This window comes from Pectinophora gossypiella, chromosome 5 (genome assembly GCF_024362695.1).
Source record: "Pectinophora gossypiella chromosome 5, ilPecGoss1.1, whole genome shotgun sequence".
NCBI lineage: Eukaryota > Metazoa > Arthropoda > Insecta > Lepidoptera > Gelechiidae > Pectinophora > Pectinophora gossypiella.
In genome coordinates this window covers 1,494,298-1,720,830 of record NC_065408.1, presented here as the reverse complement: position 1 = coordinate 1,720,830, position 226,533 = coordinate 1,494,298, and the positions used below count along the sequence as shown (strand labels likewise).

Here is a 226,533-nt window from a genome sequence, read left to right as displayed (position 1 = left end):
TGCTAATTCTAGTACAAGTTTATTTAAAGTTATACTTCCCATTTTCTTATCCGTCGAAAAGACAGTGGACGGGTAATCGACAGACATAAAATGTATGGCACACACGTCAATTTTAGGCAAACATTTAAAATACCCTTTCATAAATTGTATATTGCCCAATGACCCGACAGAATTAAGTTGACAGCACACGTTAAATGGATTGCATATGAGCGAGATGCCTAATTTATTCGCCCCGGTTATTCATTCGTTTTAAAATTAACATTTGTCAATCATCCGTCCCTTTTCTTTTCGGCGGATAAGAAAATGACGGGTATAACTTAAAATAAAATTAGGATGTGTCTGCAGGAATTGGGGCAAATAATCACTTAAACAAAAAATATGCGATTACAGACATTTAATGATTTCTTTGAATATATTCTAAATACATCTTTTGTTTATAATAGTATAAAAATAACTATATGATAATACTTCAATTATTTGCGTAAGTACTAAGCCTCTTTAATACATAGCTAGGTTACTAGCATTTCTTAGCTGCTGTACATGTAAAAATGCAATTAAAAATATATGCAGTGTCTGAAATTATAAGGAATATTGAGGAAAAAACGGAATAGAAAACACAAGCTATTTAAATATTTTAATAAAGTAGTGCTTAAAATGCATAAAATTTGATTTAATAGATCACATACAATTTTACGCTCTTTAAAAATTTACCTATCTAGATTATAACGTAAAAATATATCAAGTAGATAGGTAGCAACGTTTTCAGTATTGCCGTTTTTTAGGTATCTTGAGTAGATTATTGTAGTAAATTATAATCAGATTTCAACATTTTTACATTTATAACAACTTATTTAGTAAATTTAAGAAATCTAATAAGTTATTATAGAAGGTAATAATGAATAATATGTATATATTACACTATACATATATTTTATATCTATTATAAATAACTTACACACTCCATTTGCTTCGATCCTGACACACTTCTCTTGCTTCCTCCACATTCATCAATCGATTCATACACGCACGCCAGTTCAGAGTAGATCGTACTGAACCTCTAAGGACATCTCCAATTTGGTCAATGTACGTTCTTCTAGGTCTTCCCCTGCCAGCCCTACCACCAACCTTTGCTTTATATACTGCTTCCGTAATCATATTACGAAATAATAACTTACTTACCTAATATTAAATAAACTTATCTATGCGGGTACTAATCCAATTTCTTACATAATTAGGATTATAAAATTTAAATTAAGTATTAAATACTTAAATTGATAATTATTAATTACTTAAATTAGTCTTTGGTAATATACAAATGCTTTATATTTTAGTCAACAAGGGAACTAGCGTTCTAAATATTGACTCAAACTCGATGTCGGTAACAATCTTTATCACTTTTTCAACTTTCCTTTTTAAAACATAGATTATTAAACAATTCAGCACTTAGACTGCTAGGTACTTAAATTAAATATAAGTTCTTAAATTACTAAGAATAAGTTTCACTATTGACTGGTTACTGGAGCTGATTTCAATACACACCATTTAAATTTATTTTAAATTATACCTACCTGCCATTTTCTTATCCGCCGAAAAGGAAAAAGCCAGATAATCAACAGGCATCACATTTATGGAGGTCAATTTTATGTAGAAATTGAAAAAAAACCGTTAAAAATGTTATATTAGCCAATAATCCGACAGAAGTTAAGAGCATACGTCAAATGGATTGCATATCATCGAGATACCTATTTCATTCGCTAGGGCTATTCATTCATTCATTTTAAAATTAAGTCGTCAATCATTCATCACTTTCCTTTTCGGCGGATAAGAAAATGACAGGTATAACTTAAAATAAAATTAGGAAGTGTCTGCAGGAATCGGGGTCATTATCTACTGGCACTACCTTTTCGCCGCCTTATTGTACCGAACTCATTTGGCAGCTAATAGCACTGTTTTAACATGTAAATAGCTTATCAGACATTCTACATGTAAGTACAGAGGTACCTTAATCGACAAAGCAAGAGAGCGGCATAACAAGTCAAAGTAATAAAATAATTTATGCCTAAGCAAGGAAGACTTTACTTAAAATTATTTCCAATAACATCTTTAAAATGCAAGATACAAGCTCCTGAAAATTCCTAACCGTTTAACTTTTTACATAAAATAAGCGAATTTCGGTGGCGTATTTTTTATTGCATGTCTTTCCAAAATATTGGCTACAAGACGGCCCAATAGACCATTCGATTTAAATAACAAAAAGGTATGCGAAAATTACTGTCGCTTATAAAAATGTGGGCCACTAAAATTAAGTACCTACTTACTTACAGAGGCACTACAGTTATTTTTTATTTTGTGCTTCTGTAAGTAACTTCGGTGGCTGATTTTTCGGTGGTGTGAAAGAAAGTGTAACAAGAATTGAGAAAGGGGTACTCTTATGATTCGGACATGTAGAGAGAATGAGTGAAAGAAGATGTTTATGATACGGGTGTAAGGGTTGGAAGAGTTCAGTACCAGGATGTTTAAAAGAAAGGCCAAATCCAGGAGTACTCTAAGACGGTGAGCACGCTTGAAGTCTATGATGACAGTGGGAGAAGCAAAACTGGTCGATTAGGATCATAGTAAGTGGAATTCCGTGGTCTCTGCCTACCCCATCGGGAAATAGACACGATGTTATGTGTATGTGTATATTTTTAAAGGCAAAGCGACAGACAGTACTACAATGCGCATTAGATTTTATTATTACCTACCTTTTCGTTGATCAAATGGAATGATAATATTATGTTTTTTTGTAGATAACACTTGAGAGAGCATAAAAAAATGCGCCACCGAAATTACATGAAAATATTTAACCGATAACAAACTCTATATAAATACTCTTATATCATATTATATACATATAGTCGCACAATAAATCACTCTTTCAACATTTCGGTTCTCATTTTTAATCATACAATGCATTCACATAAGTCCGTGTCCGTGGCTTGCGGCAAGCGCACGGCATTGGTTGACGCTAGAGCATCACGTCACGGACGGGCTCTGTGATTGGTTGTTGTCAGTCCCTGGAAGATATTAACACTAGCAGTTGCGTGCGGCGTGGGTCGGGCTTCACACGAGACATACTACTGCTCTGCGTCCTGTTTAGTATCTGGAAAAATAAATACTTATATAGAAACAATAAAATGTTCGTAGTCATTTAAACTGTCAAAATATATAAACAAAAAACAAACTATCATCAACAGAAGAAGAAGACTTAATCTCGTCTTCTTCTGTAGTGTGGTTAGTACATACTTCTTAAGCTCAGTGGAAATTCTCCCACCATTCCTTACCAAATTGGCTACGGTTTCAGATCACAAAGAAGGACAAGCAATAGTTAATAATTGAAAATAAATGGTACTAGATGGAAAATCAAGGAAACAAAACTATGAAATATAAAATAAATCTAATTAAATAGATTATGGTGCCAACCTGTGGGTGGAATATGGGTGACTTGAAATTTTACCGATGGAGTGGACTGCAAAAGTAAAACAAGTGTAAAAAAGCATTATGATGATGACGTGACTTATTGTAGATTTTCCGGAGGTGGCACAAACTACTTTACTGTAAATGAATGAATAACCCGGCATTAAAAAAGTAATTTGCTGTTATGCAAACCGTTTGACGTGTAGTCTCAACATAATTCTGTCGGGTTATTGGCCAATGTAAAATTTTTAGATGGTTGTTTTAGATTTGTGCTTAAAATTGACGTGTGTTCCATAAATTTTATGCTTGTCGATTACCCATCCCTTTCCTTTTCGGTGGATAAGAAAATGACAGATATAACTTAAAATAAAATTAGATGGTGTTTACAGGAATTAGCACCAGTGTCCTAAAGTTGGTACATTATATTGCTCATGACTCAGGTACATATATCGAACGTAATTGTAAAGTCAGAGGGATACTATTGGGATATAGTCGTAAGCTCATGTTGTGTTAATATTACCGTGGCAACTGAATGCGAGCGTTTCGCATGCGTGGAGCTGAGCAGATCCGAGTTGGCGGTGGAGTCTGAGCGGGAGCGCAGCGTGCCGCGCCCGTGGCGCTTGCGCCGACGACCCCACCACAGCCACCGGTACGGAGGCACACGCCTGGAAACAAAAGAGAATATATTAAATAAGATACAATATTTCTTCCCAAACATAACACGAATCAAAAGAATATACAAACATACATAAACCCACGCCTATTTCCCACCTGAGTAAGCAGAGGCTATAGAATTTCATTTGCCTCGATCCTTACACACTTCTCTTGCGTCCTCCACATTCATCAATCATTTCACACTCGCAAGCCAGTTCAGAGTAGATAATTCTGAATCTTTTCTAAGGACATCTCCAATTTAAAAGAATACGCCTATTGCCCACCGGAGTAAGCAGAGATTATGAAATTCCATTTGCTTCGATCTTGACACACTTCTCATGCTTCCTCAACATCCATCAAGCGTTTCACACACACAAGCCGGTTCAGAGTAGATAGTTCTGAATCTTTTCTAAGACATCTCCAATTTAAAAGAACATATTCTTCTTCTATCTTGTGGGTTGTGAGGTGTATTACCAACCCCATCAACCTTAGTGTCAGGGTTATATTTTGAGCCGCCGAAGTCCCCTGACATGCTCATGTAACGACTACGTATAACAATCAGGTGATCAGCCTGCAATAACCAAAGCAGGGCTCACAAAGTGATTTTCGTGATATGTCCCCACGGGATTCAAACCCGGGACCTGCAGATTGTGAGTCTAACGGTCTAACCACTAGACTACGAAGGCTTTAGCTCGTTGATATTGTTAATGACAACTTGCCTCAAACTCGTGTAGATGTGAGGAGAGAACATGCAGCATATCAATGGGTTTGCTGCAGAGTTCAGAGGTGCCAAGCTCTGGATAAGGGTTGCTATAGCAACGTTGGTCTGCGTCGGTGGAATATGGTCATACACCTGCAGCAGGTCGAAGACTATGTACGGTGACCAGCAGAGGATGAATACTGAAAAGTTAAAAGATCAAAATGTTAACATAACATACTCGTACCATCACCGGGTGTAGTAACCAAACAAGAAAGTCGAATTCAGTGGTTTAGAGCCCAAGACGGGGTTCGAAAATGTGAAACTACTATCACGGATTTACTAGAAAATGTTTTTACAGGGTAAATGAAAATTTTAGATTTTTAAATTATTTTCTGTTCTATACTTTTGCGACGAAAAATTCCATTTGATATTAACTCAGAATCATGTTCTGAATCATCCCCCTCAGTATTCGTTACGATGTTACTAACACCCTATATTATATACAATTTAGATCTCAATTTCTGAATAACTGTGGATTAGAGCCACTGAGGTCATGTGATTCTAAGGCTTGATTCTCAAACGGGGAGTGCTGTGTCGAACCCCAGTACTGGATTTGCACCAATGAGTTATTTTTTTAAAGCTGTTTTTACTAACACCGTATGCTGGTTACTTAGTTCATCTTGTGATGGTTGTGCCTCTGACTACCCCAATTCGGATATAGTCGTCAAGATATGCTCTTTTGAAGATAAATAATAAGATGAAATAAACAAAATCTATAAATATTCAGATCCTTGGCCCCAATTTTGGATATTGTGTATTGTAATTTTATTTTTCTACAAAAAAAGCAACAAAAACGCAATAAGCAATTCAATAAGATTTCGTCAGTTTTAGATCTTAATCTACTCCATGCTGATATGCGATTAAAGAGGTTCTTATTAAAGCTCTCAGCGTTACCCATTTGTCCGGCCAAGAAGTTAAATATTATTTGAGCATAAATCGTCGACCCAACTGTGCCAATTATGCTTACCAAAAACAATGACGAAAGTCATCTTGACGCTCTTTATCTTCGCCCTGGGGATGAGACCGCGGGAGCTTGCCCTCCTGGAGTCAGGGTCACATTCTATTTGACCTGGAAAACGACAAGTTATACAGGCTGTTAGTGACATCGTAACAAATACTAAGAGGGATGATTAAGTCCAGTGGAATTTTCAGTCGCAAAATTCATGTTTTTTTTTTAATATTTTCAATTCTATACTTTTGCGATGGAAAATTCCACTTGATATTAACTCAGAATAATGAGCTGAATCATCCCTTACCTCGTCCAAGTAGATACAGGTAGCCATACAAGTAGGTATGGGTGTTAGTGACACCGTGACGAATACTGAGGGGGATGATTCAGACCATGATTCTGAGTTAATATCAAGTGGAATTTTTCATCGCAAAAGTATAGAACAGAAAATTGTAGCCCACGATTCTGAGTGCGGGCAGCAGAGGCCGGTCATTATGGTGAGTCTTGGGGAGAACTATATTCAAATTCAAATTCAAAAATATCTTTATTCAGTAGGTAACATAGTTACACTTTGAATCGTCAATTTTTACATAACGAACGTCTCATCCGCCTAAAACTACTGCAGCTTCTCACAACCTGTATAGCCGGGGAAAAGAAGCTGCAAGAAAAACCTCGGCACAGGGCCCTAGACGTTCTTTAAAAAAAATAAAATCCAGCAGTAGACGATTTCCAACTGATTAGGATGATGATGAGAGCCCTCACCGATCCCATTGTCTGGTCAAATAGTTAATGCCACATGCGGCAAATCTACAACAAGTCACAAAAAAGCCAAAGTGGTGTTTAGACGGGTGATAACTTCGGTTCAGGGCATTGAATGAGAAGACCGCAAGAAAATCGAGACTGGCCGATATCGATAATTAGGCGCCGAATGAGAAGAATCTGAGCTGTCACAAGCTGATTGATTACAGTAATCGGAGCGCTAGGATCGTTTATCATACATCCTTGTACCTTTCTCTACTTACCTATACGTCCAATTTAGAAGTAGGTAATGCAAAACGCCGCAGTCTAGTGGTAAGAGCATTGGGCTCACCATCTGGAGGTCCGGGCTCGATTCCCGATGGGAACATTGTCGAGACTGCCCTTTGTTTGGTAAAGACATCACAGGCTTGAATCACCTGATTTTCCGAAAAAGGAAGATGGTTCCTTGCTTCGGAAGGCACGCTAAGCCGTTAGTCTCGGGCCCAAACACCTCCACCAACCCGCAGTAGAGCAGCGTGGTGGAGTATGCTCCATACCCCTTCCAGTTGATTGAGGGGAGGCCTGTGCCCGGCAGTGGGACGTGTATAGACTGTTTATGTTATGTTATAGGTACTACCTATCTTCTTTCCCTCTTCCTTCTTTAATTCAACAGTCAAAATACCAAAACAAAAGCAACTTCTGAGAAACATTTAAGTACCTACCTCATAATTAAGAGGAGAATCGTTTTGTTTAGAGGGGAATATGTAAATAGAGCGCTGACAATGAACACAGCCACTTAGCCTCGAAACATGAAACACTCGAAACAAGAAACAGACTGCTTGGCACCTTGGGTGAATGGTTTCTTGACTTAATTTACATAATTTTTGATATTTGAGCGGGAGAAATGTATTTTATGGCTTTGATGCTGGTTGAGACAGCGTGAATTTAGAATTTTACTTTGCAAAAGTAAAGTACTTCGACGTCTAGTTACATAACATTTATGTATTACGTCATACCGTTGTTAAACAAACTGTAATACCATCGTCATGCTATCGCGTGGTCCAGTGGTGGAGCGTTGGGCTCATGATCCGGAGGTCCCGGGTACGAATCCCAGTGAAGACACATCACATAAATCACTTTGTGATCCCTAGTTTGCTTAGGACATTACAGACTGATCACCTGATTGTCTGAAAATAATCCGTGCTCTGGAAGGCACATTAAGCCGTTGGTCCCGGTAACTACTTACTGATGTAAGTAATCGTTACATGAGCCATGTCAAGAGCCTTTGGCGACTCAATAGTAACCCTGAGACCAAGGTTGATGAGGTTGGTAATCCACCTCAGAAGCCAAACGATAGAAGAAGATCCTCATGCTTATTACTATGCAAAATAATAACAAACAAATCCAAATTTCGTTAATTTTAATTGGACCCACACCATTTCTCTATGACCCCTTGCCCTAAATCTGTCTATATTAATTATCTTATCTTATCTTATTTAGCCTATGTCCTCTAACATGATGGACTAATGTTATGGGCGATAGGCTGATCCCTTATCACCATAAGGTTCATCATATCCATCTTAGGACTTCGTATCAACAGTGGCTGCAAGTTGTCTTTGATTACTTGTGGCTCTGCCCACCCCATTTGGGATTACGGGCGTGAGTTTATGTATGTATGTATGTATGTTATTATGAAATAACATTATACACGCATGTACGTTAAAGTGCAATTTTCTGATTATTTTTGAGAGATTACCCATTTGATATTTCCCAGCGTGTAAGGTTGGCTGAATTTATTTTAACCATAAACACACTCCGGACACTTCATATCAAAAACCGCGTTGACGTCATCGTACACGCGCATCTGTCATCACCCATACCTACTGGGTATAACGTAGAACTCTTGCCCAGGGATAAGGGTGAAGACCTCAATGGTTGCAGAGGCGGAGATGGAAGCCATCGGTACGGCAATGCATGACGAAAGAGGCAAGTCATAGGGACTGTAACCTGGAACTTGACAGAGGGCAGCAGTAACTGTCAGTACTATTCAGAGGCGGAGAACAGGAGTCCTAGTACGGCTTTCAAATAGACTACTCCCACTCGCGTCAGACAGAGTACTGCAGGGCGAAAGGCAAGAAGGAAACCATTGCCCTATTTTTCCCTAAAAAGTAGCATGGAGAATGCTACACTGCTCAGAGAGTGGCTCTTGAATTAACAATGAACATCAAAACGACGAATAATAAATCTTGGCGAAACCTCTCACCATTCCTCATAGTCTTCGTCCGGCGGGAGTTGACGGGCGGACTCATGACCACAGCCTTGCTCTTCGTCCAGATGGTGAGCACGATGACGGCGTAGCACGCGGCAATGGTCAGAGCTGGCAGCACGAAGATCATGACGGACACCAGCGTCATCCAGATCTGCCATCGACGCGGCGTGCCCAGGTCTATCCAGCATTGAAGCTGACCTGGTAAGGAGAAAACGGACTTAGTAGGCACAGGTAGGTACAGTAGTCGTTACATAAGTCATGTCAGGGGCATTTGGTGGCTCTATAATAACCCTGAGACGAGGGTTGATGAGGTTGGTAATCTACATCATAACCCACACGATAGAAGAAAGAAATTAGGTATACCTCAGAGCAGAGCCACAAGTACCTAAGTAGAAGACTACGTTATAATCTTCAATCTTGACTTACAATTCAAAGGAAAATTTGCCGTATTATTATTAATATACTGGATAATTATTTGTAGGATTATACACTGTTTGTCAAAAGGTTCGCCCTAGTATACTATAGCGATGAGCGCTGAATGAGGGAAATCGTCGCCCAGTTCGCGAGGTGATTAGCCGTCTCCGTGATATGTAGAGGGAAAACAAAAACAAAATTGGATTACGAAAGCAGTATGGTTAAGCCACAGCCATTTTAAAAGCTGCCACAGAAACGCTGTTTGAATCATCTGATAAAGATGTAAAGGCCTGAGATGATGATGGTTAAGCACGGTTGGGCTGGTAGAAAAACACCAAGAAGGACGTACATTGACCAAATTGGAGATGTCCTTAGAAAACGTTAAGTATGAAACGATTGATGAATGTGGAGGAAGCAAGAGGAGTGTGTCAGGATCGAAGCAAATGGAATTCCATAGTTTCTGCTGAACCCGGTGGGAAATAGGCGTGTATATGTAAAATTGGATTACAAAAGTTCCACAATCATCTTTACGGAAGTATTTACATTTATTGTGTTTCCATGTTTATTAAAGCTTATTGTTTTGATCCGACTTCGACTTCCGGGACCCTTATCCTTCACCCAATTCCCAAGTTATTGTTTTAACATAAGCTTACGACTATGTATATCCTTGCGCTAATCGGAAGTACGTCTATCTCTAGCGGTTCAAAGAGGTGGAATGTCGACCAAGTATGGATGGAATCCCTCCACACGCCGTGTCGTCACGATGAAGTTTTTGATGGCAGTGAAAAAGGCGAAAGTGGTGTCTCAAGACCATAATAGGTGGAATTATGGTTATGCAAAAATGACGATTCAAAGTGTAACTTTGTTATTATACTGAATAAAAATATTTTTGAAATTTGAATTCCTTGATTTCTGCCTACCGCAACGATAAATGGGCATTATCTAGTACGTAAGTAAGTACGTGAATAATGAAATGTTATCACTGACCTTGAACCTCCTTCACCTCATAGAGAATGAGCAGAGGAATGGAGAATATGATGCTGATCAGCCAAGCAGAGACAATCAGACCCCGAGCGCGGTTCCCTGAAACATTCAAATACATAACATAAAAAAAGAAGTTAAGAAAATATACTATAAATATAATATATTGTTTTAAGTTTACGCGGTTTTTATCATAATTATAACACATAATATCGGGTTCTTACCGCGTTTGAAGCAGGGATATGAGACTCCCGAACCCGTTATTGTCTTTTAATTAAGAAAATATAACCTAATAAAGAATAATCGCGCTCTTAAAAGTATGAAAAAAGAAAAAAGACCGATAAAGGTTGCCTGGAAGAGATTTCTACTTAGCAATAAGGCCGCCTATTGTACTAATTCTATTTCTCTTTTGTTTTGTATTTTGTTTTTTCCTGTTTGTGCAATAAAGTATTTGTTATGTTATGTTATGTTATGATAATCTTCCGAATAGTGATGTTTTGGAAACCGCCATGGTCATCAAATCAAATCATTTATTCATAATATTCATTATACGTCATACAGAATGCATTAGACAATAGTCTTAAAAAAATATATTGATATTCAATAAAAATAAATAAATTAATAAGTACTGAAATCAATAGGTATTAAATTAGTAATAATATGTATATTTATCTTCTTCTATCTTCTATCGTGTGGATGGTGGGTTGGTGAAGGTGTTTGAGACCAACGGCTTAACATGTTTTTCACAAAATCATCTTACAAAGTGATTTCGACAATGTCCCCATTGGGGATCGACCCCGAACCTCTAGCTTATTCAACGCTCTAACCATTAGACCGCGGAAACATTAAAATAAGGAAAAATAAATACCCACAACACTAATGGAGGATTCTTAGAGCATAAAGCTTTTAAAGCAATTTACATGAATAATTTGCTTTTTACTTTGAATAAAAAGGAGATAAGTATACTTATAATAAAATGATTCTAGATAGCGGCGAGACGTCTGGGTTGAAAAGGGTACTCAGGATGTTGTATGCTGCTTACCATGACTTCCCGTCACATGATGAGTCATGGGTCGTTACATGAGGTCCCGGGTTGGATTCCCGGTGGGGACATATCACAAAAATGACTTGTCGTCCCTAGTTTGGTTAGGACATTACTGGCTGATCACCAGATTGTCCGCAAAGTAAGATTATCCGTGCTTCGGAAGGCACGTTAAGCCGTTGGTCCCGGTTACTACTTACTGATGTAAGTAAGTAGTCGTTGCATGAACCATGTCAGGGGCCTTTGGCGGCTCAATAGTAACCGACACCAGGGTTGATGAGGTTGGTACTCCACCTCACAACCCACACGATAGAAGAAGACCATAATTTCCAAAATAAGTACTTATAGATGTCGCCTTATACTGAAAACCTAACTTAAACGCGTACACCTTTGCCTAACCCTTCGGAGGTACAAACGTGATACTTCGTTGATAAAATATCATCATCATTAATTTAAGAGCCACGCTCTTGTCGGTGTAGCATTCTTCATTCTTGTCTATCAAAGGCCAATTATTTCACTTCCTTATAAGACACGACATTCACCTTCTACTTAATCTGTTCCATTTATATAAGCACTGTGTGTGTGAATATTAGTAGGTATTGGCCCCGATTCCTGTAGACACCTCCTAATTTTACTTTAACTTATACATGACATTTTGATATCCGCCGAAAAGGAAAGGGACGGATGATTGACAGCTCTTAATTTTAGGAAGAATGAGTAAATGAATGAATATCCCGGGCGAATCAAAAAGGTATCTCGCTGGTATGCAAACCGTTTGACGTGTGGTGTCAACATAATTCTGTCGGATTATTGGCCAATGTAAAATTTTTATACATTTGTTTTAGATTTGTGCTTAAAATTGACATGTTCCATAAATTTTATGCTTTTTGATTACCCCTCCCTTTTCTTTTCGGCGGATAAAAAAATGACAGATATAACTTAAAATAAAATTAGATAGTGTTTACAGGAATTAGCACCGTTATTAATTTAAGATTTGAAGACGAACATTTTTCCTAAGAAATATCCTAATGTAATTAAAGTGCTATGAATGAATTCAGTGAAAATAAATAAATTAAAGATTCAACCATTCATCACGCGCCATTTCAACTGTTGAAGGCTGTTGAAAACGATATTCAAATTAATTGAAAAAGAAACCAGCCTAAATTGACCTAATTGAGTTACGAAAAGTTAGTACTGATTTGGCGGGGAATAAAAAAAAAGGAATTGTACTTTTGTACATAATATTCTTGTAACGACCTCCGTGATCCAGTGGTTTAGCGCTAGCTCAAGATCCGGAGGTCCCAGGTTCGATTCCCGGTGGGGACATATCACAAAAATTACTTTGTGATCCCTACTTTGGTTAGGACATTACTGGCACAAAGGTCTTCTACTGCAAACCCAATATGTAGAGTAAATTACGTACCTCTCATTACCACTTAATTCTGAACCAATGTTTTCTTGACTAATCTAGACTCGCGGCAAACGAGAAGCTTCAATATCTATTCCAGGACCAATTTTTATGCAGTACGCAGCTCCATTTTAAAAGCCATAAAATGGCAACACTCAGTTTAAAATATCGTTCAATTTGGATTCCTTTCATTATTCATTACTTCTTGATTTGAGTGCTGTTGAATTTATAGGAAATAAGATGGTTTTTGAACTGGGAAATTGAAAAGTAAAGACTGAGATCAATTTGCGGAATCGTTAGTTTTATTGTCCTGGTTAAAGGGCAATTTGTCGCAAGATTGACAAGATTGACGTAAGAAGTAGGATAGACAAATAAATTAATTTGGAATTGTAGTAGCGCTGTCAAGTTTAGAAGGCTGATCGCGCGTGACAACACTTCAGTGTGCATGAACACTTGTATATATCCCCGTATGTTTGAAATAAACGCGCGATCGCCCGCGTTTTCGTGAGCTCTTAGACCAAACGCAGTCTCTTAACTTCTTCATGCGTAAGTAGTTAAAACTATAAGAAAAAGGTACCAATTCGGACAAACACCAACTTAATTTTAATTTAATTTCACACGACTGAAAGTAGCTCCATCTCTTTCTTGCACTTACTGTAAGTAAAGGACGGCATTAGTTTAAGAAGTCATCACCATCCTTAATTCAAAAGCCATGTTGTTGGTGGAGCAGTCTCCATTCTTGTCTATCAAAGGCCGATTCTTTGACTCCCTTATAAGACAGGACGTGTGCCTTCTTTATAATTTGTTTCAAGTAACCTCTCCTTGGTGTTCCCCTTCCTCTCTTTCTTTCTAGCTCCCTTCTACGATGTTTTTAATCAATTCAAATATTGAGTGTTTAAGATCAGTCAGACTAAAGTTAGGTTAAGTTTGTGTGCATCCGAATAGGTACCATTATAAATGAAGTAATACATACAACTGCCAGAGAAGTTCATGGGGTTAGTGATGGCGTCACACCGGTCGATGCTCAGAGCGACTAGCACGTAGGTTGAAGCGTACATCACCACTGCCTGCAACGAAGAGAAAAAAATATACGTTTATTTAAATTTAAAAAATAAACAAATAAATAAATAAATATTTGCTACAAAATGGTAATATAAAAAATATATAACGCATAATTTGGACCAAAGTCAAATAACTCGGCAATCAGCATACGGCGCCTAACGTACGTTTTTAGAATAAGATTCCTATTTAAACTCACACCTATTTCCTATCGTAAGCAGAGACTATAGAATTCCATATGTTTCGATCCTGACACACTTCTCTTGCAACAATCGTTTTATACACGCACGCTGGTTCAGAGTAGATCGTACTAAATAAACCTTTTCTAAGGACATCTCCAATTTGGTCAATGTAAGTCCTTCTATGTCTTCCTCTGCCAGCCCTACCATCAACTTTCGCTTTATATACCGCTTTCGCAATTCTATTATCCTTCATCCGCTCTACATGTCCAAACCAACCTAACATTCCCTTCTCAATCTTAGTCATTATATCGTCTTTTACACAACATTTCATACCATTAAATAAAAAAATTAAAACATATTTTATTTGCATTACCAAAATATAGATAGATAGATAAAATACTACACACATACATTTATATACATTTGGAACTAGTATTATTATACATAGTGTCTTTTTTCATTCTTTTATTTGTATAATCTCTGCTATGAAGTAGCGCAGTCTCCTGGCACAGGCATTGTTATGCTTAAAAAGATACTCTAGCTACTAGTTCTAAATGTATATAAAAAGTATGTGTGTATATAATAATTATTTTTAGCGGGAGTAGTAGTGTGAGAGTATTATACTTACGTCTGACTTTGCATCCCATTGACATTCAATATTTACCTTTGAACAGTTTTACTCAGTAATGAAACAAAAACTTTCTAAAACAGTTTATTATAATGTAATAATGTATTTAGAAGATATGAATGCATGGGATTGACTGTCTATCGCTAAACCCGCACGATGGTTTAAATTCGAAATAAAGATGAAATAGTAAGTTTTTATTTCTAAGCCCGATGTTTGGATGTAGGTACCTTTAGTTGTCAAGTCAAACGAGTTGGAAACACAAGTAAAGGGTACAATACAAAGTCAAATTAAACCGCAAAGCTCACGTCAGTACTGTGTGCCGCCTCAGCGCAAGCAAGCTAACTTTGTCGATGGATCAAAGAGGAAAAGGGAAGCAGTGTGAACTGGATAAATGCTTAGGATTCTCTTACCAAATCCACGGCATTTTTTTTTTATTCCAAAAAAGGTACAATTTTTCTTAAAAAAATAATTTCGCCAAACTTATACCAGTTTGTTGGCGGGTGCTCTTATAACTAAATGAGTATGCACCTTTTGTTGCTTAAAAGAAATTGCTAAATACTTAACAACTTTAAACTTAAGATTTTCTTTGATTGTAAGTAATGACTACACCAGTGTGGAAGAAGCAAGAGAAGTGTGTCAGGATCGAAGCAAATGGAATTCTACAGTCTCTGCTTACCCCGGTGGGAAATAGGCGTGAGTTTATGTATGTATGTATGTACTACACCAGTACATGACTTACGTAGGTACGTAAATGAGTTATCTTCAATGGATAGGCAGAGTTGAGCCTTCGTTTGACTTATGGCATAAAATAAGGAAATACTAAGGCCCTGCGCAGACGACAGACTATCCGTGACGCACTTTTTAGTCTGTGAAAATATAACCTATGCAATTATATGCAGTAACGCACACGACGCGCAAAAAGTCCGGCGCGTTACTGCATATAATTGCATAGGTTATATTTTCACAGACTAAAAAGTGCGTCACGGATAGTCTGTCGTCTGCGCAGGGCCTAAGTATAGAACGGCAACTCTCCGCTCCCCACCAGCGGCTGAGCTAGGTTTACCTCGTCCCCCTCGGACTTACTTTAGTCTTCAATCGTATGGGCGACAGACGTCACACACACAGATGCGCGTATACGATAACGTCAATGTGTAGTGTCTGTGTAAAACGAGGTGTTTCGTATGAAGTGTTCGGGGTGTGATTATGGGATAAATTGTGGAAAAAATAATGTTAACGCAGTAAAAATCCGGTATTGTGTGTGTTAATTATGATAATAACCGTACCTCAAACAATATACATTATAACAAAATCGATAGACCATAAAATATATCATCTGCATGTTTGAAAAATATTTTTTTCGGATTTGGAATGAATCATGGTATTGGCTGAATAATAGTAGGGGAGCCCAAGCGGGGATTTCGTATGTGACTCGAGCTCAGCAGTTTAGTATTAGAAGAGAATCTTTGTGCTATGTTAAGTACTTTTACCAAGTATGGTCCCTCAATATAGTGACGCAGGGCTAGGGCAGTCGAGTGTAATACCATAGAAGATGCTTATCATGTAATAATGGAGTGCGTTCGGAATGAGGCTGAGAGATACAATTTTTTTATGTTAGTCAATTACAACTGCGAGGTTGGTATACAGGGTGTTAGTGACATCGTAACGAAAACTTTGAGGGGTGATTGAGGCCATGATTCTGAGTTGATATCAAGTGAAATTTTCCGTCGCAAAAGTATGGAACTGAAAATAATTTAAAAAAACACAACAATTTTCATGACTGTTCAGACTGAAAATTCCAGTTGATATCAACTCAGAATCATGGTCTGAACCATTCCCCTCAGTATTCGTTACGGCGTCACTAACACCCATACCTACTTGTATGAAGTTGTATGGCTACCGTAGGTACTTGTGCGGGGTGTAAGTGACGTCGTAACGAATACTGAGGGGGATGATTCAGCTGATTATTCCGAGTTAATATCAAGTGGAATTTTCCATCGCAAAAGTATAGAATTGAAAATAATTATAAAAAACTAAAAAAAAACATGAATTTTGCGACGAAAAATTCTACTTAATATTAACACGGAATCATCGTCTGAATCATCCCCCTGAGTATTCGTTACGATGTCACTAACACCCTGTATGTAATAGTGTCTTGGCCTCCCCTACTTCGGACGACGCTAAGGCACTTTATAAGTTATTTAAGGTGGCAGAGAAACGTAGGTTAAACCTATAATATTGTAAGAACTATGAGGGTGGCATATTCTGTATAGAAAAAACCCTCTATAAAATAAAAGAAAAAAAAAAAGGGCTAGGGCAGTCAATCAGATTAGTAAAAAAAAATCGACCCTCTAACAAAACTTGAGCACATCAGATTTAAACAAAATAAGTTAATTACATACAGAAAACAATACCCCTTTCATAATCTGACGGTTTGAGCGTGACTTAAAAATTTGACGGAACCACTAAGCTGTAAAAAAAACTCTGGGCTCATAAGCCTTGTTGTATAATATTTTCAACACATCCCGTTTAGTATATCTAGTGACTACTAAGATAAAGATATCTTACAGATTTGAAAGTTTAAAGGATAGAAACATACATACATACATAAATAAACTGACGCCTATTTCCCACCGGGGTAAGCAGAGACTATGGAATTACATTTACTTCGATCCTGACACACTTCTCTTTCTTTCTCCACATTGATCAATCGTTCCATATACGCACGCCGATTCAGAGTAGATCATACTTAACCTTTTCTAAGGCCATCTCCAATATGGTCAATAACCATAACATAACAAATACTTCATTGCACAAACAGGAAAAAACAAAATAAAAAACAAAAGAGAAATAAAATGAGTACAATAGGCGGCCTTATTTCTAAGTAGCAATCTCTTCCAGGCAACCTTTAAGTAGGTACGTAGTAGTAAGTAGTCAATGTACGTCCTTCTAGGTCTTCCTACAAAAACGAAGCCATAAATGAATGAATGAGTATTTATTCGCATAGAAATTACAGGAATTGTGTTCAAAATACTGAAATAGACAGGATAGTAAAAAATAAGTTTAACCATGCAGACCTCAATTATAGAAAATAAATGAATTCAACACGTAATTTGTTAAGTAAGTATGATACATATTTAAAAGGATAAAACATAAAATAAAAAAGTCACAAAATAATCACAAGTACTTAACGCTAAACTATTAAGTCACATTACCATCAAACGTAAATGGAATACAAAAATAATGGTTATATGACCATGCAAGGAAATCATCAATACTTATACTACCACAATCTATATCTCCAATAAATTCGTCATCAAACAAACAAAATGTTTTAATAAAAATGTTTAATGTAAGTATGTTGTGTATGTGTGTTTTTGTTTAATGTTTTAAATGTTTTATCAAAAAACAACTTCTGAGCAAGATAATGTAACTCAGGGTTTTATTATGACGGCTCCGAAATGAAATTACTCGCTCCGTCTTTCAAATCAAACGAGATGGAAACATACAAGTAAAGGGTTCGCAATACAAACCCAAATTAAACTTCGAGACTCGCGTCAGATGTACTGATTGCGAAGCCGCGGTGCAGCCATCCAGCAATAAGAAGGAACATTTGACTTACGAATATGCCTGTATACAGGGTGTTGTGACATAGTAACGAATACTGAGGGGGATGATTTAGATTATCTGATTTGATATCAAGTCTCTTTTAATTTCATGGTGTGGGACGCCACGTGTGTCGATACTTTTGCCGCCAGTCATCTTCGACAAACCAGTCAAAGCGCAGGGGCGGCAGCCGAAGCGGCAGCTGTCCTAAAGCATGCAAAGTACTCCTTGCTACAGGGGGGCTACATTTTTGTGCCATTTGCGGTGGAGACGTGTGGTTGCTGGGGGGAGAAGGCGAAGTAATTCGTTAAGGACGTGGGCCGTCGCCTTAGAGAGCAGGGCTTTGACCCCCGCTCCGGGTCTTACTTGGCTCAGAGGTTGTCCGTGGCAATCCAGCGCGGTAACGCTGCTAGTGTCATGGGCACTTTTGGGTCGGGTTTGACACGGAGTTAAGGTTAAGTAATTTTAATTTGGATTATATGACTTTTTGTAATTTGAAACTGTACTAAATTAAACTAAGTATTTGATATCAAGTGGAATTTCCTGTCGGAAAGTTCATGAATATTTTTGTGTTTTAAATAAATTATTTTCTGTTCCATACTTTTGCGACGGAAAATACCACTTGATAGCAACTCAGAATCATGGTCTGAACTAGCACCTTGTACATAAATAAACAGCCTATAAATGTGTATAAATGCGGGTGGAGGTTACTCTCTTCGAGTCTGAGAGATCTACAAGCTTTCGGTCTTTCAAGCTTTGCGTCTCCACCACACTCGCTGCTGAGCAGCTTCATGCGGACTTCTGGCCAGAGGAATTAGTGTTCCGACGCTTCAGGGAGGCTAAGACGAACAATGAATTCCCAAAATACTTATTATTTATTACATAAACTGCCTATATACGTCCCACTGCTGGGCACAGGCCTCCCCTCAATCAACCGGAGGGGGTATGGAGCATACTCCACCACGCTGCTCCACTGCGGGTTGGTGGAGGTGTTTTACGGCTAATAGCCGGGACCAACGGCTTAACGTGCCCTCCGAAGCACGGAATCATCTTACTTTTTCGGACAATCAGGTGATTCAAGCCTGAAAAGTCCTTACCAAACAAAGGACAGTCTCACAAAGTGATTTCGACAATGTCCCCATCGGGAATCGAACCCGGACCTCCAGATCGTGAGCCTAACGCTCTAACCACTAGACCACGGAGGCTGTCTTATTATTATTTATTATAATTATAATATTGTATTTATTCTTAGGTAAAGGTAATTGGCCTTAGTTGCCTGAATCAAATAAATAAATAGAAAAATGTACTTCTATTATAGACATTCCGGCCCCAAAGATATGGGGTTTATCATTTTTATTTGTTTGCCTAATATATAAAGTATTTTCCATTCCAGTCTATCAAAGGCCAATTCCTTGACTTCCCTATAAGACACGACGTTAATCTTTCCTTTTCTTTTCTTTAATGGAAAATGCTACACCGACAAGAGCGTGGCTCTTAAATTAATGATGATTATATATAAATTAATTTCGTCAAATTTCACCTGCCAGAAACAATCCTCCAGCAGGGTTAACAAGCGCAACGTGATAAAATTATCGATCGATACAATTTTTTTTATATAAATCGATAAGTGTGTTTTTTTCCCTAACAAAAAAAAACAAAACAAAAACAGCCTATACGTCCCACTGCTGGGCACAGGCCTCCCCTCAATCAACCGGAGGGGGTATGGAGCATACTCCACCACGCTGCTCCAATGTGGGTTGGTGGAGGTGTTTTTACGGCAAATAGCAGGGACCAACGGCTTAACGTGCCCTCCGAAGTACGGAATCATCTTACTTTTCCGGATAATCAGGTGATTCAAGCCTGAAAAGTCCTTATCAAACAAAGGACAAGTCTCACAAAGTGATTTCCCGTCCCGTCTGGAGCGTCCAGATCGTGAGCCTAACGTTCTAACCACTAGACCACTGAGGCTGTTTGTTGTTGTTTGTTTGTTTGTTGTTTGTGCTGTTTTGTTTTTCCCTAACATGTGATTTTGTTTATAATTTAACAGAACATGACTTAGGCGATTCTCACACTGCCCGCATGATGCATCGTAGCGCGTGGATGCGTGTTCTTACGTTGCTTGTAAGTATCTCCGTTTGTATAGAAAACACGCACAGTCTAACACACAGAAAATGCATCCACGCGCGTTACGCTGCATCATGCGGGGCAGTGTGAGAATCACCTTATTTGGGTTTCAGAATATCCTCCTAAGACCGAATGTTCTTTGTAAATCCAAACCCCATTGTTTAACTATTGTGTCTGGTAATCTCGGTCTTAAGAGGATATAGCACCAATTCACAAAACGACATAATTATGTCAGAATCGATAAAATGACCGTGACGAAATTTTATCACGTTGGCCATGTTAGAAAATTCTAGAATGTGACGATGAAGACGAAGGTTTTTGCAGGCAAGATTTACCTTTCGCAGGTCACGTGGCGAACTCACCAGGCTCGTGTACCTCGAAGTCATACAGTAACTTTGTATATAAGCGACATAACAAATTGTCAGGACAAACTCATTACAAGGATGTGATAACCTCAAAGCTGGCATGGCAACCGTGTCCACTACAAAGGTACCCTTAATTACGTACATGATGTGATTATGTATCACTGACGTCTAATCCTCTTTGGACGTTGAAGTAAAAATTTCAAAGCTATAGCTAAATGAGGCGCATTTGCATTCAAAAGTTCAACTAAATTCAATTTTAGTATTTCTATTGGGAATAAGTACGTTTTATAATTTTGGTACACGTGCCAGAGGTTGTCAAAAGCAACGCGTGGGATGTCTTAATTGTATGAAATGTTTTTCATAAACAGCTAAGCACGAAAGCGACGTATAATCAATGGGTAAAGAATCATATTCCTGTGCAGATTGCGCCGTATTTCAAAGGGTGCGTATTGTTAAAGACACATACGATTAGATTTTGACACATTTACGCACACAATTTTAAACCAACTTACCAAAAACCGGATTTGTATACCTAGCATTAATTTTATACCGTAAACGGCTATTTAAGAGTGTAGGGACCTCAGTCTAGTTCCTATCCGTTACCTAGATGGCGTACTACTACTTTATGCTGCCTGCTTGAGATATTTAGAACCAATGTTTAAATTCACCACTAGTTACAAATAGATTCTTAGCCCGACGGTAGGTCATCGGGAATGAAAACAATATGCGCAGAGTTCGGAACCCCAGCATGATCGAAATTTTATAATAAGGATTATAATATATTGTTTTTGTATTTTTGTCATTCTATTTGAGATTTTTTTAATAGTATGAAGCACAATAAGTATGCCATTTGCGTTGGAGACAGCGGGACCTTGGGGCGTTGAGGCCAAAGCTTTTGTGCGTGATGTTGGTCGCCGTATAGGGGTTGGAGGCGGAGACCCTCGAGCTGGCTTTTTCCTCGCGCAGCGTATTTCACTTGCGGTCCAGAGAGGCAACGCTGCGCTGATATGGTTTATATATGTGTATTTTGACGTATTGTAGTGTAGGTTTTTAATTTGATTATGTTATATATTTTATTAACATTGTATTTAGTAATAATAATCCAATTAATGTTTTGTATTTTATTTTATTTTGAAATTAAAATTTTATTTTATTTTAATATAACAAATGTCAAATTTGTATTCGTTATTTAGTCGTAGGAGGAATATTAGTTAAGAAGATAATTATTCTATGGTAGTAGTATAGAGAAGTATAAGTAATTTAATTAACTATTACTATTCGAAGTGACCAACTTTTTGTCATTTTAATTACAATATCGATTTTGCGATTTAATGGTCTAGCCATCTCGTCTTCCTCGAGAGTTATAACCACTAATCTACTGAGTTGGCGAATTATTTGTGAACAGCGGTGAAATTTTGAATCGTAGCCGTCGTAATTACATTTTAGTATCACACACACAAACACAAACACACACACACACACACACACATCTTATCCAATAAGCATTTATATTTATTTAAACGTTGATTATTTTTGTTAAAAGAAATAAATAGTACTGTCAAAGATGTAATACCGATTAGGAAGAGCGGGGCTTCCTGACACAGGTCTTTAAATGAGGCTTACTAGGAAGTCCCAATAACGAGGTTATATATTGATGTACTATTTAAAGCAAATAAACTATTTTGATTTTGATTTTTTGATTTTGATTTTGATATTGATATTTTTGTGGTCCATTACAGAAACGACACGTAATCAGAAGATATTAAGTGCAAGAAACTTATTCGACTTTTGGACCTGCGGGCTTAGCACCGTAACCGCGCGACTCTTTCTCGCCTCGACATACGTCACCCGTCGACATACTCACAGTACTACACAGAAAGAGACAGACGATCTCTGTCGCGGCGAGAAAGAGTTGCGTGCTTACGGCGCTAGGCCCGCTGTTAGTCCTTAAATGCCGTAAAAGTAATGTAAAAACAGCTTTATAACCTAGTCTTTAGAACGATAGGTTCAAAATATAAGAAACATCTATTTGAAAAAAGCAGCCAGTATCCTTACTATTAAACTGTACGTATATATAACACGAATATACCCACTTTGATATCATTCCCTGGAAAGGTCTATCATTGTTGACTTGTTTTAAGTTTACGCGGGTAGACAGATATGTTTACGCGGGTAGAAAATTATGGATCTACCTACTCCACTCCAATCTCATCAGTCATCCCGTGATCATGGCACTTGCAACAGTGTCGAAATATCGGGAGTCTCATATCCCTGCTTTAAACGCGGTAAGAACCCGTTGTTATTATGTGTTTTAATTATAATGCTTGTAGGATTTCAATGCGTGTATAGAAATATATTCTGAATGTAGTATGTATTGATTGCTCCAAATTATAGACACCTACTTGTTTATGTTTTGCATGTAATATTGAAGAAAATGTGGATAAAATTTACCTCTTCAATCCGAAGAAGATCAAATCGTCAAATTATGGAATTTCAGAATTCCATTTCCTTTTATCAAATAAAACGAAATTCAAAATCCAAATTGGATTCTTCCGAGACGCTACTGATGGTCCCATCGGCGAGAATCAAATATCTGGTCTCCCATTAAAGTACCATTGGTTCCTTTCGGTTCATTGATTGAAATATCTCAAAGTAGAGAAATTACACAGTCCTTTCCAGTAATGAACACAAAAATGAGAAGATAATGTTTTTATTTCTTTTGAATAAAGTATTATTGTGAAGCACCCATGTTTCGTGTTTTCTCCACAAATCGCAACTAAATATAGAAGTAATACTTTTTTGCATAGAAAAGCAGACGATTGTCCCAAAGTAAAGATGATCCGTGCTTCGGAAGGCACGTTAAGCCGTTGGTCCCGGTTATTACTTACTTATGTAAGTATGTAGTCGTTGCATGAGCCATGTCAGGGGCCTTTGGCGGCTCAGTAATAACCCTGACACCAGGGTTGATGAGGTTGGTATTCCACCTCACAACCCACACGATAAGAAGGAGAACAACGTGGATAAGGCTTAAAACTTTAATATTGCGATTTATATGAAAAATAATGAAAGGTGCCATGGTGCCCCAGTTGGTAGAACGCTTGCCTCTCACTTTGTGGTCGCGAGTTCGAATCCAGCAAAGGCCTAAACCATTGACTGTCGATTTTGTTTTCGAATTCATCTTCGGATCATAAATGATTATCACGTGCTCAGCAGTGAAGGAAAATATCGTGAGGAAACCCACATTTCCGAGAAATGCATTTTCGGAGGTCCTATGTGACCTAACATGTATTGGGATGGTTTTTCCTTCGCGGGTTGGAAGGTCAGATAGGCAATCGCTTCTGTAAAAAACCGGACCTGTCAAATCTTCAGGTTAGGTAAGCGGACCATTTGAAAAACAGAATAAAGCTAGGGTGATGTGATATGAAATGTAAGTGTGCGTTACCCCAACAAGAAAGTATCTCCTAGAGTTATATGAGTAGAACTTATAGTTGGTGCCTTATCTGCTGTAAATGTGCCCCCACATAAAAAATGTGTGCCCCCTGTCGTTTCGAAAAAAAATCGAAAAAACGATTCTTGCTGGGGTAACGTTTTTCTAGCAGGAAAATTCTAAACGAATGATCGGAGAGAGAAAAACTGTGCATGGCCAGATAGCTTATATGTGTGCCAAAATGTGCCCCCAAAAATAAAATCTGTGCCCCTTCAGATTTTCGAGATATTGCATTTCCTGCTGGAGTAACGTTTTGATGAATAGTATATCTCTAAAACCATTGCATGTGCCCCTGTAGAATAAACATACGCGAGTAGCTCTTAATGTGTGCCCCTATGTGCCCCAATTAGATTTTAGAAAATATTTATAGTTTTCAAGTTATCGCGGTTTTATGAAAACCCGAAAAAACATCGCAGCGCCTAAATGAGACAAGGCATAACTTCGCTGAAAACTGTATTCGGTCTTTCTTGACGCTAATAATAACCATACAAAGTTTCAAAAATGTTCATGCATGCGTTTTTGAATAATCTTGCTAAAAGTAAAAACGATGGTGTCATAACTTTGACGGCAAAATACAAGGAACTGGCACAATCCCAGATGTGTAGGTGTAAACCAAAATCTTGTGCCTTTAGTCAAAAATATATGGTGAAAATATTGAGCTTCAAATGTTACGCATTAAGTAAATATAAACAAAAAACCAAAATATGTAAACAACGGCTGGTTATCCGACCAAATCTGAATGACTACTAAAAAGCGACGGATTCATACTTAACGAGGACCTTCTTTATTGGACGTATTATACCTGAGCTGTTGTCCTTACAGTCGCGTTCAAAAGTTTTGAGGGCTAATTAAAAAATATATTAAATGCACCTTGTGACTATATAAATGAAACAGCTTGTTGATGTGGAAATTATTATTTACATTAGTATAAAAATACAGGTATGTCACAAAACAGTTTGGTCACGATTTTGAGCATGTTAGTCACATGTACATTTTATTTGAAAATGGCTCTTATAAATGTACTTAATCATGTGTAAGGTCATAGAAACAGCTATTAAAATATAATCCAATAACAACTTTATTTTATTAGTTATTACTTTTCTACTTCAGTGTACTCAGGCACAACACGTGTGAACCGGTTAGTGAGTAAAGTAAAGAAGGTCATCGATATGTATGAATCCGTCGCTTTTTAGTAGTCATTCAGATTTGGTCGGATAACCAGCCGTTGTTTACATATTTTGGTTTTTTGTTTATATTTACTTAATGCGTAACATTTGAAGCTCAATATTTTCACCATATATTTTTGACTAAAGGCACAAGATTTTGGTTTACACCTACACATCTGGGATTGTGCCAGTTCCTTGTATTTTGCCGTCAAAGTTATGACACCATCGTTTTTACTTTTAGCAAGATTATTCAAAAACGCATGCATGAACATTTTTGAAACTTTGTATGGTTATTATTAGCGTCAAGAAAGACCGAATACAGTTTTCAGCGAAGTTATGCCTTGTCTCATTTAGGCGCTGCGATGTTTTTTCGGGTTTTCATAAAACCGCGATAACTTGAAAACTATAAATATTTTCTAAAATCTAATTGGGGCACATAGGGGCACACATTAAGAGCTACTCGCGTATGTTTATTCTACAGGGGCACATGCAATGGTTTTAGAGATATACTATTCATCAAAACGTTACTCCAGCAGGAAATGCAATATCTCGAAAATCTGAAGGGGCACAGATTTTATTTTTGGGGGCACATTTTGGCACACATATAAGCTATCTGGCCATGCACAGTTTTTCTCTCTCCGATCATTCGTTTAGAATTTTCCTGCTAGAAAAACGTTACCCCAGCAAGAATCGTTTTTTCGATTTTTTTTTCGAAACGACAGGGGGCACACATTTTTTATGTGGGGGCACATTTACAGCAGATAAGGCACCAACTATACGTTCTACTCATATAACTCTAGGAGATACTTTCTTGTTGGGGTAACGCACACGAAATGTAATGAAAGAATAACGCTGAATTTTTGACAGAGCTGTTATAATACCAAGTTTAAAAAGTTTACTAAAACACAGACAAACTCCTTTAAAACAAAAATCTTGAAGCCGCTGCTGCTTTAGGAGACTTTCTCCTCGTGTAAATACGTAAAAGAAACGTTTGTCAGACTGTCAGAGTACCAATGACAAGTATAATATTAGGTGCAGCCCATGTCAAGACATTTCTCTTAAAATTTTCCATTTCGAAGCAGGAAGTGATTGATAACAAAGCTCTTTCAAAGCCTGTGGTAACTGCCTTGCTTTCCAACGCTTTTAATATAAAATCATATTCTTTGTAATCCTGATTGATAGACGAAAATTACCTGAGGAGATTATGGAATCCAAACTTTTATATTTTTCCTGTTATTTACTCTCACAACCCTCAGAACTGAGAAATACGACGCAAGGAGGGAGGCACTTAACGTGCTTCGAAAGCCACGTTACAGAAGTCTGTCATTGACCTAAAAATATATGAAATGACGAAAGAAGAATATGAGGATTAAAGACATACCTGTAGGAACTTGACTATTTTGCACATAAACTCTCCAGCCAGCCACGCGATGGTGATCTTCTGGACTATGTCCACGAACACCAGGATTAGACCCACGAACAAATCTGGAAAAGTAAAAAAGGAATTGAGTCTTGCTTTAAGTTTGTTAAGTTTGATATCGGGAAACGCTAGGTCGAGGCCCGGTAAGTTGTTAATTAATCATAAGTACAGTTTTCACTGAGGCAATTGGCTCGACCATTATAGACGGCGATGCGGCTCACCATCACGTTGGTCTATCAGAAAGCTCAGTGAGGTGTGGGTGCTTAGTTCATCTCGCGATGGATGTAGATACCTCTGAGTACTCTAATTGTGATGTTGTCGTGAGTTTATGTTATGTCTTAAGTTTGATGCACATGGAAAACACGACAAGTGCGCTTAGGGCTCGCTGTTTTGTTTGCGGTTCCACACAAAATCCCGTGCTTACTTGGGGCTCGAAATTTCGTTTGAAGTTTCATACAAAATTCCGCTTCGCTTTTATCCCAAAAAAAAAAAAAAAATGAAAATTGTTTATTTTCAGATAATTACAAATCCATAGATTGTTAGTAAAGAAAAATGCTTAAGAATACTATGTTAGTACAACGAAACAATACCTATAAATACAATAAACCTATCTTGGCCTCATAATTGATGGCTATTTTAACTGGGGGCCACATATTGAACACGTGACTAATAAACTTAGATCCATTAATGCAAAACTATCAGTTCTTAAATATAAGCTACCCTATCATACACTCCGTATGCTATACCTTGCGTTGGCAGATTCAGTTATAGGGTATGGACTAAGTAGCTACGGACGTACATACAAAACTTATTTAGATAAAATATATAAAATACAAACAAGTATACTTAAAAAAATGGTACCAAGATATGTAAAAGTTAAATATGAAGGTAATGCGCATGGATTATTCAAGCATTGTAAAGTTATGTCGGTCTTTGACAAAGTGAAAATGTCTATTGTCCTTGAGAATCATTACCGCATTCATTCTTTAATTAAAACTTCTAGACACGATAGGCTTCGTAACTTATGCAACCTGCCTACCTACAAACTACCTAAAACTAATAACGCATATGGCATGAGGACGTGGAAATACATATTACCCGATATATTGAATAAGTTACCTAAAGACAAACAAACGGACATACTTACTAACATAAAAACATGTAAACGTACTTTAAAGAATTTATACTTGGGTTCTAAAGATGTAACGTAATGTTACGATATTATTGTAACGAGGGAGCAATTTTCATTCGCTTCTCGCATAAGCCTTATTCAGGCTTTTAGATAAGCGTCTTATACTATGTAAATAAATAACTTGTAAAGTGTTTTGAACAAAATAAAAAAAAAATAAATAAATAAATAAAAGATAAAGAATCTTACTTCTTACTAATATTATACCTCTAAATGTGAAAGTTTGTGAGTATGGATGTTTGTTACTCATTCACACAGAAACTATTTTATTATTTTATTTATGGATTTTAATAAAACTTTACAATAATGCAGCTTATACATCAGAATACCACAAACTACAATTTATAAAGATATTGTGTGAATTGTCAAAAATGTGACGATAAGTGTCAAGTAAGTAGGAAAAAATCTACCATCCGCGAGCAATTCTAGCGTGCGCTGTAAAAACCGTTACACATAATTATTATGTAATGTATGATATGATAGAAATGTTTGTCTTAAATGGCCCTACAAAGCCAGGCCTATGATTAGGACTGTGTAGTAATTGATCTATACACGATTTTTTTTTAATTATTTTTAAAGAAAGAAAGAAAGTAAATATTTATTTCCATATTGGACGCCACATTTACAAACTTAAATTACAGAAATTTAAAAAAAAACACAAAGACAAAAAGACAAATAATTACAGACATTAAAATACACAATGGAGGCGCCTAAAATAAAATAAGGATCTCCCTCAGCATAATGCCGTGACACGTGCTTAGCACGGGCCGCGGCGCTGGTATTATGGGAGACCTAACGAACGTGAGCCAATTTAGTCTATACCCTCATCATCATCATCATCATCAGCCCATTAACGTCCCCACTGCTGGGGCACGGACCTTCCCTATGGATGGATAGGGAGATCGGGCCTTAAACCATCACGCGGGCCCAGTGCGGATTGATGGTTATTAACGACTGCTAATTCAGCCGGGACCAACGGCTTAACGTACCTTCCGAAGCACGGAGGAGCTCGAGATGAAACTTTTTTTTGTGGTCACCTATCCTATGACCGGCCTTTGCGAAAGTTGCTTAACTTCAACAATCGCTGACCGAGCGCGTTTACCGCTGCGCCACCGAGCTCCTCAAGTCTCAAGTCTATACCCAAAATCATTTAAAAAATCGTAAATTCTTTTCGCGGAAACCGAAATCCACGCGGACAAAGTCGCGGGCGGACGCTAGTTAACATAAAAATCACTCGGTTACCTAAATCTATCAATACATAGTGGGTAGGTATTTTAACACCAATGGAAAATTTAAAACACATATTTCACCGCCATTATCTAGTGCAAACCAAAACATTAATAGTTCTATTTTCGATCAATCACTCTAAATCCCATAAAACGTTGAAAACAACTGTCAGAAGTAACTTCCCAGTTTATTTACAAGTCCATCATCTTGCCTTTGTGTGTGGAGTTGTGTTTCCACTGACAGAATGTTACAAATTCACCCGACACCTCATAAATTTATGTTGGATTAAGACTCAATATTTAAGCCGTGTTTTCGGTACAGCAAAGCGTAAAGCGGAAAGTAGTTCCGAGTTTTCACACGACTTACTCACACGCTAAAGTAATTTATTATCCATTTAAAACTGAAATGCAAGTTCTGGCAAATTGTCAAAGCATGTCTACATTACATAAAATTTGTTATCATTGATGGATGTGGAGGAAGCAAAACTTGTATGTCAGGAAGCAAATGGAATTCTATAGTCTCTGCTTAAACCGGTAGGAAATAGCCATGAATTTATGTATGTATGCTGTTATGAGGTCGTCAAAAAATGGTCAAACATCTTTTAGGTATACATTGGTGCTAATTCCTGTAAATACCATCTAATTTTATTTTAAGTTATATCTGTCCTTTTCTTATCCGCCGAAAAGGAAAGGGACGGGTAATCGACAAGCATAAAATTTATGGAACACACGTCAATTTTAAGCACAAATCTAAACCAACCGTCTAAAAATTTTACGTCAGTCAATAACCCGACACATTAATTTACTCATTCTTCCTAAAATTAAGAGCTGTGAATCATCCGTCCCTTTCCTTTTCGACGGATACGAAAATGACGGATATAACCTAAAATAAAATTAGGCGGTGTCTGCAGGAATCGGGGCCAGTGTCAGTGACATTATAACGAAAACTTGAGGGATGATTGAGACCACGATTCTGAGTTGATATCAAGTGGAAATTTCCTTCGCAAAAGTGTGAAACTCAAAATAAGTAATGAAAACGAACACTAAAATTTTCATGAATATTCCGACAGGTAATTCCACGTAATGTCAACTCAGTATTTATTACAGCGTCACGAACACCCACACGTACAGTCATGAGCAATATAATGTATCCACTTTAGGACTCTGTCGCACTAACATATTTTGACATTTAGTGCGACTTACCGTTCAATTTGTCAAAAAAGTTAATGTGACATGGTACCAAAATGTATACATATTAATGCTCGTGACCGTACTCATACGGCTACCTTTACGTACTTGTACGGGATGTACGGTCACGAGTACTAATATGTATACACTTTGATACCATGTCACATTAACTTTTTTGTCAAATTAAACCGTAAGTCTCATTAAATGTCAAATATGATAGTGCGACAGGGTTCTAAAGTGGGTACATGATATTACTCATGACTGTATGTAATTATCCTCGTAACAAATACTGAGGGGGATGATTAAGCTCATTATTCAGAGTTAAAATCAAGTGGAATTATCCACCGTCATAACTCATTACTCAGTTTTATAGACATGCTTAGGCTATTTGTGAAATGAACATCTAGGTGGTCATCTACGCCATACCTACTCAAATCATTATTTGTTCGGATGTCTCACTGATCGTATCGCGTCGTGAAGAAGTTCGCTAAGGGTTAACAAAGATGATACCGAGCGTTCTATATATTCAGACATGAAAAATAACTTCTGAGGGCCTAAACAGGCCACATGGAAGCAATTCATCTAAAAGAAATATTGCTATTTGACATTTGCGCATATAAAACTGTCGAATAGCAATATTGCTTTTTGAAATGAATAGCTTCAACGTGGCCTTAACCTAACCTCCATGTACTGTCTGTTTTCCTCGTAGGTTTCTTTTGTCTGTTTATTATGTAGAAGCACAAACGCGTAGCTAAGTAGTATATTATTGGGCATTCTGCCCCACCTATCGTTCGCTCTGCTCACGACCGTTCGCTGCGCTCACTTAGGTGGGTGGAATGCCCAATAATATAAAATAACACATTAATTACCCATCACAAGACAACACCAAGAACAAAATCAAGAATAACAACAAAAATAAAATGTGAAAGAAGTAAGTTATTGAAAAATGTTTTAACAAGTTTAAACAAGGTTCATGCTTTAATAATTCTATTTTGTATGTACTTACAATAGATGTTGTGAATACTGCCCACTGCAAGAGTATGTTTAACACAATGTAAACATGATAAAAGTGTAAGTAATCGTGATAAATAGAATTTTAACTTCGCTAAATCTTTGAATAAGAATCGAATCTGCGTTTGTAATCAAAGTGATCAAAGTAACTAATCAAAGTGATTCAATGTTAATTTGAAGTAAGTATCAGAAAATTTTTATTTACGAGTTTTGGTAGGTACGAGTGTGTAAGTATTGATGTTAGGCGTAATTAAAGAAAATAAGGTAGGTAAGGAGTAATGCTTTTATTTGTTCAATCGTGTTCAATCTACAAGTTTGTCAGAGTAAAATCGTGGTTCATCTTCAAAGTTTTTGTCAATTCGTGTAACTAGCTTCTGTAACAACTTCCACTCATCGCTGTCATCCGGAGTCTGCAGCTTGATTCGTAGAAGAGCCTTGCGCCAGACTTCTCTTGAATCAGTGTTGTTCACGTCGTTGGCATGGTATATCTTCAAGTCCACCACGTATTCGCCATCCAAGCTAGTTGTACGCCGCTCTGACCCGTTCGCCACCTTGTTCACGAAGTACGATACGATCCTCTTGTCGCTTCCTTCATTGCCGACCGTGCGCCCGTGACTTAGCCCGAAGATGTCGTGTGTCTTTGATTTCTTCCTGTAATAAAAAGAAAATATATTTTAGAGTTACAAAGTAATAAAAACCAACTTGCTCTCATATTTGATAATAAATATAAATAGTTAAAACATTGGTGAATGTATGGAATGTAGGGAATGTATACTTGTTCGAGAGATAACGATAACATAAATAAAAACAAAGTGATTCTTGTGATACGTCCCCACCGGGATTCGAACCCGGGGCCTCCGGATCGTGAGCCCAACGCTCAACCACTGGACCACGGAGGCCATAAATAGCAGGAACAGCAGGAGCCTTTAAACTGAGGGATACGGACCGTTCTCGAACGTAAAGTAATGAACCGGATCGTAAATTGACTCGACAGGGAATCGAACCCGTGACTTCTGTTGAAGAAATCAAGGTATCAAGCCAATGCACCACATGCTGAAAAAATATTAACATGTCACATGGTTAATTATACTCACTTTGTATTCTCCTGGTCAATCGACGAAATCGACGGAGGGGCTCGCGAACGCTTCATTTGGCGTGCAGCAGGAGTCTTCTTTGTAGATCCCTGCTTCGGAATAACTTCAAATTCTGAATCGGACCTGAAACAAAATAAATCAAATCAAATCAATGTAATGTACTGCACTGTAACTGTAGAAATTCTTTGGGTGATGTGTACTCCACACACTAATAGGTGAAGCAGAACTTCTAAGTTAAACCTCCAAAATTATGTGATGGAGAACTTACATAGTGCTCAGAAGTGGAACTTGTTTTAGCTTGAAGTGTTCACTTGCACAGCGCCGGGGCCGACTCAGGGCTGGTAAGCGGTGGCTGGTGTCGCTCAGGGCTCAACTCTCTTCACTGAGGAGCGGGGGTTACTCAACTCTTTTCGGCGAGGAGGTTCTTGATCTGCTTCTGATAATTTTTACCAAAGACTTCGCTGTTTTATACCCCAAAACTAAAATTAAGCAAAAATGTTACATCGTAATTTAAAAAGCCTTAAAGCCTATTTAATTCGTTGACATACGTCCTTTTCTAAAATATTTCATTTGGGATACCATGTTACAGCTCACGAAAACCTGCAACGTAAATTGAATAAAGCACTGAAAATCATTTAACATGAACTCTACCTATTATAAAAACTGCAAGCAAAAGCAACCTAATTCAATTACTGGTCGACCCACACGAGCGTTCGTGCTATACGTTAGAAAAACGATATGGTTCGCGGTCTGAGCGCCGCGTTTCCGTCAAATGTACGTTCGCGGAGTGCAAACGTTCACGAAACGCCCGTGTGAGGTTGACTTAATGATGAGCATTGACAAAAAATATTTAAAGTCATCTTTTTTCGATGAACAAATAGCTCACGGAATATTGCAACATCAATTCAAAAAAGCAATACCAGCATACCTACTTAATACGTAATACTTTTAATTACACGTGTCTAATACTTACTCAGAATTAGGTACCATACATATTTCGTCCGTTGAAGCCCTCGTACGTTTGAACCTCAAGATATATTTCAGAATTACTGTGATTTACCAAAAAGGTGAGTTTGAATTAAAATAAGTTTACCTAAGTACTGTAATTCAGTTATTTTTTTTTTTTCATAAATCAATAATTATGAACTTATGAGCTAATAACTTTAAATTTCTTACAGCCTACTTATTAAAAATTAAGTAGAAGATCCACGATCTGCACCGATACACAGAGGAAGGTATTTCAACAACTTACAACAAAAAGTGAGTAAGAACAAAATTATACTTAAGTAAATACTTATTTAAACTATAAAAAAATGGTTAGTGAACTAATAAAATTACGAAATATTTACAGGTCAAAAAGGGAATCGCTCTCTTGCTGCGATTCATGAGTGAAAATTCAAGAAAGTACTATTAAAGTCAACGATCACTCTCGAGGTAAGAGTGCACAATATTTATTTTCATACGCACCTAATCTAGCTCAAAAAACCGGTAAACGATGAAGATATTGATTTAATTCTAACTTTCAGATACGAGGTGACTACCATTCTTTATCGACTTGAAGCTAGCCAGATGACGAGTTTAGACCCTTAAATGGTAAGTCTGAATAGTGTCATAATTAAAGTTAGTTTAGGTTATCGGCATTTGCCTATTTATTAATATATAAATGCATTTTTCACAGATTATACTCGGGTTGAACTTATAATCATCTTTAAGGACTCTCCACATCGACGCTACTCGCGCAGTCAAAGAGCTCCTGATTTCCTGCTTCAAATAATTGTATGTAACTACTTTTAATTTATCTCTCTCTCTGTCTGATTAAGAGAAAGCCTGTGCCCAGCAGTTTATGTTAAGTTATAATATTAATTAGTATTTAGATCGCCTTATAGTCTATAGGTTTTACTCAATTCGTCTCATAATTAAAACAATATCACAAAAGTGTCTTTATAGATTTTGGTAGGAAGGTTCTCTTTTTTGAACCATTTTCGATTTTATTTAAAATGGGTTACTGCTCTGTGTGTAATGTTAATGTTAATGGAAGACAGTGGACTGGACATTTCCGTAGCAGTAAGCACAAAAATAATTGTACTGCTCCGCTTTATGATAACGTAGAGATCATAACATCCGCTTTTAAAGGACGTATAGTAAGTTATCGAATTATTGCATCTAATGAAGAAGCAAAAAACTTACCTTCTTTATTTTTAAACAACATTCGTAAACAAATTAGATCTCTTGTAAATCACGCCTTACAAGTCCACACTTCTGTTAAAATTAACTTCGAATTTTTTTTATCTTTTCTTTTGCCTAAAACTGACGTACAAGAAGTAAAGTCGTTTGCTACAAAGAACTTTACAATTCACTTAAATTTTGACTTTGATAATCTTTATAACGAAGTTGTTTCTTTTCTGTTGAATAAAGTAGGGGAATTTGAAGAAAGAGACAGTGGTTGGACATTTTTAAGCAATTCACACCTTGAAATAAATATAAATAAATATCAGCCTTTAAGCGGTTCCAGCTTTATCTCATTGCCTAAATATATAAGAAACAAAAAAGCATGCCTCAATATACAAAACAAGGATGACTTTTGTTTCTTATGGTGTGTAACCGCTGCTCTGTATCCTTCAAAAAAGCACCCAGAGCGGGTATCATCGTATCCCCATTTTCAACAAGTACTAAACATTAAAGACTTAAATTTTCCGATCACTTTCTCAGATATTTCTATATTTGAAAAAAATAACCCTAGTTTGAGTATTTTTGTTTATGGATTAAAAAATGGTAAAGAAATAACAGGTCCGTTATACAAATCAGAGTCGACCATAAAGAACGATAAACGTAAAGTTGTACATCTTTTGTTCCTAGAAAACGATACATCATCTCATTTTTGTCTAATCAAAGACTTGACTCGTCTTGTTAGAAACCAAATTACTAAACATCACGAAAAAGTTTATTACTGTGAAAACTGTTTGTTATTTTTCCACTCAGTTGAACGCATCAATAGTCATTTATGCGAAGGAACTGTTACTGTTTTACCAGAAGAGGGTTCATTTATTACATTTAAAAACTACAACAGAAAACAAGACATTCCGTTTGTTATCTATGCCGATTTCGAAACAATTCTGCGACCTATTCAAGACAATGACTGTGATACTGCTAACACAACAAAATTGCAATGTCACGTGCCCGCGGCGTTTGCGTATAATATTGTGTCTTCCATTGATCCTAATTTTAACCAATTTAGAATTTATCGTGGTAGAGATTGTGTTAATAAATTCATAAATATGCTTTTGGATGATGCTAAGGAAATTAATACTTTATTGAATACGAATCGAGGAATGAAATTTACTGAAAGTGATGCTCGTGATTTCGAAAAATCTTTATATTGCCACATTTGTAATATTTTTTTATGGGGGAAAAAAGTTAGAGATCATTGTCATATTACTGGAAAGTATCGCGGAGCAGCCCATCGTCATTGTAATTTACAATTTAAAGTTCCTAAATGTATCCCGATCTTTTTCCATAATTTATCTGGCTACGATTGTCATTTATTTATCAAGCAGTTAGGAGAGGTTCCTGGAAAAATAACAATAATACCTAAAACGAAGGAAAAGTACACCTCGTTTTCTAAATTTGTTCCTATCAACGAAAAAGAGTACATACATTTACGTTTCGTAGATTCTTTTAATTTCTTAGGAACGAGTTTAGACAAACTAACCAAAACAATGAAAACTGAGGATTTTGTTTATCTTCGGCGTCATTTTCCTGAAAAGGAAAAATTCAAATTATTGACTCGTAAGGGAGTGTATCCGTATGATTATATGTCAAGTTGGGATAATTACGAAGAAACCGCACTGCCATCGAAGTCTTGTTTTTTTAATTCATTAAATAATGATCCAATTTCCGATGATGATTACAATCACGCGATGTCTGTATGGTCGCGATTTAGTTTGACTAGTTTAGGAGAGTATACTGACTTGTATCTCAAATCGGATGTTCTTCTGTTAACTGATATATTTCAGAATTTCCGTAAGACCTGTAAGCGACATTACACTCTCGACCCTGCCTTTTACATCTCAGCGCCAAGCCTATCGTTTGACGCTATGTTATTAATAACAGGAATCAAACTTGAACTTATATCTGACATAGAAATTACCCGAATGATTCAAGACGGAATTCGAGGTGGATTATGTATGTGTTCGCATCGCTATGCTAAAGCTAACAATAAATATATTAATGAATACGATGAATCACAACCCGAGTCTTATCTCGTTTATGTGGATTGTAATAATCTTTATGGTTTCAGTATGTGTCAATATTTACCATACGCGAATTTCAGGTTTTTGCTTGAAAGCGAATTAAATGATTTTAACGTTTCAAGTATACCCGACAACAATGCCTGGGGTTACATACTTGAAGTAGATCTGTTATATCCTGACCATTTACATCAATACCACAACGATCTTCCATTTTGTGCAGAAAAGTGCATTCCTCCTGGTGGTAAAACTAAAAAACTCGTTCCAAACTTATATAATAAATACAAATATGTGATTCATTACGTACACCTAAAAAAGTGTATAGAGCATGGTTTAATATTACGTAAAATCCATCGAGTTATTACCTTTAGACAGAGCGCATACTTAAAACAATATATTGATTTAAATACCGAGTTACGCAAAAAAGCAACAAGCGTATTTGAGCAGGACCTATTTAAATTATTTAATAATAGTACATTTGGAAAAACGTTAGAAAATACCGAAAATAGAGTGAATGTCCAATTAGTTAATAGGTGGAAGGATGAAAACAATATAACAAAAAAGTCTACCCAAGCGGAGCGATTGATAGCTAGTCCTTATTTTCATAGTGTTTCAGTGTTCACGGAGAACTTAGTTGCTATACAAATGAAGCCCGACCAGATTGTTTTAGATAAACCAATATACATAGGGTTTACAGTGTTAGAGTTATCAAAATCCCATATGTTTCACTTTCACTATAATGTCATCAAGCCCTTTTATAAAGATAGAGTACAATTGTGCTATATGGATACCGACTCGTTTTTGTATTTAATACACACAAAAGATTTTTATCTGGACATAAAAAGTACTTTTCATAGTTATTTCGATACAAGTAATTACGACGAGCAAAACCAATGGTGCCTTCCTATTAAAAACAAAAAAGTTCCTGGTCTTTTTAAAGATGAGATGGGAGGAAAGATTATTACTGACTTTGTCGGTTTACGCTCAAAACTTTATTGCGTGAAAAATTGTGATCAAGTTATCAAAAAGGCTAAAGGCGTAAAGTCCTCAGTAGTACGTGACTTAACCATTACAGACTATGAAAAAGTTCTCTTTGATAATGAAATAATTAAAAGAAAAAATATTTTGTTCAAGTCGATAAAACATCAAATATTCACACAAAGCGTAAATAAAGTTGCATTATCTAACAGCGATGACAAACGATCGATATGTACCGATAAAATTAGAACCCGAGCTTGGGGAAACGCTTTAACTTTTAAAAACCTAGATTATGAGTAAAACCTAAAGACCATCTCAAATAATCATAAGTAGTAATATAATAAATTACTTAATATTAACTTAAATTTGTATAAAATTGGTTACGAATAATTGTACATTGTACTTATTTCCTAACATAGTTTAAGTTTACTAACAAAATTTACTATACTTATTTAATGTTTTATAAGTACTTTCTGTGATTAAATTTTTTATACAATAAAATATTATATTCAATATGAATGTTTTTTTATTTTCTCATAAGAAATTTTACCTCCTTACCTATGAAAGTTGTCTCAAGGATACGAGTAATCTCATGACTAAGTTTCACGAGTGACAAGCAATTAGTGTCTCTGCCTACTCTATTAGGGATTACGAGCGTGATCGTGAGTTTATGGTTGTTGATTACTTGACCTACATTGATGTCATCATTCATCAAGTCAGCGAATTTATAAGAATGTAGCAACTGCTAGCACCAGTGATGTGCCGTTCTCGGGAATGTTCCCAAAGTGGGAATGTTTCCGTTGCAAAAACTTTTTAGTAGTAAAATACTGGCTGTTTTTCTTTTTCAAATTGTTCTTTTTTGTGCTCTATAATGTTATCTGCGTAAAGGTTAGGTAATAAAGCTCTTTTTATCATAAATTTTCCGTCTTTTACTGCTGGGTACATTCCCTAAGTGGGAAAATTCTCGGGAACGACACATCCCTGGTAAGCACAATACGTCATTCTAGCAAATTTTGCAAAAATCGTGCATTTTGTGTATTTTGCATTTTATTTGCAATCTACACTTTAATACCTTCAAGGTGCGTCATTCATTTTTAAAACTCGAAGAGGTTAGACACGACACGAGTGCATCTACTTGGTAAGTCAATATTATTATTTTATTTTTTATTATATTACTTGTATTTTTTATGTATTGTGACGTTAATTCTAAATTATAAGTCTGCAGACCCTGTAAAAACGGAATAACGCTAGGAAGATATACGTACAGATAGTTCTAAATTGTGTTTATTTTAGAAAAACTTTATTTTCTTTTTTATTAATATGTTTCTTATCTTATGTTTTTGTTTAACAGATCAACATGACGACGTCATCTGAAGACATCACCTACATGTTCGAACAACATGCGCAAGACCCGCTGGCAAACTTTGATGAAGATTATCCAGAGTTGGCCAGACTCCATCGCGAACCAAAGAAGAGGAAGCCGGCCAAGCGAAATGTTAGCGTGCAGTGCGTCTCAAAAAAAATACGTCATAAGGACACATCATCTTTCGTGCTACAAAACCACCACACCCCGGGCGCTCGACTAATTAGAGTCCAAGTTGTCGATCTAGAGAACAGTCCTCAAGTTACTCATGACAACGGGGACCCTGAGGAAAACATTTTAATGAGCGCCCAGTACGTGGTACATAAGGATTCCTATGATGAAGTGTTAACGCAGACAGAAGCACTTATCGCAAACATATCAAAAAAGTTGTGTAATTATCATTTCTAGTGCAATAAATATTTTATATTTATTCTGGTGTTTTTATTTATTTTTCTTCTAAAGCAATTTATTAAAGGTAAAAATAAAACTATTTTTTCATTCATTACACAATAAATTTATTATTTTCTATACACCATTTTTTAATACACAATACATTTTTCAAAGCACATGATTTTGAATGGTTTATACAGTTATAATTTTTTTCATTTTTCGTATATTTATCACATAATTTAGAAAGGTTAGGACATTCTTTTTCACTCAAATCGGTCACTTCGCAATTAGAGCCTAATTCTTTTATCCACTTTACTTTTTCTAATCCTTTAGTAAGAATGTTTTTATTTGCTAAATAAGGCTGTATAATACGTTTGAATTCTCGATGATCTATAAATCCTTCACTCCAATATATTTTACGATTTTTTTCGAGCCATGTAACTTGTTTTTTTTCTTCCTTTGTTAGAGTATTATACGAGTATGGAGGTTTAATCAAAAAAGTTTGCGTATAATCACTGGTTGCTATAGCGAGCTCCTTTATTATGAAGTTATTTCTAAGATCCTTAAAACCTTGAACATCAACGATTATTGTTTGCGAATTCATGATATCTTTTTAACCACCCCACAGAGCGGTTTATATTCAACTATGCAATCGTTCAAAATTAAGCAATATGCCGAAGTTAGATCTGGTATTTCGGTATTGGTTTCTATTTCCACTCGCACATTTACTACAGGTCCAGACTTCAAATTATCAACCTGTCTCGAACAATCTATCACAAATAACGGAGCTATTTCTTTAAATTCTTTTGCACTTAGTATTTATTTATTTATTTATTTATTTATAGTAATGGTTCTGTTCGGCGTCCATAATAAGACTGTTGAAACCTCGCGTATTGTTCGTATAATAAAGCTATATTATTGTTTGAAAAATTGACATTTAAATTTTCATAAGGGAAATAAGTGGAATTTAGGTATACTTTAACATCACGTAAATTGCAATGGTCGAATCGAGACATGTCTGCGTCACCATTATTTTTTCTATTAGTTTGCAAACCAATTATGACGTATCTAGGTTTTTCGATTTGTGATGAAGTTTTAATTGACCACGTATGTTTTGTAGTTTTTGGTAAAGTAGGATATTCATAAAGGTCCCAATTTCTAAAAGCTAATCCCTTTCTAAATGTTTCAATAAATTAATTTTTTCTTTATCGGAAACTTTCACGTGTGGCACACGCCATACTATTTTATTTATCTGAATATCGTTAACAATCTCTCCAGTATTTAATTTTAATGCATTAAGATTAGTATTACTACGTAACAAAATAAGTTCGTGTCTGCAATTAATGATAATTTTCTTATAGTCCTCTGCAAACCCTAGTATATTACAGAGGGGAATAGAAGCAGAAAAAATACCTGAATTTATATTTTTTGTGCCATTAATATCCCACCCCCACACTTTAGACATTTTTGATTCACACTCATTCATAGATAATAAAGATTTTATAGTAGTGGTTACGCCAGCATTTTTTATTCTATCTATTTCGATACCATTCAGTTCATATCGAATATCTTGAAAAAAGTAAAGTAATGGATTGTTTGTAAACTGAACAGACGAAGCTATTTCTTTCGAATCTCTCTTGCCGACGAGCACTTTTCCTTCTAGATATAGAGTGCTGGCTGATGGTAAAACATATAAATCTTGCTGGTTGATCGGGATGCGTATTTCATCGTTCCTGTTGAAACTTGTCACATACGGTTTATAAGAATGAAATTCAATACCGTCAATGCTGTTGTCGTAAGTAGGTGTAGATGATATATCTAAAATATTCATTTTTTCAACCCAATTTGTTTGAGGAAATTTATATTTTCAGCAGATAAATTATTACACTTCTTAGATGTTCTTTTGTTGATGCCTCGAGAATAACTGGTATTTTTAATTGAAGGAGTCGTCATTTTATTATAGATTATCATGTTTTCTTTAGATGGAAATATAGTTGTACTTCTTCCCCACGTAAATTAATTAAATTGTTGTATGCGTCTAATAATCTTATGTGAATACAACTTATATTACTTTGATTTACTGGAAAGTAAATTATTTTTGTAGGGCTTTCTATAATTCTGTAACCAGGTGGTGCGTTAGGAGCAAATTCATAAATAATATGGCTTGGTTTTCCGTTTATAAATGATCCGCTCACTATATCACATTCAACCCTCACCACAGTCGTTGGTAAAATGTTAACGGGAAGGTGAGACGTGTGTAATATATTTCCCTCTAGAACCTGATTAGAAAATCCCAATAAATGGCCTAAAGAATCATGTTTTTCAAAATTAATATCTTTAGAACAAAATAACGATGTTGTCATTGTATTATTGTTGCATGACAGATTGAATGGTACGTCAATTTTGGTTCTTATATAATCATTTATATCTTGAAGTTCATAGGTACCTTCAGGTATTTCGATGACTTTGTTTTCACCGTAGTATAATTTATTGTTTCTTTTATCAATATTTGGAATAGAATTAAATGTTGCTAAATACAATAGTGCACATTCGTACTCGCCTTCTAATTGTAAAGTTGGTGTATAATATGTAGATAGAAGAGCGGAGTTCCCAGTTATTGATAGTGTAAAAGACATGGTGCAAATGATAAAATAAAAAAATGTTTCCTTACTTTATACATAATTTATTTAAACCAAAAGTTAATTAAGAATTCTAAACACAAATGACCACATTTAACAGAATTGAATTCTTGAAACCTTGTATAGTTATAAAATAATTCACAGTTCTGAACATAGTATAAAAATTCCAACGGGGGTTTTAAATCCCCATAACTATCAAAGTATTCGCAATAATTATTTACTTTGACATAAGCTACCCAATGTGTTCCGTTATTTTCAGAGTTATCCAAATTTATAATACCACATTCAATAAGATTAGATTTTGTAGGTAATTGATCTTTCATATACACACCTCGAAAATAAGGTATATGTATGGCGAGTTTTAGAATATCCACATTACTAAGTGCACGATTAGGTAGCTTACTAATTAGTTTTTTGCATGATTAATGTATAATCCATTGCCTTTTTTGTACGGCTTAACAAATAAACCTTTCCCTATTTTTCTCATTTCCATTGCCCTATTGTGACGTTCCGTTTCTCGTAAACTCTGTTGGCTAGCTTTGTATTCATTAATAGTTTTAGCAATACCCGCTGCACCCCCGGCTAAAGTGCCTAGTGCCGATAATCCAGCAAAAATTGGAACTAGTGGTAAAATTCCTCCTGTCTTCGGCAAAGGCAAAACGCGAGGCACTCTAATTTTATGATTTTTAGAGACAAGTTTCTTCGCAGCGAGATAAGCACATCTAATCATAGTCTTGTTATCTTTTGGGTTACTGTTTTTTACGTGTTTACGAATCTTGGAAACCAGAGAACCAAATTTTTTTAATCCACTTCCAGTTTTTAATTTAGCCTTCATAACTTTGCTAACCAACCATGAAGCAAGTTTTTCACCTTTGCTTGATTTTTTTGATTTCAGTTGATGTTTAGCCATGTTAAGTAATTGTAAATCTGCCTTATGTCGATTTTTCAAATCAGAATATTTTGAATATGATATGTCGTGAGCCTTACAAGCTTCGTCTAATTCGTTTACTCCTTTATCACCACGCAGTAAACGTTTTTCTAACTTGGTTCCTGGACCGCAGTAATTATATCCAGGTAAATGTAACTCGAACGGTAAATTGTTTATTAAATTATTGAGAAGTCCACTGCCTTGCATTGCTTGTTTTATAATGTTATGGATTTAAATTGAAAATCATATTTATATAAAGTGATTTATTGCACAATAGCCTTATTGTTAATCCAGCTATTATAACTATCACTAAGTCCTAACCATTTTACATACAATTTATTACCTTGTTTCTTAATTACTTTTTCTATAAGATACACATCAGGGTAACATGTTTTCTGAAGTTCTTGTTGATAAAAAGCCCCAGATATTGGTATTTCTCTTTGGTCTTCAACTAAATATGTTACAGGGACAGTTTTATTCACTTTTCTTATCTTAAATATTTCAGTAGACCAATTAGGAGTGTATCCCTTATGAAAGCTACTTTTATATTTGCTTATACGTACGTAATCACCAATTTTAAATTTATTCTTAGTTAACGAAGACAGTTTATTTAGCTTAGACTGAATATTTTCTTTCACCATAGCTGCATTATTACGATTAACTTCAACTGGTTTATATTTAGTAGTACGATGCTTTGTATTGTTGTATGTTTTCACTACAACGTTTAATGATTTGTCAATCCAATTATAACTTCCATTTAAACTAAATAATTTGTAAAGATTATTTTTTAAAGTTTTAATTAATCTCTCCACAATTGATGCCTTTTTGATTGAAAACGAAGAGTAATGGTTGATATCCAAACTTTGCATTAAATTTGAAAACTTGTCATTGTAAAACTCTGTACCCATATCAGTTTGCAAATTACAAGGGGTTCTCTTACTTTTTTCCAATACTTCTTGAAAAGCGTTTGTAACATCTAATTTATTTTTAGTTTTCAGTGGCACTACCCAAGCATATTTAGAAAAACAGTCAATCACGACCAAAATAAAGCTAAACCCTTTATTATAGGGTTTTATGTTTTTAAAGTCTATCAAATCTGCTTGCCATAAGTCGTCTATTCCTTTTAGAATAACGGAGCGACGTATGAAGTTTTTTCGAGCTGTCTTATGAATTTCATTCTCTATTTGTTGTTTTATCATGTTGAGTAGATTTATTTAACTTAGGTGTATCAAGGTTTTGCAACTTCTGATCTATATATGCAATAATCGTTGCTTTTAAACGATTTATTGCTAGTTGCATTTCAAATATATTTTCTTTCTTGTTTTGTTGAATATAACTTTTTATTTCTTCTTTTGTATAAAAATTACGAATTGTTTGATCCACATATTCTTTATTGACTACATCGTCTGCTTCAATAGGTATCACCACACCTCTTAATCTTTGCGAATGTAAATTAAACTCACCGTTATCTGTTCTTGTAATAGTTTTAGTTAAATCATATAATTCAGGCAGCCGCATTCTTTTATGAACGTGATGTCCGAATTTATCAATATTCATGGTTTTGAAACAGGTGTGGTTCTTTTAATTATTAAGTTACGAATGAAACTATAAATATTTTGTGAAGTATTTTATTAGTTTATAATACCACTTTCTTTGAGTTCTTCTATAATAGAAATTATTTCATTATCTAAACCTGTATTGCCGGCCTCTTGAGAAGCAATCAACAACTTTAATCTTTCAACCAATTCGTTAGGATCATTCCAATACACGTAATCTACGTTTTTATTCCACTTCTTCATTACTGACAAGCCCTTTCCTTTTGGCATTGGACTAAGGTTTGGGGTTGTATTGTTAGGTAACTTGAAAAGAGGTTGTATAATTTGTAGATACTTTCTACCTTTATTGCCGTTTATCGGTTTTTTAGGATCGTAATCGCGCCTGTGAGCATTGGAAATCAAAAGCAATGACTTATATATTTTTTTATCGTCTTCTGTAACCGAAGACAAATCTGGATTTTTTTTATATCCTCGTAACGCCGAAGCATAATTACGATTTCGAAGTAATAAACGACGGTGGTACCTTGAAAAGGACCAAATTTTTGTAGTCGTAAAGGCCGAGCACTTCAAGTACAAATTTTAAAGTGTTAGAGTTATCCGATCGGGTTCAAATTAAGTGGAGACTTATGTAAGGATGAATAGAAAACATTTTTGAAAAAATTACGTTTTTTTTTTAGTTCTTCCAGAAGGACTCCCGGTTTAAGTCACTACTTTTAGTAAAATCTGAAAAATATTATTATTATAAAGGGTTATGTATTTTTTCATTAACATACATACCTTTTTGTACGTCATAAATATGTGTATATACTTACATATTTAAATATAAAATAAGTAACGTGTTTTAGTTTTTATGATGTAGTTTGTGATTAGTCCCTCTGGAAGTACATTAGGTTTTTATTATTAGGAAAGAAATTAATTCATGGTGTCAGTTTAGATCATCATTACAAGGAAAAAGGAAATAAAATGAAGACGGTAGTTTTTTTTTATAATAAGATCACGTAAGCAAGTCAGTCTATATCGGTATGATTTAATCACATATAACAATTTAAAAAAGTATTTGAAAAATATCCGGACATGACACCTAAAGTCCCTTGCAAAGGACTAAAAAAGTTTGCTTTCATATTGCTAACGATATCGATACGAAATTGATAAAATAACTATGTCATGTTGTTGATTATTATATTACCTGCGATTTCTGAAAATAATGTGTATGAAAAACTACGAAATTCGATTACTGACTTGATTTTTTTTTACCTCGTCGCCGTGTGCGCACCATCTTTACCAATAAAATGACAAATTACGACAAGTGATACATATTTCTTTTTTGTTAAAGCCACCTATTCACGAAATTGAATGAACTAGTTCATAGACAAAATACTTTTTTTCTCAATCGGCGCAAAGGTTTGAATTAAATTGACAGGCAAAGTTTTGGTACTTTTAAAAGTACCTTCGTTGATTATTAGAACAAACTATTTCAAAACCTTCGGCCTTTATGACTACAATTATTTGGTCCTTCTCAGAGGACCCCAGGGCTTACGAGGATATAATAGTTCAATTAATCCTGGAGTAGTAGTATATCGGTTTCCATCTATTTTAATGATCTTGTCTCCTATAGTGATTGGAATTGTACCAAGCATCAATTTTCCTCGTTCATTCCTCACACCATATGGAACATTTGTAAAATCTTCAGGCGTTAATGACCATGAAGACAAATTGTCTTCTGTATCATCGTTCCATTCAACTGTTTTGAACGAGTCGCTACTATTTTCTAGATCAATACTATGATTATCACTATCATTACTTCTTTCATTGTAGTCCTTATCACTGGCACTATTATTGTTTTCATAGTCATCTTCATTAACGTTTTCACAACTTGCAGTATACGGTTGCGTGATAGTATCTTCATAATTCGGTTTTTCTGTTTTGCGAATCCCATTTTCTGTCAATTTATGGGAGCGTTTATTGGCAATTTTATTTAATGGATTTATTATAGGTCTGAATACAGATTTCAAAGCTTCTTCATTTTCGGTTTCAATGTTTCGCAACTTCTTAACCTTTTTTTTAACAGCTTCTGCTGCATTAACTATTTGGCGTTTTAAACAAGCTTCCATTATTAAAATAAGTTTGTGCTTCTGCTAAATCTTTAGGCAAAATAACGCGATTTACTAAGTAACATCGCATTATATATCAGAAAAATGATATGATCAATTAAAAAATACGAAACTGTCAAATTTATTTCTATAACATCCTTCATTTTTCTGACAATCTTTATTGATCACCAAATAACTATATGGTTCACTCCATATTTTAGAACACATTTCACGGAACTCATTCCAGGACATATCTGTGTTAACGTGTTCATCATAAACGTGTTTCATATTTATTTCATCTTGCTTAAACAAAATAATCAAATTAGCATTGTCTCGTACTAGTTGTTTTGGAACCTTACTGTAAGTTTGATTTAAATAAAACGAATCTATGTTTCGATGCCTACCCATCGCAAAATAATCTCGCATGTTATTCTGATTTTCACACGCTACGTCATCAAATATAATTATTGAATTTGGTTTAGCATCCTGGGGGCTGAGAACTTCTTCACTATCCTTATATTTTGAAAATGAGACACTGGGCACCATGTCTAGGACTTTTTCCAAAAATATGTATTTAGGTTGATCTAATGTTTTTGAATACACGTAAACATTTTTAAAATGCAACCCATCCTTATGCAAAAGAAGACCAATAACAAGATTTGTTTTTCCGCAATTAGAAGGTCCGCATACTATACACCTGATTGTATTAGGTAATAGTTTACCATGACGGATATTTTTGTTTTGCGTGTTTAAACAAAAAGTGTCAATTTGCAACGAATCCGGTTGTTTAATAAACTTCATAGTCGCAATGAATGTCACCTGATATAGCTAAAATTATAATGATTAAAAGAGTCGTATAATTTACCTTATATACACATTACGATGTTGATCTTATATTATTGGGCATTCCACCCACCTAAGTGAGCGCAGCGAACGGTCGTGAGCAGAGCGAACGATAGGTGGGGCAGAATGCCCAATAATATACTACTTAGCTATCATATTACGAGGAAAGTATCAGTAGGTTGATCCATTTCTCCTTATTTTTGTCTTTCAATCTTAATAAAATACAGCGTGTTAGTGACATCGTAACGAAAACTTTTAGGGACGATGCAGACCATGAATCTGAGTTGATATCAAGTGGAATTTTCCGTCGCAAAAATATGGATAAAAATAATATCAAAAACCGCTACAAATTTCATGTCGCCCGTCTCGTTTTTACAGAGTCCGCTTACCTATCCTGAAAGTTTCAGGTCTGGTTTTTTACAGAAGCGACTGCATGTTTGACCTTCCAACCCGCGTAGGGAAAACCAGCCCAATACCTACAGGTTACGTCACATACCTCCGAAACGTATTTGTCGGGTATGTGGGTTTTCTCACGAAGTTTTCCTTCACCGCTAAGCACGTGATAATCATTTATGATCCAAACATGAATTCGAAATCATTGGTTAAGGCCTGTGCTGGATTCGAACCTGCGACCTCAAAGTGAGAAGCAAGCGTTCTACCAACTGGGCTACCGCGGCTCCAGGAGAATTTTCCTCTTAAAATTTTAATAAAAACGCGAGACTATATTGCTAGAACTACCTATTTCATTTGTTTAAACCACCTTCGTGGTTCAGTGGTTGAGCGCTAGGTTCACGATTCGGAGGTCCCGGGTTCGGGTGGGGACATGTCACAAAAATTACGTTGTGGTCCCTAGTTTGGTTAGGACATTACTGGCTGATCACCAGATTATTCGAAAGTAAGATGATCCGTGCTTCGGAAGGCTAAGCTGTTGGTCCCGGTTACTACTTACTGATGTAAGTAAGTAGCCGTTGCATGAGCCATGCTAGGGGCCTTCGGCGGCTCAATAGTAAACCTGACGCCAGGATGACGTTGGTAATATACCTCACAACCACTAGATAAAAGAAGATTTGTTTAAACAAAGGTTTTTTTTCTTGCACGTAATACAATAAAACGCTTTGAAAATAAGACGCCTTGCTACGCGCACTATAATAGCTATAGATATCCACCAAGTTTTCTACATGACTTTGATCTTCGGCAACTTCCGCGTTTTCATCAATAAGATCCTCGGATACTCGTATCTTTTGTTTGAGAGCAAATAGTAGTTTGATGATACGCATGTAAACAAATTATTTCGATGCGAGTATGTAATAATTTGAAGCAAGGTCAGTGTTGTTTGTGGAAGAATCAGGAGCGTGGTTCCGCCTTCGTTTATGTACTTGGTGATTTTATCATCTGCCTGGAATGTATTCGATACGATATGTTAGTTGAGTGGATTCCATTCGTTTTGTTCAATCCATCGAGACTCTGATTCTATTTTTAGTTTGGCTATTCTTTACATTCATAGAGTCAGTCATCAGACAACTTAAAATTATTTTAGCATTGGTGTCCATAAATCATCCTCCTAACACTCTCCCGTTTTTCACAGACTCCGCTTACCTAACCTGAATATTTGACAGGTCAGGTTTTGTACAGAAGCAACAGCCTGTCTGACCTTTAACCTGCGAAGGGAAAGCCAGCCCAATACAGGTTAGGCCACACACCTCCGAAAATGCATTTCTCGGGAATGTGAGTTTCCTTCACCGATGGACACGTGATAATCACTTATGAACCAAACATACGATCTTTCTCCATACTCATATTTCAATAAGATATGTGGTCCTGACGTTCACCATCCATCGCCCCGCGTCAATACGAGCTTGGAGCCAGCTTGATCTACCTCGACGAATTAAAAAATCTGATCATAATTACGTATAATCCTCTTATTAACAAGGTACAGATTTCATAAGGTTCATAATATTCATCTTAAGGTATTAACGGTGGCTAAAATGTGGCTTTATCTTTGATTATTTAAGGTTACCCATTAGCGATTATGGGCTTACGTGTGTGACATTTTAATACCGTTATTTGGAAAATCTGCTAATCTCGCTTGTGTTATACCGTTTTCACAGGGTCCGTTTAACTAACCTGAAGATATGAAGGTACGGTTATTTGTATAAATCAAGACTACGAAATGCTGCCAGAACGAAGTGTACTAATTAATTCCACATCGCTAACAGCTAGTTTGCTGTGGTTTGGCGCCAGATCAAATTTTCCACCAATGGAATGCTTCTGACATTTTGTCGGATTTTGATAAAATACTGCGCCAATTCGGCTTTTTCCAAAATTGGAAAATAGTTGAAGCGAAAACATTGGTTTAAAGCTTGGTTAGAACTCAGACGTGGCAAGATTTACTTCAAGAAAAATAGAATGAGTCTAGATTTATCTACATTGCGTTAATAATACGTTTCCATGGCCAGAGATGAGAAGAAAATCTTAAAATGTGCTTCTTTGAGAGAAAGCTTGGATTCGATTCCCAAAGAAAACAAGAAACAAGCAAGAGGAGAGATATTTTAGAAACAATGTAAAACCATGTAAAATTGTAAATGTGTATGTTAAGTAAGCTGTACAGCTTTTGAAATAAACAATTTATTATTATTAAAACGAACTTTTTATAAATTTCGAGTCGAGTTTCCAAACAACAGAGGAGCAGCAGCGTGATCAGTGATGTGGCGGAGCTGGTAATGTTCCCGTTGTAAAAACTCTTTAATACTACTGCTGCTTTTTTTTACAAATTGTTACTTCTTGTACTCTGGGTTTACCTGCTTAAATGTGGGAACATTCCATCGGTACATCACCGAACATGAAGGAGTACCTGTGAGTGCCCACAATGAGCTGAGACTATACACGACCCACTCCTGGATAGTCCCTGACTGACACATATAATAAATAACCAGCCTATATACGTCCCACTGATGGGCACAGGCCTCCCCTCAATCAACCGGAGGGTATACTCCACCACGCTGCTCCAATGCGGGTTGGTGGAAGTGTTTTTACGGCTAATAGCCGGGACCAACGGCTGTTTACATATAATAATATACCACTTTTTGTTACGGACTATACAGATTTTGATGATTTATGTGCGTGTTCAAGTGATTCCGTGGTCGGTACACATTGTAGATAGCGTTATGACCCGGCTGGCCAACGTCTTCCAGATCCATTAGTAATTTGTCTCATCATACCTGACCACCACAACTTCTCTGACATTTTAATTAAAGTTCCAACAAGTTTTGTATACTCGCCAGACTCCCGTAAATCCCCTCAAAACTAATTTAAATCAAACTATCTGACACTATCTTCAGCAGCAAGCACCGTGAGAAAATTCAGACAACTGGATAAGAAACAATAGACAACTGGATAAGAAAATACCGTTGAGAAATCTTTTCTTTTGTCACTTTCATTGTATATAACAATAAAACATTTAGAAGCCGTGGACGTCCAGTTGGTAGAACGCTTGACTCTCACTTTGACATCGCAGGTTTTTCACGTGCTCAGCAGTAAAGGAAAACGTCGTGTTGCCCACATTCCCTAGAAATACAATTTCGGAGGCATGTGACCTAACCTGTATTGGGCTGTTCCCTTCGCGGCTTGGAATGTCTTGGAACTTGGAATGTCTGTATGGAGTCGCTTCTGTAAAAAACCGGACCTGTCAAATCTACAGGTTAGGTAAGCGGACCCTGTGAGAAACGAGATAATGCGAGGGAGATGATGAATAATAAAAACAAAATCGCATCTTCATTTGTGTTGGTATATATATTTTCTTTTGGTTGAAGCATGGTGTATGATTATATTAGGATTACAATTATTAATCCCATGTAACCTTAGTCGCATTTTTTACGATAATATGTTACGATTTTATATAAATATATGATAATTAAATTATGATTAAAGCTTTTACAATTTTGATGATTACACTTTTTAATTAGGCAAAAGGAAAACTTCCCTTTTGAAGTCACTTTTCTTTTTAATCCCGGCTCGTTAAAGACTTTCTGCCAGGATCCTTTTAATGTACATTTAAATTCCACAAATTCTCTTTCTTAAGCTTCTCTGTGCACTGAACACTTTTATTCGCAAACAATTCAGTGCAAACTTCAGAGAATGACCTTAGCTGACCCCAAGACAACTTTTTAAACTGCGAGTGCAATTTGGCACAAACATCTCGAGTATGCACTGTGACGTCAGAAAATGTCCGCTTGCGGCCACGAAACTGGGCGTCGAGAAAAAATAAAAAAATAATAAAAAATATATAAATGAATAATTTTCATTTAGGAAGTTTTTTTCCGAATTGGTCAGAAACCGAATTAGGGATTTGACTGTGGAAAATATGAAAATTTTTCATTCCATTTGAGTCAATTATTTTGTAATCATTGAAAAATAAAATAGGTACTTGCTTACTAAGTTATTTTTTTATATTTCAACGAAAAGAAATCTTATTTAGATCTTCAAATTGTTCCATTTCAATTTCAGCCAAAATATTTTTACCAGGAGTTAAAAAAATATTGGTAAGCTTTTCTCAAACATGGAGAGTATTTTACAGAAATGCTGCACCGACAAGAGCGTGGCTCTTAAATTGATGATGATGAAGCTTTTCTCACATCACAACGATTGATGAAGAACGAATTAGGATTTTATTTGTCGTTTACACGAGATGAGATGTTTACCTTTGGTGTTTAAAAATATAATTTACTTATTTGTGGCATAAAGTGACAAACGGTATAAAACGTCAATAAATACTTCATAGAATCAAGCATTACTTTGCGGTAAATATTCCATATTATAATGCTCTTCGCGAGAAAAGAGCACATACGTATGCTACGTGGAGGGGCGATATACTATAGATATATTTTTTGTATTGGTCTTCGAATATTATTCATTACGAGTCGCAATGTGGATATTAATATAACGCATTTTATCCTATAGATACACATATTTATTTATATCTATTTTATCAATGTATTTTATGTTAGTAGGTAGTTGTTTGTTTCTTGTAAGTATTTATATTATACAAGATGTTGTACCGTCCCGCACCAATTTGGGATAAATGTTTTCTTGCCACTGGAAGAAATTGCTGCTTAGCAATCAGGCCGTCAGATTGTACTGTATCTTTCGTCCGTGTGTGTAAAACTTGTTTTGTACAATAAAATACATTTGTATTATCCCAATCTGGTATCAGAGCGCGGTAAGGGGCTGGCAACATAGTATTATCCAGTTATTGGACTCCGCAACACCAGTAGACCTAACAAATCGCGCGCGATGGTCGCCGCCGAAAATAACCAATAGAAACTGTTTATTTAATCGTAGCCAATAGCATTGACTCATTTGTCGAGTCGCGCGCGATATACCGACTCCACTACGGCTACAGCTGTATAACCGCCGTTCTCCTAGCCTCGTTCCCCCGGACATTAATCTAGAGTGTCACGTCAACTCAAGTTAAGCTCGTTGAGATCCGAAAACAAGGGTTCAATCTGATTTGCCCCATCTCCGCTTAAATTTGCCGGAAACGCAATCCTTTTTTTCAAGTGTGACGCGATTATTAATGCGTCAATGTTTACGTCTTTGAAGGTAGAAACCTTTTTAGAAATACGTACGCGCTTTCCTTGTATTAAGTCTTGTAGTTTTAAAGTTTATAGTTTTATTTGGAAAAAGCAAGGGTTATTTTCGGTATAAGAAGCAATTGGATGCGTCGTTATTTTTACCCGACTGCCATGATTCACGCATATTATGTCTGTTTGTAGATTTCTTTATACCCTTGATACATGGTCCGTAGTCGGGTTTTTTGTTGTTTTAATTTATTTTTTATTTCGGTTCAGCAGAGAAGCAATCGCAGCAGATATCTCTTCACGATACAATACAGTTGCAACACAATAGTGGACAGGGCTGTAATTTTACGATATCGCAGGAAGAATGCGAGAGACCACTATATTCTGGTATCACGGTCTATATTTAGTTTAACCATCATATCCTTGACCTTTCTTGGTATGTCGATCGTAAAGTGGGAATATAGACATACGAGTACATAAACAGTGATGAGTAGTGAATCAAAATAACCTGCCATGTTTTTTTCATGAGAGTTTTTGTGAATTTGTTTGCAATAAAGTGTATCACATCATCAGCCCATTAACGTCCTCACTGCTGGGGCACGAGCCTGTCCTATCGATGGATAAGGAGATCGGGCCTTAAACCACCACGCGAGTCCAGAGCGGATTGGTGGTTATTAACGACTACTAATGCAGCCGGGACCAACGGCTTAACGTGCCTTCCGAAGCACGGAGGAGCTCGAGATGAAAACTTTTTTTTGTGGTCACCCATCCTGTGACCGGCCTTTGCGAAAGTTGCTTAACTTCAACAATCGCAGACCAAGCGCGTTTACCGCTGCGCCACCGAGCTCCTCATATATAAAGTGTATAATTACTACGATCATCACTAATTTAAGAGCCACGCTCTTGTCGGTGTAGCATTCTTCATTCTAGTGTATCAAATTTCCTTCCTCTCTTTCCTTCTATGATGTTTTTAATAAATTTGTCGTGTCTTATTAAGTGTCCAATCATCTTGCCTCTTCTGTCCCCAATGACTCTCAATATTTGCCTCTTTATCAATAAACATTGATAATTAGTAAAGTTTTTTTATGTTAATGTTCCGTGGTTGGGAATAATTTCATACCTTATACTCGTTAACACTGTCTCGGATAAGATTCCTTGACGGAACAATTATTATTTAGGAAATTAACTTTTCTGAATTTAGTTGGAAGCGAGTTTTCTCAACTGCTCTTGTAGCAAGACCCACAGAATACCAGCATCGTGGCTCATCACGGTTTATGTTGAGTGAGGTCCTTTTATTCAGGAAATCCACAACCGCCATCTTGGACCGACGATCTGGTGAAGGTCGCGGGAAGCCGCTGGATGCGGGCAGCGCAGGACCGATCGTCGTGGAGATCCTTGGGGGAGGCCTATGCCCAGCAGTGGGCGTCGTACGGCTGATGATGATGATGATTGTTTTTAATTGAGTCACTATGGTGCTGTGGCTGGCTTGCTTCTCAAACGGAGAACTTTAAACCCTGGTATCGGACTTGCACCAAGCAATGAGTGCAGTTTTCACCAACACAGTTGGTCCGAACATTATAGACGGCGATAAGGCTCACTACCTACCACGTTGATTACCATTTTTCCTCACCTTATGGTTGTCTGGAAGAAATCGCTTTAAGCGATAAGGCCGCAATTTGCCATTTACTTAGTTAAGAGACTTTTTGTAATTATTTCTTTTTATTTTGGTGCAATAATGTGTATTTGTATTGTATTGATCTATTTTTTATTTTTTTTTTATTTGGGTAGCTTACAGCCTTTTTTACAAAAATTAATAGGAAGCTGAAGCGTGAGTTCTCAATTCGATTTGCGATGTATGTAGCCCAATTGGAAATATAGTCGTGATCTTAAATGTTACCTTTACAAAAGGAAAGAAAGAAAGAACTCTGGCTCCTCCTCTTTTATGTAAACCATCCTTCCTTTTTCCATAGTGTTATTATATGTATGTATAATTATTTAGTTATGTATAATAGTCATATATATGTATATATATATATATATATAGTTTATATATTTATGTATATAAACTATATACATAAATATATAAACTATATCTGTATTTTGTGTCCATTGTGCTCAATAAAGTATTTTATCTATCTATCTATCTAAAGAAAGTATTTATTATTAGATGACGCCACAGTAACAATACAAACACAGTAGGGGGAAAAGGCTAGTTTCCAACTAGTTAAATAATTTACTTTTTAAAAAAGGTCCCTAAAAATAGTTTAGCATGCCCCGGTTTCGAATCCCGATGACGACATATCATAAAAATAACTTTGTGATCCCTAGTTTGGTTAGGACATTACATGCTGATCATCTGATTGTCCGAAAGTAAGATGATCCGTGTTTCGGAAGGCACGTTAAGCCGTTGGTCCCGGTTACTACTTACTGATGTAAGTATGTAGTCGTTACATGAGCCATGTCAGGGGCCTTTGGCGGCTTAGTAATAACCCTGACACTAGGGATGATGAGGTTGGTATTCCACCTCACAACCCACACGATAAGAAGAAGAAGAAGAAGTAAAGGTCCAACATACATACATAAACTCACGCCTATTTCCCACCGGGGTAAGCAGAGACTATAGAATTCCATTTGCTTCGATCCTGACACACTTCTCTTGCAAAGGGAAGGAAGTAAAGGTCCAAATGCGAAAATAACTCACAACTCGGTGAGGTGTGGGTACTTAGTTCATCTTGCAATGGATGTACCTCTGACTACCCCATTGGGGTATAATCGTGAGCTAAAGTCGTGTGCTTTTTCTGTTTTATAGTTTCACTTTATAATATGTTTAATTAACTTTTCTAACACGTCTCAACTGCGTAGGCGACTTCATAGGTGTAATTCTACCAAATTAATTAACTCGCGGTCCCGTATGCAAATGAGGGCGTACATTACCCAGAGCAAAATGTCAAAAGTTTCACTATGAGCCTGTGACGTCAGTAGGTCACCCGTGATGGGACTTTGGAGTACTTACATATAGAATTGTTTATTTTTATTACACATATCATCGTCACCCTGGCGATATCCCGTTTTGACATGGTCTGCTTACCTAACTTGTAAAGTTTTTTACGTACCTAACTTGTAAAGACTGTTTTTATACGGATATGACAGGGGCCTTAGACAAGTTGCAAACGTTTTTTTTTATTATTATGACAATCGACAGTGAAGTGATAAAAATGTGTGGGATTGACTGATTTTTTACAGACGTGAGAGGGGTCTTAGCCAAGTTGGAAACTTTTTTTTATTATTATTATGACAATCGACAGTAAAAGTGATAAAAATGTGTAGGATTGACTGTTTTTTACAGATGTGAGAGGGGTCTTAGGCAACTCATATTTTTTTTATTATTGTGATAATTGACAGTGAAAGTAATAAAAATGTGTGACATTGACAATATGTCACCTTATGTCAATACCATACATGTTTATCATTGTCATAATTTAAGAAATAAATCATCTTTAAATGTAATTAGGTACACGTAACTACCGGTCGATCCGGAGGTCCTGGGTTCAATTCCCGGACATATTACAAAAATTACTTTGTGGTCCCTAGTCTGGTTAGAAAATTACAGGCTGATCACCTGATTGTCCGAAAGTAAGATGATCCGTGCTTCGAAAGGCACGTTAAGCCGTTGGTCCCGGGTATTACTTACTGATGTAAATAAGTAGTCGTTACATGAGCCATGTCAGGGGCCATTTTCCAAACAGTTAGACAAAAAAATAATACTTCAACAGACGACGTCGCGGGTAGCTAGTATACCATAAAGTTGCCCACAACACGAGACGTATATCGTATCCAATTTCCTTGAGTCCTACTTGCCTATTTACAGTACCACATTGTGTGTGGACCCACGTTCTCTCGCCGCTGCACTCTATGTGTCAATATATGCATGGGGAGATTGCCGACCAACGCTTTTCAGAGTTTAAGATGAAATATTTGCTTGTATACCGTTTAATATTATAATAATAATAACGCGTAGGGATTTGACGACCCCATCGCTCCTTGGTGAATCAATCAGCGAACCTGGTGAATGTGTCGTGGCCAGATCGTATTGATCATTTCATGATGTGTTCGATCATTTCATGAAATCAACTTAAGTTGACCATATCGTTGAAACGTCAACGTTTAATGATATTTCAATCAACATTTGGCCATATCGTTAATGCAGGCGGTGTCCATGTTATGTGTTGTAATAAAAATGCGAATAGTCGATTAATTTGTTAGGTTCAAAATTATTTACCTAATCGATATGGAAAATTGTACAATTACATCGATTCCTCGATTATAATATCAATCAAGTTTTAAATATAATAGACACCAGCGCCACTACCGGTGGATAATGTTACTAATTTTACGATACGATTGCCAACGTTTGGCCATATCATGAAGTAATCATGCATTTAGTTGATCATATCGTTAAACGTTTTGTTGTTTTTGTTCATTGATCTGCCCAAACCACATCATGATGTGGCCAACGAATGATTATTCTATTTCGTGAAATGTGACCATTGGTCGAGCACAACATTAAATGATCAATTCTACGATCTGGCAACGACATATTCAACAGTACAGTCAGTCTCCGCAGGCCAGCTTGTGGCGAGTGACAACACCAGGGAGCTGAGATCGGCTTGCCTTCACTGGCCCGCCGGAGTGGACCCCAGCGGGGGTCGCAAGACTCTCACCTCCTGCTTGCCTTCATTGGCCGGATAGAGTCGGGCGTTAGAGCTATACGTCCGCAGGGTGGAAGTGAAAGATGCATAAGTCGCGAGTTGGTGAGGCGGGTAAACCGCCTCGAACAAAGCGGTGTAGGTACACCTTTCGACACCCTGAGCTGCTCACAATCATTTTGCTGCCTTGTCGTCTTGGGTTAGATAGCTCATCCAGTGAGTAGCGAGTCATCGCCTGCTCATTGTACCTTTGTTAATAACATTGGTCGAGCAGGCGCCATAGTCCCACATAGCCCCAGTATCCCGGTTCACTAACCCCCAACCCAATAGCCCAGTTCCCTTTGTCCCCAAAATCTGCAATAGCTCTACACGAACCGTGGTTTGTCTTTGGGTGCACTCCCATAGTGTATACAGGGATAATCGCCGGTTGGTGTCACATCACATTTAGATTAAATTGTCTCTACGTCATACGTCTACGTCTACGTAACAGCCCCCGTGGTCTAGTGGGAAGAGCGTTAGGCTCACGATCTGGAGGTCCGGGTTCGATTCCCGATTCGAATTTGTTTGGTTTGGTCTGTATTTTTTAGGCTTGAATCACCTGATTGTCCGAAAAAGTAAGATGATTCCGTGCTTCGAAGGGGAACGTTAAGCCGTTGGTCCCGGCTATTAGCCTTAAAAACACCTCCACCAACCCGCATTGGAGCAGCGTGGTGGAGTATGCTCCATACCCCCTCCGGTTGATTAAAGGGAGGCCTGTGCCCAGCAGTGGGACGTATATATGCTGTTTATGAATGTATGTATGTGTCTCTACGTGTTGTCTTCGGTCCCACGTCTCATATCTCTATTAAATCAGTATTATTCACTAAGCATGTAATGGTTTAAATTGCATCAATGCACTTTGTTGAAGGGCGACCAGTATGCGACACTAATCATTATAATGTAGCGTTTATTCCCTGCGGTCAGGCATTAATATGCCATGTAATGAAATTATTGTTACTATGCTAGGTAGTCTTTCCAGATCTAAATATAATACGGATTAAAAGATAAAAATTAAATTACATAAACTGCCTATATACGTCCCACTGCTAGGCACAGGCCTCCCCTCAAAAATTAAATTATTATTAATCAATTAAAATAAAATAATAAATAATAATGCTAAAAATAATGCTGCACCGACAAGAGCGTAGCTCTTAATTGATGATGATGATGAATTAAAATAAAACTACTACTACCATCTACCAAAAATAGGAGGTAGGATGCAAAATGAGGAGGTATACATTTCTTTATTATTATTTTTTATTTTTAATAGCCCTCAATGTCCCACTGCATGGCAAAGGCCTCTCTTCACTTCTTCCACTCCTCCCTGTCCCCAGTTTGTTTGTGCCACCGTTTCGAAAAACGCTATCGACCCACTAGGGTCGATTAATTCTTTCAAATATTTTTTCCTCTCAGAGAACGTCCTGAGCCGAGTTTCGCGCCCAACTGGGCACCCTCAGGCCTGTTGTCTTAAAACTTTGTACCGGGTGAGAGCCTTCAGCGCTTCCCATTTGTCTAGCCAAGTAGTTAATGCCACCTGCGGCAAATCTAAAATAAGTCACGTCAAAAAAAATATATCGAAAAACGGTCTAACTCGTCACGCCATCGTTTTCGTGGAAGTCTGACAGCATTTGCAGGAACCCACTCACATTTCTTTACGTTTGTAAATAATATTAAATCATCATCACTAATTTAAGAGCCACCCTCTTGTCTGTGTAACATTCTCCATGCTATTTTTAGGGAAATATAGGGCAGTGGTTAAATATATATGCAATATATTAAATATGCTTACTTAAATAGTAATAAGTATACCATTTATTCGTAATAAACATTACAGTCAAAACAAAAATACACATTATATAAAATAGACAATAACAATCTATTTAGTCAAATAAGCCCCCGCGGGTGGCTCCGGGCGCAAAGGTCCCCATCACGCTTGCCGCGTTACCACGTTGTATGGCGATGGACAACCTTTGCGCCAGGAAACAACCCGTACGAGCATCCGACCCCCTGTCACTTATCCTTCGCCCCACCTCCCTAACGAAGGCTAAAGCCTCCGACCCCCAACAACCTGTCGTCTCGAACGCAAGTGGCACAAAGAGGTAGTTGCCCTCCAGGGCCGAATATTTCTCCCGCTTTCTACTCGCGGCAAATTCCGCCGCGGCGCCGGCTGTCTGTGCCGTTCGGCTGAGGTGCGAGGCGGCAAAAGTGCTGACGCACGTGGCATCCCTATACTTAAATATAAAGAATAGGAGACCAGAATAGACCACAGGCAATATTGAATATTTATGCTCGATACAAATTTGAGTGAGGCGGACATTTACCGTGTCCTACGTAGTGGTATTCTTTACTCTATGACGCTATTAGGGTATGGTCACACCCCAGACACTTCATACAAAACACCACGTTTTACACAGACACTACACATTGATGTCGGAGGTATGTGTAATGTACGAAGTGTCAGGGGTGTGGCCCAAGTAAGAGACTCACCAGCTATAGCCAGCTGCATGATGAAGAAGTTCATGCGGCTCTTCCTGGCGTTGGTGCAGAGCAGCGCCGCGATCACCGACGCGTTCAGCACCACTATCAATACAAACAGCACCCACATCACCGTGAACATCTCTATCCATCCATAGGGAAGGCCCGTGCCCCAGAAGTGGGGACATTAATGGGCTGATAATGATGATGATGATAGGTGTGTTATGTAGTTTTACAATGTAGTATTACAATTATTAGTTTCTGTACGCATGGCTCCACTTCTACGAGACAATGATAACATCGTCTGAAAGCGACATCTAAGGCCAATAATAATACCGAACTGAATGTAAATTCATACTGGTGCTGTTTCCAGTACACACCGTCTAAGTTTATTTTAAGTTATACCTATCATTGTCTTATCCTACGGAAAGGAAAGGGACAGGTAATCAATCGTTAGATGTAAAATTTATGGAACACACGTCAAATTTAGGCAGAAAACCTTTCCAAAATTGTATATTGGCCAATGGGCACACGTCTAACGGGTCGCGTATCTGCGAGATGCCTATTTTATTCACGATCTGGAGGTCCGGGTTTGATTCCCGATGGGGACATTGTCGAAATCACTTTGTGAGACTGTCCTTTGTTTGGTAAGGACTTTTCAGGCTTGAATCACCTGATGTCCGAAAAAGTAAGATGATTCCGTGCTTCGGAGGGCACGTTAAGCCTTTGGTCCCGGCTGTTAGCCGTAAAAACACCTCCACCAACCCGCAGTGGAGCAGCGTGGTGGAGTATGCTCCATACCCTCTCCGGTTGATTGAGGGGAGGCCTGTGCCCAGCAGTGGGACGTATATAGGATGTTTATGTGAAGAATGTGGCGTTCCCGATAGCGAGATGCCTATTTTATTCGCCCTAGTTATTCATTTATTCACGCATTCATTTTAAAATTATCTGTCCCTTTCCTTTTCTAGGAGGCGTTTGCAGGAATCGGGGCTATTATCGCTATAATTTATATTGACTATAGAAGAACTATTTGGACACACAACAGCCTCCGTGGTCTAGTGGTTAGAGCGTTAGGCTCACGATCTGGAGGTCCGGGTTCGATTCCCGATGGGGACATTGTCAAAATCACTTTGTGAGACTGTCCTTTGTTTGGTAAGGACTTTTCACGCTTGAATCACCTGATTTTCCGAAAAAGTAAGATGATTCCGTGCTTCTGAGGGCACATTAAGCCGTTGATCCCGGCTATTAACCGTAGAAACACCTCTACCAACCCGCAGTGGAGTAGCGTGGTGGAGTATGCTCCATACCCCCTCCGGTTGATTGAGGGGAGGCCTGTGCCCAGCAGTGGGACGTAATATAGGTTGTTTATGTACCTCCACACCACACGTGGATGTTGATCAGTCTGGAAGCGCTGTGTGATCAAGTTAGGAAATACCATAAACAAGTTTGTAACCAAAAGTTCTGCTGAAAACATTCCGGGAAACTTCAATTTTCGATTTCCAATAACATTGTTCGCATTGTCATTTCTCCGATTCCACTTCTAAGAATGTAGTTTGGAATCGTTTCTCAGTAGTTACTCGTCGAACGTGATTGTTTATTCGCTCTCAGTCTTCTTCTAACGTGTGGGTAGTGAGGTGGATGACTATCCTCCGTACAGGGTGTTAGTGATATCGTAACGAAAACTTTAAGGGATGATTCAGACCATGATTCTGAGTTGATATCAAGTGGAACTTTCCGTCGCAAAAGTATGAAAATCAAATTAAAAAAAAAAAAACACAAAAATATTCATGAATTTTCCGAGAGGAAATTACACTTGATATCAACTTAGAATCATGGTCTGAATCCTCCTTGAAAGTTTTCGTTACGGTGTCACTAACACCCATACCTAGTATAGCTATCTGTATGTACTTGTACGAGGTGTAAGTGACATCGTAACGAATAATGAGAGGGATGATTCAACTCATTATTCTGAGTTAATTTCGAGTGAAATTTTCAAATCAAATCAAATCAAATATACTTTATTGCACAGAACTACATTTAAACAATCAGACATTAACACATCAAAAAAAATTAAAAATTAAATTTTATTTATTACATTTTCCATCGCAAAAGCATAGAATTGAAAATAATTTTAAAAAATCATGAATTTTGCGACGGTAAATTCCATTTAATTTTGATATTAACTCAAAATTATGGTCTGAATTATCCCCCTTAGTATTCGTTACGATGTCACTAACACCCTCTATATGATTATTTGAGTCACCAAAGGTTTATGTAACAACTACGCAGGTACGTAAGCAATCCCAACAAAAACGTTTTTATGTAAATTGTTTATTTATTTATTTATTTATCAATGTTCTAGAACTATCTTTACAAGACTATCCCAATACAATAGTTCACTGGAAATATACATAATGATACAAATCTTAAAGTAGGAGCAATTAATTTTATAGTACATAGCATGTAACATATAAGGTGACCTTTCGGAATTCGGCCAGGCTACATATTAAATATATCAGTCCTTTCTGCGATCTCATTAAGTGTGTGCAGTGCTCGAGTCAGCGGCGATTTAATTTGTTGCCAAGACGAGAATTTATTAGAACAAAAATTTATCAGATCTCATGTAGAGCCAAGCTTCTAACTCTACACGCCCTAACTATACAAACACTAACAACACAAACTCTTAATTTTAGGCAAAATATGGGGCTTGCTCGTTTCCTTGCTACAAGAACTATTTAACAGAATGGCAATGAACAGTCAATACATTTGTTGCCTTACGCTCAGGCGACGGAAGCGAAATGTGCCTTACCTTATAATTATGATGATTGTTAGTGGGTCAGTCAGTAAGTGTCAAAATCGGGGTTCTTTTACATAACAATAAAATCTAAAGTTGCAAACTGTTTTTATACAACTTCGTAGCAGGCTTATCGCGAGTCGATTTCCAATTGAACAGACGTCGTTTCAAATGAATCTTATAGCTGCAGCTTATGTTTGCTCTTTCAATCGTTGAAAACGATATTTCAGACTCGGTGTTATACATACATACATACATAAACTCACGCCTATTTCCCACCGGGGTAAGCAGAGACTATAGAATTCCATTTGCTTCGATCCTGACACACTTCTCTTGCTTCCTCCACATTCATCACTCGGTGTTATATTTTGTTATATTCGGCCTATGCCTTATTGCGAGATCCCTGATTTCATATTCGAGTTAAGTTTGAAAAATCTAGAATGTATTTTTTAAATAAAGGCTACAATTCAAGTATATTTTTTTAATATTTTACACTGGAAAGAACATAAAAGACGACTGATGGCGGCCCCTCAATTCAATTCCTCTGATGACCACGGATGAGCCTCGGAAGTTTGCAACAAAAATTATTAAGCCAAATAAACAAATTAAATAACAGAAAAATCATAACAGTTACTTTACACTGAAAGTACATATCTGAATTTTATAAATAAATTAATTTTACCCAGAAAAAGGTAATAAACTAGCTGCTCCTCAAAAATCGTGAGCGGGGTGGGAGGGGGGTTTAGTTATTGCAGGAGTTATAAGCTTGGTAGCTTATTACCGAATAAATCCCGCAATAAAAGTGACCGTCAAATAACTCCGGTGAAATATTTTCAATCAGAAATCAGAATCATTTATTCTACGTAATTATCATGGATAAACTTGTAACATTTTTTAATTTACGTCTATTCGCAAGGGGTTATGGCTGAGAAGAAATGACAAAAAAGCTGCAACAGCAACACATATTTTAAATCAATGAGGTATACATTACAAGTTATTTAATAACTAGAGGAACAGATTCAATACCAGACATTTTTATCATTTAGGTAGTCATTAATTAAGCTTATTTTTTTTTTTTTCATTTATTTTGGCACAAAACAGTCATTTATACAAATAAGTAAAGAAAAACAATACATAACATAAAGACAACGAGGGCCCAAAAAGTGCTTACAGATAAAATGCAATTAAGAGCTTATTGAGACAGACTCAGTTATGCTAAGAGGTAGAACATACATGAAACAAATTATTAGTAGGTACCTACTAAGAAGATGGTCACTTAATCTATAAAAATAAAAAGTGGATTATTCTTATACAAAATGAAAATTTAGGATAGGTACAATATAAAAGCAAACCAGATTTAAGTAAATAAAGAAAGATAAAGATAACAAGCAGACAAGAGTGAAATTAAGTAATATTAAAGTAGTATTTATAATAATTATACACTAAGTTTTAAGAGTTGAATAGGTCGATATCAGAAAAGTCCTTATTATCATGTTCAGACAGCGAGAGGTAAAATTATTATTTGTATAGTTTTTACGTAGTCGTGGTGGTATAAAAATGTTTAAAGTTCGTGAGGAACGAAGTGGCAATCGGGCTTTATTAATGAAATTAATGTCGTGAACCATACATAATCATGTAAGGTCACGAATTATCTGAATTCTGAATCACATTCCAAAACTGAAGTGTGTCATAGTTATATGAAATACCTATGGGGCAAAATACCCACAAATGGGCAACGTGCCCATAGCTGTCTAAATATAGGGTAAAAAACCAACGATGTTAGAATATGTGATTAGAATGTTTCATAGTTATATGATTACCTATGGGGCAAAATACCCACAAATGGACAACGTGCCCATAGCCGTCTGAATATAGGGTAAAAAGCCCACGATGTTTGAATATGGGGTGAAACCCCGCGAATGGCCTCCAACCGCCCCTTACAGCCATCCCTGTCCACCTGATTGCCTTGATAAATTCATCTGATTACCTGATAAATCACCACAACGATATTACCTACTGCAATGTTTTACTGTTTGTTTTACTATCCGTTTTACTGTTTACTGTCTGTTGTTCTCTTTATCGATTTGTATCGGATAATACAAATATAGCATAACTGATATCTAAGTAATTAGGAAAATATATAAGTATTATAAGACTTAACTGAATATTCTTCCTGCACATCGACAGGAAGTCTGATAAAACTGTTGTTGATTGTTATACCTGAAAACACACTGTTTCTTCTCTAATCTGTTTCTGAATAATCTGAATATTCACTGATTTCTGTTCTCTCCTCTTAATGCAATTTCATTTGTTCCTTTGTCGATTTATACCAAATAATACAAGTACCTATAGCATAACTGATATCTAAGTAATTAGGAAAATATATAAGTATTATTAGACTTAACTTGGGGGAGACCTATGCCCAGCAGTGGGCGTCGTACGGCTGATGATGATGATAAGACTTAACTGAATATTCTTCCTGCGCATCGACAGGAAGTCTGATAAAACTGTTGTTGATTGTTATATCTGAAAATACACTGTTATTTCTGCTCTGATCTGTTTCTGAATAATCTGAATGTTCACTGATTTCTGTTCTCTGTTCTAATGCACCTTCTTTTGTTCTCTGAAAATTATTTAGTTTTTTCGTAATGACAGCCCGCCAAAAAGCATCAACTTTTTTCTGGCCAGTGTTATTATGACATATATAACCTACAAATCGATTACTCACTCGAGTAAAAATAAAATCGATATGATGCATTTTAATATTATTATGAATTTGATTATTTAAATTCGAGAACTGATTACAGTTCGAGACACTGCCCCGACGCAAGAATTATGAAATACACATGTGTTATGATTAAGTTCAGCATTCTAAACCCTGCTGTAGATTTTGAGTAGACTGTTCAATTTGCTGCACTATGTTCTGAACAGCTTGATAAGCAGTTTGTTGACTTAGACTCAAACTCTGTTTCATTGCTATGTCCTGTTAATTTAGCTGAAGCTGTTGTTGATTATGAAACAACGCACTGAATCAAAATTTTGCTGATGTTTTCAATAAACGTAAGCAGATACGTCTATTCTGGATAACTGAAAAGTATCAGTAATATAACAACTTAATATATCTAATATCACAACTTTCTCCAGATGATGTTAGCATGTTTGGTTTGTGCTGACAAATAACGACTGAAAAAGGACTAAAAATTTGAGCTATTCCAATTTGTTGCTACTGGAGGTACAGCTTAATAGAGGGCAATTAGGCTCTCACCTGAATATCCTGATCTGCGACTGAAGAGGTCGAGGCTGCTGATATCATCGACAGCTCCCTGATATGCGTCAGCGTATAGTTTACCTCTTTGAACTCTTGATTAATGTTCTCCAACTCCCGAAGCTCGTCAACAAGGAAGAACTCTTAATTGTACTGAATAATAACCTGGAAGGCATCCACTAGCTGTGGATAATGACGCCTGGATTGCTTCTGCGCCACTGATAGCACGATTGTTGATTTATGTTCTATAACTGTTGCATATGAATTGGTTAATATACGATATTTATTTGAAAACTTGGTCTTAACTTTTAGCAAATGGTTGGTATTCATTCTAATAACAATACTTACTGACTATTTCGAATATGTTTACACTGAATTTTTGCAATATAAATTGAAGTAAAACATAATAAAATTTGTACCCCAAAAACATAAAATCAATGAATTAATACTTTTCGAAACTCGTAAATGAACTGACTTACAACAAACTTAACAACTCAATTCAACTGATCTGATTTCTGATTTGTTGATAACTGGTATAGTCAATCTGATTTAATGTTGATAACTGGTATACTCAATCTGATTTAATGTTGATAACTGGTATACTCAATCTGATTTAATGTTGATAACTGGTATAGTCAATCTGATTTAATGTTGATAACTGGTATACTCAATCTGATTTAATGTTGATAACATTAACAACTGGCTTCGTCCTTCTGATTTATCAACTGATTTGGTTGATCTGATTCGCAAATAATCTGGTCAATCTGCTTTGACAACTGATTTGGTCCATCTCATTTAACTACTTATTATTGGCCCATCTGATTTGAGTCAACTGATTTAACAACTGTTATTGGCCCATCTGATTTAAGTCAACATTATTGGCCCATCTGATTTGAGTCAGCTGATTTAACAACTGAATTGGTCCATCTAATTAGGTCCATCTGATTTGATGTCAACTATTCTGTATCTACTGATTTCGTACTGAGTATCATAACACTAAATTACATGTTCAAGATATCCCAGCATCTCCACCATGTCGTGCCCATAGCCTTTTGAATATAGGGTAAAAAGCCCACGATGTTTGAATATGGGGTGAAACCCCGCGAATGGCCTCCAACCGCCCCTTACAGCCATCCCTGTCCACCTGATTGCCTTGATAAATTCATCTGATTACCTGATAAATCACCACAACGATATTACCTACTGCAATGTTTTACTGTTTGTTTTACTATCCGTTTTACTGTTTACTGTCTGTTGTTCTCTTTATCGATTTGTATCGGATAATACAAATATAGCATAACTGATATCTAAGTAATTAGGAAAATATATAAGTATTATAAGACTTAACTGAATATTCTTCCTGCACATCGACAGGAAGTCTGATAAAACTGTTGTTGATTGTTATACCTGAAAACACACTGTTTCTTCTCTAATCTGTTTCTGAATAATCTGAATATTCACTGATTTCTGTTCTCTCCTCTTAATGCAATTTCATTTGTTCCTTTGTCGATTTATACCAAATAATACAAGTACCTATAGCATAACTGATATCTAAGTAATTAGGAAAATATATAAGTATTATTAGACTTAACTTGGGGGAGACCTATGCCCAGCAGTGGGCGTCGTACGGCTGATGATGATGATAAGACTTAACTGAATATTCTTCCTGCGCATCGACAGGAAGTCTGATAAAACTGTTGTTGATTGTTATATCTGAAAATACACTGTTATTTCTGCTCTGATCTGTTTCTGAATAATCTGAATGTTCACTGATTTCTGTTCTCTGTTCTAATGCACCTTCTTTTGTTCTCTGAAAATTATTTAGTTTTTTCGTAATGACAGCCCGCCAAAAAGCATCAACTTTTTTCTGGCCAGTGTTATTATGACATATATAACCTACAAATCGATTACTCACTCGAGTAAAAATAAAATCGATATGATGCATTTTAATATTATTATGAATTTGATTATTTAAATTCGAGAACTGATTACAGTTCGAGACAATTAATTTTAGATAACAATAACGAAGAATCGATTTTATTGTTCAACAGTTTGAAGAGAAATACTATATCGAATTGCTTACGACGATTTTGAAGGGTGAGCATTTTATGTTTTTTAAGTGACTCGATGTATGATGCATTGGGTGTACTACTGCGATAATTTAAGATCTTGACGAATTTTTTTTGAACTCTTTCGATGCGATCAACATGACATTTGTATAAAGGACTCCATACGACGCAACCGAAGTCCAAAATAGATCGAACAAAACTATAAAATAGTATTTTTATGGTTAAAATTCTTTTAAATGGCTTGGTTATTCTATTAATGAAACCTAAGCTTTTATAAGCTCTTTTTATAATATTGTCAATGTGCAAGTTAAAGGAAACCATACTGTCCATGTAAATACCCAAGTCGCGAATAGAGTTTACCCTCTTCACTTGAGTATCATCAAGATAGTAATTGTGAAGAATGGGAAAATTTTTACGGCTATATATAGCACTTATCGGCATTCAGGATGAGTTGATTGACTTCACAGTATTTACGTAATGATTCCAGATCATGCTGCATTTTGTGACAATCTTCTGCTTTAGATACCGTTCTATATATCTTTGCATCATCTGCATATAGCAGATAATTAGTGTTATGGAGCGCATCACCTATATCATTTATGTACAACGAAAACAACACAGGCCCAAGATGGGACCCTTGCGGGACCCCTGAGGGTACTGGAAGGTAACTAGAACAGTAACCCTTCAGACATACAGCCTGGCTACGATTATAAAATAAGCTTTTTTACATAAAGTAAGCTTCACATGAGCTTTAAATTTATTTTCTGATATACTTACTGTATATACCAATTATATCCTAGGTGCTATTGTACCACGTGCATCTCTTTCCTGTACATATTGTAAGTGAAGGACAGCACTAATTTAAGAGCTGTCAAACTACAATTAGGATAAGTTTGTGTGCGCCCGACTAGACACAAATGTGGGTAGATTTAAGTGGGCTAACCTGCTTCTCAATAACTTAACTTTTAAAAATCATATACTTTAAATTTAGAATGTGAGCAGACTTCAGACGAGGTCTGCCCACTAGTCATTCATATTAAAAGGATAACTTTAGTCCATACAAGTTTAATATCTGGATAGAAATTCTGATAACTTTTGCACGTGTACAAGATGTCTAATATTGGAACCCGTCGGTAATCTCATGTCAAAAGATGAGACCGCTTCCTGCTTGGATATGTCCAATAAGGTTCACCTGGTGACTTACGGAGTCGCATTACGGGACAGGATTACTAAAACCTGCTTTTATGATTACGATAAAATATTGTACCTTTTATGTTGGACTGAAAGCGAACAAAAAACGTGTACAAGACAATTCTTAACGTGTGCTGCCTAATGAAAATGTGTGAGATTGATTCATCTCCCTAGCATTATCCTGTTTTTCACAGGGTCAGCTTACCTAACCTAAAGATTTGACAGGTCTGTTTTTTTACAGAAGCGACTGCGGCTGTGGGAGATTAATTAAAACACATAATACCGGGTTCTTACCGCGTTATTATCAGGGATATGAGACTCCCGATATTTCAACACAGTTGCAATGCCATGATCACGGGACGGAATATCGGGAGTCTCGTATCCCTGATAATAACGCGGTAAGAACCCGGTATTATGTGTTTTAATTAAACTCATACATTTTCATCACTGTCACTGTCGACTGTCATAATCGTTTGTAACTTGGCTATGGTCATTGATCTAATCATAAGTGATAATAACCGCGTAAACCTCAAACAATGTTAGTATCAGTTTGACATCATCATCACCAGCCCATTAACGTCCCCACTGCTGGGTCTTTCCTATGGATGGATAGGGAGATCGTGCCTTAAATCACCACGCGGGCCCAGTGCGGATTGATGGTTATAAACGACTGCTACTACAGCCGGGAGCAACGGCTTAACGTGCCTTCCGAAGCACGGAGGAGCTCGAGATGAAAACTTTTATTTTTAGTTTGACATAAAAGATGTCATTTCAATCCCATGCATAATGTCCTTTTATCACTGTCATGTTATCGATTGTCATAATCGTAGTGTCTTGGCTAAAGCCCCGGAGAAGCATGAAAGATACACGTGTCTCAAATGTCGGGCACGGAATACCGAGCTTTAGTACAAATTGCCTAAAAGCCAGTAAATCTGTTCACGCCCATATCATTTTGTCGGATTATCCCCTATAAACACTGAAAGGTTTTAATCATGTAATGGACACCTGCATCAAAAGTTTATCAGTTCCCGTCAGTGATATCATTTTTCTGATATTTATAAAATATCACTGCAAGCTTTTATGAGGGTTTTCAATATTGTTAATTTCCTTCTGTGCTGGGGATAATAGACCGCATTGAACAGGATATAATATTGACATGGAAGCAATATTGTTATTTGACATGTACAATACATATCAAATAACAATAAGAGTTTCAAAATACCACATTGAACAGGAACGAATATTGACAAGGAAGCAATATTGCTATTTGACATTTGTTGATATTGCGCACTTACTTTTACATGCGCAAATGTCAAATAGCAATATTGCTTTTAGACGAATTGCTTCAATGCGGCCTTTTCAACCCCCCTGAGCTGCATACATAACACGACGTAGCACGACGCCTATATCCCCGTAGGGGTAGGCATGTGGTATATACATACCCACTCCTCGCCAGCTATGTTTAACTCCCACATAACAGAGCGGCTTGGCTAATGCCAGTAACCGAGCACAAATCCTGGAAACCACGTCATATAAATTACCTATGATCCACGGTTCCCTATTTTGTTGCATAAAATTTTATGTCATAAATTTGCATGGCATATATTTAATATTCCTAATAATCGTTACGCTTGAAAGGCATTAGGCATAACTATTTACACATAATATAATAATGCATAAACACTTTAAGCATAAATTCATACCTATTTAAATAAACATGTTTGCAAACATCAATAGGCTTAACAAGCATTATGCTAAGTAAAACAGTATGACAAGTAACCATTATGCCAAAAGACGATTATGACTAAAACAAATATGCCTAACCGGTTATGCCTAATACATACATACATAAACTCACGCCTATTTCCCACCGGGGTAAGCAGAGACTATAGAATTCCATTTGCTTCGATCCTGACAAACTTCTCTTGCTTCCTCTACATTCATCAATCGCTTCATACACGCACGCCGGTTCAGAGTAGATCGTATTGAACCTTTTCTAAGGACATCTCCAATTTGGTCATCGTAAGTCCTTCTCGATCTTCCTCTGCCAGCCCTACCATCAACTTTCGCTTTATGCCTAATTAAAATAGGACAAACAACATTATGCGAAAAATAGGGTTTCATGATCCACACCTGAATTAAAACTCACAAAGTCGATTTCGGTAGTTAAGAGCACGCGCCAGAAATCGCACCCGTGACATTACGATGCAAATAAAATGTGTTAAGTGGTAGGTCCCGGATCATATTTACTTAAGTAAGTATGAAGTCGTTATACGAGCCAGGACCCTTTAGCGGGTCAATAGTAACTCTTACACTAGGGTTGTACGGTCACGAGAATTAATATGTAAATATGTATACACTTTGGTACCATGGTCACATTAACTTTTTTGACAAATTGAACTGTAACTCTCACTAAATGTCAAATATGTTAGTGCGACAGAGTCCTAAAGTGGGTACTGACTGTACGGCCTCCATGGTCCAGAAATCAGTTTGTGATCCCTAGTTTGGGTAGGACATTACGGGCTGATCACCTGATTGTCCAAAAGTAAGATGATCCGTGCTTCGGAAGGCACGTTAAGCCGTTGGTCCCGGTTATTACTTACTGATGTAAGTACGTAGTCGTTACATGAGTCATAATAGGGGCCTATGGCGGCTCAGTAATAACCCTGACATCAGGGTTGATGGGGTTGGTAATCCACCTCACAATCCACACGATAGAAGAAGACCAGGGTTGTGAGATCAATGACCGACAATGTACTTACGTCATAAAAGTAATAGACGTTGAGATCTCCCATGGTGCTGTTAGTGAGGTTCCGCCAGGTGAGGTTGTGGGCGTCTGCGGGGTAGGCAGTGGTGACGCGCGGGGTGGTCCCCAGCTCCGCCATCACTAGGTCTGGCTCCATGGTGCTGGAACAAGGAATACAATTCTTAATACAAGGAAAAAAGCACTGTAATCCTGTGGTGAGAAAAAAAAAATGCGACATACTAATGTTTTCATTTCTTATGTAAAAAAATACAATTATTTATGTATGCCGAAACGGTTCCTCCTCAGCATAATATTTTAGACTCATCATCATTAATTTAAGAGCCACGCTCTTGTCGGTGTAGCATTCTCCATTTCTCTCCTTGCTACTTTTTTAGGGATTTTGGCCTTGGGCTTTTTTTTTAATGGTTTCCCTCTTGCCTTCCGCCCCGCAGTACTTTGTTTGACGCGAGTAGTATGGCGCCCAGAGTAGTCTAATTCAAAGCCGTACTAGGACTCCTGTCCTCCGCCTCTGAATAGTACTGACAGTTACTGCGGCCCTCTGTCAGGTTCCAGGTTACAGTCCTGTGACTGGCCCCTTCTGTCCTGCATTGCCGTACGATTATGGAATTGACACATTAATCCTTGCACGTTTCAAGTCTGATACAAAATAAACCATTAGATATGTATCATCATCATCAGCCCATTAACGTCCCCAATGCTGGGGCACGGGCCTTCCCTATGGATGGATAGGGAGATCGGGCGGACGATCACGCGGGCCCAGTACGTATTAATGGTTATTAACGACTGCTAATGCAGCCGGGACCAAAGGCTTAACGTGCCTTCCAAAGCACGGAGGAGCTCGAGATGAAAACTTTTTTTTTTGTGGTCACCCATCCCATGACCGGCCTTTGCGAAAGTTGCTTAACTTCAACAATCGCAGACCGAGCGCGTTTACCGCGGCGCCACCGAGCTCCTCCGCGTTAGATATTATGTATAATGTATGTAAAACAGCTTGTAGATTTATAGTGCGTCAAAGCCTTTTTATCTTAGAAGGGTGTTCATTAAAAATCAGCAAACATTGCACTAGCCGGATATAACAGTGGTGCTTTCGAGGTTATATTTCCGGTGAGAGTCCTTTTTCTTCAGTGTTCACTTGATGCCACTAATTGCAGAACTTCAATCCACACTGATATTCTAAATGCGAAAATAATTATTAGCGTCGAAAAGGCGGCACCAACTGCTTAATGTTGAAATTGCGAATTGTTAAATATACTATCCTCTACTCTTGAGGAGCTCGGCGGCGCAGCGGTAAACACGCTCGGTCTGCGATTGTCGAAGTTAAGCAACTTTCGCCAAGGCCGGTCATAGGATGGGTGACCACAAAAAAAAAGTTTTCATCTTGAGCTCCTCCGTGCTTCGGAAGGCACGTTAAGCCGTTGGTCCCCGCTGCATTAGCAGTCGTTAATAACCATCAATCCGCACTGGGCCCGCGTGGTGGTTTAAGGCCCGATCTCCCTATCCATCCATAGGGCAGGCCCGTGCCCCAGCAGTGGGGACGTTAATGGGCTGATGATGATGATGATCCTCTACTCAAATTGCCTACTCAACGGCCCCTGGTCCGTGGTTCGAATTCCAGTGGGGACATCCACCGAGCGCGTTTACCGCTGCGCCACCGAGCTCCTCGCCTTTTATTACACCCAGTCACAATTACCTCTTCCACAAATTATTATTCTGATCAAAATAAAGAGAAGCAATATAGGTAACATAATTCTATAAATAATGAAATCCAAATATCCAGTAACAATTATTTTAATGTACGCTTCTGCAATTACATTGTATATTGGAATAATTATAAATGTACCTACCTTAGTAATGAGAAAATAGGTTTAAGCTGTACAACGCCATCTATATTGTTTTTGGTGAACATAGCCTGGTGTTCCTTGATTGAATCGTAAGTAAGTGTTATTTTCTTTGTAGAATTCTGAGTGTAGTTTGTAGTTCGATTCCTTTTAATTCTTCCTTCTCAAAATTAATTACTTCGACACAGACGACCAGAACTTAATTAAAAATATTTTCTCAGTTTTATTAATTGCTTGAGTTTTAATGTAGTTTCGATCGTTGACGTGTTGCTTTATGACACATATATACATAAACTCACGCCCGTAACCCCTAATGGGGTGGTTAAAGCTACAAGTAATCACAGAAGACTTGCAACCACTGTTCATACGAAGTCCTAAGATGGATACGATGAACCTTATGGTGATAAGAGTTCAGCCAGCAACCAGTCCATCAAGCCAGAAAAATCATAATCCCTCTGTCTGTCTACGACATGCATGAGAAGACGTTTTAATCACTCCCAGCCCAGCACAGAGACTTTATACTCAATTAAAATTAGAATTAGTTCGATCCGAAACTTTTAATTTCCCGGCGGTCTTAAAAATTTAAAAAAATTAAATTACTAAAAAATGAATTGGTTGACGAATTTGACATTTGCACAAATAAAACAGCGCCATATCCTCAAAATATTATATAAATTTTAATATAGATTCTATGCCAGCTTCAATTAGCCGTTTTAGACTAAAAAATCCTAACTGCACTATTGTTTTCTCTGAAATATCCAATCTGTCACTATCAGCCACGACGGTGCCAACTTTTATTTATGGAACGTGCCAAAACTGAAACGATACGCCCGTTTAATTGAAACAGAAACAAAAGGGAAAAATAAACAATGCATGTCAAAAGGTGAAAAGAAACATGAAAAAGATAGAAAGATAAAATGAAAATAAAAAGGGGAACGGGTTGCCTACACGTAGTTATTTTCTATACAGAGCAGTTCTTTTTATACAAGGTGTTAGATTAAAAATGGGTTTGTATTTGATCACGATCTCACCTGATGGTTATGTAAGTTGGTACACACTTTATGCCTATTCACTCTTCCTAAAGACTAGAGTGAATAGGCAGAGAGAAAGCAGTGGGGCGAAGTTATCGGCTCAGCACTGCATACATCAAGGCACTCCTCCTTATCGTGTGGGTTGTGAGGTGGAATACCAACCTCATCCACCCTGGTGTCAGGGTTATTACTGAACCGCCAAAGGCCCCAAGCCAGGGCACTGCGATTGATGATAGTACTAGGTTAGTAATTATTTAGAAGATATGAATGCATGGGATTAACTGTCTGAGCACTGATATTATTATTAGTTTAAGGCCCGATCTTCCTATCCATCCATAGGGAAGGCCCGTGCCCCAGCAGTGGGGACGTTAATGGGCTGATGATGATGATGATGATGAACTGATATTAGGCAGCTAAATAACAATATTTTATTTTTTTTTTTAAAGAAGACTTGGCCATGTTATTAAGACGAATGAAGCCATACGGAAAATTAAAATCTTTTCTTGGAGTATTTTGGTCTGAGCCTAGTAAATCTTGTTTTCCTTCAATCGTCGTGTGGGATGACAGGATTCAGATTTATTGAGGTATTTTATTGTGCAGAAGATGAAGTCGAATCTCGCGCTGAATCAGTTTAAAAATAAATCGCATATTTTAAATACGTTAGAAGAGAAATAGGTAATATCTTATGTCAAAGATAAATTGTCTAAATTGTTAGGTTTTTGTTAAATAAGTACAATAATTATGTACATAATGGAAAGAATAAAACTTTGCTAGTTTACAAAAAGAAGCAAGAATTAAATTCGTAATATTTCCAAAGAAAAAAAATTGATTATTACTACATAAAGACAGATTATAAAAGTAACGATATACATTTTTTTCTATTTAACTTTATAATAATTTAACCAAGGAAAACGTAAATAACGTAGGGAAACGTAAATAATAAATCAGAAATTTTAACACGTTTTTCTATGACGTCAGTGTGCTTTTCGTAATAATTTAGTGTTTTGACGAAATTTTGGTGAAAACTGATTCGAACCCGGACCACCGGACCACAAAAGTCGTTATTTTTTCCGTAATGCTCTTGTGGTCAAACTTATTGTCAGATCTTATTTCTAAACCAACATCCCACTGCCAACTTTCAGGACAAAGTTGAAATATGGTCCAACTTTGACCGAACAATCTTCCCGGAAATAAATACAGTGTTGATCTTAGCAAATTAACATACAAATTACTTTTTGTTGACGTTTCGCTGATTAAAAATGTTCAAGACAAAATAGCAATTAGGTACTGATCTTGCCGCTGACTCAAAGGCGAACTGCTAAAGAACTAAAAACACACAAACGTAATTAAAACACATAACGAGTTCTTACCGCGTTTAAAATAGGCAACAGCAACAGTGTCAAAATAAAGGGAGTCTCATATCCCTATTTTAAACGCGGTAAGAACCCGTTAATGTTTTAATTATGATAATAACCACGTAAACTTGAAAACAATGTACACACACACGTATTGTAACATGATAACTCACTCGAACGTTCATCAATTCCGTCCTTATTCGAGGAGACCTTAAGGAAGAGTTTGAACTCAGCTCAAAATCCGATATTCTTAGACGACTCCGCGACTTAATTTCATGTTCACTTCAATCATCATCTCCTTAGTATTATCGCGTTTTTCACAGGGTCCGCTTACCTAATCTAAAGATTTGATAGGTCGGGCTTTTTACAGAAGCGACTGCATGCCTGACCTTCCAACCCGCGAAAGGAAAACCAGCCCTATGCAGGTTAGGTCACATACCCTCGAAATTCATTTCTCGGGAATGTGGGGTTCCGAACCGAACACGTGCTAATCATTTGTGATCCAAACATTATTTCCAAAACAAATTGGACAGTCATTGGTTTAGTACTGTGCTGAGTGAAGTGAGAGGCAAGCGTTCTACCAACTGAGCTACCACGGCTATATCCATACTCTCTCTCTCTCTATTTAAGAGCTGTGCTCTTGTCGGTGGAGTAATCGCCATTCCTCTCCTCTTCCCGCCAAAACCTTCACCTCCCGATACGACACGACGTGCACCTTATCTTTTATTTGTTTCATAAATGTTATCAGGTCTACCCCTTCCTCTCTTCCCTTCAATTTTTCCTTCTATAATGTTTGTTATAAATGAATCGTGTCGTATCAGGTGGCCAATCATATTTCCTCTCCGGTTCTCTATAGTCTTCAATATGGTTCTCTTTTCCTCAACTCTTTCCAGCACTTTCCACCCATTATTATTCTGATCAAAATAAAGAGAAGCAATATAGGTAACATAATTCTATAAATAATGAAATCCAAATATGCAGTAACAATTATTTTAATGTACGCTTCTGCAATTACATTGTATATTGGAATAATTATAAATGTACCTACCTTAGTAATGAGAAAATAGGTTTAAGCTGTACAACGCCATCTATATTGTTTTTGGTGAACATAGCTTGGAACATCTTTGATTGAATCGTAAGTAAGTGTTATTTTCTTTGTAGAATTCTGAGTGTAGTTTGTAGTTCGATTCCTTTTAATCAATCAATCAATCAATAATACTTTATTGCACAACAACACATACAAAGGACATAAACATACGAATAAAACATAAGCACAATAGGCGGCCTTATTGCTAAACAGCAATTTCTGCCAGGCAACCTTAGGGTGAAAGAAGATTCTTCCTTCTCAAAATTAATTACTTCAATTTTTCCTTCTATAATGTTTGTTATTTGTTTGTTGTTGTTATATCCATACATGCTAATAATAATATTCCTACTCACTGTGGTGGAAAAAAAATAATCTCATCGTAGGTAACAGCTAGTAAATAATAAGATACGTTAAACATCGTAGAAAGGAAGCTACAGGGAAAGAAAGGAAGGGGAAGACCAAAAAGAGCTTTCTTGGAACAGATTAAAGAGAAGGTGAACGTCGTGTCTTATAAGGAGGTGAAAGAGTAGAGCTTTGGTAAACAGAACATAATTACACGGAACATAATTCATCAGAAACTTGAATACATCAGCATTCGTGACATCGTATACCTAATAAGTATAAATGGTTTCAGAAACATCGGGATTGTAAGCTTAGTGTAAGTCAATCAAAGTTAGAGTTTCGAACATGTTTCCGTAATTGCAAGAGATACAAGGAAATCCGCGGCGTCTTATTACTTCAGAAAGTATTCGTCTGTGTGCCAAAAGTTATTGATAAGTAGCGGAAAATAATGTACGGTCACGAGCATTAATATGTATATACTTTGGTACCATGTCACATTAACTTTTTTGACAAATTGAACTGTAAGTCTCACTAAATTTCAAAATGTTAGTGCGACAGAGTCCTAAAGTGGGTACATTATATTGCTCATGACTCATGACTGTACGCTATAAGAATAATTTACTTTTGGAAAGAACTCTTATTCTCACTATGAGGCCGCAGGTTTGATTCATAGCACCACGCAAAGTAGCTGCTTCTCTTCTAGACATGTTTATTTTTTCATACATAAGATCACGCCTTTTGGGGTAGACAGAGACCACGGAACCAGTTACTATGGCCTTTGACGGCTTAATAGTAACCCTGACACCAGGGTTGATGGATTTAGTAATCCACCTCACAACCCACACGATAGAAGGAGATTTGTTCGAAAAGCTCGTCGACTTTATAAATTAACACTTTCGAAAGTTATTCTCGCGTTTGAAAACTGTTGCCATTAAATTGTTTTGAGATACAACACCGGGAATTGATTATCTAAATAAACCATTAGAAATCAAACTTTCTTAACTCAGTATAAATTCTCCTTGGGCTATTATAAAAGTTTCCCCTTTAGCAAAACGTAATGACAAAGTTCAGTTTTGAAGTATTCTTATTGAATATCTCTGTGATAATAACCTTGATGGATATTAGAAAAAAAAACCTTTACCGCCTCATTGCAAAACGAAGATTGTTAATACCAGGTTTTTTTAATCTTTATTTTTTACAGCTTAGTCACAAACAGCAACTATGTCTCTTTGTATATAAAAAATCAAAAGTGGTACTAAAAACTAAATACAATAATTACCTTAGATATAAGTCTATATGCACTAAATTGTAAAATGTTTTGGCTTCTTTCGACAAGGGGTTCGCCAAAGCAATGTTATATCCGCCAACTTATTGTGACGGATTGACAATGTCATATCGCCTAAAAAATTCTGCATCTAGAGACTTCTGGAATGTCATCTTAAATTCTTCCTTTTAGCGGCATTCTTTTCTGACGCATAGCGTCGTCCTTGTATTTCTTTACTATAAGGTTCCACCCAAGATTATTCGAGAATAGAAGCGACTGTTCTGGTGACTGAGACCATAGGGTATGTAAAGAGCGGGAAAAGCAAGGAGAGCCAGTTCAGTTTCTAAAGCGATCGGAGCAAGAAGAAGAAGTGAAAAGTGGAAGAGAAGAACAGTGTTTTAAACAGTGTAAAGTGTAGTGTGAAGTGCAGTGTTAAGCGCAGTGTTAGTGCAGTGCTAGTGTCGTGTTTCGTGCTGTGTTCAAGTGGACCGAAATAAAGTGAAGTGACGGTAACGGAGTTATTATACCGCGAAGCCCTGTGCGGAAGCTGTACCGTGTGTACAGTGAATAAATTCGTTTCTCCTTGGACTCAGTGAGTTTCCTTCCAATCCCGAAACACTCTTCCGTAACAATATTGTACATTATTGTAAATATTGTGTAATTTAAATCTTTCCGACTCATTTCGAACACATTCCATCAAAATGTGATCGTCTTCTACCACACCACACTCAGAGCAATTCGGTGTTTATAAAGTAGGTTTATAATGTTACTGATACTATATCGAATACTGAGATGGACGATTCAGCAATAGTGTGAAATGTAGTCTAACTTGATGTTATAAACCGTAATGTTTAGAGAAGGTTTTCTTGTGTAGCCACTTAAGTCATATTCGCTTACCTCCATAGTGTCTGTGCAAAATGGATTAGTGTTTATATATAGCACGTAATATCTTGTGTTTTCATGGAAGATGCAACATGAAAGGAACGTCTGCGTCGACTTTACATACATACATAACATACATAAACTCACGCCCGTAATCCCAAATGGGGTGGGCAGAGCCACAAGTAATCAAAGACAACTTGCAGCCACTGTTGATACGAAGTCCTAAGATGGATATGATGAACCTTATGGTCGACTTTATTAGATTCTTAAGAAAGGCTTACATAAGCCCACTTCCGCGGACACAATCGAGGTTTTAAAAGCACAGGTTACGAGGCAACCTGTAAGTACCTACTACACAATTAGGGAATGGGAAATTATGTCTCCTTATTTCAATACAATACCATGCATATATTTTATGGTATTTGCTGCATGGTAAAATCATATAAATTGTATCGCACTGCAATGCAACTAGGGAATGCGATTCCGACTCAAGATCGCAAATTCGAGATCCCGCGGGATTGGTAATATCAATCCCGCGAGATTCCGATAATATGAAAAATCAGGATGGCTGAAAACTGCTGATAACTGATAGTGAGGTAAAACAATCATTTTTTTGAAAGAAAACAATAACCTTTTTTCTTCAATATTACTATCTAAATAATTAAGTTTTCTTTCGAAATCAGCATAGTTAAAACAAAAAGTATAACTCAAGGAGATTCGCCCAATTCAAAATTCAAATTCAAAATTCAAAAATATCTTTATTCAGTAGGTAACATAGTTACACTTTGAATCGTCAATTTTACATAACGAACGTCTCATCCGCCAAAAACTACTGCAGCTTCTCACAACCTGTATAGCAAAACCTCGGCACAGGGCCCTAGACGTTCTTTAAAAAAATAAAATTAAACATAAAATATTGGTATACAATTGAGTAAATTAGCTGCCTAATATCAGTTCTCAGACAGTTAATCCCATGCATTCATATCTTCTAAATAATCACTAACTTCTCAATCACTAACTCAATCTCGTCAATCTCGAATGTGACCTCGTCATATCCCGAAATATTCGACGAGATCTCGCAAGATCGGGATTGCATACCGGCAACCGCGTCATTGCGCAGTGTGTGTTGAGTCGCGTCAAGACACGCGTTCTCTGAAATATCTAAATCCCGCGAGATCGGGATTGCTTTCCCTATACTTTTGTCTCTCGTGTGTGACATCTGACGCCGTACGATTGAAGACTAATACTCGTAAAGTAAGGGGTGATATAAAAATAGCACAGCCGTTGGTGGGGAGCGGAGAGTTGCAGTTCTGTACGTATTATTCCTTATTCTATGATATGTGCCGGCGTCATTCTCGCTCCACACCCGCAACATCGCCGTTGGAAAACTTTACCAAGTCTCGTAAAAACGTCGATCGCGTAAGTAAACGGCAACAGAAACTTTCCTCTGTTAACCAAACATGAGATCCGTGTGAGCATAAAGAGAGTAGATATTAACTGTTACTATCAGGACTAAATAGGCAAAAAAAGTTGAATGATTAAAACACATAATGACGCGTTCTTACTGCGTTTAAAGTAGGGATATGAGACTCCCGATATTTCGACACTGTTGCAAGTGCCATGATCACGGGATAACTGATGAGATTGGAGTGGAGTAGGTAGATCCATAATTTTCTACGGGCAGACATATCTGTCTACCCACTTTCTTTGCCGCTTGCCTAAAAAAAAATTAGTTGGTTAAAAGTTGAGTGTCTTCTCATTATCTTCTTCTTATAGTGTGGGTTGTGAGTTTGAATACCAGCCTCATCAACCCTGGTGTTAGGGTTATGATTCACTTCACTGACGTGGCTTATGTAACGATTACTCACTTACAGCAGTAAATAGTAACCGGGACCAACGGCCTAACGTGCTTTCCGAAGCACGGATCATCTTAATTTGATCATTTAACGTTAAAAATGGAAAAACTCTCTGGAAAAACTTGAAATCATCTGTTTTACCAAATTTTAAAAATACAGCTGATCTGCCGGCTTGTTTTGATAACCCAGATGCCATTAATAGACATTTTCTTAACGTACCAGGTAATGATAGGACTGATATATCTAATATGACATATTATGAGTTTCATAAGCACAGTAATTCCACTTTTAACCTTAGTCCAGTGCATGAAAATGTGGTGGCTAAAGCGATTTTTAAAATTAAGTCTAACGCTACTGGACAAGATGGCATCTCCAAAGATATGTTTATTTTAACTTTACCACATTCGCTCGGTGCAATTACAGCTATCATCAATAAATCAATCTTGAGAGGCATTTTCCCTAATCAATGGAAAAATGCAATAGTTCATCCATTACCCAAAAAATCGAATGTGACAGATATCAAAGATTTGCGCCCTATCAGTATTTTGCCATTTTTGTCCAAAATTATAGAAAGAATAGTCTACGATCAAGTCTATAAATACTGTATTTCTTCCAAAATTCTTCCAGAGCTTCAGTCTGGGTTTCGATCAAAACGTAGTACCACGACAGCCCTCTTTGATGTAGTCGATAACCTGTTGCATCACCTGGACTCAGGAAAAAGTTCGATCTTGGTACTCCTCGATTTTTCGAGGGCGTTTGATTCAATTAACACGTCGTTATTGATATCGAAACTGGCTTCTTACTATGGTTTCGAGTCCACATCACTCAGGTGGTTTAGCAGCTATTTAGACGAACGTTATCAAAAAGTTGTGGTACGAAAGCCCGATGGTAACTCGTTAACGTCTGTCTCTCAAATCGTTAAACGTGGAGTTCCGCAGGGATCTATTTTGGGCCCGTTACTCTTTATTATTTATAGTTCTGACATTACAGATTGTATTAAAAATAGTAAATACCACATTTACGCGGATGATCTACAAGTTTACATCCCGGTTGGAAGTGATAACGTTGATGGAGCCATTGAATCTCTTAATCAGGATCTGGACAGAATACTTAGTTGGAGCCAAAAAAACTGCCTGTTTTTAAATGCCACCAAGTCCAAATTTATGATTATAGGTACAAAGCAACAAACTAGTATTATAGAAGCTGCAAAGCCTAATGTATCAATAAAGGGTACATCTCTTGATCACGTATCCGAGGCACGCAATCTCGGTTTAAATTTCGATTCACAGTTGAGATTTCATAGTCATGTGGTCGAAGTGGCACGAAATTGTTTTTATAGGCTTTTAGCCTTCTGTACCAAATCAGACCATTTGTCAACACGGATATAAGAATTTATGCGCTGTGAAACACTGATTTTGTCAAAATTGAACTTCGGTTTCACTGTATATGGGCCTTGTTTATATGGAAAATCTGAAAAAATCATTCAGCGTGTTCAGAATGCCTGTGCACGTTTCTGTTTTCCGATTCCTCCTCGTACTCATATAACGCCTTTTCTCAACAATTCTAATTTGCTAAATATGCATCATCGTTTAAGTTTATATTTTGCTTGTCAACTGCACGATATTATTAAGTTTCAAGAACCTCAATACCTCTTTAAAAAACTCTTGTGGCGCAAATCTGCGAGGTCTTGCTCAATAGTGATGCATCTGCCGCGACATAGGACTGCCGCTTTTCGTGGAGGTTTCAGTTACCGATCTAATAAATGTTGGAACGATATTCCACCGCCCCTTCGGAAGCTTACTTCCAAAATTACTTTTAAGGTGAAATATAAGGAATATCTTCTTAATATTCAGAAAAACGTCGGTAACTGAACTTTATACTTATTTCATAATTATGTTATATACATCTACTTGTCATATATTGTTTATGAATCTCTCTCGTTATCTGTTTATCTGTGGCTTTTATTTTGCACATCTGCTTATTTTCTTATTTATTGTAAGTAAATCCCGACACTTTTTGTTGGCACGATAGTTCAAAGTATTTATAAGCGTAACTTAGGTACTGGCAGAATATCAGTGTTGCTAAGAGTGGTATTTCTACTATCCTTCGCAACAACATGCTGAGTCAGTCCCTTTTCCCTGGCAGTGTATTTTTGATTTGTATACTTATCTTTATCTTCTCTACTATTGTACTGCACTGTTTTGGGAATAAAGTTATTCTATTCTATTCTATTCTATTCTAATTTCGGACAATCAGGTGGTCAGCCTGTAATGCCTTAATGTGGTTGAAAATCATAGATTTAGGCCCGTTCTGGATTTGAACCTGCAAATTTGCAATAAGAGCCAAGCGCTCTTTCATACCACCGCTCTTACATAACATGTGATCGATAACGAATATTCATGACAGCTCAATGTTGAATTTTTGAAACATTACAATTTGATGAGTCTCTAGTACTAAAACTCGCTGGCAGAAAGCGTGAATCATCGTAATGTACTATATTTTGCACCCGCCACTGAGTGTTTTAGCGACCATCACTTTGTATATTCAGTTTGTACATGTTTAATCCCAAGATTTATGTCCGGAAGACTGGTGATTTGTCTGCCTTATGGGCGCCGATTCCATTCCCACTCCGTAAAACTTTGGCAAAAAACTGACAAGTTAGCAAGTTTCAAGAAGTTTGCTCTCGCCAAGACAGTTTTTGTGCGGGTTTTGGTGTTTCGTGGTCGGATTATCCGCAATACAAAAAGGCTACAAATAACCTGAATAAATGTAATAAGTACCATGAAATATTTCCTTGAAAGTCAAAATGTACTTAGATTTGGCATTATTGGCGTATCCAACAACAGTTCAATATGGTTTCCACTTTGCTCTAATGAATGGTATTTATTTCAGACTGAATTTATTATCTTTCTGGATAAGGTATATTTGCCAATGTAGGAATAATGAATTAAGAATTAAGTTAATTTCTATTTCAATTCGTTTCGCTAAGCTCTGTGGATTTTGAAGCCACATTTTTTAAAACAAAAGAATCCGTCTTTTGTTTCACTAAAATACACTCAGTTCAAAAATGCACAGCCAATAAAAAAATATAGTCAATTAAAACCATTTTTCAACTTTTTTCCGTAGTTTATGTATGAAATGATTCGATATTGAATCAAAGCGCTTTTTGTCTAGACGCCAAACGTGACTATCACGATTGAAACCAGCTTTAAATTAATCCACGTTTTTAAAAATGTACATAAAAAGTAAATTGTATTATTTTCACAAACGCGAACGTGTGAAACCTGTCAAAAGGCTGCATTTGTTTTAAAATGAATATACTTTGTGTACAAATAAATATACTGTTGTTATTTTAGGGTTCCAAACCTCAAAAGGAAAAACGGAACCCTATAAGTAGGATCACTTTGTTGTCTGTCCGTCTGTCTGTCAAGACCTTTTTCTCGGACACGCGTAAAGGTATCAAGTTGAAATTAACATTTAATACTTATGTGTGCGGTCTTATGATGCTGTATAAAAATCAAGCTTATAAATAAACGCAAACCGAAGATACGCCTGTTTGTGCATTTACAAACTTATATTTGCAATTGGTTAACTAATCGCGACGTAGTCGATGTATTGGGCCAAAAGTTCTTCAACAGCAAAATAGTTTTTCAATTACAAACTTATTTGCAGTTGGTAAACTAATCGCGAAGTAGTCGATGTATGGAGCCAACAATTTTACAGCAACAAAATAAAATAAGTTTACAGACTTATTTAACAACATATCATAGCATCACGCCTGTATCCCTAAAGGTGTAGGCAGACGTATTGCTCCTTGCCAGCTATGTTTCTTAGATGTGCGTCTTAGACGGTTCTTAGATATGATTGAAGGTTCAGCGGTCATAGGAACTCGACAATAAAATGACGCAAATCCCTCGAGTTTGAGCTTTTTCAATTAGTCTTGATGACCACTCTGACCCTAGGTCGCTGGTATTCAGCTTCTGACGATAATCAGGTAATTATGGGATAAGAACTCGACGTTAAAATGGCATAAACCCCTCGAGTTTGGGCTTGTTTGATTTGTCTTGATGAGCACCCTGGCCCTAGGTGGTTGGTATTCAGCGTCTGATGATGACCAGGTAGTTATAGGAACTCGACATTTGTATGACGCACAAGACCCCCGAATTTGGACTTGTTTGATTATCTCGATGAGCAATCCGGTTCTAGGTGGTTGTTGGTGGTTGGCATTCGGGGTCTGATAATAGCCAGTTGGCAATTTGTGCGGAACCCCCGGTGCGCGAATTAGACTCTCACCTGACCGGCTTTTTTTTTCTTTTTACTTGCCATGTCACGTTCTTTTATACTTATTTTATATTTGATTTTTTAAAGATCACACGACGTGACACGAAGTTCAATGTCACTAATAGGTTCATATCGACTCAGACTTTATTTTTTTCACGTTTTATGTTTAACGATCCGGAGGTCCCAGGTTCGAAATCCAGTGGGGTCATATCACAAAAAAAACTTGTGATCTCTGATTTGGTTTGAACATTGCAGGATGATCACCCGATTGTCTGAAAGTAAGATGATCTGTACTTTGGGGTAACGTTAATTATCAATTATAACTATTAGTCGTGATAAACATGAGCAGTATCAGGGGCCATTGGCGGGTTTTTTTTTTTATTCATAAGATATCCAACAGCGGTTCTACAGGTAAAGTTTAAGTATCTATTACATAGTGTGTCTTGGCCAATACCAAGATTATCATAGATTGCGTTAACAATTGACCCGAAATAAAAAAAAATAAAAGAAAACAATAACAAAACTAAAATGAACAATACGCTAGTGTGCAAACGAGTTACAATGATTTACGAAAGATGAGAAAAGTATATGAGAAACGTGTAGAGTTAATAGCAATTCTGAAACCAGGGTTGACGAGGTTGGTCATTGCTCTGCGAGATACTCACGAGAGACGGCCTGAGTTTAAGAAGTTTTGTTTCTTCAAAGAAAACTCCAGGCAAACATTTCACTTTCAAAAATATTATACCGCTTTTTCCCGTTCAGTCATTCACTCGCTTATTAAAGTGACTAACTATTCGGGGCATGCCCAACGATGATCTGCTTCTCCAGACTGTGCTTCGGAGACCGCCGGCATATTGAGCGGCGTCGTGAGCTCAAGATAAAAAAAAAAAAATAATAAAAAAGTTTATTCAGGTAAAATCTACGACACACATATACATTTACAACATGAAGATATACACACATTACATTAATATTAAGTTGGAAAACATAAAGGTATATGGGTGCCGCAGTTCACCAAAAAAGGCCAGGGTTCAGTGAAAATTTACCCAGAGGGCAACACTGATTTTCGACCCACGCCGATCGGTGAAACGCGAGTACCCGCACAATAAATTCTAAAAAATAAATAAAGAGTACAAAAAAAACGACTTAGTGTTACACATGGAAAGAAGAAATATTGCACTAAAAGAAGGATCTATAAGTGAGTAGTGAAAACAGTGTGTAGCTATGGTGCATGTGATGTGAAGATCACGACGCGGCTCTCCTCAATATGCCGGAATCGTGTCCTAAGCTTCTTCGGACATATCATGCGGTCTCCGAAGCACAGTCTGGAGAAGCAGATCATCGTTGGGCAAATGGATGGCAAACGTGCGCGAGGAAGGGCGCCTACGAGGTGGTCTGACATCCTGAAGAAGACGGTGGGCGGCAGCATACAGGGGGCGGTCCACGCAGCATATAGCCGTACCGAGTGGAAAACCATAACCTGTGGTCGCGAACCTCAGCAGTGAGGGAACGACGAAGAAAATGCGGGGCATACGTCTCACTTACTGGTACACACCTAATTTACAATATTCACACATACACACACGCACTCTCACACACCCTCTTAACGGACATACGCACACACATCCTAACAAACATTCACAAATACACCCTCTACGTGCATTTTAATCCACACTCTATTAACACAGTTAATTAATTTTAATTTGTTAGATTATTAGATTTAGATTTAAGCATTTTTATTTTTTTGTATTTTTGGGGCACAGCTGAAAATCAACGTGGCACTCCCTCAATGTCGGAGTGTCACAACATATTGCTGAGCTGACGTCCCTTTTTAGAAATAAGATTTCATTATTATGTTCACTACTGTGCACCTGTTCCTACTTATATCTAAAACTAGCTTTTGCCCGCGACTTCGTCCGCGTGGAAGGATTTTTCCCACTAATTTCCGTTCCCATGGGAATTTCGGGAATTCCTTTCTTAGTGCACCTCTACGGTACCTAAGCTACGTCCCATCCAAATTTCAAGTGCCTACGTTTAGCCGTTTAGGCTGTGCGTTGATATGTCAGTCAGTCAGTTTCTCCTTTTATATATTTAGAAGATAAGATAATGATTTATATTCCAAAGTTTTCCGTAGTAAAGTAAAAGATCTGTCCTCAAAAGATTGTTTAAAATGAAACAAGTTTGTCCAGCTGTAGTGAGAACAAACTTCCCCAGTTAGCGTTAGCGGACGTAGCAAGTGTTCAAGTTATTGGAAACGGAAAAAAATCTTCTACCTCTTAGTGGTGGCTTCAAGGAGTTATTTAGTTAGTCTTTAAGAATTTATTTGAACGCGGCGTGCGGTTCTGAAGTAGCGGTAAAACTTAGATATTTATAACCAACTTACAAACTTAAAATTGACTTAAAAAGCTGTTCTTAATTTTAAAAGGTGATTTTGCTTTCAGGTCGAAAAGTGAGTGTGTATTATAAAGAGGAAGGGGAGGTCTTTGCCCAGCAGTAAGATCTTGTAGGCTGTATAATGATTTGATTAGATACCAACTAAATATAAATAATTGTGAAAAGTTACAAAAAATGTGATAGCATTTAATAACATATCAGAATATAATGTCAAGTTATTGTAATAGAAATTTAAGTAATCAAAGTACGAATTAATAAAAAAATATTTGTTTTTATAGCATTTACTCTTGCTTAGGGAATCACCCAAAAATTAAAACTCGTGAATTGTCAAGCCGACGCAACAAATCTATCTTCAGGAATTTACTGTTATTTACTATTTCATAGCTTTGTTAAAGAAGCAATAATTTTCAAATTATAACCCGAAGAAATAAGTTTCAGCAAAGTGGGTTATAAAGCCAGAAAGTTTCTTAATCGCTTGCCGATTGCTTTTGAACTGGTTATTATTTATTATTTCAATTTAATTAAGAAAGTTTCATTATAGTCCCAGTTCTTTGAAGATAAACATGACTTCATCTTCAAAGACCTTTTTTTTTGACGTGACTTAAGTATCGTAGATTTTGCGCAAATGGTATCAACTACTTGGCCGAACACCTTGACAGCCGTGGTCTTGTGATTAGAGCGTTGGGCTCACGACTTGGAGGTCCGGGTTCGTTTCCCTATGGGGATATTGTAGAAATCACTTTGTGAGGCTGTCTTTTTGATGAAAAGAAAGATGATTCCGTGCTTCGGAAGGCGTGTTAAAAAGCTGTTTGTCCCGGGCTACTAGCTCAAACATCTACAATCTGTTCAGTTTAGTTGCGTGGTGGAGTATGCTCCATACCCCCTCCAGTTGATTGAGGGGAGGTCTGTGCTCAGCAGTGTGACTTGTACAGGCTGTTTATGTTATGTATTATGTTATTGTAGATTTGTCATAAATGGCATTTTCCACCTGGCGGGACAAATGGTGAGCGTTCTCATTCTGGGTGATTACTGAAGAGATAACTTTGTGATTATAGATATATCTTTTCAAGATAAAGATAAAGTTGGCAGAAACCATGAACGTAATTAGGCTATTAAAGAGGCGATGATTTAGTGAAGAGGCGAGTAAAGGGATTCAAATTATTCTAAGGTGGGTAAAGACGGCCTTATCACTAAGAGCGATCTCTTCCAGACAACCTTCGGGAGGTGATCTTACGTGTGTATGTAATTTTAACCCCTTTATTCGCCTCTTCACTAAATCATCGCCTCTGTAACAGCCTAATTACGTTCCTGGTTTCTGCCAACTTAAACAACTTTTTCCCCGCCACTTTGTGCAGACTTCGGTTCCTAAGATGGAGTATGTTCCAGACCCCCTCCTGTTGATAGAGGGAATGCCTGTGCCCAACAGCGTCACGTATACAGAATAATCTAAATATAATAAAAGGAGAAACTGACTGAATGACATATCAACGCACAGCCTAAACGGCTAAACGTAGGCACTTGAAATTTGGAAAGGACGTAGCTTAGATACTGTACTTCAGGGTTAGCCTCCTCTGATCGTATTTTCCTAAATTTATATTAAACCTAATTATCATAAACTAATAATCTAAAAATTGATAACAATTCATTATTTTACTGAGCTACTTATACTATAACCTCATTTAAATATAATAAAATTAAGCATTTTTTAACCTTTCTCTCCCACACACACAAAGATCTCTCTTTTATAACACGCCACGCGGACGAAGTCGCGGGCAAAAGCTAATGTTATCTATGTAAGTATGCAAGAAAAGAAAGAGTAAGTAGAACGATTAATAAAGCAGCGACCAGTCGAGGAGTCCTATTCTCGCCACTTCATTAAATCACCGCTCCTCTATCTACCTAATTACGTCTCTGCTTCTTGCTAGAACTAGTGAAAAAATACTAGGTCCATTTATACCAAATAAGATAAAAGGTCCAACCTCACAATTTATCTTCCCTCGAGTGGTTTCTTTTAATGAGAACATTAGGCTTATATACTAGACTTTGTCAGTTAATTCATATAGTCAAGAGTAAGTACACTAAACCGGCGAGAATGCATGAAGACATTGATGACAGTGAACGGCCTCCGTGGTCCAGTGGTTGAGCATTGGATCCACGATCCGGAGGTCTTGGGTTCGAATCCCGGTGGGCACATATCACAAAAATCACTTTCAGTGATCCCTAGTTTGGTTAGGACATTACAGGCTGGCACTTAATTGTAAGAAAGTAAAACGATCCGTGCTTCGGAAGGCACGTTAAGCCGTTGGTCCCGATTACTACTTACTGATATAACTTGCATCATCTAAGTACGTAGTCGTTATATTTATGAGTCATGTCAGGGGCCTTAAGGCGGCTCAATAGTAACCCTGACACCAGAGTTGATGAGGTTGGTAATACACTTCACGATAGAAGAAGAATTAGAGTTGAAGACGCGAAAGTGGTAGGTAGTAATGGAATTCAGAATTTTTCAAATAAATGAACAAAACCAAACTTGACCTTAACTGTCTCTAAATGATAATAATATTTCCATATAAGTCAGGATCTTAGTAACTGCAATTCCGTGGGCTCTTGCCTATGCCAACAGCAAATAGAGGTGATAAAAGAGTTTACAAGATAAAGTTATTCTAAGGTGGGCAAAGGCGGCCTTATCGCTAAGAGCGATCTCTTCCAGACAACCTTCGGGAGGTGATCTTACGTGTGTATGTAATTTAAACCCCTTTTCTCTCCTCTTCACTAAATCATCGCCTCTGTAACAGCCTAATTACGTTCCTGGTTTCTGCCAACTGACTGGACTCAGAATTTCCAGGAAATGGGATTTTCCTTTTAGGAAAATAGCCTATTACTTACCTTGAATTATGAGCGGAGAGAACTTTTTGATTTACTCCACACCGCGAGAATGCTCGTAAAGATCCCTATAAGGTAAGGTAAGACCGAATAATATGCACCCTAATTGAATGTTATAAAAATATTCAATATATTTTTTTCATATATATTTTGATATTTTTATTCGATGCTCTTATAAGGGACTGGGAGCAAAAAAAAAAACATAAAACGCTTTCAGCTGCTTGCTTTCCCGGGCATGTCGTTAAAATCGAATATGATGGACCATTATAAAATGGTGCCGTGTGGTTCATCATATCTTTTGTTCTAAGGAATAAATAGTACGTTCGTCTTCTTCTATCGTGTGGGTTGTGAGGTAGATTACCAACCATCAACCCTGGTGTCAGGGTTACAATTAAGCCGTCAAAGACCCCTAACATGGCTCATGGGTGCCAACGGCTTAACGTGCCTTACAAAGCACGGATTATCTTACTTTCGGACAATCAGGTGATAAGCCTGTAATGTCCTAACCAAACAATTTGCAGCGTAATGGAGACAGGATCAATATCCATTACTAGATTATTTTAGATGTTTTTAGACTTGTTATTGTTATGAGCTCCGTGGTCTAGTGGTTAGAAGTCCGGGTTCGATTCCCGATGGGGACATTGTCGAAATCACTTTATGAGACTGTCCTTTGTTTGATAAGGACATTGCAGGCTTCAATCACCTGATTGTCCGAAAAATTAAGATGATTCCGTGCTTCGGAAAGCACGCTAAGCCGCTGGTCCTGGGCTACCACGAAATGATAATCCTGAGAGTTCCGAACCACTAATCCCATTCAAAAAGAGAACGAAATGCGAAATAATGAACGAAGCTGCTCGATACGGTTATTTAAGCCAACTTATATGCCCCAATAAATATCGCTTGTCGCCGTTTCCTGTGTTCGAGTTAACCGCATCCTTATTGGGTTTGTGGCGTGTACAGAATCACGGTGTTTGCCTCGTGACCCATATTTTGCGGTAATATCCATTTTCGGCCTAATTTAACCGGTCATAAGGACTGACGTGTTTTTTTTTTTTTTTGACGTGACTTATTGTAGATTTGCCGGTACAACGTTTAAGACAACAGGCCTGAGGGTGCCCAGTTGGGCGCGAACCTCGGCTCAGGGCGTCGTCTGAGAGGAAAAATATTTGAAAGAATTAATCGACCCTGGTGGGTCGATAGCGATAAGCGCTGAATGAGAGAAATCGTCGACCACGTCGGCGGGGTCGGTATCGGGGTCCTGAAGTGTTTGGTGTCGCGAGCTGATTGGCTGCCTCTATGGCTAGGGTAATCGGGTCGTCGGGATCGTATATTACGTCCTTCGGACGCCGATACTTTTCAGTACCGTCCCTAAGCGGGATGTATTCGGAAGCCGCAACTACCAGGGGATTTGGGTGGTGCGGAGCAGAATCGAAAAAACGTTTGGAAGCTAATTTGAGCCATTGGGCAATGGTTGGCAGACCTAGGTCGTCAAGGACTGACGTGACGCGAACAAACTTGAGAGTATCGGCCTCCAGCTACATAACATTATTGTACTGGTGGAAGTAAATTAAGATAACACATTATTATATATCTGTATAGACAGGCCTCCCACCCATCAACCGGACGCGGTATGGACTATGTGCTCGTATAAGTATTTGGATCTAAATAGGTACCATTTTTTTACCCGACTTTGGCGAAGCAAAAAGAAGGGTTATGTGTGTAACCGTAATGTATGTATGTTTGTACGTAATATGTCATGTTCGTATGCCAATTTGTCTTTTAAGAGTTAGCTTACTTAAGGCAGCATACAACCACGGCTGTCTTCTAAAGATTATTCGGAAGAAATTTTGAGAAATATACCTTAGTTTCAAGTTGTTTGTAAATGTTTGTTTCCTGGTTCTTGCCTAGTCCTTTCCTGGCTCTAGAGCAATAAGGCCGCCCAAATTGTACTGATATTATGTGTTATGTCTGATTGTTGAAATTTAGTTCTGAGCAATAAAGTACGTACTTATATTTGATTTGATTTGTTTCATTCATTTTAGAGCGTGATTTTTCCGTAATCGGGTTTTAGTTTTGAAATTTTCATTTTTAGTCTATTCTGTTTCTTCTCGAGCAAGATCGAAACTTGCTCGAATTTCATTTTTATATGTAAATAACAATAATATTTATAATATTTACAGCGACTCCCTTAGACAACTTGCGGGGTCTATTACGAGGTCACTTCCATGTGTGTTGTTTTGGATGCGAGTGTAAAGTTGGAAGGAGAAGGCCTAGGCGTATATACCAATCGCCAAACCGCGGAAAATGCGAAAGTATCCCCACAGCTTGGCATAAGGCCGGGTTTCCACTGACGTGGCGCTGTGTAACATTTACTTGGCACCGACTACAAAATTATAAAATTAATTAACTTGTGCGAAGTAAATTTATTTATTTCTTTTTAGTTTTGCGTATGAAGTCGGTTCTTTTGTTTAAAATTTTATTTTATTTTACGATTTTAAGCGATGGTTAGACCGAGCCAGGATGCAGAGATTGACGACATCAGACAGATTATCAGATTTATATTGATAATATAATAATTTATGATTAGTGTGTGTGTACTCCCAATTATTGAGTGTGTGAGTGAGTGATCACAATTTTTTTTCACCATTAAATACGACTAAGATTTAAATTTAAATAATAAAGTTAAATAGGTTTCGTGAAAGAAAAATTGGTTCAGGTGCGATAATTTCGCCAGGCCGTAGGGTGTCGAAAATCGGGAAGTATTTCCGAATATATTTTATACCCCCGAGACATTTTCTGGAAAAACAAAATTTTGTATGGCAGCCATCTTGTTTTCCCGCAATTTTGATGTTTTTCACGCGCGATAGAATTTGACCAAGATTTAAATAGGTGTCGTGAAAGAAAAATTGGTTCACGTGCGATAGTTTTGCCAGGCCGTAGCGTGTCTCTCTGACGCGGAGCAGTTTTTGGTGACCAGAAAGTATTTCCATACTCTACATGACGTTTTGAGCAAGCGCCCCATACATTATTTCTACCCAAAGGGGCTTCTTCTAAAATAGACAAAAATTTTGTATGGCGGCCATCTTGTTTTTCCGCCATTTTTTTACCGGCTATTGGATTTGATCAAGATTTATATATGCCATAGGGTGTCTCCCTGATGCTGACCTGTTTCCTAAGGTCTGGAAGTTTTCCCGGGGCCTAGAGACCGATCCGACGAATTTGACCTTACAAACGCACTAATCGCCCCTACGATTTTTGAAAATTCCCCTCGAATTCTCTGGTCTGCCATCATCAGACCCTGACTTTCTTATCATGGGACCACCTTGGGAATATCTCCTTTCGAACAAAAAAAATATTATCAAAATAGGTTCATAAATGTCGAACAAACATAAAAAAAATATACGGTCGAATTGAGAACCTGGAGGAGGTTCTCAATTCGACCGTATATTTTTTTTTAAGTCGGTAAAAACCAATATTCTTTACTAAAGATAGTTAAAATTTACGTATACGCCTTAAAGTACTTAAATAGAATAGTATTTAATTTAAAAACGAAACTCAATATTACCAACGGATTTGAATGGCGTTAGAATTAAAATTACAAAGATTTCCCGGCTTTTTTTATCTTTTTCTCGAATTGATTTTCAAGAATATTGTGTAAAAATCCTTTCAGAAAAAATATCCAATTTATTATTTAATGTAAATATTTTCCTTGATTGAATTTGAAAACTGAACACGAGTATTAGCTGATATTTTGTACCTAGCATTTTGTTAATATATTCTAAGTAGACAAGTATTTTAGATTGATTTTGGACCATAAGTCATCATCTCCCTAGCGTTATTCCGTTTTCAAAAGGTCCGCTTGCCTAACCTATGATAGGTCCAGTTATTTACAGAAGCGACTGCCTAACTGACCTTCTAACCCGCGAAGGGAAAACCAGCCCAATATAGGTACACATACCTCCGAAAATGCATTTTTCGGGAATATGGGTTTCCTCACGATGTTTTCGTTCACCACTGAGCACTAATCATTTATGATCCAAATGAATTCGATAACGAATTTATAATGATTTACAAATTCGCTTAGGCCTATGCTGGGTTTCGAACCTGCGACCTCAAAGTGGAAGTCAAGCGTTCTACCAACTGGGCTACCACGGATTTTGGAGCATATGCATTCTTTAAAACTGTATTTCTATACTTAGTCATTTATGGTAAGTACCTACACAATTATATTCATGTCAACTATGCTTAATTTAAGAATAACATTGGTGCTAATTCCTGTAAACACCATCTAATTTTATTTTGAGTTATATCTGTCATTTTCTTATCCGCCGAAAAGGAAAGGGACGGGCAATCGACAAGCATAAAATTTATGGAACACACGTCAGTTTTAAGCACAAATCTAAAACAACCGTCTAAAAATTTTACATCGGCTAATAACCCGACAGAGTTAAGTAGACTTCACGTCAAACGGATTGCATCCCAGCGAGATGCCTATTTTATTCGCCCGGGTTATTAATTCGTTTTTAAATTAACTTGTTGACAATCATCCGTCCCCTTCCTTTTCGGCGGATAAAAAAACGACAGATATAACTTAAAATAAAATTTGATGGTTTTTACAGGAATTAGCACCATCGTACCGATATTTTCATCAATAAAAATATTATTATTTATTATGATTATTATTAAAACTGGGAGAAGTTTTGAGCGTGATACTTGCAGAACGAGAGTGATTTTGAAAGGATTCCGTTTTTCCTTTGCGGAACTCCCAAAACGGTATTTTGTGTCATAGCATTTCGCGTTATTGCTTTTCTGCTTTATTAATGTTTCTGTAATAAATTGCTTCCCTAATTGCCACAGATTAATTTATTATTGTTTGACATTTTATACCTTTTCGGTGTAATTAATCATAATGTATCATACGTCGTCGTATGTTACACGCTAAGAAAAATGTGTTACGCAGATTTATAAATAAAATAAATAAATGTACTTATAATTCTTACGATTTGTTTTTCTTTTTTTTTGTCGTTGAGACAAGTACTTTTCGAAGCGTCTCATAAAGGCGACCCACGACCTACTTCGACGGCTTCTTCTATCGTGTGGGTTGTGAGGTGGACTACCAACCTCATCAACCCTGGTGTCAGGGCTACTATTGAGCCGCCAACCTGAGGGCTGGCAGCTATTTTTGTCAGTGTCAGTTTAGCTGTTCAAAGGGGAAATGCTGCCAGTCTTTTGAGCACTTTGCCTCGGTGTGATGCTTTGGAGGAGTTTTGATTATTAAGCCTTAAGTAACACTAGTATAAATGCAATGTCCTGCAAAATTGTATTAGCAATTTGACTGCAGGATCAGAGTCTCACTAAGACATGGTTAAATTACAAAAATTAAGAAAAAGGTAACTGCTAAATTAAATCTAATAAATGTTTTTTATCTTATTTTTAAACATTTTTGGCTCATTATTAATGTTCTCAGGCAAACTGTTGATGAGATAAGGTATGCGCTTATTTAGGGTTCTATCCCCATGGATTATACAATTATTGTGGAATAATTGTACACTATCGAATTTTATATTATTGTTCTGTGCATCAATAGTATATTCTTACGATTCATAATAAAACATGCAAAAAAAATTAGGACGCTTGTTTGATTGTACTAATAATTATGATGATTGGTGTTTTTTCTTGTCGGAAATGTTAAATTAGGATTTTGAGTTTTTGCTGCGCCGCGTTGTAAATCCACCAACAGGAATAGCTGCTAGACTGCGCATAAAATTTACATTGATGGTTTGTAAAAAACATACTTACATTTTTATGTAACAGCTTCCATGGTCTAGTGGTTATAGCGTTAGGCTCACTATCTGGAGGTCCGGGTTCGATACCCGATGGGGACATTGTCGAAATCACTTTGTGTGACTGTCCTTTGTTTGGTGAGGATTTTTCAGGCTTGAATCACCTGATTGTAAATGAATGACAAAAGTAAGATGATTCCGTGCTTCGGAGGGCACGTTAAGCCGTTGGTCCCGGCTATTAGCCGTAAAAACACCTCCACCAACCCGCAGTGGAGTAGCGTGGTGGACTATGCTCCACACCCCCTCCGGTTGATTGAGGGGAGGTCTGTGCCCAGCAGTGGGACGTATATAGGCAGTTTATGTTTATGTTAAATTTGGGTTCAATATGCAGCTTAAAGCAAAATAATGAAAAAAGGAACATTTAAATTTTCATGCGTTTTTGGAGAGGAAATTCCACTTGATATCAACTCAGAATCATGGTCTGAGTCATTCTCTAAAACTTTCGTATTGTCACTAACACCCTGTATGTTTCTTTGCGAAGAATCTGTCACAGCGTCCAGCTTTTCGCATTATTGCTTTGTGTCATTTATCGGCTATCGGGACTGCCTCCAATTGTTATTGGTAATCAGATGCGGAATAAATTCCTTATGTTCTTTTCAGCCTGGACGAGCCTTTACTTTACAGGCTTAACAGATAAATCTATTATTTATATGTGGGATGTATGAAAGTGTAGGTTAATATAAGAGGAACGAGTAAGAGAGAGACAGATGCGTGAGACAGAGATGCAAGATACGTGTGTGAAAAAGAAAAGATTTGAGCGACGTATTCGATTGAACAGAGCGGAAGAGCGAGAGGTATGTGGAGGAAAGAGACAGAAGATGAATGGAGGAAGACGTGATGCGCGTCTCTGGAGGCATTTCTTTTTATTTTTTTAAATTCAAATAATATTCTGTAATGTTAAAAGATTTTAAGATGATGGTTATAAAGACTATTCCGTGTTTATTTTCACTTTCCCTCCCACATTTTAGCCTATAAATAGCATAATAGCAAGTTTAGCCTATAAATAATAACGCACTGTCATATTATTTTTACCTATATTTAATTTTATATAAACCGTGCTGTGAATTGAAAATAATTAAAAAAAAATCATGATACTTGCGATGGAAAATTCCACTTGATATTAACTCAGAATCATGGTCTTAATCATCCCGTTTAGTATTCCTGCCTGATGTATCTGTTACTGTAAAAGCTTGAACTGCAGTAAATCCTAACACATACCAGTAAAACCTAAGCTCCACCAATTCCTAATGGTAAATGTCCCAAAAGGTTTGCGATTCGAACTTTTACCACCATTCCGTTGGTAAATCTTAGGATTAAAATTAATGGCACGATAAATGTTGAAAAACAAAACATAATCATAACCTGCTCAGCGCATTGACTTGTACTTGTGTTAAATTCCAAATAGAGAAGTACTGATTCAATTAGATAAATATAATAGAGATGGAAATATTCCAAGAATGTCATGTGTTTTTTTTTTTTTTCAAAATTAGTAATTTAAATAAGTTGGTATTATTTTGTACTTATTACTATCATAATGATACATTTATAATACTATGTACCTGTATTGTCTAATAGTTCATTAAAGTAAATAAATAACAATTACTCATTGTTTTATTCCTGAAACCAAAATCTACCAGCTGGCAGCGGTAAAACCTAGCATAAATTAATATGACCGGCCTTTGCGAAAGTTGCTTAGCCACCGAGCCCCTCATAAATATTATACTGAATTCGAATGGTACTTAAAAGCTTTTTTCAGAAATACTTAAATTTACCAACTCATGTCGGTAAATCCTAAGACTTACACTTAAATCTTAAGATTTACCGTAGTTCGAGCTTTTAATGTAACATATCTAAGCAGCGATGCCGTCTAAGGTGAAGCACGCAAACTCAAATTTGAATTGATGCCTAAGTTTTTGATAATTATAGGTAATTTCTTTGTTTACATTGTATCTACTAAACACATTACCAATGCCTCCAACTTAATATTTATTACATCGCAAGTGCAATCTAGCGATTGAAATCGCTTGGGAAATGCGCTGTATCTGTCTTTCAAACATTCAGTTTTCATGAATAAGAAAACACGCCTAGCTCAGGAGGACTTATTGCGCAGGGTTTTTTAACCTTCCGTTCTGTCTGAACTTTACAAGTTCCTAACATATGCGTGTGCGTGTGCCTCTTCATTGTTGCAAGCAAAGTTGTTTTTTATTTTTCATTATTCTTCACAAAATAAAACAGATTGTAATTATATTGCACAGTAACAAACGGTTAAGGTGTTACATGGTGTTGTATTAAGTATTTATTAGTTTATTTTCTGTGTGTATGTGTAAAAAACACATAGATTTGTATTTGCATTGTCGCGAATTGTACACTTCCAATTTATGGGTGATCCTTCTGAAGGGCGTAAAACAAATATGGAATAAGCTTTATATTCGTGTTTTATTATTTTTGATCTCCGCAAAAGCCACTTTGTCAATATGGCGTGGCTGGCTCCATAAAATATTAATGTTTTAATTTGCGGACGAAAAAGGTACAATTTCCATCTGTCCATTGACTTAATGTTAGACTTGTGAAAGGTTAGTCTTTGTTGGAAGAACGAAACGTTTCGCTGAAACACTGTCTCGTCTTGTAAAATGATTTTACCGACCCACTCTCGTACCTAATGCTGGTGGTTTAACTTGTCTTGAATAATGAAAACCGGGTCATGTATGAGTTGGTAGCTTTCCCCAAGGATTCAATTTAGTTCTTTCTTGTGGGTTATATAATTAAAATCGGTGACCCACCTCACCAACCCTAGTAGACCCTTGGCGTAGCTCATGTAACAACAACATAGAGTGTGGACGCGTCAGCTAAGCAGTATAACTGTACGCTACTCCACTTGAAACGTCCATAGGTACTGCAATAAATGAGTGGATAAATACCTTGAACAGGAATGGGAAGAAGCTGCACCAGATAATCTACGATCACCTCGAACTTGGTGTCTTGGGCTCGTTCTCCATGGCCACGTCGTATGCCTTGAGCCTTGCAGCGCTGCTTCTTGGCTTCTTCAATTCTTGGCAGGTTATTTACACTCTGTGCGGCCTTCGATATTAGATATTCAAGAGAAACCGCGCAGCAGGCACGAGCTCAGAAAGCAGTCCAAACCCACAAAAGATGAGTAGCCGACAATTGACACCTGACGATGACGGCGAGTATCGACCATAGACTGAATGCAGCGGGTAGGAAGGGACGGATAATAAAAAGTTGAAAATTGCGGGTATTTATAAACTGAGAGATTATCAACGCATGTTGGCGCGAACATGGAGCAAAGAAAATTTATGATGCGGGTATAAGTGGTAGAGTTGAAAGAGGAAGGCTAGGTCAAGAAGTACCTGCTCTAAAGCGGCGAGCATGCATGAAGACTTTGATCAGAATGGAAGAAGTCAAAGTGGTGTGTTAGGTAGTAACGGAATTAAGAATTTTTCAAATAAAGGAACAAAACAAAACTTGACCTTAACTGTCTGTAAATAGAAATAGTTCCATATAACACTGAAAATTCTGATGGCGCGTATGATGCGGAAGAATTTTAGTCTGCTTTCAGCTTTAACGATATGGCCAGAAAGATTATTATGCGTTCAAATGGCCAACACATGGAAGCAATTTATCTGAAAAGCAATATTGCAGTTTAACATTTCCTCATACAAAAATGTGTGCGCAATGTTAACAAATTTTAAATAGCAATTTTGCTTTTTTTAGATGAATTGCTTCAGTGAGGCTTTTTTTTGTTTATTTATTCGCTTCCACTCTAATATACAAGCCAATCGGTGTATCGTGTGGATTGTGAGGTGAATTACCAATCCCAACAACCCTGGTGTCATGGTTATTATTGAGCCGCCAAAGGCCCCGAAGAACTAGTAAGTAGTAACTGGGACCAACGGCTTGACGTGCCTTTCGAAGCACGGATCATCTTACTTTTTGGACAATCAGGTGATCGGTCTGTAATGTTCTAACCATACTAGAGATCACAAAGTGATTTTTGTAATGTGTCCCTACTGGGATTCGAACCCGGGACCTCCGTATCGTGAGCCCAACGCTCAACCACTGGACCACGGAGGCCGTTAATATGAACATTAAAACAGGTAATGTAATAGTGCTGTAACACAGACAAATGTAGCAACAGTTGCGAAGCCGGTTGCATTACAAATTAAACTTTAACTTGGTTACAAGTTAACAAGACTGAGTCACATTGAATTTGCACCGACCACACCGCAACTGGAGTGCTTTACGAGAACACAGTGAAAATGAAACTCTATATTTGTTTATTACTGTGTAAAGTGTAACCAGCAACCATAATCGTCTCCCTAGCATTGTCCCGTTTTTCACAAGATCCGCTTACCTAACGTAAAGATTTGTCAGGTCCGGTTTTTTACTTAAGCAACTGCCTGTCTAACCTTCCAACCCGCGAAGGGAAAACCAGCCCAACACTTCCCTCAATCAGCGCTTATCGCTATCGACCCACTAGGGTTGATTAATTCTTTCAAATATTTTTCCTCTCAGACGCCGCCCCTGAGCCGAGGTTCGCGCCCAACTGGGCACCCTCAGGCCTGTTGTCTTATACGTTGTACCGAGTGAGAGCCTTCAGCATTTCTCCCCATTTCTCCGGCCAAGTAGTTAATGCCCTCTGCGGCAAGTCTACAATAAGTCACGTCAAAAACAAAAAAGAAACGATGTAAGTCACGCTTTCTCCGAATAGGGAAGGAAGCAGGCAAAATATAAAGTTTCCTTGTCCGCTCTTTGATCAAGAAGGATTACTTACTGTGAAGATTTCAGTAACAAATTCAATTTTCTTCCTGACACCTAACGCTTGAGAACTTACCGGTGCTAAGTTAAAATCCGGTTTAACTTTCATCTCCGGTCCACTTTTAATAAAAACAAACTGTTGAGATTCTCCTAGAATGATGGATAATGAGTGTAAAAACTACCTGATGGGAAACCATCAGGAGGATCAAAATGGACACGTCGAAGCAATTCATCTAAGAAAGCAAAATTGCTATTTGACATTTGCTTGCATTGCGCACTTACTTTTATATGCGCAAATGTCAAATTGCAACATTGCTTTCTTAGATGCATTGCTTGCTTGATTGCTTGCACTAAACCTATCTACTTGTACCTATAGTTAGGCTAGTTGTACGTACTTGCACGGGGTGTTAGTGACATCGTAGAGTATACTGATAGGGATGATTCAGCTCAGTAGTTTGAGTGAATATCAAAAGTGAAATTAAAAAAAAAACTTAAAAAAGTCATGAATTTTACGACGGAAAATTTCACCTGATATTAACTCGGAATCATGGTCTGAATCATCCACCTTAGTATTCGTTACGATGTCACTTATACCCCTTATAAGTACGTACGGTCACGAGTACTAATATGTATACACTCTGAAACCTTGTCACATTAAGTTTTTTAAAAATTAAACCGTAAGTCTCATCAAATGTCAAATATGATAGTGCGACAGGGTTCTAAAGTGGGTACATGATATTGCTCATGACTGTACAGGTAGCCCGGAACCTATAGGTTGGTGACCGTAAAGAAAACATTGAGGTATGATTTAGACTATCATTCTGACGGAAAATTCCACTTGATATTAGCTCAGAATCATGAGCTGAATCATCCGCCTCAGTATTCGATACGGTGTCACTAACACGCTGTATGTGTACGGTCACGAGCGTTAATATGTATACACTTTGGTACCATGTCACATTAACTTTTTTGACAAATTGAACTGTAAGTCTAACTAAATGTCAAATATGTTAGTGCGACAGAGTCCTAAAATGGGTACATTATATTGCTCATGACTGTACTGTAATTTATGTTATTGGCCGTGAGTATACAGGTATTACAAGAAAACCACAAGATTTCATGACAAAAGATTCTCAGTACGTTTCCGCTTACTTTCGTCAGAATACAGAAACATCCAACAATATATTCATAATCCCGTTCAACTGAAGTACTCATCAATTGAACTCGAATAAGCCTCAGAATGGATATGTTCAGTCGTCAGTGGTAAGCCGTCTTAGATATCCGTAGAGTGAACCTATCCAATTCAACCGAGGGTAAAGGTACTTGGCTAAGTCAAAAGGGATGAGGTCATGACACGACCTTATAATAGAAATGGATGTACTTAAGATCAAAAATAACCTTTTGCGATAGCTATTACAGATCATAGAATAACATTAAAAAAATACATTTAAAAGTAAAATATACAGGGTGTTAGTGACATCGTAACGAATACTCAGAGGGATGATTCAGACCATGATTCTGAGTTAATATCAAGTGGAATTTTCCGTCGCGAAATTCATGTTATTTTTTTAGTTTTTTTAAATTATTTTCAATTCTATACTTTTGCGATGGAAATCCACTTGATATTAACTCAGAATAATCAGCTGAATCATCCTTCTCAGTATTCGTTACGATGTCACTTACACCCCATACAAGTACATACAGTAGCCATACAAGTAGGTATGGGTATTACTGATACTGTAACGAATACTGAAGGGGATGATTCAGACCATGATTCTGAGTCGACACCAAGTGGAATTTCCTGTCGGAGAAGTCATGAAATTTTTAGAGCTTATTTAAATTATTTTCCGTTCCATACTTTTGCGACGGAAAATTCCACTTGATATCAACTCAGAATCATAGCCTGAATCATCCCTCAAAGTTTTCGTTACGATGTCTCTAACACCCTGTATATTATGCTGGAGGACATAAATAAGGTCTGATAATGACCAGGTGGCAGTTTGTACGAAACCGTCCGTGTGCGAATCAAACTTGCAGTTTACCGGCTTTTATTCTTTTAGAAACACCTGACGTATAAATTAAATATATTTATTATCTGTTTCCAATCCAGATCGGCTTATTTTATTTATTTTACCTACTCTTCAGTTTTCTATCTTCGACCATCTTTGAATGACTTAAAAGACTTAGACTTACGTCAAATAAATTAACTTTGATTTGAATTTGGTATATTTTATTACGGAACATTAAAATGGAGTACTTACAATTTTCACTGACGCCGATGGCTCGACCACCATGGCTATAGATGGCGATACAGCCACACCCCAGATATTTCATACAAAACACCTCGGTTTACACAGATACTACACATTGACGTTATGGTACACGCGGACCTGTGTGTGTGACGTTTGACGCCATACGATTGACGACTGAACAATTCCTGGGGGGGGGAGGAGAGTTTCCGTTCTATATGTAGTAGGTATTATAATAGCCTCCGTGGTCTAGTGGTTAGAGCGTTAGGCTCACGATTTGGAGGTCCGGGTTTGATTCCCGATGGGGACATTGCATTGTCAAAATCACTTTGTGAGACTGTCCTTTGTTTGGTAAGGACTTTTCAGGCTTGAATCACCTGATTGTCCGAAAAAGTAAGATGATTCCGTGCTTCGGAGGGCACGTTAAGCCGTTGGTCCCGGCTATTAGCTGTAAAAACACCTCCACCAACCTATGGAGTATGCTCCATACCCCCTCCGGTTGATTAAGGGGAGGCATGTGCCCAGCAGTGGGACGTATTTATGTATATTATACCTTATATGCTATCACGTTGGTTTGACAGAAAGCTCGTGTGGGTACTTAGTTCACCTTGGGATATATGTACCTTTGACTATCCCAATTGGGATAGATATACGTTTGACTTATGTTATGTTCAACCACGCCTTACTACTGCATCTGACGTGTATTCTCCTTCACTCAAATTTACACAGGAATGAACACACCACAATACCCCAAGGTGAATTACCACCCGGTCTTAACAAATCTTTGACTCCATTTCGGGAGCATTATACGGAAAATTGGGTGCGAAACGCCGCCGTAACAGATTAGCTTCATATCGCGCTGAAGCTAACCTATGAAGACGAGGCGGGGAAGGGGGAGGAGACCTGGTGCCTGTTTAATAAAACTTACAATTGTAAATTACAACGACAATTTGATGTTCATTGCGTAGCTAATATGAAACTGCAAAATATTCGTGATCACACACTCCGCAGTGTACATCAAATTGTCATTGTAATTTACAATTGTAAGTTTTATTAAACAGGCCCCTGGGGGGTTAAAACGGCCACATCGAAGCAATTCACCTAAGAAAGCAATATTGCTGTTTGACATTTGTTTGCATTGCACACTTACTTTTATATGCGCAAATGTCAAATTGCAATATTGCTTTCTTAGATGAATTGCTTCGATGTCGCTATTTTTACTGGTTTGACGCAAAATAAGCCTTAAAGCAAACAAATTACGACAATTGGCGCGTAATAAATGTTTTTAAAATGAAATACCAGATAATATTTAAAATTTGTCAGAAATTGAATTTAAAGCTCATGTGAAGCTTACTTTATGTAAAAAAGCTTATTATAAGATTAATGACTACCTAAATGATAAAAATGTCTGGTATTGAATGTGTTCCTCTAGTTATTAAATAACTTGTAATGTATAGCCTCATTGGTTTTTAAAAGATATGTTGCTGTTGCAGTTTCTTGTCATTTCTTCTCCTCAGCCATAACACCTTGCGAAATGACGTAAATTCAAAAATGTTACATTCACCTTCAACAAGTTTATCCATGATAATTACGTTGAATAAATGATTCTGATTTCTGATTTCTAATAATGCATTCTATTTATTTCATACTGCATCGAGAGGAGTGGCAGAATCCAAGGAAGGTCTTTGCCTAGCAAATAGATGAAATAGAACAAGATAAGATTTGCTTTATATTATCTAATTCGGAGAATGCGTAACTTACGCGTGACTTACGCGCGTTACGTGTTATATGGCTTTATGAGTTTGAATCTTCGAATTCATGTTTGGTGATCATAAATATTCTACATTACTTGTTTTTTTTTTAATTACATTAAATTCTTAATTTGTAAGTACAAAAAGATCCAGGATTTGTGTCCGGATATTGGCCATAGTTTCGCCTCCCATTACAAGGGACTTAAATACAGCTAGGGAGGAATAGGTGTATTACAGGTGTGTAAAAGACCCTTCACCAAATCCCACGGTCTGTAGGAACCCTCGTCACCTTACACAAATTCCCATGAGTCCACCAACCCCCGAGAGTAACTGGGAACAGTCTGCGCTTAACTTTCATGGAAATTGAAATCGACCGAGTAAAATTTAATTAAAAACAAAGGGAAATGTGGTAATTAGAAAAGGACCATGTACATTTACAAAACATGAAGTGTTAATTGGTTAACACGTTGCAGGCTCGCTGATGACTTCCGGTGAAGGCTGGATATTTCTGGTTTGTTTTTACATACATACATACATAAACTCACGCCCGTAATCCCAAATGGGGTGGGCAGAGCCACAAGTAATCAAAGACAACTTGCAGCCACTGTTGATACGAAGTCCTAAGATGGATATGATGAACCTTATGGTGATAAGGGATCAGCCTATCGCCCATAACATTAGTCCATCATGCTAGAGGACGCAATCCCTCTGTCGGTTTTTACGACATGCCCGGGAAGACAAGCAGCTGAACGTGTTCTATGTTTGTTGTGTGGTTTGTTTTTATTTGGTCTTATAAGAAAACATTGGGAAATATACCTAAATATGATAACATCACGCCTATTATAAATTATAATTGCACTCTGTACGCACGCACTCACACACACGTCGTAAGACCCACTCACCACAATTCACACTACTCACAAACACATCTATACAAACATCTTTTGTTTATACATTGTTTTAAGTTTACGCGGTTATTATCATAATTAAAACACATAACACACACACACAGTGAGTGCGGTTTGTCGTAGTGAGTTTGGTGCGAGTTCAGATGGTTCCGAACATTCCGATATCAAAAACATAAACAAGCGGCAAAGAAAGAGGGTAGACAGATATGTCTGCCCGTAGAAAATTATGGATCTACCTACACCACTCCAATCTCATCAGTCATCCCGTGATCATGGCACTTGCAACAGTGTCGAAATATCGGGAGTCTCATATCCCCATTTAAACGCGGTAAGAACCCGTGTGTTTTAATTATCTTTTGTTTATCAAGGAACACAATTCTGTTACTTTTTTTAATATTATTATTATATAAACTATATAAGTACCTATTTGTCTGCATGCCTGCACATAGAATAAGGTTCAATGTTGCTGTTTTATTCCGGGGTAAGGCCTGATGACCGATATTACAAGTTTTTAACTTAGTTTAGGCATCAGCCCTTTCACAAAATCTGTCAGTTTAAACTAGTAAATTGTCATGTACAATGTTTTTGTGTGGGGAAATAAATATTTTTCTTTCTTTCTTTTATCTTCTTCTATCGTGCGGGTTGTGAGGTGGAATACCAGCCTCATTTACCTTGGTTTCAGGGTTATGATTGAGCCGCCAAAGGCCCGTGACATGGCTCATATAGCGATTACATACTTACGTATGAATCATCTTACTCTCGGACAATCATGTGATCAGCCTGATATGTCCTCACCGGGATTCGAGCCCGGGGCCTCCGGATCGTGAGTCCAACGCTCAACCACTGGACCACAGACGCCAACACCGTTACCCGACTGATGGCATGAAAGAACAGACCTGCTTATGGTCCTCCGACCGACTGCAACTAGTGACAAAATTAGAAAAAAAAAATTCAGTGCAACAAAGAAAAATAATTTGAACTTATTTGGTTTGGAACGTTTCGTCATACAATCCATTAAACAATACAAAGCTTTTTAAACAAAAAACAAATGGAATTAGAAGTCAGCATACTCATTTAGCCAATTACGAGTACTTATTAAATTTGTTCTTACTTCGAATATTAAAAAGTTTTGAAACAACAATCGAGTACAAACGCTCGCTATCAACAAACATAGCACAAAATATACGTATCAAAATCAAATTCTAATAAAATACAATTCCATTTCATTTTTACCCGACTGCGAACTGCAGGTATTTCGTTTTTATTGATGAGAAGTGTACCTACGTTCCATTTACTTGAATTATAGCAAAACCAAATCTTTTCCTCAAATTCTTTGCTTATAACTGCGTCTAAAATTAAATTTCTCGCGTATTTTTTGGTTGCCCTCGTGACCGAGTTGACAATAGGAGCGTAAGGAGTGCGGTGACGGAAGTAATCATAAGGGAGGCATTACCAGAAATCTGCCATCAGAATTCCTGCAACGAAGCTGCCATAGCACTTTCGTTCCCGGTCCAACGACTGACTGGACTAACAGACACCTGCCTGCCCCGTTTTCTGACATCATTATCTTTCAGTTTATATATATAAGGAATAATACTACGTATGGAATGGTAATTCTCCGTTCCCCACCGGTCAGCGTCTAAGTGTACCTCACCCCTCTTCGGACATAATTTAGTCTTCAATCGTATGGCGTCAGACGCCACACACTGCCTTCTCTCTTTCAAATTGGTATCAGCAGACCTACTTCTTCTCCTTTCGTGTGGGTTGTGAGGCGGATTACCAACCTCAACAACCCACCAGACCTATACCCTACTTGAACATATAAAATGGAAGCCACCCACTAAGACGTAAGTATAACCATAAGAACGGGAAGATAGATTTGTCCACTCGGATTGGCCACTCGGACTCCGCAATTTATCAACATTTCAATCAATCGGGCAACTACTCACCCTTACGACACTTCGAACCGAACTAGCAGGGTGTCCCTTAATTGGCATAATATAATATTTATATCATAAATCCGCATAACAAACTTGCTCTAACGTAAAAGCACATAATACCAGTAATCCTTATAAAACTAAAACTACCTCTGCAGTTTGGCGAGCCTATTGTTATGTAAATATTATAATACCACTTTGTGAATAAATAAATAAAAAAAAATAATGATAATATACAGCGTGTTAGTGACATCGTAACCAATCTGAGGGGGATGCTTCAAACCATGATTCTGAGTGAATATCAAGTGGAATTCACCGTCGAAAAATTTTGTGTTTCTTTAAATTATTTTCAATTAATTTACAAAATAAAAAACTTAAATACTTTTGCGATGGAAAATTCCACTTGATATTAACTGAGAATAATGAGCTGATTCATCCCTCAAAGTTTTCGTTCGCAAAAGTATTTAAGTGTTTCTTTTAATTATTTTCAATTAATTTAATCGACATCGTATCAACAGTGGCTGCATGTTGTCTTTGATTACTTGTGGCTCTGCCCACCCCATTAGGGATTACGGGCGTGAGTTTATGTGTATGTAATTTAAAAAAGAAACACTTAAATACTTTTGCGATGGAAAATTCCATCATCATCATCACCAGCCCATTGACGTCCCCACTGCTGGAGCACGGGCCTTCCCTATGGATGGATAGGGAGAGAAAATTCCACTTGATATTAACTCAGAATAATGAGCTGATTCATCCCTCAAAGTTTTCGTTACGATGTCACTATCATACTTAATTAAGATCGGCGTAACGTTATTTGGTAGCTATAACTTTTTGGTGAGGTTAACTTCGTAACCAAATCGGTTAGGTTAGGTGACGTTAGACCCGCGGGCGGTGAATCGGGGGGTTTGCGGTTTGCAAATGTGTTCCTCGCACCGCCGCAACTGCTTAACAAAGAGCGTTCAAGTGTTCACTAAGGTAGGGTCTAGAAACAAGAGCATCGACGGGTATGTGGTCCATTGTGCGCTACCGCGTTCCGTCAAATGGAGCAGGCAGAAAGACTTTTGGGTTTTAGTGGGTATATCGAGTGGCGACACCCGTGGGAACCCACATAACCACGTCTAAGGGGACGACGTATTGTTGCAACGGTGTTTCTTCCTTCACGGTGGGGTTTTTATTGTACCCATATTTTCTGTATTTCTCATGAAAAATAAACATTTTACTTACTTACTTACTTACCACTGCGCAGCCTGGTGCTGGTGTCATTAACCCATTTCCTAACGTAAAAAAAGTTTAAGTTTCGATAAATTAGGGTGAAACCACTGCTCTATTTTTTCCTAAAAAGTAGTATGGAGAATGCTACACCGACAAGAGCGTGGCTCTTAAATTAGTGATGATGAAACTTCAAATAGGACTATTTGATATAATATTACATAAATCCGAACCAGCATCTACGAGACAAGTCCGCTGATACCCTGCCCTGCACCCCATAGAACCCCGTATAATACTTACATTACTTAGTCGAGGTGCCCAAACAGTGTTTTATACTGGATTGTGTGACCGAAGTCCCGTATTCATAGTTAGAACAATCGAAACTGTGAACAATATATTTGAATACCCTATACAAATTAACTCACTACACTACTCCCAATATTCGACTTTTTTAGCGAAAATGGACCAAACTTTGAACAGGTATGATGATGAAAATCAATCAATGGATATGTCAATTGCCAATGAAGGAAATCAAGCTTCGCCGGACTATGTCACGAATCGTCGTCAACAAAAAGACCACTTTCCAACGCAGGCGTCCTCCAGAAACGCTTTTGAAGACTTTAAGGTAGAAATGAGAAAATTGTGGACTTTCTTTGCTAAACAGCAGCAAGAACAGTTTGATAACGTTAACTCCACCCTACAAACAATAAAGGAAACTAACCAAAATATACAAACTTCGATCGATTTTGTTTTGGATCAAAACGAAAAACTGAAGAATAGAGTATTGGAATTAGAAGGAGAGGTGAAACATAACCTGGAATATATATATATTTTGGAAAATAAGCTGGAAGATTCACAGATAAACTCACGAAAGGGCAATTTAGAAATTAAAAATGTTCCAAAAAAATCACCCGAAACCAAAGATGATCTAATTAATATGGTTGTTACACTCTCCAATAACATAAATTGTCCAATAGCAAAGACCGACATAAAAGACATATACAGGGTAAAAGGGAGAAATTCTGATAAAACAAATACTCCGATTGTCATCGAAACTGGCTCTGCTATATTGAAAAACGACATCCTTAAGTCTGCCAAATTATTTAACATAAAAAACCAAAACAGTAAGTTACGCGCCCTGCATCTTGGCCTAAAAACAAACGAAGATACCCCAATTTATTTGTCAGAACATCTTACTCCCAAAGCTTCCCGATTACATTACCTGGCACGTGATGTTGCCAGAACCAAAGGATACAAGTACTGTTGGACAGCATACGGCAAGGTTTACCTCCGGAGGGACGAAAACTCCCCTATTATGAACATAATAAATGAAGAACAAGCGCATCACTTACAATTAAAAGACTGACTAGTTCTATATTTCCGCAACTACGTATATTTTATAGATAACTTATCTGTACTCGTTCCTAATTATAACGCTTTGTTTTTATGCTGTTTACAAATTTATAACAATAGTTCATTTAGTTTTTTCAACCTGTTTAGCTTACTACACACCTCAAGCACACTCACACAACACTCAAACACATATTGTATACATACACAACACACAAAAAATAACGCCACTATTCAAACTAATTATGCTCTAATTAAATGTTTTTCTTTTGTACATGTCCTGAAATATAGCCTACGAATTCTACCCTTAAATATAGTCTGTTCTCATTGTTTTTGCAACTATATGACCCGACAATCATTGACGAGTGTACCTATGAACAAACAAAATGGGTGATACCTTTTGCACCATTAACGATCTTGATCAGTTTCAAATTGCAGAATCATTTTCCTGTGGTGTTGATCAACTAAATAATAAACTGCCTATAAATAGAAATGATCTGACAATAATTCAACAGAATATTCGAAGCATCAACTGCAATTTCAATGACTTTATGACTACTATGGCTAACATCTCTTTTGAACCAGATATAATCATCTTTACGGAGTGTAGACTTGATGATATGAAGCCTATCCCTATACTCCAAGGATATGACAGATATTCAACTACCCACCATGTCAATCAAAATGATGGTATTGTCGTTTACATAACTAACAGTCTTAAACATAAAATAAAGGAAATAAATATAGCGCAATCTTCCTGCCTACAAATAGATATATTAAATAACTCTATCCTTGCCATTTACAGATCACCCTCATTTAACGATGCAGAAAACTTTGTTGAGTCCTTGTCAACATTTTTAGAATCAAGGGCAGATTGTAAAAGTAGTAATAATATTATTATCGCAGGGGACATTAATATTAATATCGCCCAAAAACAACATGAACACTATTACGAACATAAAAATAGAATTAATTACCTAAATACATTGTCAGCTCTTGGTATACTACCGGGTCATACTATCCCAACAAGGGCTTTAAACTGCCTTGACCACTTCATGTTAAAACTTAATATAAATAGATTAATAGCTAGAATAGCTATAATAAAAACTACCACCACTGACCACTTCACCACCTTATTATCCCTGTCTAAAATTAAAAATCGTATTCCTTTAAATAAAACTAAAACTACAATAAATTATGAACAAGCGCTCGAACAATTGATGAAATCCAATCTCTCGGAGCTACTATTTTGCAATGATCCCAACGAAGTTATAGATAGACTCGTGTATACAATCACCAAAACAATTAGGGATGCCACCGTCATTACCAATATTCCCTCCAGACTTCGTATAATTAAACCATGGATTACCCCTGGTATCCTACGCTGTATTAGAAATCGTAACAAACTATTTGATAAATTGCGCAAAGACCCGTTAAACGATATTAAGAAAATCACGTATAATAGATATAAAAAATACTGTAACAAAATTCTTAAAACCTGTAAAAGACATTATGAAAGAAAACTCCTAGAAAAAACAATAAATAATAACAAACAACTATGGAAAAACATCAAAAATATAACATATACTAATAAAATTAAAAATAATACATGTGACTTGATTAACCTGAAAACTACACCTAAAGAATCTGCTGATTATGTCAATAATTATTTTGCCAATATCGGTGCACAACTTGCTCAAAATATTACTTTTAATGAATTCAGCTCACACCAATCAATCACCCCACTCCAATTATCTCAGCCCAATTCGTTAGTTCTTCTGCCAACTGACACGGATGAAGTGCTACATACACTTATAAATTTGAAAAGCGACAGTGCCCCTGGACATGACAACATATCTACCTCCTTCTTAAAATTAGCTAAAGCGGAGTTAGTACCTATTATTACACACGCTGTTAACTTAAGCTTTGATCGTGGTGTTTTTCCAAACTTACTCAAACAATCCATAGTTACGCCGGTATTTAAGGGAGGTAATAAAAATGAAGTCGGTAATTACAGGCCAATCTCTGTACTACCTTCTATCTCTAAGATTTTTGAGCGACTACTAAATACAAGACTCTTGAAATATTTGGAGAAATACGATATACTCTCAAAGTCTCAATTCGGTTTCCGTTCAGGAAAATCCACGGAGGACGCTGTTCTGGCGCTTACAAACACGGTTGTCGGACACCTCGACAAGTCCAAAAAATCTATAACCATATTCATCGATCTTAAAAAGGCGTTCGATACCGTTTCTTTTCCTACCTTAGTGAAAAAATTAGAACTTATTGGCATTAGAGGAACCCCCTTGCTCCTATTGACTGATTATTTTACTAATAGGAAGCAAATGACCAGAGTAGGGGGTATAATCAGCGAATGCGAGGGCGTGTCGTTTGGGGTGCCCCAGGGAAGTGTCTTGGGACCCACGCTATTCTTAATATACGTCAATGAACTATGCAATATGAAATTAGTGGGTGCCAAGATTTTCGCGTACGCCGACGACACTGCCATTGTGTTTGTTGGGGATACTTGGGAAATAGCCAAAGAAAGGGCAGAGCAGGGCTTAAGGACTATTGATAGATGGTTGAAACTAAATACACTCACGCTAAACGCTGATAAGACGAACTATATATGCTTCAGTATTAGAAACAATGGACAACCAGGGCCAGAGTTTAACATACGTATTCATGACTGCAATCCCGACGAGAGTACCCAACCCTGCAATTGCACCACTATACACAGAGTAGCCCAGACAAAGTACCTTGGTGTTTACCTTGATCAAAGACTTTCATGGCATCAGCATGTGGACTATGTTTCTGAGCGTATACGAAAACTAACTTGGATCTTTAAAAATCTAAGACACGTTCTTCCAAAAATATCAGATGGCTCACGTAGTGATAAAGTTAGGGATCTTCTCAAAGAAATATACTTGGCTCTTGCTCAATCAATAATTGTATACTGTATCACCGTTTGGGGTGGCGCCTCAAAAACTAAATTCCTAACTGTGGAACGGGCACAGCGGTTACTACTTAAAGTGATGTATTTTAAAAAGCGCCGGTTTCCAACTATTGATTTATATGAAATGACAAAGTTACTCTCAATCAGAAAGCTTTACGTTTACTGCACAATTATCAAAAAGCATAAAACTCTTTATTATGATCCAGCTATCCTTAAAAGAAGAATTCATCATGAAGTTGCAAATTCACCATATACAAAAACAAGTTTTGCTAAAACACAGTACACTAAGCGTTCGGCAAAATTATACAATGCTATCAACAAGAAACTAAATATATACCCTAAAACTTTGTACGAATGCAAAAAGACTACAACTAAGTGGCTTGAGAGCCAATTCTATGAGGATACGGAGAGACTTCTTTAGTAACAAAATAATAAATGTCTTGGCTAGTACATAGTACATGACATTAAGAATACCATTGGAAGTAATTTGTTACCTTTATTATCTACCAATATTTAACTATTGGATAGGCTTGCATAAGAAACAAATACGTACATACACACACATACACACACACACACACACACACCTACACACCCACATACACACACACCACACACACTTCATTTTGTATTAATTCCACTTCTTTATTGTAATAAAAATTTAGTCATTTAAGTTTAACTGAGCATGTTTGGTTTTAGTTTAAAAATTTTATATAACTGTACATGTCTAAGTAAGAAGAGCGGTGTCTCCTAACACAGGTTTATATTAACTTAACAGGGGACACCTGCACCTACAATAATGTAATCGCTGATGCAAATAAATATATATTTTATTTTTTTATTTTTTTATTTTTTATTAACACCAAGCAGAGAATGTGGGTCACAAACGTAACCACAGAACTGATGGGATCCCTAATAGGGAGTAAATCGCTGCACATCTGAGGGGTGATCTCATTAACATTTAAGGGAACCCAGGGAAATACAGAAGAGAGATTTGCCTGTTAAATTCCATTTAGGATTATCGTTTTTTTTTTGCGTTGCTTACTAGTAGGTACAGTCATGTGCAACATCATCTACCCACTTTAGAACCCTGTCGCACTATCATGTTTGACATTTAATGAGACTTACAGTTTAATTTGTCTAAAAGTTAATGTGTCAAAGTGTATACATATTAGTACTCGTGACCGTACACACATAGACGACATTATCGTACACGCGCATCTGTGTGTGTGACGTCTGAGGGTTGCCTACCAATACTTAGGGCTCCCAAACATAAACACGACACGATGTCGCGTCGTACAACGATGCGGCGCCGTTTCACGATAAGACGTCGCGTCGTGGAAATCTACGATGAGCATCGTAAAATAACACGATATCGTAACGGGCCACGCACGCCACGATGACGTCGATACAGTTGGGGTGATGTAAGTTTATTCCGAAAAATGGAACGCACTAGACGCATCCTGCTTCTTCTGTTAATAAGCAGACGAAGAAAGAAAAGACAGATACTCAGAAGATACTGGATCCACCCATTTCATCATCCGTCATCTTTGAATTTCTAATAACAACTGCGCAGGATTGCATCGTGAGTTTCTAACATATCGCGTCTAGCCCTTTAGGTTCATAACGACAACTTCCCCAAACGTTCACATTCCCAAAACGTCCACTTCCCAAAATGCTAATTCCCTGAATGTCTATTTCCCATTTCATCTACTTTCTCGTAACGACGACAAATCTATAATTCCCAAAAAGTCCACTTTCCTGGTCAACTCTCAAAACATCCATTTTCTAAATAGTTTTTTTTAATCAAAATGTTACGGTTTACGGGTCCCAGAGGGAATTTCATTTTTTTTTTAATATTTTACGCGATGTCGTATCGTGTTTATGTGTGGGAGCCCTTAATTTAACCGGCAGAATATGCCGCAAGATGTGTTTCTAGTTTTAAAATACTTAACTCCAGGGTGTTTTCCAATGTCAAAGTATAACTTCGAAGTAGCATCGTGACTTAGATGCAACATGTCGATCTAAGATAGTGTCGTAGTGAATTATGTCGGATTAGAGTATGTCAAAATAGGTTCATAAGCGACCCAAGCGAAAACACCGCCATAGCCATAGCGATAAGGCCGCCATTTGCCATGTACTTAGTTTAAGAGTCTTTTTGTAACTATTTATTTTTATTATTTATTTTTTTATTTTGGTGCAATGAAGTGTATTGATATTGTATTGTATTGTTCATGTCAGTGTAGCATTATTAGCAAATTGTACTGTATTCATGTGTTTTGTCTGATTGTTGAAATTTTAGTTCTGTGCAAAAAAGTATATTTGATTTGATTTTGATTTGATTATCGAGATACAATTTGGCATCGTGTCTTAGTGAAGTCATGTCGAAAAACGTTTCGTCGAAGTAGAGTAACATCGAACTTACGATAATATAATGTCGTAACCACGTATTGTCGGAACGAAGGATTATCGGATTTTCATATTGTTGAAGTAAAATCTTGACGGATAGCAGTTCGTCAAAATTAAATTTTTAACCCACTTATGGCCTTTTTAAATCTCCTGATAAAAAAAGCACTATGCACTCAATACCGAGCAAAGCCTAAAAGACGATAATCTTTAATATCAATTTTATAAACAAAAAATCTCTCTTCCCCGTTTTTCCAGCTGAGAAGTAACAAGTGATTTGTCCGTCAAAAATAGACTAAAAATATAAGTTGTATAAATCGAAAGTAATCAAGAGGTTCCATTTTAATCTGTCATAAAAACACCAATTCTTATTTCTGTTAGATGACGAGGGTTATCTGTTATTGGGCTATTAATAGAAAATATTAGGCAAATATCAGTTGAGGTTCCGTACCAGTATCCTCTTTATTTTGTTAGGATCTAAGCCTTAGCCATGCTAGAAAAGCTTACGAAAACCGACAGTGTAAAATAAATAATCGAATAAACACTATAAGTATGGGATCATTCTTATTGTTGAGATAAGTTCTTATTGTGGCGCACAGCAGGTGGGACGAAATATGCACTAAGCGATCATATTATATCAGGATCTTATTATAAACCTACACATAAGTTATTGCTTCTTTGGTATCGCACAATCACAATTCGCGCATGTCCCGATATCGACCCCGCCGGCATGCTCAACGATTTCCCTCAATCAGCGCTTATCGCTATCGACCCGCTAGGGTCGATTTATTCTTTCAAATATTTTTCCTCTCAGACGACGCCCTGAGCCGAGGTTCGCGCCCAACTGGGCACTCTCACGCCTGTTGTCTTAAACGTTGTACCGGGTGAGAGCCTTCAGCTCTCCCCATTTGTCCGGCCAAGTAGTTAATGCCATTAGCACAAACCTACAATAGGTCACGTCAAAAAAAAAACACTAGCGCTTGAGTTACTACGGCGGATAAATCGATGTAACAGCAGGTGTAATGTCTTGGTGCGGTCGCTTCACACGCCGCCATGCGGCGACATATCAGGCGACATGCGATCTCGTGTAATTTAGTGCTGAGGGCATGAGTCAGTAGCAATGGAATCCTGGCTGCAATTGCTAATAGGGGTGACAGCCCTCTAATATTGGACCTCATAAAGCGTGTCAAATCCCCTCTAGTTATAAGTTACTAGCATAAGTGGATCTGTGTTGTCTTGAATAAATAAATAAATAAAATATCTCCGTTGTGGGATTGACTCTTCAGATGATATGCTAAAAAGTGGCTGAAAGTATTCTTCTAGTGATTTTAATTTGTGGCTTTTTCAACCCCATTAGGTGCATGTGAGTGGTTCCATATCTCCCAGACACAGTTAAAATATTTGCTCGCTCGACGTAACATGTGCGTCACTGGTTTGTTCCTATGACGACGAATCGATACGGGTAATGGTCTCGAGTGCTTCCTCATTGATAACACTCCACAAGCTTTTTAACATCGAAAATTGATTTGATCGAAAAATGTGCGTGGGCGTTCATTCATTTATGTTATGATGAAAATTTTACCCAAGATTCAAAATTAAAAATAGTTTAAAAATTAGTTAAAAAAATTCAACGTAATTGTTAGCTGCAATAATGGCTAAAAGTATAAAAATTAAAACTTCGTAAACTCATCATCCCCCTAGTATTATCCCGGTCCGATTTTTTACAAAAACGATTGCTCTGTCTGACATCAATTGGCTACTTGACAGTTCCATTCCATATGATTTGATATATATATTATATATATAGATATATATGTATGTGAGTGTGTATGTATGTGTATATATACATATATTATGTACTTACATAATTATAATTTCTATTTTAAGTAATTTGGTAATATTTAATCTATGTACGAATATTAACGCATATTTATGAAACGCGACATTCGTGCCTCACCCAACAGGGTCCAAATAACACCAGCGTCGTGGTTCACGCCGCGACTTGTGTTGAGTGAGGCCCTTTTATCTCAGGACGTCCACCACCACCTTATGATCATTGTAACTAACATCCTCCTATGCTTTTTGTAATTGTTTTGTGTTTTTTTTTAAGTGATGTTATTGTCTTGTCTTTGTATGTGGCGTCCTTTTATAATAAAAAATTTCTATTCTATTCTATTCTATTTAATTTTGATGATTTGAATTATGGTCTGAATTATCCCTCAAATACGATGTCACTTACATCCTGTATACACCCACTCGTCGCTAGCTTTATAGGCAATGTTAGTGGCAATAGGCTCGCTTCCTATTACATGGGACTTAAACAGCTGGCGTGGAATGACTGTATACCCCTTTGGTGATACAAGCGCGATGCTGTGTTATGTTATTGTCAACGATAAACCCATAACCTCTAGCCATAGGCAGCCAATCAGCTCGCGACACCAAACACTTCAGGACCCCGATACCGACCCCGCTGGCGTGATCGACGATTTCCCTCAAACAACGCTTATCTATCGCTATCGACCCACTAGGGTCGCATAATTCTTTGAAATATTTTTCCTTTCAGACGACGCCCTGAGCCGAGGTTCGTGCCCAACTGGGCACTCTCAGGCCTGTTGTCTTAATTTAGAATAAGTCACGTCAAAAACAAAAAAAAGATAAACTTGTTGAAGGTATTTTTTTATAAGTAATTAACTTATGTAATATTTGGTTCAACGCCATTTTATTTTGGAAGATGTTATGGCCGAGAAGAGAGGACGAATTACTAAAAGCAACATATCTGCTCGTACAGTGTTAACTTGCTCGTCATTCGTCTTTTCGCGAGGTCGTTTTATTATAGCAATAATTTTACAGTGTGTCTGGCCAAATTAGTTAACGCCATCTGCGGCAAATCTACAATTAGTTACATCAAAAAAACAGACAGACAGATAGCGTAGATAATAGGATTATACTGAGAACTCCGTAACAACCGAATATCACAAGTTTTATTGATACGGATGTCCTCTTTAAACACGTAATAAAGGTATTCTCTTTGCATTTAACCCGGATTAGGACGGTCCAGACAAAGCAAATATCTGAATTATCCGGGTCATTCCGGGAACGAAATCAATCAATTCGGTTCATTAATTCGTAATGTGACTGTCCAGGGAAATATCAGATGTCCCTTGCGGATAAAAAACATGTATATTGCGTTCAGCTAACAGCCTCCGTGGTCTAGTGGTTAGAGCGTTAGACTCACGATCTGGAGATCCGGGTTCGATTCCCGATGGGGACATTGTCGAAATCACTTTGTGTGACCGTCCTTTGTTTGGTAGGGACTTTTCAGGCTTGAATCGCCTGATTGTCCGAAAAAGTAAGATGATTCCGTGCTTCGGAGGACATGTTAAGCCATTGGTCCCAGCTATTAGCCGTAAAAACACCTCCACCAACCCGCATTGGAGCAGCGTGGTGGAGTATGCTCCATTTACAGAAATTTACAGCGTCTTAATGGTATTACAAAACTAAAGTATTTAAATTGAAAGGCCATTACAAACTTCCACATACAATTATAAATGTAAACAGTTTTAGCAAAGAACGGAAGATGCCGTATGCATCAGTATGCATAAATTATGTGTTTATAATGTGTGTGTGTGTGTGTGTGTGTGTGTGTGTGTGTGTGTGTGTGTGCGTGGTGCGTGTGTGTGCGTACGTGTGCGCGCCGTATATCGATGCATCATATGCATAAATTATGTGTTTATAATGTGTGTGTGTGTGTGTGTGTGCGTGTGTGTGCGTACGTGTGTGTGTGTGTGTGTGTGTGAAAGACCTATTAGTTATCTTGAGATCGGATGTAAAGAGTCCACTGGATGATCGCTGCCGTTCGTGTGAATGCGTGTGTGTTAGGTGTTTTGAGTGGATTCTGTAATAATAATATGCTTATTTAAACCACATTTGAAGGGAATTTGAGATAGCAAAAAGGGGTCACAATCCCTAAAAGTTTTATTGTAGATACGGGATACGCGGGTTATGACAGAATTTTTTGCGTAGTTGCGGTTCTGTGGGCAGGTGTATGGATCATATCAGTATGACGTGTGCGTGTTTGGGGGGTGTTAAAAGATACATTAGTGACAAGGAGGGGACAGTCAATATTAGAATTAAGTAGTACAAATAAACAAATAATAATAAAATAATAAAAGTCAATGGGAGGCCTTTGCTGAGCAGTGGCATCGAATAGGCTGGATAAGATAAGATAATCCGCTCAAACAACGTTCTGAACCTGTCTGAACCCTTTCTTACTCGTTTTAGAAACTTTACACTTCTAAAAACACCTTTTGAGAAGTCTTATATTTGTAGCTACTTAGTAAAACATTAGAATATATTAAATAATTACCAAGGGTTGGGGCCTGGTGACCTGTAGTACAAGGGAAATCCTTTTACAAGCACCAGCTCCCTTAAAATACACTTGTATCACAATGTTAGCCAACTAAGAAAATTTTTTGTTTTGTTTTGTGTTTTAAGTGGAGAAATAAACATTTTTATTATTATTATTCAGCGTCTCAACACCTCTTTAATTACATTGGTTACAAACCTTCTAAATATATTTTAAGTTATACCTGTCATTTTCTTATCCGCCGAAAAGGAAAGGGACGGGTAATCGACAGGCGTAAGACTTATGGAACACACGTCAATTTGAGACAGATATTTAAAAACACTCTCAAAATTTTATATTGGGCAACAACAGCACACCCCAAACGGGTTGCATATGAACGAGATGCCAACTTTATTCGAGCTATTCATTCATTTTAAAATTAATAGTTGTCAATCATCTGTCCCTTTCCTTTTCGGCGGATAAGAAAAGGGCAGGTATAACTTAAACTAAAATTAGGATGTGTTTGCAGGAATCGGGGCCATTTGAAAACTTGATATATACAGCTACAGCTCTTTCACTGGAGCTGCTATAGAAACTATTATTATGTATGGAGAGACCCTTTCTATGACTGACCCAATATATAGGGTAAAATATTTTTCGATATAATTTTCTCTTTGTGAGTTTCCCTAAGCACGGACCAAGGCTATAAAAAACAAAAATCAATCAACAGGGTGTTAGTGACGTCGTAAGGAAAACTTTAAGGAATGATTCAGACCATGATTTTAAGTTGATTTGGAGTGGGATTTTTTGTCGCGAAATTCATGATTATTTTTGTCTTTTTTAGAATATTTTCATTTATTTATTTCTATACTTTTGCGATGTTAAATTTGTAGGGGTTGATAAAGCGAAAAGGTGGGCGTAAAATAATATAATTTATCTCTCGTTTAGAATCCATCGAAAGTTTACAAATTTCCTAGGAAATTTAATTTAAAACCTTGTTGATCTTGTTATCTTCCGGTGATATATCCAGAGGCACGGTAGTGCCCCCGCCAAGACGAGCAAAGCCTTTACTTAACCTTTTCTCGAAACGTTTCGTCGACAATTAGAACCATCATAACTCAGGTTTGGATTATACCAGATAAACCAAATTCTCACTATATGTTGCTAGCAGTGAATTTATTAGGCATATAAAGTTTTAAGTGCATAGCTATTATACTTTAGATTTTATTGATATGTTAAAATCACAATTTTGACACTCCCTGACACACTGATTCACTAACGATTATCATAATTATAAGGTAATACCAGATGTCTTAGAAGGCTGAAATTTGGGATTTAAGCTAGTTTAAGTACACAAACAACAAGAAAATTCTAAAACTTGGAGCTTTCACCCCCCAAACTCAGCAGCACCTCGCAATCGAAAACGCCCTACGCAGATTTACAAAACCTTTCACAATGACGTGTCAAGTTACAAAGATAAGTATGACGACATTGATAGATTATGTAGGTCGAGGTGTGTCACGGCCTCCGTGGTCCAGTGGTTGAGCGTTGTGCTCACGATCCGGATGTCCTAGGTTCGAATCCCGGTGGGGACTAGACAAAAATCACTTTGTGATCCCTAGTTTGGTTAGGACATTACAGGCTGATCACCTGATTATCCAAAAGAAAGATGGCCCGTGCTTCGGAAGGCACGTTAAGCCGTTGGTCCCGGGTATTACTTGCTGATGTAAGTACGTAGTCGTTACATGAGTCATATCAGAGGCCTATGGCCGCTCTGTAATAACCCTGACACCAGGGTTGATGGGGTTGGTAATCCACCTCACAACACACACGATAGAAGAAGAAGATCAAGGTGTGTGATATTTTTTTTTGTTTTTTTTTTTTATAATATACATGAAACGTAACTAAAAAATAAAGTCACATCCCTTACATATTGTTTCTTTCGCAGTTATAACCGACAGCATCCGGAGTCAAACTTACCTGTAACAAAAAATGCACATGTTGAATACCTTTTTCAGTACGAGTTATTAATTTATCTTGAGTGCAGTTTTCACTAAGACAGGATGGCTCGACCATTATACACGGAGATACGGCTACCTATCACGTTGGTCTAACAGAAAGGTCAGTGAGGTGTTCATCTTTGTGGTGTTCCTCAAATCATTACACCTCCGACTTCCCCAATGGGATATAGTTGTGAGCTTATGTTATGAGTATGGTAGGTAAGATTGCTTACGATGTTGTATATCAATTAAGTTTAAATTTAGTAAGTGTAAGTATTGATATCAGTATCAGCCTACATTTTCCCCCGTAAAGCAACGTTCTCTCTCTTCTCCTTAAGTTATTTCAACCTTATAATGAAATCTAAGACCAGGCGCGCACTACAAGGTTTTCGCCGCGCGGCAGAAAAGAGCAGCGGCATAATGTTGCACTGTAATACTGCGCCGCTGCGACGGCTGTGCCGTCAAGTGCGCGTGTGCGTGTTTATTTATTTTTTATTTATCTCTTTATTTTATTTTTTCTGTTTATTTGTTTTAGTTTTATTTAAATTTTATTTTTGTTTTGTTTCATATTTTTCAAATATTTTTGTTCTGTAACTATTTTGTTTATGGTGTAAATAAAGTATTTTTAACAAGATTTAAAACTGTTTGGTACAGTATTACAGTGCGACATTATGCCGCTGCTTTTTTCTGCCGCGCGGCGTTAAACTCGTAGTGCGCGCCTGCCCAAAGGGAATGCAAACAATAGCTGACAGAACTTTAAAAACTTTTATGATTTGTAAAAATTGATAGGCTTCTCTCTCTGTCATCGATTGGACACTTATTTCAGTACGCTAGTTTCCAGCTAGTAAAATCAGTTACTTTTTACTAAACGTCAAAACACAAAATTACTATGGAATTTTTATGAAAAAAAGCACAGTGTGACATCGTAGAAAATGTGACAAAATGTGGATCTTATTATTAAGTTTTTCTTGTTTAGAGAAAAAGAAAATGTTTTTCGTTAGTTCTGTCTTTACCTACTTAGTAATCAAAATTTCATAATTTATCTTGAACCTAGTACACCACCCAATTATTATATAAATATAAGTGTAAATTAGATTTAAGCGGGGTTTTACTTCATCAGGGTCCATCACTCGGAAGGGGTGTCATCATCATCATCAGCCGTACGACGCCCACTGCTAGGCATAGGCCTCCCCCAAGGATCTCCACGACGATCGGTCCTGCGCTGCCCGCATCCAGCGGCTTCCCGCGACCTTCACCAGATCGTCGGTCCATCCCTACCCACTAAGCGTCGTCCGACACGTGGTCGCCATTCCAGAACCTTTCCGCCCCAGCGGCCATCGGTTCTCCTCGCTATGTGTCCTGCCCACTGCCACTTCAGCTTTGCAATTCTCCGAGCTATGTCGGTGACTTTAGTTCTCCTACGGATCTCCTCATTTCTGATTCGATCGAGCAGGGAAATACCGAGCATAGCTCTCTCCATTGCCCATTGGAAGGGGTGTAAGGTGTTTCAAATATTACAAAAGTCACAAGTACAATTTTTTTTTTACTTTTAGAACAGTTATACAGATAGTTACTCATGTTAGCAACTAAATTAGCAATTTGATGAAAGTGTACGTGATTATAATTTTAATTCTACATATTATACAAATTCGCTTATTTCACACCGGGGTAATAACTATGGAACTAATACTATGGAACTATGGACTATGGAAAACCCTTATTAAATTAATACCACATAGTATGTGGTACGTTTTATTTAAGCGAAACAAATATATGACAATAGATCGCTTTCCACATAGCAAAGCACACCCCTTTTCAAACTTGTAGGCATTCATTTTATTTTTTATTGCCACATGCCTCGGTTTTAGTGGAGCTGAAAATATGTCAGCAATTTAGACTAAAAATTAATTGCGCAGGCTGTTGCGAATTGTTTAACGTAATGAAAAAACAAAACAAAAGCTTTACACAGCAAATGGGTGAAATGTACGAAACTTTGTTTATGAATAATTATGGCAAAAAAATAATAATACCTATAAGGTAACCCATAAGGTCGCAGCTAATGTTGAGCACACTACATACAAAAACCTCATTATTACCGTTTGCGTATTTCGTAACGAAAACGATGTTACTAACACCCTGTATAGAACGTAATAAATACTAAGGCGGCTCTACCTATGTACTTGTATAGCTACTTGTATATATTTATACAGGGTGTAAGTGACATCGTAACAAATACTACATACAGTTATGTAGTATTATTCTTTAATCTAATGCTTTCAGGTTGAGCATTTCAAGCATTTTTGGACCTAAAGAGAATCGCAATAAAAGTTCGTAGCAGATAAGCTTTTTCCCTTTGCAATATATTTTCTCAATTACCAATAGATAGTTATACAATACAATACAAACAATAATACTTTATTGTATACAAAAAAAAAAACAAGAAACATCAAGTAATTATTGAAAATGCAATTATTAGCTTTCTGGAAAATACTTTATACATTGTTTTAGGTTTACGCGGTTTTTATCATAATTAAAACACATAATGGTGCTAATTCCTGTAAATACCATCTAATTTTATTTTAAGTTATATCTGTCATTTTCTTATCCGCCGAAAAGGAAAGGGACGGGTAATCGACAAGCATAAAATTTATGGAACACACTTCAATTTTAAGCACAAATCTAAACCAACCGTCTAAAAATTTTACATCCGTCAATAACCCGACACAGTTAAGTAGACAGCACGTCAAACGGATTGCATGCCAGCCACGTACCTTTTGATTCGCCCGGGTTATCATTCATTGACTCATTCTTCCTAAAATTAAGAGCTGTGAATCATCCGTCCCTTTCCTTTTCGACGGATATGAAAATGACGGATATAACTTAAAATAAAATTAGGCGGTGTCTGCAAGAATCGGGGCCAATAACGGGTTCTTACCGCGTTTAAAACAGGATATGAAACTCCCGATATAAAAAAAAAAACCTTTCAGTGTGGCAACTAGTCGTGGCTTTGTTTACCAGTGCCAATGTTTGTTTGGTACTCGAATGAGTGTCTCGACTCGACTCGTGTTTTGCGAGTCGACTCACATAACCCTTATTGGGCGCTTTGTTCTATTGAACGATGTTAAACACATCGAGCGAACAATTTCGGAATGAATTGCTGGTGTCACGTCAAGGTGCGAATGTTTGACGAAGGGTTAAGAATAGAGCGTGTAATAGGTAGATATATAAATAATTCCGGGCCTATACAACGATTTTCTAACATAACATGCTGTAGGCTGTATAAGTGTTTCTCTAGATATAGAGGCAGCCGATCAACTTGTAACCCCGCTAAAAAAAATCGAATAAACACTATATGGGATTGTTTTTATTGATGCGATGTCGCACACAGCCGGTGGGACGAAATATGCACAAAACGATCATATTACATCAGAATCTTATTACAAACCTACACATAATTTAATGCTTCTTTGGTATCGCACAATCACAACTAGCGCATGTCCCGATATCGACTCCGCCGGCATGGTTAACGGTTTCCCTCAATCAGCGCTTATCGCTATCGACCCACTAGGGTCAATTAATTCTTTTAAATATCTGTCCTCTCAGACGACGCCCTGAGCTGAGCTTCGCGCCCAACTGGGCACCCTCAGGCCTATTGTCTTAAACGTTGTACCGGGAGAGAGCCTTCAGCGCTCCCCATTTGTCCGGCCAAGTAGTTAATGCCATACGCGGCAAATCTACAATAAGTTACGTCTTTAAAAAAGAAAATTGGATGAGTGTTCAGACATTTATTCACTTAAAAAAGGGGTCTTACATTGTTATTTTTTCTGTATCTTAATTGTGGTCCCACTGCTGGGCAAAGGCACACCCCGGACAGTTCATACCACCTCACCTCGTTTTACACAGACACTACATATTGACGTTATCGTACACGTGCATCTATGTGTGTGACGTCTATTGCCATACGATTGAAGACTTAACTATGTTCGAGGGGGGCTGAGGTAAACCTAGTTCAGCCGCTGGTGGGGTGCGGAGAGTTGCTGTTCTATACGTAGTATTGTTCCTTATTCTATGGCAAGGGCCTCCCCCTTCTCTTTCCAACTATCCATCTCCTGAGTGTGAGCTACGGTAATAGCTGATATATGAACTGTATTACAATAAATGATAAATAAACACTTAGCTTCTGAGAGAGGATATTAAAGATGCGAGATAAAGATACATTGTTTTAAGTTTACGCGGTTATTGGTGCTAATTCCTGTAAATACCATCTAATTTTATTTTAAGTTATATCTGTCATTTTCTTATCCGCCGAAAAGGAAAGGGACGGGTAATCGACAAGCATAAAATTTATGGAACACACGTCAATTTTAAGCACAAATCTAAACCAACCGTCTAAAAATTTTACGTCAGTCAATAACCCGACACATTAATTAACTCATTCTTCCTAAAATTAAGAGCTGTGAATCATCCGTCCCTTTCCTTATCGACGGATATGAAAATGACGGATATAACTTAAAATAAAATTAGGCGGTGTCTGCAGGAATCGGGGCCAATATCATAATTAAAACACATAATAACGGGTTCTTACCGCGTTTAAATGGGGATATGAGACATTCCGATATCAAAAACATAAACAAGCGGCAAAGAAAGAGGGTAGACAGATATGTCTGCCCGTAGAAAATTATGGTTTTACCTACTCCACTCCAATCTCATCAGTCATCCCGTGATCATGGCACTTGCAACAGTGTCGAAATATCGGGAGTCCCATATCCCCATTTAAACGCGGTAAGAACCCGTTATTATGTGTTTTAATTGCGAGATAAAGATATTTTTTTTGTTTAAACACGAATAATATAAATACAGATGACAGTGGTGCTAATTCCTGTAAACACCATCTAATTTTATTTTAAGTTATATCTGTCATTTTCTTATCCGCCGAAAAGGAAAGGGACGGGTAATCGACAAGCATAAAATTTATGGAACACACGTCAATTTTAAGCACAAATCTAAAACAACCGTCTAAAAATTCGCCCGGGTTATTCATTTATTTACTTATTCTTCCTAAAATTAAGAGCTGTCAATCATCCGTCCCTTTCCTTTTCAGCGGATAAGAAAATGACAGGTATAACTTAAAGTAAAATTAAGAGATGTCTGCAGGAATCGGGGCCATTGTTCACATTATTTTACTTTCACTAACATACAACATGGATCACAAGACATATCATCTCCCTAGTATTTTCCCGTTTTTCACAGGTTCCGCTTACCTAACCTGAAGATAAGCGACTACCTGCCTGACCTTCCAACCCGCGAAGACCAGCCCAGCCCAATACCCAAAAATCGCCCAAAAATACCCCAAAAACCAGCCCAATAGGTCACATACCTCCGAAAATGCATTTTTCGGGAATGTGGGTTTCCTCAAGATGTTTTCCTTCACACGATCTTACTTTTCCGAACAATTAGACGATTTAAGCTTGCTATGTGCTTGTCAAACAAAGGGCAGTTTCACAAAGCAACAAAAAATCGACAATTCGATTAGTTTTTCGACAATTTCCCCATCGTGAACCGAACCCGGTCCTCCAGATCGTTAGCCCAATTTTCTAGCTACTGAGCCACAGCATTCATAAGAACAGCCAGCAGGATATAAATCTTCATTTTATTTATATATCGTGTATCTAAATTTAGCCATGATATTTACGTTGTATGAGTTTCTGTATCTTTGTCTACTTGCGTCGGTGAAGCATGAAATATGAAATAAGTACATTACGATACAAGATGTACTATTTCTGTAGTCTATTAATAGATAGATGGTTTTGATCCGATGTATCTACTTGTTATTGTTTTGATAAAAATATGCGTCGGTGGCCGTGATACTGGCTTGCGCAATTCACGAGTTCGAAATCTAGAACGTTTCGAGTTCTTCATTTGAAATTGTAAAATACTTATTATTAATTTCAATAATTTTTAATTAATAATAATTAATTTAAATTAAAAATAATAAAAATAATTAAATTAATTCTTAAATTAAATTATTATTATTATTTATTTATTTTTCTTATTGTTAATATCCTTTATATATTAATGTTGTTGTGCAATAAAGTATTATTGATTGATTGATTTATTGAATTTCTTATTTTTTTAAGAGGTGTGTCAACTTCTTTGTCAAACAAATTAACTTTAACTAGCTATAATTCCGACTATAGATCATCATCTCCTAAGCATTACCCTGTTTTTCTAACCTAACCTTACCTGAAGATTTGACAGGTCGGTAACGATTACTCATGCGATTAGCCACGTCAGGGTCCTTTGGCGGCTCAATTATAACCCTGACACCAGGGTTGATGAGGTTGGTATTCTAACTCACAACCCACACTATAAGAAGAAGACAGGTCGGTTTTACAGAAGCGACTGCCTGTCCGACCTTTCAACACGCGAAGGGAAAACCAGTCCATTTCAGGTAAGGTCACATACCTCTAAAAATGCATTTCTCGGGAATGTGGGTTTTCCTTCATCGCTGAGTACATGATAATCATTTATGATCCAAACATGAATTAGAAAAATCATTGGTTTAGGCCTGTGCTGGATTCGAACCTGCGACCTCAAAGTGAGAGGCAAGCGTTCTACCAACTGGGCTACCGCGGCTCTCAAGGCTCTTAAATTAGTGATGGTGATAATATAATGATACTAACATAAAATAAAAGTCATATTGCTAACGACTATGGAATTCTATTTTAAGAAATAAATTATTTGAATTTGACTTATTGTTATTACATTTGCTTAATAACATAATACCATCTTAGATGCTCTTATGCTAATGTGCAATTAAACTTTTGGCATCGAACTCAGTACTCGACATTCTACTGGTGTGGCGCCAATATCAAGTGTTTCTTATCATCGGAATTACGCCCGTTTTGTACATTTTATTAACTACTGTATATACATAAACTCACGCTTGTAATCCAGAGAGAGAGAGAGAGAGAGAGAAAATGTTGAGAGGCAGAGTCGCAAATAATCGGACGACAACTTGCAGTGACATTTCGATAATCGTGTTCTATTTACTGTCGATATAAATATTAGGACTATTGACAATGAGCTAGTTTTCAACTAGTCAAATCAGTTACTTTTTACTAAACGTCCAAACAGAGAAATTACTATGGAATTTGTATGAAAAAGGACACTGACGACATAGAAAAACGTGACAAAATGTCGGACTTGTCTTGATCAAAATTCATAATTAAGTTAAATAGAAAAAAGAAAAATGTTTTTCGTTAGTTTAACATCTATCTTTATTTAGTAATCCGAATTTCATAATTTATCTTGAACCGAGTCATCATCACCAATTTAAGAGCCACGCTCTTGTCGGAGTAGCGTTCTCCATGCTACAATACAAATACACTTTATTGCACCAAAATAAAAATAAATAATTACAAAAAGACTCTTAACTAAGTACATGGCAAATGGCGGCCTTATCGCTTAAAGTGATTTCTTCCAGACAACCATAAAGTGAGGAAAAATGAAAAAAAAATTGAAAGGTGCTACTTTTTTAGGGAAAACTAGGGCATTGGTTTCCCTCTTGCCTTCCGCCCGGCAGTACTCTGTTGTCCTTATTTCTGTATCGAGTGTCCATTGTGCTCAATATAGTATTTTATGCAACAGTTGTATAAGAAGGGTCAAAAAATGCGAGTGGCGTGAGTTGCGATGTGAGCCTTGGCGAACATCGCAATAAGAGACGCCACGAGCATTTTTTGACCTAGTTATACAACGTTGCATACAATACTTTTTCTACGACGACGTAATTTTAAACGAAACACAAAAATTTTCCAATTTATTTTCCAACGCGCGGGAAAATGGCGGCAAATGTATACTTTTTTTTTATAGTATATCTATGGCACCAAACAAAGTAAAGGTGCCAGTTTCCAGGTCAAAAAAAAAAAACAACAACAATGCTTTTTTGGCGACATTATAGTACAGTTACACTTTGTAAACAATGCTTTTATAGGCCATAGAGCGTACACTTTTTCAAAGAGTTTAATTATGTATGTACTTATATTAGACTTTTTGGTTATTTAAATGCCAGATTAAAGTAGAGGAGTAGAAAAAAGTATTTTTTATCTACATAACATAAACTGCCTATATACGTTCCACTGCTGGGCACAGGCCTCCCCTCAATCAACCGGAGGGGGTATGGAGCGTACTCCACCACGCTGCTCCAGTGCGGGTTGGTGGAGGTGTTTTTACGGCCAATAGCCGGGACCAACGGCTTAACGTGCCCTCCGAAGCACGGAATCATCTTACTTTTTCGGACAATCAGGTGACTCAAGCCTGAAAAGTCCTTACCAAACAAAGGACAGTCTCACACGGTGATTTCGACAATGTCCCCATCGGGAATCGAACCCGGACCTCCAGATCGTGAGCGTAACGCTCTAACCATTTTTTATCTATCTATCTATAATTATGTATCAAATTAATATAACTGTAAAGTTTGTTACGTGAAACACCTTTTTTATCCAGGCGTTGATTTTGGCTTTCATTCAAAAGAGGGCGTGATCCCAATAAACAATATAAGTAAAAGCTTTTTATAACGAAACACTTCCGACACTAATTGATATTGAAAGCGTGAATTCAAACGGATAAATTTGAATTCAATGGTTTAGAGTCTGAGCTCTGAGCTGGTATTCGAAATTCGAACTCACACGATATAAAGTCACGCTTTTTCCGAACAGGTACGGTCACGTGCATTAATATGTATACACTTTGGTACCATGTCACATTAACTTTTTTGACAAATTGAACTGTAAGTCTCACTAAATGTCAAATATGTTAGTGCGACAGAGTCCTAAAGTGGGTACATTATATTGCTCATGACTGTATATCACGGATTTATCTATCACATGCGAATTTTAGATTACTACAATATCTTTAGGCAAATGCTCCAGTGAAGTCAACTTGCTTACTAGATAGTTTACCGAGAATTTACCAAACTAATATACGACTAAAGTTTCCCTATCAATCAATATCGCAGATGTATCTACAGACGATTTCCTCTGAACCAGCACCGAATTCCCTCGACTACGAATGTTATATCAATATAATATAAACATACTTATGGTTATGAATGCGTTCAAAAACGGGAATCGCTGATGTGGGACGAAAAGCCGCCAAACTCAAATGGGATTGGGCCGGACATGTATGCACCATGAGCGGTGGACACAGATCGTCACGCATTGGGTGCCTCATGACGGGTACAGGCGTCGTGGTAGACCTCGAAAGAGATGGCGTGATGACTTGGACGCATGCCGGAGGGACTGGCCGGAATACGCACAAGACCGCGAAAAATGGAAAGAGGAAGGGGGGCCTTTGCCCAGCAGTGGGATCTTGTAGGCTAGATTAGATGGGTATGAATAAGCACAAGCTCCCGACTAACTTCCCAAGAGGTATCAAAGGAAGTCCATTGCAAGATGAGTTGAATGCCCACACTTCACCTGGGACTGTAGCCAAGTTGCAAATACATTATTACTAGTCAGTAGGAAAACAAAAAATAAGTGTAATGGAAATTATACAACACTATTTAAGATTTGTAATGTACTTCCTGTTAGTCTAAAGCACACCTATTTATTAATATTAAATAACCATAGCAATCCAGACCATAGAGAACTTGTTGAGCATGGCCAATGTACGCGGACGATGTCGACGGGCAGGTATGTTGTACCACGAGTCAACAACTACTTCGGTGACAGAACACTTCGTAAACGCATACCGTATCTGTACAACATGCTGCCGGTCGGCATACGTCAGGAGTGCAATATAAATAAATTTAGAAAATCTTTATTTAAACATCTCATGCAAAAGATCTCTTAGCTATAAGTTAACTTTAAGTATCTTAAACATAATGACATTAAGCGAACTCCACTCCCACAGACAAACCGAGGAATTGGTTTTGTGGGGTTTTTATTGTACCAATATTTTCTGTATTTCTTATGAAAAATAAACATTTTTACAATTTTTTACAATTACATCTGGGGGCACGACAGTGCCCCCGCCAAGACGAGCAAAGCGAAGCGCAAACGCAGGACAGTACCTACCTTTTCTCAACGTTTCGTCGATTTTTTTATTTGTAGACATGTTATGTCACCTCATGTCAATACAATACAGTATTATACAATCTGTGACAATACCATATGTATATTTTTATGTTATTTTGTTGCTACAGCGCTTTACCCACATGACAATCACGCTGCATGATAAATCCATATAAATTGTATCGCGCTGCAATACAACTAAGCAGGATTGTCATTTTTGACATAACTTATTGTTTATATACAGCAGACGGTATTAACGACTTGGCCGGACAAATGAGGAGCGCTGAAGACTCCGCGCGACACATGTTGTATGGATCTTGCAGCGCGAATGTCCCGCAGATGCAGTAGTTCAACTACGCGATTAATTCGAAGGCATCCTAAGTGTTTTTGCTGGTAACCTCTTAACAAGCGGTTTATTTATGACATCATCATGTCCTACTGCAAATAAAGTAAATATTTTATATGGGTTTGGTGGTTTTTTTTATACATTATGTCCCGACTAACGGCCAACAAATCAAAGAGAGGTTTTAATAAAACGTTTAACTAAATCATTGTTTCTTCCGAAAATGGTCTCGCTTTAGATATTTATTGGCCTCTGCCCTGTTCTTTTACTTGTGCCTTCCAGAGAACTAGTCAACATGAGAGAGATGCAAGCATTGTAGTCTCTTAATATGTTATAGTGAAAATTACGATCATTCTCATTAGATCTTATGAATAGCATATTGTTTTCAATTGAAATGTTTTTCTCTTTAGAGCCAATGCTGCAGTGTTTAATAGTTACTTCCTTTATAACATGATCTTTCTTTCTCTTTGTTTTTCATTCATTTCATTCACTATTCTGGGTTGAAAATCAGTGGTGCCCTCTGGGTAAATTTTTACTGAACCCTGGCCTTTTTTGGTGAACTGCGGCACCCATATACCTTTATGTTTTCCAACTAAATATTAATGTTAATGTGTGTATTTTAATGTTGTAAATGTATATGTGTGTCGTGTATTTTACCTAAATAAACATTTTTATTATTATTATTTGTATGTCTTTTTCATATCTCGGGCCTATGGAGGCTTTTCCCCCGCCCCCGACGGATATTCCTCGGTTATGTATTATGGTAAAATTATATCTATTACTGATTTCTCGAGATATCAAAACTTTTTTAGAAAGTATTTTTAAGTCTATTATAATATTTCGTTACATAATAATTGGGTTAAGTCGGGAGTTTTGAGTTATTTTATTCTTTTTCGATGAGATTTTTACCGCGTCGTAGGTTTTTTTTTTTTTTCAAAATTTTTAATTTTGCTTAATTCTTTTCAGCTTTATTCAGATAATTTAAGACATTTTAGTCTTCATTTAGTTTTTATACAATGAATCTTAATATATTATGATCAGTATTATAAAAATGCAATAAGCTCAACTTTTTACAGTTTCTTTCATCTAAATAATATTTAGCGACAAGGGTATGCGGCCACCAAATGATGTTTTTTGGGCTACCGAACAGAGCATAGTACCCCGCTGCCCCGGTACCTATGGCTAAAGTACTAAAATGACAACTTATTTTCATACTTTCAGTGTTCAGAGAAAACTCAGATAATGAGACGTTATTGATAGAAAAACTACATTTTGGTTTAAACATGTTTCAGATCGAAAAATCGCACAGACAGAATAGTGGCTCCACCCATTGGACTAAAACAGCGAATATTCTCATTGCGCTAAAGTTCGAATATTTTTTTTTGTATATCGAAGCTCCTTCTTCTTCTATCGTGTGGATTGTGAGGTGGAACACCAACCTCATCAACCCCGGTGTCAGGGTTCCTATTGAGCCGCCAAAGGCCCCTGACATGGCTCATGTAACGACTACTAACCCGGTTACTACTTACATCAGTAAGTACGAGTAGTTACTACTTACATCAGTAAGTAGTAACCGGGACCAACGGCCTGACGTGCCTTCTGAAGCACGGATCATCTTACTTTCGGACAATCAGGTGACCAGCCTAACCTAACCAAACTAGGGATCACAAAGTGATTTTCTCCCCATCGGGGTTTGAACCCGGGAACTCCAGACCGTGAGACCGAACGCTCAAACCACTGGGCCACGGGGGCCGTAGATCGAAGCTAAAAATAACACTTATGTCTTTTTTCCCGCTCAGTAGCTCTACTTGCTTGTTGTTTACTCTATTCGTTACTCACTTGGGTCATTCCGGTGCATTATTCTAACAACCTAAGAGTTCCATTAAGGGTAAGGGTAACCAGGGTAAATCCATTCGGTGTAGTCGTTAAGCCGCAAATTACTATAAGAGATTTGAGCCCAGTCTTTCAATAGAGCAGTGGGCTATATGTCGGTTAACTACATGCCACTAAGTGGGTCAACTGTTAAGGAACTTGGGTTGTTTTCTTTGGGTATTTTTAGAAAGCTAATAATAACACATTTTATTTCGGTTGTTGTTTACTGAACGGTTTGAAACGAAATAAAAGGAATGCTCGAAGATTTTTCTGAAGTGTAAGAGTATCAATTGGGCGATTGTTCTATAAATGTAACAATCGAATTACTTATTCGAAACATTATTTATCATTCGAATATAATGTAGATATTTTTGAGTTAATTCTTTCAATATTCCATTGATTTTTGACCTCAACAATTCATCTTGAATAAAAATATAGATGAGGAGCTCGGTGGCGCAGCGGTAAACGCGCTCGGTCTGCGATTGTTGAAGTTAAGCAACTTTCGCAAAGACCGGTCATAGGATGGGTGACCACAAAAAAAAGTTTTCATCTCGAGCTCCTCCGTGCTTCGGAAGGCACGTTAAGCCGTTGGTCCCGGCTGCATTAGCAGTCGTTAATAACCACCAATCCGCACTGGGCCCGCGTGTTGGTTTAAGGCCCGATCGCCCGATCCATCCATAGGAAAGGCCCGTGCCCCAGCAGTGGGGACGTTAATAGGCTGATGATGATGAAAAATACAGAATTAATTATTTTCAGGGTGCGACCATATATTGCGTCCAACCATGGTGGCCAGATATGTAATAAAATAAAGAACGCAACTATTTCTATAAATTGCACACAACTTCCCTACACCATTCATATCCCGTTACCTCATAACCCATGCACCACAACGGCTTCACTGAACCATGAAACCCGAAAAAACTCTCAAGAAATAAATAAAATAAGCGATGCGTACCCTATTCTTTACACTTAGCTTTTTCTGGGCGAAAAACTTGGGCCATAACTAACGAATGTTTCCTATATACCCGAACTGACCGTGTGGTAACTTTTTCTACTTTCAGTCCCATTTGCGAGTTTTTATTCCGGCTAAATCTAGTTTGGTAACGTGGAGTGAAAGGGTCGCTTTTTATGTCAATTTGAGGTGGCTTTTAGGCTACATGTGTAAAGAGCATGTTTTGTTAACCTCACCAATGTCAACCATTGACGTTTTTAGGCAACATAACACAAATAAACGCAAGATTATATTTCCAATCTTCTTCTTCTTCTATCGTGTGGACTATGAGGTGGATTACCTACCCCATCAACCCTGGTGTCAGGGTTATTACTGAGCCGCCATAGGCCCCTGACATGACTCATGTAACGACTACGTACTTACATCGGTAAGTAATAACCAAGACCAACGGCTTAACGGTGTATTCCGAAGCACGGGACTTTTTACTTTTTGGACAATCAGATGATCAGCCTGTAATGTCCTAAACAAACTAGGGATCACAAAGTGATTTTTGTGATTTGTCCCCATCGGGATTCGAACCCGGGACTTCCGGATCGTGAGCACAACGCTCAACCACTGGACCACGGAAGCCGTTCCCAATTCAGGTAGTCAGCTAGGGTACGTCTTGCGCAAGATAAACTCAATACACTTCACCGAACATTTTAATACTATAACATTTGTTACCAGTAAATTGCGGTTTTATTTTACGAAAACATAGTTTTGGCTTCTGAAACTTTATAATAAAGTGTCCGTACTACCTCATACGTAAAAAACTTTTTTACAATAATCAAATCAAATCAAATATACTTTATTGCACACAACATACAAAACAAATTAACACAGATGATGATAGATACAGTACAATCTGAGTTGAATAATCTAAGTCGCCTGCTAGATTTTCTGAAGTACAATAACACTTACGCTATGGTTTTGAATATATTAAATGTATAATAAATTAAATAACACTTGTTAAACTCGAAAAAGTATTTAAAGCAGTACATAATTATGTATCAAATTAATATAACTGTAAAGTTTGTTACGTGAAACATTTTTTTTATCCAGGCGTTGATTTTGGCTTTCATTCAAAAGAGGGCGTGATCCCAATAAACAATATAAAAGCTTTTTATAACGAAACACTTCCGACACTAATTGATATTGAAAGCAAGGTTCCCTTACATCAGTTATTAAGCTGAAAATAAAACTAAATTGGTATCTTTATGAAAAATATTCAACCATGGAACCTCCACCGTATGTGAAATATAACAATTGTTAAATGGTGTACAATCATGAGCAATATAATGTACCCACTTTAGGACTCTGTCGCACTATAGTATTTTATGCAACAGTTGTATAAGAAGGGTCAAAAAATGCGAGTGGCGTGAGTTGCGATGTGAGCCTTGGCGAACATCGCAGCATTTTTTGACCTAGTTATACAACGTTGCATACAATACTTTTTCTACGACGACGTAATTTTAAACGAAACACAAAAATTTTCCAATTTATTTTCCAACGCGCGGGAAAATGGCGGCAAATGTATACTTTTTTTTTATAGTATATCTATGGCACCAAACAAAGTAAAGGTGCCAGTTACCAGGTCAAAAAAAAAAAACAACAACAATGCTTTTTTGGCGACATTATAGTACAGTTACACTTTGTAAACAATGCTTTTATAGGCCATAGAGCGTACACTTTTTCAAAGAGTTTAATTATGTATGTACTTATATTAGACTTTTTGGTTATTTAAATGCCAGATTAAAGTAGAGGAGTAGAAAAACATATTTAACATTTAGTGAGACTTACAGTTCAATTTGTCAAAAAAAAATATGTGATATGGTACCAAAGTGTATACACATATTAATGCTGATGACCGTACCAAACACCAGATATATTTTTTTTTTTGTTGTGACGTGACTTATTGTAGATTTGCCGCAGATGGCATTAACTTACTTGGCCAGACAAAAAGCCAAACACCAGCCAACAAATAGTAAATGTACAAAATTACGTACCTACTAGAGTAATTGAAAAGTTACTCTGGAAATGCCTGTAAACAACCTAAATGAGTGTCAAAAGGCTATAATCTAGGTGCTTTAATAGCCTCAGGGGGCAAATTTCATTTACTAATTAAACACCGGTCCGTGTTTTAATTACAACGTCAAATATTTGTTGTAGGAATACGAACTTTGCGGTTTGTTTTATTGTAGTCGGGATTTTCTTGATAATAAAACGAAAACAGGTACCTACCTAGATAGTTGTTTCTTTTTATGTAGTTTTTGAGGAGCTCGGTGGCGCAGCGGTTAACGCGCTCGGTCTGCGATTGTTGAAGTAAAGCAACTTTGCAGAGGCCGGTCATAGGATGGGTGACCACAAAAAAAAAGTTTTCATCTCGAGCTCCTCCGTGCTTCGGAAGGCACGTTAAGCCGTTGGTCCCGGCTGCATTAGCAGTCAGTAATAACCATCAATCCGCACTGGGCGCGTGATGGTTTAAGGCCCGATCTCCCTATCCATCCATTGGGAAGGCCCGTGCCCCAGCAGTGGGGACGTTAATGGGCTGGTGATGATGATGATGATGATGTAGTTTTTATCTACCGTTTGTATTGCAAAAATACAGGATTTGATAATCCGTATGTATTTAATATTGATGGAATTACATAGCTAATAATATTTCTATTGTTTTAAGACTTCTTTTTCTTCTTGTCGTGTTGATCGCATTCAGATTTTTTCAGCCCAGTATTTTGCCAATCGGACATCATTTTCAGTGACATTCATCAGCTCCTCTCGCGTTTTAAGACTAACACACACATAGACATGTGAGCTTTAACGGATGTGTGGCGCCTTCGTAGTTTAGATATTTATCAACAACAAAATATTTATCTATTTCTTTTCGTTATTTATTATATTTTTTTGAATAACTATTTATAATGTCAATTTCTATTTGTAGCAACGTCGCTGGCTTTTTTACAACCTAAAGAATAACACCACAATTGCCTTGCTACCCGCACTGGCACTGATGACCCATAACATAGCAAATCGATAGTCTGCCAGCTCCCTACGGCATGTAAAATTGTAAACACATTTTGTTCAGTAATGAACTTGCAACAAGCTGTAACATTCTATTTTTATTCTCACTCCACCTCTCCTGGGTGGTCACCTAAATACCACAGATAAAAATAATACTTTAACACGCTTTAATTCACGCTGAAAGTAATGTGAACAATTATTCCCGAAAACTTGTTGAAAATATTCGGGTTAAGATATTCAGAACATAAGTAAGGTATTAAAATTTATTAGCTTCATCCTGTTTTTCACAGGGTCCGCTTACCTAAGCTGAAGACTTGACAGGTTCGGTTTTTTACAGAAGCGACTGCCTGTCTCACCATCCAACCTACGAAGGGAGAACCGGCCCAATACAGGTTAGGTCACATACCTCCGAAAATGCATTTCTCGGGAATGTGGGTTTCCTCACGATGTTTTCCTTCATACCCCCTCCGGTTGATTGAGGTGAGGCCTGTGCCTAGCAGTGGGACGCATATAGGCTGTTCATGTATGTATGTATGTTTTCCTTCACCATTTAGCACATGATAATCATTAATTTTCAAAGGGTTCGACGTAAATACGAAATCTTCACGAGGGATGGATATATTGTGATGAACCGTGTAGTATGGTGACAGATTACATAATAATAACTGCGTGTAGAACAATAACTGTCCGCTCCGCACCAATTCGTACCAGTAAAAAACCAAACCTGTCAAATCTTCAGGTTAAGTAAGTGGATTCTGTGAAAACGGGATAACGCTAGAGAGACGATGACCTCTGAGACTTCCATGCTAGACAAAGCGAATAACAAAGATAGAACGTGTTCAGATTCTTGTCTTCCCGGGCTTGTCGTAAAAACCGACAGACGGATTTTGCCTTCTCTAACATGACAGATTGTTATAAATAGGCAATATGCTGATGCTTTTTGTTCTTTACTTGTGGCTCTGCTCACCCTATTAGGGATTACAGGCGTGAGTACGTATGGTTTATCTCTGATGGCATTCTTAGACTCTACCCTTTTCGGTTTGTTTGAGAAGTTTTATGAGTCTGTTTATTCAACCCAAAGAGTATCAATGTCATTAATACTCCCCAAATCCTGAGTTGGGTAACAAAATATGTTATTAGCCTGGTAGCCAACTCCGTCCGGATATTGACCTTCATCGAAGGTACTTCTCTTTATCGACACTCGATATATGTACGAAGTCATTGGCCCTGATTGACAAGCCACAGAATCAGAATCACAATAATTTATTTAACGTAATTATCATGGATAAACTTGTTGAAGGTCAATGTAACATTTTTGAATTTACGTCATTTCGCAAGTTGTTATGGCTGAGGAGAAGAAATAATAAGAAACTGCAACAGTAACACATATTTTAAATCAATGAGGGTATACATTACAAGTTATTTTATAATTAGAGGAACACATTCAATACCAGACATTTTTATCATTTAGGTAATCGTTAACCTTATAATAAGCTTTTTTACATACAGTTAGCTTCACATGAGCTTTAAAATTTTCTGAGAAATGACACATCAAGTGTTATCTAGGGTTCAGACGGAAAGTATTTTTCTGGGAATTATGATTGAGGTTCAAAGGTTCAAAAATTACATACTTAGGTAATAAAAAGGATACGCGGATATGACATTATGGTTTCCTGCAAGTTACAGTTTCGGGGTAAGCAGGACCAGAGATAGATTACCATGTTGGAGAAAGAACACAATTCTTTTTTAATCTTGCTTCAAATTTTCAGGTTACTAGAATACAGTTACATTTGTAAACAGAATCCCAACAAAATCATTTTCATGTAAAATGTGTATCGCAATTTCAAAAAGTTACCAGATCTCATGTAGAGCCAAGCTTCTAACTCTACACGACCTAGCTATACAAACGCTAAGTTCACAAACTCTATACGATAAGCAAAATATAGGGTTATGCATTTGAAACTTTATAATTATGTTAAATAAGTCTATTGCTGGCAACATACCTACTCGTATTCTGAGAATTTCGTTTCTCTGGTAAAATCCAAACCAGAGTTATGAGGATTCAAAACATCGACGAAACGTTTCGAATTCGACGCCCAAGTTGCACCAATGGGTTATTTATTTAATTTTATCTAAGTGCAGTTTTCACTAACACAGTTGGCTCGACCATTATAGACGGCGATACGGCTAACCACCTAACAGTTGGTCTAACAAAAATGAAATGGCAAAATGGCATTAACTTTATTCATTTACTTATTTAAGTTCAAATGTAATTTTAATTTTGTTCCACAATCCTATAATCTACCACCATTTTGGAACGTGTTATGGCTGAGAAGAAGGTATTTACATTTCCTCAAAGAAGACTATCAGTATTTTTAACACTGCATATTATATTTTCCCAAGATAAAAGGGCCAAGTGGGGAATCCGAGACAAGAGGCTACATTACTGCAGCACTTTGATTAACATTTTGCTGCGTAATCATCAATTCTGCAGTGTCACAAAAGACGGAATAATGATTTTTCTCATTTTTTCCTTCATTGTTTACAAAGCTTTTAAGAATCTCCGAACATTGGTTTAAAACTGTAGAGGATTTTATAAGTACATTTCGTATATATGATTACGGTGTGGACTGCTTAAATTTTTATTAATTAACTACCCCTTCCCTTATCATTGTTTTTAAGTTAATTAAGTAAAGTGGATAATACAGGATGTTAGTGACATCGTAACGAAAATCGAGGGGAATGATTCAGGCTATGATTCTGAGTTAATAACGAGTGGAATTTCTCGTCGCAAAATTCATGTTTTTCTTTAAATTATTATCCATTCTATACTTTTTGCAATGAAAAATTCCACTTGATATTAACTCAGAATATTGAGCTGAATAACCCCTCTCAGTATTCATTACGACGTCACGTACACCCCCTACTACCTGTAGGGATGTAATTAGTGACACCGTAACAAATACTGAGGGGGATTATTCAGACCATAATTCTGAGTTAATATCAAGTGGAAATTGTAGTTGGAAAATTCATGAAAATTAATCATTGTTTAAATTAGGATCTTCCCTCAAAGTCACTAACACTCTGTATAGTCGTGAAGCTGCTGCTACCTGGATTGTTATTTGTAAAATCCATGTTACAGTAGCTATAAATAAAGACCCTCTCCGCCCAGTAGAGTTTCGAGCGAGCTTAATTTACCTATCACTCGAAGCCACTTTAATCTATTTAACGCATTCACTGCCGGACATGTTTATTGAATTTTCTTTACCAGATGTCGCACTTTTCTATATCTTTTTTTTTGTCATGCAGTAGCGATGCTGTCGCGCGTTTGCATCGGTACAGTCGCGATGCGGTCGCCAGCTGTGCTCACGCTCACATAGCACTCACGCGACGCAAACGCGATACTGTCGCGATCCAAACGTGGTTCAGTAACAGCATAAAAATGCTTGCGATCGCTATACCTAGTTGCAAGATGGACTCCGTTGCGGCAACATTAGTCATGTTGTCTTGTGATACAGTCGCGCGTTTGCATCGATACAGTCGCGATGCGATTGTCAGCTGTGTACCCACGCTCACCATAACCACGCGAGCGATGCAAACGCGGTTCAATACTAGCACAAAAATGCCTGCGATCACTATAGTTGCAAGATGGACTCAGTTGCAGCAACATTATATATTATGTTGTCTTGTGATACGGTAGCGCGTTTACAAGATACAGTCGCTATACTGTACCAAGTTAGTAGCGCTTTGGCATCGCTTCTCTGCCGCGTTGAAAACGCAACTAAAGCGCCTTAGTAGCGCGAATGATAGTTAATTTCCCATAATTCTCCCATCACCACATCAACGCGACTGCTTATGTTTATTTTCTTATCTGGCAAACAATTTCGAACACAACTCGAATAATACGGACATTTTGCGAAACATTTGCGTCTTTACGACGTCGTAACGTTATAAATAAGTACGTTTTAAGATAAAAAGCATTTTGTTTGGACGGATAATGCAACAGACAGACTAAGGAACTCGCGCCTACAATCCCCAAAGGGGTGGGTTGAGCCACAGGTTACCGAAAGTAAGTCTTTGGTATTGAAATCCTAATAATGAATTTTGATTTTTTGATGAATCATATCGTGAGCGTAAAATAAAGAATAATACTACGTATAGAACTCTAACTCTCCCCGCACCAATTCATATTGGACCGCACCCCCTCTGGGTCTTTCTGTCTTTAGCCTTAAATAGCTTTTGAAATGAATAATGAATAAAAATGTATATTCAACTGTATTTTTATAGTAATGATTTATAACAACTACCTACCAGAAAAATATAAGTACTACATTGCGACTTAAAATAATGGACTGAACAGAACATGAACCGCTTGTTTAAAAAAAATGGCATCAAAAGTTATTCAGAAAAGCGTCGCCAAGCCTTTTAGACAATCCTCTTTCCTAAAAGTTTAACAAAGAAAATTCTTTCCAGAGCTAAAGAATGTGAAAAATGAAGTAGGAAAAGAAAGAATTAACAATTAAACAAATTCAGATCTTGAAGAAGAAAACGTTTTTGAAAAACGAATTATTTTCCTTGATACCTACGGATAGTCTATCACGCTAGGGCAGTGGTTCCCAATCTTTTTTGACTAGAGGCCACTTTGATTTTTATTAGGCAGCAGGCCAGAAACGCTCTCTAATCAAACGATTGCTAATTAATAAAAAAAAATGCTAAAAAGCCGTCCTACGCAAGACATTCGTAACACTAAAAAAATAAGCTTCATATCCAAAAAAAAGCAATATAGGATTATTTTAGAGCACATGATAAAATCACCATTCATAGGGAAGGCCCGTGCCCCAGCAGTGAGGTTGTTAATGGGCTGATGATGATGATGAGAAATATCAATATTTTTTTCGAACAGGCGGGTCACCTAATGGGAAGCACTTACAGTCGCCCGAAGGCACCAGGGAGGTCACAAGTGCCGGTATTTCAGATGGTATGGAGTGGTATGGAGTACGCTCTTTTTCTTTTCAAAGTTCAAAGAAATCAGAATCATTTTTTTAAAGAGAAATGACAAGAAACTGCAGCGGCAACACATATTTTAATGAGTTGGTATACATTACAAGTTATTTAATGGCCCCGATTCCTGCAGACACTTCCTAATTTTACTTTAAGCTATACCTGTCATTTTCTTATCCGCCGAAAAGGAAAGGGACGGATGATTGACAGCTCTTAATTTTAGGAAGAATGAGTAAATTAATGAATAACCCGGGCGAATTAAAAAGTATCTCGCTGGTATGCAAACCGTTTAACGAGTGCTGTCAATATAATTATGTCGGGTTATTGGCCAATGTATTTTTTTTAGACGGTAGCACTTTCCAACCCACATTTGTATCGTGTAGGTTGTGAGGTGGGGTACCAACCGACAAAGGCCCCTGACATGGCTCATGTAACGACTACTTACTTATATCATTAAGTAGTAACCGGAACCAACGGCTTAACGTGCCTTCCGAAGCACGGATCATCTTACTTTCGGACAATCTGGTGATCAGCCAGTAATATCCTTACCAAATCAGGGACCACAAAGTAATTTTTGTGATATGTCACCACCGGGAATCGAACCCGGGTCCTCCGGATCGTGAGCCCAACGCTCAACCACTGGACCACGGAGGTCGTTTGTATATAAAGAACAATATTCGATAAACGTATCGTCCATGTGTATCGCGAGTAAAGAGTTAGATTCCTCGAAGACGTTAACAGATTGGTACATTTGTCAGTGCTGTGCTATCCAGAAACGGTTTAATGCCGCGAAAACGACCTTTGTTAAATTGGATATATTTATAACTTTCGAATAGCGTTTATAAATTATTATTTGTAATCCGCAATTTCGTTCGTGCAGCCCTAGTAAAAAACTTAATATAGAAGTTTCACAGACACTTTTCTACCCCTTTTTATCTTCTTAGGGACTAAATTTCGCAAACTCCTGTTTTAATGAGTACCTACGTCCTAAAAGGAATCCCCCTGCTTTGAGAGTCCTAACAGGGTGGTTTTAATAAACTAATCTCAGCTGAGACTGCGCTCAAGGACATGCTCAAGTCCCTGTTTGTATATAAGAACTGTCACATTGATAATATGATCTTAACGGCAGTCTCGAAGCTGAGATTAGTTTATTAATACCACCATTAGTAATCCCGGTGGGGGCATGTCACCAAAATCGCTTAGTGATCCTTAGTTTGGTTAGGACATTACAGGCTGATCACCTGATTGTCCGAAACTAAGATGATGCATGCTTCGGAAGGCAGATTAACCCGTTGGTCCCGGTTACTACTTACTGATGTATGTAGTCGTTACACGAGTCATGTCAGGAGCCTTTGGCAGCTCAATAATAACCCTGACACCAGGGTGGATGAGGTTGGTATTCCACCTCACATCCACACGATAAGAAAAAGAGTGAGTACCTACGTCCTAGATGGAATCCCTCTGCTTCGAGACTCTTAGTACTTAGTTTCTGAGATTTCGGGATGAATGAGTCAGTCAGTGACTTGTGACAGTGAGTTATATTTACTAGCGACCCGCCGCCGGTGCAATGCTGAGGAAAAAATGAAATTATTTACGACATCACATTAAAAACTTCCAAAATAACAGTATTTCTCCTAAATTTAATGGATATAATTATACAATTATAAACCTTCCTCTTGAATATATACTCTATATATTAAAAAGAACAGCATCAAAATCTGTTGCGTAGTTTTAAAGATTTAAGCTAGGGATAGAAAAAGGGGCTTTGTTTTGTTTGATTTATGAATTTGATTTATGAATGTAGTGATTTATTGTCGTGATCGCAACATAAGCATGTTATGTTTAATCACCTACATCGATCCCTGATTGTCAAAACCGTCTATCGATTTGTTTCCAAACACAATAATCTTATCATAAACCTGTGGGCGTATCATTTAAATGTCCAGATAAATCAATAAGGAGTTACTTTGATATCAATCCACTACACTGGCTGAATACTATATTATGTTGTGAATGTAAATAATGGATACATTATTAATGGACACACTTATCAGTTAATCAGTCACATGCCATATTATGTCTATCGTTTAGGAAATATATGAGTGATGAAATCAGAAATCAGAATCATTTATTCAACGTAATTATTACAGATAATTAACATTTTTGAATCAACAACATTTCACAAGGTGTGACAAGAAATGACAAAAAACTGCAATAGCAACACATCTTTTAAATCAATGTAGGTATACATTACGAGTTACACATTTAATACCAGGTATTTTTATCATTTCGGTAATCATTAATCTTATATAATAAGCTTTTTTACATAGAGTAAAATTCACATGAGCTATAAATTTATCTTTTGACAAATTCAAAATAATATAGTAAGTACATAAAGGTATCTGATCTATACTTTCGGAATAGAAGGGACATAGACAAAATGATAAATTGAAGGAGCGTCGATGAATTAAAGTGATAGAAGGTGTAAGAAGAAAGAAGAAGGGATATTTGGAGAAAGTGGTGGTTGTGAATTTTGTTCGAATTAAAAATAAAACAAATGAAACGTCATCTATGGTCCAAACAGGAATTTGCATAACATTTCCAATGTCATTGCAGTCAATTGTGACGCGATTGTGAGATGATCCGTAATTCGGAAAGCATGTCAGATCCTTTGGCGGCTCAATAATAACCCTGACACCAGAGTATACTTTCTAAATCAGGAGCTTAAGATATTTGAACTTTGTAATTTTAGTGAGAGAAATCCGAGATCTATTACAAACTTACAATTACGTCGAACACTATCGTCTAAATTCTGTCTAATCCATCTGTTGCGAACTCCTCCCAGAACATTTTATAGCCTATTTACATTTCCTTTTTATTACAACGCTATGAATTCTGGGTTTTGTTTCTATATACGTCTTAACGTTATCTATACGTTGTCGTTGTGCGTTTTGCATTTTCGGAGGTATGTGACCTAACCTGTATTGGGCTGGATTTTCCTTCGCGGGTTGTGAGGCAGTTGCTTCTGTAAAGAAACCTGACCTGTCAAATCTTCAGGTTAGGTAAGCCGATCCCGTGAAAACGAGATAACGCTAGGGAGAAGATGGTGACGAATATGAAATATAAATAATGACATCATCACACACATCTGTTACTGAAATGCGACAAAAAGATATTAAAACAATATCCTGCAATGCTTAAGTATATAACACTAGGTCGCTTCAAAACAAACCCAAAGCAATTAGTGTTTGAAACAAACCTTTTAAAATTACGTTACGAGACTAAAAAATACAAGAACTTCGACAGCAGTTTACAAACTGCTGTTACAACAGAGCGAATTAATTGTTTACTTTGATCATTACTTATATATTTTGCGTTGTAAGAGCTAATAATAAATGTTATACAAGAGCTTATCAAAATAACCAATCCAAACAAATCATTAACAAGACAGAAAAACAAGACCGTTTTAAATTACCAAAATAATATTTGGTTTCAGATATTTTGTAAAAGGGACTTTTACAAATATTTTGAAAGAGGATGTCAAAATAATCGCTTTAAGGCGTAGCATTCACAATCTTTGCATTTTCTTCATTATTTTCTCATAAAATATCTCCGTATTTTGCTGAAACCTTATTAAAACTTGTAATTGGCTTGAGGTTTGCAAGAGCCACAGATAATATTGAATCCCCTATAGGACGCAATCCCGCGCGCCGCGATAAAATATCGCGGGCAATAGACCAATAGACGCACGACGTTTATCTACATTGACAGCATTCGCTGCGTTTATTGGTCGAAGCTTGCCTTAGATGGATATACCTCCTTCTTCATATGAAGAGTTATATAACTCAATCATGGCTGATATGTAAATTAAGACATTTTATTTTACGACTCCCAAATTTTGCATGCTTAAAACTCCAGAAAATAGCTGGATTATTACTGACGCTATAAAAGATTGCATCATAAAACAATATTCTCACTTGATTAAACATGATAGTTCCCTCATACATCATTTTGCTTCTCGATTATTGGCTTTGGGCTTGATCCCATGCTTTGCTATCTCCTTTGTTTTTATAGCTAGGAATCTCTTCAGACTGCCTCCATGGTCTAGGCTTAGACCGCGATCTGGAGATCCGGGTTCGATATCCGATGGGGACATTGTCAAAATCACTTTGTCAGACTATCCTTTGTTCAGCAAGACTTCAATCACCTGTTACTCCGAAAAAAGTAAGATAAGTCCGTGCTTTGGAAACATATAACAAAATACTTTTTGGGCAGTTTTCTCAAGACAAGTTTTCATATTTTTTAATATGGTTGCAAAGATTTGAATAGCTTTAGAGTGAGGGCTGGCAGAGAAAGACATAGAAGGAAGTACATTGACCAAATTGGAGATATCCTTAGAAAAAGTTCAGTACAATCTACTCTGAACCGGCGTGCGTGTATGAAACGATTGATAAACGTGGAGGAAGCAAGAGAAGTATGTCAGGATCGGATCAAACAGAATTCCATAGTGTCTGCTTACCCCGGTGGGATATAGGCGTGAGTTCATGTATGTACGTAGAGTTAGGGCAGAATCTATTATAACTTCATTTTTATAATGTAGTTGTTATATTCTTTGATTATATAAGACAGGGCTCTGAAAAGGTTCATTTCATTTCGAATTTAAAAATCATATTAAAACTTTTATATTCGTATGCCATTGTAAACATGGTCAGGAACAGGACACATATATTATGTAAACAGGTGTTTAATTCACAAACCCTCCGGCGTTCCCAGAACTCGACCAACTGAGTTGGTTTCTAATTCAGGAACCTTCGCTAACTTAAAGTGGAACAGCTTAAACCTATATAAGGTTACCATATAAGGATGGGGATTCTCTTAAAATGCATAAATGGTTTTGTCATAATTTTAATTATCATAATCCTTTTCGCATAACGTTTTTAAGCATAATAGTACTTTCCCATAATAACATCTAAGAATACTGGTTTGTTAGGTATAACTTATTTTTGGACTAATATTTTTTCGCATATAAATAGGTATCCATAATTCCTTTTTAGAATAATAGTGATTTGTCATAATTTTTACAAGGCATAACAGTAGGTTAGGGTGCGGCGGGGGTGGCCCTCGGGCCACCCCTACGTCGCCAGCATGTTTATCTTACACACGAAAAGTATGCTGAATGATGACCAACAGCATGAAATAGAGTCAAAAATATAAAAAAGTCACAATCATGAACCAAATGCAGCCAAGGAAAAAGTAAGTTTCGGAAATGTTCAAAGTTGTGCCAAAACTTTTCTTATTCGGAGTATAATTTTTATGCTTATATATCTTTATTGTCATTAATTATTATGCTTATAGTAGTTATGAGTTTCAAAATTAAGCTTAAAAAGTTATGATAAATTAATACTATGCGTAACTAATAATAGGACAAGTAACATTATGCCATGGTAAATTATTACATAAAAATTTATGCGTAAAAATAGAGAACCATAAGGATGTACTCGTATATATTGTTTTCCTATTAAATAATAATAAAAAACTTTATTGGAAGGAACATAAAGTAAATACAAGACAAACAACATAAGAAAATCTTCTATCGTGTGGGTTATGAGGTGAATTAGCAACCTCATCAACCCTGGTGTCAGGGTTATTATTGAGACGCCAAAGGCCCCTGACATGGCTCATGTAACGATTACTAGTTATTAAATAACTTGTAATGTACCCTCATGGATTTAAAAGATTGTTGAGTGTTGCTGTTACAGTTTCTTGTCATTTCTTCTCCTCAGCCATAACACCTTGACGTAAATTCAAAAATGTTACATTGACCTTCAACAAGTTAATCCATGATAATTACGTTTAATAAATGATTCTGATTTCTGATTTCATGCCTCGGAATGTTTGTTTTCACTTTTAGGAGAATTACGGGAAGGCCTAAGTCTAGGAGCGGTATCGAATAGGTTACATCATATACTTAACAGACTCACAGATGTCCCTTATTAGAACTCACTGGAGATAAGGGAAGCCCGACCCTTAAAGATACCTTGGGGCTACAATGAAGAGCTAGAAATTTTGAATTACATTAATTTCACTTGTGTTATGATAGGAATGTGAGGTTCTCGGGTTGGCTACAATTTGTAATTAATTTAACGTTGAAATATCACTATGTTCCTATACACGTCTATCATGCTAGCATATCCTTACTAATATTATAAACGTGAAAGTAGTTTTGTTGAATTTTCACGTCTTTACGGTCACCATAAACTTTTCCATACACTTAATCAAAAAAAAAAATACCGGCCTCTGTGGCCCAGTAGTTGAGCGTTGGGCTCGAATCCCGGAGGGTACAAATCACATTGTGATCCCTAATTTGGTTAGGACATTACAGGCTACAGGCATCACCTGATTGTCCGAAAGTAAGATGATCCGGAAGGCACGTTAAGCCGTTGAACCTGGTTTCAGCTTACTGATGTAACTTAGTAGTCCTTGCATGAGACATGGCATGTGCCGAATGAAAAAAAAAATTGTTGAATTTCACAAAATTCTATCAATGCCAAAAAATATTGTCAAAAAATGAATGAAGGTACTTGTCCGCTATACAGAACATATCAAATACTTTATTGCACACACAGGAAACACAAAATACAAAACAAAAGAGAAATAGAAAGATTTAAATAATTGTCTACCAAGAAAGTCCTTATTATAAATTATGCAAACAGACACAAAACACAACTCACACACTGGAAAAAAGGACAATGAATGACCTTTCTTCCGCCTACCCCAGAGAGACTCAGGGAAACTTTTTTTTTCCGACTCGCTATCGCTTTAGCAGCGCGACAAAATGCCCAAGACAAATTTACCCCTGTTTATTACCAAGGGTATACTAAAATATACGTTAAGTCAGTGTAATGAAGTCCACGCCACATCATTTACCACCCATTACAGCTTTAATTGAGACCTAAGCGATAAAGATGATGTTCCTAGACAGTCCTTTATAGATTTTTATGGTTTTGGTACCGTGAAATAAGGCAACTTTGGCACCGTAAGTATATTAAACTTATACAGCAGCTTTTTTTTTATTTTAACGTGACTTATTGTAGATTTGCCGCAAATGGCATTAACTACTTGGGCGGACAAATGCGGAGCGCTGAAGGCTCTCACCCGGTACAACGTTTAAGACAACAGGCCTGAGGTGTCTGGGCGCGAACCTCGGCTCAGGGCGTCGTCTGTGAGGAAAATATTTGAAAGAATTAATCGACCCTAGTGGATCGATAGCGATAAGCGCTGAATGAGAGAAATCGTCGACCACGCCGGCGGGGTCGGTATCGCGGTGACTTATACAGCAGCGCATAACAAATAATAGTAATACGTATAGAACGGTAACACTCCGCCCCGCACCAAATCGTATCGGGTGTCGACCTCACCCCCTCTGGGTCTTACTTTAGACTTAAATGACCGTAAGCTGCTAAGGAGTAAGGGGTGAGAACAAGTTTTTATGCTGTTCCTTACCTTAACCTTTAAGTATGGACGTGGAATCTCACAGGCTACTCGATTTCTTCGTGTTCTTAGTTTCACCTAGTTTCCCCCACTCCTCGCGATTGAGCGGCTCAGTAGCTTTTGTTTTAGTGATAAAACTACCAACGAGGGAAGATTTTACGTCGTCCGATGAATATCTTTTTTTTTTTTTTTTTTTTTTTATTTATTTGGGATAACAAACAGTTACATATTATAATGTTACAAATTGTAATAGCTTAAAACAAAATTTATCTTAACATGCAACCAACTACATTATCCACAGCTTATGTATACAGTTTACATTTTTAGGATCTCGTTAAGATGCGTGCTGACAACTGTACCCACACGTGCTGACAACTGTACCCACAGTACGGAAGTAATGACAATCATTACTTACGTGATATTACGTGGGAGGAGCTCGGTGGCGCAGCGGTAAACGCACTCGGTCTGCGATTGTTCAAGTTAAGCAACTTTCGCAAAGGCCGGTCATAGGATGGGTGACCACAAAAAAAAAGTAAGTTCATCTCGAGCTCCTCCGTGCTTCGGAAGGCACGTTAGGCCGTTGATCCCGGCTGCATTAGAAGTCGTTAATAACCACCAATCCGCTTGGTGGTTTAAGGCCCGATCTCCCTATCCATCCATAGGGAAGGCCCGTGCCCCAGCAGTGGGGACGTTAATGGGCTGGTGATGAATGACAATCAAAATATTGACTGGAGCCTGTCAGACTACACGTCCATTGTCGTTTTTTTTATGTTTGTTCCCTGAAGTAGGTGTTTTGTGTTTTTTATATATAACATTTTGAAAAAAACATAGATTCATTTCGTTACAAGAATAAGTTTAGCTGTTTTTAATACCTAAAAATATAACCTAAGTAGATTTAGACTGAAAAGTGCCAAAATTTTTGAAATGAAACGATAGTTGATTATATAAGCACGTAATTTTACTGCGAAATCCTATAACTTTAATATTCAGACGGTTTTAAAGTGGTTGTATGAGCCACAGTTTGTAGCCCATATATCGTAAAGTTGGTTAAGTTGAAGTTTGTTGTCAAGTGCACATAAAGTTACATACATACATACATAAACTCACGCCCGCAATCCCCAATGGGGTGGGCAGAGCCACAAGTAATCAAAGACAACCTGCAGCCACCGTTGATACGAAATCCAAAGATGGATATGATGAACCTTATGGTGACAAGGGATCATGTTAGAGGACACAATCCCTCCGTCGGTTTTTACGACATGCCCGGGAAGAGAAGCAGCTGAACGTGTTCTATAAAGTTCACATAAAGTTAGGGTTGAGAAAGTAAACAAACGTATTGTCACTGTGTAGTTTTATTGCACACTAATTATAGCTAACTTACAATATCGCGCGGCGCCTAAATGTAGGTCGCCGCCTCAGCATAAGGTTATGTTCGGACGTGTCCCGTACAGTGGTCTTATATATCAAATTCCCCAAAAAATGTGTGTGCATTATGCCTGTGACTCTCCACGTCCGTAGTGGTGTTAAGAAAAAATAACGTCCATACTTAAAGGTTAAGATGAATGGGGAAGTGTATGGTGGCAGGTGGGCCCCCACCGCCTGAAATAGTTTTCATACCCGGGATTCTTCAAAATATCTGAACGCGTTCTATGATTTTCATTCGCTGTCATTGTACACACAAAAGTAAAAAAAATCAACGTTAAAATGTGACAAAAGTATGTCGTAAAAGCCAAAGCTATATTGCTTTTCCCAAATGGATTTCTGATGTCAATAGGAGCATGGTCTTTCAATTTCCACTGTATTGTTTTAGGGGCGTTGAGGAAAACGACGGTTCAGATTAATGTCTGTCTATAAAGGGGGCTGACTAGCTTTAAGATACATTGAGAAGCCAATCAAAAGTGACTGCGGTCTGACATTGATGTGCAACTCAGGCCAGGAAAACTTTGGCTTCCGCTATTCTACGCAATACTAGAATTAATCTAAAGTCAAACAGTCCATCTCTCTCTCTCCTTGGCATTTATTATTCCCATCTGATGGTAGGGTCTGGTTTCTTCCTTCTCTTCCACTTCGCTCTATCGGACGTGTCGTGAAGTCAAACAGTCCTCATACATAAATCGATAAGTCGTAACATAGATGGCACTGTACAGATTTTCCTACGTTTAACATTTTAATTTCATGGATAACAGGCATACGCATCATTTATCTTTGTTTTTGGGTATAAATGATGACCCTTTTTATTACACCCAAAATAAATTTAATTCTGACCAAAATAAAGAGAAGCAATATAGGCAGTAACATAATTCTATACATAATGTGATCCAAATATCAAGCAACAATAAAATTACTTGTATAAGTATATGCTTCAGCTATAACATTGTATTTTGGAATAATTATAAGTAATGAGAAAATAGATAATTATTACGTTAAAGCTATACACATACATACATAAACTCACGCCCGTTATCCCTAATGGGGTGGGCAGAGCCACAAGTAATCAAAGACAACTTGCAGCCACTGTTGATACGATGTCGTAAGCTGGATATGATGAACCGTATGGTGATAAGGGATCAGCCTATCGCCCATAACATTAGTCCATCATGTTAGAGGACACAATCCCTCTGTCGGTTTTTACGACATGCCCGGGAAGACAAGCAGATGAACGTGTAAAAGCTATACAACGCCATATAATATAATATATATCGTTTTTGGCGAACGTAGCCTGGAATGTCTCTCATTAGTTGTAATTTTTTATTTTTTTTAACAACTTTATATCTTCTTCTTCTTTTTTTAATTTTTTATATATTGTTTTTTTTGACAAGGGCGGACTGCGATTAACAATCAAACAAGAAAAAAGTCGTTTACCTATAAGTTAACCTCATTTACCTATAATCGTAATAAAACTTTATTAATGAAACGTCATTTTCTGCTATAATCATCAAAATCATCAAAATAACTTTGTGATAATACTACTGCTCTCAGTTGGGGAGGTGCTCGTAAATCAAACAATACAGCAATTCTCTTGAATAATGTTATATTTTCATAAACAATGTTAACTCTCCAACTTTAGTCTACATAGCAGATTCCCGCAACCGAACAAAATTCCCGCCGCCTTACAAAAAGGCGGGAAAACGATCCCGTTGTAAAAAGAAAAAATCAAAAATAAATACAAAAGAAATAATATATACCAGTTCCAAATTCAAAATACTTAATAAAGTCGTGACACATATTCAGGTAATAAAACCGTGTACCTATGTTACTGGTCGTGAGTTAGTTTACATAGGCGGTCCTGACGTTCACCTGTGCCCCTTAAATTTGTCCTGACTTTAAATGTGTCACCATCCTGTCATATCCTTATGTAACCGCATCCTGTTAAATCATGTTGATTAAATGGGACACAATCGCACAATCGCAATCGCACACAATCTACGATACACACGGGAAAACAACATCTAAAGACATTTTGTGTTTTTTACCGACTTCAAAAAAGGAGGAGGAGGTTTTTTTTTTTTTATGTTTGTTCGGGCATATCTTCGTCGTATATGAACCGATTTTGATAATTATTTTTTTGTTTGAAAGGAGATATACCCAAGGGGGTCCCATGTCAAGGAAGTCAGGATCTGATGATGGAAGACCAGAGAAATCGAGGGGAATTTTCAAAAATCGTAGCAGCGACTAGTGCGTTTGTAAAGTCATATTGATCGGATCGATCTTTAGGCTTCGGGAAAACTTCCCGGCCTTCGAAAACTGGTCAGCATCAGGGAGATACCCTATGGCCTGGCAAAACTATACAACCTGGAGCAATTTTTCTTTCACGAAACGTATTTAAATCTTGATCAAATCCAATCGCCGGTGCAAAAAAACAAAATGGCGGAAAAAAAAGATGGCCGCCATACAAAATTTTGTCGATTTTGGAAGAAGCCCGTTTGGGTAAAAATAATGTATGGGGCGCTTACTCAAAACGTCATGTAGAGTACGGAAATACTTTCTGATCACCAAAAACTGCTCCGCATCAGAGAGATACTCTACGGCCTGGCAAAACTATCGCACGTGAACCAATATTTCTTTCAGAGCACTTATTTAAATCTTGGTCAAATTCCATAGCGCGTAAAAAAAAAACAAAATGGCGGAAAAACAAGATGGCCGCCATACACAATTTTGTTTTTTCAGAAAATGTCTCGGGATATAAAATATATATCGGGGTTGTGGTCGGATCGTCATGTTAAGTATGGAAATACTTCCCGATTTTCGAAAACTGCTCCGCATCAGGGTGACACCCTACGGCCTGGCGAAACTATCACACCTGAACCAATTTTTTTTTCACGAAACCTATTTAAATCTTGGTCGAATTTAATGGCCGGTGAAAAAAATACAAAATGGCGAAAAAACAAGATGGCCGCCATACAAAATTTTGTTTTTCCAGAAAATGTCTTGGGGGTAAAAATGATGTATAGGCGTGTGATCGGAACGTCATCTTTGAAAACTGCTCCCAATCAGGGAGACATCCTACGGCCTGGCAAACCTATTGCACCTGGATTTTGTTTGTTTCCACGACACCCATTTTAATCTTGGTCAAATTCTGTCGCCGGTGAAAAAGAACAAAGTGGCGGAAAAACAAGATGGCCGCCATACGAAGAGGGACAGTTTCGAATAAACAGGACACGCGAGCTGCTTTAGCAGCGAGCGAACCACGCGAAATCTACTGTATCTATATGTATGCGTGAGTGTGTATGATAGCAGCTTCCACTGACAACCACATGTGTGTATGTACACATACACATGTGTGTGTGTGTGCGTGTGTGTGTGTGTGTGTGTGCGAGCGAACCACGCGAAATCTACTGTATCTATATGTATGCGTGAGTGTGTATGATAGCAGCTTCCACTGACAACCACATGTGTGTATGTACACATACACATGTGTGTGTGTGTGTGCGTGTGTGTGCGTGTGTGTACGCGCGTGTGTGTGTGTGTGTGTGTGTGTGTGCGAGCGAACCACGCGAAATCTACTGTATCTATATGTATGCGTGAGTGTGTACGATAGCAGCTTCCACTGACAACCACATGTGTGTATGTACACATACACATGTGTGTGTGTGTGCGTGTGTGTGCGCGCGCGTGTGTGTGTGTGTGTGTGTGTGTGTGCGAGCGAACCACGCGAAATCTACTGTATCTATATGTATGAGTGAGTGTGTATGATAGCAGCTTCCACTGACAACCACATGTGTGTATGTACACATACACATGTGTGTGTGTGTGTGCGTGTGTGTGCGCGTGTGTGTGTGTGTGTGTGTGTGTGCGCGTGTGTCTGTGTGTGTGCGTGTGTACGTGCGCGTGTGCTCGTGTGCGTTATCGCGTGTGTGAGTGTGTGTGTGTGTGTGTAAACATGTTCATCAATAATAATTGTGATCACTACTAATAATGTCTGCATCCTTGCTCGGTCTAACCATCACTTAAAATCGTAAAATAAAATAAAATTTTTAACAAAAAAAACCGACTTCAAACGCAAAACTAAAAAGCAATAAATAAATTTACTTCGCACAAAGTAATTAGTACGTATTTTCAATTAGTTAATTATTTTATAATTCTGAAGTCGGTGCCAAGTAAATGCTACAACAACCCTACTACAATATCAAATTACTATGTACACACAATATTGTTTAATACCTATATCAAAGCAATTACAAAACAATGTCAAACAAAAAATTACAAAACAATCAGTATTGAAAAATATATGAATCGGTACTTCGTTGTAGCATTTCCTTGGCACCGGCTTCAGATTTATAAAATAATTAACTAATTGAAAATACGTACTAATTACTTTGTGCGAAGTAAATTTATTTATTGCTTTTTAGTTTTGCGTTTGAAGTCGGTTTTTTTTTGTTAAAAATTTTATTTTTTATACTCAGTTCTGAAGATTCAACAGGTCCGATTTTTTACAGAAGCGTCTGCCTGTCCGACCTTCCAACCCGCGAAGGGTAAACCAGCCCAATACAGGTTAGGTCACCTACCTCCGCAAATGCATTTTTCAGGAATGTGGGTCTCCTCACGATGTTTTCCTTCACCGCTGAGCACGTGATAATCATTTACGATCCAAACATGAATCCGAAAACAAATTCGACAATCATTGTTTTGGCCTGTGCTGGATTCGTACCTGCGACATCAAAATGAGAGGCAAAACTCACGCAATATTTACAAACATAAAAGTATTATATTCTCTATAAATAACCGTGTTTCTGTAAATATTCATGTCATAGGACATTACTTATTTCCTCAGTATTAAAACTATTAATAAAAAGCGTCAAAGAAAAATCTTTTTGAAGTTGAAACTAATGGGACTATTAAAATAATTTATTAAATACAAAACTAGATAGCGTCGAAAAGATGATTGTAAGTGTTTTAGCACATCATTTGTAAAGCACATGTTTATTTTTAATTTACGTGTGTTTTTAAAAGTCACTGTGGTCGTGTGGTTCACCAATGAGTCATTCATTTATCTCAAGTACAGTTTTCACTAACACAGTTGGCTCGACCATTACGTATGTTTATGCGGTGGTAGGGCCCCCACCTATCACGTTGGTCTAACAGAAAGCTCGGTGAGGTGTATTCAGTCAGTGATGTTGTATGGGAAAGTACCTGGCAGTAAAAAGGCGCAAACTTAGGTATGTAAAAAGAGCCTCATTACGTAACTTTTAGGCACATAAGACGAAAAAAGAACAATTTGAAAAAGAAAGGCAGCCAGTTTTTTTACTATTAAAGAGTTTACAACGGAAACATTTGCACTTTGGGCATTCTTGGGAATGGAACATCAGTGTACTCAGTTCATCTTGCGATAGATTTACTTCTGACTACTCCAATTGTGACGTAGTCGTCGGCTTATGTTTTAGGTATTTTTAAAAGCTGATTATACTCAGTTCTGGATCCGGCATATTTTTTAACGTTTAAGTTTGTGTGCATTCCGACTTACACTCGATTCAGCGCTTTTGATTTTATTATAGTGTCATACTAACTTACGATTCTCAGGCCGCAACTCTTATGTAGTATGTTATTGTTTCTTTTATGTCTAGACCTAGATAAAGAAAACTAGAGACCCCGAGACTTCGCTCGCGTGCAATATTTGTGACTCCATGTCCCTTGGGAATTTGAAAAAAAACCGTCTGTATTTCAAAAAAGGAACTTCAGATCAAATTTTTTGCTGTCAAAAAAAACAAATGCCCGTCACATTCCGATCCCAATCTAATAATAGATTTTATATTTTTAAAAACTTTCCTCCGTCCTATTCTTTAACCATCCTAAATTTATACCATAAACAACCTAATCCACGTTCGTTATCCTTCCATAGTATTCTCTCTTACTTTCTACTCACTTTCATGAAGGTTCGTGACATTAAGAGCGTGAATTGTGACGAAACGAATTTATAGTACCAGTAGTAGTAGTTATAGGTACTATAAATTCGTTTCTGGATCATTAAAGATCACAATTCACGCTCTTAATGTGACGAACCTTCATGATTTAATTTTCGTAATTTAAATAAGTAAGGAATTATTTTGGTCTATTGCCGATAAAATTAAATTTCTATAATATTATGGTAGGTACCTAGTTGGATAAGAATAAAAGGAAAAATAATTTGCTAGTTTAATTATAAATCAAACATTTTAAGCTCAAAGTAAACTTAAGGAAAATCGTTAATATCATTAAAAAGCGCAAACTGTTTCCTTGGAGGTAATTAATTGGGTCAGCGCCATGTTTTTAGCGTATTTTATTCGCCTTTATGAATTTGAATTCATATTTGGAACATACACTACTGGCTACTTGAAAGCTGTAACAATAAAATATGAAATATATCGGAAATGGTAGTTTATCATTTAACGATAACTATCCAGTAATTATTTTTTTAAATATTTTCTTATTTTTTTCTACTCCTCTACTTTAATCTGGCATTTAAATAACCAAAAAGTCTAATATAAGTACATACATAATTAAACTCTTTGAAAAAGTGTACGCTCTATGGCCTATAAAAGCATTGTTTACAAAGTGTAACTGTACTATAATGTCGCCAAAAAAGCATTGTTGTTGTTTTTTTTTTTTGACCTGGAAACTGGCACCTTTACTTTGTTTGGTGCCATAGATATACTATAAAAAAAAAGTATACATTTGCCGCCATTTTCCCGCGCGTTGGAAAATAAATTGGAAAATTTTTGTGTTTCGTTTAAAATTACGTCGTCGTAGAAAAAGTATTGTATGCAACGTTGTATAACTAGGTCAAAAAATGCTCGTGGCGTCTCTTATTGCGATGTTCGCCAAGGCTCACATCGCAACTCACGCCACTCGCATTTTTTGACCCTTCTTATACAACTGTTGCATAAAATACTATTATAAAATAAGAATGCGTTTTTTATCTATGTATTAAAATACCCGAAACACGGGCGGCCGTAACTGAGCTTCGTGTGACGTCACATATCAGAAAATAAACAAAAACTATCTGGCTGGTTTCAAGTTATACTATTTGATAGTTTCTTTGTTTATTGTAATATGACATTACTGGAAAAATATCACATGATCAACCATTTCGCGCGATATTTTAAATTAATGAAGAAACATAATAATGTTCTTTTCTGTTAAGTATATAAAGTTTTTTCGAGATAATAAAATATTTTAAGAGGTATAAAATAAACGTTTGTAATTTTTTTAATCCGAAAACTGTCATGTACCCAATTGATATCACGCCGTTTCCAAGATTTGTGCCCCGTTAACGGCAATAGGCTTGCCCCCTGTCACATGCAAATACATGACTGTTGATGAAAAAAACTTAAAGAGGTCCCTCAATTTCTCATGGATTCCATCATCAGAACTGGATTTTGATATAACTAAGTGGGACATACATGGAAGTATATTATTTTATAAATACTTACAATAAAAGTACTGAAAAAATTATTCAACCGAATTAAGAAACTCTTCCTTTTTTGAAATTTTCTACCAATTTTTGTGCTCGATATGAATTAATTTTAAAATTTGAATTTGGAACAATAATATCAAGAATTACATTGTAAAATTACTTACATTTTTTTTTTCCTAACACATACTTTTTTGATAATCCTAGAAAGAGCTTTTATTTCGTTTCAAAATTTTTGCCAGAAAAAGTGCCTTGAAATAAGAATTCGATATGTTATTTCCATCACATTCCACCACACGTCAATTTGGCAGTAAACAGCCTAATCACGGCACATGATACCACCGTCGTTCAGACTGATTGGAAATAAAAGCTAAATCCGCACCTTGACGTCATAAAAGGAAACCTAGAAATTATTGGTTGCGTGGTCCAAATCTTAAGCGAAAGGTCTTAATTAATATAAGTTTCTGAAGTATATATTATTTATTATTCTTTTTAGTTATGTTGGTATCATTATATGTTTATTGCACCAGCCCGTGCTCCAATGCATAATCTTCTTTCACCCTAAGGTTGCCTGGCAGAAATTGCTGTTTAGCAATAAGGCCGCCTATTGTGCTTATGTTTTTATTCGTATGTTTATGTCCTTTGTATATGACGTTGTGCAATAAAGTATTATTGATTGATTGATTGAAGTCTTTGATGAGAGTGGAAGAAGCGAAATAAGTGTGTCAGGCAGGATCGTAGTAAGTGGAATTCCGTGGTCTCTGCCTACCCCATCGGGATATAAGCGTGATTTTATGTATGTATGTGCATGTTAGTTTATACCACATGTAGGAATGGTAGGAATGAAACGCAACATACAGGAATGTGAAAGAGAGAGCGAAGAGTGAGCGAGAGAGAAGAGAGGATTGCGGAATGACAGGGAAACGGCGCGGCGGTCGGTTGTTTTAAAAGGGAAAATGTTAGAATTAATAAAGCGTTTTTAATAAACTTTAATAAACAAGGATTGAAGAAATATAATCCTCCTATCTCATACACAGTCATATTCCTGCAGATGCCATCGTATTTTGTCATTTTCTTATCCGTTGAAAAATAAAGAAACGGGTAATCGACAAGCATAAAATTTATGGAATACATGTCAATTTTAAGCAGAAATCCAAATCAACAGTCTATATTTTTTACATCGGCCTATAACCCGACAGAATTAAGTAGAGAGTACGTCTGGATTGCATATCAGCGAGATGCCTATTTTATTCGCACGGGTTATTCATTCATAATTAAAACGGGTTCTTACCGCGTTTAAATGGGGATAGGAGTCTCATATCCCCATTTAAACGCGGTAAGAACCCGTTATTATGTGTTTTAATTATGATAATAACCGCGTAAACTTAAAACAATGTTATTAATTCATTTTAAAATTAACTTGTTGTCAATCATCCGTCCCTTTCCTTTGCGGCGGATACGAAAATGACGGGTATAAATTAAAATAAAATTAGGAGGTGTTTGCAGGAATCGGGGCATTATCTGCACATGCTCGTGATCCGTGTCGTAAGGAGTAGGCAGAAGTGTGTTCTGTAGTCTTGCTTGTTGAATCCGTGGTGGTTACGGTGAAGGCTGTTCGGAGAACGCGTAACTTACGTCGAATGTCACGGGTTATAATCCCAGCTAGGGGTCTAAACCACTGACTTTGACTTTATGAGTTTGAATTCATGTGTGGATTATAAAATATTTAATTTAGAAAAGTGTGTCGGATCGAATTCTATAGTCTTTGCTTGATCCAGTGGGAAATATAAGAAATGGGTGTATAATACCTACTCTATAAAACCTCATTGGTAGGTCGCCAATAATACCTATGATATTTTTGACACTTTTATAAAACTACCAATCTTTCATGACATATGCCCTGAAAATTCGCTATTTTTACGAGTTAGTGAGCTGCCGAAAACAACAGACGATCGCACTAGAATGACGTCATTTTTACAGAAGAGATGGCCAATTAGTGAAATACCCACAACTACCTACATCATTATGAACGGTCACGAGCATTAATATGTACATACACTTTGGTACCATGTCACATTAACTTTTTTGACAAATTGAACTGTAAGCCTCACTAAATGTCAAATATGTTAGTGCGACGGAGTCCTAAAGTGGGTACATTATATTTCTCATGACTGTACAGAAAAAAATAATTCATATGAATTAATACACATCGTCAACAGCCTCCGTGGTCTAGTGGTTAGAGCGTTGGGATCACGATCTTAGAGGCCAGGATCGATTCCCGATGGGGACATTGTCGAAATTACTTTGTGAGACTGTCCTTTGTTTGGTAAGGACATTGCAAGCTTGAATCATCTGATTGTCCGAAAAAGTTAGATGATCATATTTTTCGAAAGGCGCGCTAAGCCGTTGGTTCCGGGCTACTAGCCCAAACACCTCCACCAACACGCAGTGGAGCAGCGTGGTGGAGTATGCTGGGAGGGGAGGCCTGTGCCCAGCAGTGGGACGTGTATAGGCTGTTTATGTTTATTTAATAAACACGGTGTTAGTGACATCGTAACGAATACTCGAAATCAGAATCATTTATTCAACGTAATTATCGCAGATAAACTTGTTGAAGGTCAATGTAACATTTTTTAATCTACGTCATTTCGCAAGGTGTTATGGTTGAGAGAAGAAATTACAAGAAACAGCAACAGCGACACATTTGTTAAATCAATGTAGGTATACATTACAAGTTATTTAATAAGTAGAGGAACAGATTTTAATACCAGACATTTTTATCATTCATTAATCTTATAATAAGCTTATAAAGTAAGCTTCATATGAGCTTTAAGTTTATTTTCTGACAAATATGTACAATCTGGTATTTTATTGTAAAAACGTATAAACGTTTTTACATTTCTATTTTCTATTTCTATTTTATTTCTTTTTTCTTGTCATTTCTTCTCTTATATAAATAACCTCAAAAATACGAAACTAAATTCAGTATTATTAAAACATAATAAAAAAATAAATCAGCCATTGTAAATTCCAAGATATTTTGAATTTTAGAATTTTAGTTCCGGTTCCGAACACATCAAAGGCAACTGGTCATCGTAATTTCGCCTTTATCCCTGTTTTGTATAAAGGAAAATATCCTACTGATCCTGAAATCCCCCAAAAGCTGATTGAATAAAGCAACTGCGCCCCGAAACAAGGGACTGTCGTAGGATTATCGCAAAATTGACATCGAAACGTATCGGATCAATAAACACAATTGCCAAATCGTTAAGAAGGCACTTCGCCTGAATAATAACAATAACAGAGAGAAACTTCTACGGTATCCACTGGAGGAAAATAATTATAATTAAGAAAACGACGTTACGGGACGCGATTTTGCACAAGACAGAAAATTATTGCATGAAATGGATAAGACAGCAGTAGAATAACACAAACTGATGGTTGATTGAATAATACTCAATAATAACAAACATTGTTTAAGTAATTTCATATTTTAAAATAATTATTTTTATTTAAATTAATTACTTCCAAATTGTACTGTATTCATGTGTTATGTCTGATTGTTAAAATTTTGTTCTGTGCAATAAAGTATATTTGATTTGATTTGAATTTCTGGGCCCGATTCCTGCTCTTGTTTATGACTTCTAGGTAGTTAGGTATCTAAAATGTATATCGATGTTTAGGTATTTATCTTAGAGGTTAGCTGTCCCCGACCGAACAGCGACAGGATTAGCAGAACGTAGTGGGTAGCTCACTGGGACGGGCTAACCTGTAAAATGCTACTTAGGTTCTATGACGATCTTGTGACGTAGCGAGTAGGCGCCGCTACTTCAAAAGCGCACCCCTGATGCCGGGCAGCAGTGGTATCAGTGCTGGTTGGAGGCCGAGGAAATGGATTCCGGTAGGGCTCTAGCTGGAACATCACCGATTGAGAAATTGGTCGGTGTACTGCGGAACGGAAGGCAATCGGGGCAACCACCGTTCTACACGCCCTATCTATGGAGTAATGAAGGCGATTACTCCACCGACAAGAGCGCAGCTCTTAAATGAAGAGAGAGATCTTAAAGGTATAATGGCTTATTACACAACACCTAATTTTATTTTAAGTTATACCCGTCATTTTATTATCCACCAAAAAGGAAGGCGACGGATGTAAGAAATCGGTTTAAGCGATAAAGCCGCCATTTGTCATGTGCCTAGTTAAGTTATTTTTATAAAGTATTTTCTTTTATTTTGGTGCAATAAACTACATTGTAAGTATTGTATTTTATTAGTAAGTGGATCTCGTGAAAAGAGAATAAACTCTGGGAGATAATGATATTTACTTTATGACATACCTACAAGATAAAAGAAATGTGTTAAGTTTTCAAAGTAAATGTAACTCACGAGAAATTCACAAGCGATGAACACGTGTTTACGTATTTACAGACACAGAAATTACAATCGAATTATTTAATTCATACATACATAAACTCACGCCTATTTCCCACCGGGGTAAGCAGATACTATGGAATTCCATTTGTTTCGATCCTGACACACTTCTCTTGCTTCCTCCACAGTCATCAATCGCTTCATACACGCACGCCGGTTCAGAGTAGATCGTACTAAACCTTTTCTAACAATATCTCCCCAATTTGGTCATCGTAAGTTCTTCTCGGTCTTCCTCTGCCAGCCCTACTACCATAAACTTTCGCTTTATATACCGCTTTATTTGATCATTGGATTCAATTTTGCTTGGCTGTCTTGAACACACGTTCACCGCTTGTTTACTTTTTATTGGTAAGACGGTACGCCACCATTATGTAAATCGCGCGGCTTCCCGTCTTTAATGTCACATCGTCAAAAAAATCGTTTGTATACATCTACATACAAAATAGCATCAAACAGACAAATCTTTGAAAACTCAACATTCCTCCCGTTCCCCCTTTTTCCTCCCATCTTTCTTCCATATTTGTCTTACACCGGTAAACACGAGTGTTCCAAAAAAGGAATATTTTATTCTGTTCGGTATCAATATTTGCGCAGCTTAATTCAATTGAATGGCTACAGTTAAAACCAAAACAATATAGGGTAAATAATATTTATATAATGGAGCGAAAGTAATCCTAAAATATGTTTCGGGTTAAAAGCTACGCTTTTTTGGATAGCCAGCCAATTGGACGGAAAAATACTTTGAAAGGTCAAATATTTTTAAAACGAATAAAAGTAAATTTTAAATATTTGCCTTTTTTTTGTTAAAGGCTTTGATTTCTTTTTAAAATTGAATTCTGGAGTAGCATGTAAATTAATAGAGTAAGATCAGGTAGGTCACTCAAGTTTTCATGATTATGGCAATAGGCAGTCACAGCAATAAAAAAGACTTTGACATGTCACCTTATGCCAATCCCATACATTTTATATCACTGTCACTGTAGGAAATAGTAAACAGAAATGGTTGTCTGGAAGAAATCGCTTTAAACGATTAGGCCGCCATTTGCCCTGTACCTACTTAAGAGTCTTTTGTAATTATTTCTTTTTTTTTTTTTGATGTCATACTATTATAATATCTGTATTGTATTTATTATATTATAATTAGAAATATATATTAGTATTTTAAATTATTATTAGCTTATTATTAACAACCTTCGTGCTCAAAATTTTATTATAATAATACAATTTGTCACAAAATCAGTAACATACGTAACTTCGTTACGTCCAACTACGCGTATAAGTGTTCTGATTCTGACCTGGTCCAAACGAACCCATTACACTAGCGGCATTGCCCCGTTGCACAGCCACTGACAGGCGTGATTTTAAATATAAAATATATTTATATTTTTTTTATTATAATATAATAAATACAATAATGTACTGTTGATTGTCAATCGTTTGCAACTTTGCTTACCTCTTTGATGTCTACATTTCACAAAATTTCCTACCGTATTCAATTGCAAAAGATCAGGGAAGGGTTAAACTTCTATCCGAAGTAACACGATCCTTATCTTTAGAAAGGCAATAGAAAAGGTGCAGTTATCTCATGTGTCCTTTGTGAATTCTACCCAAGTTTGCGAAATAAATAAAAAGGATATTTCAATTAAGTAAGCGATTACTAGTCCGTTCGCAAACGAGAGATTCTCTAAAAGTGTTGATAAATCTAAATTTATTCTGAACTCGCCGCCTTATTGGGTTCCTAATGACCTGTTGATGTGTTTATATGGTGCATTTGAATGTTGAGTGGAACAAACGTTGGATTCGGTAACGTGCGGGTTAGGTTACGGCTGTATGACAGCGGATTCTCAATTCGACTGTAATTTAAAACACTTTACAGGATTTCTTTAGATTTTTAATGGTTTTAATGAATATGAACACTTTTTATATGCAGGATTTTAAAGTCCCATCTTCAGTACTTTCTTCAGAATTATAGAAAACAAAAAAGAAGACTTCATTATTTTTTAATTCTGAAGAAAGGACTGAATGTAAAACAAGCCCGTATCGAAGCGAGACGGGGAGTGTTTTCTTTCTCTGTTACACACAGACTGTTTATTCTATTATTTAACGCTAACACTCACACCATCAGCAACACTCGTTTAACCTAGAGCTGTCAGTGAGATTTATTTAGCGTTCGCTGTACTGTCTGGTAAACTGTGAAAGATGTTAAAGAGTACCGGATGATGACTAAGACACGCCATTTGCCCGGCTTTATGATTTTTTTCTATCTACAATAACTCCGTTACTGCGTTACTGTGTACAGTCATGAGCAATATAATGTACCCTCTTTAGGACTCTGTCGCACTAACATATTTGACATTTAGTGAGACTTGCAGTTCAATTTGTCAAAAAAGTTATGTGACGTGGTACCAAAGTGTATACATATTAATGCTCGTGACCGTACTCCGTTAGAGTGGTATTTATAAACTAATCTCAGCTGAGACTGGCCTAAAGGTCATGTTCAAGCCCCTGTTTTTATACAGGATGGCCCAGAAGGTCATGTAAATTAAAGAGTTATTATGACAGAAATACCGACAAAAATAAGCGAAATAGAAAATCTTGAAAAAGATACAGAATGGGCCATAATCTCCTAAAATAATCGCTGAACATACATGGCGATGTTTCTGGTAGCCAATGAGCCCCTCTAATTTTTCATTTTGAACATGAACTTCTTTGCCACCCTGTATAAGAACTGTCGTCACATTGACATGATCTTGGGAGTAGTCTCGAACCTGTGATCCGTTTCCGCGTACTCCGTTAAATATAATCACTTGATCGATTTCACAACAAGGCAAAAGGAGAGTAGGTACCTATACAGCCTAGTACTAAAGAATAAAGAATTATACTACGTACTTATAGAACGGTAACTTTTCGCCCCGCACCAAGCATCGGACGCTAGCCTCATCCCTCTGGGTCATACTTTAATCTTAAGTGGCCGTATGAGGCTGTAAGTCACTACAGAACCTGTGAGACCGGACTGTTTCACTCGCAGACTGCGTTTCCATTGACGCGGAGTTGTGCGGAGATGCAGAAATCGACCAATCACCGTGAAGGAGAGAGTGACAGAGGGTCTTCGTTTTTCGCTCTCTCGAACGCTGTGATTGGTGAAATCCGCAAATCTCCGCTCTTCTCCGCCCATCTCCGCGTCAGTGGAAACCCGGCCTTTCGCGTTATGCACTACACGGTGAGAATAAGATTTTTGTGGTAACGGCGCGCTGCGGTTAAGTTTACAAAACGCCAGAGTTTGAAGTCAATTACATCGTAAATTGTGGTGCGGTGATCTATTTACAGATGCACATTTTCCTGTTTATGTTGAGCTGATCAGAATCTAGATTCATAAAAATATACCTCTCAATAATATTACATCCATAGAATAGTCTAGAACGATCCCGATCACCTTTAAGATGTTTTGAAGAAAGGCCAGGGGGGTTAAAATTTCATATCAAAGCAATTCATCTAAAAAAGCAATATTTCAATTTGACATTTACGCATATAAAATTAAGTGCTTTGTTCGAATAGTTGGGATATCTAAATAGGGATGGAACCCGGCCGTACGTCAGGAAGTTTAAAGATAAAAAGGGAATGGGATCCGTCCTCAATGAGGGATTCTCCATGCTACGTTCTCCATAAACGATATCGAGGTGTACGGTCACGAGCATCAATATGTATACACTTTGGTACCATGTCACATTAACTTTTTTGACAAATTGAACTGTAAGTCTCACTAAATATCAAATATGTTATTGCGACAGAGTCCTAAAGTGGGTACATTATGTTGATCATGACTGTACAGATTCAACGTGATAATCACCTATTTTCTCATTGCTCGGGTACATAATTATTCAAAAATATAATGTAACGGCAGTGGCTCATATAAAAATAATTGCTACTTGATATTTAGATCAGATGTGGTACAAAATTATGTTGTTACCTATATCTATTGCTTCTCTTTATTTTGATTAGACTACTAATGGGTGAAAGAGTCAACATTTATACCCAAAAACAAACATAAATGATGCATATGTCTATTATCCATGAAATTAGAAGGTTCAACGAAGGCAATTCTGTACAGCGCCAGCTATATTTTTTTTTTAGTACGTGGTAGCCTGGAAAGTCCCTTATCAAATTGTTGTTTACAATAGGCTAGTTTCGAACTAGTCAATTCAGTTACTTTTTACTAGACATTGGGTTCTAGTAGGTATAATAAACACTATGGAAAAAATCTAAATTTTCCTTTTCGCCTACTAACGTTTCGTAATTATACCTAGACAAATAGCGCTACAAAAGTTCTCGGGTCCTGTACTACGACACGACAGTACCCTAATTACTATGTAATTGATTGACCGTTGTGTAGCGATGGCCGAGTGGTCGCGTTCCTAACCACTGTTACTATGAGTCCGTTTGGATACTCGCATTACGCCATTTAGGTAGTCACTGTGGACATTATATTCGAAAAGTTAATGACGCATAAATGTAAGCAAGACAGATAGTCCGCGCTTTCTATAGCGGTTATTACATTACCCTGTCTGGTCACGAGTACTAATAAGTATACACTTTGAAACCATGTCACATTAACTTTTTTGACAAATTGAACCGTAAGTCTCATTAAATGTCAAATATGATAGTGCGACAGAGTTGTAAAGTGGGTACGTGATATTGCTCTTGACTGTCATTCGGGCTACATGCGTCAAGGTCACGGGCGGTTACCATGGTAACTCCCATCAACTTGCTCGAGATCGTAGTTACAATGGTATAAGAAAATCAGGTATTCTCAATCCTAAGACATAACATGACAGTGAATGAAATTGGTATCTCCAACTTTCCAAGGACGTTTTTATTATTGAAAATTAAGTGAATTACTGACTAATGTATTTAATTACTATTACTTGTCACATATATTATATAAAAATCATTAAAACTGTAAGTAACTCTTTTACTAAATGTTCAAAATTTCCTTGCAAAGCAAAACAATGGTCGTGGGTAATTTATTTTTTTACAAAATGGCAACGCAGGGTGTGATGACGTCAGCTGGGCTAACCTTAAAATGTGAGCTGACACTTTTGAGCGGTGGTTACCATGGTTACGCCCCGCCGATTTGCTATTAGACTACACGATCTGATCGGGTGACCTTGACGCAGTAAGCCTGGTGGACAGGGTAATGTAATAATCGCTTATTTAAGACTAAAGCATAGAATATGACTAAAGTAAGACCCAGAGGGGGTGAGATCAGTGGCCGAGTTGTCGTTCTACACGTAGTTTTATTCTTTAGTCTATTCTACCAGAATGAAATTATGGAACCGATTTGATTATCAATAGGAATAAATAGAATAAGAATAGAATTGATTTTGTTTATTATAATTATATGAAAGGACGCCACACACAAAGACAAGACAATAACATCACTTAAAATTTTTCACAAAACAATTACATAAAGCATAGGAGGATGTTCATAATCATAAGGTGGTGGTGGATGTCCTGAGATAAAAGGACCTCACTCAGCACAAGTTGCGGCGTGAACCACGACGCTGGTATTATGTGGACCCTGCTGAGTGAGGAATGAACGTCGTGTTTCATAAATATGCGTTAATATTCATAAATAGATTAAATATTACCAAATTACTTAAAATAGACTTTAGGTGCAAGTACATAAATAAATATGTATATCACAAAACTTATACATAAATACTTAATTAACATTAAGTATTACTATAATATATTAGTATTACTATACAGGTATACTGAGGAGCTCAGTGGCGCAGCGGTAAACGTGCTCGGTCTGCGATTGTTGAAGTTAAGCAACTTTCGCAAAGGCCGGTCATAGGATGGGTGACCACAAAAAAAGTTTTCATCTCGAGCTCCTCCGTGCTTCGGAAGGCACGTTAAGCCGTTGGTCCCGGCTGCATTAGCAGTCGTTAATAACCATCAATCCGCACTGGGCCCACGTGATGGTTTAAGGTCCGATCTCCCTATCCATCCATAGGGAAGGCCCGTGCCCCAGCAGTGGGGACGTTAATGGGCTGATGATGATGATACAGGGTGTTAGTGACGTCGTAACGAAAACTTTGAGGGATGATTGAGACCATGATTCTGAGATGATATGAAGTAGAATTTTCCGTCGCAAAAGTATGGAACAGAAAATAATAAAAAGAAAAACAAAAATTGACATGAATTTTCCGACGGAAAATTCCACTTGATATCAACTCAGAATCATGGTCTGAATCATCCCCCTCAGTATTCGTTACGGTGTCACTAACACCCATACCTACTTGTATGGGTACAGTATGTACTTGTGCGGGGTGTAAGTGACATCGTAACGAATACTGAGGGGGATGAGACAGCTGATTATTCTGAGTTAATATCAAGTGCAATTTTCCGTCGGAAAATTCATGACAATTTTTGTTTTTCTTTTTATTATTTTCTGTTCCATACTTTTGCGACGGAAAATTCTACTTCATATCATCTCAGAATCATGGTCTCAATCATCCCTCAAAGTTTTCGTTACGACGTCACTAACACCCTGTATAGTAATACTAATATATTATAGTATCGCAAAAGTACCTATAGAATTGAAAATAATTTAAAAAAACTAAAAAAAAAACATGAATTTTGCGACGGAAAATTCCACTTGATATCAACTCAGAATCATGGTCTGCATCATCCCCCTCAGTATTCGTTACGATATCATTTACACCCCGTATATTATAATACTAACGTATTATAAAAGAAATTAATACAGGTATAAATGCGAGACAGACAGTACTGTCTGTTTGTGTGTGTGTGTATGTCTGTTTGGATTATCGAGTCGGTCCCATAATATCCTCGCATGTGCGGGGTAAAGCGGCAAACGGTAAGAACGAGATTTTTGTATCGAGTGTCCGGACTGAGCTGGTGGTGCAAGAAATCAAGCAAAGCAAAAATCCCGTCCGAGTCAGAAACTTTTGATTCATTTTTTTCTTTATTTAGGTCTGGAAAGATCAATTTCGTAAAGATAGTCAGGAACTGAGCTTGAGCCTAAAGGGTGAATACCCTGGAATGAAAATTCTTGACTGGAAGAAAATGAAAGGGTCCAATATCCGATCTAGTGTCTACAAACGTGTACCCTTCTCAAAAGCTTCCGATATTGTTATCGCTCTATAGAAAAAATCTCAATAACTTGTTATTTTACCTTGATCGGAAAAATGGAAACCTTATAGGTACTTACTTAATATGGTAAGTCTCGGCTTTCGCCGTATTTGTTTGTAACGGAGGTATTCTCGCCATGCAATTCCGTCGTATGTTTCAAAAACAACTTAATTTTAATTTTAAAATGCTTAGTAAAATCACAATTATAGGTTTGTGTTTGCGTCTTACCTGGTCCAACGCCCATCAGTGGCTGTGCAACGCGGCAATGCAATAGCGCAATGTGCGGTAGTGTAATGGGTTCGTTTTGACCAAGGGGCTTAAAATGGCCACATCGAAGCAATTCATCTAAGAAAGCAATATTGCTATTTGACATTTGTTTGCACTGCGCACTTACTTTTATATGCTTTTTGTTACTAACTAAATATGGACTAGTTTCCGAAATAAATATTTTTAAGTAATTGAATTGAAATATCAAATTGCAATATTGCTTTCTTAGATGAATTGCTTCGATGTGGCCTTTTTAACCCCCCAGGTCAGACTCAGAACACTTAAGCGTCTAATTGGATGTGACAAATTTACTATAATTTATATGTTTCTGATTATTTGACAAATCGTATTCTTTGTCATGTCATTTATGAATTGTTTGTTATTATAGGTTTTGGACAGTACTTATAGTAATTAAAAAAGCATCATTTCGTGACAATGACATGTCATAAGTTGTTTGAAACATACGTATGAGGTATGTGATAAATTCAAATTCAAATTCACGATAAGTCAAATAATTGATGAACATGAAAATTATCATTTATGTTTATGCTATGGACGGCTGCTAACCTAACCTACTTATATTGGGCTGGTTTCCCCTTCGCGGGTTAAAAGGTCAGACAAGCAGTCGTAAAATAATATGCCTGGCGATTACCCGCCTATTTTCTTTTTCAGCGGATAAGAAAATGTCAGGTATAACTTAAAATAAAATTAAGATGGTGTGTAAGTACAGGAAATAACACTATTGTTTCTTGAAATTATCAGTTTATTCACTGCCTAAACTTTAGTTAAATTACTTCGACTACAGATGTGTTATAGCGAAGAAGGCCCCTCTGAACCCATATATTGTTATACTTACTTTTTTCTCATCTCCTTAGGATTGCAACCGAGAGTAGATAGATATATACGTATGTTAACATCGTAAGTAGTGGTTGAGCGATGTGCTCACGATCCCGGAGGTCTCGGGTTCGATTCCCGGTGGGGAAAAATCACAAAAATCACTTTGTGATCCCTAGTTTGGTTAGGAGATTACAGGCTGATCACCTGATTGTCCAAAAAGTAAGATGATCCGTGCTTCGGAAGGCACGTTAAGCCGTTGGTCCCGGTTAGTTCTTACTGATGTAAGTACGTAGTCGTTACATGACTCATGTCAGGGGCCTATGGCGGCTTAATAATAACCCTGACACCAGGGATGATGGGGTTAGTAATCACCTCACAACCCATACGATAGAAGAAGAAGAACATAGTAAATGACAGAATGAAAACAAATACCTCCCGCTAACGGCAGCAAGTACTCAAAAGTCAAATTAGTGGTCCGTTTGAAGCGTGTTAACTTGCAAACTTTGACAGCCGGGTTAACCACATACTTAGAAAGTTCAAACATCGAAACAGCATGGTGAACGCTGCATTCCTCCTTCGCACAGTGAAATAGTAGAGCATTATCTCCTTGGTGTTAGTAATTCAAGTAATACCATAGCATAAACAATAATACTAGGTATAGAACAGTAACTCTTCGCCCCGCACTAATTCCTATCCGACGCCGTGCTAGGTTTACCTCACCCCCTCTGGGTCTTACTTTAGTCTACATGTCCGTAAGCCGCTAAGGAGTAAAGGGTAGCGCGCGGACTGTCTATCTCGCTCATACTTATACAGTAAGGCGACAAACAGAATGAGATTTTTATATAGAGGCGACAGGCAAACATTTGGAATGAAATTATGTTTATTTAATAGCTAATCCGAGAGTGATTGAGTATCAAACTTTAAAACCAACGTTGGTAGAAAATATCTATCAAGGGATTATAAAACTTTAGTAATCAGCTGTTGAGGTTATTCAACTTTCCTGAGGTCAGTGCGAAATCGTGAACTAGATAGAATAGAGCTGTACAAAATAACGATTTTATTATGTATTATTATTTTAATTTTTCTGTTTAGCTAGGTATTAGGAAATGTCACAGTAGATTTGATTCTCCATGATCTACCCGTAGTAGCGTCTTTAAAAAACATAAAAAATAAGAAAAGTAAAAGAAGTTTTTATTTACTTATATTTTTAAATTGTTCCTTTTATATAAAACTACATAATATTAACGTTAACGTTCAGTCAAAGTTCAATGTGTGTGTCTGTCTGTAGTCGAATTAGTAGACTGTTACGTGTCCTAATAAAATAAAAATTATAAGAACTTATATCTATAGAAAGTCAGTATATCACTCACCAGTATTAGGATTATATTCGCCACATGAATAACGCCAAGTACCTGAAAAATGAAGTATTTATAATATAGGTACAATGTAAATCATGATTTATGAAAAATATCGGAAGAAATAAAGTTAGTCAAAACGTGTTTTTACGCGATACAAATAAAAAAGTAAGCTGAAAGCTGACACAGATTCTTTCGCACCGTAGGCGCTGTAAGCATTTTCAGTTTTGTATGGGATTATCATCACTATCCCATAGTTTCGCAAACAAACGACATATTTATTATGTCGTACAAATAAGAAACAAGCTAAAATTCTTAATTAACATATTAAAAGATTTAATTAACGAGTTTTGTGTTTATTGACGAGAACCGGTGTGTTCAACGTGGTATGAACGTTGGCCAACATAAATAGCCTATATACGTCCCACTGCTGGGCACAGGCCTCCTCTCAATCAACCGGAGAGTGTATATGTATGGTATGTGTTTATTGGCATAATATTTAGTAAACGTCAGAACTGCTGGAATATCAGCAGTTTCGAAAATTAGAATTCTCAAATTATAATTCGTTTATAACCCTCCCCACCTTTCACGCTTTTCATTTTAATGCGTTATTTTTATCCTTAATTTGATCCAACCATTGGGACGCCCACGTTTAGTATCTTTAACCAAAAACATAAATTTATTGTTTTTTTTTTACATGTTAACTTTTGTTTTTAATTGGGTATAAATTTTATAAAAATATTATTATAATCAAAAAAAGAAGTTAGTGCTTATTCATGATATTAATCCAGTAACGTGTGATTTTGTTTGATAAAAAGAATTTCGTTGATATGTTCGCCACTTTGCCCAGCCATTGAAAAAAATTCTTTCGGCCGGCGTGGATGTTCCCGGTATGCACATGTATTTTAATGCAATATTTTTTAACTGCTTCGATTAAAATGCCAGTATTCAATAGGATATTCTGATTTATCAATAATTGGCTTAGAAAGGTACTGATTGATATCAACTATTGCATCTGCAGTAGCACTTGAGCTGCAGGAACGTGATACTTGAAGATATGAAAGTAAATTCAGCTTTGCTTTTTTTGGTGGTGCTATTGCTTCGTTGGATGACCCTGGTTCTGCAGAATCTGATGGCGCTGATGCACACAGACAGCTGCTTTTTTGCAGATGCTTATTTGTTTTGCGCTGATAAGTAAGAAGAATATTCTTTTTGAACAATATTCACGGCTTTTTCGACTTGTGAGCTGGTTTTAAAACCATATTTTTTAAGTTGGGGGTTCAGCAACAATACATGGAGTACGTGTTTCGTACGGTTTGATCTTCGTTCCAATATATTTTTTTATAGTTTCAAGAATAGTTTTAGTGGACTCTAATAATGGTTCTTTGTCCAACTGCGCAAAATGCATCAACATGCCTATTATCAATGGTATTATCAAAGACAGGGTGGTGTATGTTTCGCCCGATACAGCTTCTGTGCACACATCAATGGACTCAAATACTTTAATCACTTCTGCAAGGAATGTGTATTCCTCATCGGTAAGATTATTTGGCGCTTTCGGGTTTTTATTTAGAGTGAGTGTTACTTCATTGTTCGGTTCTTGTTTTGTGTGGACTGTATATGTAGATGGTGAGAGGTCGAGGGTTCTAAATCCAACTGCAGCAAAACACCAGATTGTTACTTTTCACTATATAATTATTTTTTTTTAAAAATACACTTTTACACTTTCGCGGGAGGCGTCGGCCATTCGAGACTTACAACATTGCCATACCAAAAAATATTAATTAATTATTTTTATACTTGTGTTGCCAGCAACATTCATCTCTTATTTCACCAATTCTTTTTAACATTTGGAATGCACTATTCCATCTCGTCTCCACATGTAGTAAAGGTCTTACAGAAACAGGTCTGTGCCCAGCAGTGGGACGTATAGGCTGTTTATGTAAAGGTCTTAGTTGGCTCTTTTTGAGATCCTTTTGTATACATTTTAATTGGTTTGAAGCCAATGAACTGTGTTTAAAATATGTCACGATAGCATTCATTTATCAACCAATTCTTTTAATGCAGCACACTCCGGCTCCAAAAGAATGTGCTTGATGACCAAATTTATTGAATGGGCAAAACATGGCACGTTTCAATTTCAATATTCCAGCAGCTTTAATCATTGTTTGAGCATTGTCTGTCACCATGGCCACAACTTTGCTGCGACACTGCCAGTCTTCTAATATTGACGCTATTGCGTCAAACCTAAAACGAAATAATATATAATAAAATATAACATCGATGCTCATTGACAATATTTTAGACACTTTAGTTTAATACCAGCCCTACTGCACGAGTTGTGAAATGCAATTACATCACACAAGAGAAAGTGCTTAGTGGGAAGTCCCCTAGTGGCGTCCACTTAAGTTATTTAAACAATAAAAAAAACCTGTTTCGATTAATCCCTGTAGTACAAAAGTTGTACCAAGCAGTTGTACTACTGGTCACACAGGAAAATAGATGACCTTATTGTCTAGGGCTTTCGAACAGCCTGAAAGCTTAGACTTAGATTAACGACAACTGTCACTGGTCAGGTCGGATAGATTGTAAAATATGACTTTGAAACCACAGACCAGTTTCTGGTGAAATTAACTGTGTGCTGTTAAAACACGAAAATTGTTTATTTATGTATTTATTTATCTGTAAAATAGAACGGGCAAAAGGGACATATAAAGAAAACAGACAGTACAAGTAAGCTTGTCTCTAAAGTATAGATATCTTCCACCTAACCTACGTAACGAAAGAGATATTGAACATATAATTTTATATAGATAGACATACATAGGCGTACAAATTATTTAGAAATTACTTATAGTAATATAAAAGAAAATAAAAACTCACATACAGGGTGTTAGTGTCATCGTACCGATACCGTACATACAATGTCACTAACACCCTGTACAAGTACGTACAGGCTATACGAGTGTGGGTGTTAGTGAAACCATAACAAATGAGGGGATGATTGAAACCATAATTCTGAGTTAATATCAACTAGAATTTCCTATCGCAAAATTCAACAAATTTTTAGTTTTTTTTTTAGTTATTTTCAGTGCCATACTCAGAAAAATAGTCTGAATCATTAATCTGTTTTCGTTACGATGTCGATTGTCGATTACTAACACCCTGTATAAACCTAAATTTAAATAAATTATAAATTAAAATTATTTTAAATGAAACTACACAAATAAGTCAAATGATTATACTGTATTATGTTAAGAACCGCAAAAACAGAAAATTCACTATAAATTTATTTTCAGTTTCATACTTTTGCGACGGAAATTTCCACTACGATATTAACTCAAAATCATGGTCTGAATCATCCCCGTCAGTATTCATTACGATGTCACTCACGTCCTGTAGTAGTCTACCTCACAATGGTCGTAGATAAAGCTATTGACCGTTTTAGACAAATTATCTGACCAACCCCTTTTTGACGTGACTTATTGTAAATTTGCCTCAAATGGCTACTACTTCATCAGACAAATGAAGAGCGCTGAGGATTTTCACCCGGCACAAATTTTACGACAACAGGCTCAGGGTATCGTCTATGAGGTGATATTTGAATTAATCAATCAAACTGATATTGAAAACCTCTGACCGCTTTCTTTTTTCTTTATTTTTATGCTTTTTCTTTTTCTCTTTCCTGCTTTTTCCCTCTAGAAAACGTCAACCGCACCGGTGGGATATCTTACCCACTCTAAACTTACACAAGCAATACGAAATCAAGAATCTTATTACAATCACCGCCAACCCAATAAACTGCATCATAAACTTGCAACACCCCCCAAAACCGTCTAACGCTCTATAAATTTCCCGTCACAGACCCGGAAAGATATTACCATTGCTAATTAGCACTGGCGGGGCGTGAAGCGCATGCGCGATTAGCATACGACAAGTATGGTGATTACAGAAGAGTGATAGCGTCACCTACATTTTGGGACGAGAAAATTTCGAGCGGCGCGACAACTGTGTTTAATTTACGTGTGGGTCAAATTGTAAGAGCTGGCTTGATAGCTGGTAAGTATAAAAGAAAGAAAGAAAGGAATGAGTAAATAAAAAAAAAATATTTTTAGTTAACAAATAAAAGGTACAGGTCGTGTCGTATCAGGAGGTGAAGGATTTGGCGGGAAGAAGAGAGGAATGGATTACTCCACCTACAAGAGCGCAGCTTTTAAATAAAGAGAGAGAGTTAATTGTAGTTAACGCAAAGTAAAGAAGGCTAACAATATGAACTAGTTACTAGAGAGATAATACGTAAAGTCCCGCGGCCAACATCGGTGGGTTCTTCGTAATTGTCAGATGCCTTTTATAATGGTAGATGTAGGTAATCGGAGAAAGAGACACTGAATTATGGTTGTAGAACGTTTGTTTCTCTATTCAGAACGTATTACTAGGTTATTTACGCTTCAGGAAGTTTGCTGCACTTTTGAGTCCATTGTGAGTCCCTTCGACAGATGCTTGACAATAACCTCTTCTGCGCGAGTCCCGGTGCTACGCGCGGTGATATCCCGCCTCCTCCATTTTCATCGAAAAGAGACAATTTTCTAGCGGACCCAACTAGTTGGCAAGCTAGTTCGGATATACAACAGATGGCGTTGATAGATTTTTTAGAACGCGCTAACGAAATTTACACAGCGCGACGCAAATATACAACTACCAACATGACACCGTTGGATCGTCAACCCCTAGTCACACTACCAACTTGTGGATAGCAGAGCTCGATTCGATTAGATGCTCAATTCGGTTGCCCGAAAATATCTGCTTCAAGTATTCTTAATAATTAAAATTACGGTCATTTAGACGTGTTGATCATATTATATCGCTCTATACACGTACCATCTCTTCTCTACTTAACCCACTGCATTAATCAAGGAGTTAGTTGAACTTGGAGGCGATATGTTGGCAAATTATGTGAGAACTGACCATCTAGAGTAAGTTGCAGACATGTACTGAATACTAAGTACCTAAACCAGCCTTTGGCACCTGAGTTAGTACCTCTAAACGATATGGAACTCAAGAACTTGTGAGCGTAGATTATTCTGCTAAGGTATAAAGTTCCTGGTAAAGGCATCCGTTTAACAAATCAGATTTTACGGTGGCACATAATACTACATTAAGTATGTGAACAAAGCATGTTAGTCTAGTAAATAATAACGCTCGAGTTCATTTTCGTTATGTACTTGATCACATATACACAGGCCTGTCGTCTTACATTTTAGTAGGTACCAGGTTGGAACCCTCAGCACTGTAGCAGAGTGCAAACTCTGCACATACTGGCCTCTCCTTTTTACCACCAATCATTTTAAATTTTAAAATTCTCTTCCATTCAAATTCAAAAAGCACTCTGCTACAGCGCTTCCCATTTTTTCAAGTTGTTAATGCGGTGTGGCAAACCTACAAAAAAATACAAAATTACGTTAAAAAAACACAAAAAACACGGTGAAAGAAAACACCGTCAGAGAAATGCGACACTTATCCGAGAAATTCATTTTAGAAGTGATACGTCCAAAACTGTAATGGGGCTGGTATTCCCTTATTGGCAGTCATTCCTTAGCTTGGAATTTTCGGAATGTAAAAGTTTCCAACCGGAAATCTGGCGCGAGTGACTTTCTCAGAAGTATCTGTATAATGATGTGGTGACCTTTAAATAGGACTATCCAATATATATCGTAATAAAAGCGATCTGTAGCAAAGTAATAAAAACGAATTTAGCAATAAATGTAAAGCATTAATACAATTTTAACGCAATACATAGAAAATTACGGTTGTACATAGTCTCAAATTAATGATCAATGTCTGACTTACTTAAACTGTAATTGGCTCTTCTGCGTTTAGTATATAAGTGATGATTCTCCGAAAAGTAAATAAACAATATACGATAGTGTTTCTAACGAATGAATGTACTTGTTCATGGCGAAAGGTTTATAAGAAACTTGATCATTCTGCCAGCAGAGTTCGAAGTATCTATCGCTGATTACTAACGAATTCTGCTAAAAGATCAAAAAGGCGAAATTCTTAGAACTGTCTAATGAAGAGAACCGGGTTTAGAGTTTTTCTAGAAGTTTCGAAAGTGTACTTACGAAGGATCAACGTACGCCCGTAATCCCCAATAAGCAGGCAGAGCCAAAAGTAATGAGTATGTGTGTTCTTGGCAAGAACGTTTGATACGAAATCCTAAGATCTTGATTTTTTCAAGTTTAAGATCCACCATAGACATACATAAACTCTCTTAGTAATTAAAGACAACGTGCAGCCACTGTTGATATAAAGTCTTAAGATGAACCTTATAATGACAAGAAATCAGCCTGGCGTTCATAACGATATTTATCATTTTAGCCGTCTAATTACACGTTCGTGAGATTTTTTTATTATTTTTTTGACGTGACTTATTGTAGATTTGCCGCAGGTGGCATTAACTACTTGACCGGACAAATGGGGAGCATACTCCACCACGCTGCTCCAATGCGGGTTGGTGGAGGTGTTTTTACGGCTAATAGACGGCTCACTAGCGTATCAGATAATAAATTATCAAAGAGTTTCCAAAGAATATGACCTTTAGGGTTTCACGTTCCGGCCCAACTGGGCACCCTAAATTTGATATCGGGTGAAATCCCTAAGTGCGTAAAAAGGCTGTCTAGAATGAAATTAACAACAATAACAATTAATGTTCAGCAAAATATTTACAAATGCAAATGAGATTGTTTGATCTTCATTATACTGGTAATAATCAGACAGTTTCCTTTAACAGCTCATTTGCATATTATCTTTTAGAAGGAGTATTGTGGAAGTAGAACGTATACAAACACAACAAAAAAAAATACAGAACACAAATCACGAATACAAAATCGCGAGGTTTGAACTAAAAGTTTTATGAGACAACAAATTGCAATTGGAAAGAATCTTAAGAATCGAAAGATAGAATAAGTAACTCAAAGTTCCCAGGACGACAAGTGTGGCAATACACCATATCATAGCTCATCAGTGTATTTTTCCTCAAATCCTTATAATTATCTCAAGAAAAATGGCAAATTTAAAAAAGTTAATCACAAAGTTTCCCTTGTGATTCGTCTTCATCCATTAATGGTAAGTGAACACGTCCTTCCAGGCCACTGACCTCGATTTTCTACCATCTTCGTTCAGTTGCCAATGGCGTCATACGCGTCATACAGAATAGTATAGAGCCGTTCATAGGCTTATTAGGTCATGATCATCATTGTAGGTATCATCATAATTACATCATCTGACTTTATGTATAAAGACATTAGATGCCTAATACACACACATAAACAGCCTTTATAACGTCCCACTGCTGGGCACAGGTCTCCCCTCAATCAACCGGAGAGGGTATGGAGCATACTCCACCACGCTGCTCCACTGCGGGTTGGTGGAGGTGTTTTTACGGCTAATAGCCGGGACCAACGACTTAACGTGCCCTCCGAAGCACGAAATCATCTTACTTTTTTGGACAATCAGGTGATTCGAGCCTGAAAAGTCCTTACCAAACAAAGGACAGTCTCATAAAGTGATTTCGACAATGTCCCCTTCGGGAATCGTACCCGGACCTCCAGATCGTGAGCCTAACGCTCTAACCACTAGACCACGGAGGCTGTTACGGCACGGAGGATGCCTTATACACAATATCATACAATTTTAAACGAACTGCGCAAAATTAATAAGTATTATTTTATTTGAAGAAAAAGATATTGTTACAAGCGTTTTACTAACAATAAAAATAACATGCTCGTTGAATTCGTTCCTCATATACTTACAGCAGACTTCTTAAAAATGCAATATTGCCATTCAATAATTTTTTTGATCTACTACATAACAAAAGATCAGAATATTAAAACAAAACTTCCGTGTTTTTATGCCGCTTATTTTTATTTCGTGGTTCAAAGGATCACGAAACTAAAACAGTAATATGATAATATGCCTATAAGTATGCCGTTTTTTCCGATATATTGGAAAAAGGAAACGATGCCCACTTTTCACTGATCAATATGTCCCATATTTCCTCATAACTGACAATAGTATAACTTATGCTCATGACTATATTACAATTAGGTAATCCATCGCAGGATGTACTAAGTACCCACACCGTACAAAGCTTTCTGTTAGACGTGATAGGTAGTGAGCCATATCGCCGTCTATAATGGATAGTATATGCCTACGATATTTTAGGCATTAAATTTGCAACCTATCACTAATAAACTGTTGCTGTGTGTCAACACTAAGCCGAATACTGTTTCGGATAGATGGTCGTCGATGATGTAGATCTTAAAATTCCCATGAACAAAATGAAGACCGTGCACTCAAATCAAATCAAATACAGTTTATTGTACAGTGAAAACAATTAATCAATAATTTTAACACGCTAATCCCAGCTTGACAAGAGCTGCAGGTTCAAATCTCATCCAAGTCAGACATTTTCGATTTAATTTTCCCTTTATGAACAAATGCCACCAATCGTTTGAAAATAAATCCTAGAAATGGATTTAAAAAAAAAACAACAGTACGTGACAAGTACAAAGTAGGCCATCGGTAAATCCATAAAATTAGACAGAACATAATCCCTTAGCTCAACGAAGCAAATATAACACAGATAAACTTACAAAGTCTATAGATATTCGACAAATTCAATTAGAGCTCTCGAAATAGACATTTCGAGCGTTATCGAAAGACACCTGTCAATTCGGGTGTTTTAGCAATAGAATAGCAGGTGCAAACTACGTGCTATGATTATGTACAAATAGTCGTCTCTCTTCTCTATAATGCTCGAATAAACACGAACAGTCGTTGAGATTTACAGTCGACGCAGAATCCCGAATTCCACGAGGAGCATTAAGTTCCAGATTTAAAATTTAATGTCTTTCCAACCCTTGACAAGCTTTGTTGTCGTCGGAATCAACTGCCATTCATAATTCAATTCTAATATCATGTTTTCGATTTTCGATCATTTCGGCGGATTTTTTTTTTTTCACCCTTGATGGGTTTGCTCTTGGCCCCAGACTTGCCCGAAGGCACTGACGAGGCCTAAGATGGAACGAGTTCGCCCAGAAGGTGCCTGTTCACTCTGGCCTTGAAAGCACCCTGGTTATGTGCATTCGGAAATACAGAAAACGGCTCCGCCCCCCCTTTGGATTCTTCTTCTAATATTATTTGAGTATTTTTAAGATCGTAATTTAATTATTTTGTCGTAACTTGGATGTATCGACCAAGTTGCTAAAATATTAGATTTGTGACAAGTGTTAGCTCCAATTTTTTGTCATATTACAAGTTTGTTCTATTTTTATTTTGCCAAATAAGTACACCAAATTAATCAAAAGACTGAGTTTGCACGGAATTTTGTAAGGTTATGGTTAAGTACTACGCCCATACGTTTTCCAGATTTCTGTACATTATGTCCTTCTCTAATCGTTTGTTATAAATTTGAGTAACTCCCCGACAATTGTTGGTGCTTTGAAAACATCTGGAGCAGACTTGAAAATTATGTTGACGTTCATTGTCTAGCGTTTCTCGACATTTACAAAAGTGTCTTACACCCTGTTGTGTAACTACCTAGGGACAAAAGGGGCCACCCCGTTTTTGTTGTAAAGGTTTCAAAAGTCCCCTTGACCAATCCCTTCTGATTTTTCACGAGGGTAATCAATCTCGTGTCTTGAAACCCTACTCCAAAACAAACACTTCATTTTCCTGAGACCCTCGATTTTTTTTGCATCCACTGATCACCTAGCCCCGTTACTGGGTAGGGCTGCCACCTTTTTTTAACTGGAATACCTAAATATTATATTTATGGTACTTACAAAAAAAAATGCAGGACGATAAAAGTAGCCGCATTATCCAAACTTTTCAAGAATTTTGATATTGCGTGCGTTTAATTCGCATCACACGTTCCATAAATTCATCAGAAAATACAACACTTGAAAAGTATATGTATAAATTTTACGTTGGTCTAACAGAAATTTTGCCTTAGTAGTCACAAGTACTAGGTCCATCTTGCCATGTATATACTTCAGGGGTAGTCAGATATAGTCGTAAGCTTATGTTATAGTTATATTTTATAGGAAATCGTGTTAGTTGTTACACAGTTATGTTTTTAATAATAACGCGTCACAAAGTTCAACGGTGCTAGACTAAAATCAAACGCTCGCTGCCCGCGGTGCAATAAAACGTGGAAGCAGGACGCCAATTGAAGCGCTCTCTGTTGCACTTACGAGGCTTACGGGCGACCATAGTGACGTGCCACTGTTGTGTCGATAGTCATATTATAAAAAGAAAAGATTGCAAACTATGCGTCCATCCCAAGCGCACCGATGGTTTATAGCACCGCGGGCAGCGAGCGTTTGATTTTAGTATAGTAACTATACCGCATCTCAGTTCCTAGAACAAGTATTCAAATATAGTACAGGTGGCAACCCTATTACTGTCTAATGATAATGATTCATTTCAAATCAAATCAAAACGTTACAAAACTGAGTACATTCGTTAAGCGAACCAAAAAGACGCCTTAGATAATATAACATTTATCACTTTCAAACTTCTTTGCCACTTGTAGAAAACTCTAAAAATAATAAAGAATTTTAGTTTAAACATAGAAAATTCGAGTTTAATTCTAGTTTAGTCTTATCTAAGTCATATTTCTAAGAGCTAGTCTCTTACTAGTAGACAGTGTCACAGTAAGTTCGCGAGTATGTGATATGTGGATGCTACGTGCAGTCTGAAGAATGGTTATATTTCTTTATTAGGATTCCGTAGTCTACTCATAGATAGTCGGTGGGAAATAGGCGTGAGTTTATGTGTGTATGTATGTATGTAGTCTACTCATGCAGGGCTAAAATGCGCAACGTGATAAAATTATCGATCGATTCAGTAAATTTTGTCGAAATCAATAAGTTTGTTTTTACCCTAACATGCAAGCCACGTGATTTTGTTCGTATTTTGACAGAACGACATGACTTATTTGGGTTCACATATTATCACCAATCGACGAAACGACATAAAATTTATTGAATCGATCGATAAAATGATCGATCAATTCAATAAATTTTGTCGAAATCGATAAGTTTGTTTTTTCCCTAACATGCAAGACACGTGATTTTGTTCGTATTTTGACAGAACGACATGACTTATTTGGTTTATATATTATCACTAATCGACAAAGCGACATAAAATTTATTGAATCGATCGATAAAATGATCGATCAATTCAATAATTTTGTCGAAGTCGATAAGTTTGTTTTTCCCTAACATGCGAGGCACGTAATTTTGTTCGTATTTTGACAGAACGACATGACTTATTTGGGTTCACATATTATCACCAATCGACAAAACGACATAATTATATCGTCAGAATCGATAAAATTACCGTGACAAAATTGTATCACGTTGCGCATATTAGCCCTACGGATCATTAACTTAAAAGCTACGCTCCTATCGGTGTAGCATTCTCTATGCGACTTTTTTAGGGAAAAAGAAATAGGGCGGTCTACTACATACTTCTAATTTATGTTTGTCTGTTTGCACGTCACTATTATTATCCTCGCTCATTAAATACCTTTATTATCATGTGATACGTAGATTGTATGATGAGAGAACCATGGTAGCCCAGTTGGTAGAACGCTTGCGCTTTGTTCAAAACCCAACACGGGCTTAAACCAATGATTTCGAATTCATACTTGGATCATAAATGATTATCATGTATCATAGCGAAGGGAAATTCAGTATTCAGTATGTATAAAAATATTATTTATTATTATTGTAATGTGCATTATTTAACAGTAAATAAAATAAAAGTTAAATGCATATAATAATAATAACTTTTTTATGTTATCTCTGTCTATTAGAATGGATGCGGATGCTAATTATTTGTCAAAATTGCATATCCCTTTCCACCCGATATGATACGATTGTGAGTTTTAACTTTAAAAAAATCTGTACAAAAAAATACTTTGATTTTCCGAACGCAACCGACGTCTCACGATCGTTGCGCTAACCAAAAACGCGGGAAAAAATAGTGCAGGCCCCTGCATGCGAGTTTGTGCCTGTCAGTCGCCCGGAGGCTGCGTCAGGGATGGCTGCGTTTTTTGACCGTCAGACCCGCTCACGTAAGTACCATATTTTTTGTGAAATTATATACATTATTGTGTTGCTTTTACATTAAATACACTTATTAATCATGCCTGTATATAGAAACATGCTTATTTACGTACATTTTGTGGTATAATATAAGACAAATCGAGTTTAAAAATGCACTCGCACGATCATGTGGCTTCGGTTGTTAGGTGCATATTTGGTTACTTCTATGTGTATGACCTTTTTATGGTTATAAGGCTTACAAAATTTTTTTTTTGTTTTTTAAGGGGGTCATATAACTGACAAACTGATAGCGGCAGTATTAGAAAACGAAAACCTTTCGGAGAACGAAGATTTAGATGATGATGACCTCGATTTAGTACAAAACCATCTCTTTAGGGAAATGGATAACTTAGATATAACAGACGAGGACCCTGAAGAGTAAGTGGTAGTAGAACGATCGCCTGAACCGGAAAATATTTCAACAGTATCTATCGAAGCCGGGTTCTCCAATTTTACCAGGGTCATCAGCTAGACCAACAAGAAATTTTCGTCAAAAAGAGTCAGCTTCGCACCGAGCCGTACGAGCCCAATTAGTCTGTGCCCATCTATTGCAAGTGCACGAGCAAACATGTCAGCATCCGTATTACGAGGAAGAAGGCCTGCATCAACAACAAGAGGAGGAATGTCCACGCGTGCACTAAGAGGAGAAAGAGGAAGGTCTGCATCTATTATACCTACAGTTCAACGGGGTAGGTCTACGTTGCGAAAAAGATTGTGGAAGGAAGCTCAGTTCCAGGATAAATCCCATGACTATCCAACTCTGCCAATAGAACCAGTAAAGCGATCCATTGATTATTTTTACGAATATTTCAATGAGGACTTTCTGGAGGAGATTAGTAGCTGTACAAATACTTATCTATTATTTACGTTCTAATGGGCGTGAACTAAAAACTACTGTGGCTGAGATAGCAAAGCTATTGTTGATTCATATAATCGTGCAGCATTCCCTACCCTAGATTGGCGTGGCATTGGAGAGCTGGTATCAAACTTGATTTAGTTATAGCGGCGTAATTACCACGGATCGATTTTTAACACTTCGCAACGCAATACAAGAAGCAAAAATAAAACTGCTATTCAAAATTCTAGATTAAGTAAATTAAATTCATCTTTTTTTGGGGTTATGTACACGTTTTTACAATAAAATACCAGATAATATTTGAAATTTGACAGAAAATTTTAAAGCTCATGTGAAGCTTACTTTATGTAAAAAAGCTTATTATAATATTAATGACTACCTAAATGATATAAATGTCTGGTATTGAATGTGTTCCTCTAGTTATAAAGTTATAAATAACTTGTAATGTATATACCTATACTCTCATTGGTTTTTAAAAGATGTGTTGCTGTTGCAGTTTTTTGTCATTTCTTCTCCTCAGCCATAACACCTTGCGAAATAACGTAAATTCAAAAATGTTACACGAAGACCTGTATTGTGTTACATTTTTCTTAATAAGAAGTGGTCTAAGACTCATTTACTATTACTATAAAACAATTTTCGCATACCAAATGTGTTTTATTTCCACTAATAGGATAAAATATTATGCAAGTCGCATAGACTCACGATCGTGCGACTTACAAATTATTCCTACGGCTCACAATCGTGAGGGTCTGATTGCTGAAGACCAGCTAAGCTGGGATTTTTTTTTGTATTTTTCCCGGGGTCTTTGCATGGCATAAAAAGCTGTCACTAACATTTTATAGGCCTACGAAAGATTTCGTTTCTTCGGTTGGAAAGGGATATCTGTCAGTTGCACGTGTTACGTGTTTACATTTTGTTGCTGAATTAATAATTGTGCAGTAGAATAGCTAGTATTTTCTTTTATCAATAAAATTCTTGTTGTTATAACTGAAAAATATATCAATTTACTGTGTAGCAAAGTGTCCGTAGAGTGTGGAACAAGTGCTGGTCCCAAAAAATAGGTTAATTCAAAGGAAATAAAACACCGCAACTATTTTATTGTAACCTTTACGAAACAAAGACTGAATACTGAATATTGGAAGTACCCCATAGATTTTCGTTCCCCTACTAAATGTATGAAAAAACACCTAGAATCATGAAAATCTTACAGCACAAATAAAAGAAAATACCCGAAAGACGTTAATTTGTTGTTTGTAAACTAATCGCGGCTTATTTCTATATGTATGGAGACAATAGTTTGCAACGGCAAAGTTATACCCTCGGCCCGCAGTCAGACTCGAACTTGACCGTCTTTTTGATCCTAAGCTCGAGCTTGACGTGTAAAAAATGAAATATTTCGCTTTCACGACGCCACGTACACATATTATACGAGCTTATTACTTATTCACAGACATGTAAATATTTGTATTCTCATGATTTATGTATAAAATTAAAAAGAGAATAACTTACTTCTTTTCATCATTTCTATAAAAAGGCCAACTTGGGATAAACTCGACTATTCTTTATGTACTTAAGGATAAATTATATGTAAATTTCCTTTGTATTTTGGAGCAATAAAGAGTTTGCAAACAAACGGTGAAGGACTGGAATAGGCAATACTAGAGTCGCCTCTGAGACATGGCGAGAAGTGGGTGTGTATACTATATTCGGCTTTAACTACTTGGCCGGACAAATGCTCAAGTCCCAGTTTTTATATAAGAACTGTCACATTGACATGATCTTGAGGGGAATATCAAAGCTGAGATTAGTTTATTAGTAATACCATCCTATGACTTATTATGGACTAAACGCAGCCTCAATTTCCTCCCAGATTAGATTTTCCGCAGATGGCATTAACTACTTGGCCGGACAAATGGGGATTGCTGAAGGCTCTCACCTGGTATAACGTTTAAGACAACAGGCCTGGGCACCCCAGTTGGGCACGAACCTCGGCTAAGGGTGTCGTTAGAGAGGAAAAATATTTGAAAGAATTAATCGACCCGTCACTGCTGAGGATCGCGACCACAGATTATGGTTTTCCAATTAGTACGGCTGTATGCTGCTTGGACTACTCTCTACAAGCTGCCGCCACTCTCGCAGGTACCCTTCCTCGCGCACGTCGGCCATCCATTTCCCCAACGCTGATCTGCTTCTCCAGACCGTGCTTTGGTGAGCGCATAATATGTCCAAAGAAGCTTAGGACATGTTTCCGTCATATTGAGGAGAGCCGCGTCATGATCTTGAGCTCTTTTAATATGGAGACTGTAGAATTCCATTTGCTTCGATCCTGACACACTTGTCTTGCTTCCTCCACATTCATCAATCGCTTCATACACGCACGCCGGTTCTCTGCTTACCCCGGTGAGAAACTAGGCGTGAGTTTATGTATGTATGTTTAATAAGGTCTCATTCGATATATAAAGTAAGGATTCTATAAACCTAATTAAAATTACGAGTATTTGTCGTTTATTTCATTATAACTTTAAGTTATTAAGTAGCTTATAATGCTTTTCCAAACATTTATAACATCAAGCAAATACGTGTAATTTCTTGTTCTTCGTAATCCTCTTATTATGGGAAATTGTCTTTCATACGAAATACAACAGTATACGATACAACAGATTATGAATTTTAGTAATAACACGCGTTTAATTGCCTACGAGTATTTCATTACAATAGTCTACAAGAAGTAGCTGAAGAAATGATGTATTACATTATTAACTCTTACATATTATAATGGAATACGCTCTACTTGACCATGGAGACATGGTCGAGTAGAGCGTTGGGTTCACGATCCGGTGGTCCTGGGTTGGACTATCGGTGTGACCAAATATTAAGGAGCGCTGGTCAGATTAGAAGATAAAAACGAAGTACGCGTTTTGTGAAATTATTGACAACTAGCTTTTGCCCGCGACTTCGTCCGCGTGGCGTGTTATAAAAGAGAGATCTTTGTGTGTGTGGGAGTGCAAATCAAATTTCAAGCATCTAACTTATGCAGTTTAGATTTCTTCATACAATTTTTTTTTCCCGCTTACTCCCATTTTTCAAAATACAGCCATAACTAAAATTTATATTTACTAAGGTATGCATGCATGCTAGATTGAAAACATTTATCTTACGCGGTTTTGATTTTTTCATAGAAATGTTTCTTCCCGCTTACTCCCGTTTCCGTGGGAATTTTGCAATATCCTGTTGCAACTAAGCTTTAAGTTAACTAAGGTACCTGCATGCCAAATTTCAAGCGTCTAACTTAAGCGGTTTAGATTTTTCATACAAAAGGATTTTCCCGCTAATTCCCGTTCCCGTGGGAATTCCGGGAATTCCTTTCTTAGTGCACCTCTACGGTACCTAAGCTACGTCCCTTCCAAATTTCAAGTGCCTACGTTTAGCCGTTTAGGCTGTGCGTTTACATGTCAGTCAGTCAGTTTCTCCTTTTATTACGACATATCTGGGAAGACAAAAAACTGCAAACTTTCTACGTTTTTAATTCGCTCCCAGTCCAGCTTTGAATAAAAAGATCATCTCATATCTACGTTCATTGAGCATGCAAAATTACGAATTAACTTTTCCTATTTTGCATAATTTGACAACTAAGACCACACTTGCAAAGAACCACCGGCCCAAAGGCTTTCCCTTTTGCCTTCCGCCCTGCAGTATTCTGTCTGACGCAAGTGGGATGGCGCCCAAAGTAGCCTATTACAAAGCCATACTAGGACTCCTGTCCTCCGCCTCTGAATAGTACTGACAGTTACTGTTACTGATAATGTGTGTGTTAATGGTATTACTTACCTATCTATTTTTAGAGTATCGACCCTCAAAAGCTGATTAAATTGGTGCAATAGAAGAAAGAGGCTGGAAGAGCCAAGCGAGCGAGAAAAGCGCGCCATACAAGTATGAGCAAATAGTTCATACTTCAACTTGCAGGAAACTTTACGACGCATGGAGCTCCATAATAATATATTCAAAGGTCGTCTTGTTTATTATACCCTGTAGAGCAAAAAACAAATATCAACTAAGTATCATGCAATAAAATCTAAAAACCTTAGTATGATCGGCTATTTAACAAAAAAATCTTCTATATGAAAATATCATACGAAATGTACCTACTCAGTGATAAAATTTGCAAGCTATCACATAAAATATACATTGCCGATAAAGTAACTATGGAATTTGAGAAGCAATAGACAGTAAAAAAGAGTGGGGTTAAGGCGCGTTAAATAAAATGCGCGTTAGGGCCTTTCCTATCTCTTTTTTCTATTCCGTGCAATTTACGCAGATAATATTTTGTTATTTGTCAGGTGCTCTCAGGTCTCAAAAGCTGAACCTTTATAGGATGACTTATACCTAAGCACATACTTTTTTATTACAATAACAAAATATGTCACCCTAGTTCGACAGTCGTCACCATTGTTGTTTCGTTGGATTGGTATTGGGAATATTTTAAGAGTTATTCACGAATTCAATGAAGGTTTTAAATGATCTATTTATAATGTCTACTAACATCCCGCCCGCAACATTGTCCGCGTGGCTATCAATTATCCCGCGCGACATTTACCTAAATAATCTATCCTATGTTCTCTCTCAAGGTTAAGACTTTCTAAGTTATAAATTTCATCAAAATCGGTTAAGTAGTTTTGGCATGAAAGTGTAACAGACAGGCAGAATTGCTTCCGTTTTTATAATATTAGTATGGATGTACGTGTGAAGTAAGTGCAAGTCTTAATCATATTTTATTTGATGGCCCTTTAGAAAACCTTTCTATTCAATGTGTTACAGCCACAAAACGACCGCAGACAGGTAAGGCAAAACCTATTAATGTTTCGAATAGGGTGGACCATATTCTATGGGCCATGTAAACATACATTCCTCCTCCATCCGTCAACATCATTCATCATCATTCATCGTGATCCTTCTTTTAGTGTAATATTTCTTTCTTTTATTGTTTTGTTACTGCTAACCAAATGTAGGTAACACTAAGTAGTTTTTTTTTTGTACTCTTTATTTATTTTTTTAAATTTATTGTGCGGGTACTCGCGTTTCACCGATCGGCGTGAGTTGAAAATCAGTGTTGCCCTCTGGGTAAATTTTCACTGAACCCTGGCCTTTTTTGATGAACTGCGGCACCCATATACCTTTATGTTTTCCAACTAAATATTAATGTTAATGTGTGTATATTTTAATATTGTAAATGTATATGTGTGTCGTAGATTTTACCTAAATAAACTTTTTTATTATTATTATTTTTTACATAGGCAGAGATCCGTTGTGGATAACCCCAAATAATGAAAGAACGTATGAACGTATGATTATGAAAACCAGGAAGCACCTAATTTACTGGGAATATTATTGGGAACACCAATCAACAGGAAAATTTTGAGGAAATTATTAGTGAAACGTGACAAAACGACCGTATACTGGGTGTTAGTGACATCGTAACGAATACTAAGGGGGTTGATTCAGACCATGATTCTGACTTAAAATCAAGTGGAATTTTCCGTCGCAAAATTCATGTTTTTTTTTTAGTTTTTTTTAAATTATTTTCAATTCTAAACTTTTGCGATGGAAAATTCCACTTGATATTAACTCAGAATAATCAGATGAATCATCCCTCTCAGTATTCGTTACGATGACACTTACACCCCGTACAAGTACATACGGTAGCCATATAAGTAGGTATGGGTGTTAGTGACACCGTAACGAATACTGAGGGGGATGGTTCAGACCATGATTCCGAGTTGATATTAAGTGGAATTTCGCGTCAAAAAATTCATGAAAATTTTTCTTTTCTTTTTAATTGTTTTCCAATCCATACTTTTGCGACGGAAATTTCTACTTGATATCAACTCAGAATCATGGCCTGAACCACCCCTCAAAGTTTACATACCTACCTATACGGGTGTTAGTGATATCGTAACGAATACTGAAGGGGATAATTTAGACCGCGATTCTGAGTTAAAATCAAATGGAATTTTCCGTCGCAAAATTCTTATATTTTTTATAAGTAGTTTATTTAAATTATTTTCAATTCTATGCTTTTGCAATGGAAAATTCCACTTGGTATTAACTCAGAATAATGAGCTGAATCATTCCTCTCAGTATTCGTTACGTTATCACTTACACGCCGTTCAAGTACGTACAGGTAGCCATACAGTACGATAAGGTGCAAAAGACCAATCAGTTTCCTGCAAAATAATAAATTAACTGGTTGCTCTTAAAACCTCCTGATTACATGTCGTTTCTGTAATAGACCAAAAACACCTACAAAAACATAAATTTTATATGACAACTAATGGTTCATAATTTCACCACTGTTTACAAATAATTCGCTGGGCTCAGTAAGCACTTTTGATCTTTGATAGCCTTTGGGGGCTCAATAATAACCTTCACACCAGGGTTGATGTGGCTGGTAACCTTAAAACCCACACGATAGAGGAAGACTACTTGGTCGGAAAAACGGGGAACGCTGAGGAGGTACAAAATTTAAGACAACAAGCCTGAGGTGTTCACAGGTGTTGATTTGTTGGTGACCTGTTGACACGACGGCCTAGAAATATAATTATTATACGTAGACGTAGGTTAATTGCCCGTCGTTTCATTGTATCGTAATAATTACCAAGTTGTTCACCAGAAACTTTGATCTTCAAAGCCAATGTCTCTACAGATTCAATGGTTCCAATGACATAAATATTGCAAGTCATTGCCAAGGTTTCGGCTTGTTAGTTTGCTAATGAAATTTTGTGGATATGACGTGGTTCAGCTATGTGATTCTCTAAGGATTAACGCAGACCAAGAGTAGCGAGGCGTGCACTTTCTGAAAACATTTAATAATTAACTTTATTAACATGCTCATAACATGCTTTCTTCTCCCTACCAAATAATTACCTCGAGGCGCCTTGAGCCGGCGCGAGCTATTTGCCGTGGTTAAAAGAACTTGAATTTTATGTGAATAGTAAAGTTATTTTTTCAGTGATATCAGGAAATTATCGTCTCTTAGGAGATCTTGGTCTCACAATAAAAGCTACTTCAGCGCTATACTCGTGGCTAAGCAGAAGCGCATTGATGTGCGCTCGTCGACAGAATTTTGTCTGTGTAAAAGTACTGAAAAGGTGTATGACCAGCCTCATCAAATTCAAAAATATCTTTATTCAGTAACAAAGTTACACTTTGAATCGTCAATTTTTATATAACGAAACATCTCGTCCGCCTAAAACTACAGCAGCTTCTCACAACCTGTACAGCCGAGAAAAGAAGCTGCAAGAAAAACCTCGGCGTAGGGCCCTAGACGTTCTTTAAAAAACATAAAGAACATCAACTCTCGTGTCAGGTTCCTTTGAATCGCCAAAAACCTCCCACATGGCTGACGTAATCATTCCCAGATGGAACCAATTGGTAAGTATATGTAGCGGAAAAGAATCGAACTTCATTTGCAGAAAAACATCAATTCGGGGAGATAAAGAACATAATCTAAATTTAGAGTTAACTTCCGCACGTGATGGTTACACGAGTTATAAAATTTCATTGAAATTTACAAACAAATAAGTTTGTTCGACTCAACAATCCGGCTTAATTGAAATGGTCTGAATACTCGGAAAATTGTAGATAAGAAACAAAAAGACTTTTTACTACCTGAAGACGAAATTTACTACCCAGTAAAGATGAAAATTGTACGTTTTTTTTTTCAAATATTTTAGGAACTGCACGTCCAAGCTGTATCTCTGTCTATAACTACCAGCTGTCCAAGCTACCTGGACCTGGCACTCCGCACGCAACAGCGACACAGCATACGAGGTCTCCATTGTCAACCACGCCGTCGAGCATGCGCTCCACGTGGCAGGCCACCTTCTCGCCTCACGCCAGTCGCCAGCTCCACATCCCGACTCACCGTGGACAGGAGCACAACCCACGCCGTACTCAAGCTGTTCCCGACTCACTGGGACTACGGGCAACACGGCATTCCTGAACACGGCATTATTCCATAATGCAGTCTTCAAGCAGTCGTGAAACGCGATATCGAAGTTTACACAGCAAGACGCATGTATACAACTTCCAACATAACACCGTTGGGTCGTCGATCCCTAGTCACTATACTGTAGAACTTATGGTTGGCTCCTTGATCAAAGGCATCAAAGGGTTCAAGCAATAGGATCTGTAGACTCGTGTACACGTGTACCACTGACGCGCGCAGTGCGGAAAATCCCGCAAGTTTTAAAATTCTAAATTCAAATATATTTATTCTTCAAAATTGGCTTATATACTCGTAGTTAGCGGTTTTTGAACATCAAAAATTAATTTACGTTATTTAACTGGCTGTAAAACTATTTCTACATCGGAAGCTGTATCGCTGAGAGAAAGACGTGGCCAGAAAACCTCCCAGCACAGGGCCCTACTCAATAAATCAATCAATAATACTTTATTGCACAACGACATATACACAGGACATAAACATACGAATAAAAATAAGCACAATAGGCGGCCTCCTATTCCCACTACTCATATTTTCCTTTCTTTTTTTTAAGTCCAGTTTGTATTACATATAAACTTAAATACAATGGTATGCCAGTAAATATATAAATGTCTCATAGTTATAGACAAAGATACAGCTTAATCGTGCAGTTCCTAAAATATTTGTATTTGTATCTTTACTACCCTCCTTTTGTACTACAATTTTCCGCATATTGTAGGTATCATACCTTCTCTTACAACACTCCAGCGTCTTACATCGTTCTATTTCAATGTCTAGTAACATGTTTAAACGATTGATGTGTTGCTTGTCTCAGAAGATTTAGATCAACGAACATCTACTCTGTAATTGAATTTAGATTGACAGAAATCTATTTATAGTAGGTAAGTGTAGGTAGCTTGTATGTGACATAACGAATATTGAGGGGGAAAATTTAGCTCATTATTCAGAGTTAATATCAAGTGGAATTTTCAATCGCTAAAGTATATAACTAGAAATAATTTAAAAAATCATGAATTTTGCGACGGAAATTTGTCTAGGTATTTACTGTGAATCATGATCTGAATCATACACCTCACTAACACCCGGTATATATTCTTCTTCTTCTCTGATTAATAAAGTTTACGTCCTGTTTGTTGCAATGGACTTATTTTGGTGTGGTAACTCCTGGTAACTGGTAAGAAAGTTTGTCATTATTTACCTTTGTATACCAAAACCACCAAGTTAACACGTGATCACAGGGTATACCTACTCTAATATGCTCCAGAAACAGTTCCAAATTGATGTTTAAGTACCCATAAATGTGCGCAGAATAATTACCCTTTATAGATAGTGGAAAACCGCAAACCGAAACTATTCCACGGCAAATACCTACATGATTTTCTGGGACCACAATTCTAGCTATAATTAGCCAAAGGTTTCTATGGAACCTTCCCCATATTACTTATGTACTTCATAGGTATACATAAATATAAATTTTTATTCGAATCACGTCTTGAAGAATCAAAATATAAAACCGTTTCCTGAGAGGAATCTCTCGACCATTAAAATGTAGTTTTATTTTTGTTTTCTTTCTTTATTATGAAGATTTTATTCGCACCGACTGCAATAAAATTGATAGTAAAATCTTTAAATAGATATTATGAAATTGGTTTCAAAAATATGTGATGTAACTTTATATTTGTACAAATAAAAATAGGCGAATCTGCTTTTTTTTAATAAGTTGAAAGAATTATGAGTATTGCCGTAAATATAAATCTTTTTAAATACAGTTTGTTCTGACGCAAATTGAAATGTGAACTGCATTTATCTGGTTTACAAAAGAAAAGAAAAGCCATCACTCTGATTCAGTGGGACAAAATGTCAAAGTTAGGGAATTAATAGGTTGAGATATAAGTGAGATTACCAAACATTCACGAAATATTTTAATGTAAGTAGTTAGTTGATCGTTAGAGATGGATTTTAATTGGGTTAGTTCTATTTTCAATTTTGCCTTTTTCTTTTGCCATGCCTATTATTTTTATTGATCCATTAGTACAACTCCAATCGACTATTAGTATAATTGGGTAGTTTATACATTGTTTTAAGTTTACGCGTAGTGCGTTAAGTGCTTTAAATGGGTAGTTTCCTAGGTCAAAGGTAAATTATGCAATTCTGAGTACAAAATAAAAACAGATCTAAAGGTGACAAAATCGTTTTCCTTTTTCTATTTAACTTATTTACGAATTTTAATAAAGTAAAATGTAATAATATGTGCGACATTTTGTCACGTTTTCTATACCGTCACAGGTTGCTTTTCATATAGATTCCGTAGTCATTTCGTGTTACGTTTAGTAAAAAGTGCAGTCACTTTGGAAACTACCCTATTCTAATTGACTTTTCTTGTCTCATTACCCCAGATACTGGACGCATGCCTTTAATCCACGTTCGTAACTGATCTTTGGTAACCAGGATACATGTAGAAGTGTATAACATTATTTGCCTTCTTACAATACATAATGAAGGCTTTTTATTAATCTTTTTATTTGAGGTCCGACAGACAGCCGCTTTTGTAAAAACCGTACTGTCACATCTTCAGGTCAGGTAAACGGACCCTGTAAGAACGAGATAGCGGTATGAGAGATAATTAACCGTACCGATGGTCCTTTACCTACTTGTGATGTTTACACTAATCCTCGCTTGCGGGGTCAACAGAGGAATATATACGCACTTACCCCACTACTAGTCTCATGTAATAGAGGGATACATGTAGAGGGATCCCTTGTAGGTATATAAAACCTCGATATTAGATCAGACACTCTCTCTATCGTGGAGAGCATACCCTTTGTCAATTTATAAGGTTCTTTTCATAAATTGATCCGACCCCGAATCTAACACAGGGTGTTAGTGACATCGTAACGAAAACTTTGATTCAGAGCATAGTTCTTAGTTGATATAAAGCTGAATTTTCCTTCGCAAAAGTAAAGTAATTTAAATAGAACACTAAAATTTTCACGTATTTTCCGAGATGAAATTCCACTTGTTATTAACTCAGAATAATAAGTTTATAATGAAATTAATCATCCCCTTCAAAATACATGGTGCCGAAAATACGAAATACGTAATATAGTACGAAATAAAATTGTTAAGAGAGGAGCCTAAATTAAGTGTAGGAATGTTAAAGTCAAGTCTAAGGGACACACTGCTTAGCGGAGAACTTCTCGAATTTAGTACCTAACGTTCTTGTTGGGTTCTACCTATGCATCTAAGCTGAGCGATGGGTTTCTTGGACCTTATATATATATATATATATTTTAAGTTACCTTGATTGTTATAGTTTTTCTATTTTATTATTTATTTAGGTGAGTAGAAGTATGTTTATTAGATAAGCGCATCTTGCCATCAAACGTAACAGTTTGGTGGGTTAAAATTGTTAGAAATAAAATTGTACTTATCAATTTATCAGTAAGTAAATTAAAAAAATTGAAAAGTATTCGTTACGGTGACACTAACACCCATATGCACTTCTATGGCTACCTGTACGTATTTGTACGAGGTGTAAGTGATATTGTAACGAATACTGAGGGGGATAATTCAGCTCATTATTCTGAGTTTCCATCAAAAGTAAAGAATTGAAAATAATGAAAACCAACGCAAAACTAATCATGAATTGTGCGACGAAAAATTCTACTTGTTATCAACTAAGAATCATGGTCTGAATCATCTCCTTAGTATTCGGTACGGTGTCATTAACACCTTGTATATATTTAGGTAGTCGTTACAACAAAGAACAAAAGTTGACCTCTTCAACAAGTTCTACAATAAACTTGATAGTAGGTCCAATAGTCTATAAATTAAGGCGATTCTCACACTGCCCCACATGATACAGCGTAGCGCGTGGATGCGTGTTATTCCGTTGCTTGTAAGTATCTCCGTACGAAAACACGCACGGTCTAAAACACAGCAAATGCATCCACGCGCGTTCATGCTTATTTTTTATTTTTGACGTGACTTATTGTAGTTTTGCCGCAGGTAGCATTAACTACTTGGCCGGACAAATGGGGAGCGCTGAAGGCTCTCACCCGGTACAACGTTTAAGACAACAGGCCTGAGGGTGCTCAGTTGGGCGCGAACCTCGGCCCAGGGCGTCGTCTGAGAGGAAAAATATTTGAAAGAATTAATCGACCCTAGTAGGTTGATAGCGATAAACGCTGATTGAGGGAAGTCGTCGACCATGCCGGCGGGGTCGGTATCGGGGTCCTGAAGTGTTTGGTGTCGCGAGCTGATTGGCTGCCTCTAAGACTAGAGTAATCGGGTCGTCGATATACTTTTTAGTACCGTCCCTAAGTGGGAAGCGCGTTAATGCGAATGCATTTTCTGTGTGTTAGGCTGTGCGTGTTTTCTATACAAACGGAGATACTTACAAGCTACGGAAGAACACGCATCCACGCGCTACGCTGCATCATGCGGGCAGTGTGAGAATCGCCTAACTGAGCAAGTACATTACACCCTTTGTCTGCTAGGTCAGATTTCTCTACGATCCTGATTTATCGCTTCCTCCAACGCGCTCTATCATCTTACACGAACATTGTTGATACACACGAACGAAACGAATGGTCAATACATAAATTCGTCGTTAATGTCGCGAACTGACGTAACTGCAATTTTTATCGAAACTGATTTGCACCTTTTGCAGGCAATAAGACACAAATCACTTTAGGAAAATATTACAGTTACAGCAAACTCACCCACGAGTTGTTGTCTTATCAGTTACTTTTTTAAACGTCAACACGAAGTTACTAAAGAATTTATATGAAAAAGCAGCCTGTGACGTCATAGAAAAACGTGACAAAATGTCGTACTTATTATTAAATTTTTCTTTACTAAAATTTATAATTAAATTGAATAGGAAAAAGGAAAAGTTTTATGTCGCCTTTAGATCTGTCTTTATTTAGTAAACAGAATTTCATAATTTATCTTTGACCTACTACCCAATGAGGGGCTTTCCAATCCACGTTCCCCAAACACACGGTAAAATGTTCAATTCTAAAGTGATAATTACTTTTTTTTCTGCAATCAGAAAAAAGGTAATTATCACTTTAGAATTGATTTCCAATGAACGTCCCTCATTGCAAATTGGATAAGTCAGCTAGAAATAAATCCCTTACCTACCGATGTTTTTCTTATGTCTATTCTATTGTTTTTGTTTTTTTTAATAAGATGGGTTTGCTCTTGACTTCATTCTTCCACGAGGAGAAGAAGAGATCGACATTGGAACGAGCTTACCCAAAAATGCCTATTCACCCGTGATTTAAAGGAAGGTTATAAGATACAGGAACACCGACGCCGGCAGCCCATTCCATTCCTTGGCTGTGCGCATTATGAAAGATGAAGCGAAGCGCTTGGTGCGGATTAGTGGTATGTCAACCAAGTAAGGATGGTAACCCGCCGTACGTCGGGATGTCCTCAGATGGAATGGATTTGGGAAATTGCATAAAAAAGTTTCTGGGATCCTGTGTGTCACTAGTTTGCTTCTCAAGTGAAGCGCATTGGTTTATTCTTCAGTAGATGCCGAAGTCCCGTGTAATAGGGGGCGAGCCTGTTGCCTACTGATGGGTACTCCCCTCTGACTACAATTTCACGAGTAGAGCCAAAAGCGGCTAGAAGACATTTTGCGAATAGGTCGTGTTGCGAGTACTACTGAACCCATAGATTTACTACTACCGTAGATTGAACATCAGCGCTCAAAAAGTGGGACGCAAAGTTACTGTTAATATAGCGACGTTGACAGTACTTTACCTCAGTGCGCGATTAGGAGCCGAACTGGCAACACGGGGAAGTGTGTAGTAAAAACTTGCTAAAATTAAAATTGAAAGCGAAAAAAGAAGAATGGTACATCCTAACACATAACATACACATGTTATCATAGTATAAATACTTTTATTTTCGCAGTAAAATCCACCAAAATTATTATTTTAGTTTAAAATACACTAAAACAAGTACTCCCGGTCAATCCGAGTCGCAGTATAAACCAACTGCGATACGAAGCACCACGCGCTAATATAAGTAATGAGATGATGCGCACTTTCTTAATTTCACACGATTTTATTAAATGTATACCGCTATGTACAAATGTATAGCTAAACAAGCTCAAAGTTTACGCCGCATTTTTGTATCAAGCGCTGTATCTACGGCAGTGGTAAATCAATGACTGAACCTCCTAAGTGAACATTACAAGCCCATAACTCTTTTTTGGATTGACCATGACATTTTATGTCAATTCCATACATTTTTATCCCTGTCACTGCCGAATGTCAAAATTGTTAGTATGCATTTTGGCTAAGGCCTCTGGAATAACACCTTACACCCTACATATAGAAGAATAAAATTAAAGTAGTATTATTGTCTCTCTAAACATAAAAACACTAATTTAGTACCTATGATTGCTTTGTCTGCTTACCTTCACGATAATGTGTCCCAAAATTCAGCCGAAAAGAAAATATCTACGTTTATCCCTAGAGACACCCACAAATCAGGTGCTAATTACCACCTTATTGCCTAAATCCCAGAGTCCCTAGGTTATACGCGTGTTATATAAATGATGTCTAATGTGTAAATCGGAGGCTAATCCAAATTGATGGCTCTCTTATATTTGTCTAAGCGAGACCTTCTGAGGTGAAGCATAGAATAAAAAATAAAACTACGTATAAGGAGAACGGTAACTCCGCCCCGCACCAATTTGCGTCGGACGCTGACCCCACCCCCTCTGGGTCTTACTTTAGTATTTAATGCGACGCACTGTAGAGTGCGTGCCAGCACCAACAGCATCCTGGCCGTTATAGCTGACAGGTGGTACAGCAGCTTTATTAAGCACTGGACCCATCGGCATCAATGCGTGTGCCATTATGGTGTATTCTACATATTTTATTTTATTTTCTTTTGTGTCCACACAACAGCCTCCGTGGTCTAGTGGTAAGAGCGTTAGGCTCACGATCTGGAGGTCCGGGTTCGATTCCCGATGGGGACATTGTCGAAATCACTTTGTGAGACTGTCCTTTGTTTGGTAAGGACTTTTCAGGCTTGAATCACCTGATTGTCTGAAAAAGTAAGTTGATTCCGTGCTTCGGAGGGCACGTGAAACCGTTGGTCCCGGCTATTAGTCGTAAAAACACCTCCACCAACCCGCAGTGGAGCAGCGCGGTGGAGTATGCTCCGTACCCTCTCCGGTTGATTGAGAGGAGGCCTTTGCCCAGCAGTGGGACGTATATAGGCTATTTATGTTTATGTTATGTTCTTTTGTGTTTATGTTTCAGAGCAATATGGATGTAAAATTGTCCGAAATAAAGTATATTTTAATGGCCATAAGCCGCTAGGGAGAGAGTTTGTCTCGCTCCCACTTACACGTTAGGCGGTACACAATACAAATGTGCCTTTGTAAAAAACCGGACCTTTTCAATCGGACTCTGTGAAAAAACGGGATACCGCTATAAATAGAGATAGATATTCTCAACGCCGAAGCTTTCGATAGACGGATAACTTTTTGTCACTCTACAACTCCAACTCCACTTCATCAGCGGATATATTATTATTATACGTGACCAAAGAATTAACTTTGAAGATCACTCATAGTGAACCTCCTCACAGGACAATTCGATACCTATTAAGGCAGCCAGTTGCACACACATTTTTGTAAGTATCAAAGAGTTGGAATTGACCTTTAACAAGTTTATCCATGATAATTGATGTCATATCAACATAGCATCACACCTATATCCCCGAAGGCGTAGCCAGAGGTATATATTAAACACACTCACCACTCTTCCGCTAAGTGTATATCCACTGTTTGACGTTTCAACTCATTATTTCATACAATTAAGGGTGTTTGAGGTTTTTTCAAGATATAGGTGCGTAGACTGATTACACAAGTATTAAAAATGTCAAATAAGGAGGGTTTTACGAATAGCATGCCACTAGTTAGCGCCACTTTGGCAAGAGGTCTCCCATCTCAACAATACGCGCTTTCGTGACGTAACGACATTTCATAAAACCCTCATTACACACACGTTCTGACGTTTCGTAAAACGGTATAGAACGGTAATGGTACGGTCACGGGCATTAATATGTATACACTTTGGTACCATGTCACATTAACTTTTTTGACAAATTGTACTGTAAGTCTCACTAAATGTCAAATATGTTAGTGCGACAAACTCCTAAAGTGGGTAAGTACATTATATTGCTCATGACTGTACGCCCCACACCATTTCGTATCAGGCGCCGACCTTACTCCCTCTGGGTCTTATTAAAATTGTAAGAGGCCGTAGCCCGCTAAGGAGTAACGAAAGAGCGCACGGATTCGACTATATCTCGATCTCGCTCGCACGGCATGGTTAGAACGAGATTTGTATGCATCATCATCATCAATTTAAGAGCCACGCTCTTGTCGGTGTAGCATTTTCCTTTCCAGTCTATCAAAGGCCAATTCCTTGACTTCCCTATAAGACACGACGTTAACCTTTTCTTTAATCTGTTCCATGTAAGCTCTTCTTGGTCTTCCCCTTCCTCTCTTTCCTTCTAGCTTTCCTTCTATGATGTTTTTAATAAATCCGTCGTGTCTTATTAGGTGTCCAATCATCTTGCCTCTTCTGTCCTCAATAAATCTCAGTATTTGTTTTTTTTTCCCTTACTCTTACTAGCACTTCTTCATTAGTAACCCTTTCTATCCAACTTATTATTTCCATCCACCTCCAACACCACATTTCTAAGGCCATTGACCATTGGCCATTGTTTTTGGCATTATATTTATGCATATACGTGATAGCGCGACAGCGAAATATTGAAAATCTAAATATTATGTTAACTGTAAACAACACGTGCGGCTAGCAAACAAACAACACCTGCACTTGTTTACGACACACGTGCAAGGTACGGTAGTGGGGACAACCCTTATAAGAAGGCGAGCCGCACGAGTTGTACCAGGGATTCGCTCTGACTCGACAGTGTTCGGAAGCCACCTGTCACTCGTCTACCCACGCAGCAGCCTCGGACGTAGAAGAAGCAGGGGGGGGTATTTTTATTAAAAATACCCTCCTGCTACCGCGGTTCCAAATAGTACCACCGTTATCACTCCTACCCACCCCCGGCCTCCCACCAGCGGGTCTCACCGGGGAGGGAGTGATAACGTGTGCTCTGCTAGGCGGACCGCTTGGCTTCGCACCGAGCCAGCCCAACGGGGTGAGCAGCCAAGCATGGCTCCCCCAACAGCCGGCGTAACGAAGCGCCGAGCGCGCACTTTCGTGCGCAGCCGCGCCGTCACGACGCCGATCGCCGCCACCGTACCGCCGCCTCCGCCGCGCCTTATTGATACGGGCCTTCGACTGTCCCCGTTCCCGCTGCCACTGCCCCGACTTCCGGGAACAGGGGCCGCGGAAAAGAGGACCACGACGCCGCCTGAGCGCCGTCCACCGCAGCCCGTGGTGAGGACCACGCCGCCCGCAGCACTCTCCATGCCCCTGTTGGACATGGAGACAACACCGCCGCGCCAATACGCGGCTATAAATCCATTTTCGCCGCTCTCCACGCCCCAGCCGGTCATGGAGACAACACCGCCGCGCTCTTACGCGGCGGTGTTAAACACGAATCCCGAGTCGCCGCCGCACGCGCCTCCGCGCCCATCCCTCCGGACGGCGCCCACACCATCGCCGAAGCCCGTGCGACTCCAGCCGCCGCTCGCACCCGCGAGCAAAAAACTCCCGCCCATCGTGGTCGACCAGCTGCCTGACTGGCCCCACCACTTCCGCAAGCTGCGGGAGTTGCTGGGCCACATCCCCAACGCGCGCCCGTACGGGAAGGGCGTCCGCTTCCTGGCGAGGACCGAGGAAGAGTTCCGGCTCTACCAGCGGTACCTCACCACCCTGGAGAGAGCCACGGGACTCTCCTGGTTTGCGTACGCCCCCCCGGCGGAGCGCTCCCTGAAACTGGCCATACGTGGCCTACCAATGGACACCGACGTCACGGAGCTGGAGGAGGAGCTGCGCTCGCGCGGCTTCGACCCGCAGTTCATCCGCCCCATCCAGGCTCGCGAGGGAAGGACAGGCTGTCTCTTCTTCGCGGAGATCCGCAGGACGCTGGGATTCCAGCGTGTCTACGAGATCTCCGAGCTCCTCTGCATGCCCGGCGTCAAGGTCGAGGCGTGGAGGGGACGAAGAGGAGCAGCGCAGTGCCACCGCTGCCAGCAGTTCCGGCATAGCAGCCATAACTGCCACCGCCCTGCCGCCTGTGTCCGTTGTGGTGAAAACCATACGGCCAAGGAGTGCCTGCGCCCCCGGGAAGTTCCGGCAACCTGCGCAAACTGCGGGGGAACACACCCGGCGAACAGCTCTTCCTGCCCGGTCAAGTTGCGCGAGCTGCGTAACACCAAGGCGGGTGCGGCGCCCATGACCGGCGCAAGAAGAGCCGCTCCACCAGCAGCCTCCATTGTGGACCCCAACATCGAGCCGACCGCGCGGAGCTCGCTTATGGCCGCGGCGAACGGCCCAGCCGGGCCCAAGCCGCAGAGACCTAAGCGCATCCGCAAGAGGGCAAAACCGGCCCCCACTGCCACCACCATCGTCGAGCAGCAGCCAGCGCCAACTCCGACGCCGAACCAAGCGGTCGCCGCCCCTACCAAGGGGAAGAAGGCGAAGCCCCGCGCGGAGATACCACCGGCCCCCTCCAGCGAGAAGCTGGAAGTACTGGAGCAGACTATTCAGCTGCTCCACAACGTACTGGCCGCCATACGTTCCCGGACTGACCCTGTGCCCATCATCGTGGGAGGCCTGGCGTCACTGCTGGGCCAACTCACCGGTGGGCACTGACCATCTCCATCGGACTGGACCGGGGCTGCCCACATCCACTACTCCCCGTCGAGTAGTTAGGATCGTGGCCACCCCCCCCCCCCGGGGGATGAGTTGACGCTTCCAGTGGCAGTGGAAGAAGTCCTCTCCCCCCCTCCAGCCGACTCGACACCAGCTGCCCCGGCGACGGAGCAGCTCACCGGACAAGACACCACCGCCAGCTGACGGGCGCTCACTGGGCCTCCCCCAACGGGGAACCACCCGGTGGGCTCGACCTCGCTGGCGGCACCTCGGACAAGATTCACCATCGGGCTCACGGAGGGGCGACCATCGCCCGCCGTGTCCCACCCACGTGCCACGCCCGTTTCTGCGGGCGGCGACTGAGGCCACGTCAAGGGGGCATAGCCCCGAGGACGTCTCCCCGCCGCGGGCTTCGCCCGCGACGAGAAGAAGCAACCGAGTTGTACCATTCTTGTGTCGAACTCCGTACAGAGAACATCCAATAAAAGTAATCCGTGACAGTGAGCCATTGTTTAACTGGCGCTATGCGTCCTCCACAAAGGTCACTGTTACCTTGGGATCAGAGTATAATATTCGTACTCTAACATCAGAAGTAGAGGATCGTCCTGCTGCCCACCCATTATATTAAAAAGACTGCCACAAAGGATGAAACTAAGTTTCAAATACTCGTATTATCCTGATAAGATAATAATCGTGGATGGAGTCAGGATCGAGGATAATGGTGCCTACCTGCATTTGAATACTGTTGTTACGGTGAGTCGTTTTCATACTGGAACTTTATTGTTATTGACTTCATTTCTGGGTGTATTTTAATATTTAATAATGAGGAAATTGATTTCAAATTAACTTGGAAAGTACTATTTTTTATTTTAAAACAAAATTGACGAGACATATTCCCGCAATACGTGTCAATCATAATTCAAACCGCGTTTTCAAATCGGTTTTCATCATCGTCAAATCTTGGTATTTTGGTCTAAAAATGTTTTGAATTGGTGCAGACACGCTAACGCTGCGTGGTTTAAGCTGTATTTTCTCACTTCAAGCAATAAAGAAATGAACTTTCGTTAAATTACAACGTGATTTGTAACCTACCGTCATTAATAAAATCTTTATAAACCGATTGAAAGAGTCATGTGAATGTGATAATACACCTAGTTATTTTGTTTCATGTGACCACTGCTACATGATGACGAGTGAATGACAAACGGCGAAGGCGTTACAGCATGGCACAGTCTGAGAGTGGCAGCCGTGCCGCGTGTGTGCCGTGTGGTGGTGACTTCGTGGCAGCGTATTGTATACTAACTAAGCTGGCGCTTGATTGCCGATAACCGCCATTTCTTTTAATAGATTATCAGAATGACCGAACAATCTTCAGAAAGCAAGAAACGTTTCGATTCCAAATGTGCTAAAGTAAAATTATTACATCCAGGAGACTTTGTGCTTTGTAAACATACCCAATGGTCTAATAACAAGCTAGGTCCTAAATATTTAGGGCCATATCAAATTGTAAAAATTATTGGCAATGATCGATACGAAATACAAAGTCTTCGTCCTGGCCAAAAAGTACTACAATAGCTCATGAACATCTCGGATTAATACCAAACCCGAATTTAGAATGATCCGTGATAGCAGTTTACAAGAAATAAAAAGAAAATGGTTGTAAAGGTCACTTGTCAAAACAAGCCACAAAATAGCCTCTGAGTTCATCGAATATTTCTGAGACTGGAACTGCTGCTAATCCAAGCAACTAAAGCCTCTGAGTTTGGCAAACGTCCCTTTCACCATGATGTTGTTGAAACAAGCTATATTTTTGGCCGCTGAGTTTGTCAACTGAACTTTCAACCAGAACAAGCTTATAAAATTTAAGCCTCTGAGTCTGGCGAAAAGTAAAAACTATTTGGTTGATTAACATCTTCACCCATTTTAATCCGATCTTTGAACAAATAACGGACTAGGAAACTATTATTTTTTAATTTGTGAGATCGTATCGATGGAACGATATAGACTTACAACTGGGCGTAACAATGCAATTTAAAGAATGAAACGATTATTATTGAATTTGCCAATTGTAAGCTCGTGTCGATGCACCGATATAGACTTACAACAACTGACTTAACAGCACAAATACTTAGTTACAAATTGAATATGCTACTACAGTGAACTAAAAGATACCCTTGTTTCAGAATAAACGCAAGCTCAGAGCACGAGCTGCGTATCAGTATGGCCGTGATAGCGCGACAGCGAAATATTGAAAATCTAAATATTATGTTAACTGTAAACAACACGTGCGGCTAGCAAACAAACAACACCTGCACTTGTTTACGACACACGTGCAAGGTACGGTAGTGGGGACAACCCTTATAAGAAGGCGAGCCGCACGAGTTGTACCATTCTTGTGTCGAACTCCGTACAGAGAACATCCAATAAAAGTAATCCGTGACAGTGAGCCATTGTTTAACTGGCGCTATGCGTCCTCCACAAAGGTCACTGTTACCTTGGGATCAGAGTATAATATTCTTACTCTAACATACGCAATTAAATTATAATTGTTTCGATATCGCATGCATCGCGCTGTGAGGACAGCCTAACGCTTAGTTCACTACGCCATATCACTTCCTAGCTCCGGCGTCGACAGTGCTTATTGGAACTTTGGCAATACCGAGGACGAAAGAGGAAGAAAGAAACTTTTGAAGAGGAAAACTTTGGGACATATGTAATGGACGATAGGATGTCACACTGGGGGGTATGCTTAGTACCTATTTGTGTTTATCTATGTTAACTTTATCGCACGTATTTTATTTCGGGAAGCTGACTAGTAGGACTAACATGCACAACATGATAAAATTATCAACTGATTCAATATTTTTTTTCGAAATCCATGTTTGTTTTTTTTTCACCAATATGCGCGCCACGTGTTCTGTTCGTATTTTGATAATATATATAACTCCGACAGAATCAAAATATAATTTGTTCGTATTATAAATGCATTGTCGGATATAACTTATTTGAGTTCACAATTAGCACCAATCGACAAAACGACATAATTATATCGTCAGAATCGATAAAATGACCGCGATAAAATTTTATCACATTAAAGTTTTAAGTCATAAATCGTTCGCGTATGACGTAAGCAACAAAGAGCAGGCGTAAACAACTTATATTTTTACGCTTGATAAGTACTTAACTTACGTACCCAAATGGCCGCACGGGTTGCTCTAAAGCGCGCTGCGCGACAAATACCGCGGGATTCGACCACAAACATCGTATGCGATAGAGTGATCGCGCAGACCTTGCAGGAAAAATAAAATTGGAAAATCTTGCTTTTATCTGCTGTATTGATGAGACAAATTATTTTTTTCTTTATAGGTATCCGTATAGGTATACATTTTTTTTTCTTTTTACCTTGTTTTATCGTGTATTTGCCTCATGCGGCATTCCTAACTAGACCGAAAGTCAGTTAAGACAGCCAGTCTAAAAATAAAAAAAAAATCATGCTTCATTTCATATAATCAAAGGGTAATATTACGAAAGGCCAAGGCTTGACTACCATAAATTATTGTCCTCGAAAACGATTCATATCACCTTCCTTTAAAGGATATAAATAATTTATTTGAATACTTTCTTCGCGATGACTCGCAAATTGCCCAAGTTACGACCCAGTGACAGATGGACCGACAGTACATATTTTATTACAAGTGAATATTAAATATAAAATGTGAATCATAATGTATGTACTAATTTGGTTTTGTTCGTGACGGGTTATTGCTTATGATTAAACAGATGAACGCGATATGAGACGAGGTAACATTTTAAATCGTATTTTTTTAAACAAACAGTTAGTTTCTGATAAACAACCTTAAGCATTGTATAAAATTAAACAAGTCAGAGTGCTGATAGGTGAAGAGCCGTGGTTGCTCAGTGGGAAGAACGCTTGACCATTGTAAGGTCGCAGGTTTGAATCCCAGGCCTAAAAGACCTAAGGACCAACACCAAGACAAAACGTTACCTAACACACTAAAACAAATTTATTTAATTTATTGATATTTTTCGGGTCCATTTTATCACAACGACCTTTCAAAAAAAAAACTCAATTCTAAGCACTTTTCCTATATCAAACGTACGGATCTCCCGATAAAGAGCTTTTCAGTTATTTTAGAGGCCTAATGAAATTTGGGAATACCTAAAGGAAAAAAATATTTACGTAAGTCATTTGTTACATTAGTTGAGGTTTAAAGGTTCTCCAGGCTTCGTACGTACCTATTAACTAACCGTAAAAAACCGCCACCAACCCGCAGAGGAGCAGCGTGGTGGAGTATGCTCTATACATCATCATCAATTTAAGAGCCACGCTCTTGTCGGTGTAGCATTTTCCATTCCAGTCTATCAAAGGCCAATTCCTTGACTTCCCTATAAGACACGACGTTAACCTTTTCTTTAATCTGTTCCATGTAAGCTCTTCTTGGTCTTCCCCTTCCTCTCTTTCCCATATGCTCTATACATATAGGCTATTTATGTTTATGTACGCTTAAAGGTTTACTGTACAGAAAAGTGCCATCTTTTATAATCGGGCTGGCAGAGGAAGACCGAGAAGGACTTACATTGACCAAATTGGAGATGTCCTTAGAAAAGGTTTAATACGATCTACTCTGAACCGACGTGCGTGTATAAAGCGATTGATGAATGTGGAGGAAGCAAGAGAAGTGTGTCAGGATCTTTCTCTCTCTCAGGCCTTTACATCGTTATCAAGATCGAAGCAAATAGAATTCTATAGTCTCTGCTTACCCCGGTGGGATTAGGCGTGAGTTTATGTATGTATTATTATATTATTAATTAAGTACTTATAAGCATAGGCTTAGATTCTTTCGCGTTTACATTATAAGTGAAAAATTTCTTGTTACAGCGTGCCGGCACAAATGTTTTACTATCAACTTAGTTCAGTTCAAATATAACATATTCTCGTTAGGAATGAGGATATAAAAAATATTTTTTTGCTGTTACATTATTGATAAATTAAATGTTAATAAACTTAAATGATGTCAATCGGAAACATAATTGGAATACCCCACATTTGCAAACATCAACATTGCATTCATTTGCTTTGAATGAAATCACAGCGGTAAAATATTAGGACCAACTGTTCTGAAAACTTGATAAAATAGTTATTTTATTTTATTCAATAATAGTAGTAGAGCCGTGGAACCCCAGATAGTAAAACGCTTGCCTCTCACTTTGAGGTTGCAGGTTCGAAACCAACACATGCCTAAATCAATGATTGTCGAATTTGTTTTCGAATTCATATTTGGATCATTAATGATTATCACGTGAAGAAAAAACATCGTGAGGAAAAATGCAATTTCCGAGGTATGTGACCTAACCTGTATTGGGCTGGTTTTCCCTTCGCTGGTTAGAAGGTCAGACAGGCAGTTGCTTCTGTAAAAAACCAGACCTGTCAAATTTTAGGTTTTTAGGTTAGGTAAGCGGAGCCTGTGAAAAACAGAATAATGCTAGGGGGATGATTCAATAATAGTTTAGTAAGTGACTTATAATTATGATGAATAAATGTTCAGTAAGTAGATTTTTTTTATTCTTATTTCTACACTTACTCTAAAGTCAGGGTTTTCTACTTGGCTAACCCTCCTGGTTCGACTAACACACAGTTTTTAAAGACCCCAGGAAAATCGAGGAGGAACAACGTGTTCCCAACAGTGGGACATATAAACCGACACCATTTTGTGCCGAGGTTTTTCATGCAGCTTCTTTTCCTAAGCTATACAGGTTGTGAGAAACTGCAGTAGTTTTAGGCGGATGAGACCTACGTTATATAAAAAATTACTCGAATTGTAACTATGTTACCTACTGAATTAAGGTATTTTTGAATTTGAATTTGGATTCGAATATCTGCTTATTTGTAATCTACACTATATGATATTTACATTGGTCTTCGAATACAAAATCAATATAGTCAGTACTTCAAAAGTACAGAGATAACATTGTATAAAATAGATTTATATTAATAGATACAAAATATGCTTCTACGTACATAAAGATATCACGTTATTACTTTTATACATATAAAAGATACTTACTGTCAAAGTAACAGAATGAAGCTTTGGGTAAAATGAAGGAATTTCTGTATTTGGACGCGATAAACGTGAAATGCAAGATGGGAATTTCACTGATGTTGCCGCAATAAAATATCGATAAAATTCAACATGTCTTCATTACCGAATCGCAAAAGATGGAAGGTTATTCCTGATAATGTCGTTACATAAAAAATAAGCTCACGACTATATTCCGATTAGGGTAGTCAGAGCTACATCCATCGCAAGATGAACTAAATACCCACACCTCTTAGACCATCATTGGCCTTATACATCTGTTTCAGACGATTTATGACGTCATTGCCTCGAAGAAATGCACTTTCTTTCATGGCTGTGCAAGGCAATCCTAGAACAAACTCTACCGCACACTCTGCACCAACCAACTCTCTGCTCTTAGACCAACGTCATAGGTATTGCGCCGTATCGCCGTCTATAATGGTCGGGCCAACTGTGTTACTGAAACATGGCATTACATAAATAGCTACAAACAAGTATAAACTCATTAAAATCATAAAAACGTAGTACTTTATGAGGTGGGCAGGGCTACAAGTAATCAAAAGGTAATTTGCAGCCACTTTTGGTACATAATAATCCTAAAATGGGCTACTACGCTAAACTGTACGCAAAAAAAAACATAGATAGTGACATTGTGTCTAACAGAGAAATGGTGACTTCAGACATCGCGCGCCGCCTTGTTTTTTCATCCCCTTTTCGTCCCCTGAGTGGGTGACTTCCGGGATTACAACTATGTACTTCCCTTGATCTATCTCAAACTATCTTCATTCCAATTCTCCTCTTAATTTAGTGGTGAAAAACAACCAGACAGACATAGTTTTCAGACAGAATTTATGATATTATAGTGTCGATAATGAATTATGGTTTAATTTTCCTCTTTGGTATTTACTTCAGTTCGGTAAATAAACAACCCATTTCATAAAGTGTTGCGAATAATTTGCAAACGTTTCGACAGTACTTGTAACAGTTTACGTTCATCACCATCCGAATAAAATATATATGGTGGGGAGATTGAAAACAGAAAGTTGTGAGAACATGTGGTGAAGTTGTTGTTTGGGAAACTTTATGTTAAACTTATTATAATATAGAAAACGTTTAAAAAGCCGTTCCATAAAACCGGAGCCGGAAAGTCCGTGTTCCTATATCTATGCTCTGCGCTGGTATGCAATGCAACCCGTTTGCTGTCAACTTAATTCTGTCGGATTATTGGCCGATGTAAAAAAAAACTTAAAAAAAAAGTTAATAAAAATAATGGTCAAGCCAACTGTGTTAGTGAAACATGGCATCACATAAATAGCTACAAACAAGTATAAACTCATTAAAATCATAAAAAAAAAACTTTTAAAGGGTTGTTTTAGATTTCCGCCTAAAATTGACGAGTGTTACATAAATTTTACGCCCGTCGATTACCCATCCCTTTCTTTATCAGCAGATAAGAAAAAGTCAGGTACTTATTTATATGCGTAATTTAAAATAAAATTAGATAGTGTGTACAGGAATTACCACCAATATATGCATTATGTACATGCTACGGCGAATCTCTTTATACTGAGTGACTCTACTTCATTTTAATGCCGCTACATACCTACAATAAATATTTTAATGGAATAAACTACATTTTTGATGCATTTTCTTTTCATAATATTTTTGGAAATATTTTAAGAAAAATGAGTAAATACATTGTTTTAAGTTTACGCGGCAATTATCATAATTAAAACACATAATAACGGGTTCTTACCGCGTTTAAAGCAGGGATATGACACTTGCAACAGTGTCGAAATATCGGGAGTCTCATATCCCTGCTTTAAACGCGGTAAGAACCCGTTATTTTGTGTTTTAATTAAAATGAGTATATTTTTAAAAGTAAATTGTTACTAATAAAAACTTTATAGGTTATATATTGACGTTAGATTAGATATTATTATTATAAGGCGTATTTCAGATTAATCGTGAGTACATTGATGGAAAGGAAAAAAACAGTCGACAACCCTATTGTGACTACTTCTCCCACAGTCTATATTCGACTGTCAAACCCCGTTTTAAATCCGTAGATAGTTTATTATAGATAACGCAAATAAACACTTATTTGCATAATGGGATAAACTAAACATAGAATAATAATGCAGGAATGATTGTGAAATTGCTAAAATTGGACAAATACGTACCGAAATAGATGAATACAAACACATCATAATTATTGGAATACATAGTACAAAATTACCTATCCAATTTATGTTTGAACAAACGTTGATTTTCAATCATCCATTATCGATACCTATCACCTACCTGTGCGTGTTATTATTATGGAAATTATTCTATCTATATTACGTACTTACAAATATTATAAATGCAAAATCAATTACGTCATAATATAGCATAGATAATATAGAATGCGGATTGGTGGTTATTAACGACTGCTAATGTAGCCGGGACCAACGGCTTAACGTGCCTTCCGAAGCACGGAGGAGCTTGAGATGAAATCTTTTTTTTTTTGTGGTCACCCATCCTATGACCGGCCTTTGCGAAAGTTGCTTAACTTCAACAATCGCAGACCGAGCGCGTTTACCGCTGCGCCACCGAGCTCCTCACTCCGACTGGGCCCGCGTGGTGGTTTAAGACCCAATTTCCCTATCCATCCATAGGGAAGGCCCGTGCCCCAGCAGTGGGGACGATATTAGGCTGGTGATGATGAATATAGAATGAAGAATGAATGATATATAAAGTAGCATGGAAAAACCTGCACCGACAAGAGCGTGGCTTTTAAATTGATGATGAATATAGAATGAAAAGTGTGTTAAAAAAATGCAATAACCGTAGGCTAGGCTGATGGATTCGCGTTCTGAAAACGAATATTATAAAAGTACGTAAAAGAATAGTGGTAAAAAGCCGATCAAGTTCAAGTCCGATTCACACACCGTGGGTTCCGTACAAACTGCCGTTGACTTTGCCGTTATAAAACTATTGTTTCCATACATCGACATAGGTCGCGATTAGTTTCTAAACTGCAAATAAATTTGTGATCGTAAAAACATATTCTTTATGATCGGACAACTAGGCCCTAGGTACTTGGTAAGACAAAGCTGATTTGATTCTGTCGTACCACGTAAGCCAATATGGCGATCCCCGATTCGTGACCTCACATGAACTTCGGCAAGCCGATTGAAAGAATGATTATAGTAATTTTGACGTTTATTTGACAGTTAGTACTGGCTAAGAAATCGAAGTTCGGCATTTGAAACTGATACCCGACTCAACTGTAAATTGATGCTGGATACTTTTCAGTAACCGTGATCAATTTTTATTTCTTATTTTCACTGATATACAATAATATTAGAAACTATTTACGGTGGGCGACTGATTTTACGAACAATCGAATGAATATAGGTTGATATAATGTTATATCGGCGTATTTTGCGTGATTAAATACCGAAATACAGTGATTTGTGTGTCATGAAAAGAGTCGTATTGTGGGCTGCTGCGGAAGAAGAACGTCTTCAGAATCTCGAGGGGAATCGATCGCAGGATACTTTGGGAGAATAGCCAGCCTATAACTATTTCTGACACAGACTGGTTTTCGGATTTTTTTACTTTATTTGTGCTTCTTCTATCGGGTGTCAGGGTTATTACTGAGCCGCCATAGGCCCCTGACAGGACTCATGTAAAGACTACGTACTTACATCAGTAAGTAGTAACCGAGACCAACGGCTTAACGTGCCTTCCGAAGCACGGATCATCTTACTTTTTGGACAATCAGGTGATCAGCCTGTAATGTCCTACGCAAACTAGGGATCACAAAGTGATTCACTGGGATTCGAACCAGGGACATCCGGATCGTGAACACAACGCTCAACCACTGGACCACGGAGGCCGTTGTGCTATAAGACGGTTTTGATTCCCCAACAAATTGTAATGAAGGCTAAAAATTACCGTATTTTTGATTGCGTATATTTAGAAGCTTGATTTTTATACAACTTCAAGGGACGTGACATGTCAAAAAGGGTTTTGACAGACGGACAGACGTACCAACAACAAAGTGAGTCCTTATAAGAGTATTTCTTTTTGAAGTTCATTCACAATCCTAAATATAGCAAAATGTCTTTGATTATACCTGATTGACAACTTCAACAGAAGTAAAGGAAATTATTACAGAAAGCCTTTCGGAAAATCTCTTGTCTAATTTCCTGTGGGGTCCCGGTTTTATGTTTTGGAATATTACATAAATGTGTGTACTTAAGTATATACTAACGTGTACATTATATTCGCATTCGCAAATACTCGCATATTTCTTAACATTCGTATTCGCCAAAATCGTTCGAATATTTTGGTATAAAGTACCCTTTTAATGGTAAAAAACAGCATCTATGTATGTATAACATATTTTTTATGCTAGGTAGTCATTTAAAATACTTATTAAGGGTCGAAAAAATACAAAAAAAAATTTTGATAGGATAATCGCTAGGCTTAAGTGAAGATGGGCGTGATGCTTTGCAAGATGGGAAGACAAGAGATGGTCTAAGGCTGTCACTGAAAGGTGGCCAAGGGATGGTATGCGATATAGAATAGAATAGAATAGAAAAAGTTTATTATAAAAGGACGGCACACACAAAAAAAAGACAACAACATCATATCAAATTTCCACTAAATCAATTACAAAAAAGCAAGACGGATGTTTGTCGAAATGACCATAAGGTGGTGGTGGACGTCCTGAGATAAAAGGGCCTCACTCAACACAAGTCGCGGAGTGAACCACGACGCTGGTATTATGTGGACCCTGTTGATGTGGTATCGAGGTAGACCACCAGCCTGTTAGTCGAATGATATTGCACGCCAGAAAGCAGTGGATGAGTCTTGCACAGGACCGGAAAGGATAGCGTGAAAGAGAGAAGGCCTTTACTATACCCAGCAATGGGCGGATACAGGTTGAGTAGATAAGATAATGTATTGTTTTTTGCTTTGTGACTTGGAAACGAATCGGTAATTGAAAGATAGTTTCAAAAGAAAAAAACTGCTCGATTCTGGCTAGCCTAAATAAACAAAAAAAAATTCAGTATACCAAAAACTATTTTGTCAGATAGCAGATTAGTTAGTTTTTCAATTCAATGAACTTCAATCTTCCCAGTCGAAGTATTCCAAAACGATTCACTTTGTGTTGGTATGAAAAACAGTTCGGTGAAATTGGATTCTGAACCGTAGTTTTTTTTTCTTCAGGCGCAAATAACTGAAAAGTTTGATTTTTTCTATGCAAATTAGATACTAAAACTACACAAGTATTCGTGCTAAGTTCAGTACACACCGTCTAACTCTATTTTAAGATGTGCCTGTCATTTTCTAATCCGCCGAAAAGGAAAGGGACGGGTGATCGGCAGGCATAAAAATGGACACGTTGACGTCAAGAGGTTATATTGTTTTAGGCAAAAATTAAAATTACCCTCAAAATTTTACATTGGCCAATAACCCGACAGAATTAACTATGCTTATTTGATTCGGCCGGGGTGTTCTTCATTGATTTTCGAATGCCAATCATCAGTTCCTTTTCGATTCGGAAAAGAAAAATGATTGATAGGTAACCTACAACTAACTAACTTAACATTCATCATCAATTTAAGAACCACGCTCTTGTCGGTGCAGCATTTTCCATGCTACCTTTTTAGGGAAGGCAAGAGGGAAACCACTATTTTTCCCTAAAAAAGGTAACTTAACATTAACTAACTTAAAAATAACTAGATAACTTAAATTAAAATTAGGTGTGACAAGAGCTAATAACATTTATCATGTTAGAAAGGACACAATCTCGCTGTCGGATTTTACGACATGCCCGAAAATACAAACAAAGGAACGAATTCTATATTTTTTGTTCACTTACAGTCCAAGATAGAAACTTTCAAAATAGTAATTTTTAATTAATCCGACTGTGTGTCTACAACATTAAATCAGTTGATCCCTTTAGTAGGCCCCGAATACAGTAATGTTTGTTCAAAGTTTTAATTGAATGTGATTGCGGATTATCCCTGTGACGGACCATAGTTTTAATAGCATTTAGAGGTCAGAAACCTATTGGAAAATAAAAACTTTAATAAAAAAATATATTTAAAAGCTGAACGCATTCTATACGAACGCATTATTATATTCTCTTCCAAATTAAAATTTTGATTTTTAAATTCAGCTTTGAGAACAGGGTTAGAACCTTATAAAATATCCTAACTTTGTTTGAAAGCGTAAAACCCATTCAATATTTGAAATTACGAGTAGAACAATTTTATTATATTCAGTTCTGTGTCCGAACATGACGAAGTACCTAACCCCTTAAACTTTGTTAAACAGCCTCTTGAACTTATCAAAAACCAACTGAAATGAATAAGTCGAGCGAGTAAGTTTAGTAGTCGTACCTAGAAAAAGTTTGTGTCATCATCATCATCATCAGCCGTACGACGCCCACTGCTGGGTAAGATTGTGTAATTTGTATTAATTAAATATTCTAGAAAGAATCTAGACGAGATTCGAAGTACTTAATTTACACCAAAAATGCATGCAGGTAATTATTAATCATAACTTTCCTTTAGTACGATGTATAAATCTACACTCATAATGTAAATTTTACGCCGTTTTGGAAACCGAAATAAAACAGTGAATCATATAATAAGAAACAATTGGGTACCTACCTACAATTATTTATAATGAATTATTGCGAAAATACATTTTGTATAATCCTCATTAAAAAACATTACTTCTGTTGTAAGGACACCCACAACTTGTAATTGATTAAATTGACACTATAAAGTGCAGTTCAAAACTATGTAAAGTGGGTCTAAATAAACAGTTATCATTTATGTTTATAGCACCAATTATACCCCATAAATCCGTTATCTATTTGACTTTTAATTCCAAGGAATTCAAGACATTATTATGCATAAAATATCGAGTAAGTACCTAACAAGTAACCACAAGAGCTATTATTGTTGCAGGTAACACTATACTTATCGTTAACATAATTACTTACGAACTCCTTGACTCCAAATAATGAGGGCCAAACTTATCACTCCAAGTACATTGTCAAAAGTAAACAGGACACAAGAACTACACTTCAAAAATAAAACTTTAAATTAAAAACCAAGAACTAATTCCAAAAAGTTTTCAAACTCCTTCCAAAGTTTCAAAAGAGTTCGGCACTGAAATGTTTATCGGCGGCCATTATTTTATTATTATTTTTCGAGCATTTTTTACTTTTTTTATTTTCGCGCGTTCCGGAGCGAGGGCTGCGCGCATTATGCCTGCGAGCGCGCGCGGCCGACGTTCGTACACGAATGGCGCGAAACGGCAATGGTCTTGCCTTTACTGTTCCCGCTACTGAATCGCTCTACTTTTAATACTATCCCATCATTTTTGCAACCGCCAGCCAGTATAAAGAGGATTAGGTACTTTATTGAACACTGACCGCTTTTACACGAACAAATTAGATTAAACGAAGGAAAACTTAAGTAGAAGTTTTCTGAGAAGAATACTGGTTCCCACGTCACGAATTCATAATATATGGCGTATGGAGGTAGACAGAACCACAAGTAATGATACAGAAGACATCTTGCAATCAGTTTTGAAACGAAGTTCTTTCGAAGATGAACGGTTAGTTTTTTTTTATGTTACTCATTGTATTTTAGTCACAATTGGCATTAACTACCCTAATTCAGTACTATAATTAAACAACAATTGGTAGAAATGGAGAATATTATATTTACTTTCAATTGGTACCTATAACCAATTGTTTTTTTTTTCGTTTTTGAACTATTTTTTTTTAAATTTAGACCCGAATTTTAGGTTTTATTATTTTTACCGAAAAACTAGAAGTCATATCGATTCCGGAGTTTTATTTTGTAATCATAATATCTATGGTATTTTGGAGAAAAAACAATATGAAACAAAATCAGGGCATATAAAATACTGTGCTTCTTAAGGTACCGAAACTTTATTGATATAAGACTCATCCATTCTAGGTATTCCAATAGTGGTTGCGAGGTGTCTTCTAATTCCTCGTGGACTGTGTACCTCAGGGTCTTGAGATCGATTCCCGATGGGGACACGACTAGTAAAAAAATACTTTGTGCCCTGTTAAAATAGGACCCGCGGGGTGATGAATAAACATTAGACCAAGAACTGAAATAAAGAAAAAAAAATAGCGTATAAATTATTAATAACCCAGCAGACATTAATCCTATATATAAAAAAGTCACTCGCCATTAAAAATGGCAAATGGCCTCATTACAAATTACCATTAATTTAAGGAGACTTAGAGAGACTTATGGTATTACATAGAATAATGACAAAGCGTAAGAACGCTTTCGTTAGTACTAATTTTAAGTTTTTAGTACTTAAAAAAGTAAAAGTGAGGAATTGAATATAATTAAACAATATCATGAATTTCCCGACAGAAAATTCCACTTGATATCAACTTCGAATCATGGTCTGAATCATATACTCCTCAGTATTTGTTACGATGTCACTAACACACACACGTACTTGTATGGCTACGAGTACCTACGTACTTGTACGATGTGTATCGTAACGAATACTAAAAGGGGGGGTCAGCTCATTATTCTGATATCGCAAAAGTATAAAATTGAAAATAAATTTTAAAAAAGACGAATTTCGGGCTCGCTGCTAATAGTATAAATTGTACTTTGTCTGATTAAAAAAATAATTTTTATTATTATTAATTTTGCGACGGAAAATTCCACTTGATATTTATTGCTCAGAATCACGGCCTGAATCATCCCCCTCAGTATTCGTTACGATGTTACTAACACTCTGTATAAGCCAATGCGAGAGCGGCAGGGGTCTACCACACTCTCTGCAGTGTGAAACAACACAAATCTTCAAATTTATCTAAACAGATAAACCTCTGGACCACAAGATGTACTACTCTTATTATTTTAAGGCAATAGGGTTGGCATTGGGCTTCGTACGCCTAATAATAGGTATCTAACAGCTCATATCCCTGTTTTAACGCGGAAAGAACCCGGTGTTATATTTTACAATTATGATATCTACATACATACATACATAAACAGCCTATATACGTCCCACTGCTGGGCACAGGCCTCCCCTCAACACAAAAAAATAACACAAAAAATACTTAACCTGTATTGGGCTGGTTTTTCCTTTGCGGATGAAAAGTCAGACATGCAGTCGTTTCTCTAAAAAACCTGACCTGTCAAATTTTCAGGTTAGGTAATCGGACCCTGGAAAAACGGAAGATGCTGATGACATTTGCATAACTATACAAGAAAAAGAAAACTGGTTGCGCCATAATTATTATATGTTTGAATTTTGATTGGTATGTTCGCGCCACTTCCTGTTCCCATCCTTTTCCCGCACATACCTATCGTCTCTGCGCGAACGAGAAGGAAGATAACGCGATAGTTCCGCGTTTCGTCGCTTGGAGGCGCTAGTCAAGAAAAAGAAGATGGCGAAAAATCCCTTGTCAACACGCACGCGCTGGTAAAATAAAATTCAAATTTCGCGTAAAAGGACATGTCCTGGTGATTAATTCGACAAATTCGCTGCTATAAGTTTTACCTCGCCGCACTGTGTTGTTTGTGTGCTTGATCGAAGTGTATCATCATCAATCAGTGTTTTATGAACCCGCCGGCTGAGGTCAGACGCGCCGCCACCAGGTACTGTGCCTTTCCTTACCCTTGCAAACTGTATTTCATTTGTTCCATATCCGCAGCAGTTTGCACTAGTCCACCCAGCGTGACATACCAGTTGAATTTCGAATTTATCGTAACCGCATATACAGTCCATTAATATTTTGTTTTACACCCGCCCAACCATTTTTGGTCCTTACGACCCGGATTACAACCATTGTTTCTTACGACCCAGTTTGTAATCAATTAGTTATTTGATATAAATTTCACCTAAATACTATTTAGTTTACAAATCTGTAATTAAATTCCTTAGTATTCGTAATTTCCAAATACAAAACGCATTCGTATTAGAATCTTGTTAGTTTCGCCATTTGTTTTCGCGTTAGAATATTAAATTCTAACAAAACCACAGTACAAACTACTCTAAATAATATGTACTTTGTTAATTACTCGTAAACAATACATAATCGTTGTATTTTCGCTAAACGCAAGCATAATTTGGTTATGAATATTTCGTAGGTATTAATTTCTCGCTCGGAATTATTTCGTTTTTCGTGCTATTCACATAACTGCTTACGCATTCGGACGTAATTGTAGTTATCTAGCATATTGCTCGTTGTCTATCGCTCGCAATGTTATTTCGCTATACTCGCGCGGTAATGAATATTTAACCGATTTTATCGTGTCGTCTTGTTTAAAACAAAATTAGTGTTTTCCCCGCAACGCAAGTCCGTGTAGGCATTTATTACCGATTGTAGAATACAGTGTCGGGTCCACGTAGGTACATCTGTTTAGTTATTTTTCGTCGTTTTTTCTGCTCCGCACAGACGTAACCTGCGTAGGTACTTATCTGTTCTCCATCGTTATAACGCATTATTATAGGTACGTTATTATTATAACGCAATAAAGTTTATTTTTGTTATTGTCGCTTTCTTTATTGTTCTGTTAAAGTCTCGATATGGAGGCCTCTGAGAATAAATTGAAAATTTTATACGCTAAGAGGGATTCGTTATTTTCTCGTATACAAGCTATATCTGAACGCGGTGAAAATGTTTCAAATGAAAACATTAGGGAATTGTTTTTGTGTGACATTGAAACAGTTGATAAATTACGTACTGATTTCGAAAGTGTGCTGGACAATATAAATTCATTGGAATTATCGTTAAATCCTAAATTCATTTTATCGTATCAAGCTCTAAACGCATTTGATGATTTATTTAGTCGCGTTAAGCGCATCGCTCGTTCTTTAGTGCCGAAAGTAACTTCTGACGCAAAACCTGTCATTGTGCAGCCTAGAACCGACAGGCCTAGGTTACCGCCCATTCAGCTACCCGAGTTTAATGGTGATATTAAATCATGGCCGTTGTTTTACGCCAGTTTTAAACACACGGTTCATAGTAATGACTCGCTGACCGATTCGGAGAAATTGTACTATTTAATCGGTAAATTGACGGGCAAGGCTCAATCCGCATGCGCTGGCATAACACCATGCGCCGAAAATTATTCGCTTATTTTCAATACGCTGATAGAGAAGTATGAGGACAAGCGGCTTCTTGCTACTTCGTACTTAGACCAAATATTCGATTTGAAACCGCTAGCAAACGCGAGTTCTCATAATTTGGAACAGTTTCTTGATAAATTCGCTACATCAGTGTCCGCTTTGCAAAATCTCAAGCTCGATAATCTTGACGATTTTTTGTTTTTGTACATCGCTTTGAAGAAGTTAGACCCGGAAACCGCACGCAGTTTCGAGTTGGACAATCGTGGCTCCGACATTCCATCGTTTAAAGATTTAGTGACATTTGTTCGCGATCATATTAAAATATTACAACGCACCGTACCGGTAAAACAAGAAGTTAATAAGAAAACTTTCGATCGTCGAATGGATGTTCCATCGAAGGCTAAGTCCACACATACGTACGTAAATACCGCATCCGCTCCCTCACAACCGCAAACGCAGTCTGAGTGCTCTTTATGCAAAACGCACCACGACCATTTATTTAAATGTCCTGGTTTTCAAAAATTAACGCCTTTTGATCGTTTTAAATTCGTTAAAGCTATCAATTGTTGTATCAACTGCCTTAGCAAAAATCATCACGCTTCCGCATGTAATTCGCCCACGCAATGCCACAAGTGTCATAGCAAGCATCATACTATGCTTCATTTTGAAAATAGAAATGCCGCATCCACGGTGAGCGCACCTTCTTCGCTCGCGGTTATCGTTCCTCCCGCCGTGTCGCGGAACTCGCATGCGTCCGCGCCCGATGCGCCCGCTTGCGCCCCCGCCGCGCCCGCTCGCGCCCCCGCCGCCGTCGATGTATCTTTTCCCGCGCCTGCGGATACGCGCGCTGAAGACGTCGCGCTTTGCTCATTGTCGGGTAACAGTGCTGCGCGTGTACCTACTACCGTGTTGCTTGCTACCGCTCGTGTTATAGTTGTCGATGCTTATGGGAATGAACATAATGTTCGGGTTTTATTGGATAGCGCTTCCCAAAGTAATTTTATTACGCGTGATTGTTGTAACCGTTTACAACTGGATGCTAAGCGAGCTGCATGTTCCGTTGTAAAGGGAATTGGAGGCTCTAGTAAGTCGATCCAGGGTTCCGTGAATATTTCGTTTTCTTCACGCTTTGATCGAAACGTCAGTTTCGTTATGGAGTCCTTGGTGGTGGATAAAGTAACTGAACGCCTGCCTACTGTCGCAGTTGATGTTTCCGCACTTTCTTACTTAAGAAACCTACCTTTGGCTGATGATACTTACGCAGTCCCTGGAGAGATTGAGATGTTGATCGGGGCTTCAATTTTCCCGCATCTTTTGTTGCCCAACAAGGTTCAAGGTCAACACGGTCATACTACCCCGTGCGCCCTGGAAACCGTACTCGGTTATGTCATCGTTGGTTTCGCACCCGCTTTAATTGAAAATTACGCTACCGTTTCGTACTGTTGCGCCGCTGATTCGATGGAATACGTCGTTCGTAAATTCTGGGAAATGGAGGAGGTCAACGTACCCCCTATTCTCAGTCCTGACGATAGGGAATGTGAAGAAATCTATACTCGCACCACCGTCCGTGAGAAAGACGGTCGATATGTTGTCGCGCTCCCCTTCAAGGGTGATGTTTCTTCGCTCGGTGACTCGCGTCTCATGGCTGAAAGGCGCTTTATGTGCCTGGAGCGCAAGATGCAATCCCTACCAAAGTTAAGGAAAGCTTACGACGATGTGATTTATGAATACCTGGATAAGGGTTACATATCAGAAGCACCGCCTGAAACAGATAACGGTAATGACGCACCGTCTTATTTTATTCCGCATCATGGGGTCATTCGGGAAGATAAGGTTACTTCCAAACTTCGCGTCGTGCTAGATGCTAGCGCTAAGACTAGTACGTCTGTGTCCCTCAATGATATATTGTACGGTGGTACAAACTTGCAAGGGAACTTGTACAAGATTTTAATAAATTTTCGGCTATTTCGTATAGCGCTCTCCGCTGATATCAGACAAATGTTTTTGTGCATTGGCATTCGTGATTGTGATCACAGATTTCAGCGCATTTTGTATCGTTTCACGCCTGAAGAACCTCTTAAGATCTATCAGTTTAATCGTGTTTGTTTTGGTTTGAAGTCAAGCCCCTTTCATGCTTTACGCACTATCAAACAGCTCACAGCTGATGACGGCGATTCCTTTCCCAAGGCGAAGGAAACCGTAGAGACCGGCTTGTATATGGACGACTTCGTCTATTGTGTCGATAATGAAGATGAAGCCGTAGACACCACTTCAGAAGTTATAGGACTTATGAAGGCTGGCCAATTCGATCTCGTCAAATGGACTAGTAACTCGCAAAGAGTTCTAGATTCCATTCCGCTATCGCACCGTCTTTCTTCCGTTAAGGAATTCGATGAAAGTGACGTACATA

The 226,533-nt window shown here is 37.5% G+C and overlaps 3 protein-coding genes and 2 long non-coding RNA genes across 7 annotated transcripts in view; 3 read left to right on the top strand and 2 right to left on the bottom strand.

The window, feature by feature from the left end:
* Positions 1–393: 393 nt before the first annotated feature.
* Positions 394–220,297, bottom strand: LOC126366674 (cardioacceleratory peptide receptor). Its single transcript, XM_050009878.1, has 12 exons — positions 219,982–220,297; positions 175,015–175,056; positions 72,321–72,469; positions 60,256–60,387; positions 26,667–26,770; positions 13,645–13,738; positions 10,228–10,323; positions 8,821–9,024; positions 5,838–5,939; positions 4,830–5,010; positions 3,977–4,121; positions 394–3,142 (listed from the first exon to the last, which is right to left on the bottom strand). The coding sequence occupies exons 3-12, from the start codon at positions 72,463–72,465 to the stop codon at positions 3,050–3,052; spliced, it is 1,296 nt and encodes a 431-aa protein (XP_049865835.1). The 5' UTR covers positions 72,466–72,469; positions 175,015–175,056; positions 219,982–220,297; the 3' UTR covers positions 394–3,049.
* LOC126366665 (uncharacterized) lies at positions 31,589–35,696 on the bottom strand. 3 transcript variants are annotated; one of them, XM_050009869.1, is made up of 4 exons: positions 34,601–35,696; positions 32,682–32,892; positions 32,414–32,536; positions 31,589–31,970 (listed from the first exon to the last, which is right to left on the bottom strand). In XM_050009869.1, coding segments are annotated over exons 2-4 (474 nt in total). In that variant the 5' UTR covers positions 32,684–32,892; positions 34,601–35,696; the 3' UTR covers positions 31,589–31,621. The 3 variants fall into 3 exon arrangements, with proteins under 3 accessions (XP_049865826.1, XP_049865827.1, XP_049865825.1); XM_050009870.1 differs by lacking the exon at positions 34,601–35,696 and adding an exon at positions 33,387–33,483; XM_050009868.1 differs by lacking the exon at positions 34,601–35,696 and adding an exon at positions 33,387–33,482 and having other exon boundaries at positions 32,682–33,013.
* Positions 33,070–33,980, top strand: LOC126366686 (uncharacterized). The gene is made up of 4 exons (XR_007566380.1): positions 33,070–33,480; positions 33,592–33,673; positions 33,765–33,847; positions 33,940–33,980. It is a non-coding gene; the product is annotated as an uncharacterized LOC126366686 (long non-coding RNA).
* On the top strand, positions 38,666–39,431 carry LOC126366683 (uncharacterized). Its single transcript, XR_007566378.1, has 2 exons — positions 38,666–38,776; positions 38,990–39,431. It is a non-coding gene; the product is annotated as an uncharacterized LOC126366683 (long non-coding RNA).
* A 4,840-nt stretch (positions 220,298–225,137) lies between the features above and the next one.
* LOC126366920 (uncharacterized) overlaps positions 225,138–226,533 on the top strand; it is a 1,669-nt gene continuing 273 nt past the window's right edge. Inside the window, exon 1 of the mRNA XM_050010265.1 lies at positions 225,138–226,521. Coding sequence (XP_049866222.1) covers positions 225,276–226,521 — 1,246 coding nt within the window. The 5' untranslated portion in view covers positions 225,138–225,275. The remainder of the gene's footprint in view (positions 226,522–226,533) is intronic.

What these genes read in the sequence shown, in the direction of transcription:
- LOC126366674 (XM_050009878.1), bottom strand. Translation starts at nt 72,465, where the DNA reads ATGGAGCCAGACCTAGTGATGGCGGAGCTGGGGACCACCCCGCGCGTC. An exon ending in GACGAAGACTATGAGGAATG is followed by an intron (nt 5,940 to 8,820) that starts GTGAGAGGTTTC and finishes GTCGTTTTCCAG; the next exon opens with GTCAAATAGAATGTGACCCT. An exon ending in GCTCGCATTCAGTTGCCACG is followed by an intron (nt 3,143 to 3,976) that starts GTAATATTAACA and finishes TTATTTTTCCAG; the next exon opens with ATACTAAACAGGACGCAGAG.
- LOC126366665 (XM_050009869.1), bottom strand. An exon ending in ATTGACCAGGAGAATACAAA is followed by an intron (nt 31,971 to 32,413) that starts GTGAGTATAATT and finishes TTTTTATTACAG; the next exon opens with GAAGAAATCAAAGACACACG.